Source organism: Pecten maximus, chromosome 6, assembly GCF_902652985.1.
Source record: "Pecten maximus chromosome 6, xPecMax1.1, whole genome shotgun sequence".
Classification (NCBI taxonomy): domain Eukaryota; kingdom Metazoa; phylum Mollusca; class Bivalvia; order Pectinida; family Pectinidae; genus Pecten; species Pecten maximus.
Genome location: NC_047020.1, coordinates 15643256 through 15931613, shown reverse-complemented (window position 1 = coordinate 15931613; position 288358 = coordinate 15643256). Strand labels below are relative to the sequence as shown.

The following is a 288358-nucleotide window of genomic DNA, read 5'->3' as shown; positions in this document are numbered from 1 at the left end:
TAAAGGATCCTCCTACTGGATAGGCTTCTTAAGGAAACACTTCCTTTAGATAAACCAAAACCAATTGAGGGATGGGGTAAACTGGGGGACTATCTCGAAACGACAACAAGATAATAATACATGACTTGGGTCAATCGTACGACAGTAAATGTTGGGGTTGGTGTTAGAGGCTTCCTGTACTGTGTGGGTCTGTGTCAGAGAGAACAAGACTTCCTGTACTGTGTGGGTCTGTGTCAGAGAGAACAAGACTTCCTGTACTGTGTGGGTCTGTGTTAGAAAGAACAAGACTTCCTGTACTGTGTGGGTCTGTGTAAGTGAGAACAAGACTTCCTGTACTGTGTGGGTCTGTGTCAGAGAGAACAAGACTTCCTGTACTGTGTGGGTCTGTGTTAGTGAGAACAAGACTTCCTGTACTGTGTGGGTCTGTGTCAGAGAGAACAAGACTTCCTGTACTGTGTGGGTCTGTGTTAGAAAGAACAAGACTTCCTGTACTGTGTGTGTCTGTGTCAGAGAGAGCAAGACTTCCTGTACTGTGTGGGTCTGTGTCAGAGAGAACAAGACTTCCTGTACTGTATGGGTCTGTGTCAGAGAGAACAAGACTTCCTGTACTGTGTGGGTCTGTGTCAGAGAGAACAAGACTTCCTGTACTGTGTGGGTCTGTGTCAGAGAGAACAAGACTTCCTGTACTGTGTGGGTCTGTGTCAGAGAGAACTTGACTTCCTGTACTGTGTGGGTCTGTGTTAGAGAGAACAAGACTTCCTGTACTGTGTGGGTCTGTGTCAGAGAGAACAAGACTTCCTGTACTGTGTGGGTCTGTGTTAGAGATATCAAGACTTCCTGTACTGTGTGGGTCTGTGTCACAGAGAACAAGACTTCTTGTACTGTGTGGGTCTGTGTTAGAGAGAACAAGACTTCCTGTACTGTGTGGGTCTGTGTCAGAGAGAACAAGACTTCCTGTACTGTGTGGGTCTGTGTCAGAGAGAACAAGACTTCCTGTACTGTGTGGGTCTGTGTCAGAGAGAACAAGACTTCCTGTACTGTGTGGGTCTGTGTCAGAGAGAACAAGACTTCCTGTACTGTGTGGGTCTGTGTTAGAGAGAACAAGACTTCCTGTACTGTGTGGGTCTGTGTCAGAGAGAACAATACTTCCTGTACTGTGTGGGTCTGTGTCAGAGAGAACAAGACTTCCTGTACTGTGTGGGTCTGTGTTAGAGATATCAAGACTTCCTGTACTGTGTGGGTCTGTATCAGAGAGAACAAGACTTCCTGTACTGTGTGGGTCTGTGTTAGAGATATCAAGACTTCCTGTACTGTGTGGGTCTGTGTCAGAGAGAACAAGACTTCCTGTACTGTGTGGGTCTGTGTCAGAGAGAACAAGACTTCCTGTACTGTGTGGGTCTGTGTCAGAGAGAACAAGACTTCCTGTACTGTGTGGGTCTGTGTCAGAGAGAACAAGACTTCCTGTACTGTGTGGGTCTGTGTCAGAGAGAACAAGACTTCCTGTACTGTGTGGGTCTGTGTCATAGAGAACAAGTCTTCCTGTACTGTGTGGGTCTGTGTCAGAGATATCAAGACTTCCTGTACTGTGTGGGTCTGTGTCAGAGAGAACTTGACTTCCTGTACTGTGTGGGTCTGTGTCAGAGAGAACAAGACTTCCTGTAGTGTGTGGGTCTGTGTCAGAGAGAACAAGACTTCCTGTACTGTGTGGGTCTGTGTCAGAGAGAACAAGACTTCCTGTACTGTGTGGGTCTGTGTCAGAGAGAACAAGACTTCCTGTACTGTGTGGGTCTGTGTTAGAGAGAACAAGACTTCTTGTATTGCGTGTTCTGTGTACAATGCGTCAGTGGGGGATTCATGATTTCATCGTACAGACGTTGATACTAAATATTTTTAAGTGATATCAAACTCCCTGAAAAATTGAAATTTATTGTAAGCAACGGGGCGAAAAAGCGAAATGGTTCTTTTCTTTTCCAGTCGAAAAACAAGCGTAAATACAAAATGGCCCTAATCAGCCTCCATACTAACTTTGTACTTTTACCTTCTAAAAGTACATCTGACGGCTTCGTTATAATAAATTGACAGTCAAAATAGTCTTTTAAATGGCCTCCACAACGATAGTAGAAACGATAGTAGAAGAACTAGAAGATTTGAAGCAAAATGTTTTAAAATAATTTCTTTTCTGAAAATATTCCAGTTTCAAAGGAAATCACAAATTCAGTTGATGGATTGATGTAGGAATGGAGAGGGAATGTTAAACGTACAATCTGCTGTCATGAAATTGTCATCTTTGTGTGTCAGCTGGCAATAACTAGAAAAAGACATAGACATGATACGTTTGAATCATGTGTGTTCCATAATTGGTCTCATTCCCGTGGGAAATTATTGTTCAAACGTACGTCTTTATGTGTCGTCAGAGTTCTGCTAGGCCAGTCTCGGAAGTCCGCGGATTTCGGGTCAAATCTGTAAATTTGTGAATTATAAGTGCGATTCTTAGATAAACGCCGGTGATAAAAGGAAAGACGTGGATTTCTCTCAGTGCATATTCATTCAGAACATCACGAAACTTTCGTCAATTTCTAACTACATGTACATTTCAGAAAAGTAAAGCGTCGTTAAGACTGGAAGATTGTCAAATTCACCAAGACGTTTGGCCCCAGATGACAGTAAGACTCTGTACCAGCATTCACGCATGCGCATTTCGAATGCGATCATTATTCTGAAATATGAACGTCATGTTTAAGTGATAAAGTGATTCAAATAATTCGCTCAGTCGAAAATTGTTCAGTATTAACGCGTAACATAGCCATATTTCGGTATCAAACTGGTTGATGCGTAATATTTAAACCAGTTTAAATTAAAGTTTAATAAAAAAATATATAAGTTTTAAACTATAATTATAATTTCTCATTTATTCTTAAATGATACAGAGTGATTAAAGCCGAACAATGTTGTGTTTAATCAAGTTTATGTTATATAACGTCAGCCTATATATATAGGTGTTAGATTTATATAAGTAGCTTGACACTTGTGTCTGATTCCTTTTTGTATCATTTATATGTTGTTGATATATTGTTAATTGGAAATTGACAAATAAAACACAGTTTAAACTAAAGCGAAACATAAAATGAGTTTAAATAATTGTCTTTATTAAATAAATGCTATTTTAGATAACAAATATTTACGGGTATTTTTCTATTTATTTATTCAACTTATCTATTAATTTATTTATGTAACTTATCTATATATTTATTTATTGAACTTATCTATTTATTTATTATTTTGCCAAAAAAAATACCTCGCATATTAATTGATTAGACGGTAACATACAGTACGAAAATAAATGGACTCCTGAGAGGCACGGCTAATGCATGTCGTAATACTGGTATAGATTCCGCTTGTCCGTCACCTCATAACAACAATTATCTACTCACAAATTACTTTTGGGGACACTTATTTAAGAAAAAAACTCGTATGTCATATACGGCATGTACTTAGCATGCCTCAAGAAAAAAAATCAAAGGCGCGAAAATATAATTTTTGTACTGTTATGTCCTGATATGAGAACGTGGGTCTGCCTAGGAGATGATTTCCCTGGTGTCGCGATACTAAAGTTGGATAAAATTATGATTGAAATTTTACACGCTATTTATACATCTCCGTGGTCTACACTAGGATCTATGTAGCATTCTGCAGGTGTGTAGTGACCTCGGCTTACAACACCTGGGCTGGTGTACCACGGCTTAACCAACATTTGTAACTGGCTGAAATCATACTTAGGCTTGACATTAAATACGGTTCTTCTGTTCAGGTCTCTCCGAAATTCTTTTTTTTTCACTACAACACAAATTGGCTTAAGCAAAGACTCCGAATTTGAGTTTGAAAATAGTTTCATGAATGTTGGCCCGAGTGTTTCTAAAGGAAAATTTAGATTTTTCTCAACTATTGAAATAGTTTTAAATGTGTACAATTATTATTATTATATTTTTTGTTGTTGTTGTTTTATTTTTTATTTAACAAATGATGTATAATTGAAATCTACATAAAATCATAGTAATTTTATAAATGTATATAAAGTTATAGTGTTATAACGACAAACCTTGTAACTTATATATAAATTCCAACAGCCGGTATACGTAATGTCCAGTTCGAGGGCAATCAAACCTTTACATTTGATATATTGTAAATCCTTTATTTAATTGTAGCTTTCAAAATCAGCCCTATTACTATGGCCAACTCTTGTCAATTTATCGAACGCAGTCAAATTATTAAATGTATTCCATAAACTATTTGTAATTACTGGAGGAAAATCAATATAAATCTAGCTTTGTTGCCTTGTTTGTTTATTTAATTACTCTGATTAATTAACAGATTATTCTCTTAGCATTCTCTTAACATTATACTTGGATTAATTAACGGAACGTCTGAATGGGGATATTGAGTGAAAGTACCTCCTCGTTACCAGGTAGATAACCCCCCGCTAATAGATTAGTCTAGTCGAACATCTATAAATTCAAACACAACATCATACGCTGAAATGAATTTTAAAAAGGCTAACAAAAATACAGACAGTGTTCAGCGGTTTTTTTTTCATCTAACGAATTAGTCTCGTCCAAGTGACAAAATGGCCCAGTCTCTTGAGAAATACTTCCAGAAAACGACAGATTTCTGATGACTCGCGATCAGTGTGTAGGGCCAGAGCGATCGGCAAACCGCGCCCGCAACTAGTTAATCAACACTTATGATACAAGTCGAGCTATTGTCCACTACACTTGTAAATTGCTGATCATACAGGCACGACATTTCATCTGATTAAACTTTGATATTTGATATTCTCATTGTTAAAAGTCGTTCTAGCTATTCATTCTGTATTATCATTTCGACGTTGTGGCAATTACAGTTCTCATCCGTTCTCACATTTTCCTTTTCTATCATTCTTGGAACTTTAAAAACTATTTTTGATAATTCTATTTTTAAAAAGATAATTTTTTCATCATAATTATGTTCATTTTTCCTCGTATGTCATGTCATTTGTTTGATGTCCGTCGGTTTTCTGAACAGGCCGTTAACTAATTGTAATCGATTTTTCTAATTTTATCCGTCTCTTTATAGAACCGGTTTAGATGGTATTTTATCCCTTAACCATCTCATTTTATTCAAAAACATGTAAAATGTCAAAAAAAAAAAAAAAAAAAAATACAAAATATCGATTTTATATCCGCGCTGTCTCGGTTAAATTTACATGTAGCGATGTATAACATCTCGTTCTTGCCGATATTTATTGTTATTATTTCATAATATTAAATAATTATTTTGTATTTATTCATCGATTGTTCTTCACACATATCCTGTGTGATTAACAGTGTGTGTTACACCTCCCTTCCCTCCTCTGTCTCTCCACATAGATCCTATTCGTTCTTCACCATCTGTTCCGTTCTATTGTGCCTCTCTCCCCGCCGACACCCACCCATCTGCCCATTCTATTTATAAATTTATGGCCCATTAATTAAGCCTGTATACATGTAATGTATTACAATACCTGTTTAACATGTGTTAATGGTTTGTTATTTTTCTAACGCTTAAATAATCGACTATTTGAAATAATCAATAATTTAGTTGAACAAGATGGATGTTGAAATAACCCATTGAAACTTTGATTGTGTTCAGTTTTAAAACCAATCGATTTCATTTTCACGTTGAACGTTGAATAAAATGTTCACTTATCTTACTCTTGTTTTCTTTCCCTGGTCACCATGCCAATGTGGATCAGGATATAAACATGGACTGTGGGATTGGTATTACACATGTATGTATTATGTGCGGACCGTGGGATTGGTATTACATATGTATGTATTATATGCGGACCGTGGGATTGGTATTACATATGTATGTATTATATGCGGACCGTGGGATTGGTATTACACATGTATATATTATGTGCCGACCGAGGGATTGGTATTACACATGTATGCATTATGTGCGGACCTTGGGATTAGTATTACACATGTATATATTATGTGCCGACCGAGGGATTGGTATTACACATGTATGTATTATGTGCGGACTGTTGGTTGGTATTACACATGTATGTATTATATGTGGACCGTGGGATTGGTATTACACATGTATGTATTATGTGCGGACCGTGGGATTGGTATTACACATGTATGTATTATGTGCGGACCGAGGGATTAGTATTACACATGTATATATTATACATGGACGGTGGGCTTGGTATTACACATGTATGTATTATGTGCGGACCGTGGGATTAGTATTACACATGTATATATTATACATGGACCGTGGGATTGGTATTACACATGTATGTATTATGTGCGGACCGTGGGATTGGTATTACACATGTATGTATTATATGTGGACCGTGGGATTGGTATTACACATGTATGTATTATGTGCGGACCGTGGGATTGGTATTACACATGTATGTATTATATGTGGACCGTGGGATTGGTATTACACATGTATGTATAATGTGCGGACCGTGGGATTGGTATTACACATGTATGTATAATGTGCGGACCGTGGGATTAGTATTACACATGTATGTATAATGTGCGGACCGTTGGATTAGTATTACACATGTATATATTATACATGGACCGTGGGCTTGGTATTACACATGTATGTATTATGGGCGGACCGTGGGATTGGTATAACACATGTATGTATTATGTGCGGACGGTGGGATTGGTATTACACATGTATGTATTATGGGCGGACCGTGGGATTGGTATTACACATGTATGTATTATATGTGGACCGTGGGATTGGTATTACACATGTATGTATTATATGTGGACCGTGGGATTGGTATTACACATGTATGTATTATGTGCGGACCGTGGGATTGGTATTACACATGTATGTATTATGTGCGGACCGTGGGATTGGTATTACACATGTATGTATTATGTGCGGACCGAGGGATTAGTATTACACATGTATATATTATACATGGACCGTGGGCTTGGTATTACACATGTATGTATTATGTGCGGACCGTGGGATTAGTATTACACATGTATATATTATACATGGACCGTGGGCTTGGTATTACACATGTATGTATTATGTGCGGACCGTGGGATTAGTATTAAACATGTATATATTATACATGGACCGTGGGATTGGTATTACACATGTATGTATTATATGTGGACCGTGGGATTAGTATTACACATGTATGTATAATGTGCGGACCGTGGGATTGGTATTTCACATGTATGTATTATGTGCGGACCGTGGGATCGGTATTACACATGTATGTATTATATGTGGACCGTGGGATTGGTATTACACATGTATGTATTATGTGCGGACCGTGGGATTGGTATTACACATGTATGTATAATGTGCGGACCGTGGGATTGGTATTACACATGTATGTATAATGTGCGGACCGTGGGATTAGTATTACACATGTATGTATTATGTGCGGACCGAGGGATTAGTATTACACATGTATATATTATATGTGGACCGTGGGATTGGTATTACACATGTATGTATTATGTGCGGACCGTGGGATTGGTATTACACATGTATGTATTATGTGCGGACCGTGGGATTGGTATTACACATGTATGTATAATGTGCGGACCGTGGGATCGGTATTACACATGTATGTATAATGTGCGGACCGTGGGATTGGTATTACACATGTATGTATTATATGTGGACCGTGGGATTGGTATTACACATGTATGTATAATGTGCGGACCGTGGGATTGGTATTACACATGTAAGTATTATATGTGGACCGTTGGATTGGTATTACACATGTATGTATTATGTGCGGACCGTGGGATTGTTATTACACATGTATGTATAATGTGCGGACCGTGGGATTGGTATTACACATGTATGTATTATATGTGGACCGTGGGATTGGTATTACACATGTATGTATTATGTGCGGACCGTGGGATTGGTATTACACATGTATGTATTATGTGCGGACCGTGGGATTGGTATTACACATGTATGTATTATATGTGGACAGTGGGATTGGTATTACACATGTATGTATAATGTGCGGACCGTGGGATTGGTATTACACATGTATGTATAATGTGCGGACCGTGGGATTAGTATTACACATGTATATATTATACATGGACCGTGGGCTTGGTATTACACATGTATGTATAATGTGCGGACCGTGGGATTAGTATTACACATGTATGTATTATATGTGGACCGTGGGATTGGTATTACACATGTATGTATTATGTGCGGACCGTGGGATTGGTATTACACATGTATGTATTATATGTGGACTGTGGGATTGGTATTTCACATGTATGTATAATGTGCGGACCGTGGGATTGGTATTACACATGTATGTATAATGTGCGGACCGTGGGATTGGTATTACACATGTATGTATAATGTGCGGACCGTGGGATTAGTATTACACATGTATGTATAATGTGCGGACCGTGGGATTAGTATTACACATGTATATATTATACATGGACCGTGGGCTTGGTATTACACATGTATGTATTATGTGCGGACCGTGGGATTGGTATTACACATGTATGTATTATGTGCGGACCGTGGAATTGGTATTACACATGTATGTATTATGGGCGGACCGTGGGATTGGTATTACACATGTATGTATTATATGTGGACCGTGGGATTGGTATTACACATGTATGTATTATATGTGGACCGTGGGATTGGTATTACACATGTATGTATTATGGGCGGACCGTGGGATTGGTATTACACATGTATATATTAAACATGGACCGTGGGCTTGGTATTACACATGTATGTATTATGTGCGGACCGTGGGATTGGTATTACATATGTATGTATTATATGTGGACCGTGGGATTGGTATTACACATGTATGTATTATGGGCGGACCGTGGGATTGGTATTACACATGTATGTATTATATGTGGACCGTGGGATTGGTATTACACATGTATGTATTATGTGCGGACCGTGGGATTGGTATTACACATGTATGTATTATGTGCGGACCGATGGGTTGGTATTACACATGTATGTATTATGTGCGGACCGTGGGATTTGTATTACACATGTATGTATTATGTGCGGACCCTGGGATTGGTATTACACATGTATGTATTATATGTGGACCGTGGGATTGGTATTACACATGTATGTATTATGTGCGGACCGTGGGATTGGTATTACACATGTATGTATTATGTGCGGACCGTGGGATTGGTATTACACATGTATGTATTATATGTGGACCGTGGGATTGGTATTACACATGTATGTATTATGTGCGGACCGTGGGATTGGTATTACACATGTATGTATTATGTGCGGACCGTGGGATTGGTATTACACATGTATGTATTATGGGCGGACCGTGGGATTGGTATTACACATGTATGTATTATATGTGGACCGTGGGATTGGTATTACACATGTATGTATTATATGTGGACCGTGGGATTGGTATTACACATGTATGTATTATGGGCGGACCGTGGGATTGGTATTACACATGTATATATTATACATGGACCGTGGGCTTGGTATTACACATGTATATATTATACATGGACCGTGGGCTTGGTATTACACATGTATGTATTATGTGCGGACCGTGGGATTGGTATTACACATGTATGTATTATATGTGGACCGTGGGATTGGTATTACACATGTATGTATTATGGGCGGACCGTGGGATTGGTATTACACATGTATGTATTATATGTGGACCGTGGGATTGGTATTACACATGTATGTATTATGTGCGGACCGTGGGATTGGTATTACACATGTATGTATTATGTGCGGACCGATGGGTTGGTATTACACATGTATGTATTATGTGCGGACCGTGGGATTTGTATTACACATGTATGTATTATGTGCGGACCCTGGGATTGGTATTACACATGTATGTATTATATGTGGACCGTGGGATTGGTATTACACATGTATGTATTATGTGCGGACCGTGGGATTGGTATTACACATGTATGTATTATGTGCGGACCGTGGGATTGGTATTACACATGTATGTATTATATGTGGACCGTGGTATTGGTATTACACATGCATGTATTATGTGCGGACCGTGGGATTGGTATTACACATGTATGTATTATGTGCGGACCGTGGGATTGGTATTACACATGTATGTATTATGTGCGGACCGTGGGCTGGGATTCGTGTCCCTGTGCCTTTGTGAGAAATAAAAGTCCCATATTTACGACAACTGACAGATTACAGTAAAATTATTTTTGCTGATTTAAACTAACAATGCTTTTTCTTCGCCATTGACTACCGGGACTGAGGACGCATGTAATCTGTAATATATAGCATTAGTTCTACTGTTTCCCGCTAGGTAAAAGAATATTACACCCTTCATCGCCCAGACAGAGTCGTTATCGGCAGTGGACAGCTGCCCTACTGCGTAAGCATTGTCAGCATACATCGACTTGCTCAAGTCCGGGTTTTTTTTTCAGGGGGATTATCAAAATATCTCAAGAATCATTCGATCTAAATAACACCAATCGTCACTGTGTTCCAGACAATCAGATGTTGTGTTTAATTTCGCCATTAATTATGAAGAACTTCTGTCATTTCGTGGACGAGACGTCCAATTCAGCTCAAACGTGTAAATGGACTTCCGCGCAATAGTTTAAATCATACTGGACGTATGCAAATCAGTTTCGACAAAAGTTTACAAAATAACAAATTATAAAATAGCTGGATGATTCACACCGCTCCAATAGATTACGCTGTTTAATTTAATTAAGATTTTTATTACAGACACCTAGTAATGTTTTGGTCATAATGTATTCAACCTTAATGTCTTCTAAAACAATCACTTGACAACAAATATTGATATTGATACATCCATACTTATATCACAAATAATGTTTATCAGCTCAGATCGTACACATCCAACATGCAATTCGAGCTGTATTTGTTGTAGGAAACAGAAATATGGTTAATTTCTAAAATGTTGCATATATTTCTGTTTTTTAAACAAGTTTTTTTTTAATTTTTCCTATCAAGTTTTTATTGTATTTTGAACAAAATACAATGTTCAAGTTCTTTATTTACCAAAAGCCCTAAGGCCTATAGGTATACAACATATATAACATTAAACATCATATGCAATAGAGATGTGTACAGGAGAGTGTTACATATATGTACTTGTAATTGTTCATATAAAATTATCTGCACTAATCAATTTTGTCTTTTGCTAGCCAAGTATAGATATTTACCTTTTGACAACTCTCTAACATTATTAACAGATAAGAGTTGGATTAATTTAAAAACAGATGGTCTTTTGTAGTAATATTGTTTTATATACTTTATCCTCAGATCTGTATATAATGGACATATTAAAATAAACTAAGAGAATCAATGTAGATGATGTACGGGACCTTGTGGTACACATCTCTGTAGGTAGGTTTACCCTTCCGTCTTCCAGGAAAACCTCCTTGTATAGCCAACATTCATCTATCAAAATACTAGTATTATATCCAGGGAATTATTCAGAATAATAAATACAAATAATAAAAGAAGGGCTTTATGAAGATTATCAGAAGACAGAACTGACGATTAGAAATTAAAATTTGCTGCTCGGTATGTTTAGTAAAATAGTCATCCATGGTTTGTAAATACAGAGGATAGTTAAAGAAAAAGTATTCTTTTCATCAAAACCTCCGTATTTCTTGCAATGTCTTCTTAATACACCCATAGATGAATCATTTAATGCTGTCGTCATTCATGATTTTGATTTATTTAATTTTTATTTTATTCTTTATTATTTATATCTTGTTGTTATTATTTTTATTTATTTTTGTTTGGTGTTTACTATCGGAGGTATTGCCTTCCTGTTAAGTTTCATGAAAGCCATTGTCCTGAACAATGCCATCTACATAGCTAATAGGAGAATATACATATTTATTAGAACAGTGTGCTTCTTTCACTAGATGATTCAGAACGGCCGAATTGTGAAGTATGAAGATGGATTTTAGTACGCGTAAGATCAGTTAAATATTTACTGAGAGTTTTAACAAAAGTTATGCTTTTTCTGAGTTTTATTTCATTTCGGTAAAATACGTCGGTCGTACTTTTAACTTATACTGCCGAGAATGATTAAGTTACGGCTAAATCGTTGTAACCTTTTTCTAAGCATAACTTTTATGATATTTTTCATATTTCAAAGTTTTATATCTCCCTCGGCGTGTTATAAAATAAGACTTCCCTTTGAAACCAGCGGCTCAGCGGCTCGCGATTTCTGCACTGTATTTGCGCCTAAATGATCACTTTAAGTTAGATGTACTTTTCCCAAATCTATATCAGCGATATCTGAGGTGATATATTATTGTTTATATTGCACCAAAGAATATCACTTGATGGTCATCAATTATCAGAGTTACTAGTTCTATACCGGGACGTTTTCATTTTGTGAAAAATAAATGGTTAAAATAACTATTTAAGTTCAGAAGAGCGTGACGGGTCTTTGTAGGAGTTTTACCTTTATCAAGAATAAAAAGTTTTCGCGTTAGTGCTTGAAAACAACAACTTGTTAAACAAAGGAAAACAGACAAATAAAACAAAAACAACAACAGAAAATGAACAAACTGTAGACATCTCTCAATATCTGTTTGATAACTCGTCATCACAAAACAGAAGTCATTTTTTTTAATGAGTTCGATGGTTTTCGGGGATTTACATCAAACCAGGCTAATTTGATTTTCTGGAAAAAAAACTTAAGGGAGCTTATTTTAGGAATGGTTATTGACAATTTTTCAAATGTGACGTAACAGAAAAATATGATAATTTAATAATCAACTTACACGAGAAGATTTAATTCGAAGTAGTGCAATGCTTACACCAAACGAACTTTCAATCCTAATAGATGAAAAATGTTTGGAATTGACAGGAGGTTTTGGACTTCAAAAATACCTCATTGTTTTACCTTTTAAAGAGCAGACTTATCTCATTTCGTCAACTTTTGTTACCTATACTCTACTGGTACAATACTGGCAATGTCGAAATGAAATTTGTTATGTCGATGTTGACAAGGGAAACTTTCTCTATATGGAAATTAAGGGCATTGAATCCTAACTATGCCGATATTTTGTTAAGTGAAACATTTTGCCGACGTTTAACATAAAATTCACTATGTCAACGTTTATGCGATTGTCTTCAAGTGCAAAAAATCAATAAAGTTGATTAATGTGCTCTAATGTAACACCCCGAGATAAAATATGTACTTTGTAAAATAATGATAACCCGGATAATTTTATTTTGAATCTTTTATTCCTGAAGAAAACTGAAAGGGTCGTATACGACCTGTGTGTATTGGTTATGGGCAAGTAAATAGATTAGCTGTGTCTCGGAGATTTGATTATTATCGTAAAGTAAAGAAGCATGCTAATAATATAGAATTGTCAGCTTTGTGATTAACTGCCCAGGAGAGGTATTCCAGGTATCGTGTAGTTTAGTGCCGACATTGGAGAGGTACCGACTTTACTTACAGCGAGTAAAACTAGTCTTTTATCTTGGAATTGGAGCCAATACGCAGTTTGTGTTTGGGACAATGGGTCACATAGGCCTCTAAGGCTAATGTGTTTTACGATGTTCAAAACCCTCGCAACAGCCAGGGTAAAAAAATATGGGCCAAGGAGACAATAACAGTCAGAGTCAAATCATAATAGGTGTCAAGAAAATACCAACTGCCAAGGTCAAATCATAATAGGTGTAAAGGAAACACCAACAGCCAAGGTCCAATCGAAATATGTGTCAAGGAGACACCAACAGCCAAGGTCAAATCATGATAGGTGTCAAGGAGACACCAACTGCCAAGGTCAAATCATAACAAATGTCGAGGAGACACCAACAGCCAAGGTCAAATCATGATAGGCGTCAAGAAAATACCAACAGTCAGGGTCAAATCATGATATGTGTCAAGGAGACACCAACTGCCAAGGTCAAATCATGATAGGTGTCAAGAGACACCAACAGCCAAGGTCAAATCGTATCAGGTGTCGAGGCGACACTAGACTTTTGTGTCATTCGGGAAATAGTTTTAGGGCGTTCCGTCATTCGAACAGAAAACATTGTATTTACACCCAAACGTCAATCACCAGTCCCTCTGTTTTTCAGATCTGAAGTAAGACCCCATTTCGAAAGATCACGCTAGCCTTTGAAATCTTGGTCTTGTTTTTAATTTTGAATTAAGAGCAGTCTTTTGTGAATTTGTCAATGATCATCAATTCTGATAGGGCTATGTCTCAACATTAGATTAATGATAGGTTGTCGCCGAACGTACACTGTAAAGAGCTGATACGTCTGATAATTAAAGCTGTAGTCAACAAAAACATAGATAGGGAGGCTTTGGGTTATGTCCCCTGGCCAGGACACGCCAGTAATCCTTAATCGCGCTCAGCATTTTCGGAGTAGGACAAATTGTTCGCCCGTTGTCAGTACAAGTGAGGTATCTTGATGGCTGTCTTCGGCAGTATGCCTACGTGAGGTACCACAAACACGAACAGGCCGCTGCCTCCAAACCACACACTGCCTCACTTGATACATGCATCACGCACACACGAGAGTCCGTCCTTAAATGACCACAGCTTGATAATACAAAACAGAACCATACCCGAATCCAACATGGAAGTGAGTGTTCTATTATACGGGAACCTTCATTCACCTTCGGTTATTGGAGAGTTGTCACATTAGCGTGGTTTAATGTTAACGTAACACTAAAGATCATATGTCATTGAGTAAAAACAACACACACGAGGAAAAGGCAGATAAGAAGGTCAGGAAAAGTCAAGTTTGGTCTCCTTAACGTCGCCTTAATAGAAAACACGACAGCAAATCACCGATTCTGCAGGTAACTCTGTTTAATTTGTCTCCTATGAACAGTATGCAGTTTGGTACAATAGGCCCAAGTCGATCTCGGGTTTTCAAATGTCCTCTTAACTGAAGACACCGGGAAGTCAACCCCGGATCCTTTTAGGATCAGGACATAAATTCGCCTCGTACAACAAACGGTGATACACAGCACCTCGTACGACAGGTGGTCAGACACAGCACCTCGAAAAACAGGCGGTCAGACACAGCACCTCGTACGACAGACGGTCAGACACAGCACCTCGAAAAACAGGCGGTCAGACATAGCATCTCGTACGACAGGCGGTCAGACACAGCACCTCGAAAAACAGGTGGTCAGACACAGCACCTCGTACGACAGGCGGCGATACACAGCACCTCGTACGACAGACGGTCAGACACAGCACATCGTACGACAGACGGTCAGACATAGCACCTCGTACGACAGGCGGTCAGACACAGCACCTCGTACGGCAGGCGGTCAGACACAGCACCTCGTACGACAGATGGTCAGACACAGCACCTCGTACGGCAGGCGGTCAGACACAGCACCTCGTACGACAGACGGTCAGACACAGCACCTCGTACGGCAGGCGGTCAGACACAGCACCTCGTACGACAGATGGTCAGACACAGCACCTCGTACGACAGGCGGTCAGACACAGTACCTCGTACGACAGACGGTCAGACACAGCACCTCGTACGGCAGGCGGTCAGACATAGCACCTCGTACGACAGGCGGTCAGACACAGTACCTCGTACAACAGGCGGTCATACACAGCACCTCGTACGGCAGGCGGTCAGACACAGCACCTCGTACGGCAGGCGGTCAGACACAGCACCTCTTACGACAGACCGTCAGACACAGTACCTCGTACGGCAGGCGGTCAGACTGCACCTCGTACAACAGGTGGTCAGACACAGCACATCGTACGACAGACGGTGATACACAGCACCTCGTACGACAGGTGGTCAGACACAGTACCTCGTACGACAGGCGGTGATACACAGTACCTCGTACGACAGGTGGTCAGACACAGTACCTCGTACGACAGGCGGTGATACACAGCACATCGTACGACAGACGGTCAGACACAGCACATCGTACGACCGACGGTCAGACATCGCACCTCGTACAGCAGACGGTCAGACAAAGTACCTCATACGACAGACGGTCAGACACAGCACATCGTACGACAGGCGGTCAGACACAGCACCTCGTGCGACAGGCGGTCAGACACAGCACCTCGTACGTCAGGCGGTCAGACACAGCACCTCGTACGACAGACGGTCAGACACAGTAGCCATTCGATTACCTTGTACCTATAATAACTGTAAGATTCCTCCATTTAGACGCTTTCCTTCTAGTACTTCTTTCCTCTATATACTTCATGGTTGATCCAATATTGTTCGATCGTTAAAGAAATAAAATCTTTATTTTAATAACTACATAAATCACCTAGTGCGACCACTACTTTCATCAAATCACCGTGTGACAGTTGAACTGTTTCCAATCAAGCATTCTAGTGCTTTAAATTATAAGTTTGCCTTTGTTATAGTTTTTTGGACATTCGAAACTTTCATTGGAGTTTAATAGAAAAGTTTCTTGAAATCAAGGAATAACTTTCGTGACTTCGGAAAATTCAGATGTCAAAACAATATATCCCGCAGTACTTCAAATTGACACATTTTGAAAGTTATGTTTGACAACAGGAGAAAAGATGTCATAAACACTAGTAAATCCTCTTCATAATAAATCTGCACTAGATAACATCGTTATAATGTGACTAGGTGGAGTGCCCTGCTGGGTATCTTCGGCAGTAGACTTCCAGGTAGCCCTGTAAAGCATGCATCATTTCCGTGTTATCACGAGGAGACAAACTTGGACATGCGCAGTCTCTAAAAAACATAAACTCTCCACATGCATCTCGCACACAGGGGAGTCGGTCCTTAAACGGCTTGAACTGTCAATAGGGTGTTAAACAGTACGACGTTGTAACAGCTGAAACAAACAACCCCTGAAATGGGTGATCTTCAATCACGTCCTGAAATGGGTCACCTTCGAACAACTCCTGATACGTGTGACATTCTAACAACTCCTGAAATGGGTCACCCTCGAAAAACTCCTGAAATGGGTCACCTTCGAATAACTCTTGAAATGGGTCACCTTCGAACAACTCCTGAAATGGGTCACTTTCGAATAACTCCTGAAATGGGTCACCTTCGAACAACTCCTGAAATGGGTCACCCTCGAATAACTCTTGAAATGGGTCACCTTCGAACAACTCCTGAAATGGGTCACCTTCGAACAACTCCTGAAATGGGTCACCCTCGAACAACTCCTGAAATGGGTCACCTTCGAACAACTCCTGAAATGGGTCACCTTCGAACAACTCCTGAAATGGGTCACCTTCGAACAACTCCTGAAATGGGTCACCTTCGAATAACTCTTGAAATGGGTCACCTTCGAACAACTCCTGAAATGGGTCACTTTCGAACAACTCCTGAAATGGGTCACCTTCGAATAACTCTTGAAATGGGTCACCTTCGAACAACTCCTGAAATGGGTCACTTTCGAACAACTCCTGAAATGGGTCACCTTCGAATAACTCTTGAAATGGGTCACCTTCGAACAACTCCTGAAATGGGTCACCCTCGAACAACTCCTGAAATTGTTCACCTTCGAACAACTCCTGAAATGGGTCACCTTCGAACAACTCCTGGTCCATGTTCCTGCTCTATTTCTCGGTACACCTACTGTTCAGTTGATCACGTCGTTACTGATGGTCTTTCCATAATTCAGAACGAGATACGAATTATCTAGAGACTCCTTCTATGGAATAGAACGTGAATGAATTTCAAGATATCTATGGATCCCGTTGGAGAATATACCAGAGAACGGATGAAACGAGAAGTGTGTTATTATAAATACATAGTTGTGAACTATTCGGGAGCATTTTTCTTTATACGACTAAGGCCCATAACAAAATACACCTAAGACAAAATCCGGAGAATTAACATCCAGACCTTATCTTCCTACAGAACGATTTTGTAATTTTCCTTGCAGCATTTTGCATTTACGATGTGCCTCAGCCTTGAACTGCTTTCAACTGGAGTACACAAAGAGTATGGTGCCTCAGAGAGATAGCAAAATTGATTGAAGGGAGGGCACGCTGAATTTTTAAAGCTTAGAATATTTTTCTGTTATCCCGGTAGATACCGGAAATGAAGCAGTTCTATACTTACACTGATGCTAACTTTTTTAATTGACTTTAATTCAACTTCCCTGCTGTTGTGACATATTTACATGCGTATTAATATCTGACAAAGTAGTCCTTCAGAAATAACGGTAGAAATATTTCGGCCAATTTTATATTATTATCAAATTACTCATTCATAATACATTCGGTTTTTAGTGACTTATTCATAGTACTTCCGGTTTATAGTGACTTATTCATAGTACTTCGGCTATTTGTATCACTAATGATTTTCACCCCTTTGCAAAGGTTAATTGTTTAATGCCAAGAGAATCCTCTTATGTTAAATGCTTAGGTGCAACTCCTCGTAGAAAGATATAACTTCAATCACAGGTATTCACAACACCTAATATATAATCTTGGGTGTATTGACAGACGAGGCGTGTATATATGTGCTTCGATCGCCTGTTCTTCCATGTCTTACGTCCATATCATCAAATTAATATCCCTAAGCACACTTGTCCGTACACTTCTGTGACGTCATACATATGATATGAATTACCTCAAATTCTGAGAAATGAAATATTTACTGATATAAAATATCTTATAGATTGTTAAAGAATCGTACACTTGTGTTAATACAGTGTGGAAGCACATAAATAACCGAATATGTAATTTTCTTTCAAACTCTGGTAATTAAATTCGGAAGTACAGTGCGTTGTCTCTGGATTAAACCCCCTGTATGTCAACTGATGTTGATGGCTATATACTAGCGCTTCGAATATACAATAGTCCCCATATAGGAGAATGTAATGTTGAACTCTTTCAGCTCCGACAGAAATGCATTTGTGTTTATAAATAATAGCTTCCTGAATTCAGATTTACAAAGAGCTGTCGATTTGTGAAACCTAAATGTCTGCTTACAATCGTTTTACTCAATAAACCAAGCTAAAAATCTTTCATCAAAGATTTCAAAAATGAGTTGTCAGTATACGATCGATTGCTTAGAAGAAAGGTATTAGAAACAGCTTGGTATAGTATATCACACCAGTGCTATCACATTGGCTGTATACAACTTGGGAGAGAATTACAACCGTTTTTACAAATGATTTTTCTAAATGTGTTTTAAACGGCAAGGGTCGCCTTTAGGAATAAAGTTGTTTATATTTGTATCGGCGCCATCCTGTTTCACCGCACGAGACTAACACTACGGTGTAATATCGCCCCGCCATCAAATGACTGCCGCTTGGGTTCACGACAGCTCGCTGTAGCGACGCGACAAATCGGGCCAGCAAACACATACAGCAGATGCATAAGCGACAATTTTCACAATACCTTCCCAAAATCATCTCCAGACACTAATAAAATTCACATTTTTAAACAAGTGTATTTTATCCTTCCATGACATATATTTCAGATTGTGTGAACGTACTGAACATGAAAAACAGATACGGCTGCTGGAGTCTCCACTGCAGGCCGTCCGTTCCCAGTGCTGCCAAATGCCTACTTTGGCACCAGACCCGTTGTCAATCATCATTAGCCGGAGTTAAGCGTGGCGACGCGTTAGGCGTTAGTTTGGGGTAGATCCGTACTCTCAATAGTTTATGAAAGTCTTAATGTTTTAAATAAATGGGCTTAATTCCAATTAATCGATTAATTAATTGTAAATTAAACAAAAATGGACAATGGATGGATTTCGATCCAGAATAAGTGTTTACCATGTGGCGAGGCGATGAGAGTTGACAGGAAGCCGAAAGATAAATTAGGGCCACGTAACCATGTAAAGAACACGACAAATTCAGTTACGTTATCAATGATGTTTCCAATACGCATTTAGCCACCCGGATCGTGTCATATTTATTTAAATTTGAAATCAATTTAACCATTTGTTTAAGTTAATTTAAATATACGCCGTCTGTAAGAACAAAAGTACATCTACTCCTCCTGAATCGGTCTAGTCAAAGTTAGTTTTTGTGTATACGCGTTTTTTTAATAATTAAAGAAGAGTCTTTTTTATAATTAGGCGAACTAATTTCCATTGAAGGCATTAAAAGCACGTCTTTGAATTATCTACATGTAGATGGCGCTGACGTACCTTTATAGTTAATGTCTACGCTGTTGATCATGGTTACTTGTAGAGGGCGTTTCTACGTGTATAGTGGGGAATCGGAAGTTTATGTAACGTCGTTTCTCAAGTGTCGGAGTTAACTCGTTCTCGAGTGAGGGGGGACTTTGCTATCGTGTGTAGTCGAGGACGTCAAGACGTTCTCTCATTGACTACCAATGTCTTACGACGTTACTATCGTATGTGGAGGTTGACGTCGGGACGTTTTCACCCTAACCATCAATGACTCTCAGCCCTTACTATTGACGTATAGACGTTCTCTCATTAACCATCAATGTCTCTAAACCCTTACTATTGACGTATTGACGTTCTCTCATTCAACATGAATGTCTCTCAGCCCTTACTATTGACGTACATCTCTAAACCCTTACTATTGACGTATAGACGTTTTCTCATTAATCATCAAGGACTCTCAGCCCTTACTATTGACGTACATCTCTAAACCCTTACTATTGACGTATAGACGTTTCTCTCATTAACCATCAATGACTCTCAGCCCTTACTATTGACGTATAGACGTTCTCTCATTAACCATCAATGACTCTCAGCCCTTACTATTGACGTATAGACGTTCTCTCATTAACCATCAATGACTCTAATCCCTTACTATTGACGTATAGACGTTCTCTCATTCAACCTTCAATGACTCTCAGCCCTTACTATCGACATATAGACGTTCTCTCATTAACCATCAATGACTCTCGGCCCTTACTATTGACGTATTGACGTTCTCTCGTTAACCATCAATGACTCTAAACCCTTACTATTGACGTATAGACGTTCTCTCATTCAACATGAATGTCTCTAAACCCTTACTATTGACGTGGAGACGTTCTCTCATTCAACATCAATGTCTCTAAACCCTTACTATTGACGTATAGACGTTCTCTCATCAACCATCAATGTCTCTAAACCCTTACTATTGACGTATTGACGTTCTCTCGTTAACCATCAATGACTCTCAGCCCTTACTATTGACATATAGACGTTCTCTCATTAACCATCAATGACTCTAAACCCTTACTATTGACGTATAGACGTTCTCTCATTAACCATCAATGACTCTCAGCCCTTACTATTGACATATAGACGTTCTCTCATTAACCATCAATGACTCTAAACCCTTACTATTGACGTATAGACGTTCTCTCATTAACCATCAATGACTCTAAACCCTTACTATTGACGTGCAGACATTCTCTCATTAACCATCAATGACTCTCAGCCATTACTATTGACGTATAGACGTTCTCTCATTAACCATCAATGACTCTAAACCCTTACTATTGACGTATAGACGTTCTCTCATCAATCATCAATGACTCTAAATCCTTACTATTGACGTATAGACGTTCTCTCATTAACCATCAATGACTCTAAACCCTTACTATTGACGTGTAGACGTTCTCTCATTAACCATCAATGACTCTCGGCCCTTACTATTGACGTATGGACGTTCTCTCATTAACCATCAATGACTCTAAACCCTTACTATTGACGTATAGACGTTCTCTCATCAACCATCAATGACTCTCGGCCCTTACTATTGACGTATGGACGTTCTCTCATTAACCATCAATGACTCTAAACCCTTACTATTGACGTATGGACGTTCTCTCATTAACCATCAATGACTCTAAACCCTTACTATTGACGTATAGACGTTCTCTCATCAACCATCAATGACTCTAAACCCTTACTATTGACGTATAGACGTTCTCTCATCAACCATCAATGACTCTAAACCCTTACTATTGACGTATAGACGTTCTCTCATTCAACATCAATGACTCTCGGCCCTTACTATTGACGTATAGACGTTCTCTCATTCAACATCAATGACTCTCAGCCCTTACTATTGACGTACATCTCTAAACCCTTACTATTGACGTATAGACGTTCTCTTATTAACCATCAATGACTCTCAGCCCTTACTATTGACGTATAGACGTTCTCTCATTCAACATGAATGTCTCTAAACCCTTACTATGACGTGTAGACGTTCTCTCATTCAACATCAATGTCTCTCAGCCCTTACTATTGACGTATAGACGTTCTCTCATTAACCATCAATGTCTCTCAGCCCTTACTATTGACGTATAGACGTTCTCTCATTCAACATGAATGTCTCTAAACCCTTACTATTGACGTGTAGACGTTCTCTCATTCAACATCAATGTCTCTCAGCCCTTACTATTGACGTATAGACGTTCTCTCATTAACCATCAATGTCTCTAAACCCTTACTATTGACGTATAGACGTTCTCTCATCAACCATCAATGACTCTAAACCCTTACTATTGACGTATAGACGTTCTCTCATCAACCATCAATGACTCTAAACCCTTACTATTGACGTATAGACGTTCTCTCATTAACCATCAATGTCTCTCAGCCCTTACTATTGACGTATTGACGTTCTCTCATTCAACATTAATGTCTCTAAACCCTTACTATTGACGTATAGACGTTCTCTAATCAACCATCAATGTCTCTAAACCCTTACTATTGACGTATAGACGTTCTCTCATTCAACATGAATGTCTCTCAGCCCTTACTATTGACATATAGACGTTCTCTCATCAACCATCAATGTCTCTAAACCCTTACTATTGACGTATTGACGTTCTCTCATCAACCATCAATGTCTCTAAACCCTTACTATTGACGTATTGCCGTTGACGTTCTCTCATTCAACATTAATGTCTCTAAACCCTTACTATTGACGTATAGACGTTCTCTCATCAACCATCAATGTCTCTAAACCCTTACTATTGACGTATAGACGTTTTCTCATCAACCATCAATGTCTCTTAACCCTTACTTTTGACGTATAGACGTTCTCTCATTAACCATCAATGACTCTCAGCCCTTACTATTGACGTATATACGTTCTCTCATCAACCATCAATGTCTCTAAACCCTTACTATTGACGTATAGACGTTCTCTCATCAACCATCAATGACTCTAAACCCTTATTATTGACGTATAGACGTTCTCTCATTAACCATCAATGTCTCTCAGCCCTTACTATTGACGTATTGACGTTCTCTCATTCAACATTAATGTCTCTAAACCCTTACTATTGACGTATAGACATTCTCTCATTCAACATTAATGTCTCTAAACCCTTACTATTGACGTATAGACGTTCTCTCGTTAACCATCAATGACTCTCAGCCCTTACTATTGACATATAGACGTTCTCTCATTAACCATCAATGACTCTAAACCCTTACTATTGACGTATAGACGTTCTCTCATTAACCATCAATGACTCTCAGCCCTTACTATTGACATATAGACGTTCTCTCATTAACCATCAATGACTCTAAACCCTTACTATTGACGTATAGACGTTCTCTCATTAACCATCAATGACTCTAAACCCTTACTATTGACGTGTAGACATTCTCTCATTAACCATCAATGACTCTCAGCCATTACTATTGACGTATAGACGTTCTCTCATTAACCATCAATGACTCTAAACCCTTACTATTGACGTGTAGACATTCTCTCATTAACCATCAATGACTCTCAGCCCTTACTATTGACGTATAGACGTTCTCTCATTAACCATCAATGTCTCTAAACCCTTACTATTGACGTATAGACGTTCTCTCATCAACCATCAATGACTCTAAACCCTTACTATTGACGTATAGACGTTCTCTCATCAATCATCAATGACTCTAAACCCTTACTATTGACGTATAGACGTTCTCTCATTAACCATCAATGACTCTAAACCCTTACTATTGACGTGTAGACGTTCTCTCATTAACCATCAATGACTCTCGGCCCTTACTATTGACGTATGGACGTTCTCTCATTAACCATCAATGACTCTAAACCCTTACTATTGACGTATAGACGTTCTCTCATCAACCATCAATGACTCTCGGCCCTTACTATTGACGTATGGACGTTCTCTCATTAACCATCAATGACTCTAAACCCTTACTATTGACGTATGGACGTTCTCTCATTAACCATCAATGACTCTAAACCCTTACTATTGACGTATAGACGTTCTCTCATTCAACATCAATGACTCTAAACCCTTACTATTGACGTATAGACGTTCTCTCATCAACCATCAATGACTCTAAACCCTTACTATTGACGTATAGACGTTCTCTCATCAACCATCAATGACTCTAAACCCTTACTATTGACGTATAGACGTTCTCTCATTCAACATCAATGACTCTCGGCCCTTACTATTGACGTATAGACGTTCTCTCATTCAACATCAATGACTCTCAGCCCTTACTATTGACGTACATCTCTAAACCCTTACTATTGACGTATAGACGTTCTCTTATTAACCATCAATGACTCTCAGCCCTTACTATTGACGTATAGACGTTCTCTCATTCAACATGAATGTTTCTAAACCCTTACTATTGACGTGTAGACGTTCTCTCATTCAACATCAATGTCTCTCAGCCCTTACTATTGACGTATAGACGTTCTCTCATTAACCATCAATGTCTCTCAGCCCTTACTATTGACGTATAGACGTTCTCTCATTCAACATGAATGTCTCTAAACCCTTACTATTGACGTGTAGACGTTCTCTCATTCAACATCAATGTCTCTCAGCCCTTACTATTGACGTATAGACGTTCTCTCATTAACCATCAATGTCTCTAAACCCTTACTATTGACGTATAGACGTTCTCTCATCAACCATCAATGACTCTAAACCCTTACTATTGACGTATAGACGTTCTCTCATCAACCATCAATGACTCTAAACCCTTACTATTGACGTATAGACGTTCTCTCATTAACCATCAATGTCTCTCAGCCCTTACTATTGACGTATTGACGTTCTCTCATTCAACATTAATGTCTCTAAACCCTTACTATTGACGTATAGACGTTCTCTAATCAACCATCAATGTCTCTAAACCCTTACTATTGACGTATAGACGTTCTCTCATTCAACATGAATGTCTCTCAGCCCTTACTATTGACATATAGACGTTCTCTCATCAACCATCAATGTCTCTAAACCCTTACTATTGACGTATTGACGTTCTCTCATCAACCATCAATGTCTCTAAACCCTTACTATTGACGTATTGCCGTTGACGTTCTCTCATTCAACATTAATGTCTCTAAACCCTTACTATTGACGTATAGACGTTCTCTCATCAACCATCAATGTCTCTAACCCTTACTATTGACGTATAGACGTTTTCTCATCAACCATCAATGTCTCTTAACCCTTACTTTTGACGTATAGACGTTCTCTCATTAACCATCAATGACTCTCAGCCCTTACTATTGACGTATATACGTTCTCTCATCAACCATCAATGTCTCTAAACCCTTACTATTGACGTATAGACGTTCTCTCATCAACCATCAATGACTCTAAACCCTTATTATTGACGTATAGACGTTCTCTCATTAACCATCAATGTCTCTCAGCCCTTACTATTGACGTATTGACGTTCTCTCATTCAACATTAATGTCTCTAAACCCTTACTATTGACGTATAGACATTCTCTCATTCAACATTAATGTCTCTAAACCCTTACTATTGACGTATAGACGTTCTCTCGTTAACCATCAATGACTCTAAACCCTTACTATTAACGTATTGACGTTCTCTCATTCAACATTAATGTCTCTAAACCCTTACTATTGACGTATAGACGTTCTCTCGTTAACCATCAATGTCTCTAAACCCTTACTATTGACGTATAGACGTTATCTCATTCAACATCAATGACTCTAAACCCTTACTATTGACGTGTAGACGTTCTCTCATTAACCATCAATGACTCTAAACCCTTACTATTGACGTATAGACGTTCTCTCATCAACCATCAATGTCTCTCAGCCCTTACTATTGACGTATAGACGTTCTCTCATTCAACATCAATGACTCTCAGCCCTTACTATTGACGTACATCTCTAAACCCTTACTATTGACGTATAAACATTCTCTCGTTAACCATCAATGACTCTCAGCCCTTACTATTGACATATAGACGTTCTCTCATCAACCATCAATGTCTCTAAACCCTTACTATTGACGTATTGACGTTCTCTCATTCAACATGAATGTCTCTAAACCCTTACTTTTGACGTATAAACATTCTCTCATCAACCATCAATGTCTCTAAACCCTTACTATTGACGTATTGACGTTCTCTCATTCAACATTAATGTTTCTAAACCCTTACTATTGACGTATAGACGTTCTCTCGTTAACCATCAATGTCTCTAAACCCTTACTATTGACGTATAGACGTTCTATCATTCAACATGAATGTCTCTCAGCCCTTACTATGACGTGTAGACGCTATTAACCATCAAGGACTCTCTTGTTATGCTATCCGTCGACAACACCAGCAGCAGACCACGTGGTGTCCTTTATAAAAGGCAATAACATATAGAAAGAATTGACATAATGGCAAAACCAAACTCTTTCGAGGAATTTCCTGAAATATCTGTTATCATTAGATATTCAGGCTAGGGGTTTAGGGTGTTAAACATTTGGTTGGTGTTCCTTTCCAGCAATTGGTATCCCTTAACATCTACAGCTACCTCCCTGATACAGCATGTATGACTGATAGTAACGTGAGATACGTCCCTCGCTCCTCGTCATCTTCCACTTACGACAAGTGAACCACATTAGCAATGAAAACCCCCGTCTGAACAATATGTTGTGCATTTTGATTCGGTGACAAAGAATATGAGAATTATCAATAATGTATAGCTCTGAAAGTTGATTCTGATATGAGTTATGGCGGTAGCCGGAATCTTGAACTTTGAAATATTAGAGTGTACATGTTAAAAGCAATGGGTGTCCATTTTAGAGAAGCTTTTTCCACCTCCCCAACGCCTCGGAGGGTTTCCTTGTTTATGCATACATTTTTTTAATTTAAAATAGAAGTGTGTTTTTGACAACAAGGAGTCTGCTATTTACATCTAGAAAAAACGTATGGCCTTATCAATCTTACTTACCATGCTTTCTTACTGTATTTCCTTTTAAATCAGTGTTAAACACAGGTGGGTATATGTATGTCAGATTTTTATCAATAATGGTTTGATGGAATGTAGACCCTCCGTTACTACTTATACCTACTGTATAACCGAGTTACGTAAATGTACTACTCACTGTACATATACTTAACCTGTCGCGAGATATTTGATAATTTTGCGCTTCTTGGTCCAAGTCCAATCGTTATGGAACCCGGATGGCCGACGGCCATGTACATGTATCATCGTTCTCGACTTTATATGGCAATGTACATGTATCATCGTTCCCGACTTTGTATGGCAATGTACATGTATCATCGTTCTCGACTTTATACGGCCATGTACATGTATCATCGTTCTCGACTTTATATGGCAATGTACATGTATCATCGTTCTCGACTTTATATGGCAATGTACATGTATCATCGTTCTCGACTTTATATGGCAATGTACATGTATCATCGTTCTCGACTTTATATGGCAATGTACACGTATCATCGTTCTCGACTTTATATGGCAATGTACATGTATCATCGTTCCCGACTTTATATGGCAATGTACATGTATCATCGTTCCCGACTTTATATGGCAATGTACACGTATCATCGTTCTCGACTTTATATGGCAATGTACATGTATCATTGTTCTCAACTTTATACGGTCATGTACATGTATCATCGTTCTCGACTTTATATGGCAATGTACATGTATCATCGTTCTCGACTTTATATGGCAATGTACATATATCATCGTTACCGACTTTATATGGCAATGTACACGTATCATCGTTCTCGACTTTATATGGCAATGTACATGTATCATTGTTCTCGACTTTATACGGCCATGTACATGTATCATCGTTCTCAACTTTATACGGCCATGTACATGTATCATCGTTCTCGACTTTATATGGCAATGTACATGTATCATCGTTCTCGACTTTATATGGCAATGTGCATGTATCATCGTTCTCGACTTTATATGGCAATGTACATGTATCATCGTTCTCGACTTTATATGGCAATGTACACGTATCATCGTTCTCGACTTTATACGGCCATGTACATGTATCATCGTTCTCGACTTTATACGGCAATGTACATGTATCATCGTTCTCGACTTTATATGGCAATGTACATGTATCATCGTTCTCGACTTTATATGGCAATGTACATGTATCATCGTTCTCGACTTTATATGATAATGTACATGTATCATCGTTCTCGACTTTATATGGTAATGTACATGTATCATCGTTCTCGACTTTATACGGCCATGTACATGTATCATCGTTCCCGACTTTATATGGCAATGTACATGTATCATCGCTCTCGACTTTATATGGGCAATGTACATGTATCATCGTTCTCGACTTTATATGGCAATGTACATGTATCATCGTTCTCGACTTTATATGGCAATGTACATGTATCATCGTTCCCGACTTTATATGGCAATGTACACGTATCATCGTTCTCGACTTTATATGGCAATGTACATGTATCATCGCTCTCGACTTTATATGGCAATGTACATGTATAATCGTTCTCGACTTTATATGGCAATGTACATGTATCATCGCTCTCGACTTTATATGGCAATGTACATGTATCATCGTTCTCGACTTTATATGGCAATGTACATGTATCATCGTTCTCGACTTTATATGGCAATGTACATGCATCATCGTTCTCGACTTTATATAGTTCGATGGGTGCGATAATCATGTTGTAAGGATATGTTTGTGGTTCGATTACACCGAAAATTGTTAATACGATGCTTTTTTGTTTTGTTTTCTTTTGCTTATTTGTTTGTTTGTTTGTAGTTTTTGTTGTTTTGTTGTTGTTGTTGTTGTTTATATATATTAATGCCCTTAATCAGATTTCATACCTATTTATTTTAAAACATCTCTATGTGTAAATAATGAAAAAATTACAAAAACATGTTAAATGACAGAATATATATCTTAATGATGATACAATATAAGAATCAATACTGTAGTTTTTCGTAATTGCAATTAAAACCGGGAAACAATCCACTGAGTATGGGGAATCTCTAATTCAGTGCGCCACTCTCTATATCTAAATGAGTCGAGGAAACTATGGTATACACGCATGCGCAATCTGGTTTGTTTTGAAGAATGACGGGCTAGCGATCAACGTCAGCACCAGAAGTCCGAAGTCATCATACGTACTGGCAAATAACAGCCATATACCGCTTACTGAGTCAACGTGAGTCTGTATGACAAAATAAAAGATAGGTTGTACGTGAAAAGCTACCATGAATTGGCAGGGACACTTCTTGGCTTATGACAAACAAACTATAATATTTCTTGCTGTACAGAATTATATACTTAAAACTGGCAGGTTTTCTTCACTAGATTGATATGGCATAGAAGCATGTATAATATGATTATATTTCATCCGCAAACTTTACTTTAAGTTTAAACTAGTGTTGTTGCCAGTAACCATTGGTAAACACGTTTGCAAGTGAGTGTTTGCGGATGAATGGTGTTATCATGTACTGAAGTTATAAGTTGCTGTTTAGAAATGGTGATAGGTTTACATAAGTGTCTGTGACACTTGTTCCGATTTCTCAGTGTATCTTGGTCCACGTACCATTATGCTTGAAATGAAATAAAAGAAAGTTTAAACTAAACAAACTCATGCTTTCTGTTAATTGTCCGCGGATAGAAGTTGTCTCGCGCAGGGCTAACTTGTTGACGTAACTGAGCAGATTTGACGGAAATCAAATGGATACATACACATAGGGGATTATGAAGTGTATCTTGCTGAAGTTTGATATTTATAAACAAAAACATGGAAAGGCATTAAATGCTAATATTTATTTTTCATATGGTGAATTGAGAATGGGTTTGGAGGTGGCTGTTATTTCAAAATGGACCAACTGCTTCTGGAATTCAAGCTTGGGGAGAACGTGAAATGTCCATTCCGCACGAGCTCGCGTGCTTTCGTTCACTTCATGGCTGGAAGATGTGAAATTTAAGCGGAAAATCTAAGTGATAACAATGGTCGAGCCACAGGATGTAGTTTGAAGACAGCAAACAAGCAGACGACAGTAATGGTGGAATGATAAGGCGCATGGGAGTATCTATGGCGCCACAGAAGGCACACCGGCGAGGAGGGTGAGTGCGCCTGGCGCCTAGAATGCAACAGGAACATGCAGGTTTGCGAGGCTGAATGTCCACCTTGTACATACAACGCGTATGACGTCATTTTTATGACTGCCGATTTTTATGTTCGTGAATTCAAAAGGTCAAGGTCATTGAGGTTATCACTGAACTTTTAAGAAAGTTCATACTGTATTCAACACCGTTTAAAGTGTTTCTACTCGTCATAGCACTCGAACCCAGTTTTATGTTTAAAACTGGTTAACTGGGCATCATTCGGTATTGTCTTCTGAAAATATTGATGAAAATACAAAAAAAAAAAAAAAAAAAAGTTTAAAAGCCCCAATTACTGATATATGAAAATACCAAATTTCTTTTCAAAGTGTCAGATTCTACAATAAAACTAGCTGTTCTCGATATTCCACAACCCATGTATGATAATTTTATATGATAAACCCGTGTTCGTTGGACCGTATTAATTACTGCACATAGTCCTGTTTTTAAAGGGCGTCAAATAAACAATCCCAGTTTAATCAAACACATTTTAAATGAGAACGCTAGTCAAATATCGTGTAGAAATGTGTCTCGTCAAACTGCTAAACCTCGAACCATAAGGTTAATGAATGCAAAATTAAATGGTAATAAAACTTTTTTTTAACTAACTTCACTTCTATCAGAGATTTTGTGACACGGTAATCAAAATTCAACTTTAAACACAGTAAGTACATGTACAGTAATGCTTTCTCCTTAAATTAAAACAAAGTGCAAGCAAGCACATTGTGCACTTTAGTTAGATAAACATTTATTGAGCATTTGTTTTCATATTTTTCAGGAAGGAAAGACAAAAACTAATATTCACATGTAAATCGCCTTAAGAGAACCGGAAGGAGTTTTTTTAACCTGACACCGTACATGACATACCAGTACATCCGGGGTCAACCGACATCACGGTAAGTACAACTATTATTATCCAATCAAAATACATGTGATCAGAAAACTTACCCGTTGGTTGTAACAGTCACATAATACATGGCAATAAAATTGACAAACGCACAAGCACCGAAATTTATGAGGTTTTCCGAAAGTCATTATATGTCGGCATCTGTACCATAGACAAAGCATGTGCAGTTCATGCGTACCTTTATCAATTCCTGAAATTATAAAATCAAACTTGCAAATTATATAGAAGAAGTACTTTTTGCTTTTATTTATTTACTTATTTTTTTACAACGAGAATGGTCTTTTTATTCCATATATTATGTCCGTCTGTAACTGTGTATAACGGACGAGACATTGTACTTAGTCTTAGACAGAACGTGTCCGTCTGTAACTGTGTAACGGACGATACATTGTACTTAGTCTTAGACAGATTATGTCCGTCTGTAACTGTGTATAACGGACGGGGCATTGTACTTAGTCTTAGACAGAATATGTCCGTCTGTAACTGTGTAACGGACGAGATATTGTACTTAGTCTTAGACAGAATGTGTCCGTCTGTAAATGTGTAACGGACGAGACATTGTACTTAGTCTTAGACAGATTATGTCCGTCTGTAACTGTGTAACGGACGAAACATTGTACTTAGTCTTAGACAGAACGTGTCCGTCTGTAACTTTGTATAACGGACGAGACATTGTACTTAGTCTTAGACAGAATGTGTCCGTCTGTAACTGTGTAACAGACGAGATATTGTACTTAGTCTTAGACAGAATGTGTCCGTCTGTAACTGTGTAACGGACGATACATTGTACTTAGTCTTAGACAGAATGTGTCCGTATGTAACTGTGTATCGGCAGGACATTGTACTTAGTCTTAGACAGATTATGTCCGTCTGTAACTGTGTATCGGCAGGACATTGTACTTAGTCTTAGACAGATTATGTCCGTCTGTAACTGTGTAACGGACGAGACATTGTACTTAGTCTTAGACAGATTATGTCCGTCTGTAACTGTGTATAACGGACGGGGCATTGTATTTAGTCTTAGACAGATTACGCCCGTCTGTAACTGTGTATAACGGACGAGACATTGTAATTAGTCTTAGACAGAATGTGTCCGTCTGTAACTGTGTAACGGACGAGGCATTATCCTTAGTCTTACACAGATCATGTCCGTCTGTAACTGTGTAATGGACGAGACATTGTGCTTAGTCTTAGACAGAATGTGTCCGTCTGTAACTGTGTAACGGACGAGACATTGTACTTAGTCTTAGACAGAATGTGTCCGTCTGTAACTGTCTCTGTAACTGTGTAACGGACGAGGCATTATCCTTAGTCTTAGACAGATCATGTCCGTCTGTAAGTGTGTAACGGACGAGACATTGTACTTAGTCTTAGACAGATTATGTAAGTCTGTAACTGTATATCGGCAGGACATTGTTTACTGTCTGACACAGAAGTCGTCCTCATTACATTTGTCCGAAGGGGTCATTTTATTCCATCTGTTAAATCGTCAGTCTCGCCCCTAGTCGGACAACATAAAATTTGAGCTTTTGAATTGAACATATTTTCCCTCTGTATTTATATTCAATATAACATACCTGAATGGTTCCGGAGCCTTGGTATGTGTTGAGCAATCTTTGTTCGCAATCATAGTTATTGAAAATAGTAAATTATATTAATTTTGTAAACATATATAACGACAACTTTGGTGAATCCGATTGATTTTTAGAGTGACATCATATGTAATGCCAGATATTTCCCCGTCTATTTGGTGTGGTATGTTTTTTTTTTATATAAATGTCAACATAGCTGATAAATTTTGATAACTAAAGCTCGTTAATTTTTTTTCAAAAACAATGAAACCTCTGAAGTCATACCATCGACTGGGAACTCAGTCGTATAATATTTATGAAGATTTCTTTCTTTCTTTTTCTAATGCGTCTGTTTTATCTTCAATTGTAAAAATGAATAAATCGTGATCATTTAATCAGCAAACCGAATTCTATTGAGAGTAATTAAAATGATGATGGTTAATTTTTAATTTAATTGACAATTATTTTCTTACCGACTGGAGACACTATCGATGCGTTATCTCCATAGGGAAGACCAATTCTTATTTGTTTTAGTGCTTCTCCTACCCGATCGACGAAAACAGCTCTCCTAACCTGGAGGCGCTATTGTTAAATCAGCTTTCAAACGTTCGTATCTTCTGCGGTCTTTGGACAGACGTCGTCATCTACCGCTCTCATCAACACAATGGCATTGCGTGAAATATTTTCATGATACTAAGCGATGAAAATGTTTTAACAAATTGCTATCATCTGGTATTTGATATTAGCCGCTTGCTATTGCCTTCCTCTAGGGCAGCATCTCCTCGTGATTTAATTACAGTAAAATGGCCAAGCATTGCGATCGATTGATCGTATAATTACAAAATTGCCCGATAAGATAACTGGTTACAAATCATTAACCCTGAATGACAAGAAATTAATTAGTTCCTAAGCGGCAAGTAGTGATTATTGTTAGCCGGATGTTACTGGTTAACATCACAAGCGGCCCCCGCCCAGTGTATCCTGGGATCAATGTCGGATGGTAATGTGTTCCGAAATACGCCATGTCGCGAGATGGGTGTTTCCCCGACTGTGACCACGGAGGTTCACAAGGGGGGTCCACACGATACGTCTTACGACATACCGAGTAAATGATTTGTTTTCTAATTACATTTTTTCTCCTCATCTTTTTTATATTTTCAAAAAAAAAAGTTTCTTTTGCTTATGAATTGTGCAGAGTGAATGAAGTTGTGGGATATGATATGCTGTTTTGACCAGACGTCTAACTAAATTTCCCATGTTAAGACTCCCCATTTAGACGGTAACTATTCCCATGACAACATGACAGTTATGATGTTGTCACGACTGTAACACTGCGTCAAGTGACGGATCTTGTGTGATATAACATATAACGACCATCGCATTGAAATCGTCAATTATAGATCAAATATCGCGTTCAAATTACTACTTATTTATTTATAAATGACCGTGTGATTTGTTAGGAAATCTGAGTACGATTGTTTTAATGTTTTGCGCAAGTCGACAAACAGAAAGTTGAGAATTATGTTTTATCAGTAATTTAGTTTTTGTAACCCTAACTAACTAAGCTTTAGGATTAATTGGCTGTAAAACAATTTGATGATTAATTACTAAGAATATCAATTATAGATATCGATTACGTATATCAATTTTCGGGATGCATATACAGTTATCTCAAACAAAAACAAAAAAACGGATTGTCGTGTGTCAGTGGTGCAGTCCGGATCACCATGCTATCTTAAGTCAGGATGAGTTATGTCTAAAACACGAAGTCCGGATTGTTATGCTATTAATCCGACATTGCATGGTGTTCTGAATTATCGTTTAATCCGGATTGTTGTCTGATATGTATAGTACGGATTGTGATCTTGTCTAAATTCTACAGTCCGAATTGTTACCTTGTCTGAATTATACAATCCGGATTACAATCTTATCTTAAAGCAGTCCAGATTGTGTATGAGATTTGTTGATGCTTCAGCCCATGTCTGAATCCTATAGTCCGGATTGTTATCTTGTCTGAATTTTCAGTCTGGATTGTTATTTTTTTCCGAAATATACAGCACGAATTGTCATCTAGTCTGAAATGTACAGTCCTTGTTGTCATCTTGTCTGAATTCTACAGTCCTTGATGTCATCTTGTCTGAATTCTACAGTCCTTGATGTCATCTTGTCTGAATTCTACAGTCCTTGTTGTCATTTTGTCTGAATTCTACAATCCTTGTTGTCATCTTGTCTGAATTCTATAGTCCTTGTTGTCATCTTGTCTGAATTCTACAATCCTTGTTGTCATCTTGTCTGAATTATACAGTCCTTGTTGTCATCTTGTCTGAATTCTACAATCCTTGTTATCTTGTCTGAATTCTACGGTCCTTGATGTCATCTTGTCTGAATTCTACAATCCTTGTTGTCATCTTGTCTGAATTCTACAGTCCTTGTTGTCATCTTGTCTGAATTCTACAGTCCTTGATGTCATCTTGTCTGAATTCTACAGTCCTTATTGTCATCTTGTCTGAATTCTACAATCATTGTTGTCGTATTGTCACAATTCTACAGTCCTTGTTGTCATCTTGTCGCAATTCTACAATCCTTGTTGTCATCTTGTCTGAATTCTACAATCCTTGTTGTCATCTTGTCTGAATTCTACAGTCATTGTTGTCATCTTGTCGCAATTCTAAAATCCTTGTTGTCATCTTGTCTGAATTCTACAGTCATTGTTGTCATCTTGTCGCAATTCTAAAATCCTTGTTGTCATCTTGTCTGAATTCTACAATCCTTGTTATCTTGTCTGAATTCTACAGTCCTTGTTGTCATCTTGTCTGAATTCTACAGTCCTTGTTGTCATCTTGTCTGAATTCTACAATCCTTATTGTCATCTTGTCTGAATTCTACAATCATTGTTGTCGTATTGTCACAATTCTACAGTCCTTGTTGTCATCTTGTCGCAATTCTACAGTCCTTGTTGTCATCTTGTCTGAATTCTACAATCCTTGTTGTCATCTTGTCTGAATTCTACTGTCCTTGTCATCTTGTCTGAATTCTACTGTCCTTGTTGTCATCTTGTCTGAATTCTACTGTCCTTGTCATCTTGTCTGAATTCTACTGTCCTTGTTGTCATTTTGTCTGAATTCTACAGCCTTGTCGTCATCTTGTCTAGAATTCTACAATCCTTGTTGTCATCTTGTCTGAATTCTACAGTCCTTGTTGTCATCTTGTCGAATTCTACAGCCCTTGTTGTCATCTTGTCGCAATTCTACAATCCTTGTCATCTTGTCTGAATTCTACAGTCTTTGTTGTCATCTTGTCGCAATTCTACAGTCCTTGTTGTTCTATTTTCATTTGAATTCTACAATCCTGTTTGTTTAAATTCTAGATTCCGTTATTTTGTCTTAATCATGCACCTTACATTGTTTTGCTGTGTGAATAGTATTATTTAATGATTGTCCCGATTGGGTCTGGCTTATGTGATATCTGCATTATATGATTTCTCAGTAACACAGCCGCCGAAATGCTAAAAGTTATACATAGAAACACGTATTACGTCTGCCTGGCAAAGTAGCAATCCTTTCATCTCGGCAATGTTCAACGGTAACACTGGATTGTCTACCATTACTATAATTAGCGCTGCCTACCGGAAAGAGATGGTACTAAGGCAAGTAATCAAGCCTACATCTTACCATGGATGACGTTACGTAACTGTTCCTGATGGCACACATCATTGAGGAAGTACTATGGAGTGATAGTTCCTCAGTTGGCCCCAATAACAAAGGGGGGTGTTCAACAAACCAAACATTTTCTGCAAAGACGCACAACCCTGACACAAATAAACGTTAACATAGATGTCGTGGCGGACATTATCTACATTATCATGAGACAGGTCGTTAGCTAGGTGCTTTAAAGTAGATCGAGCAGCTTTGCTTACTACAAATTCCTCCACCACAATAAACGTTTTTACAATGCCCGCACTTCTTTCTTATAATCATGTTGTTTTACTCGAGGACGAATCCGGTTTCAAAACTCAACACGTTTAAATGACTTACATATATCACATGTTTTGTAAAAAGGAAAAAACCAATGCATGCGTGTAGCTTTAATTCAATATAATGTATCACTTGTCTAGTTTTAAAGGACAAATAATCCATTTCCCTGAAATGCAATTAAAACATACGAGTTAAAAACTGTGATATGTTAGAAATCCTCTTACGTTGTTTTTTTATGTTTGTTACCCATTCCTACAAATAATCAATTTCTTCCCAAAGACAAAAAGTAGTTAAAAATTGTGATATCTTTCCCTGTCTCTAAAGTGAAGTTTTTTATGTTTATTTCCCCTATCCGATATGTTACGCCAAACGTCACCGGTAATTAAATGGGAATGCTAACATTAGTCTAAGTACATCGAACCCGCCATGTTGATATGCCGGGTGATACGCCAGATAATTAACAGGCAGTGAGATGCAAAACACAAGCCTCTTTGGGATACAGATCGTGTTTTATTTTTAGGCATACCAACAACCGGAAGTCGAACTCCAGTTATAACCGAGACTTTCAGGGATTCATTCTGGGTTTTTTTTTTTTTTTTTTGTAAGTTTTATTTATGTCTTTTTCGAATTGTTTTATTTGCCTCAAAATTAGCCATGATGTGTTTTAAAGAAATTGACAAATTACGTCTGTAAACCAGCCAGTCACCACTACCTTCCTTACACATGACGTCACGTACGTGTTCTGCTATAGTAAACTACTTGCGCTTGGCGTGTCGAAGTCCACCTTTAACCTAGGGACCCGTTACATTGTTCCTTAACTAAACGAAATTCCTTAACTAGAAATGTTCTATAGGATTCAAGCATTACAGAATTTAACTTAAAGTTCCTTGAGAATTTTTCCTTAAATTCTGTAATGCTTTCCTAGTTGACGAATTTCACTGTAAAGGAATATTGGTGAAACCGGGTCGAGGAACACGTAATATATCTGCTACTAGAATTGAATTTTAACTGATATATGTTCATTTATCGTAGGTTTAGTACAGGTTAATCGTCACCGTTTCTTTGGTTCATTTAAGCAATGAACAGATATTTTAACTGGTTCACATGCTGCATTTTACCCACAATACATCTTGCTGCCGCATCGACTATTATAATAACTTTAAAGCCGTGGTTTGAAAGTTTGAAAACTGAACCATCAAACAGATACCGCCTTTTTAAAGAAAAGTTTACATTCAGCTGAAAAAACAGTGCGTGAAAGAACATAATAACCCACACTGTTCATCTCTTTTAACGTTTATTCTCGTATATTTGGTGTTAACCATACAAAATACATTTTTCAATTGATAAAATTTAGCAAAACTATTTCCATGTGAACTGCGAAATGGCGTGATGTCATATTCGCGAAAAGACTAAGTGATGCGGTGGGCCGCCATGTTTAGCTGTGGAAATTGAACACGCACGAATTGAATGTGAAATTCGCGAAGAAACCTGGGGTATTCTAACTGTCAATTGATTAAAAAGTTGAGACTCTGCTCGAGATTTCAACTTAGAAGCAATTAACACAGATGTATTGCAATTTTAATCAGATAAGTTTGTTTAAATCTCCATCTTTAACGAAGGAAACGTAAATATACCGAAATGAATGTGTTACAATCATAAAAACGCACATGTACATTTGAAAGTGATATCCGCGATCTAAATATAAATATTTCTGTAAATTTCTTAAAATGTTCCTGTATCACCAGTGACCACGCTTGTGAAGTCCAATGTCGTTTAAACGACGCCAATTAAATTGCGTTTCAAGTTTGTCAATGTCGAGATTTCTGCTGCCTCAGGAAACCGTAAAACGATTATTTTCTTTACATAATAACCATTGAAAATATAACAATCAATGTGTTGTATGCATTTCCCACGAAAAATATGAATGTTAAAAAAAAACAAAAACAAAACAAAACCAAAGGTGGCAGTAGAAGGAAATATGAAAACAAGACTTAATCCGCAAAGGGTGATTAGGAAGTCATGAGGCCTTGGCTAGGGAAGCTGTGGTCCCCCAGCAATGCTGTTAGTCAAAGAGGAATAGGAGCCGACGTTGACTTTTTTTTGAAGATACAGACAGTTTAGTTGGGGAAGGAGATTAATGGACTAGATAAGGCAATATATTTCAGATTTTTTTCCAACATGGGAGTGTGGAGGTAGCCATGTTAAACCTGGACTAAATCCGCGTCGGTGTATATAACGGCTTTACTTCCCACTTTAGTATACACATAATAGTCCGTTTGACTAACAGCATGAACTCGTCCAGGTCTGGGTTGGGCAGGTCACAGTAAAATTTCTAACCCTTGTGACATTAAACGATGATCTTTAAAACACTTCATTTTTATTGCCTCTTACCGAGGGACAGACAAATGTTCCCCGGACGCGGTTTCCATTGCTTTATGACCCTACAGTCAGCCTAAAGCGCATGGTACAGCAACACGTTGGAATGTCGGTGTTTTACGGGATTAACTAAAACTTTAACTAATTTCGCTATCAATTGTATGCTCAAAAGCAAAATCGTAATTTATTAGGAAGCAGATGTGATACATACCATGCAATGCGACAACTCGTTCAGCTGATTGGAGCGAGCAGCGGAGTTATACTCAGTTCAAGTAATTTCTGCAATTAATTCAATTTAAGCGAGGAATTAAACTTTTAAGGACTGCATGCAACAAATTGTACGCTTGGGACACACATCTTGGAAACACTGTCGTCACTTATAAGCCCCACTCTTTATACGTGATCCAAGCCCTTTTGTCTTTTAACATTTTTAACACGAAAATGAGTTTTCTAAAGTGATTGAAAGTAAATTATCTTGAAAAAAATATGAATTATAACAACGTGTGTTTCAATTGTCAAGGTTGTATTTATAAAGGCGTGTCGTTGACAATCAATCACTTTTGTAGATTTTACTTAAGAATGACGGCGTAATGTAAAACGGTATCTTACGAATTTGGCGATTTGTTACAGTTTCGGGGGAGTTGGGCCAACCTGGAGGAATGTTACAGTCTCGGGGGGGGGGGGGGGGGGGGGGGGGGGGGGTGGACCTGGAGGTATGTCCTTGTGGGGGGGGGGGGGGGCAATCTGGAGATATGTTACAGTCTCTGAGGAGTTGGACCAACCTGGAGATATGTTACAGTCTCGGGGGGGGGGGGGGGGAACCTGGAGGTATGTCACAGTCTCGGGGGGGGGGGGGGACCTGGAGGTATGTCACAGTCTCGGGGGGGGGGGAGGGCGGGGAATTTGCCTAATACATGTATTGATACACCATTATGATGTATTGATACACCTTTGTGATGTATTTATACACCTTTGTGATGTGATGTATTGATACACCTTTGTGATGTATTGATACACCTTTGTGATGTATTGATACATCTTAGTGATGTATTGTTACACCATTATGATGTATTGATACATCTTAGTGATGTATTGATACACCTTTGTGGTGTATTGATACACGTTTGTGATGTATTGATACACCTTAGTGATGTATTGATACACCATTATGATGTATTGATACACGTTTGTGATGTGATGTATTGATACATCTTAGTGATGTATTGATACATCTTAGTGAGGTATTGATACACCTTTGTGATGTATTGATACACCTTTGTGATGTGATGTATTGATACACCTTTGTGATGTATTGATACACCTTTGTGATGTATTGATACATCTTAGTGATGTATTGTTACACCATTATGATGTATTGATACATCTTAGTGATGTATTGATACACCTTTGTGGTGTATTGATACACGTTTGTGATGTATTGATACACCTTAGTGATGTATTGATACACCATTATGATGTATTGATACACGTTTGTGATGGGATGTATTGATACATCTTAGTGATGTATTGATACATCTTAGTGAGGTATTGATACACCTTTGTGATGTATTGATACACCTTTGTGATGTTTTTATACACCTTTGTTATGTATTTATACACCTTTGTGATGTATTGTTACACCATTGTGATATATTCATACACCTTTGTGATGTATTGTTACACCATTGTGATGTATTGATACACCATAAAGATGTATTGATACACCTTTGTGATGTGATGTATTGATACATCTTAGTGATGTATTGATACACCTTTGTGATGTATTGATACACCTTTGTAATGTATTGATACATCTTAGTGATGTATTGATACATCTTAGTGATGTATTGATACACCTTTGTGATGTATTGATACACCTTTGTGATGTATTGATACACCTTTGTGATGTATTTATACACCTTTGTGATGTATTGTTACACCATTGTGATGTATTGATACACCTTTGTGATGTATTGTTACACCATTGTGATGTATTGATACACCTTTGTGATGTATTGATACACCATTATGATGTATTGATACACCTTTGTGATGTATTGATACATCTCTGTGATGTATTGATACACCATTATGATGTATTGATACACCTTTGTGATGTGATGTATTGATACACCTTTGTGATGTATTTATACAACTTTGTGATGTATTGATACACCTTTGTGATGTATTGATACACCATTATGATGTATTGATACACCTTTGTGATGTGATGTATTGATACACCTTTGTGATGTATTGATATACCATTATGATGTATTGATACACCTTTGTGATGTATTGTTACATCTTTGTGATGTATTGATACACCATTATGATGTATTGATACACCTCTGTGATGTATTGATACACCATTATGATGTATTGATACACCATTGTGATGTATTGATACACCATTGTGATGTATTGATACACCTTTATGATGTATTGATACACCTTTGTGATGTATTGATACACCTTTGTGATGTATTGATACACCATTGTGATGTATTGATACACATCTGTGATGTATTGATACACCTTTGTGATGTGATGTATTGTTACACCATTATGATGTATTGTTTCACTATTATGATGTATTGATATACCTTTGTGTTGTATACTTAGTATTTCTTTTTTATGTTCATCTAAGCCCAAACATATCTAATTAAATTCGATATACATCCGATTTTTAGTTTTACCTAAACTGTAACTAACTCTCAGGCCTTTATAACAGAGATAAGTTTTAGAATAGTTTTGTCAAATTAACATTAACTCAAATGTTTAACTAAATAATTCCTCAAAATGATGAGAAACCAATTACTTTGAGGAACAAAATGGAACACTGATACATTTATGTTGTGATTACATTCTCGTAATAACAAGTCAAAGGATGTTAAATGCAGCTTTATCAGACAATGGACTGATTGGCATTGTCAACGAAATTAATTTCTAATTATGAACGTCGCTAAAATTCATTTCCGATATCGACAACATCACATATCCTTGTTTACACGTGTTCACTAAAACATTCGTACGCGTGTACTAAATAACTCTTCTACACGAGGGTCAAAACGGCCAAGATTGCATTAATTCAAAAGTTAATTAATTAGGAACAGTTCGATGATTATCTTTTGACAACATTTAAATATTGTTTAGCGGAGTGATTCTGGGTACTCAATAAGTTATCGTAATTACAAGATCGATCTTAAAAGTCCTAATTGACTATGGTTACTTCTTATCAATGTTTTGTTCGAATTGAAGACGATTTTTATGTTTCAATTTCCATGATAACAGCCCGACAGTTAGTTGACACAACAACCAAATTCCAACCCTCCCTGACATCTAATCATTATTTAGGGCGAGCCTTGATATCTTTCATTAAATCCATTTCAATTTTTGTAGATATACATCCGTTAGAATGTCACTTTCTGCCATGAAATTCATTCTACGATTTATTTGTCCGAAGAGAAACAAAAATAACGGCCTCTATGATTAGATTCCGAGACTATTACAGGTCAAGGCCGATAACTCTTGTTGTTAAATTAAATCTGCGTTTGTATCATCAATGATCACATTTGTAATGGTACAGACAGTTGTCGTCCTCTATCGCTAACTTAGATTAGTTAAAATATTTTCATCTTTCATTTAGATGTTTCCAAAAAAAAAACATTTACGTTAATGTTACTTCATAAAAAAATTCAATCAATGTAAATTTTCATTAATTTATCACATACTTTTCAAAGATATGCATCCTCTTATAGGCCTGGCATGATATGTTTAACAAAGTTATAATTCAACACACATTTTCTTAAGACATGCCTAACCTATGTTAACACAATATAAATAGCTACTATTGTCCTGTTATCTCAGAAAGGCATCAATCAACACTCCTCTCGTAATAGATAAAATATTTAAAACTGTAAGAAATCCGTATTGCTATGTCCTGTGCATAATCACGAGAAAATAGCCACAAGAGGCCACATAGGGCCTGCTACATTCACGCACGACAGATGTCCAAGAGCCCGAACGGTTCTCTCGAATGGAATCAAAGGTTAAACACGGCAATTGAGTTTACTTATCTTCTGTTCTTTTTTCTTCTAGACTCGAATCGTAAATGAAGTTTTACGCGATGTATGGAGTATAAATACGATGAAAGGTGAATTTCTTATCATAGCCATGTTCTTCTGAGTTCGAAATAAAATATATTGCAGACTTACAATTCATGATTAAAATAATAAACTTATTTACTGAAAAACAGGGAAATGGAAGAAGTAGAAAAACTCTAGATCTAGATTGAACAACGAACTTTGACCTTTTATATTATGTCCGAGAGGGGTTGTATAAAGTTATTGGCGTTTTCCTTGTTACTTTAAAGCAGACAGATATTTATTATTCAGTTAGTGCATATTCGTCATAATAGTAAGGTGAAAAGGTCCCATGGTACCAGAGCCGTATCTTCACCAATATAATTCATTGATCACAAAGTGTATTATCCAGTTACATTTTTCAAACTTCTTTAAAACGCTTATAGTTCCCTGTACAACTGTGAAATTGTAGGCTAAGTTCGATTATCTGAAGTTGATAATTAAAGTCCTATCTTTAACGTATATGTCTCTACATGGTACAGTCAAACAAAGTCGTCAAACCGTAGAAAAGACATCAGTAATGCCGATTAAAAAGATAACTTCGTATTAAGTATGAATTTGACCATATATTCCATGTTTTTTTTAATTCCATGTCTGTAACGATATCCCACATATATGGAATTCAAAAGTTTGGCAATGATGATTTTTTTTTCACTTCAGCATAGTTCTTAGAGGATCACGAGGTGGATAGGCTTTAGGAGGTTAGAGATATTGCCTGATATTAAAGTATACCTAACATTTTTAATGGCATTACGACTTTTGCCGTTTCTTTAAACCCATATGTATCAGCTATATCCTATCCGTTTAATTACCTACTTCATTTATTTATTACAGAATAAACCAAAACTTCATGTGCAAGACGAGGGGTCAATAAGAACAATGCCTAGATATCAAATAACAATAAATGACGAAGGCTGGTCATTAAATTTACGTCATTATTGACTGAATCTCTAATTACCAATCGTGCAATTAAAACTGGAAACAAATACTTTGCATTATAGAGGAAATAACAGAGGGGACATGAAACTTTATCGGAAACTTCATGGCGTGATACAATAGCTTTAAATACTGTCAATCTAACACAGTAACTCCAGGATACATCTAGACAACCTTTAACACAGTATAACCACGATACATCTAGACAACCTTTAACCCAGTATAACCACGATACATCTAGACGACCTTTAACACAGTATAACCACGATACATCTAGACAACCTTTAACACAGTAACCCATGATATATCTAGACAACCTTTAACACAGTATAACCACGATACATCTAGACAACCTTTAACACAGTATAACCACGATACATCTAGACAACCTTTAACACAGTAACCCACGATACATCTAGACAACCTTTAACACAGTATAACCACGATACATCTAGACAACCTTTACCACAGTAACTCCACGATACATCTAGACAACCTTTAACACTGTAACCCACGATATATCTAGACAACCTTTAACACAGTAACCCACGATACATCTAAACAACCTTTAACACAGTATAACCACGATACATCTAGACAACCTTTAACACTGTAACCCACGATATATCTAGACAACCTTTAACACAGTAACCCACGATACATCTAAACAACCTTTAACACAGTATAACCACGATACATCTAGACAACCTTTAACACAGTAACTCACGATACATCTAGACAACCTTTAACACAGTAACTCACGATACATCTAGACAACCTTTACCACAGTAACCCACGATACATCTAGACAACCTTTAACACAGTAACCCACGATACATCTAGACAACCTTTAACACTGTAACCCACGATATATCTAGACAACCTTTAACACAGTATAACCACGATATATCTAGACAACCTTTAACACTGTAACCCACGATATATCTAGACAACCTTTACCACAGTATAACCACGATACATCTAGACAACCTTTAACACTGTATAACCACGATACATCTAGACAACCTTTAACACAGTATAACCACGATACATCTAAACAACCTTTAACACAGTATAACCACGATATATTTACACAACCTTTAACACAGTATAACCACGATACATCTAAACAACCTTTAACACAGTATAACCACGATACATCTAGACAACCTTTAACACAGTAACCCACGATACATCTAGACAACCTTTACCACAGTAACTCCACGATACATCTAGACAACCTTTAACACAGTAACTCCACGATACATCTAGACAACCTTTAACACAGTATAACCACGATACATCTAGACAACCTTTAACACTGTAACCCACGATACATCTAGACAACCTTTAACACTGTAACCCACGATATATCTAGACAACCTTTACCACAGTATAACCACGATACATCTAGACAACCTTTAACACTGTAACTCACGATACATCTAGACAACCTTTAACACAGTAACCCACGATACATCTAGACAACCTTTAACACAGTAACTCACGATACATCTAGACAACCTTTAACACAGTAACCCACGATATATCTAGACAACCTTTAACACAGTATAACCACGATACATCTAGATAACCTTTAACACAGTATAACCACGATATATCTAGACAACCTTTAACACAGTAACCCACGATACATCTAGACAACCTTTAACACAGTATAACCACGATACATCTAGACAACCTTTAACCCAGTATAACCACGATACATCTAGACAACCTTTAATATAAGCACGATACATCTAGACAACCTTTAACACAGTAACCCACGATACATCTAGACAACCTTTAACACAGTAACCCACGATACATCTAGACAACCTTTAACACAGTAACCCACGATACATCTAGACAACCTTTAACACAGTAACCCACGATACATCTAGACAACCTTTACCACAGTATAACCACGAAATATCTTGACAACCTTTAACACTGTAACCCACGATACATCTAGACAACCTTTAACCCAGTATAACCACGATACATCTAGACAACCTTTAATATAACCACGATACATCTAGACAACATTTACCACAGTAACTCCACGATATATCTAGACAACCTTTAACACAGTAACCCACGATACATCTAGACAACCTTTAACACAGTAACCCACGATACATCTAGACAACCTTTAACACAGTATAACCACGATACATCTAGACAACCTTTAACACAGTATAACCACGATACATCTAGACAACCTTTAACACAGTATAACCACGATACATCTAGACAACCTTTAACACTGTAACCCACGATACATCTAGACAACCTTTAACACAGTATAACCACGATATATCTAGACAACCTTTAACACAGTAACCCACGATACATCTAGACAACCTTTAACACAGTAACCCACGATACATCTAGACAACCTTTAACACAGTATAACCACGATATATCTAGAAACCTTTAACACAGTATAACCACGATACATCTAGACAACCTTTAACACAGTAACCCACGATACATCTAGACAACCTTTAACACAGTATAACCACAATACATCTAGACAACCTTTAACACAGTATAACCACGATACATCTAGACAACCTTTAACACAGTATAACCACGATACATCTAGACAACCTTTAACACAGTAACCCACGATACATCTAGACAACCTTTAACACAGTATAACCACGATACATCTAGACAACCTTTAACACAGTAACCCACGATATATCTAGACAACCTTTAACACAGTAACCCACGATACATCTAGACAACCTTTAACACAGTACAACCACATTACATCTAGACAACCTTTAACACAGTAACTCCACGATATATCTAGACAACCTTTAACACAGTATAACCACGATACATCTAGACAACCTTTAACACAGTATAACCACGATATATCTAGACAACCTTTAACACAGTATAACCACGATACATCTAGACAACCTTTAACACAGTATAACCACGATACATCTAGACAACCTTTAACACAGTATAACCACGATACATCTAGACAACCTTTAATATAACCACGATACATCTAGACAACCTTTAACACAGTAACCCTCGATACATCTAAACAACCTTTAACACAGTATAACCACGATACATCTAGACAACCTTTAATACAGTAACCCACGATACATCTAGACAACCTTTAACACAATATAACCACGATATATCTAGACAACCTTTAACACAGTATAACCACGATACATCTAGACAACCTTTAACACAGTAACTCCACGATACATCTAGACAACCTTTAACACAGTAACCCACGATACATCTAGACAACCTTTAACACAGTATAACCACGATACATCTAGACAACCTTTAACACAGTAACCCACGATACATCTAGACAACCTTTAACACAGTAACTCCACGATACATCTAGACAACCTTTAACACAGTATAACCACGATATATCTAGACAACCTTTAACACAGTATAACCACGATACATCTAGACAACCTTTAACACAGTATAACCACGATACATCTAGACAACCTTTAACACAGTATAACCACGATACATCTAGACAACCTTTAACACAGTATAACCACGATATATCTAGACAACCTTTAACACAGTAACTCCACGATACATCTAGACAACCTTTAACACAGTATAACCACGATATATCTAGACAACCTTTACCACAGTAACTCCACGATACATCTAGACAACCTTTAACACAGTAACCCACGATACATCTAGACAACCTTTACAACAGTAACTCCACGATACATCTAGACAACCTTTACCACAGTATAACCACGATACATCTAGACAACCTTTAACACTGTATAACCACGATATATCTAGACAACCTTTAACACTGTAACTCACGATACATCTAGACAACCTTTAACACAGTATAACCACGATACATCTAGACAACCTTTAACACAGTAACCCACGATACATCTAGACAACCTTTAACACAGTATAACCACGATACATCTAGACAACCTTTAACACAGTAACCCACGATACATCTAGACAACCTTTAACACAGTATAACCACGATATATCTAGACGACAACCTTTAACACAGTATAACCACGATATATCTAGACAACCTTTAACACAGTAACCAACGATATATTTAGACAACCTTTAACACTGTAACTCACGATACATCTAGACAACCTTTAACACAGTAACCCACGATACATCTAGACAACCTTTAACACAGTAACTCCACGATACATCTAAACAACCTTTAACACAGTAACTCCACGATACATCTAGACAACCTTTAACACAGTTAACCACGATACATCTAGACAACCTTTAACACAGTTAACCACGATACATCTAGATAACCTTTAACACAGTTAACCACGATACATCTAGACAACCTTTAACACAGTATAACCACGATACATCTAGACAACCTTTAACACAGTATAACCACGATACATCTAGACAACCTTTAACACAGTATAACCACGATATATCTAGACAACCTTTAACACTGTAACCCACGATACATCTAGAGAACCTTTAACACAGTAACTCACGATACATCTAGACAACCTTTAACACAGTTAACCACGATACATCTAGACAACCTTTAATATAACCACGATACATCTAGACAACATTTACCACAGTAACTCCACGATATATCTAGACAACCTTTAACACAGTAACCCACGATACATCTAGACAACCTTTAACACAGTAACCCACGATACATCTAGACAACCTTTAACACAGTATAACCACGATACATCTAGACAACCTTTAACACAGTATAACCACGATACATCTAGACAACCTTTAACACAGTATAACCACGATACATCTAGACAACCTTTAACACTGTAACCCACGATACATCTAGACAACCTTTAACACAGTATAACCACGATATATCTAGACAACCTTTAACACAGTAACCCACGATACATCTAGACAACCTTTAACACAGTAACCCACGATACATCTAGACAACCTTTAACACAGTATAACCACGATATATCTAGAAACCTTTAACACAGTATAACCACGATACATCTAGACAACCTTTAACACAGTAACCCACGATACATCTAGACAACCTTTAACACAGTATAACCACAATACATCTAGACAACCTTTAACACAGTATAACCACGATACATCTAGACAACCTTTAACACAGTATAACCACGATACATCTAGACAACCTTTAACACAGTAACCCACGATACATCTAGACAACCTTTAACACAGTATAACCACGATACATCTAGACAACCTTTAACACAGTAACCCACGATATATCTAGACAACCTTTAACACAGTAACCCACGATACATCTAGACAACCTTTAACACAGTACAACCACATTAAATCTAGACAACCTTTAACACAGTAACTCCACGATATATCTAGACAACCTTTAACACAGTATAACCACGATACATCTAGACAACCTTTAACACAGTATAACCACGATATATCTAGACAACCTTTAACACAGTATAACCACGATACATCTAGACAACCTTTAACACAGTATAACCACGATACATCTAGACAACCTTTAACACAGTATAACCACGATACATCTAGACAACCTTTAATATAACCACGATACATCTAGACAACCTTTAACACAGTAACCCTCGATACATCTAAACAACCTTTAACACAGTATAACCACGATACATCTAGACAACCTTTAATACAGTAACCCACGATACATCTAGACAACCTTTAACACAGTATAACCACGATATATCTAGACAACCTTTAACACAGTATAACCACGATACATCTAGACAACCTTTAACACAGTAACTCCACGATACATCTAGACAACCTTTAACACAGTAACCCACGATACATCTAGACAACCTTTAACACAGTATAACCACGATACATCTAGACAACCTTTAACACAGTAACCCACGATACATCTAGACAACCTTTAACACAGTAACTCCACGATACATCTAGACAACCTTTAACACAGTATAACCACGATATATCTAGACAACCTTTAACACAGTATAACCACGATACATCTAGACAACCTTTAACACAGTATAACCACGATACATCTAGACAACCTTTAACACAGTATAACCACGATACATCTAGACAACCTTTAACACAGTATAACCACGATATATCTAGACAACCTTTAACCCAGTAACTCCACGATACATCTAGACAACCTTTAACACAGTATAACCACGATATATCTAGACAACCTTTACCACAGTAACTCCACGATACATCTAGACAACCTTTAACACAGTAACCCACGATACATCTAGACAACCTTTACAACAGTAACTCCACGATACATCTAGACAACCTTTACCACAGTATAACCACGATACATCTAGACAACCTTTAACACTGTATAACCACGATATATCTAGACAACCTTTAACACTGTAACTCACGATACATCTAGACAACCTTTAACACAGTATAACCACGATACATCTAGACAACCTTTAACACAGTAACCCACGATACATCTAGACAACCTTTAACACAGTATAACCACGATACATCTAGACAACCTTTAGCACAGTAACCCACGATACATCTAGACAACCTTTAACACAGTATAACCACGATATATCTAGACGACAACCTTTAACACAGTATAACCACGATATATCTAGACAACCTTTAACACAGTAACCAACGATATATTTAGACAACCTTTAACACTGTAACTCACGATACATCTAGACAACCTTTAACACAGTAACCCACGATACATCTAGACAACCTTTAACACAGTAACTCCACGATACATCTAAACAACCTTTAACACAGTAACTCCACGATACATCTAGACAACCTTTAACACAGTTAACCACGATACATCTAGACAACCTTTAACACAGTTAACCACGATACATCTAGATAACCTTTAACACAGTTAACCACGATACATCTAGACAACCTTTAACACAGTATAACCACGATACATCTAGACAACCTTTAACACAGTATAACCACGATACATCTAGACAACCTTTAACACAGTATAACCACGATATATCTAGACAACCTTTAACACTGTAACCCACGATACATCTAGAGAACCTTTAACACAGTAACTCACGATACATCTAGACAACCTTTAACACAGTTAACCACGATACATCTAGACAACCTTTAACACAGTTAACCACGATACATCTAGACAACCTTTAACACAGTAACCCACGATACATCTAGACAACCTTTAACACAGTATAACCACGATATATCTAGACGACAACCTTTAACACAGTATAACCACGATATATCTAGACAACCTTTAACACAGTAACCAACGATATATTTAGACAACCTTTAACACTGTAACTCACGATACATCTAGACAACCTTTAACACAGTAACCCACGATACATCTAGACAACCTTTAACACAGTAACTCCACGATACATCTAAACAACCTTTAACACAGTATAACCACGATACATCTAGACAACCTTTAACACAGTTAACCACGATACATCTAGACAACCTTTAACACAGTTAACCACGATACATCTAGACAACCTTTAACACAGTTAACCACGATACATCTAGACAACCTTTAACACAGTATAACCACGATACATCTAGACAACCTTTAACACAGTATAACCACGATACATCTAGACAACCTTTAACACAGTATAACCACGATATATCTAGACAACCTTTAACACTGTAACCCACGATACATCTAGAGAACCTTTAACACAGTAACTTACGATACATCTAGACAACCTTTAACACAGTTAACCACGATACATCTAGACAACCTTTAACACAGTTAACCACGATACATCTAGACAACCTTTAACACAGTATAACCACGATACATCTAGACAACCTTTAACACAGTAACCCACGATACATCTAGACAACCTTTAACACTGTAACTCCACGATACATCTAGACAACCTTTAACACAGTATAACCACGATACATCTAGACAACCTTTAACACTGTAACCCACGATACATCTAGACAACCTTTAACACTGTAACCCACGATATATCTAGACAACCTTTACCACAGTATAACCACGATACATCTAGACAACCTTTAACACTGTAACTCACGATACATCTAGACAACCTTTAACACAGTAACCCACGATACATCTAGACAACCTTTAACACAGTAACTCAGGATACATCTAGACAACCTTTAACACAGTAACCCACGATATATCTAGACAACCTTTAACACAGTATAACCACGATACATCTAGACAACCTTTAACACAGTATAACCACGATATATCTAGACAACCTTTAACAAAGTAACCCACGATACATCTAGACAACCTTTAACACAGTAACTCACGATATATCTAGACAACCTTTAACACAGTAACCCACGATACATCTAGACAACCTTTAACACAGTAACCCACGATACATCTAGACAACCTTTAACACAGTATAACCACGATATATCTAGACAACCTTTAACACAGTAACTCCGCGATACATCTAGACAACCTTTAACACAGTAACCCACGATACATCTAGACAACCTTTAACACAGTAACCCACGATACATCTAGACAACCTTTAACCCAGTATAACCACGATACATCTAGACAACCTTTAATATAACCACGATACATCTAGACAACCTTTAACACAGTAACCCACGATACATCTAGACAACCTTTAACACAGTAACCCACGATACATCTAGACAACCTTTAACACAGTATAACCACGAAATATCTTGACAACCTTTAACACTGTAACCCACGATACATCTAGACAACCTTTAACCCAGTATAACCACGATACATCTAGACAACCTTTAATATAACCACGATACATCTAGACAACCTTTACCACAGTAACTCCACGATATATCTAGACAACCTTTAACACAGTAACCCACGATACATCTAGACAACCTTTAACACAGTAACCCACGATACATCTAGACAACCTTTAACACAGTAACCCACGATACATCTAGACAACCTTTAACACAGTATAACCACGATACATCTAGACAACCTTTAACACAGTATAACCACGATACATCTAGACAACCTTTAACACAGTATAACCACGATACATCTAGACAACCTTTAACACAGTAACCCACGATACATCTAGACAACCTTTAACACAGTATAACCACGATATATCTAGACAACCTTTAACACAGTAACCCACGATACATCTAGACAACCTTTAACACAGTAACCCACGATACATCTAGACAACCTTTAACACAGTAACCACGATACATCTAGACAACCTTTAACACAGTATAACCACGATATATCTAGAAACCTTTAACACAGTATAACCACGATACATCTAGACAACCTTTAACACAGTAACCCACGATACATCTAGACAACCTTTAACACAGTATAACCACAATACATCTAGACAACCTTTAACACAGTATAACCACGATACATCTAGACAACCTTTAACACAGTATAACCACGATACATCTAGACAACCTTTAACACAGTAACCCACGATACATCTAGACAACCTTTAACACAGTATAACCACGATACATCTAGACAACCTTTAACACAGTAACCCACGATATATCTAGACAACCTTTAACACAGTAACCCATGATACATCTAGACAACCTTTAACACAGTATAACCACAATACATCTAGACAACCTTTAACACAGTATAACCACGATACATCTAGACAACCTTTAACACAGTATAACCACGATATATCTAGACAACCTTTAACACAGTAACCCACGATACATCTAGACAACCTTTAACACAGTAACCCACGATACATCTAGACAACCTTAACACAGTAACCCACGATACATCTAGACAACCTTTAACACTGTAACCCATAATACATCTAGACAACCTTTAACACAGTAACCCACGATATATCTAGACAACCTTTAACACAGTAACCCACGATATATCTAGACAACCTTTAACACAGTAACCCACGATACATCTAGACAACCTTTAACACTGTAACCCACGATACATCTAGACAACCTTTAACACAGTAACCCACGATATATCTAGACAACCTTTAACACAGTAACACACGATACATCTAGACAACCTTTAACACAGTAACCCACGATACATCTAGACAACCTTTAACACTGTATAACCACGATACATCTAGACAACCTTTAACACAGTAACCCACGATACATCTAGACAACCTTTAACACAGTATAACCACGATACATCTAGACAACCTTTAACACAGTATAACCACGATATATCTAGACAACCTTTAACACAGTAACCCACGATACATCTAGACAACCTTTACCACAGTAACTCCACGATACATCTAGACAACCTTTACCACAGTATAACCACGATACATCTAGACAACCTTTACCACAGTAACTCCACGATACATCTAGACAACCTTTAACACAGTATAACCACGATACATCTAGACAACCTTTAACACAGTATAACCACGATACATCTAGACAACCTTTACCACAGTAACTCCACGATATATCTAGACAACCTTTAACACAGTATAACCACGATACATCTAGACAACCTTTACCACAGTAACTCCACGATACATCTAGACAACCTTTAACACAGTATAACCACGATATATCTAGACAACCTTTAACACAGTAACCCACGATATATCTAGACAACCTTTAACACAGTAACCCACGATATATCTAGACAACCTTTAACACTGTATAACCACGATACATCTAGACAACCTTTAACACAGTATAACCACGATATATCTAAACAACCTTTACCACAGTAACCCACGATACATCTAGACAACCTTTAACACAGTAACCCATGATATATCTAGACAACCTTTAACACAGTATAACCACGATATATCTAAACAACCTTTACCACAGTATAACCACGATACATCTAGACAACCTTTAACACAGTATAACCACGATATATCTAAACAACCTTTACCACAGTATAACCACGATACATCTAGACAACCTTTAACACAGTATAACCACGATATATCTAAACAACCTTTACCACAGTATAACCACGATACATCTAGACAACCTTTAACACAGTAACCCACGATACATCTAGACAACCTTTAACACAGTAACCCACGATATATCTAGACAACCTTTAACACAGTATAACCACGATACATCTAGACAACGTTTAACACAGTAACCCACGATACATCTAGACAACCTTTAACACAGTATAACCACGATATATCTAGACAACCTTTACCACAGTAACTCCACGATACATCTAGACAACCTTTAACACTGTAACCCACGATATATCTAGACAACCTTTAACACAGTAACCCACGATACATCTAAACAACCTTTAACACAGTATAACCACGATACATCTAGACAACCTTTAACACAGTAACCCACGATACATCTAGACAACCTTTAACACAGTAACCCACGATATATCTAGACAACCTTTAACCCAGTATAACCACGATACATCTAGACAACCTTTAACACAGTATAACCACGATACATCTAGACAACGTTTAACACAGTAACCTACGATATATCTAGACAACCTTTAACACAGTATAACCACGATACATCTAGACAACCTTTAACACAGTATAACCACGATATATCTAAACAACCTTTACCACAGTATAACCACGATACATCTAGACAACCTTTAACACAGTAACCCACGATACATCTAGACAACCTTTAACACTGTAACTCACGATACATCTAGACAACCTTTAACACAGTATAACCACGATACATCTAGACAACCTTTAACACAGTATAACCACGATACATCTAGACAACCTTTAACACAGTAACCCACGATATATCTAGACAACCTTTAACACAGTATAACCACGATACATCTAGACAACCTTTAACACAGTAACTCCACGATACATCTAGACAACCTTTAACACAGTAACCCACGATACATCTAGACAACCTTTAACACAGTATAACCCACGATACATCTAGACAACCTTTAACACAGTAACCCACGATACATCTAGACAACCTTTAACACAGTATAACCACGATACATCTAGACAACCTTTAACACAGTATAACCACGATACATCTAGACAACCTTTAACACAGTAACCCACGATACATCTAGACAACCTTTAACACAGTAACCCACGATATATCTAGACAAACTTTAACACAGTATAACCACGATACATCTAGACAACCTTTAACACAGTAACTCCACGATATATCTAGACAACCTTTAACACAGTAACCCACGATACATCTAGACAACCTTTAACACAGTATAACCACGATACATCTAGACAACCTTTAACACAGTATAACCACGATACATCTAGACAACCTTTAACACAGTAACCCACGATACATCTAGACAACCTTTAACACAGTAACTCCACGATACATCTAGACAACCTTTAACACAGTATAACCACGATACATCTAGACAACCTTTAACACAGTATAACCACGATATATCTAGACAACCTTTAACAAAGTAACCCACGATACATCTAGACAACCTTTAACACAGTAACTCACGATATATCTAGACAACCTTTAACACTGTATAACCACGATACATCTAGACAACCTTTAACACAGTATAACCACGATACATCTAGACAACCTTTAACACAGTATAACCACGATATATCTAGACAACCTTTAACACAGTATAACCACGATATATCTAGACAACCTTTAACATAGTAACTCCACGATACATCTAGACAACCTTTAACAAAGTAACGAAACATTTATCTGTCTGAGGAAACTCGGTCACTTCCAGACATCTCTCTCAAAATGTTGATCAAGATTGGCTTCAGGACAAGAGAAAACTCTGTCACTCAAGACAGTTCATAAAGTCTTAATTTGGTATCGGTTTCAAAGGAAACTCGGGCACACGTACCAGATATTATGGCAAGCCAAGTTGTCATTTATTCGTGGAGTAATGTTGATCCAGTATTTTACCAAATTGTATAAAATATCATATATATTTATAAGATATCTTATATGTTTATAAGACATTTTATTTAAAGTTTATGAGATATCTTATGTAATATATAAGATATCTTATAAAAGATATAAGATATCTCAAACTTTTCTTTGTAAGATATCTCCTATAATATGTAATATATATCATATATATCAAGTAAGATATCTCATAAAACATATAAGATATCTTATATATTTTATGAAATATCTTATAAACTTTTCTTTATGATCTCGTTAAAGATGTAATATATCTAATATAATATTTAAGATATCTTATAAAGAAAGGTTTATGAGATATCTTATAAGGAACGAGACTCTCGCGAGACAAGCAAAAAATAAATGTAAGGTCACTCCCGTTTTTTGTTGGAAGGCCAGAGGTATGGCTAAAAGAGTGGCCGAGAACGGCGGCTGCCGCAATCAACTGCATAAATAATAACATATTTTGAAAATGACAATTTTAAATCGGTATCAGACATTTTATGAAGCTTCAGCTTCTGTCATGTGTTCCGATGAGATTTTCTCGGTTCCGTCATCGAGTGGAGGAGGGTTCCTTATCTCGTTCTTTATAAGATATCTTATCAACGAATTATATAAGATATCTTATAAACGAATTATATCAGATATCTTATATAATTTTCTTTATCAGATAAATATATAAGATATCTGATATAATAAATAAGATATCCTATAAGATCTCATTTAATTTTCTTTATAAGATATCTTCTATCTTTTATGAAATATATTATATAAAATATCGTATATCGTTTATGAGATATCTTACATAATATATAAAATATCGTATATCGTTTATGAGATATCTTATATGATATATAAAATATCGTATATCGTTTATGAGATATCTTATATGATATATAAAATATCGTATATCGTTTATGAGATATCTTATATAATATAAGATATTTTATAAAATTATGTAAGATATCTCGTTTATTATATAAGATATCTTATAAAGTATATGAAATATATAATATATTATATAAGATAAATTATATAATTATAATATAATATCTTATATGATTTAGAAAATTCCTAGATCAACGTTGCTCCGTGAATAAATGACAACTTGGCTTGCCATAAGATATCTATCAAAGTGCCTAACGTTAGTCCGGTATCGGGGTCAGGGGAAACTCGGCCAAGGTATCGGGGCCAGGGGAAACTCGGCCAAGGTATCGGGGCCAGGGGAAACTCGGCCAAGGTATCGGGGCCAGGGGAAACTCGGCCAAGGTATCGGGGCCAGGGGAAACTCGGTCAAGGTATCGGGGCCAGGGGAAACTCGGCCAAGGTATCGGGGCCAGGGGAAACTCGGCCAAGGTATCGGGGTCAGGGGAAACTCGACCAAGGTATCGGGGCCAGGGGAAACTCGGTCAAGGTATCGGGGACAGGGGAAACTCGGCCAAGGTATCGGGGCCAGGGGAAACTCGGCCAAGGTATCGGGGCCAGGGGAAACTCGGCCAAGGTATCGGGGTCAGGGGAAACTCGGCCAAGGTATCGGGGCCAGGGGAAACTCGGCCAAGGTATCGGGGCCAGGGGAAACTCGGCCAAGGTATCGGGGTCAGGGGAAACTCGGCCAAGGTATCGGGGCCAGGGGAAACTCGGCCAAGGTATCGGGGCCAGGGGAAACTCGGCCAAGGTATCGGGGCCTGGGGAAACTCGGCCAAGGTATCGGGGCCAGGGGAAACTCGGCCAAGGTATAAAATCGATATTCCCGTCTAAATTGCACAAAGGATGTTGTGATATTTTTGAAGATAGATCACATGACCGCTTTATGGTAAACCGTTTTTAATTATTTTAATCTAATTACATTTCCTTTTGTTTTTGAATTAAAATGCCTTTCGGAAGAAGGGGGGAAAGGTGAAGTCAATTTCATATCGTTTTATTGTTCTAAATCTTTATCGTAAACAACGTAGTTGTTTATATAAAACTCGAGAGAATTATAAATTCGCGACTTATGTGACTCTTAAAATAAAAAAAAACCCAATCCTTTTCCAGTTTCAGTGCGGTTTCAGTCATAACAACAATTCAACCGATCATCTAATTTGACTTGAAAATCATTTTGCGATTCTTTAGAGATCACATAGCTGCCCTTTCCATGACATAAACGGATGACATAAAAGACTTAGACAACGCTGATATGCTTCCATAATTCCTAACATTTTTTAATCAAATTGACACTCTAAAAGCCCAATAATACGTAACTTTCACCGAGAGATATATCTTATCTCAAGGATATCACCGACATTTGAGCGTTTGTAAAAAAAGAGAAAAGTGTCCCCAAATGTAAACAGTCTATGTTATAAAATGTCACCCACTGAATTACGATCATCATCACACACAGATTAGAAATATATCAGATGCCGACGTTAGACATTGAGAAAAGTTACAAATATTTCGTCTATTTCGTCATAATTTATCTTCTAACGTGGATGTATGTTATCGACTATTTACCTTATAAGTTCTACACTCGATTTTACAGTTAGGATTATGTTCAAATAGCCTAGTCCAGTTCCATCCTAATTGTCAATAATTCTCGATACTGATTGCTCCTAGAAGATATAGAGACTTTAATGAAGAGTTTTGCCATATTTTTTATGATTAAACGAGAAAAAACAACGTAACGGTTTCCTTTAATAGTTGCTGAGCCAGGAAACAATATAGAAATAATATATAAATTACACGGGAGTTTTTGTTGTTGTTGTTTTTTTGTTTTTTTTTTGCTTTTTAGTCAATGTTCTGCCTAAAAAAGACTTCCACATACCTTGGACCTTCCGTCTGAGCTATCGCGGAATCTAAAATTATATATAGGGAATTAGTTAAAATGGCAGTAGCGCCCTCAGAAATACCTTTAAATTCATGTTGGCTATTTTGGTTGAATGGCTTTTATCCATATTTGTTAACTTACTTCCTCTTGGCTTGAATTAATTACCCTGGTCATTGTCCCCGTGACCTCCGTGGCCCACAGCGCCACATCTCTGGCCACTTATGCACCGGTTCCACTATATATTACCAAAAACATTGGCGGTCACCGGCTCTCTAATATTCCAGTAATTAGTTTTTAATTATATTTTCCAGAAATTTATTCTCCCTAGATATTATCCTATTATTGCGAATGAATGAAGAAAACGTTAAGCGTCCACGTGACTGGCAGAATGCCGTGCATATCACACAAGACGCGTCTTTTGAACGTTTGACAGCGTCGTATCCTCTGATGCATAAAAAACGACCACTGCGCAATATAGAAGGGATTTGAACTGTGATATCATTTTGACTACGACAGTTGACTTTTTATCAATTAGAAATTGTGGTTATACAATGCTATTCAAAGAGTCGACGAAGTTATGCCAATGATAAAATTGGTGATTAAAATTACGTCGACTGGACAATAGCTAGATTGTTTATGGTTTGGTCGTCTGTCTGGCGGTCGGTCGGCTCACGGCGTTTGTAGTGTAATGTACCGTCGTGGCATCTGGTGTAGAGAAACCCAACATAAACCTATGGCAGGTTTCTCTAAATAACTTGGAGATGAGAAATTAACGATTATTCTATTGGCCAAAATCAAGTTATAATCAACAATATGTTGCTGAAGTTCAAGGAAAATGTATACAATATCAATGTACAACGGCCACCAATATGCTATGAGTTATCATTACTTATTGTGTGACTCGTTACCATTACTTATTGTATGGCTCGTTACCATTACTTATTGTGTGACTCGTTATCATTACTTATGGTACGGCTCGTTACCATTACTTATTGTATGGCTCGTTACCATTACTTATTGTGTGACTCGTTACCATTACTTATTGTGTAACTCGTTACCATGACTTATTGTACGACACGTTACCATTACTTATTGTATGACACGCTACCAATAAATATTGTGTAACTCGTTACGATGACTTACCATATAACTCATTACCATTACTTATTGTATGACTCGTTACAATTACTTATTGTATGACTCGTTACCATTACTTATTGTATGACTCGTTACCATTACTTATTGTATGACTCGTTACCATTACTTATTGTGTAACTCGTTACTATAAATTATTGTATGACTCGTTACCATTACTTATTGTATGACTCGTTATCATTACTTATTGTATGACTCGTTACCATTACTTATTGTATGACTCGTTACAATTACCTATTGTATGACTCGTTACCATTACTTATTGTGTAACTCGTTACTATAAATTATTGTATGACTCGTTACCATTACTTATTGTGTGACTCGTTACCATTACTTATTGTATGATTCGTTACCATTACTTATTGTATGACTCGTTACCATTACTTATTGTATGACTCGTTACCATTACTTATTGTGTAACTCGTTACTATAAATTATTGTATGACTCGTTACCATTACTTATTGTATGACTCGTTATCATTACTTATTGTATGACTCGTTACCATTACTTATTGTATGACTCGTTACAATTACCTATTGTATGACTCGTTACCATTACTTATTGTGTAACTCGTTACTATAAATTATTGTATGACTCGTTACCATTACTTATTGTATGACTCGTTATCATTACTTATTGTATGACTCGTTACCATTACTTATTGTATGACTCGTTACAATTACCTATTGTATGACTCGTTACCATTACTTACTGTTTGATTCGTTATCATTTCTTTATTGGTTACTATTAATTCATGGTATAACTCGTTACCATTACTTGTTGTATGATTCGTTATCATTACTTATTGTATGACTCGTTACCATTACTTATTGTATGACTCGTTACAATTACCTATTGTATGACTCGTTACCATTACTTATTGTATGGCTCGTTACCATTACTTTATTGATTACTATTAATCTATGGTATAACTCGTTACTATTACTTATTGTATGACTCTTTATCATTACTTATTGTATGACTCGTTACCATTACTTCTTATATGGCTCGTTAGTATGACATATCAGATAACTCGTTACCATTACCTATTATGACTTGTGGTCATTACGTTTGCATTTCTCGTTACCACTGCTAATTTTATATTGTATAATCTTATGCGTGTGGAATTATAAATCCGTGACCATGTATTAGATTGATATGTTAGCTTGTTCATTCTCTCTTTATATCGCCTATCATTGTTATCATCCAAAACCTACATCGCTTCTGACTTTTAACTGAATCTATTTGAAATTTTGAGGTAACGCGATTATCAACATGCACCGTGTGCTGAAGTGTGATTTTTATATATCAAAGACATTTATATTTCCTATACCTACTAAAATACTTATCTTTTTTTTTGTTCCGACGACACAGATTTACAGCTTTGTGGTATGTTACGGAAGATGTAATATTTATACAGCAAGTTAGTTAATTTGGTTTAGTATTGTTTAACGGCCTATCAACAGCTAAGGTACTACTTAATTGTAAACTCATGGGGAAACTGTATTGGACTTGTCGAAATATAGAAAACTTACGAACAAAGGGAGGCTATCCGTACTAAGCGGAAAATGGGTATGAACCTGGTCACAAGTTTAGGCGCATGTCTTTACCGAAAATTTAACAACACATTGATCAGTATTTTGTCTTAATGCTTATAATTTTCTTTTTATAAAAGTGTTTAATTTTTTAATATTCATTCAGTGCCGCCTATACGAATGCATTTTGTGAATAAATAAGTACATAAATATATATATATATATAGTATATAAGAAATTGAAATCTGTCCTTGCGAAGGTGAATGTATAAAAAATAACAAAAAAAAACAGACTTTGCCGCAAGGCCTTTCTGCCCTCTCAGGCTTATTTGAAAGTTGTTTAGATATGTATGACGTCATCAATTGTGATGACGTTAACAATATCGTGACGTAATAAATAAGGTCGGAACAGATGGAATACTGTACATTCAATAAACTTATTCTGCATTTAAGTTTGGTTTTAGCATTTTGATAAACATTTTTTTCTTTTAACTCTCTTGTAACTACATCGTCACTATTTAACTTGTAGATAGGTAAAACATAAAAATCATTCCCAGAACACTGGTGAATATGTTTGCTTACCTTTAAAAATCTCAAGTCATCATCTTTAATTTGCTGCCTATGTACATTAATACGCAATCTTAATTCGCACCCAGTTTGGCCAACATAAAATTCACCACATGATTTGCATATTATAGTGTAAATAACATTTTTAGAATTACATGTAATATTAGATCTTATTTCTATTTTTGAGTCATTTATAAAAGTATAGTTTTTACACACAATAAGAATCTTACATGTACCACATCTGGGTTTCATACACTTTTGTACACCACTGTCAGCATGCGAGGTGTTCATATCAAATTTTGATCTACATAACAAACGTTTCAAATTCTTAGCTTGTCTTTTGCAATTGATAACTTTGTTATTTTCAAAAAAATGTTTCTTTTTCACACTATTTTTCATGTAGGTTTCATAATGTTTTATAATAGGTAGCATATTACAATTATTAGGATTATACGTAGTTACAAATGGTATGATATTGGTATCCTTATTTTGAATCCTATCGGTGTGAACAGAAATTGGACCCTTTTCCTTAGCTTTCTGAATAGCATTCAGTATTACCTCAGTAGGATAATGTTTGTTCTTGAGGTACACTTTCAAGTCATTCAGCCGCTTATTTAACTTCTCCTTATCTCTAACAACTGTAATTAATTTGGATGCTAGACCATATGGAATATTCAGTTTGGTATGTTAAGCATGGTTGGAAAAAAATCCAAATAATTATGTGAATCTGTAGCTTTACTAACAAATCGGTAACTATAGTATTGTCAATAAGTTCAACAAAAATGTCCAAAAATGGCATCCCAGTGTCACTGACTTCCATAGTATAATTTAAATCAGGATGTAAAGAATTTAGAATATCGAAAAATTCTGTAGGATCCTTATCAGACTCCCAAATTATAAAGCAATCATCAAGAAATCTCAGGAAGTTTTCTTTTATATAATTAGCAAATGTGACTCCAAATTTGTTTTCAACTGTTTTATAAAGTTTCTCTTCCAAATATCCAAGAACAAGTGTGGCATATGTAGGGGCCATTTTTGTACCCATTGCCGTACCTTTACATTGTTGATAGATGTGACCATTGAAATGAAATTTATTCTTTTCTAAAACAATTTTCAATGCATTAATAACAAACTCTTTATCAAATCTTGAATATGTGAATATGTTTCCAGGACATTTATCCAACCAATAACTTACAGCTTCTACGCCTAAATCATGCGGTATATTAGTGTAAAGACTTACAAAAACAAATGAAACTAGTTTACAATGATCACTCTTAACATGTTTTGGCAAATGAGATAAAAAAATCTATATCATCACGTATAAAACTCTTAACTTCTGTGCATAGAGGCTTTAAAATGATGTCCAAAAAATGACTCAAACGCTGAGTGACATGCTAAGGACCTCTAGGTATTTAAGAATAAATATGAAATAATACTACAGATGTAACATCTACTTTAGTCGACGGTGTTATAGCCATGTAACACGATCAATTTTAAACAGACATCCTGTCAATGTGAACTATACAGACGAGTTTACAACTACCATGTGACCTTTAATGTCCTCTAAACAATACCTCTTATGCGATAACTACAGAACTTTACTCTAAAACCTCAAGGATATAGATATTCACTTTACCCCCTCGGAGATACTTAATATTCACAATTCCCCTTATACTCCCCCCCCCCCCCCCCCCCCCCCCCCCCCCCCCCCCATCGATACTCAATATTCACACAACCTTCTGAGATACTCAATATTCACTCACTTTACCCCAAGATACTCAATATTAACTCATTTACCCCCTCAGAGATACTCAATATCAACTATACCCCTTCAGAGATACTACATACTGTATTTACTTTACCCCCTCAGAGATAGTCATAGTCAATATTCATTATTCACCTTCAGATATACTCCAACTTCATGCTACCTTCTGAGATACCAAATATTAACTCTACCATTAGAGATACTCCGTATTTACTTTACCCTCACAAAGATACTCAATATTCACTTTACCCCTCCGAGATACTCAATATTCACAATAACCCCTCAAAGATACTCAATGTATTATATTCCTTTAGACGTATTCAATACTCACTCTACCCTCAGATATATTCAATATTCACTATACTCACCTGAGATACGCAATAGCCATTAGGGGCCGCGGTGAATGAATGGTTTAGGTGCCCCGACACTTTATTACTAGCCCTCCACCTCTAGGCCGGTTGTTTTTCTTCGGGTACTCCGGCTTTCCTCCGCCTCCAAAACCTGGCACGTCCTTCAATGTCCCTGGCTGTTAATAGGACGTTAAACAAAATAAACCAACAATAGCCAATATATCCGCGCTGAACCTTCACTACACCCCCTCGGAGACACTTCATATTCCCTATACCCCCTCGGAGACACTCCATATTCCCTATACCCCCTCGGAGACACTCCATATTCCCTATACCCCCTCGGAGACACTCCATATTCCCTATACCCCCTCGGAAACACTCCATATTCCCTATACCCCCTCAGAGATACCCAATAGCCATTGTATCCACTCAGAGACACTCAATATTCACTTTACCCCTACAGACATACTCCATATTTACTATATATAACTCATTATTTACTTTACCCCTAGAGATGCTCAATATTCACTACAACCCCTCAGAGGTACTTTAGATTCAGTATATATCCTCAGAGATATGTTCAATATTCACTATAATTTACTAAAGCCACTCACCGGAATTAAAAGTTTACTTCAGGCTTTTACAGCAACTCATAATTTACTAAAGCCCTTTACAGGGACCCATAGTATATTACTCTGCCTATTCTTTATAAAATTATCTGGTGAAATCTATTACATCCCCTCTTTTCCCCCACCTTTGCTGGGTGTTAGTCTGGAAACTAAAACACCCCTGTACTAGTGTTATTTCCGCCGAGCAGCCTTTCAGACCAGAGGTGGGTGGAGCCGCAGTCAATTGTCAAGCAACGCGAGAGCTTGTTACCGAACGCGACTTCTATGTGCTGATGACATTTTTTAGGTTTATTTTGGCACTGTCACTGTTTTCTAAATTACATTAAGGTGATCAAAAATATTGGGGAACACAAAAACGTTGAGCGCGTCCGTTGCCGCTCTTTTACATCAGGTGGTTTCATGGGGAATGATATAGACGAGATTGACAGATGCAATGTTCTGAATGAAGATATTATATTCATATTATATACAAAATGATTATTGGAAGAAGGCGTTTTTAAGTTGCGATAACTTGTGTCCTATTCCTGTTGTTATAGTTAACAATAAAAATATGTTTAAATTTATGAAGATGGTCATTGCTTACAAAAACACTTTCTTTGGCAAGTCAAATCCCGGCCCCTTAAGTTATTATTGAGAATTATTAACAATGAAATGTATATCACCATAGCCTGTATATTTCAATTCACTCTGGTTGCGTTAGACCATTGCCATCAAAGCAACATACATGTACATATATTTTAGAGTTTAAATATATCTGGTCTCTATCGGTATAATGAAACTGTTGAAGTATGAGGGCCTTATAGCAAGCTGTATTTTCCGTCGACCAAGCCTATTTACTTACTATACCTCGACCCCATACTTTAACTGTATACAACCCCTCCCAGGAGTTCGTAGTTTTGTATAGCCGCTCACATCAACTTGGTATATATTATACCACTTTTGTTATCGATCATGGCCAATTGAATTGATATACAACGTTACCAGTAGTGAAGAAGTGTTTCAGACAGGAACATGAATCAACATATATTCCTAAATTAACAGAAAGCTACGAATGCTTGATAGAACTGAGAAGTGGCTTCGTTCGGAAACTATACAAAATAGGTTACTCTGCCCTAAAAGATTTAAAACTGTCGATGAGCCGTAAAACAAGACAATGATGATGGGGAAAAGACCACGTAAATCAAATACATAGCAAGAGTCAGCAGACAAATTGCGATCGATTTTGAGAATGGAAGTGTGTTTATTTGCTCTTTTTTTCTTTGTTTCTGACCAGCAAATATACATACAATTACAGATTAATCGATACGCTGTTTACCTTGCTGCAATGTGAACACCGGATATTTTGAGATACTATCGAAGCAAGGCATACATTCATGATCGGACCCTGCAAGTCTGTGTAACGCGACAAAATCATGGAGCATGGAGATCTGTATCGCGTTTCTGTACAATGGTGTGGGGGTGGGGGTTGAAATCCGAAGGCATGTGTGACCTGGCATTTTCACACGCTGAAAAAAATGGGAACTATTTAACTGCTTTAAATATTTACTGATCTTACTTGAAAGTGCACTCTTTATATGAAAAATTCAAACAAGACTCGTTGAGTTTTTCATATAACTAAGCAGAAATATAATGCGGAAACATTATTGCGACGTTAAATCAAAGGATAACGGGAAGTGAGAATGGGGTCCAAGGTACCTCGGATGATCGACGGTGTTATTGTAATTATAATACCGTTTTCTCCGACTGTGGAATTCGTTTGTCTTGAATGTCTAATATCCTGTTAAGTAAACGATTGGTGTTTTCTTTCAGTTTCATATCCCGATGCCTATATACCTTTCGGCTCTGTTCAGCTAGATCTATGTCTACGTCTCTTGCGATTCTAATTAAGAGGCGGAAACTGTGGGAAAATTCTCTGCCATAAATATGCATGCACGGTAGCAAAGGATTATTGACTCCAAGCAACTTGAATTAATTTGACAAAAACCGGAGAAGGCCAGGGGGGAATTCTTTGACAGACTCCGATTAGGCCGACCGCCCGGTCTCATGCTGAAGCGTCTGTGGGACATCAGAGCGCGTGAATCTGTGTCAGATAGACGTTTAGTCGGCTTGGGAGACGTACCATACGGGCCGATAACACAATACGTTAGACTGTGTGATGGATGTGTGTGCGATGGGGGCTTGGATTTCGGACGTAGATTCATATCCTAAATAGCCATCTAATGAAATATAACGGGGAAAGTTCAACCAATCAACCGAGAGTGAAACCGCTGTCGTAATTCCCGGGATTATGTGTGATCTAGGATAAGGCATGATAATCACACAGCAATCCTGTTGGAAATCAATTGTATAATTCATTGTTTTGTGTACCCATTACAAACACATACAAGAAGGAATTTTGGTAATACGAAAAGAAAACCCGCACATTTTCTCACCTGATAAATCGGCTGTTGAAGTAATACCATCATTGGTCCGGTATAATAGTGTTATTAGGATCCAATTACTAGTAAAACTGAAGTGAGTGTATCAATGCAGGTTTTCCATCAGCTAAACTATATAAAAAAAAAACCCAACAACAACACTATTTGTTAAACCAGCATCCCGTCACAAACCTAAAGCCGCACAATACCTAAACCAGGCAATTATACTTTGGAGGTTACCAGAGTATTGCTCTTCCATCGGAATCAAATATGGAACCTTTTCCGACGTGTCTATGAAGTAACCGTCAACAGAATGGCCGAAGGCCCGATTGTCCGAAAGCAGGATTGTCCGAAGTTCCGATAGTCCGAAGCCCCGATAATCCGAATGGCTATAATTTTAGTAGTCTGTGAGTAACGTTTGACATGATATTTTTCGGGTATTTTGGATTATTATGTAAATTCGAACAAAATCATCCAAGCCGAGTTGAAATTTCCATGTCTTTATTATTCATATAAAATAACCGTATCCGAACAATGGGTTTGGGGTGTCAGATATTTCATGAGAAAACTCTCGGCCAGTGCCGGTCGGTATTCTTTAACGGACCAACTCAAACACACATCCTTCCACCTCGGCGGCTCTATCTCTGATCAAACTATACAAGACACAGACACCAAATTGACCGCCAAAACCCAAAACGAGACGACACTGGACATGACCATATAAGGAAACAGTCCAACACCACATTTACATAACAATTCACAACATACATGTAAGACAGGTAACGTACACAGGTAGACAGCACAGTCGTACACAAGTCCGCGCGCACCGCGAACACGTTGACGAAAACAGCGAGCGGCGCGTACCTGGGGTAAAATTTATCAAACATAATAAAACCAATAAATTGCCAAATTTACACATTGTTACAATTATAATAATTTCATTTTTGCATACATATTTTCATTGGTGTAAATGGGCCATTGTAAAGTTAAAGAAAATCCAGTCAACATGTGAAGTAATGTTAAAAGAAAAATTACAATAGATAAGGATTCAAGGTGTCTCGTTATCCGAAGGGTTCTAACTATCTGACCCGCTTCGGATAATCGGGCCTTCGGACTATTTTGCCTTCTGAATACTGGGTAGGTACCTATGCTTCGCAGCACTTTCATACTGAAGGCGGTCCGAGGGAGAATGATGTTTTAGCTATGCGAGCTCAATCGCGATTACATTACGTCAAACGACGACACTATGACACCATGACGTCATGACGACATCAGAACGTGATGTTAAAACGGAACCATTAACCCCACCCCCATACAAACACTTTTCCCTAAATCAATGTACCTTCCTTCTCATTATTCAGTTGGATTCTTTGATTTTTTCAGGTTTTATTTGACCACAGATGACTAAAAGTTTGTTGTATTCTGGTCTGTCTGGTGTTCCTTGTGAAAACTTGCAACATTGTTGCTACGTATACACAAGCGACACCATGACGACACTAGAACGACATTAAGACGAAATCAGGCGGACATCAGGCCGAGCCAGGACGGCACCAGGCCGACACTAGGCCGTCACAGGACGACTCCTGGACGGCACTAGGCCGACATAGGGCGACTCATGGACGGCACTAGGCCGACACAGGACGACACCAGGACGACTCATGGACGGCACTAGGATGAGGTCATGACGACATCAGGATGACAACATGACGATATTATGACGACATCCGCACGACAGTAAGTAGACGTCATGACGACATTGGGATGACACCAGACTAAGGCCGACACTAGAACAAAATCAGGACGACACTAGGAGAACATCAGAAAACATACACTAGCTATAAGTATGTGTACAACAACTTCAATCACGTAGTTGTAATTTGTTGGCTGATACGGGCCATCGTAATTACCAGATCAGGTCAACATCAACGACCACAGAACTCGAAAACTGGTGTTGGGATTGATGGCTTAATTAAAACTCATCACAATGTATGAACGGGAGACTGGTTTTAACATGGAAGATATGAAAGGGAATTCCTTTGTTAAAAACAGTATTGTCATATTTACAGCATTCTTATTTCAACATTCAAATTGACACACAAATTCCCAAAGTTGAATATAACTGCAATACTTCCTCAAATAAAGTCCATTCTATTAGCAAACACGAATCTGAAGAAAAAAAAGTACAACAAAAATCTAGTTGTCTGTTGTTTATGGAACTTTTTCACAAGAAGTTTAATAAATTACCAATTAGGCCATTTTGAAAGGTGCATTTCCTGCTCTTCATGAAAAGCCTGTCAATTTTTTTTTAATCTAAACCAAAGAGGGTAAATTCCATCCTGTGGGACTCCTATTTCCTGTTCGACCGTTTCAGAAAAAGTTGAGCCGACACGAAATTTGGAAGAAGATAAGTACATTTGTAATCAGATATAACATTGGGGAGGTTTCCACGTACGCCAAGGTCATGAAGATCTTTCATGATGCCATACTGTCAAGTAGTAAAATATGCCGTCTCAAGATCGAAAAACACGACAACAAGGTGTTAATTCTTAAAGAATGCTTCTCGAATGAATGTCTCTAGTCTGATGTGATGGTCATTTCCCCCTCTCCTGTTTCTTTAACCACTTTAAAGAGGGGATAGTATATCGTTAACCACAAGAAACCAAACTAGTCTTTTATTCATCGTTCGTTCTAAAGTTTTACATTCACAACTATTCAGAGAAATAGGACGATATTTGTTTCGGTCAGTAGCATCGTTTCCCGGTTTTAGGGTAGGTATATCTGTAGAGTTCTTCTGGAATCTTTTCGGAGAAAAAAAATGAAAATGTCAAAAAGGCATGATTGTGACGAGACCGGCTAGTGCTTAATAAATTGATATGGAAGATCATCTCGACCAGAAGCAGAATTCTGTGATTTTTTTGGTAGGGTGAATAGTTCATTGTAACTTTCCGAGTTTGTTGACTTGAAAGGTGGCGTTTCAAAATGGCCTAAGAAGCAAAAACGATAGTTTGTTTGTGCTATTGGTAGCATCCTGCGTTTACAAATAGGCATTTAAGTCCAAACATTTACATACGCAAGAATAAAGCGCCCTTTTGGTGCCAGAAAAAAAAAAGAAAAAAAATTTATGTTTTTTTTGGGGAAAATGCTAAAATATAAATTATTCATTTTTCTTTTAGAAAACTAAACATGCTGATAATAACATGTTAGACATCATATGTGCAAATAAAGAAATTACAATTTTGAATACATTAGGAACGGCAGATAAAAATGTGATGGATTTTGAGTAAGAACATGCTCTTTTTACATTAAGCGAATTTTCTGAAGGTCAAAAATACAACTTCCTATTGCAGTCCATTCGTAATTATTTGCCAAAACATCTCCAAACAGTATACATTTTGTATAATCTATTTTTCATTGAAATAGTGTTAAGTGAACTGAAATAAAATGTTTATATTTGGTTTCATTTATACATTGGGACTGACACCTACACTAACAACCACCTCTTGAAAGTGAGATTTCCACTTTCAAAATGGCCGTCATGGTCCTTGATAACAACAAATGTTGAATGTTCTTACAACTGCTGAATTTTCTGACAAGAACGCTACATGATAGATTTATGTTGGTTAACACATTAAAACCACCTAATTTGGAATCCAATATGGCTATTTTTGTACTAGAATCTGATTGACCATGTCAGTGTTGGTCTACATCGTAGTTCTAATTGTCCAAGTCGACCATACCTAATACCTGGAAGAGGAAGGTTGGTAGCGAAATCCACATTACTTGAGGTTTGTCTTAAACCTTCTGACTTTTGTATGTAAAGGCTTACTGGTTTCCAACTGTATGCAGTATCTTAAATAGTATAGGATACTGGCTACGTGGACACGTACCCTATGATTATCTGTCCAGTAGGATACTGGCAATGATAATTCTTTATGTGGTTAATGGTGTCGGAGTCGTCATACTAGATCCAAACATTGTACTTTACATTGCTCATATGCCTCGAGTTGATATAACATCGTACAATGTCCTGTGAGTGCCGATAGATACAGATCTCGTAGTCAGCATCATCACTGAGTTACTCACTGATGTAGCCAGCTGCCAGTGATATTAAGTATGTGTCACAGGATATTATCCGAAGGTAATCAATGTCTAACTTTGACAAATAGTGACTTAGCCCTTCTGGTAAGATGTGACTTTGGTGTTCTAACATATATGGATCCTCGGATTCAATTCAGACAGGCTGTTACTATTCTAACGAGTGCCTCGATGACATCAATGAGATAGTTGAGGCAAGTTATGTTTTGAAGAACAGCCATTGCTTGAATCCGCCAATCGTATGTGATATGAATCCACTACCAACCTGGATTTAGATACGGATCTATCAATTAGCATGTAGGTTGTTATGTTGAGTCTGTCCAGGTTTTAGATAAAAACGGCATCTTTGTTGTCAAACAACGTGGTTCCAAATCTGACAAAACATCTCTAAACCCTAAACTGTTCATATTGGCATCATTATCGCTTCCAGGAAAAGGTCCTACTGTGTCCAGAATGTAACCATTAGGCAGGGCTGTACTCATGAACGTCAAGTAGCTCCTCTTCTTCTGGCCACAGTAGATTCTCTGGAGCTTGTGATCAGAACTCAATAAGAAATCAAGATATATGTTCCGTCAAGTATGACAGTCGACCGCTTGCCAAAAAATGTGTTCAAGAATATTTTCTCTTGTGGATGTTCACGCCCAAGGAACAATAGTTATGTCTAATGCTTTCACTATGGAATGGAATCTTACATGTTAAAAAGAGTTGAACAGTGTTTCCAGGATATGTCCGTCTTCACTTTTACCCAGAACCACAGTAGTGCATCCTCGTGTCAATAGATGCTGACAATGTAAACGAATTTCTAGAAATTGTGTTCTTGTCCAGGCTTTACAGTCGGCATCCTCCAGAGAGGAGAAAGGCAGAGTGAATGAGGACTCCTGCATTAATAGCATATGTGATATATCCAAAAGACATTGATGATTTCCTTTGATATTGAATTTCTTTTTCATCAGTGCGAGTTTCAACGTTAGTGTTACGATCTTTCCCTATGAGATGGTGTGAACAGTTAGACCGGTACTGTTTTAGGTGTTCTAAGTCTATTTTGTAAATAGAATATAAGCTTTTCAACACAATATTTCAAAATAAGGACTTAGAAGCTATTTACTTGGAGAAAATGTAAAAAAGTAATGTTAACAGAACAATCAGATTGGAGTATTTGGGGTACATTGTTGCAGGATTTGTTTAGTCACTTTCGTGTAACATCATGTAATATATAGTATTTAACGTTCTGAGGATAATAAACAGCGATGGTCATTTAAGGACGTGGCCAGCGCAAGTCGGCATTACTTTGGTGTGTCACAGGGTGGTCTGTTATGTCCACTATCGTTCAACAAGTCATTGGTGTGACACACATCAAAGCCAAAAATCAACACTTTGCACAAATGGTAAAGTTTTGATTTTGATCTTTTGGCAGGATAATAAGGCTCTCTATACGCTAAATAATTTTGAATGAGCTGAATATGGAAGACATTCAAAATGGATTTGCTCACAAAAAAAAAAAAAAAAAAAAAAAACTTTTTTTTTTTTTTTTAAATGCTTAAAAATGAATATTATCAACGGTATATTTACTGTTTGCGCAATTAGTTAATTAGGCAAGTGCATCATCGATTTATTTGGGTTAAATGTATAGCCAAGGGAACAAACTTTGATGACACATGTCGCAATATGTAAAAAAAATGTTAATAAGGTATGAGGATGTTGATTTGTTCTTTTTCTCACTTGTTTTCCTAATCATATCCCATACTTGGAGGATGTGTTTGATGTTATCCTCGATACACATTTTCTCCAGCTATTTCTTTTTTTTCAATTTTAAATGTTCGCCGAGCATTGACCGACAATTTTTTTCAAATTACTGTAATTTAAAGCAGTTGGGCAATTCAAGTAGTGTCTTAGAGCAACTATATGTATATACCCGATTACTGTACATATAATAAAGTCAACTCTGGTCAAACCAATGCTCCTATTTTGTGCTATAGAAACCTGTGAGCAAAATGGCATGGCCGTTTTGTCTAATGTATGAGATACAAATGAGCTAGTTGTGTCCCCCTGAGACATGCATTTTTCGTATGTTTTGTTGAAATTTACAAACAGCTTAACAAATTACATGTCAAAAGCAAGTCCCACGGTTTGCCATGATACATACTAAAAGTTCAACATGTTACCTCTCTTAAATTGCACTTTAGTAGGAATGTATAGGCTTGTAAAATATCACTGTTTTGACTGGATTTGCTGTCTAGATGCCCTTTAATAAGACACAAGTTGTTTTTATCTATAAATTCCTCAATACGTCTTCCTCTCTGGACTGTTTTTGAAGAGCCCCACAGATTGTTATACCAATTAAAATCTCCGAGAATTATGAATGATGTTCGGAGTTTGGAGCGATGTTAAGGAGGTACAAGTAAAAGCAATACTAGCAGGAAGGTATATTGAACAGTTACTTTTTGCATAGACAGCAACAACCTGTAAATTTGTGTTTAACTTAATAATTCTGTGAGGAATAGTTTGTATGGACAGCTACAGTTGCAACATCTACAGCTCTGCCTCCTACAGTTGGAATGGCATTGTAGACGGGAGATATTTCTTAGAGTAATTGGGGTTTTTGAGTATGATCGCATGCAGAAAAAATATGGCAGGTCTAAATACTTTTGATAGATTTTGAAACTATTCTATATTTGCCTTTAGCGCGCGTAAGTTCCATTGGATAATTGTATCGTTCGTTTTGTTGGCCATCATCCCGGTTCATGACAAGCGTTCTTTCGACTGACTGCCTGGTATAAGCAGTTTGGTAACAGCAGCATTGGCGTTGGACTGTTCACTGCTATATCTGTTGTAACCTGTGATAGGGTCATCTGAACCCTTGGTCGATCTGTTGTTCAAGGCAGGATGCCTATTGATCCGTACCCTAGATTTTGGTGTTCTTTGGCCCCGAGGTGGTGTGGTAGCAGGTCGCTTGATTGCATTTACGGTAATCATGGAGATGTAGACCGACGGCTGTGATAAAGTCCGCTTGTGGTAGTCGGCACCTGCCTTGGATTGTCGCTGGTTTGCCATGTTTGTTGCTTTCGATTGTGGTGGTACTAAAAAGGTTGTTTGGAAGGTTCTGGGGGTTTTGGAGTAACACCCCAGCGCGAGGTTCTTCCAATGAGTTGTTTGAGTTTGGGTTGGTTTGTCATCTTAGGAGCATCTGGGCCCCAGACAGACAAGTCCTCAAATGCTTGGATCGAGGCGTCCTTCACCGAGATGGTACCTGCTGTCGACTGTTTCACAATTGTGGTATACGTGGGGTTTGCGGTGTCCTTACTCTCCACTGTCCTCCCGGCTTCAGAAAAGGTAATGTTCTGGATATATTTCACCCATCTTCCAGGCAGGACAGTCTCAAGAGACCGCATGATTACCTCGGCAGTTGATGCAACGTTTGTCAACAATGTTGCATTCGTCATGGTCGGTATGCCTCCACTTCCGCAATATGCAAACATTATAAACTACCTGTATCTAATTGTTCCTGGAGTCATATGCGGCACGCAAATTTGACCCCCCAAAGTAATTTTTCAAAACCTACATCAATTGATTATTACGTTAGGGCGATGTTGGTTTTAGACTTTGCAAGTTTGTGGATGGCGAGCTAGCCTAAAATTGGTGAAATGGATATCCGCGAATCGAACGTGAATGGAGGTAAAAAAAACCTCCGGTACTGAGGGCACTGAACTGACATGAATGACGGATTCAGCTCGAAGGAACATAATAGAATATTTAAACACTTATCAAAATTTCATTGTGGATAGTCTGAAGAACTGTACAACAACGTAATGACACCAGTCAAAACATTATTTAAGAAAGCCCAAATGGTGGATTAAGGTTTAGAGTGCCTGGAACAGACGCAACAACAGGAATGATGGGCTGAGTGTAGGAAATTATCGAAGGAAAATGTCTTTTAGAAATGTCAAAAATATTGCACTCTATGATTTAATTATAAGTACAATTATTTTTGAGGTTATTGATCCATATCACGAAAAAAACGTAGTGTACTTTTGGCTTGGCACAAATAGCTTCGCGGTTTTATATAAAACAAATTCTTGTGGATCAATAACATAAAAACTAATTTAAGTCAATCTTGATAAATGAAATATTTTGGGGAAACGAAAACAGAAAAAACAAGGATAGATAGTATTGCAACAGCAATACAAAGTCCCCTGCCTGAGCTAGGACTGCACCTATTTATTTCCCATTTTTATAACTACATGTTATACTGATCGTGTATACCAAGTTTCGTTAAAATCGGAGTAGTACTTTAGGAGTTGTCCGGACAAGCCTCAAACAATGAGAAGCCGGCGGCCATTTTGAAAAATGTTTTTTTGAAAAAAAATGTGGGATGCACAGCATGTTATACTGATCATGTATACCAAGATAAGTTAAAATCGGAGTAGTACTTTAGAAGGAGAGATAGACAGACAGATGGATAGACGGAGGGTAAACCTATAGTTCCCCCGTTTTTCAAACGGCAGGGGACTAAAAGCAAACAAAAACTATTAATTTTACTTCAATTGCCAGCCTCTTTGTGAGATATATTTCAACTGTATTGATGTGCATAGTTCCAACTTCTATTGTTTTTTATTAACTATCTAACTGAATGTCTTGTATCAACATAGTTTCTGAAATATATATTAAGCTTAGTTGTTCAAAAGATGTTCATGCTTTTGTATGTATTGGGGATTTGATAATGAAATTAAATTTGCATTAGAATTATCAGTAAGTGACATTTACCCATGAGATAGCAGCCAATTTGAAAAATTATAACTGTAGTATCCATGAAAAATGTCTACAATAATTCCTTGTGGTGGTCAAGTTTATGTACAGTTTATATATGATCCAACAACCTTCCTGGTCGATTGGTTGGCGATTAAACACATTGCTGAAAGCCATAATAGCTCATCGTTTTTTTTTTAAAGATTTCTCTGTTAAGTATCTGCCATACAATCTATGTTGAAATTCATTGAGCGGAAACTGTTTCGGGAAACCTACCATGGGCCATAACTTTGTAAATAACATGCAAATATATTGGTTTGTTTCACTTTACGAGCCCTCATGGCAATAAACCTTCTTAAGAGGTTTTGAATTAATAAAGTTATCGTGTGGAAACTAATTCGGCAAATCTACAAAGGGCCATAACTATGTAAATTTGTGTTGGTTATAAAAAAAATCTTGTACATCAACTTCAGAAAAAGTTTGAAATGTGAAAAATGTATGCAGGGCGGACGGACACGGACATGAATCAACACAATGAAAAGTATATGTAACACAGAGTTTATTGTTGTACAGTTGATCAGATATAGCAAAAATTGTGACTTGCAAACAGCACTAAACAAAATTGTAACATATCAACTATATTTAAATAAAATTCTTTTGAATTCATTGGCTACATTTTCCATTATCATGGATCACAAGTACATAATATTAAAGGAAACATGTCTTATCTAACTCCTCAATGTTCTGGCATCCTGTTTAACTCTGAATGTTCTGGCATCCTGTTTAAATCAACATTGTGCTTTTATTACATTTCTTTCAAATGATTTCAGAAAAGATCTGTTTATTGTATCATTCTGTATAATTTCAATAGCTAATAATTATTGATTAAAGAATTTAATTAATAACTCTCAGGGTGTCAGATTAGACAGGTTTCAATTCTAGTAAGTAACTGCTGTTTTAAATACAGTACTTACTATTGGTTAAAGTGATTTACAGACAATAATGTAAACTCAAATACATCATTTTGAATTCATGAAATTCTGCATAACCAATGAATGAGGACAAAATATTAGGAGAATAGATGGCAAAACTGCTATACTAATGTTGAAATATGTTGAATGAGATTATATACATCTACAAACTTAAGATATAATTTATCATATAATTAAGCAAATGAAATATATACCTAATCTGTTTTCATAAAAAAATTCCTTAAAATATTTTAATTTCAAATCAATTTCTATGGTGAAATGAAAACCGAGATGATTTCTGAAAGATTGTATTTAAATAGATTGCAGGTTTAAGAATTTCAAACAAAAATTCAATTGTCATTATAGAATATGCACAAGGCAGAGTGATCTGTCACAATACTGTATTACCACAACCATATGTTTATGATAAGCAGTCAACAATTATAACAAATTCATATTATCTATACACATAAACACACTTTGTTTGTACTTTAAGCAGTTTGCACATTTCATCCCCCGTCACTGATGTCATATTTGATTATTACAACATATCACATAGATCACACAAATCAGGGTATCTAACAATCCAGTTCAGGTGAATCATTAAAGCAGTTGCCAAGTCTTTTTTCATTTTGTTCAGAAATAGCATAGTATTAGCATAATGATGAAATATAGAAGCTATGAGAAACACTAATGTAGCATTAAAACAAAATTGACCTGTATGAGAATGGTGAAACAAAGACAACATTCTTCATTCTATAATTAATTTGACCCAATTTTTCCTTTATCAACATTAAGGCGATCATGGAAAACAAATTAGCCACCCCCATCCCTTACAACCCCCATGTAAAACAGAAAACCTAACTGGTGTGCACAACTTTGTTTCAACTTGTAATATATCTGAATTTGATCAATAGACAACCCCTCGTGGCAGATTTTGGCTGTCTGTGGACGGACATCATGAAGAAGTACTTTCACACATATAAACATCAGTTTGACAACACAACAACAGCCACAACATTTCATTTATTTACACCGGTGGAATGTCTACTGTTGAAGACCTTGATCTGTGAATAAGGTCAATGTTATGCAAGTATTAAATGAATATTATATACTTGTCTTATATGCAATTTTCCAATCGTCTTCACCTACTATGATACATTCTACACATTCTTTAAGCAGATGTGCATAGCGTACCACTCTTAACAATTCTTATCTTGTAAAAGTATAATAAGCCTGTAGATCACAAATCTGGTGTTAACTATCACAGGTACATTCTTGTTGCAGAACATTAACATCCGTAAAATCACAAATTTCTGTCACAATATTACAGATTTCATATCACAAAAATGTCATAAAAAAATTTCCTTCACAATACCATGTTCATATTTGATAATTTCTCCAGCATGAACTACCTTAAAAGTTTGATTTTAAATACCTACCAGTACCATGTCTCGCTCTTACAACAAAAATAAATTGCATAGATTTCTATGTTACATCTCTGTACCATGGTTTATATACATGTTAGCATGTTTACACCCTTTGAAATACACACGAAATTGAACCTTTAATCTCGCCTTCAGCAATATGACCATGTAACTATTTTTTGATAATTTAGGAACTACATCAATAATGGGAAACTGGGAAAGAATCTTAATGTCTCATAACCTAAAATGTGAAGTAAAATGTTCGGATTTAAAAATTGTGTAAAATGACCACAAATATTTCACTACTAAATATCTTTAACAAATAGGAATAAGGAGCTAAATTGGGCTAAAGCATATTTTTTATTGTAGCATAATGGGCAATAGAATAAATTCAAGGATGTACATTGTAAGTATCCATCCTCGTTTGTAAATAATCACTATATATTAACAATTCCACAGTAAAATGAAACAGGAACACAACTGTAGCTAGACATGTTTTACATAAATCACTGTATAATAAACTGCTACACAGCCTATTCAACTGGTATTGACAATTACAAGTACAGAATCTACAATTTCAACATTGTATCAGTAGTTGTTAACACTCTCATAATATTGGAATATGCAAAGTCAGTCATGAAACCTTGAACATTAAACTAATATGGATAAATAAGAATCACTGTGTCTGCAAGGGACACTCAATTTCACAGCCGTCCAGGGAAGTCCCACATCTCAGACATTCCATTTGATGGCACAATAGATTACGCGACTCGAAACTACCAACCTGTCTACTTTGTTAACCGAGTCATTATCACATAAAGAGACTTGACAGTCGCTGCCTATAACACGAGACACAAGCTGTTACAAAATAGTCTATATATCCTGTACCATTGCATCATGCATCTGAAATGATAAGAATAAAGTCCATATATATACAGGACCACTTCAGTCCACATAAATATTGTAACACAGGATTCAACACATATCTACCTATGTATTTCAATGTTCTTATTCACAGGCACTGCTTAAAGTTGTCAACAGAACAGGAAGTTGAGACTGACACTGTGTAATGTATAAATATACTGTGGTCATATTCTCATTTCATATGAAGCAGCTTACAAATATCACAAGTCCCAAGTAAGCAGCTCATAGAATATCACATGTCCAAATAATGATAAAAACAAAATACATGTAACTGTGATCTGGCCACAAATCAGTCACACCAGGCAACAGACCAGTTGGTAGGTGAGTCAGCTACACTTGGCGACTGACTGGTGGGTAGGTGGGTATACCTGGTTCTTTGAGAGATTGACCATCTCCGGCCAACTCTTCTTGGACATCTATAGTAGACAAGACAGCCTCCACACTAGAGTTGTTTTTCTGTTCATCTGTCATCTTGTTTTGAACTTCAACCTGAGGTGGGACAAAACAAAAACTTCAAAGTATACACTTTATTCAAAAATGCTTCCTGCCCTAAGGGGGCCAAGAACCACCATTTATACTAAATTGATCCCCCTTCACCCAAAGATGCTTCAGACCAAATGTTAAACATTTTTTGTTTTAATGTTTAACTGTACAGACTGAATACTCTAGCATAAGAGGATAGAAGACTGATCAAAGCTACATTACAACATTCAACTGGAATCATCGGTCAGATTTGACATCTTGGATTGACAGGTTGTTTACATTTCACCGCGTTAGGCCTAGTCAGCTTGCAAATTGGAGTGGTCCCATCTACGATGTTTGTACAAACAAAATAATTAATCTTTCCCCCAACTTGCTTGTGATTTTCACACTAGTATAATCTTTTGTGGTATCTGTACATGATATATACAAAGCTAATTAGGCCCAATTATAACAGAATTGACTGGAATGGTAAGTATAAGTGTACCAGGCTATGTAATGTAACGCTAGTACTGGCTGCCATTTTGTATACGGAATGTATGCTGTCTGTGTGCTAGTGACTTCTTTTAATCAATGAAATATGTCAATAGGAAAAATTTGACAATGTTGACTATGAATAAAAGCAGTTTTCAAAGTCAGATCGTAATTTATAGGGCCAAATGGTCAGTGGCTGCAACACAAGATCAAGGCATTAGTATTATTCTTGCCAAATTGCGCATGCGTGCTGTTACAGCTTTCGTAAATAAACTAAGGATTTATAAGGTGATCTATTCAGAATTAAGAATTAACTTAGTACTGATATATCATTTCAAGTTTTCGTTGATGTTAATTGAGTCATGATACATGGTATTGCACCGAAATACAGCAACTCAAGATCGTATGTGTGCAGAACATGTGACTTGACACGGATAAATCCAAAGTAATTGTTGATTTCAAGGAATTAATAAATATCAAAATAGCTATTTATTTCCTTGATTATTTGTTCAATATTAAGTTAATAAATGCTTTACATATTTAAGTATTAAATCATTATCCTGCTGTCGAAGGAAACAATGATTACAAATTTCGAATCACATTCATGTCACCCATGCATCTGATTGGCAGAAGCTTGTTCCTGCGTATAGTGCGCAGTGGATAAAGTGTGAACTATACGTGCATGTTTACGGTATGCAATTTTACAACATTTTCACCTATCACTGATATATACTGTAAATGCCCGGGTAATTTACACACTTTTTTGGCTGAAAATTGCTGTTGTGGTGGGGGATGCATACATTGGTTACATTTGAAGAGATTGTTTTTCAATATTGGCTATGACCACCATGCAGACACTTTACAAGAGTCCAACATGAATCCCAGTTATTGTAATATCTTTTTCTGTCCAGAATTATTTCTATAAACTGTAGCCCAAGGTGAGTTGCCGTAGTTGACACCTGGACAATTCATTAGCATCCCTAATTAACGCCAGAGGCAGGGGCCCCTACCCAAAATTACCAACACACCTGCACAGCACCTCTCATTCAGAAAACAATAGAGGTCGAATTACCTCACCTGTGTTTGTCATGGCATGGGTCTTAGCTGGCTGCTGGCAAGTGGATAACATTATATGAATGTGTTTTTTTTTTTTTTTAATGAATTCCTTTTGGTGTTTTAGAGCATAGAGCCGGGCCGCAAATAGTTCATTTTAAACGCTAATGTCATAAATATAATTATATGATGTCAAACTGATTAAATCTAAGATAGATGATACCTTATTTACATCCATATCAAAAACACATTTGATTTTATTTTCTTGCATCATATTTGGCAAAAATACTCGCTAAAATGTGAGTTTTTGTTGTTATATAACTTCTCTGGACTGTATAAAAAATGCTGACTCCTCATCATTGCACTACGGACTATATGACTGTCACATGACAACAACAAGCGAGAATACAGTTACTGGCATTTACTAGAGCAGGGTAACACACATTTTTATTGGAGATTTGATTGACACAACAGTGTAATATTTATATCTAATACATCAACTGAATTTACATTACAATAGTTTCAGTTTGATGTAATTTCTTAAAAGATTGCAAAGACTCATCGTAATTATTGGCTACTGTACTTGATACATCCATGCATTGAAGGCTAGCTAGATTATAATTGTTTATACAAGACTATATACTCACAGGGAATCAGTCATTGTCTTTTAATTGGACTTTCCATTTATAATATCGCACTAGCTGGTTTTTAATCGGTCCAAGCTTGCAAATTTCGGACACAAAATTCATGAAATTTTGCTAATTTCTTTAAATTACAGTAATATAGACCTTTTTTTAAACCAATTTTGAGGTGATTTTTAGGGTGCATAAATTAGTGGTGATTACACAGATTTGTATGGTATTTCCTTCAATTTTAGTGGTTCACCACTGTGATATATCAAACAATGTTTTATTTCTATGCAACACTTACCATTGGCACCAAGTTCAAGGAATTGGGAAGGTCATCTACTGCTAGTTCTCCATTTTCTAATATCTGCAATTTAAAGATGGAAAATGTAGATTTGATGATGAGACATGCTTAGACATGAAAAAATCTGATATATAGGAAGTAATAACAATAATAATAAATCCCATCAAAAATTTTGCTTTCAAAATTTGATTTCATTTCCTTATGTAAGTATTATTACTTCACCATTCATCTTAATCCCCTCACTGTCCCTTAACTTTGGATACTTCACTACTCTTGTTCCTACTCACCTCTCCATTCATCTTGATTGGTTCCTCACTGTCTTTGTCATTGTCTCCGAAGGTGTTGGCACCCTGATCAGCATCTCCTTCATTGGCATCGCTTACTGGTGTTTCCTCTTCCGGCATCTCCTCCCCATCCTCTATGGAGTGTGATTTTTCCATCATGGCATCTCGTGACACTGCCGTCTCTGAGGGGTCATCAGCACTTTGTGACTCGTCAGCATCTTCATCATCCTCATCACTTCCAATTCTGTACAGCAGTAGCATAAAATCATATAAAAGTCTTAGCATTGTAAAGCCACAAAGTTCATTATTCAACTAGCATTTTGTCACATTATCAGTGGGTAGATTTCCACACTACATAAAAAATTCACTGTATTATTGGTAACTATCAAGTCATTTTGACGGAAATGTGAAAGGCTTGGTTTCATAAAGATGTCAGAGGGTACCTACCGTGTAAAGGGCTTGGTTTCACTGACTGCTAGCTCTATCTGAACAGGTTTGTATGGAGATTCTATGTCATCATCCTTGTCATCAGCATCCTGAATTTGCACCTCATTAGCAAACTCATCGTCCCTCAACTATAAACCGGTACAAGGAAACTTGTCAAAAAATCCATATCTAAAAGTTGAATTCCCATTGCAGAAATCCTATCCAAATTATCTTAACTATTTTGTGCAATTGCTTAGAATTCTTGTTAATATGGACATCAATTTGGTGGGATCTTTACTGCAATTGGTCATCTGTCTCTAAATTCTAAATCAGAGATTGATCTGAGTGTTACATTTATATTCGTTTTAATACTATTTACTCCAAATATACAAATAACAACATATTCAGTTATAAAATTAAATGTTTTTGATATCATAATGCTATGGGTCACTAAATCAGTTGAGGAGTTTAAGATATCCAGTACACATTGATTTCCTCGACTTGGCAGACAAATCTGGCCAAGCTGCTTTAGTTAAATGGAGCATCATATCTAATAACAGTTACTGTTTTGAATCAACACTGTGACATCGTAATACCTATATATTTCTTTGCAAAACAGTAAAGCTAAACATATTTAACAATAGTAACTTAAAATTTGAACATGAAGAGTACACCACATAAACTATCATTATTGGAGTGCCTAGGCCACTAGATATACGAGGAATTGAAGTGAAGCAAGTAGTATTATTAAATATAAGTGCACTCAATGATTATAAAGCTCATTGGCGGTAGCCCTTGCAAAATACTTTGGATTAAAATTTCAGTGACTTAATAGGATATGAATTCTCAATGCCAAATTATCATGATACACATATTAAGATATTTTTGTGAACTTGATTCAAATTCTGAAAGTAATCTCAACAAACTTAGATTTCATGAACAATTAAATCCAAAATATAGGAAAATTCAGAAAAAATTTCATTGAATACTTTTAACACTCAATTGTCATTTCATCATAACTAGACCAGTAATGATTATAAATACCAGATGAGAAGGGTATGTACATACATATGGACTTGAATTGGTAGCCTTTGAAAAACTTAAAAGTGAGTTTTGAATTTTGATGCAAAAAAGTCCAAAACATGGTAAAATCTTTAAAACATTCAACAAACAAATATAAAATATTATAAGAAAAATTATTAGGAGAAACTTGTCTCAGATATTCATTGTTTGGTACCGATGAATGGACCTACCTTGTCCATTTCAGTGATTTGTTATATAGCACATTCATGTTACATAATTATACAAGGATGATAGTATTGCAACAGCAATATACAAAGTCCCCTGCCTGACCTAGGAGTGCACCTATTTATTTCCCATTTTATTAACTACATGTTATACTGATCATGTATACAAAGTTTCGTTAAAATTGGAGTAGTACTTTAGGAGGAGGTGTCCGGACAAGCCTCAACCAATGAGAAGCCGGCGGCCATTTTGAAAAATGGTTTTTCAAAAAAAAAAGTGGGATGCACAACTACATGTTATACTGATCATGTATACCAAGTTTAGTTAAAATCGGAGTAGTACTTTAGAAGGAGTTGTCCGGACAACTGTAGCGTGACAGGCAGACAGACGGACGGACAGACGGAGGGTAAACCTAAAGTCCCCCTGTTTTTCAAACGGCAGGGGACTAACAAGCATTTCATTATCAACTGCTTTAGACAATGCTAACTCTTGAAACAGCTAGGTTCTACCTCATAATCACTTTGACCAGCTCTTCTAGCACACCAATTTTGTATTCCTTTTTTCAAGTCTCAAATAAAGAAACAAAGATTGGAAATTGAAAAATACTGTCTGATAGTGTGTTGATTAATTTTTTTTTTTTTTTGAGGAAGAAATTATTTGGTCCTATCCTCAACTCATTGGGTATCATCAAAGAAATGTGTAACAGTAGATTCCCCCAGGAGTTCTTATTGATTTGGTCCTTGCCAAGGACTACTACCAAGGACTGAAGCCACAACACCTAATAAATTCCAAAGAAAGTTCCAGTTGGAGATTTCTCACATTGACTTCTCTGATTGTTGGCATCATGATCATTCATAATTCTTTTGTAACTTCACTGTATTGCCAAATCAATTTCATCCTTTTTTTTTCTCCAATTCATCACTATTTCATAAAATGTTTTAAAGGAGAAAGCTCAAACATAAATCTGACTTAAAAGTTTCCTAACAAGATTATTCTCATCATGCAAGTGAAGCAGACCAGATTTTTCTTGCTAAAACTGTTTTTAGTTTTATCATACAAAATTGAGAGAGTACATGACCCCTGACCTTGCCAAGCTCTTCTTCCTCTGTAGCATTTAGGCGAAGTGAGTGTTCACGTTCACTATCCTCGTCCTCAGTCACTGTACTCTCAGTGGTATCTGATTCCTGGGTCTGTGCATCATCTTCATCTACAGATAGGTCCTCCTGCTCTCTGGTCTGTAACAGAAATATGAGGATTTTTTAGATTCCATATGATAAATTTCTTGAAATGAATAGTTATGTAGAGAACTTAATGAGAACTGAACATTGCCTGAGTGACAAAAGTCCTGCCTCCCACTGACAACAAAATCAATCTAACAGTAAGGGTTTAACAAAAACTTTCTTTTGTGCCTTTGTAATACAGTGGAACTTCGTTAACTCGAAGTCGACGGGACCGCGAAAAAACTTCGAATTATCCGAGTGTTCGAATTAAGCGAGTTATCATTTTTGGTGAAAAGTTTGGTCAAGATTTGTCAACATTATATAATCATTATAACTCCGCTCTGTCGCTCACCAGTTTAGTGTAAAGACTGGTCAATACATGTAAATATATATGTAATGTTTCGTTCTGTAGCATGTAGTTTGGTGTAGTTTTGCCGATATACAGTCACGATAAAGTTTTTTCACTTAGTCATTTCAATAACGATCTGATGTGCAAGTCGTGTTTGCAAAAGGAATAACGATGAAACGGAATTCGGCAGAATAACAATTTATTCGTTTAACACAGATTGTATGTAAAACGTAACAGAACCATTACCTTATATTGGACATATAAAATACTGTTTGATAGGCCTACTTACGTTTTACTGATAACCACGCCATTTCCATGTGTATTAGCACCGGAAGTTGGGCTGCGAATGTGCGTATAAAATGTTACTGTTACTGAGTTGGCATGTTTCCGATTTAATAGACAGTGCTGACCGTTACAGTCGTACCCTGAACACCTCGGCAGTAATTACGCTATTGTTTCAGCGGTTCGAAAAATGTAATAGGCACCGGTGACCGTTTCATTTCTACACCTGTACAAACATCAGCCGAGTAGATCTACCGGTGTGTCAGAGATTAGTTCCGCTTGAGTGAGCGGGTAGATGAGTTGTTGACTATCGTGTGTACTAATATCGGCAACCGCCTTAGGAAATTACCTGATGTAAGTAAAGCAGTACTTTTTATCATCAAGAGTTGTTGTTAAAAGATTCCACCGACAATGAATTTATGAAGGTTTGTAGTGCCGATATATTCAGTATAACAAATGGAATTTAGCTGTTAAAAATGTCGGCGTTTACCACCGATCGTTGTTGGACACGAAAATTATACTTCGAGTTATTCGATCATTTCAAATAGGATTTTTATTGTTGGGGCCAAATTTTCACTTCGTATTATCCGAGTTTTTCGAGTTTTCCGAGTTCGAGTTTTCCGAGTTTTCTTTACTAAGTTAAAGAGAGAATTCGGCCGGGACTGACGAAGTACTTCGGGTTAAGCGGGGTATTCGAGTTTTCCGAGTTCGAGTTAACGAGGTTCCACTGTATATGTCTTCATTCTAGGAGCGTAATTGTTCCAAATATGCATAATTATGTACTTGATTGTACCAGTTAACTACTGACCTGGGTGCCTGAAGACTGTACTTGTTGACTCACTGTTGCAGGGTTCTCCCCCAAACCTTGCATCAGACGGAAAAACGCAAGCTCATTGAACAGGACCTCAGACATATCAACAAGTAAGTCCTCCCCACACATCCTTAATCTGTGTAACACAAAATACACAAGTTATGTACCAGTAGGTCCTCCCCACACATCCTTAATCTGTGTAACACAAAATACACAAGTTATCTACCAGTAGGTCCTCCCCACACATCCTTAATCTGTGTAACACAAAATACACAAGTTATCTACCAGTAGGTCCTCCCCACAAATCCTTAATCTGTGTAACACAAAATACACAAGTTATGTACCAGTAGGTCCTCCCCACAAATCCTTAATCTGTGTAACACAAAATACACAAGTTATGTACCAGTAGGTCCTCCCCAAATGTTACCATAATGAAGACTTAAGGTTAATTACATGTATGTAAATTACTTACTTTCGCCCTTCAAACCTGCTAAGAGTTTCTTGCAGTGCAGAGCTCAGTTGGGCATGGAAGAAAGTGGCATACTGACTGCTATCATATTGTCGTGTGAGACTGAGCACGAGACGTTTGATGTAGGCCAACAGTTCGAATGAACACACATGATCTATATGTTCCTTGATCACTGGAATTACTTCCTTCATGATCATCTTGATTTGCTTGTTCAGTTCTTGAGTATCGATTCTGGAATACTGTGGAAAATAAAAATAGGCCTGGTTTATGACAAAAGCTATACAACAGATAATGATCTAGATGAGCAATAAGTTGCAATCTTTCATGAATTTGATATTTGTTCTATTATATGACATTGTGTGAGTCAACACGTAACTCGTTTATGAGACTATAAGTGAAAATGTTATTAGTCAATTCCAGGGAGTTTTATAAGGGGACCTAAATTTCCTAAATATACACAGAGAGGTAACTCTGGTAGGCAGTGGCAATGTGACTGGAATGCACATGCGCAACTCTCAGTCTCTGGAATAAAGATATAACACAGGGTTAATGTCGTCTCGTGTTTTATCTTTACAGGTAAGCAAGTTAAATTGATATCGTCATCGGGAATGTATCTGAATAATGATATATGGTATGAATGTAGAGGCAATGATAGAATAACAATTATTATTCTGTGATATAGATCAGTTAGATAATATTTTAGTAATAACTAGTTTACATTTTATAATTAATGTGCGGTTTCATTCGTGATAACTTAATATTTACTTTGATATGTTTTGGTTAAGGATGTAATCATCACATGTTACAATTCATTGTTACATGTGTGTCAGGAATGTGATATTTCTATGTGAATAGTTCAGTTAGTCACTTCAGTCATAAGTCTAGTCACTTTGAGTCACATATTATAATCAAATGTTTAAGTCAGTATTAATGGGTTATGAGTTACTTATCACATCTTGTCATATTTAGTTACACTTGTCCAAATTTCAGCTTTTGTTGTTATCACTGGTATATAAGCCTTGTCAGATGATAGTTTGGAGGGATATGCTTATGTGACATTTTGTCACGTGTAATAATCAGAGTGACATATAATGGACTTCTGACCTCAAGTGATTACTGATTGGAATACTGTAAACGTACATATTTTAGCGGTAATTTTATTTTAGTGCTTTTTGCGCTGGAAGCCTTGCGCTAAATTATGATTGCGCTAATTACTTTTTGTACGTTTTATTTCTACAGAAAGTTCTGTGGATGCGCTAATTCATCATTGCGCTAACTGGCTAAAATCTGCAAATGAGCTAAAATTTGATTGCGCTAAAATAAGTACGTTTACAGTATATAGGATTCAGAATGTAATACAAGCCAGGAATGTATTATAATGCTATATACATGTTATTGAACTGTTAGTCTCAGGAATAAAGATGTAACGCAGGGTTATTGTTGCCTCATGCTTATCTTTACAGTTCCAACGCAACAAAAACTGAAATTTATCTCTACAGAACAGGTGAATTTAAAATTGAGCTTTATCAATGTTGATGATGTCACAATAGTGTTATTACAAATGTGTCTTACGACGTTGATGAGATGGCCATATTATATAGTAGAAAAGTAGATTCAGCTGCCACCATCTCCCCCAATTAAATTTGTAAATCAACTGGAGAAGCAATAAATTAAAAGATTTTATATTAATTTCTCCAAATCTGACAATAAAATACATCAAACAAATAAAATTTCATGTAATCTGTAGGGTGTCATGAGATGTCTAAAATACAATCCAGGTTTGGTTGAAGTAACATTGATAAATTTTGAGAAACTGGGCTAAGCACAGAACTTAAAAGTACAGATTCTCAGCATCCTTAATATTCAGTCACTGGGCTCTCAATTCTAGATAATATTCTGTAAAAGAAGGCTATGTTCAAATGTCCACTTTGTTATCTAAGTATATACTAATCTTGGTTAAAATGACTAAACTTTTTGAGCGACGGATCTTAACGTAAAACTTTGAAGTGAAATGTTGATGATGACGCTGTCGCTACCACAAACTTAACGCCATAGATTTACTTCAGAAAAAAAATACTTGGGACCACTACAAAATAGTTGTTAAGGCAGGGGGCTCTTGTATACAACTGGATGCAAGAGCATCTTTGACTGTATCATTAAAAAGAAGTGTAAGTGGTTTGTGATTCTGCAGTGTTACCATACTTACAGATGTGGAAGAGACTGAACTCTCACTTCCCTGGTCCACAGCAGAACTACTGGTTGGTTCAGAAACAGGACGAGATGGTCTGGCTTGATTGGGTTTTGACTTTTTACTCTCCAGCTTAGCTTTTTCTGCAGCGGCTATTTTGGATTCATTTTCTCTCATTTTCTTCAGTGCCTTGCAAAATGAAATAATGAAAACTGAAAATCCTAAACCAAATGATGTATTCCATGAATTGTTACCATACAGACCTGCTGTTAGACTATCTCATGGAATTCATATTCTTAATGTTATCTCTCAATATTCTCAACTGATCAGCTCTTTGATATATCACAGGTAAATTGATCTTTTGAGGCTCCAGACTTTTGATCTGAAGTTCAATGTTGGGGAAAATAAATAAAATTTAAACTACAAGAATACATATTAACCAATATTTTTTCTAATAAATTGTAACATATATTTGCTTTTAACATTTTACCCAGTTAGTTTTGTCTTTTAACAAAGCTTGTCATAATCCAAGACTGTTAAATTGTTGATCCCAAGGACTAATGCAAGTTGATCTTAGGGTTGCAAGCAAATGTTTTGAATTTCTTTACTAACAAGAACCATTGATTTTATCAGTATTAACGGTATCACCTACCTTGTCTAAATGGATGACGGTGTCACCCAGGTCCTGTGAGAAAGGGTTGTCCCAGTAACTGGTGGAGGGAGTGGACAGACTACTATCATAATCAGCAGCCTCAACGTAGTCAAACTGGTCATTCTGTAGGGACTCCCCTCTAGCAAGGGCACGTCTCTTCTCAATTGTCAGGTCTCGTAACTTCATCTAAAAGCGAAAATTCTGTACAAGGTTATCCACTTTGCTTTCTCTTCCTTTCATTTCATAATCTTCAGTATTAGCAATTATTGAGTATATAAAAATTTTGATTATGTACAAGATTTTAAAATTCATTTACACTAGAAAATGTTCGTTTTTAAAGACATGAATGCATCACTTTTATGCAACAATGTGCCATGTGAAGAAGGAGTCAAAGGTGACCTCTGACCCTTTGTTCTTGACCCATATCAAACCAGAATGTGATCAGGTGTAGAAGTTGCTGTCATAAAACTATGGTATAAAATATGTTAAGCTTTTGGACAGATAAAAATAGGAATGTCAATATACCGCTATTTCCTCATCATCTGTGGTCAAGTTACTCTCACTAGGAGTAAGTTCAGAGGCTGTACCTACAGCAGCATTGTTCATCCAAGCAGGAAGTGGCTGCAAAACAATATGAAATATCTGAACCAGGAAGTGGCTGCAAAACAGTATGAAATATATGAACTAGGAAGAGACTACAAAACAGTATGAAATATCTTAATTATTATATCTTGTTTTGTATTATTAAATTATGAAGGGAAAGACTGTAAAACAGAAAATGTATTTTATAATAAAATTTCTCAAATCAGCCTCTATACACTTGCACTTGATCAATATCGCTATCTTATTTTAGTCAAGGTGACTATAGGTTAATCCTGCAAATGTTGCCTCACCTCATCAATGTTTGTTGTCAAAGGTCCAGCACTTTGTTCTGTTAGGAACATGGTAACAAGTTGTTTGATAGAGTACAAAACACGTTGTCGCAGATAGTCTGATGTTAGCTTCTGAAGTTCTCGAAAAAGTTCAATAAGAAAGTGGGGTCTGTTCTCATTTTGTGAAATGAAAGTGGCTACCTCGGCATAAATAGGTTCTCTCAGTGTATCAAACAGAGACAGGTCACTAGGATCATCCACTTCACTAAAATCATAAACGGCAATCAGTAAATGATAGAAGTTTTTATGATCTGGTATTCATAAACCAAGAGCACATCTACTATCTATGGTATTAACTGAAACTAGAAAACCCCTAGAGACAGAAGAATAATAACTGTACCATACAAAAGTTTTCTACGCAGCTGGGAAACTGGAGTAGTTATGAAAAAGCATTATTATGTACAGTTTGTCTATGATACAATCTCTTTTCAGGAGACATAATCAAGCATAAAATCAAAATGTACACAAAGTTATTTGTACCATGCTTTCCTATAGAATTTACAACATTTGTAATATATCAACTCATTCATTCTAAATGTTATAATTGAACAAACTACTCCCAGTAACAAGTCGAGCATAAATTTTCTTCATCTTTATAACAGGGAATCACAGGAAGGGACAATTTAATAAATGTATTACTTAAAAATAAAAAGCAGTTTTATAATCTGCTAGCAGTCTGCTACAGTTTAGATGACAAGTGTAAATTTTTACCTTGGTTCTTTCTTGCGACCAGCAACTGCCTCTCGTTGTGGTCTATTTGAAAAGGTACTGGCAACACTGCCTTCTTCCCCAAAGCCTGCTCCACTGATCCCAGCACTGAGGCCCGGTCTTTCTCCCATCTGACTCGCTCTAAGACCAGTTGGCCTCACATGTTGTGCTAGAGAGTTGAGGATATCAGAGGTGTTGCCTGTAAAATCAGAATGTGCAGCTCCTAAAAACTCAAATAAAAAAATTCATTTCCTTCATGTATGCAGCTCCAAAAAATTCATATTAAAGAAACATACAGGATCACACCATGTGTATAATTACTAAAATAGTTAACCATTGCAGTTAACATATGTTCAGTCAGAATATTTAACATTACTCTACTGAACTCCTATGGGCTGTCATTTGCTTCTCAGTTATTCAAAGAATTATTTGGGACATATATAGTGAAACAAAAAATGTGGGTTACACTTTTGTAGTAGTGTAGAATAAGTAACATGTGAAGTTTGTGTGTGAATATACCTCCATCTTTACTGCCAGAGGCTTGTGACCACTGTCTTTGGTGACTGGTGGGTCTGAAAACACAAAACAGTCGATAAGCAAAGTTTCTGAAACATCATAATAGTAACTGGTTATTTCAATTTACAGAGATTTTGTTCAGGCAGTTTTTAAGGCAGCTATCATTTTAAAGCATAAGTCTATATACAGTTTAATAGAATTAATAATTCTTATTCAATTTTAACAAGAGGCCCAGAGGGCCTGTATCGCTCACCTGGATTTCATGAGATATGAAACAAGAATGATGATTAAGTATATTTGTCACTGGTATTGCTATGTCAATATATCATAGGCATCTTATATGGGTATGTGAGGTTTTTATGCCAAAAAATGCATTAATCCATGAAATAAAATTGACTTTTGGCACAACCCCATAGGGATGCTACCACACAAATGTGAGTGATATCCATTGCTTAGTTTCAGAAAAGAAGTTGTTTAAACCAATTGACCCCTTTTGACCCTGCCCTCTGCACCCCAGTGGGGAGTGGGGGTCAGTTCCTTCCTTTATAAAATTTTGAATCCCTACCCAAAATGATGCTACCAGGCAAATATGAGTGATATCCCTTGCTTAGTTTCAGAAAAGAAGTTGTTCATATCTATTCAGCCAAATTGACCCCTCTTGGCCCTGCCCCTCAGGCCCCCGGGGGGTAAGCCTCACCATTTGTACAATTTTGAATTCCCACCCAATAGTGATGCTACCAGGCAAATATGAGCAATATCCATTGCTTGGTTTCAGAGAAGTCACTAATATCAATATAGCCCAATTGACCACATTTGGCCCCGCCCCTATGGCCCCTGGGGGGTCAGCTCCATCATTTGTACAATTTTTAATCCCCACCCCATAGTGATGCTACCAGGCAAATATGAGTGATATCCATTGCTTGCTTTCAGAGAAGAAGTCGTTTATATTAAGAGAGCCAAATTGACCCCTTTTGGCCCCGCCCCTCAGACCCCTTGGGGGTCAGCCCCACCATTTGTACAATTTTGAGTCCCTACCCCATAGGGATGCTACTGACCAAATTTGGTCAAATTCTGATGTGTGGTTATGAAGAAGAAGTCAATTGTTGATGGACGGACGGACGACGGACGCAACGGTATGGCATAAGCTCACCTTGGTCCTTCGGACCAGGTGAGCTAACAAGATAATTGATGAATTTGTACACACATGCGTCATGAACAAAGAATACATAGAAACCACAATCAAAACACAATCATAATTTAAGCAAGACAAGGTTTTGCAAGGTGAAATTTAAACCACATTTCTGGAACCCAAACTAGTGATTACAGGTGATAGTCTTAAATATATATAGAGCTATACATTTTGAAGTTTGTTGTACATAAATTAGTTTGATATCTTAAGATGTTCTACTTACTTTTTCTTCTTTCTACCTTGTGAGAAAGGAAGTGAGGGTATGGACTCATCAATCCTGCTGGACTGATGAAGAGATTCATTCCTCCGTGATACGAGACGCTCTGTATGTGCCCTCTGCTTACTTCCAGTGCTCTGCATACTGGCAGATCTTCCTAATGACCTGCTCCTACCATCCTGTCCTCCCTGAGCCAGGCCTTCCCCTAAACGTCGCTCAGATTCAAACACATTATCCTCACCCAAGGTTTGTCCTGAGAGAAGATTATCCATGCTGTGTCTCTGGAGAAAGCTTGGCGTAGGTTGACTAAAGCTATCTGGTCGGGGAAGTGTCCCAATGTTAGGGGACAGACCACGACTATCTACCGCAGCAGAAAGTGAAGTGAGAGAGCGCAGACGAAGTTCGTCTGGTGTGAAGCCTTGGATGTGACGCTGGAGGTTCTGGATCTCCATCTGTTGCATGGCTATCTGCTGGAGACACTGACTCATGTTCATCATCAACTGCTGCTGCTGCATTTGCTGCTGGAACATGTCAGGCATTGCACCTCCCCGATAACCAAAGCCTACAAAGAAAGAATAGGTAGGAATCATCTCTATTATCTTTATAATTTTAGCATCACAATCCTTCAAATATCTTTTAATTCCTAATAACACAGTTTGATGTATTAATCCATTCAAATTGTAATACAGTAAAACCTTGTTATATTGCTACCATCTGATAGTAAAAGGTTACCTAAGTTTATAAAAGTATCTTATATCTGAAAATAATTAAGCATATAAAGGATTGTCAAAACAAAATGAGTAGGTAACCCCGAAATGTGTTTTGCACTAAGTAACCTGTGAATCAATATTTCTTTTCATTATTTTGTGTTGTTTTGCAACTCATTCACAATCAGTTTTTAGGGACATTAGTGATAGAAACATCAAGGAATGATACCTACAAAGTTAAGTATTGTATATCATTTTTTTTTTTTTTTTTTTACAAAATGTATAACAAGAGCATGAAATGTGAAAGTTACCTGGAGAAGACATAGCACTGGTCTGCAGCAGTCCCATACCAGGAAGAGTCTGGTTTTGGTCCCCACCCATCAGTGTCTGACACATAGATGCCGTCCTCTGTAACTGCATCTGTAGGGCTTCATACTGACTAGCTGACGAATCCAGCAGCTTACTACCATCTGGCGAGTCATCCTGCATTAATTCCCGAGGGGAACGGAAATTCTACAAGTATAGCACGGTTCTTATTTTTATTTTATCTTTTTTTTTTTAATTATCACAAACAACTATGACAATACTTTGTGATATAATCAGGTCCAGGATAGGTAACAATGTGACAAATGCTGTTAACTTTTTTGTTAGTATTGAAAATTATGAGAACTGAATTGTTCCTGTTTCCTGTTAAACTGACCTCCTGTTTGACTCTTCCCTGCTTGGCCTTCTTCGACCAGCTTCCTTGCTTGGGTCTTGTTCCATCTGGAAACCAAACAAAGAGAAATTAATTGGTATATAATATTTCTTGGATTAAAACTTTGTGGTAAGTCTGTAATAAGTTATAAGCTGGAGGATGTAAACTACATATATATAGTATTGTTTGACACTATAACAGCATTGAAGGCAGACATTTGCACAAAAACGGGTATACAATACACAAGAATTGCATGTAATTATATGTCTCACCTGTCCTGCTTTGTCAGTATATGAAGGTTTTAAGCAAACTAAAACATTATTTCGAAAATGCCTACCCCCTCCCCCTGCAAAAATAAAATCAAATAAAAACACAAATCCATTGTATAAATTATAGACATGTAAATATTGATGCATTCCAAAACAAATACCAAATTTCACAAATCACTAATTCTCAATATTCACCTATTTTTATCCCAAAAATCACTCATTCTGAAAAGTGAGAAAAAAACACACCTAACATATTATAGAATTAATTTCAATTTGAATATACACTAATTAGTAAATCAATTAGATAAAGATTTATATCATTTTCTCAATCCAAAAATACAACAAAACATGAATTCAGTTAATCTGAAGGGTGAGTAGAGATATCCATACTACGATATACCAAATACTAATATTGATATATTTTAAGAAACTGAGCTAACTAAAAACTTGAAAATCCAGATTCCGAGCAGCCCTAATTTCTAGCGTCACATGCCCATAAATGCTGGATGATATTCCATAAATGAAGCCTGTGTCCAGATGTCCACTATATGTGTTCTAACTACATACCAAGTTTGGTTAAATTTGGGTTTATACTTTCGAGCAATGGAACTAACCATATTGTCTCGCTTCATGACTTTGTTGCAGACTGAAGCCCTAGGTGAGACAAAAACAATTAGTGAAAATTTCAATAGCTATGACCCTGGCTGTTAATAGGACGTTAAACAAAAACAAACCAAACCAATAGCTGTGTACCATGTGCAATTACCTATCAATGTCAATATACACTTTAAATTTTTCAATCAATTTTTGAAATTGTGTCAAAACATACCTTTTTGATCTTTCCGAGCCCTTGGAAATGTGCGGCGTTTTTTATCCTGTGATCTTGAAGACCCTGTGGCCACATGTCTCTGTGAGCGTGCCTCTCTCCTCTGTCTGACATCTTCCTCTATTGTGTAAGTGTTGTTATCAGAATCATTTTCCTCTTCTTCCTCCTCCACTTGGATGATTCCATCACTGGGGTAGGCTAGAATAAACATTTTCTAATCTAAATGTTTATTTCAATACTATACACTGGTTAAGCTAAATACATGTACTGTACTTAAGAATTGGAATGGACCCTAAATTCCGATTCAATATTGGGCAACAAAACATTAAATCAGTTACATTATTTTGCGTTTATTTTGTATAAAATCATGGGGAGATCCTTCACAAATTAAAAAGGCCAAGGATTATTTGAAGATAACATGAGAGAATAATATCTTAGTTATAAGATTTGTTCCACAGAAAATTGCACTGGTAACACGTCAATAATGATGCAATTAATACAAGTCAGGTAAATTTGATTTTGTTTTTTCATCTGTACATACCATCCTCATCCTCATCATCTTCCCTGTCCAGCCTGTCATTGTCCTCTGTGATACTTTCCAGGTTGTCTACTGTAGACCCTCCCCATGTGGCCATCGTGGCATCAGCACTCATACTGGCACTTCAAAACATAGGTCACAAACACATTGTATAAAATAAATATCAACAAATAGGAAGCCATGAAACACTATCAATGTCCATGGGCCTTAACGGTCACCAGAGTTCTGAAATATTTCAGTCAAGTTGAGCCTTTTTCCTCCCTCCCCCCAATCAGGAATCAATCAGGCCAACAGGTGCATACCAGCAAAATGTCATCCAAACCTGCTGATTATAACTAAGTTAAAATGAATTAAAGTTATCATGTGCACAAGGTCCAATGGCAATAAAGCGACTGAGGGCCATAACCCTGTAAGTTTTAGTTGAATCAGTCAGATTGTCAATTCCATCTGAGATCTTATCTAAATAAGGCTGCATACCATGTTTCAAGAAATGCATATTTACTCAAGCTATCAAGTACACAGGGAAAAGTTAATGCCGGACGAATGGCCATTGCAATGGGTCAGCACGAGCCTTAGGCTCAGGTGACCTTAAAATGTACAAAACTACAATGGCTATAAATATAAGAAATGGAAACTCCCATCAAATTCTGCACAAAACTTTAAGCTACAGAGACAGGAAGCTGACTTCATCCATGATAACATACAAGACTTGTAGTGGTAGGACTGGTCGTATCAAGCAATCGATTCAAATACATAAACATAAAGCATGGTCCGGTGTTTAATACAGTGGACCCGCGATAATCCGGACGCCGATAGTCCGGAAAACTCGCAGTCCGGACGGAATAGCACGGGAACGGATTTCCGTAACGTTATTTGTACTCACCAGTCCGGAAATTCGGTTTCCGATTCCGGAAGCCCATTTTGGGAACGGAAAGTACTTTTCATTAGTAAATTTCCCCCGATAATCCGGACGATTTTTTCACCACGAGGAGAGAAAAATGTCGGGCAAGTCACCCGTGTCGACAGCTGTACAGACTATCGCTTGACACTGTGTGTAGTCATAGCGACCGCTGCCAGGTCATAGCCCCGGGTGTTTACCTGTGTTACAATGTAGCTCTGTTTTTATAACGGTACATTGCTTTTCTTTACGATCGACCTAAATGCTTCAGTATTAAAGGGTTTTATAGTGTAGACTGGTCTTGCTTTTATCAACTTGACGTACAATATCTATTATAGTTATTTTACATAGTGCTATTTCGTAGTTAGCAATAATTAATTCACTAACATAAAGTATGTGATACGATACTTAATCAATCACAAATGCATGTAATAAATTTATTATCAGTAATTAACATCACTAACAATTGTATTGGGTAAACAAGGATATCGGCTTGTAACACCGTTACGTGTAATGACGACTCATTGAAAGATGCATGTTATTAATTACACACATGGTACATTTACCGGGTCTTTCATTTCAGGTTCATAATTTACGTAAAAAAACGTACATTGTACATAGTGGGTCTTTCATTTCAGGTATTAAACGTATGTAATTTCTACTCGTTTGTGAACCTCTGGGACGTAACCCATGTGTGTTGTTTGTAGGTCACATATGTCCGCTATAAATAAAACAACTTTCACTTCACATGTTCTTTTAAAAACATTGTTTATTTTTTAGTTTCTACAAAATAAAAGAAAACAAGAATCATATCAAGAACATAAGTATATTTATTTTTTAAAAAGACTGACAATTAGACGTGTTTATGAAACGTCATTAAAACGTCCCGTATTGTATAGAGTCAAGGGAGATAACTCTTACACAACAATTTTTTTTGACCTGGTAGACGAAATTCGGTAGTCCGGAAAACTCGTAATCCGGACGGTTTGGGCTGGGAACGAAGGTGTTCGGATTATCGAGGGTCCACTGTACATGAAATTGTAGACACCAGAAAACAGTGTAAATATAGCTAGAGCACTGGGAATATATTTCCTCCATTTTTTTTTAATGGGGAAGCAATAGTTACTTTCTTCAAATAAAAACAAAATGACAATGTAAAGTATCTTAAATCAAGTGTTTTTACTTTGTTAGTTGTTTACCCATACATACATGTATCTGTAGAGTAGTAAACTGTGACATGTCTGACTTACCCATACATATCTGTAGAGTAGTAAACTGTGTCATGTCTGACTTACCCATACATATCTGTAGAGTAGGAAACTGTGACATGTCTGACTTACCCATACATATCTGTAGAGTAGTAAACTGTGACATGTCTGACTTACCCATACATATATGTAGAGTAGTAAACTGTGACATGTCTGACTTACCCATACATATCTGTAGAGTAGTAAACTGTGACATGTCTGACTTACCCATACATATCTGTAGAGTAGTAAACTGTGACATGTCTGACTTACCCATACATATCTGTAGAGTAGTAAACTGTGACATGTCTGACTTACCCATACATATCTGTAGAGTAGGAAACTGTGACATGTCTGACTTACCCATACATATCTGTAGAGTAGGAAACGGTGACGTGTCTGACTTACCCATACATATCTGTAGAGTAGTAAACTGTGACGTGTCTGACTTACCCATACATATCTGTAGAGTAGTAAACTGTGACGTGTCTGACTTACCCATACATATCTGTAGAGTAGTAAACTGTGACATGTCTGACTTACCCATACATATCTGAAGAGTAGGAAACTGTGACATGTCTGACTTACCCATACATATCTGTAGAGTAGTAAACTGTGACGTGTCTGACTTACCCATACATATCTGTAGAGTAGGAAACTGTGACGTGTCTGACTTACCCATACATATCTGTAGAGTAGTAAACTGTGACGTGTCTGACTTACCCATACATATCTGTAGAGTAGTAAACTGTGACATGTCTTACTTACCCATACATATCTGTAGAGTAGTAAACTGTGACATGTCTGACTTACCCATACATATCTGTAGAGGAGGAAACTGTGACATGTCTGACTTACCCATACATATCTGTAGAGTAGTAAACTGTGACATGTCTGACTTACCCATACATATCTGTAGAGTAGTAAACTGTGACATGTCTGACTTACCCATACATATCTGTAGAGTAGTAAACTGTGTCATGTCTGACTTACCCATACATATCTGTAGAGTAGTAAACTGTGACATGTCTGACTTACCCATACATATCTGTAGAGTAGTAAACTGTGTCATGTCTGACTTACCCATACATATCTGTAGAGGAGGAAACTGTGACATGTCTGACTTACCCATACATACATGTATCTGTAGAGTAGTAAACTGTGACATGTCTGACTTACCCATACATATCTGTAGAGTAGTAAACTGTGACATGTCTGACTTACCCATACATATCTGTAGAGTAGTAAACTGTGACATGTCTGACTTACCCATACATATCTGTAGAGTAGTAAACTGTGACGTGTCTGACTTACCCATACATATCTGTAGAGTAGTAAACTGTGACATGTCTGACTTACCCATACATATCTGTAGAGTAGGAAACTGTGATGTGTCTGACTTACCCATACATATCTGTAGAGTAGTAAACTGTGACATGTCTGACTTACCCATACATATCTGTAGAGTAGTAAACTGTGACGTGTCTGACTTACCCATACATATCTGTAGAGTAGTAAACTGTGACATGTCTGACTTACCCATACATATCTGTAGAGTAGTAAACTGTGACATGTCTGACTTACCCATACATACATGTATCTGTAGAGTAGTAAACTGTGACATGTCTGACTTACCCATACATATCTGTAGAGTAGTAAACTGACATGTCTGACTTACCCATACATATCTGTAGAGTAGTAAACTGTGACGTGTCTGACTTACCCATACATATCTGTAGAGTAGTAAACTGTGACATGTCTGACTTACCCATACATATCTGTAGAGTAGTAACTGTGACATGTCTGACTTACCCATACATATCTGTATAGTAAACTGTGACATGTCTGACTTACCCATACATATCTGTAGAGTAGTAAACTGTGACATGTCTGACTTACCCATACATATCTGTATAGTAAACTGTGACATGTCTGACTTACCCATACATATCTGTAGAGTAGTAAACTGTGACATGTCTGACTTACCCATACATATCTGTATAGTAAACTGTGACATGTCTGACTTACCCATACATATCTGTAGAGTAGTAAACTGTGACATGTCTGACTTACCCATACATATCTGTATAGTAAACTGTGACATGTCTGACTTACCCATACATATCTGTAGAGTAGTAAACTGTGACGTGTCTGACTTACCCATACATATCTGTAGAGTAGTAAACTGTGACATGTCTGACTTACCCATACATATCTGTAGAGTAGGAAACTGTGATGTGTCTGACTTACCCATACATATCTGTAGAGTAGTAAACTGTGACATGTCTGACTTACCCATACATATCTGTAGAGTAGTAAACTGTGACGTGTCTGACTTACCCATACATATCTGTAGAGTAGTAAACTGTGACATGTCTGACTTACCCATACATATCTGTAGAGTAGTAAACTGTGACATGTCTGACTTACCCATACATATCTGTAGAGTAGTAAACTGTGACATGTCTGACTTACCCATACATATCTGTAGAGTAGTAAACTGTGACATGTCTGACTTACCCATACATATCTGTAGAGTAGTAAACTGTGACATGTCTGACTTACCCATACATATCTGTAGAGTAGTAAACTGTGACATGTCTGACTTACCCATACATATCTGTAGAGTAGTAAACTGTGACATGTCTGACTTACCCATACATATCTGTAGAGTAGTAAACTGTGACATGTCTGACTTACCCATACATATCTGTAGAGTAGTAAACTGTGACATGTCTGACTTACCCATACATATCTGTAGAGTAGTAAACTGTGACATGTCTGACTTACCCATACATATCTGTAGAGTAGTAAACTGTGACATGTCTGACTTACCCATACATATCTGTAGAGTAGTAAACTGTGACATGTCTGACTTACCCATACATATCTGTAGAGTAGGAAACTGTGACATGTCTGACTTACCCATACATATCTGTAGAGTAGTAAACTGTGACATGTCTGACTTACCCATACATATCTGTAGAGTAGTAAACTGTGACATGTCTGACTTACCCATACATATCTGTAGAGTAGTAAACTGTGACATGTCTGACTTACCCATACATATCTGTAGAGTAGTAAACTGTGACATGTCTGACTTACCCATACATATCTGTAGAGTAGTAAACTGTGACATGTCTGACTTACCCATACATATCTGTAGAGTAGTAAACTGTGACGTGTCTGACTTACCCATACATATCTGTAGAGTAGTAAACTGTGACATGTGTCTGACTTACCCATACATATCTGTAGAGTAGTAAACTGTGACATGTCTGACTTACCCATACATATCTGTAGAGTAGTAAACTGTGACGTGTCTGACTTACCCATACATATCTGTAGAGTAGTAAACTGTGACATGTCTGACTTACCCATACATATCTGTAGAGTAGTAAACTGTGACATGTCTGACTTACCCATACATACATGTATCTGTAGAGTAGTAAACTGTGACATGTCTGACTTACCCATACATATCTGTAGAGTAGTAAACTGTGACATGTCTGACTTACCCATACATATCTGTAGAGTAGGAAACTGTGACATGTCTGACTTACCCATACATATCTGTAGAGTAGTAAACTGTGACATGTCTGACTTACCCATACATATCTGTAGAGTAGGAAACTGTGACATGTCTGACTTACCCATACATATCTGTAGAGTAGTAAACTGTGACATGTCTGACTTACCCATACATATCTGTAGAGTAGTAAACTGTGACATGTCTGACTTACCCATACATATCTGTAGAGTAGGAAACTGTGACATGTCTGACTTACCCATACATATCTGTAGAGTAGTAAACTGTGACATGTCTGACTTACCCATACATATCTGTATAGTAAACTGTGACATGTCTGACTTACCCATACATATCTGTATAGTAAACTGTGACATGTCTGACTTACCCATACATATCTGTATAGTAAACTGTGACATGTCTGACTTACCCATACATATCTGTATAGTAAACTGTGACGTGTCTGACTTACCCATACATATCTGTAGAGTAGTAAACTGTGACATGTCTGACTTACCCATACATATCTGTAGAGTAGTAAACTGTGACATGTCTGACTTACCCATACATACATGTATCTGTAGAGTAGTAAACTGTGATATGTCTGACTTACCCATACATATCTGTAGAGTAGTAAACTGTGACGTGTCTGACTTACCCATACATATCTGTAGAGTAGTAAACTGTGACATGTCTGACTTACCCATACATATCTGTAGAGTAGGAAACTGTGACGTGTCTGACTTACCCATACATATCTGTAGAGTAGTAAACTGACATGTCTGACTTACCCATACATATCTGTATAGTAAACTGTGACATGTCTGACTTACCCATACATATCTGTATAGTAAACTGTGACATGTCTGACTTACCCATACATATCTGTAGAGTAAACTGTGACATGTCTGACTTACCCATACATATCTGTATAGTAAACTGTGACATGTCTGACTTACCCATACATATCTGTAGAGTAGTAAACTGTGTCATGTCTGACTTACCCATACATATCTGTAGAGTAGTAAACTGTGACATGTCTGACTTACCCATACATATCTGTAGAGTAGTAAACTGTGACGTGTCTGACTTACCCATACATATCTGTAGAGTAGTAAACTGTGACGTGTCTGACTTACCCATACATATCTGTAGAGTAGTAAACTGTGACGTGTCTGACTTACCCATACATATCTGTAGAGTAGTAAACTGTGACATGTCTGACTTACCCATACATATCTGTATAGTAAACTGTGACATGTCTGACTTACCCATACATATCTGTATAGTAAACTGTGACATGTCTGACTTACCCATACATATCTGTATAGTAAACTGTGACATGTCTGACTTACCCATACATATCTGTAGAGTAGTAAACTGTGACATGTCTGACTTACCCATACATATCTGTATAGTAAACTGTGACATGTCTGACTTACCCATACATATCTGTAGAGTAGTAAACTGTGACATGTCTGACTTACCCATACATATCTGTAGAGTAGTAAACTGTGACATGTCTGACTTACCCATACATATCTGTAGAGTAGTAAACTGTGACATGTCTGACTTACCCATACATATCTGTAGAGTAGTAAACTGTGACATGTCTGACTTACCCATACATATCTGTAGAGTAGTTAACTATGACATGTCTGACTTACCCATACATATCTGTAGAGTAGGAAACTGTGATGTGTCTGACTTACCCATACATATCTGTAGAGTAGGAAACTGTGTCACTTTGATTGTCCTGGTTTTTCGAATAGTTTTTCTTGTTGCTATTGTCTTTCTTCATTATAGCCTCCAGTTCTCGTTTCTTCTGGCGTAATTCTTCTCGCATCATCCTCTGTTTCCTCATCTTCCCATAGACTTCATCATTTGAGGAAACTTCAAAATGAGTAAAACATTTTAATCTCACAAAAAAAGTAATCGCAAAAATAGCATGTGACTGAAATTTTTTTTTGATATTAGAAGTAGCCAAGCATTTGTGTATCATATTGCATACACATACATATTGACATGTATTTGGTGGGAACTGTGTCATCAACATATGGCTGCTCCTTTGAAATATTTATCCCATCCCAGAATCTAGGTTTTTTATAGCAGATATAGAACTCATTAGTCTCATGCAGGTAGACAGAAAAAGCAATAGATTCGGATTTGTGATACAAATCTACAGCTACTGTAGCTTTCTACTGAATAATGTATACAAAGAAATGTTAATAGCAATTTCATCCGGACTGTAAATATCAATACATAAATTACTTCACATAGGTGTACACTCTGACAGGAAAAATCAACTAGGAAAAACAAAGAGTTTATCTTGCAGTAAAGGATGACAATTAGTGAATTACTATTTCAACATTATCTCCTGTTTAAATATTGTTTTCCACAGTTTTTAGATTATCAAATATATCTTCTCAGAAGTTTGATTTATAATCTGGCATGCATTAAACTAAAACAAGACTTACATTTGACGACAGGAGCACTAAGTCTAATTGGTCGCTGGTTTTCTTTATCCTCTTCATCTTCATCTACCTCTTCCTCATCCCGTTCTGCAGCTGGGTCTGATATTTCCTTCATCTCAGTTTTCCCATCTCTATTGTCTTCTTCATCCTTCTCTGGTATCTAAATATACATATACAAGTCACCAGTTGTAGTAATTTTATGTACAAAACTAAAACTAAAGAATATGAAACATGTATCCCCTACTTTCAAGTTAGGTTAAAATATTCCCTACTTTCAAGTTAGGTTAAAAAAACATTTTTTTTCAAATGATCATTTTCACATTTAAACTACCGACACAACATAAAAAATAAATTACAAATCATAAATTCATACAAATAATCAGCACCCTCAAAAATTGTGAAAAAAGTGAAACTATAAAGGGGAATCGATCGACACATAACTAAATACGATCGAACGTGTATACAGGTAAGTTTGAATAGTCCGGGGACATGAAAGTAACACAGGTACATGTAGTCTCGGGTAAACAGTATTCACTATTGTTTCATCTGTCCAGTATGTGGCGTATAAGTACGTTTGGCTATTCAAACCAATCAGCCACGCGTAAATAATGTGTTGAAACGTTACGCAGATATATTTGTCAGACAGAAAACGCTCCGCAAGAACTATTCAGCAACTTATCAGCATTCGAAGCATACTTTGAAAAAGTCTCAGTCAAAAAGCAAGTCAAAATTACAGATTGATTTAAAAAGATGTAAGCTTAAGAAATAAAATGAGTTAGAAAAAAAAATGATGTCTATTTATGAAATAAAATATTTGTAACGTGCAGTCGTCTTTGGTTGTGTTTCTGGACTAACATACGTTGAATCAGATGGAACTAAGCTTACATATGTATAATGTAGGCCTATATGACTTTAACGTTTAGTTTCTGAAACTCTATAACGAATTATTTCTCCTGGTCCCATGGAATTCGTTATAGCAAGGTTTTACTGTATTAAGCTTTTACAAAAGTATGAAGGAACAGCAGAATTCAAAATCAACTAAAACTAAATTTAACAATCTCATGATAGTCTATAACTAACCGCTATGAACAAGTTATATCAATTTATACTGATCACTCTTGTTGGCCCGGATAGGAGTTTGTGAGGGGTCTTACTGTGGGAGAAACCTGGAGTACCCAGGGAAAACCCACGTGGTCGGGCAGGTAACCCACATACCTTTTCACAACCTTGGTTGCCCAGTTGAAAGGTAAGTGTGTTAAACTGTGCTACCCATCCATTAAATAGTAGTGAAATTTCAAAGAATTTGTTTTCCAAAGTTTCAATTTGTCTTCCATTCCATTGGAAACAAATCAAGATATAAATTTAAATGGAACTAATGTGAAATTAATGTTTACTTCAAGATTTTTTTACATGTACATTCATAACAAAGAGAACTGTATTTTACCCCAGCAAAGTGTCCCTGTAACGCCTGTAGTTCCTGTTGAATGGTGAGAAGTCGCCTTCGCTCCTCCTTCAATGATTCCAGTTCCCTCAACTGGTTCTTGGCTGCTTCCAATGAATCTCTGAAATGTCAAAGTCGATTGAAACTTGATGTGTCTGTCAAAATCTATAAAACAAATATGATTTTAGATGAGAGATTCTTGGCCAAGTGGATACAATGTTGAGAGAAGTTTTTCTTATTCATAGGAAGCTTTGAAGGCTTGGTTCCTGTTGTTTTGAACAGTATCAAAGTCTCACTCAATAACAACATTCCCTTAACCTAAATTCCAGCATTTCAAAAATCTTACGGTTATTTTATATATACTTTTTTTTAATTTCCTTGATAAGTACATATTGCTTTGTTCTTTTCAATCAAAATTCTTTCCATGTGATTCATGTTTCCTTTAATAATTTTGGCATTATTCATTAATTAAAGGTTACTCTTTTTCCAACTTGATCAGGATAAAATAACAACCGACGATAATTATTTATGAGAATTGCATGCTCATGACCTCGTGTTAAAAGATCACATATTTTCAAAAGAATGGTATGTGTATTGAAAATATGTAAGCTGAAAGCAGCAGAATTTATCAACATTTCAAATGCTCAATATAATATGGCATTTTGTATACAGTGCATTCCACTTGATTGGGTTGCCTATTTGTGGGGGCTTTTTGCCCAATTAACCGACTTATGCACTAAGCCGAAATGCATGTCGCCATCTTGGATTTTGTCTGTAATTGTTCATATGTCTAATGACTTGGGTTGATTTTGGATGAAAATATTTGTGTTCATTATAATTGTTAATAAATGGTGTTTTTGTTTGTGCTTTTACTAATGTCAAATTGTCACATTACTACTGTATTCTATATTGTATCAAATAATAAAACCTTAGCCTACAAATTGTTTGTTGTTATTTGTGTACAATTGTAGCAAAAATATGACTTTTCCAACCTGATTAAACGCTTTTTTTAAACCATGATTTAAGAGAAAATGGTTTTGATTATGGAGTTTTTACCCCAATATACGAAATAAAGTATTACCTGAAGTGGAAGGTACTCTATATCCTGGTTTCAGGTCAACAATGAAATAGTGTGAGTAAATGAAAGGAAATCACTCTGAAGTATGTTTATTAACACAATATGCTCACCTTTCTGTCTGAGACATTGGGACTTCACCATCAGAGAGGAGATGGTCTTGAGGCTCAGCAGGGGGTTGGTCATCACAATCCAGACTAGCAGCAAGCTCAGCCAAGCTGTCAGGGAGACCTCTTGCTCCATCTGGAGACTGCTGAACTATAGACACTAGATCTTGCAGCTGACGTAACTTTTCTTTTGCTTCTTTTAATTTCCTGTTATTGATAATGCAATGTAATGAAATATCACATGATTATTGCTGTGAAAGCATGTTACAAACAAGTAAAAGATTTTTTTAAACTAGACAGAATTTTATTGTACATCATGTTCATCAAAATAGACTTATAATAAGCAAGTTTCCTTCAAAGGAAAGGATTGTCTTGGATACTTTATTGTTTCAAATCATTTTTTTATATAATTTACCTAGTATCTGCTGTTTATATTACTATTATATAGGTACAGTACTTCCACATAAATTCAGTCCAAGAAACACATCCTGATATCATTTTGATGAAATCTAAGAACTTAATTTTCCAAGGGAATCTGATACTTCTTAATAATCTTTTTGAGGTCAAATAATAACTGGCCCATTATTTTTCATATTCCAACCATTCTTACTGGACTTTTTCTTGAATTTCTGGATCATCTCCCCATGGTCCGAGACTGGACAAGTGGGATTCTGATTCCGACGACATACTGTCCTCCGAGCGATTGTCCTCATCTGACTTTAACTGTGTGGCAGCTGCTGCAGCAGCAGCTCCTGCTGTTGGTGCCATACTATAGGGTTTCCTTGGGGGAGGTTGTGATGGTGGACCCTCCATCTCGCCTTCAGCTAGGCTACAAACAGTATAAAATTGCAAGGCAAACATTTCACACAAACTTCGGTCTTCAGACAATAAAAAATGAAATTCATAAAACATTTCATACATTACATCGATGTACATGTTTCAGAAAAGTTAATTTGATGAGGTATAAGATATTTGACAAATTTAATGTGAGGCAATATAGTTTTGTTAAGGAAAAACTGTTCAGACCAAATAATGCTTCCTTTCAAAATAAAAGTATTTACCCAGCGATTCCGCCCAAGTTGTGCATCTCCTCCATGAGGTCTAGCTGTGCTCTAAAGGCTGCAGCTGTGTTCTCCTCAGACTGATTGCCTTCTGTTGTCTCACTCTGGTAATATTGTACCAGGGATCTTAGCTGATTCAACCTCTGTTTCACCTCCTGTAGTTTTCTGACATGTAGATAAAGATATATTTGTTATGCTCCTTTAATTTTTATCATAGGATATTACGTAATTCAGAAAACAAAATTACCAGTAAAACACATGTCAAGAGGTAGACAAAGGTTATTGCATAATATACAATCAACAATTATCATTAACAAGACAATTTGGTGAATTAGTTCCTGACTAGATATAGGTCAAAGGTCAAAATGCAGGTCAAAGTGATTTACTTTTGACACATGACACACTGTAGATGAGTGTAGTATGAAGTTTCAGTCACAAGTAGTGTGGAAGATAGAGCCAACAACGTTTTTTTTTTATGTTGGTCAAAGGTCAAAATGCAGATTAGAGTGACCTACTTTTGGTACATGACACAATGCCACACCCAGGTGAACTCCTGACCTACGTATGAAGTTCCAGTAACAAGTAGTTTATGAGATAAATTCCAGACAAGATAAAGTGCGAAAAGATGGAAAGACGGATGAACAAAATGAAACATCACACCTGAATGTTAAGTAGTCCTAACCACACTCAAGAAACACAAACCTTAGTTTTTCCTGTGCATCCAGAATATCGAGGATTTCCTGTGCATTTGATTCTGTATTTCCTGCCTCATTCAGAGCAGCCTTAGTGTCCTCTAACATGGCTAATGAGGTGTTTGGGGCTGAGGCTGTTGGGGCTGCTGGTATCTCTACAACACATGTAATAAAGTGTTCATAGACAGGGCTAATGATAAAATTATAGCATTATTTATCAGGACCATTATAATGTAATTTTTCCACATTTAAACCAATTAAAAAGAAAGCTTACCTGGCTCCAGTTGGGGCATGTTATTAAGGGTAGCATCAAAACGCTGGGATCGTAAATTCTGTAGCTCCTGTAACAAGGTGTCCATGCGCTGTTTTTTGGACTGAAGATCCAGCAGTTTGTCTTGTAGTTGGCGTCTATTATCCTCTAAGGCAGCAGCATTAGTGGCTGCCTCAAGCTCAGGATTACTTTGTCTCTCAGCAGTTTCTGGTGTCTACAATGTACAAGTTAAAACTATTTGTTTCATTTTCCATCCAAAATTTAATTGTATGTTGTAAAATATTTCATGAATTAAAGTTATAACCAACTCAATTTTGGTTAGGTTGACTTCAAGTAAGTAACTTTTAAAGTTTTAAAGTGATTTAAGTCCGATTTAATTTTTCGCTTTCCTTCTGTGGATAATGTTTTAGGCTTCAAGAGCCATATTTTCTCAAGGTCAATGATCACAATTTAACCTGTGCTAAAACCTACACATGTCAAGAAAATTTATATACATAAAGACTCTCTGTATGATTTTCCGTGCGCACTGATTGGTTAGAACTGTGTCAAATGGAGGTCTGTATAAAGTATATTGACTTGTTAGAAGCAAAATAAAGTTGGTAAAAGGTATGTTGCATAGTTACAAATAGACTCAAGTGGAATCATCTTCATTTATCACTTTAAAACTTGAATGGTTCATCAAAATCCATCAGAATCGAGCATTCTGATCACCTAATTACGAAACGATACTCTTTAGGAAAAATGGACAATTTTTTTTCTTAGGTCCATATAACCATATATCAATCTATCAAAATGCTTTAATTGTATAGTATTAGAATATATATGGAGGTAAGTTACACTTGCTTGTTATGCTAATTTATCAATTACTGTGCTGTGTCATACAGAGTTGCCTTTTAACAAGTAAGTTTCAATTTTTACAACTTTTGATGTTGCACCTGTTCTTTGAGTTCATTTCGAAGATAGTTGAGATGCTGTCTGATCTCCTGCAGGTCACCAGGAAGACCATCTGTAGTGTTCCTTGAAGTCTGAGGATTGATGTCCACTGCCTGACTCAGAGGCTTCTGACTTGCGGACATAAACATATGATTTTGGCTGGTGTTTGTTGCAGGTGCTGATGAAGCTGAAAGCACAATATACCAGGACTGTTTCATTTAATAAAGTCACTAATCGACTAAGGTGTTAATGCCAATGGACACTGACCTCAAATCAGTAACAAGTGCAATTGCAATATGCTTTCCCTAGTATGTGGAGTTGACACAAATTCCAAAAGTGAAAGGTATGCTTAATACTGATGAATTCAGAAGACTTTCAAAAACACTAGGGGTGAATGTTACACTACCTTAGACAGAGGAACAATTTTCTTGAGTATCTAAATTTCTACATAAATTCCTTTGATTAAGTACCTAGAAAATGTCATAAAAGTTATTACAGTAGAAACAAAAACATCAATCTAAAGTAAGTACTTAAGATGTATTTTTCATTTTGGTTTTGGTTGGGGGTTTAATATCCTCATAACACCCATGATTATCTGAGGACATGTGTCTAAGGAAACAGCAACAGAGGAATCACAGAGAACAGGAAAGAAAGAGAAAACAAGAAAGAAAGGGAACTATTTACCAAAATTTTTAGGAAAACTAAATCTTAGAATACAAAAGACAAACCTCTTGAACGTTCACCGGCTTTGGCATCTGCTAATTTTCTTTCTGCATCCTGCTGCAGGGCTAATAATGCAGTCTGTCTTCCCTTCAAAGCCTTCATCTGTAAATACACATTTTTGTCAACATCACAATAGCATTATTAGAATACACTGTTCTTTCCTACAAACAAATATGTCAAATATAGACATATTTGTCACAATCATTTTTTCTCACTACAAAGTGTGAAGAACAAACTCTCTATGCATTGAGCATTCTAAATGAAGTACTGACCTGTTCCTGCTGGTGAACAATCTTCTTAAGAAGTTCTTGTTGTTGTCGTAGAGACTTGACTTCATTCTTCCTTAACTCTTCTACTTCCATTCTTGCCTAAACAGAAAGATTATTAATAAGTAATATCTTGTGTGTCTTATATTCTGGTAAATTATCAGTCCAGCAGCAAAGAATTCAGAGATTGATTCTGTATGGTGCAAGATGGGACATACATGTATAGCTGCCAATGGGATGACCCCAGTATTATAGAACATTTTGGAACCAGTACCAGTTTCAAAGTACATAGATGATAGGGCATTAAAATATTAACAGATGGAGCATAAAACGAAGTCTATAAACCCAGTGGATGAGACATAAAACAAACCACTGACCTCTTGTTCAAAGTCCTCATGCATGTAGTCCCAATCTCCACCATGGCTGTCAGTATTGGCAGTCAGTGTATTATCCATCATATCTGGTCCCGGGGAGCCATCGCCAATTGTACGTTCTGTATGGTCATTATCCTCATCATCACCATCAGTGAGCCCTAGCTTGTCCTCAATACGTGGACGCCATGCTAATGGACTGGTCTCATTATCTTGCTATAGATATAAGAAAGGGCAGGCATAACGTAACTTAAGTGAAATAATTATCAGTTTATCTGCAACATTAAAACAACTCATTATTACGACAAGCACATAATGATATCTGCATCAACATTGTTTACCCAAACTCTCATAGCACTAAAAAGCATAATTGTAGAAAAGAAACTATGAATATATTATAGTTAATTTATATCAAAGTTTTCATTTGAATATTCTCCTCTACAATATAATAAACTTTACAAATCTGGAATAGTGCTGTCTATAAAATGTTCATCGTGAAACTAAAATTAAAACAGAAAGATTCTCTTGCATTGAAGTACATACTGTAGTAGCCTCAGATGTCTCGGACTGAACTTCCAGGTCAACAGAACAAGCTTCCTCGTCAGCAGACTCCATTACTAAAGGTGTCTCCTGACCCTGGTTACTCCAGTCAACCGCTGTGCTGTCCTCCTTCACTGACTGATGATTAAGAAAATTAGTTTTATAACTTCTTAATAACAAAGAAGAACCGTAGGAAAATATATTCATTCTAGTATAATCACTAGAAAATGTATGTAACATATGAATGCCCCATCATGCTAATTGAAATAGCAACAGTGACTTGAAACCCTTAAACATAAACCATACTAAGGTATGGTCATAGCTGATCTTTGTAAAAAAAAAAAAGTAGTTTGATCAAAACCCATGAACATGTTTGGATGATGACAGAGCTCTTTTTGAAATTTTCTACGAGCAATAATGGTGACCTTGAGGTAACCTTGACATTGGAAATCTTTATATAAAGGGTTAGCATGACCTGAACTTTGACTTAAAACTCTGAAACACAGACTCACACTAAAGTGTAAAGTTTGATATTATTTGTAAAGAAATGAAGTTGCTAATATTTGTTGAAATCACTTTTGACCTAGGACGAGATAGGATTGACATGATTGGTTACACTATATACTGGTCACCATTACATGATTATCAAGTTATGTTTATAGCAGTATTAATATACCAAATCAGCAATTTGCATTTAGACAGACAGAAACAGCTTATTTATAAGATTTCCCCCAAAAAAGTATTTATTCCGACTCCGGATAGTAATAGCTAACCCCCACAGCAACCCTCAAAGGAGTTTACTGATTCTTTCCAACACTTGTACCAAAACTTAATATATACAAAAACTACTGGAAAAGTATCAATATTTTTATTATTTAGAAATCAACACGGACGCCAATATTAGAGCAACAGTATTAGCCCCCCCCCCCCCCCTTTCTTCGAGAGAAAAGCTGATCAAATGTAACATTGCATATATCAGCACACAGTTACAACAAAAAGTAGTAGAATTGATCACAAAGACTACTGGAAAAGTATCAATATTTTATCATGTATGCTGTATTAAAACAATACATTTGAAACTTGAATGATGTTTGCATTCAAAAATAACATTAAGAAAAGGGATTGATGCACACACTGTATCAGGAACTATAACATGCAGCAATACAACAAACCAATGTTTTATCCTAACAGACAGTCGAAAGATGAAAGAGCACAACACAGAAATTCATGCCATGCGGAAAAACTTCGCAAGATGTGACCTGGCACTTAAATCAAGTTATTTACACAGATATCCATTTACACGTCTGCAGTATTCAGATGAGTCTATCTCATCAACATATTTCTTCATTCTATGCCATGCATCAAGAGATATTGGAATTTAGAGACATATAAACATGCTGATTTTTTTTATTCAGAAAAAGTAATGAAAAAAAAAGAAAAAAAAAGAAGGTAATAATGATCCAGTTAATATATTTTCTTATAACAGACTGTTGAAGGCAATACCTCATTTTTCTAATCAAATTTCTCAACATGCTTCAGGTCCTGGTAAAAACAGAATTTGTTGACCAAACAATAGGATTATCCATTTGATGAGTAGATTTGGAGCATAGATACTATCATGGTCTTAATGATAGTTAAAAGCTGTCAACAGGGGATCTTTATTGATCTGATGATAATCAAAATCATTATCTTTTAACAATCTTCTGCTGTGTCAGCATATTACATGCTTTCATATTAAAATGTTGTACATATCAAATACTATTGACCATGTTAGATAACATGTAAGGTGATGCTAATAAAGACATATACTGCAGCAATGACGTAAGAATATGCTTTTTAGATTTTAGGAAAATATGTAAATACATTTTTTTATTTGTACATGCAATATAATCAAAAAGACAGTTCATTGTATGGATGATATGGCAAATTTACACAAGAAAATGACTTGAAAAATATCAAATATTGTATGTATGTAATGTATTCAAATGAATTTTGGTATGTTATGCCCAATAGCCCATGTTAAAATAAAGCAAATGACAGAAGATATGAAATACACATGCCTGATAATGATAGGTAGTCCATTTCATTCCTGACTGCACATATCACTACTCACCAAACATTGGGCCAAAAAAGCTACATAGCCTTTTTCCTGTTCTTCAAGACTTGCGACAAGTTTTGATACTCTCTCATAGTCTTCTTTATTTTGCTGTGAGAGAAGCACCAGATCACATTGAAGAAAAAATATTGAACAAATGAAGTAAAACTGTTACACAAAACACAAATTTGGATAGACAATTGCTTTTGGAGATTTGGGTACACCACATACTAAATGTGATCCAAGCTTCATAATGATTAAATCAAGAAATATAAAAAAAACTTTAACTTTAGAATAATGGTTAAATTGATTACATCTCCAATTTCATTGTCTTACCAATTGTGTCTTCTGTAGAGCGTGAACAGTAAAACATACTAAAAAGGGTTTACTCAATTTTCTCTGGTAACTAACCCAGAAGTCTTGTAGAATGTCCATGAAGCAAGCCTCTTGTTCTCGCAGAGATGCAATCACCTGTCCTAATTTACTTGCTTTTCGGTGACCCGTCTAAAAACGTTAAAATTGTGATTGTTTTGCTTTTAAGATTTACATTAGTCTGTCAGTCTTTAAAACAGATATCATTAATATAGCAAAATTGACATCTCTGTGTGAATATGCAGAATATGTGACAACAAATAGTTTTTCTACCAAAATAATGACTCAAGATACTCCTTCTGTTACTAAATACGATAACATTAATCGGTGATCAGGACAATTACTCATATCAATATCCTTACTTCCAAGACCATTGAAGTCAATGACAGATATTAAAACAAAAAGAAAAAACAATTTTAACAATAAAGAGTAAAATACAGATAAACAAAGAGAAATATACAAACAATTATTCTCATTTGCAACATTATTATTTCTTGATTTTGTAATTTCTCTGACAAATTAACGCGAGACATAGTTATCAGTAGATTATTACAGTAGATTTATTTGAGATTTATGTATCAAATCAACGAGATTGTTAACAGTACCAGAAGTTCACTTTTACTAACAGCAGATTTGTGTAACAGTACACTATTATATTAAGACTCACAGGAGATTTGTGTAACACATTAAAGAGAGATTGTTAACAGTACACTATTAGTCCACTCATAGGAGATTTTTTGTGCAACACATTTATGAGAAATTGTTAATGGTGTTCACTATTACAGCAAACTCACAGGAGAATTATATCTTTTTAAACACATTAATGAAAGATTGTTAACAGTACATACACTATTACAGTCAACTCAAAGGAGATTTGTACAGTACACTTTTACAGAGGACTCATTGGGGATTTGTGTAACACATTAATGAGACATTGTTAACAGCACAATCACAGGAGATAACTCACAGGAGATTTATGTAACATATTAATGAGACATTGTTGACAGTACACTACTACAGTCGATTCACAGGAGATTTATGTAATACATTAATGACTGTTAATGGTGTACACTATTACAATTGACTCACAGGAGATTTGTGTAATACATTGATGAGAGATTGTTGACAGTACACTTTTACAGATAACTCAAAGGAGATTTGTACAGTACACTTTTACAGATGACTCACAGGAGATTTATGTAATACACTGATGAGAGATTGTTGACAGTACACTTTTACAGATAACTCAAAGGAGATTTGTACAGTACACTTTTACAGATGACACACAAGGGATTTGTGTAACATATTAATGAGAGATTGTCGACAGTACACTTTTACAGATGACTCACAGGGGATTTGTGTAACACATTAATGAGAGATTGTTGACAGACTTTGTTGAAAGTGGACTATTACTAACATAAGACTTGGAGGAAACTGGTGTAACATGTTAATGAAAAACGAAGTGGTAGTAGGTTTAGAGGAGATTCATCATAACACATTAAGAATCGACATTAAACAATAGACTTACAGGAGAACCAGTCTTGGACAGAGCTTCTTTCATTGTGTTGGCCTGTTTAATGTACTCCCGGATCTGCATCAGTCGGCTGACAATATGACCATGTTCTCCCTGCTGAAGGACAATGATATCAGTAAATTATCAAGAAAAACTTAGCACAATGTTTTAATGGCACATGACAGGATGGTGTCTCTTTAGTAATTCATGTATCTCAACTAACACATTCTACCAAAGCTGAATATGTTCTCAAATGTTTTGTCAAATTATTTAAAGGTTAATAAAACACAGTGGACCTGTCAACTGACCATTTAACCTTCCTTGACCATTGACCACCAAAACTGATTAGGTGTTAGAGCTTGATATGTTAATGATACTATGGTGAAAATATAAAGTAAAATAGTTTCTGTTTATTAATACTTTTAAGAGAAATCTTGTACACAAATGATTTACATTATGCTTTACCATGAAACCTTGACTGATGATCACCAAAACTAATTAAGTGTAAAAGATACTACGGAACAAATATAAACAAGGCATCGCAAACGATACAAATCCCCTCGCGTGCTAACACATGAAGTCCGACTCAAAATGGGGGGTGGGGTTATTGCAGGACATTGAAAAAACATCAGTTGTCATTTGCACTGAACTGCAATAGACATGGATGGGCTTATTATCAGGCATGGCCCATGATGGGCTCATTGCCATATAAATATGGTATATATTGTTATGCATTCAACAGTATCTGGTTACGCATCACACTAGCAACTTCATTTCCTGATAGTTATTATAATTATGTGTGTATCTAAATGCATATATAAGCATTTTCCTTTGTTCAGAAGGTTTAATTGAACCATATATGAAGTTTGGTCAGGATCCATTCAAAAATGAAGTCGCATTACAGCGCTGACAAAGATTTTCTATAAATAGTAACGGTGACATTGGCCTTGACCTTGGCGCCCTAAAACACGAACTCGTTCGAGGTATTCCCATGCTGGACCCATATATGAAGTTTGGTCAGGATCCGTTCAGAAATGAAGTCGCAAGAGTGCGGACAAAGATTTTCTATAAATAGTAACGGTGACCTTGACCTTGACCTTGGCACCCTGAAACACGAACTCGTTCGAGGTATTTCCATGCTGGACCCATATATGAAGTTTGTTCAGAATCCGTTCAAAAATGAAGTCGCAAGAGTGCTGACAAAAAGTGAACATACGTACGAACGTAACGCTATATATCCCCTCCCCGACTTTCGTCGTGAGGGGATAAATAAATTGTTTAGGGGTTTATTAAGTCTTGTACATGTTCAGCTTTTTATTTCAAATAACCAAGTGTGACATTAGACTGTGTAACCTCCAATGATGGCCACCCAAAATTATATATATGATCCATATTATTTATATAAAATAATTTCTAATCTGAGGTAATTCTTTTATATTGTATGCCAGGCAAATAAAACAGCTTGAATGAGAATTGATAAACCTATGTGCTGATGTTTATAATGGTTACATCAAACTAACCAGCTCCTGATGCTCTTCCTCCTGTGGCCCCTTCTGATGTACTTGAGGTGTCTTGTCGGGTGAAGTTCTCCAGCTTGCCTCGACGTGTAGGAACATTTCTTTCGTTATTTTTTTCACCATCATTACTGCCCTACAAGCAATTTATGTTATTTTTGGTATCAAAATATTGAATACAAGAAATGGATGAATAATGAAATTGAGCATACCATCATGTTATATTCTTTAATCATGAAAATAGCAAGGAGTGATTAAATGAATTTTAGAAGACATTTAGGGTTGTGACTGAATGACAGAAATCATTCAAAAGCTATGAAAATATGACAGATAGCATGTAAATGAATATGATCAAAGTTAATGATCATGTAAATGAGACAAATTTCACCTCCTGCTTATCTATCTCATTACAATCAGACTGGATCCTTGAGTAGGTGAAATTTTCTCAAGAGTTAATAATGAAATCAAAATGAGAAATGATATTTTGTCTATAAACAAAGAAAACAACCCAGTATTATACTAAATGATATTCTACAACGGAAATTTTAAATAAGAGGGAGTTTGATCTACCACTTACACACAACCATGTATAAATGTGAAGTTTGAAGCAGTAATATATATGCTTACATCCTCTAAATCACTAAATGTCATGTGCTGGCGAAGTTTTTCTAGCGCAACTCTTTGAGAGGTGGGTGTACTTGGGGTTATGCGAGTGCGAGGAAAGGTTGAAGGGGTGCGCTGCTGACGTTCAGATGGGGGCGGAGAGTCCAATGATAGGGACTGTTCTCTCTCTCTTTCCGGATTGCCTTTCTTCCGACGCTTAGTATTATCTATACCAGGGTTAGGTTTCCAGCCAGAAAAATCCTACAGGTTAGACAGAACCAGGTAAAAGTAATGAAAAACTTCACACCAATAAATCAAACCAGATTAGTGTTAATTAGAAAATAGTGATCTATATCAAAAGAAAAAACATTAAAGATGAATATTAACAGAGAAATCAGGACTAATAGATGACCATATGGAAACCTTTAGGCAATTTAATGACTGTAGTTACAAGATCTTAACTTGTTATATATCATACTTGGCTTTATCTTCTGTTCATTAAGATCTGACAGCAACTTTCTGCCACATTGTAAAAAAGTTAACTACAAACTGTAAAATAAATATGATAAGTACTGTGTTCAATGCCTTTGTCTGCTGTTCTCAATTAAATGATAGACATTAGATAAATGTGGATGGGCAACTCATGATGAAAGTTGACATGAATCAGGTGACAGTATTTTTTACCCTTTAAGCATTACTTTATAATACATATTAATGGGTCCTCAATGATGTCTGCTTTGTTTTTTTATGATCCTTCTTTTTCTTTCTGCATGCAACATTATCCCAACAAGCCCTGGCCTGTTTGAACATAAGTAGTCAGGAGCAACATCAAGGGCGTAAAAATCCACTAGCCTGATGTCCGGAACTATCAAATATTTAGCTACTGCTTGGGCTGGTGAAATGCATGAATGCTAAAAAGAGTCTTTCCGAATATGTTGTTTATATTAAATCTTTAATTTTCAGATTTTCAATGTTATATTGTGTGTTTACGGGCAGGATAAAACCAAAGTCACAGAAAAGTTGTTAATGATTACTAAACAAAAATAACCAAATGAAACCACATCAAACAATCTAGTTCACTACTATAGGTACTTATTACTATAGATTTACATGCATGTACCAGAATTAAAATCCAACTGGATACTGGTGTTAGTTAAATAATAACAAGGAAAGGCTTTATAAAGTAAGTATGAATTACTGTATTGGTTTTTAGATTATCTTGAAATATTTCACAGTTCACAAGATGTCTTGTAATTTTTTTTCACTTGATGACAAATTAAACAGGCTATCAATTCCATAATCATTTCCCCTTGCCTTTTTGAGAACAATAGAGCAGTATTACCGTATTAAGTGTTCTTATAGCAGAAACTTTTTGGAAATTTTCTCATAACGGGCGTAAATAGACGGGTGGAAATGTACCATATTCCTATACTCTGTATGCCCATCTAAGTAAACACTATTTAAACAAACAAAACATATAGCTAAAAGTACTAAACTGCAACTAAAAATTGTTAGTAAAAATGAAAGGAACACTACTGATAGAAATAGTGATGACTGATTGTTACATTTTGAAGTCTGTACATGTATCAGTAAATGTACATTTGCGTATGAAAATGATATGAATGATGACAAAAAGCTAACATACAGATTTTGGAAAATATGGGTAGCACTGCCTTTATTTTGATAGTAAATTACGGTTTTTATTTTTACCAGCCTTGATACAACATCTACCAGTGGATCTTAAAATATATAGTAAGCTTTGGTATCGTTTGGTCCCAATTTCAGGTTTCAGCACACAGGGTAAGTCAGCAAGTTTGTTTTCATTTTTTTTTTTTTTTTGCTTGGTTGTTAAATTCAATTAATATGTTTGGTCCATTTACTGTTAGTTGTACAGGAAAAATTCTCTGCATTTCATTATTATTATTATTATTTTTTTATGCAAATAAAGACTAAAAAACAATGTAGTCAACTACTGGTAGGAAAAGGGTATTATAATCAATCAGGAAACAGAAAGTTAAACACACAAATTTCAAAGCCTATCAGTCTCAACATAGGTTACAATCTTTAATCATATGATAATACCCATGTGATTAAAGACAATTCAGCTACCGTACATCTAATTAACCTACCCAATTGTTAGGTCTCAGATCATTTGGAATACTGTGTATGCTGATGTTGTCATCCTTATCTGATGCACTAGTTGACCTCTGCCATGCCTTTCTTGGTTTTGGGTCAGTGGATGCAGATTTCATAAATTGGCGACTGCCTCCAGTTGCCATGTTTGAAAATTCTACAAGCAAAGAGCAAAATTTGATTACTATATAAAAAGAGAATTGATTTGATATTAATGGAATTAGGAAAACAAATTTAATATTGTAGCTAAATATACATGTCAGACAATAGATTCCAAGCGCCTATCATCGATTGTGAACAGCCCTAATATAAAACAAGAATACTGCCGCGCAGAACAATATACACCCATATAATGACTATAGCTATAATAATGCTTTCCCAGTTTCAAAGAAATGTGATTTTCTCTGAACAAAAATCAAATACCGAAATGAACAAATGGCAATAACTTTGGAAAAATAATTGATTCAAAATTCTTTTCAACCAAACACAACTTCATATGATTATAACATCCAAGTTTCAAAGAGATCAATAAAAAAAAATGCAGGATATCTCCAAACAATAATCAAATACTGAAATAAACAAAGGTCAGTAACTTTTGCAAAATGGTTGAATCAAAATTCTTTTTGGGGAAACAACAACATATCAAGATTATAAAAGATTATAAAGCCTACCTAGTTTCAAAGAGATTCGTCAAAAAATGTAGGAAGCGATCGCTGGACAAAGTTTTTTCCAGATAGACGGAGGGACAGACAGACAGACGACATCATACCACAATACTTGTCAAATTTGATGGTGTACAAAAACTTACTAAATCTAATTATAGTCAAACCTGTCTATAAAGACTGCCCAAGGGGAGTCAGAAAAACGGTAACTAAAGACAGGTTGTCTTTATAGACAGGTCAAAATTATCCCACTAACTAGTTTACGTGAAATTGTCATAGATAACTTGTAATTGAAAATTATTATATATTTTTTTTATAAATCTGAAGGGTTAATCTTTATTAAAAAGACTTTTCCATTAAAAATCCATGAATAAAATGTGATTTTGTTGAGTCCAAGACAAAACAACTCAAAATGGTCTAATAGATACCAAAGTATTTAAAAAAAAAAAATTCTGAAATATTACTAAATGTATTTATTAAATTATCTCCCTTTCTTTCTTTAATAACAGCAAAGAAATACACAAAAACTGATGAATTATGTTTGTGTTACTACTAATTATTTTTGTGACATAAACTAATTTCTTAAAACCAAAAGATTTTTTTTTCCGACTCAAATTGAAATTCGGATACGGTATTTGTGGCAGTTTACGACTCATTATTAGTGTTGACAGGCGACACGCATGGTGACCCCACTCCTCCAAGCTCCAGGCCAGGGCAGTGACAGTAATTATAGGCTAACAGGTGGTAGAGGTCTTTGTTTATATAATCAGGCCAGGGTTGTTGGGGTCTTTTGTTTATACAATCATGCCAGGGTCGATGTGTCTGAATTTTCCGGAGATTTTATGAAGGATTACTGCTGAGAGCAGAAGATGGCCGACAGAGATCGGTCGCTATGGAAAACAAATGAGCGACCACCGTTCCAAAATCACCGGTCGTTAGTCACATTAGACAGGTGGTCGCTATACAAAGGGTCGTTATATAGTAAAATATCACGGGGAATCTTAAAATCGGTCGTTATAGACAGGCGGTCTTGACTATGTGTACATTAACATAGTATGATAGTAATATAGTTTATTTTACACATGGGTAGACATCTTTTTCCGACCTTCAAAATATTTATTTACCAATGTACATTTATAAGGAATGCAAATCTATCAAATGATATTTGACAATTTTCTGCTGGTCTAGTTGGGTAAATTTATGAAATTTAGAAGTTGGAAATAAATATCAGTGAGTTTTAATGTTCAAGCCACAACTACTGAAATCATAGAGACATGTCAATCCTTGCCAATTTTTTACATTCTCCTTTTACTTTTTCAAGGATCTTTGTGCAAACTGCAAATTCATAATCTTTGTTCATAATCTAAACTCATTTGATGGATTTTGAGTTAGAATTACATTTACATTCTCTGTTGTTTTCATTAAGGTTAATGTTTCTCCTCATGAAAAGGTGATTTTGAGACTGGGTCTCCTTGTACTGTAATAGCTGGTGGCCATGGCTTCCTCAATGAACACGCAGGAGACCTATTGCATGCCAAAGCAATATGATTGTCTTGCCCAAAGACACAACTACAACAGCACAGACCAGTTAGATTTTACCCGAGGTTATATAGCCAACTTGAATCCAAAGAGACCAACACTTTAACCGACTAATAATATAAGCTATCTGTTCATCTTAAAAGCAACTGATATCAGTATAAAGGTTGTGAGTTTCCCTGAGTCTGCGAGACAGTTTTACAAATGCAAGACACTCCTGCATTACTGAGATGAAATCAAGCCTTTGAAATTAGTGATTTTCAGGCATATATAATAAATCATCTGCATGTATTTCAGTGATTTACTTATCATAGGATAGAAATTTATGCCCAACATATAATATGGCAGGATCTTGGTAATTTTAAGTTGATAGTGGGAAACATTATTCTAAAGTTTATGGAATTTATTTTTTTAAGTCCTGTTGATGTCGATGAGTTACATTTTGAGTGTTTACAGAAGGCCTAGCGTAGGCACTTACAGGGATAACTCTGGATGGGGCCATTTCCCCCTTATTTTCCAAAATGGCCCACCAAAGCTCACAAATTTCTTCAATTATCTATGTTTTGGCCCATACGATTTCTGAAATCTTGTCAAAATGGGCGGCCCATGCATTTTGGGTCCAGTGTGAACCCTGCACTTAGGAGAACACATCGGATCAGATACAAGTGACCGGCAAATTTGGAAGGGACTGGATATAAAAGTAATTAACAGCAATGACAATCAGACGTTGGAGTGCTGTCATTTCAATAACTTACACATATATATTAAAATGTGATAAAAAGACTTGCGATGCCAAAAAATACAGAAATTAAAGCAATCACTGACAGCTTGATTGTCCCTTAGTTTCACATTTTCAGACCAGAATGTGTTTTGTCAGAGCACAAACTCGAAACTTTTTCTAATTTGCAACATGACACAATCATGCAACACACACACGGGAATGTTATTTCTCTGCAAAAAAATGTGACAAGACAATTTAGAAATCTACCGGTTATCGATATAGCTGAAAACCTTTGATTTCTGGCTCGTCTGCAAAGTGTCAGCGTTCTCTAAACACATTCCACAGCGGCCATTTTGACGCCGCGTATTAATCTATGGAATTTCCATTTTCAGTACTTTTTCGCAAAACAATGTTTGAGTAGAGTGAAATGGACATATAAACAACAAACAAAATAATTGCGTAAGGAAATGCACCAACAATCCATATAAAACAAAACCCCGGTTTATTAAACTTAAAATCAAGGGTTTATTTTCATTGAGTATGTTGCCTGCAAACCTCCGCGCGCGTTAAATGTTAAACCGTCATTCATTGGCTAACAACATGTAAGGTGCGTTCGGTGCTAACCAAAAAGTCCATTATTCAAAACCATTGCAGGTTAACATCCATTTTTACCAATAATTCACCATGAAATTTAAGTTTTTATCACTATCAAAATCAATATTTTAAACGTGAAACCTATACATAATTCTGTTGAATATAACATTTACTAATACCTGCATTCTACTCGAACTAGCCTATTTCTAGGAGCTTTTCATTTATGTGGAGAAACCGACTTAAACTTTAAAATAGTTATATTTTACGGTCAAAAGATACATGAAAACTCTCATTATATGTACTGAGTACAAAATCATATGAATTGTACCTTTTTGTAAATATTATCAGGATACCCGATCCTGATGTGCTCTATTTAAAATAGCCAGTTTTAAATGGAAGAATTGGTTGGAACGGGTAAATGAAAGCGGTTCAGACAACACCTGTCAAAAGTTCCAGCAATCTGACAATCGACAATATACAGGGAAAACAGAAGTGCAATGTGAACTGAATACGCCAGAAAAGATATTGTATGTGTTATGGTTACGTGTGGGTTATTCACAAGTATATAACTGTTTAAGTACGAGGCTCTTTTTGCGTTATTAATGCATCTGCACATGAACCACAGGCACAGTGACAGTGACATGTCTAGTATTATATTTTTTAAAAATCCAGAAATACCTACTTATTAAATATAATATTAGGTATTTCTCGCTAGTTTTCATATAAGACTAGACATGCCCCTGTGGCTGAACCATAGGCACTTGTATCTGGCCATTACCCTAACACCAGAGTTAAAAATTACCCTCGATATTTGCTATAGACTACATATCGAGGATAATTTTAATTCTAGTGTTAATAACCAGATACAAGTGCTCATGGCTGAACACTAAAGTGGCTGCCTGTATGAATTGTCACCTATAGACTATATCCAGTTCAATTACGCACAAATATTATAATTTTATAGACTTTCTCTCTATCATATGATTAAATTTAATATAATATATTTGAGATTATATGCATATATTATACACTGTAATCACTGATTTCAGCCACATGCCACGACATATATGTTCTGGTCACAATTTATTTTAAATGCTCTCATATTTGAGGGTATAGCTCTCTTTTATAACAATGTTTGCAGTGAAATATAGGCCTAAAGGGTTTTATGGTGAAAATATAGGTGATATTTTCACTCGCTTGAGAATAACACTTTTGATATTTTCACTTGTTTTTGTTGTATTTTTCATTACACCGTCCTATTAAAATTTGAAATGCAACACTATAGACAGAATACGTTAATCAAGTGTCAGCAGTAATTGTTGTATAGTCCAGGTCTTCTGGCTACATTGCTCCTTCCTTTTATCAGGGCTTATTTAACTTACCTGGTTTTATTTACTTTAACTGAAGGCAGGCCTAACTGCATATATTACATATTTATCCTGTATACATATTATACATATATTTGTAATTGGTCATGTAATGATACAATTTAATTATTGAATTTTAGAGGCATTCTAACCCTTTATCAAAACACAAGAGAGCCTAAATTACAAACAATCACATGTACAGACATAGAACATGAAACAGTTCTGTGTAATTGTTACCATGTCATGACAATTATCTGTTTTTAGAAAAAATCTCAAGCGTCCAATTTTATTCGCCTTTTTCCCGTTGTATTGTATTACAAAGTTTTGTTGTATTTTTGATGTTATTGTTTGTGTAATTTAAATATGTATGAGTATAGACTTTCGATGAAAAATTAGTCATTTATTATTTATTGTCTTATCTGTTTACAGTTGACAAACACAGACTCCTAGACTCTGGATTTTTTCGTGATATATAGATATATCCTGAGTGCATTAAGCCAGACATGGCAGGCAACTACTATTTTGTGATTGTTGGTCACCATGATAACCCTGTGTTTGAAATGGATTTTGTTCCTCAAAGCAGAGCCAATGAACCAAAGGTTTGTTTTTTTGATAAATAAGTCTAGCATAACAGGTGTGATAGGTTCTAATGATACACCGATACCATGGACATTCAGACAGTTTACAATAACACTCTCTTTATATTGGTTTGTACAGGTACATCTAGGTCCATTGAATATTAATTGATAGCTAGGATCATTTATAAAATTATGTATGACCTAATTAAGCAGAAATATTCTAATATGAACATTTTGAGCTCACCTGCTGTTAGGAGCTTTGTAAGGTTGATATGTAATAGTGCCCTGTCCATCATCAGCAGTCCTATTTCTACCCATCAAATTATTCATTTAATTTGAAAGTCTACTCTGTTTGAAAGATGGATGAAATTTCAACTCAAAAAGATGTAACTCATTGTTGAGTAATTGAAAGGTGTGAACCCCCTCCCCCAGGTGGGAGGTTAATTGTGAATTGATTTGAACATCACTAGGAAAAGTCAGTGTTGTATTGATGGGCATGTGAGTGCAGCTTTTTATATCCAATAGAATTAATGAAGTATTAATAGATAGATTGAAGATTTTTGGCTGCCACCAAGATTTAAGGAAATCTAGTCCCTAAGTGATACATATACAGACTATAGCCCTGTTAATGGTCATCTTGCTATAGAAAATAATGGATATGCTAGTTGACATTGTCAACATGTTTTCTTTTCTGTCTCTTATCAATCAAAATATTAGCTCACTAATGTTAAGGATAAAAAGATTATCTCAAAAATGTCAATTAAGTAATTATGTTGTATTACCTATATCCTGAGCATTGCTTGTTGTAGAAAGATGATCACCGTCACTTAAATCAGTTTGTGGCTCATGAAGCTCTAGACCTTGTGGATGAACAGATGTGGACCACAAACAACATGTACCTTAAGATTGTAGACAAATTTAACGAATGGTTTGTCTCAGCTTTCGTCACAGCAAGTCGTATCCTTTTGTTGATTGATAATTAAGGGCGTGTTGCTCAATAGATGTTATTATAGCTTTCAAGCTTTATCTATTTAAACTTAAACAATTACACAGCAAAGTTTCTTTTCTGCAGTTTTGTTCTTGTTACATCAAGATACAAATTTTGGTTGTCATGGTAACTGGTCACTGTATACAAGTTTTTTTAAATAGCTCCATGATTAGCTCATCAGTCATTTGACAGATTTGATTAGCTTTGGTCAAATGTTATAACTATAAACAAAGCCTATACCGGTAATTTGATATATAGGCATTTCCAAAACTATTGCTACGGTAACGCAATTTTGACTTGTGCTTGATTGGAATCTGAATATTGTCAGGTTTTGATCAGATTTAGTCACTTTGTAGCTTTTATTGCCATGACAACTCTATATGGTGGCCTCTAATTGGTTGAAATGAAGACATTGCCTGATTTCGCCTGAATTTAGTATTTAGGTATATCTTTTATTGGACGCCAGACATCATAGCACATGTCTTGTTAGTCCAGCAGTCATATTACTGGTAAAGTAAATATTAGCCTCTGGTTTGTCGCAAATTACTGCCATCTGAATCTTGTTATGGCAGTATGCCCATTCTACATGTTTGTTGACAAAGTCTTGTTCAGGCAAGTCTCCCAGCAGTTTTCATCCAAACTTCTCTAAACGTTGCATAATGGGAAACAGGGTGGATTGGGGTGTGAGTCATGTTGTGACATTTCAGAAAGTATACATGTATAATTGTATATTACAAAATATTATTATAAAATAGAAACGTCTTATTTTCTACAGAATTATTGTATCTTTGTAGATATATCTATTGTCAGTTTAACACTTTAAAAATACATTTCATTTTGTTCCTTGATTAAAATCAGGCATGAGGTTTATGATGTTGCATGATATGAAAAATGAAGATGGAATTCGAAATTTCTTTACAGAAATGTATGAAATTTACATCAAGGTAGGTAAAAATAAAGAAAAATGCTGTTGGTATGGATGTTATTGTTGTCAACCAAATATTGACTACAAAATTCTCCATTTCAAATTTGAAAAGTTAACAGGTATGTTGATTGTCTGCATTTTGATATATTGTTGAAAAGTTTTGAATGTGGCTTTCATTACTAAGGTCAGTTTTGTACAAAGGATATTGGCCATTTTGAAATAAATATATAAATAATATTGATACTATTTCAAAACTTTTCTTTGTATTCAACATGTATTACTGATCTTAAGTTAAAGCTCACCAGAAAGGGTTATACATAATGTAAGTAGATCAAAATCAAGGTGTGAAGTTGACTTTTCAGTTATGATTCCTGTAATGGACAACTGATATGAGGCTTGTTATCTCAAAAATATTCAGCACAAAGAAAATAATATCAGAAAAAATAATATTGTCACTGTTTAAAATTCTGTTTTTAATGATGTTTTGTGTTCCGTTTTGTAGCATTCCATGAATCCATTCTACGAAACAAACAAGCCTATTGAGTCACAGAGTTTTGAAAAGAAATGCCAGTTATTTGGAAGACGATATTTAATTGGATAAGAGACATTATATAGTCACATTAAGGAGTAAAATGGTCCATTTAGGGTGAAATGAATGTCAGATGTTTCTGAGTGTGAGCACGAGAGGTTTATTATTTTAAACATGTCTTGAATCATGTACATTTTATAATGACAGGGGTCATTTGACGTTGTATATTAAAGGAAATCTGATAAAATGCAAAACAAGACTCTAGGATACCAAACTTTGGACATAGAACTGCTTTATAGATCATCATTGCCAGGCATGATTGGGAGCTAGGCCCTTTAGAGATCCTTATAACCCTATCTTTGGAAAATGAGTTTATCAATACAAATCATTGCCATACAGATACATTCCTATTGATGGAGGATTAGGAGTTTATAATATAATTTTTATTACTAAGATGGTTTTACAAACAGCCAATCAATGTAGAACTTTAGTCTACATCTGTAGTATATTTACAGGAGTATTAAAGTTCATTGCTAATACTCAGAGTGATTATAAATGTTTTGGATATTGATCTATAGACAGTATTATTAACAGTGAGTAATCAATGTGTTGTAATTCCTGATCATTGCTGTCCTAGTTTAGTAGTATGTCTCTTTCATACCGACTAACAAAAATGTATTAAAAATTATCTCCTAATACTTTTATATCCCTAATATTTCTATATCAGTCCAGTCAAAGATCCCTTTTCTTTTCTATGCTGTGTTACAGAAGTGAAATGTGCAATAAAATGTTAATTAGATAGTTTCTAAATTTAATTAAAAAGCTTGTATTCTGTAACTCAACACAATAAATAATTTCAATTCAAAATGTGATTTATAAATATTTGAATAATTCTAATGTGTAAGATTTATTTTGTTGGTATTTAATACACATGCAGCAATGTATTCCTGTTAAAATACTGGTGACTTCTCGCTGAAAAAGTTCATTTGATAGACCATTAGAACAGCAAAGTTACAATGATTAATAACTTGGTTACAAAGTTTAAATATTAATCCTGTATCAAAGCAAAATATAAGTGTATTAAATTTAACAAATCTTCAATATCAGTGTAAGTACATGTATTACAGGGAATACATAGGCTCATGAACAGACAAGAGGCCTAATGGGCATGCATCCTGCACCACCTAGTATTCTTTTCTTTGGTGATTCTCTGTCTTTCTGTCAATCAAAAGAATTTAAATTGATTCTAGGCCTTTTGGGTTTTAAGAAGAGGTCATTAAAGGTTTTAAAAACTTTGACCCCAGTAACCCCAGTAAAGGTCAAGATCAATTTTTCTCAAAATTTGTGGGGCTTCCAGGGAACATACAAGCCATATATGATTCTAGACCTTCTGGTTTTTGAGAAGAAGTAGTTTAAAGGAAGAAGTTGATGCCGGACGAACAGCTGATGGATGGACGACAGACAGCACATCATGGCTTAAGATCACTTCCAAGTTATGGAGTATTATTAAGGAAAGTGAGATAGCTTATTTTATGGTGACTCATCCATTTTCTGATCATTACAAGAATCAGATTTGGTGGAAGTATGAATTAAGAGGCCCATGGTTCTATTTCAGTCAGTTTGACCCATTTTGGCCTCACCTATCAGCCCTTGGGTGACAATCAGTGCCAATATGTGCATACTGGTACCATCATACTGCATCTACTGATAATTCTCTGTGTTTTCTGATCGGTCTCAAAATCCAATATGCAAACCTAAGAACCAAATGAAATTTGAGAAAAATTCCTTCAGTACTTTCTGAAAAAAAACGATAACAAACTTCAATTGTACCATCATACTGCATTTACTGATAATTCTCTGTGTTTTCTGATCGGTCCCAAAATCCAATATGCAAACCTAAGAACCAAAGGAAATCTACATATGAAATTTGAGTAAAAATTCCTATAGTACTTTCTGAAAAAAAGCGATAAACTTCAATTGTCAATTTCCAAGATGGCTGCCTGTCGGCTAGACTGTTTAGTGATCGGTTCCAAAATGCAATATGCACAACTAAGAACCAAGGGAAATTTACATATGTGATTGGAGAAAGAGGAATACTGTAGCGATATCAAACTTTAATAGTCTAAATCCAAGATGGCCGACTGTCGACCATGTTCTTTTCTGATCGCCCCCAAAAACAAATATGCACACAAGTGACCAAGGGGAACCTCCATATGAAATTTATAAAAATCCTTTCATTACATTTTGAGAACTGGCAGTAACAAACTTCAATGGTCAAAATCCAAGATGGCCATCTGTCGCAATTTTAATAGGTCAATCACAAGGCTTCAGCTCAAGTGACCTAAAATATAGGTAGAATGTTTGGGAAATTGGAAATATCTTTGTAAAACGTATGATTACTCTGAAAAGGATTAGTCTTGGGTGGCCAATAGAAGAGATGACGCAGAGATCCATTATAAATTATATATATATACATGTATTGCATAGATTTGTTCGGAATAAATGTCAACATTGCCAACAACTTAAATTTCTCACGATCATGAAAACAAGAGGCCCATATGGCCTGAGTCGCTCACATGGTTTATGTGAGCAAACATGAAAATAATTTTCAGGTTATATTTGTTAATGTCTTACAATGCTATGATTATCGGGTGCTTCAAAGGGGAGGAATCAGCCCATCATTTGTATAAATTTGAATCCAAGCCACCTAGGGATCTTATCGATGAAATATCAATGTCATACATTGCTATAAGGGCCAGAGAAGAATTCATTAGTCGTTAATATCAATATTGCCAAATGGACCCCTTTAGGCCCAGTCCCTCAGGCCCCTGGGGAGTCAGCCTTATCATTTGTATAAATTTGAATCCCAGCCACCTAGGAATGTTACCACTGAAATACTAATGTCATACATTGCTTAGGTCCAGAGAAGAAGTTGTTAATATAAATATCGCCAAATGGACCACTTTTGGCCCCGCCAATCGGACCCCTGGAGGGTCAGCCCCATCATATGTATAAATTTGAATCCCAGCCACCTAGGGATGTTACCATTGAAATGTCAATGTCATACATTGCTAAGGTCCAGAGAAGAAGTCCTTTGTCGTTAATATCAATATTGCTAATGGACCCCTTTTGGCCCCTCCCAAAGACTGCTGGGGGGTCAGCCCCAACATTTGTAAAAATTTGAATCCCAGCCACCTACGGATGCTTCCTTCCAAATTTGGTTAAATTCTGATCAGCGGTTCAGAAGCCAATTGTTGACAGACGGACGTCGGATGCCGCGGTATGGCATAAGCTCACTGTGGTCCTTCGGACCAGGTGAGCTATTTATGTTTATGATCCATTTGCTAATACATTTTGGCTTTATTTGTTGATGTATAATTATGTTGTGGGGGTCTCGACTGCTCCAAAGATTAAACCCAGAAATGATGTCAAGATTCAACATGATTGTATTTAAAGAAACTATAAGTCCCTTGGGGTGGGAAAAGACCCCGGGCCTATTTTTACATGAGGATTATGGGGTTATGGTTATGGGGTGTGGAAAATGAAAGAAATAAGTCTTCTGGGTACGGAAAGACGCCAGACCTCAGGGGGTGGGGGTAGGGGCGGGGAAGTGTCAGCCCCATTATTTGTATTAATTTAAATCCGAGCCTCCTGGGGATGTTACCACTGAAATATCAATGTCATACATTGCTTAGTTCCAGAGAATAAGTCATTAATATCAATATTGCCATATGGGGGATTATGGACCCATTTTGGGCCCGCCCATCAGCCCCACCATTTGTACAATTTTGTATCTCTAACCCATAAGAATATGTAGAATCAGTCAAATATGAGCAATATCAATTGCTTAGTTTCAAATAAGTTGTTAATATCAATTAAGCCGAATTGACCACTTTTGGCCCCACCCTCAGGCCCCCTGGGGGTCAACCCCATTTGTACAATTTGAATCCCAACCCCATAATGATACTTCCAGACAAATATTAGTGATATTAATTGCTTAGTTCCAGAGAAGTCTTTTGCATCAATTAAGCAAAATAGACCCCTTTTGGCCCTGCCCCTCAGCCCCCACCATTTGTACAATTTTTAATCCCCCTCCCTATAATGATGCTACCAGTGAAATTTTGTTCAATTCTGATCAGCGGTTATGAAGAAGCCAATTGTTGTTTGACAGACGGATGCCGGACGCCATGGTATGGCCTAAGCTAACCTTGGTCATTCGGACCAGGTGAGCGAACAATGGCTGTCTGGATTCCCCTTCCTAATAAATAAGATAAATACTGAAGAAAATGATTCTTTTAAGCAAATGGGAAACATTTGACGTTACACCTGTTGAGATGTCAGCAGGAATTTGAGTTAACCAAAGAATCTTGAGTGGAAAAAACTTTCTATTTATACTGTATTGTTGACCTTGAACTTTAGACATTAATTGCTATATCTCAATGTAAAACATACAGGTTTGTTGGTTCCTAAGAACTCAAATTATCACACAGTAACAGCCCTTCAGACAACAATGATTGATATGCCACGGCAAATTAAGTAATCTCGATGTAAAGAAAAAATTGTGGTCATCTTAAGGCTGCAGTGCAACATCAGTCAGTTCCTTCCATATCAATGAAAGGACAAGTTCTTGTTGAAGCATCGTCAGGAGCCAAAGGGAGCTCAAAGCTACATTAACCGAGCGCGTTGTGCCCTCCCTACCTGCATGTTGATGGTGGCAAATAGACATGCAAAGGAATTCCATGGGCAACATAGTTTGGCTAGAAGGGAAATGTTTAACCCTTAAACCCTCCTGTAAGCATTTGAGATTCCAGGATTGGCCACCACTGCACTGGGGACTAGTATTGTCATGGCATGATTTTCACACTTTAAAGAATATAAACACTTGCTAAGCATTAAAGAGGAGTTCACTCACTTGTGCAAGAAGGCAAGGGTTCAGATCCCAGACTCTTACACCCTTTCACATATCAATCAATTTAGAAATTTAAAAGCAGAGTCCTTAGGATCTTTTAATCAATTATGGTTCAATGAAAGATCTGCAGATCTAAAGTACCTAGTTTATGACCATGGCATATGATATGAAAAGGATAACCAAATTCCTTTTTTTTTTGCCTAATAAGAATCAAAAGCTTGAGGATATGTGATTCTCTGGATTAGCCTGATATTTGCTTGTGTATACATCACATTTGGGTGGTAGCAATTTGGTAATATTAGAATCGCACTCCTTTCCTCTTGAGTATCAATAAGTTCAAATTAGCGAGGTATTTCTAAGGAAATGTTTCAAATGTTCTTCAGAAGTCCAGAAGTTACGACATGGACATGCATTTTAGATGAAAGGAGGATTTTAAACTTGGGACTACATCTACACCCAGCTTTGAAAGGCCAATCATCTGATCTGATGAAAGGCTAAAATATCAACAATTAAAACAAAGAAGTGTGTTGTAAGTTTATTATTACATGGAAATAATATCATACAATAGTGTAGAAAAAAATCTAAGCTAAATGTTGTCTTAGCCAACCTGTACAAAATACACAATAACACAGTTGTTGTTTTGTCCTTTGAACAATGTTATGTAAAAAAGTTCAGGGGAAAACAGGACTGAATTAGTTTTCATATTTCTTAGACACCTACTCTCATTTGAACAAAAGCAAGCAATGTTCAAAACAAAGCTTATCAAATAAAACAATGCCCAGCACTGTTTACAAAACTGGTCACAGTTCATGGTCTTAGCACTCTTGTCAGATCACGTGAAATGAATAGTCATTTCTACAGTTTTTAATAACAATAATGGACCATGTTCAAAATATATCATTAATACACACAAGGTAATCAATGCCGTCATCCTAAACATTGACAAGTTCAGTTGTACGGTAAATTCCTTGGCCAATCAATGGCTTACACTGAAGCAGTTGTCTCTAATCATTACAATAGGTTAACGTTCAATTTAAAGGTTAAAACACAGAAGTCAAATAAATACTCAATTTTAGCGCAGCATCTGCATTAGACACAGAAAAATGATAATTTATATAGCACCGCAAGTTGGAGAGATTCTAATTTCTTGAAAAAAAAATTGTTAAAGTTATTTTCAACAGTCAAAACAATCAGTGGTTGTGCATACTCACAACTTGTATACATATTTTCAAGACCTTCACTTAGCTTTTAATTAGACACTCTCTATGATCATATGATTATTTGCTTTTTTCTTTTTGTAAATTATCATAAGCACAAGAATAATTAATTATCTTTTTCAATAAAAAATTATCAAATACCTTTATCTTCCATTTCTTGGATTTCTATCTTGTGCATACCAAGTATATTATAGATTAGTTTGTATTGAACATGGTCCATATTAAAGCATCTCAGATTCATAACAAAAATAGAGACAATATATTCATAACAAAGAAATATCTATTTAAAACGATTTATCAACATTAAGATACTTTTTATCTAAAATTATACTTTCCAATACTTCATTTCTTTGTAGGACAAAACAAGGAAAAATAAAATAACAAATCAGCGATATAGGAGGGTTTATCTCATCCTTCTCATTCAAACAGGGAACAGAAATGCTGAATAAAAATGAACGAAAAAGCATGCAAACAAAAGCATGGTTATCATACCCACTTTCAGTGTTATTGTATGTAGAATGAACACAGTTACATGTTTATGTAGAATACTGACTCAATATGTTCTCTACCAGAAGATTATCTGTTCTACCAGGAAAGGTTAGCCTAGCAATTCAAATGAAATCAAGAAGCTGCCTGATGAACACTTCTGTAGTATTTCTTGACAAGTTACAAAGAAGAAAACTGCTGAATTGCTTTTATGTTCCTTATGCCAATGATTTATAACTTAAAGCATCATAATTAAAATCAGTATTTTTTTTAATTGAACTGATTTTTGTGAAGATTTGTTATATCTTTATCAGAAGCTCACAATGATTTTAAACTAAAAGGTCTTTAAAAATAGCATAGTGTTAAACAAATCAAACAAATTAAAGAATGCAAAGACAAGTGTAACTTGATGATGTACAAAACAACGACAAACTAATCATGAGGACATAGTCACTTGGATATACAGCTATGATTAATGACAACAGCAGTTTGTAGTTACAGCATGTGATTGTCTCAGCCATGTAATTATGTTAACATTCCTGTACACAACAATTAACATCCAATAGATCGTAAAAGAGACTTAATAAAAATTTTGGTCTAAAGTCAACAAAATGTGGAAGATTTGTGTCAGACACTACACTGGTGTCAGTTAAACAGTATATATAATTTGATGTTGATTTTCTTAATTCAAATGTAAGTAATTTAACCTAACTAGTATCAATCTCTTACAGTGAAGCAATCCAGGATATAAGTTTTAGACAAGGAATATCTCCCTAAAATAATTTGAATTTATGTCACATTTTAAAACCAGAATGTGACATGACAACACCATGTTTATCTGATCAACAGCAATAACGTTACAATATTGATAATAATACCACGGAAGGAAATACAGGCATTTAACATGACACATCCCAAGCTTTCCATTTTTATAATAGCATAACACTAACAAACAGATTATCATATTGACATTAAAATGGCACTCATGAAGCTGGCTTTTCTTGTCTTAGGTTTTGTACGGATAAAGTACTTAAGTTATAAAAACTAGGAATGCAAGAGAAAGACATTATTGAAGTGTTGCTATACTCCATGACAGTTTACAACAAATCCAGATAGTGTATATCTTATACAGAACTACTTGTTTATCTGTACATTGCTGTTACCCTGGCAGTTTAAGATGACACGGTACACAAACATATTTGAGATTCTCAATCAGAATTAACTCCATGATATCAGGTACGTATCAGGTCTTCAGTTTGAGTGTTTAACAATTAATATGTTTACCTACTGAAGCCTGACAAGATTCCTAATACATGTACTATAAATTAGAGAAGACGACTCAAGTGATTTCTGGTATTATAATGACTGCGAGTGTACACATACAGTCTGAAGTATAACCACAAAAATTGCAAAACCTGTTTCATAACACACATGACAAAATTACTACACAAATAATGCTTAAGTATGGTGCATGTGAAAAGTTTAACTACACATATATAGCCTAAGTAGACCTTCATAACAACATGCAAGACATGGAAACACATTACTGGAAGCCCGAAATATAGTGATATTTTGATACTCCATAACTGGCAACAAATCTGCCTGCATACAAATTGAAAGATAATGGGATACTATTATGGATATTATCACGGTTACTACAGCAGACACATCACACATTTGATTTTCACAGTAGAAGGTTCCAATACAATGAAATTTCAATTTCAAACATATCTTATTATAGTATAAAACTTAGTTAAATTCCTTTCAAACAAAACAAATAACTTTTAATACTTCAGTATTTTTAACATACTATTCACGTGAATACAAGACTGCCTTCAAAATCATCATTTAATGACATTTCCATAACATTTTAAATCATATCAGAACAGTCATACAATGAGATTTTAGTGGCTAATTTGACTATAAATCTACCTTGTGTTTCAGCAGACTAGATGTTTTTCATCCAAATGAATGAAAAAGCAATATCGGTGTCTTGTGACTGGATCAGATGTTAACAAAAATAGCAGATATGCATAGAAAAACTTATTAAATTATTCCACAATGTTTTGAGAGCACAGCTCTCTCTTTCAAGTGGAGAATGCATAAAATAAAATGGTCTCCATAACAGTGTAATTTCATGTCTATACTCTATAGATTTCAAATTGTTTTGCTGAACTTTCACTAAGCATTGCAACAATATCAGCTTTTAGAACCTCCTAGTTCATCACAGAAAACGAGATCCCCTTCATGTGTAGCACTCTCCAGACATGGATATAATTTTTCATCAAGAAGAGTGTATGTTAAACATACCCCATGTTATTTTAGATGAAAACTTCATTAGACTACTGAACACTCTAGTTTTTTTTTCTGTGTGTAAATCTTTCACAGGTACAACATTGACAGTATAAAATATAAATGAATAAAAAATATCTTGTTAATATGTAAATTCAAAATGGGGATTTTATCAACTTCATTTTATGACATCTTCTGAATTGTCCCAGCATGCATGATAACATGCATGACATTCGGTGTTCCAGAATTGTCAAGTAATTACAATCCAGAGGTAGCATGAATTATTGTTTCTGAATTGCTTAAAAAAAATAACAACCTACAAAAACCTCCCTGAATACAGAAGAGATGAATATTATTGGTTGAAGAAAAGAGAAAGGGGTCGGGAAACAAACATCAATTATTGCTTCTCATTAAATTCATCATTCAAATAGGCATTGATAGTAAATATACAGATATATCAAAGATTTACCTACATAGAGTCAATTTTCTCATAGTTATTGCTTTGTTAAAACATTACATATTCTTCAGACAATGATACCTTTTATTCAGAAATCTAACAAATGAAATAATTAATGTTGACAAAATTTGTCTTCATTCTAAAGGTTGCAAGCTCCAAATCTAAAGTACTTCATTAAATGAAGCACACAGTGTTACTTATTTGTTGGTATTCAATTTTCTAACACATTAATATACTGAATGATAAATCTGTTTTACAGAATGTGACAACAGAAAAGCTGATGTCTATCAATTAAACAATTATGCCTGTACAGCATTGGTTATATACTCTAATGAAATCCCCATTTATACCAGATTTGACTAATAATCAGGATTCTTATGATCGTCGTAAAAGAACTTGCTTATTACTCTAGAAACAATATCTACTTGTGTTAGTAAATAATTGCTATTTTCACAAACTTTCTGGATGTGAAGTTTTTTGAAGTCTTTGTTTATAGTAATAATCTTAGGGCATAATTTTTTCCAATGAATGGGGAAACAATTGCTGGAACATACCATTCACAATCATTTACACACATCAATATCTACAACGAAATACGAATATGCAACAAAATGCAGATCACAATCCAACAGGAGTTGACGAGATTAGTCCTTTTTGTTGATTTTATTTGGAGATTTTTCTCTCTTTTCTGTATGACCTAGGTTCAGTATGTGCGTAAAATGCACTTAGGACACAGAAGAAATTGGATTATGGGGAGAGCCCATTTGGGTTAACACTTTGTCCAACCACTGTAGTGGTCCATTGAGATGAATTTCGATCCAACATGGAGTGCTAGTTACATCTTGGCGATGGTACTCGGCGCCCCAGCCCTTGACGAAGCTCATGCGAATAGTACACATTTTTGTGAGTTCATACACTGCCTCAAAACCATGGTTGACTGACTGACTCAAAAGAGATGCAAATTCCTGGTTGTTGAATATCTTTAAGCTGCAACCTGGAGGTATCTTGCACACTGTTGTGGGGTGAAAGCCATGATGATAATTACAGTTCCGGCTCTGAACAAATATACTACTGTCACTCAAGCATTCAGCAAACACTTCACCACCTACATAGTACAGATGGACTCCTGGAGTGAGAAAAAAAAAGAAATGAATTAAGAAGGTATTCTCTATCATATCTATTTAAGACAGAAATTTAACAAAACGCATGTGAGGTCAAGTGGCCACATGGATATCTAAGCAAGTACTATTTCATTTTTTTTTAATTTGACCCTGTGCCTATAGTCTTAAGGATACTAATTGACAAACCTGGTTGTGATCATTATATATTTATACAGGGTTGGAAACTCTACCATTCACATTTAACCCAAGGGACTTCATTTCCCAGCAACGCCTAGCTATTTTTGCTAATATTCCTGTCATCTCTTTTATTATGAACAGCAATGGCTATACATGGTTATAAAATAACTTCAACCAAGATGTTACTCTGAATTCAGCAAGAGTCCAGCATGCACCAGACAAAGGAATTTTCAAAGCAAAAGTGGATTTGTTTTCTCATATCCATAATATTATTATGATAATAATCTTAGTTTATATATGAATGCATTTTTTTAAGCTTGCAGGTGTTCATTTCACAGAATGTTTTGCAAAGTTGATGGTATCCTTTCTGATGGGAATCTTTCATTCTTTATATTTGTTCTGAAGTCAGGAAAATTCTCTTTCAGGGAGTTATCATAATAAGATTTAATTATTATCAAAGGTAGAACTGTATTCCATACTTAATTGCCTGCAGATATTCTCTACAATGGAGTTGTTCAAGATTATAAAAGTATTATTTAAGGTAGAACTGTATGATTTGCCTACCTTTACTTATATGCCTGCGAGTATTCTCGATGGTGGAGTTGCGGTTGACATTAGAGAGGAGGCCCAAACAGAACCTGTCAGCATTGTTTGAGGGGTCTGTAAAGCCATCCACGACAATGCTGGTCTGTGAGGCATGGAAAGCCTCCCCTACTCTGTTGTTCAGCTCATAATACACAATGGAACACCAGTACTGTGGCTCCTGGTATGTCACTGGCTGTAGGTCTGCAAATATAAAGTTGCTGAAGTCATCAGAAAAGGCCTGTTTGTCTTCTTATATTTAAATAGGATTATTATTCAATAATTCCTTACTTTTCAAAAGCATGTGTTTTTTAATGATGTAATTATCATCATGTTTACACAAAACTGTAGAAGATAGACAATTCAAATGTGTTCCTGTTAAACAATGTTCGAAAAGTGATAAAAATGAGGGTCTTTGGACATTCGCTGGAAACTGTGGGATAATGACATATTATTCTGTGGGATAATTAGCATTATGGCAGGGTTTGGTGAAATGTGAATGATAATTTTGCACAGAAGTTAAAACTGGATGAAGACCACAAGATTCCAAATTCTTATATTTTAAGCTTTAATACTTCCCAAATCTGCTTGCAAGCAAGTACCCTAATATGAAATTAAATTTTGATGACAGCTTAACACAGCAAGACTTAACAGCATGGAAATTAAATTAAGATAATGTGGATACATCACAAAAAGACCATACAGAAATACATGCAACATATCACGGAAAATTAAAACAAAAGCAGCATATATATAAATATACATACAATTCTCATAAATAACAATATTTTATACATCTATCTACTTACACAAATAGATGTTTTGGGCCAAAATCTTGAATAAATTTCAATCTTAAAATCAAGCCTCAACAAGTTCATTAAAAAATATGATATTCACTGTATAATAAAGCAAACTTAAAAAAAATATGCAATATTTAACCCATAACAACAAATAAATAAATTCAAGGAGAAGCAAAAACCAATAAAAAATGGATCCCCAACAATAACAGCCATTGGCCATGGTCAACTAATAATAAAGAAAGAAATTAAAATACTTTGTAAATGACACATTTCATTTATTCAACTATTGTTTGATTGTTTAGAATACATCGTTCAATTTCAATGTATAAATTCAGCAAAAATAATTGCTTCTGGTTCTATTTACTCCTTCAGGTATCCTCATCACTCTTCATCTTTCCCTTCCAATCATTTTGTTTTCTTCTCCGTCTACTATTCAAATCTCCAATTTATTACATTGGTCATAATTTTAAATTTTGAAATAGATTTGTTTAAAACCAATACAGCTTGTTTCACCTGACCAGACTGAAATTTTCTCAAGAGTGTGGCGCACATATTGATTGTGCCTTACATTTGGTACCGATACCTGTGGGAGTAGGCATGGTGTCCATAGGGGTCGGTTGTTGGGGGCCTCTCACAGGGTTTCTATTCTGGTTAGCATGCTGCATGTTCATGTTCTGGGAGTTATCATCATGAGGCTGGTAGGCTGGTGGTGGAGTGCCAGCTGAAACAAATGAATGGTCATTCGATTCTGTGTTACTAATCAGCAATAACAACTACAATATGACCAATTCTTATATTTCAAAAATACACCTTCATTACGTATACCTGGTAGAGCTGAAACGAATGTACCTAATGTATTCAATATAATAGTTTGATATTTTAGTTCTATATAAAGTACTGGTAATAATTTAAACAACCAATAAATAAACATAAATTAAAGTAACATATCCAATTGATCTGGTCTTGTCAAGGTTTATTCATTATGCTTCAAATGATGCAATAACTAAATGAAGCTCGTCAAAATTAAAATAATTCTATATAAGTCAACCATTATTTGGCCGCAGAAATAGTTTTGGTGAAGTTGGAGTTGTGTTATTCAATTCACCTAATAGGTTTAAAATATCTACTTCCTCACAATAAAGTTGAACCTAATCAACAGTTTTCCCATTTGATTTTAGTACAATATTTACACAGTATCTCTTAATCATTTGAAGTGCAGACTCACGTCATGATTTTTCTAGCTTACACAAAACAAGTAATTTTATACTTTAGACAAATAATATGCATTTTTTTTGTAAATGGAATGAAACCATTCGTTTCAGCTCTAATACCTGGTAATCCGTAAGGACTGCCGGGCCCACCTGAACTGGCAGGGCGAGTGTGGCCCTTGTGATGGTTGATGGAAGCCATTTGGGTCAAAGCTGACATTCTGTGGCATGGCTGGTTCTGGGGCCTGCTGAAATGGCGGCATTGATTGAGAACCAGCTGGGAACTCACTATATCTGGGGACTAGAACTGGGGGAAGCACTGCAAAAGAAACATTAAATAGCCATTAGTATTACAGTTATGATTCATTATTAGGAGACAAGAAACAAGCTAAGGCATACCTTTCACATATTCTTCTGCTATAATCAAAAGCCATAAGTGACCATGTAATATAAAAAATAAATATAGTCAAAACAATTCAGATTGGCATTGCATGTCTATGTGGTTTTCCTTGATGATTATTAATCTCTACTTTTTTCTTTGTACAATATGTTAAGCATTAAAACTAATTATTATCCTTGAGCTATTAGAAATCGGAAATGAATAATCATGGTGAAATGACTAAGAAGTGTCTGTTTTAACCATTTTACCTGGGCTTTCTACACGTTTGTAGTGGTAAGGATTTATGCACACTTCTTTCTGTTTAGCACTGAATGGGTATTCACAGCATTCAAGGGGTTTCAGTTCATGGTGACTTTGTAAATCAGGCCAGCGCCACACACGGCAGTAAATGACATGGGGCAATCCCTTTCTGTGGGACACTTGAAGTCGACCATCCAGAGACCTGGGGATGGTCACACATTTACTTGATTGTCCAGGACTGCTCAGAGCTTTTTCTAAATCCTCAAGTGCACCCTTTTTCTTCTTCAACTTTTTCACAAGAGAGTCTACAGCCTTTTCTGCCCATTTTTCTTCCTCATCTCCCTGCTTCCATCCAAGCAGACGTTTAACAGCTGGACTTGTGAAGGAAAAGAGGCTGTTCAGACTGGAAATTGGGGAACTCATCCCTCAATAATATCTGAAAGATAGAAATCAAAAATATAAGTTGATGATTTTATAATTGGAAGATAAAGAACAAAAACATGAATCACAACATTATGTCATATGTTAGTAATTTTGAACTCAACAGTCACAGCTTCACTTTCTAGAGATTAAAACTACATCAAACCAATTTAAGTAATGCTTAGCACTGAATATCACTCCTACATACCACAATACCAGTTGTTCAGTATTGTTAAATAGTAGTATATTGTGTTCTATGACTAGTCATGATCAGTCAGTTATAAGGTATCAGATCAGGGGGTATTTTATGCCTGACTAGCAATCATTGACCCAGAGAAAATAGCCCGTCTATTACATACTAACTATAGCAATAGAGGAAACGGATAAGCTTTGGGTGTGAAAATAAGGAAACGGATAAGTTTTGGGTGTGAAAATAACAAGCTTGAAGTCAATGAGGCAAAAACCTAGATCCTGATAAACATGTATTTACATAATACATTCTTAGCTTATAAAGATTAAATGGAAGGTGATAATAATAAATGCTTATTAAATAAGCAACTTAAGCAAGGCCAAGCATATGTACCACATTACCCAATTTCTATAAGGATGAACAACTGTGTTGGGCTCAATCCTAAGTCATAACCTATATAACCGATTTCAATTTGTGCAAGAAAATGATAATAATATTTATCACATTATACATTACCAACAGTTTAATTGTTGGCATATAAATTGGTTGCTGATTCTGCTAGTATTGCTTTTTTGTTTATCCTGAAAACTCTTGCCGAAAAACCTTCTGACACATTGCTGTCTGCATACTTAGGTATATACATTATAGGATATTATCACATCCCCCTGCACATTTCACATTAGTCAACCACCATTTTTAAGTGCGCTGCCAGAATATTGTAACACAATATGAAAACCATAGCAGTTTATAAGTACCCAATACCAAAGGGATGAAAGGTGAAGTACAATGTACTTTATAAGTATAGGATGCATGACTGGCCTGTACACACTTAAGTGCAACAGGGTTGCATACAAAAGATCGCTGAATATCGTGGTGACATAACTCTGCCACACATTATACAGATCAGATATCTGCCAGTGTTTATTTGGCGACGTGTACACACTAATAATATTTTAGCAGAAATCTTAACACAAGTATGGGTTTATGTTGAACTTGAAGTAAAAACTGTGACATTTTGAAAACCATTAACTAATACAATAATGTGACCAGAAAACAGCAGAGGAAACATGATGACAATCTGTTCATATAAAATCTTGAAGAGACATTATCATATTTTACAGCCTTTGGTAATATACATTTCAATCATACATTCTCAATTATATGCTTAAGGAAGTTTAATCATGATCATGATGAAATGTGGAAAAAGCAATTGTATTACATATTTATAAGAGATTAAATCAATCTTCCATGAAAATGACATCCCTTTTTGCTATACATTATGTCAAATACACGATTTACTTGACTGAAATATTAATAATCAAATTCAAAAATTTAAAACACTGCATATAAAGGACACTTTGATACTGGTTTTTACTGCACAGGTGTATGAAAAATAACACCTGCAGCATTGCTTTGTTAACTGTAGTGTGCCACATGGAACTAAAAACTCCAACAACGAAATACTGTAGGATGAAATAGAATAAACCTTACTTTGTGAAAGAGCAATTTTCAATCTTAACTTTTGATACCATGGTTATAACATGAACAGGTCACACCTTTAAAATGAATTTATGTAATATGGATTGCATTTTTATTTGGTTCACATTGGAATTTACTTGGTATTGTAATTAAATAAAAACAAAATCACTTTCACAATGTAATTAATTTGGTAATCATTACATTTTGTTGTTAAAAAAAGTACTGGTAATAAACACATGGCACTTCAATGCAAGGCATACAATTTGTCTAAGATTAGCATGACCATCTCTTGGTATTTCCTTGAAATACCAAAAGAGGCCATACTAAATTTGGCATGTATCCCTTTTGATATTTAACCATCTGTGATTTCAAGTTTTTTATTTGGCAAGTGCTGTTCAATTCCATCAACAACAGTTGATTGATAGATTATTTGTCGACCTGGCCAAGTTTTAAATATCTAATATGATTACATGAGAAATACATGTTTTATGTAAAACACCATTCTACATATCTAAATTAAAATCTTAAATATTTAAACATGACAGAATGCATAGTTACAGGGTTTCAATCATTTTACACATATATATCATAACCATTGAAATCTGTCTTCAGAACAATCCAAGATATTGATCAATGAAAGACGCGCCATTGTGTCAATGACCTTTTATGATTAAAATGGCACAATTTGTACACCCCGACGGGCTGATCTGCCGCATTTGGATTTCTATCATTTAAGTGATTATGATTAACCCTTAGGTTTATGTCACGGTGATGAAAGCTACAAGCATCAAAAGTTGTTTCTCGACTCAGGATATTTCAATCTATTATGAGTCTCAGGGCTTCCAGTTGACCCTTGACTTTTAGCAATTTCAGAAGTCAAATCATCTTTTCTCAGAAATATGAGTGGTCAAAACATTATCTCAAATAGACATGCTCCTTCAAACTCAAGAGTCAGATCTGATTTTGGAGAGTCAAAAACATACTCTCAAGGGTCTACTGGATGCCCTGAGTCTAAATATGAAAGAATAATACTTCTGATTGTTCCAACATTATAAATTTTGATATTTTCAGGAGTTTGTCCTAATAAAGACGAAAGGTTTAAGAGAAAGTTGGAAAGTCTTCTGATAAAAAATGACAAGTCAGAAGTCAGGGGAAGAAATACTTCTCCAACAGTGATTGATCATTCTGAGAAAAATGGGGGTTTTCAAGATAAAAAGAATTTGAAATGAGTTCCTTTTATATCTACAAAGACAAGATGTGTCACCAATTTCTCAGGCTGGATATTTCTTATATCTATCTATAATTGTATTTCTGATAATATCATTATCCAGGTTAATTATCATGTGGCAGAGTTGTGCTAAATAAATGTATGACTGCAAAAAAAGTCATTATTCATACTTTTAATACAGTGCAGACATTAGCAAATTTGTGTCAAAATGGTTACATTTCTATTCCTTGAACAAGTATCTTTGGTAGTTCTTTCGTGTTTGAAATGTTTTTTTTTTAACATTGTGGGCCCAACTGGCCCTCTTAGTGCAAGAATCTTGGATTGAACACTTCCGTAATTGGTTGAATGTGTGATCTTTGCAGCAAAACAGTTTGTTGACATCATTAGAAAATGTAACCTTCAGTTATATGTGTGATCATTGCAGCAAGCAGCTTGTTGACATTGTTTGAAAATACATTGTACACATTTGATAAGTATGCAATGCTAATTCCCTGTTTGCTTATTATCATTTTATCATATGCACAAAGGTAAAACAAAAATTACTAGACTTGACTTCATGACATAAGTGGTCAATACAACTTTGAATTGTTTATGTCTGTGGTCCAGAGTGTTTATTTTGGTTTATTGTTTTTAATGAATAATGTCAACATACTGAGCATCATACTGATAACATGTTTAATTATCCATGTATGAAACATAGCATATGCCTGAATGGCAGATATAGAGCAAGGGTACGTTATTTCCCACACCTGACAAATTTTTGCGTTTTTCCTCCAAGTGGTCGAGGACTGTACCTTTTTGTTTATATGTTGACTAATGCCAATCTTTAGTGGAACATATGCCATTTTAAGTACATCTTTTCAGATTAAGTTCGTTTTGAAAACAAATTTTAACTGATACGACTCTCTTCCGATAAAATTGATACAGGATGATTAAATATTTTATTTAAAATAATCCCAATTGTTGATTGCCATGTGAATTTGCAAATACTTAGGGAAAATATCATTTGATCCGATTATAAATAAAACTGAATATAAATCCACCAAAGTACAACTAATAACAGCATTGACTGCAGACACCCTGTCATTTTCGCTGCCTTGTTTACATTACCTCCGTAGGGAGCGGTCATTATTTAAAGCAAAACTGGCGGTAAATTGACACTTTCCAATTTTATATTATTCAGGGCATCCAGTTGACCCTCGACTTTTAGCAATTTCAGAAGTGAAATCACCTTTTCTCAGAAATCTGAAGGGTCAAAACATGTCCCTTCAAACGCAGGAGTCAGATCTCAATTTGGAGAGTCAAAAACATACTCTCAAGGGTCTACTGGATGCCCTGATTATTTTGTTTTTAAAGATTATTTTAATCATGGCATTGGGATTAATCTTAGTTCAGGATGTTGTTTGTCTACAAAATGGTTGAAAACTATTTTTACAAACAAAATTAAAAAAGTTAGATGGGTATGCGAAATTACGTTCCCGATTGTCTTCAAATCCAGCAATAAACACAAGTTAACAACAGCTCCCATGCGCAGTGATACGTGTGCGCATATCAGGTTGCACACTTGTATGTTACGAAGCATCTAACAATGTGAGGTATTCTTTCTTGATTTGAAATTGATTTGCTGGAAATGTATTTAATTACATACCGAAAGTGTGCGAAATTACGTACCCCCACTCTACAGTTAACAAAAATTCAATATTGCTGTCCATCCATGTTGTGTATTATCCTTGAAAGGTATAAAGCTGAATATTGACCTTTCACTATTGATGGCATGGCATGAAGGAGAGAATAACAGGTCCTAGCATATAGCTAGCACCAAGATATTGTTTGAATGTAGTTTCTTACTTGGGATTAACATGTCCACATTTCCTTCAATAGACAGAAATCAAAGTTCTTTTGCATAATATGAACATCCTAGACATATCTCAATTTTGAGAATGTCGAATTTTGTTTTCTGCCATCAGTTTTGATATAAAGCATTTTAAACAGTAAAACCTTCACATATATAACTTGAAAGCTGACAGCAGCATTTCAATATCCCAGTTTAACGATGGGCGGTAATTTATATACAATCAAACTGATAAAACTGAGCTACCTTATTATGTAAACACAACGTCTCAGACATTCGTCTCGCCTGCGAGATACATTCAACAGTTGAGAGGTTTCAACACTAAATGTTTCAGATCAAAATTAAGGACAGTCTACGAGAAAGATGTAATGACAAACGGAAATTCTTAAAATATAAACCAATGTAAAAGAAACAGAAATGCTAAACGGAAGTAATGTTTTACAATAAACACTCCTAGATGAAACCAAAATGGCCGAGAATGAATCTGATCGCAAAACGAATGCATCATGTTTACAGAAATTCTATATACCTCTAGATCGCTGGAATAGGTCCAGGACAGAATATGTCGACACAGTAATTCGTCTAATTATTCCTATTGGAGTAATTATGAAATTAAAATGATTGCCATCAAAATTTGTACCAGTCTTGTTCCAGTTTTCTTCTTTATTGAGGATGGCGACAGTATGACGGAAGGAACCGAACTACGGAAATAGATCGCACAAATTAATTCGCCCTAAATTTTCTAGACCAACTTCCTGTTATTTTGTTTGTGTTATTATTATCGTTACTGTTACATTTTCACATTAAAAACGCTTTAATGAAGGAGTCGAATTGAAAACAAAGACAAATTTTATAATATAAAGGATTAAATGTATCTTTCAACCTGGTACTATATCTACGAGCGGAAGAACAAATTTAGCATTTTCAATACATTGGCATACGCATGCGCCTCGTCCATGTGACGTCAGGAAACTGGCGACAGAATGACGGAGAGAGTTGACTCAGTAATTTGAGTTTTTATGTATATTTATGTTTAAGTATGCACAGCCGAGCTACACGTGTCCAACAGTTTATCGTGGATTGCTGGTTAGCATTTGCATTAACTAGGTAACACCGACAAGATGGTGATCGCGCGAGAGCATCATTTGGAGAACATGTAACTATCAACAGGTGCCCGAAAATGAAACTTGATTTCGACCATGTGCTTTTGTTGACCTCGTATAATGACAATAGTCGTGTTGCCACCCACGGGATTCGACACACCCATCCGTTTGTTAGTTTGGTTTGATTTTATAATGTCTGCTACTGAAACGATTGAGAATGTGTATATATAATCAAGAATATTCCATTGATCCGTTTAAAATAACTTCTTTAAAACGTGTTAAAATGTTTGTTTTGAATTTGCTGTGTAGCCTAATTGGGGAAAAAATTAAGATAAAAAAAAAAAAAAAAAAATTTAACAGAAAAAAAGTTTGAACATCTGATGGATTTTTAAGGGGTCTAACAAAAAATGAGCAACCTTGCATAAAAAAAGTGTTTTTATTTTTCTCTCTAAAGTTAGTCTTCGGGGAAATTATGAATTGTATCCATTGCCATGAATGCATGCTTAAGATGTCATCAAATCTGGCTTGCAGAAGACTGGACATCTATATAGGCCTAATTTGTACGACAAAACCTTTCTGCAATGTTGTAGCTATAAGACAGCGGTACACCTTTTCTGCAATGTTGTAGCTATAATTAAGACAGCGGTAATTTTTGATGACAGGCGCTGTCAGAGCTACAGTTGGGTCACATGCATGCCAACTTGTAGCAATTAAATTCTTGTATGTTGAAAAATTGACATAAATATTTCAGCTTAAGTTGGCAAAAATAGTTCCCCCAGCCAATCTAGGATACAATATATTACTTAGACCTACACAGGATGTTTAAATTGATACATTTTTTTATGGTTCTGGACATGACAAGTATCTGGCATTGGCGTTACAGTAATCCCTTAAAATTGACATGATCTGACAAGTTAGTGAAGTTTGGGACATGTGGAACTGTCAAACATGTACAATGCTGATGAATGTTTGTATTTGAAGTACAGAAATTAAAATATTAATGCATTTTAGAGCATTAAAGGCTGATAAATAGTTGTTTTATTCTAAAAACATTCTAATGAAAAAATTATCTTTTGTTCAGTCTCAAAACTAAATGCTAAGTATATTTCTGTTTTCCAGGTAAATTTCTACAGATGAGGATACTGTTTGGTTAGGATCTGCATTTTTCATTTGTGCTGACTGAAAATGGCGGGCACTAAAGTATTTATAGCGGGTGTAAAGAAAGAGGATTCTAGTCTAGTCCTACCACTACAGTCAGCAGCCATTTTGTTCATGACTGAATATTGCATCAGTGACACAGTGGACTTCCATTTGACCTTGGTCGACGAAGGAATCAATCGTTCCGTTTGTGTGACAGTAAATCAAAATATTCTACAAAAGTATAATCACACATTTACAAACTCAGAGGGAGGTTATCAGAATTGCGCTCTTCCTGTAATCATAGAGGATGGAGGAAGGCTGATAAGATCAGGTCTCTGCAGCATAATACGTCAGATTGTCACCATTGCCCATACACATTCTCCTGCAGAAGATTTTGACTTTTTGTTGGTGAGTTTCATATGTAAATGTGGAGAGTATTAATATTGGTCACCTTAGGCTAGCGGGAGGTTTGCCTTCAGAGAGCAAGAAGTTGCTAGTTGGAAGCCCAGCACAGGCAGGGTATCGGGGCTCAAAGTGGCGCTTATTTTAGTGGCCATGGCGCTTTAAATTCAACATTGGTGACCAATTATTGACCTATAGGGTGCCTACATGGCCACTAAAAATATTGTGTAAACCTGCGATTTGGTTAATCTTTCAAAGGTTAACGTTGCAGTCAATGCTAAAATTCTGTTCATAATCGAAAAGTTACTGATCTATTCATATACAGTGACCAGTGTACCCTTGACCTATCTCCACCAAGATCTACCTCCACCTTCTCATGCTGCTACCTAAACCTCTGGAACAGATTTCCTATATATAATCCTTCAATAAGTTTGCCATCCTCACATACCGCCACTGCCACATTCGTTACAATACAAATGTCACGAATCACTATTTATTTCCCTCGACAATATCGCTATTTTGTTCTGTTTTTGGTGATCAAGGAACTCTTTATTGCTCTTTGCAAATTGTACGGGTAACTTAATGAGCTTTAGGTTTGGATGATTTTCTATTGCTGAGCTAGGTAGATCGTTGTTCAATATTTTTTTGATGTCACATCCACCAACACTTATGGTTTGGTTTGTATAAAAGCATGACTGATTTCTTTTCACTTTGTTATTATTGTGTATGAGGCCAAAGCCACTATCTAATGGAAATATAGTTACTTCAGATAAAACTACTGAGTGTCAGTTGAGCTATGCTACTGCCGATTCAAATATTTCTCTTAAATTTTGACAGATGGTCTTTCGGCAAAACCAGAAAAAAATATTTATTTCCAGAAATTAAGTTTGTGACAACCTGAACCTTCTACAAATTAAAATGTATAGCCAAAATAGACTAACAAATATATATTATGTAAATCGTGTAACATGTTATTACGGCGAGATCATCTTGTGCAGATAAAAAACATGCACAAAATCAAGGAAATCATTAACATTTTTGTATATATTAATCTATAAAATTCATGTAAATATATTATTCAGCTTGTATTTCATAAGATGTTGGTATTGCAATCTCTTATAAAATTTCAAGGTTGTAATTTTCATAATTCAATACTATAGCCACCCTCGTAATACTCCCATAACTGCTGTGGATGAAAGATGGCATTATAACGAGGGTAAATTGTAGAACCTTATTACAAAGTCAGTTCTTAATTTAATGTGACATCTATAGTTGAAAGTAATTGGTGAATGTTAAGTGTGACAACTTGATACCCTTTAGGTTTTGAGGATATGTACTTGACAGACCAGGATAGATTGTACAGAGTGTAACACCTCTAGTATGTATACATACTTCCACTGTAGATACTGTAGATTCTGTTTAGTTAGGTTTTAATGACTGGCGGAAACCTACTTTACACCAGCCAAGCCAAGTCTCTGTTCTAATGTCAAATGACTTGTAATTTAAACATATTATCAAACACTAGCAGTGGAGCTATTCATATGATGTCCAAACTTTCATTGATCCCACAGGGGCTTGACAAGTTCATATGACAATAGACACTGAATGAAATATTTAGCCACAGGAAGGAGGTCAGACCTTGGAGTTAGATATTTCATTCCGAGTCGTAGAAATGTGTCAAGCCCTTGTGATTGTCTCTCTCCCCCACCAACCCTCAAACAATTTTTTTTAAATGGCTAAAAAGTATTTTTGGCATGTAATATGATGAGATGAAGGTATCTGTACATTTTTGAAAGAAATAGTATAAGTTTCTTAATTTGATGAGAGTGAAAAAAAAACTTCTTGTGTACATTTTTTATCCAAGTTTCGAAATATGAATTATTTGATGAAGAAGAAAAAGGTCCAAACTCTGCTAAATTATTCTGTGATATAGTGTATTAAACATATCTTTTATACTGATATTATTTCAAAAGAAAATATTACAGACTATAATAATCACTTTCAAATTTTGATATTCAAATCACCTGTCTTTTCATAAACAGTCCTTGTTATTGGTCTCAGGGATTTCATATGTAGGTTCAAGTTGTGCCAATTCAAATTTTGAGTTGGGAAAACACAATGGTCGACAGATGGTTTCTGAAATGAATTATAGAATATATCAGGAAAAGTCTAAAATAATGTGTACGATAGAAAGCAAAGTGAGGTAAAAAAGTTGAAAGTAACCAAATCATACAACGGTTCTTACAAAATCTTTAATAAAATTTGAGTTTTTGTAAAAGAAAAACAGGTATATAGTAGTAGAGTCTTATTAGCTCATCTGGTCCAAAGGACCAAATCTGTCTGTCTGTTTGTCCATCAACAGTTACCTTTTGACCACTATAATTGAGTAAATATCACTTTGATGAAACTTTGTATGCAGCCATATATTGACAAGATCTCGCACAAGTTTAAAAATTGAAATTATTCAACAGTAACTTACATATTTATTGCCCTTTGTTTTAATAATTACCATTTTTGTAACTCACCTGGTCCAAAGGGTAAATCTTTTAATAATGCTACCAGTCATAAAAAACTAAATGGATTTTGATGAAATTTGGTCTGGAGAATTATTTGGCAATGTTGTATTTACATGTTGCATAATGAAAAATGTGACACCATTGGGGTGGGAAAAAGGGGGCTCAATCAGGGAAATATAGCAAAACAAGAACAAACAAAAAACTTTGAAATACTTTTTCTTTTTCAAGAATGGCAGGATTTAGTCAACCCTGTAGTGTGAACCATTGTTGGAAGAGTCGGTTCAAAAGTGGAAAAATATTTTAAATTTTACTTAAATCTGAATATATTTTGCCATTCATGAAATATCCAAGGTGGAGTTGGGTGGGCGTTGTAGGCCCCTCTAGGCCTCTTGTCTGAAACCATATTATCTTGGGGAATGCCATTCTTATACACACAATACAGATAATTAATTTTGATTATTTTTAGTTCCATACCAGTAAAACTGAAGGGACTTTTAGATTTCCTTTAGCGGCATCATTCTGTGAGGGATTTTGATCAAACTTCACCCAAATACATAGTCATAGACCCACAATAAATCGGACAGGATCACTGTCAAGGTTTCCTGGTCACGTTCAAGGTCACATTTACTTTAAATATTTAGAAAATCCTTGTCAGCGCTAGCCCTCAAGAGGCTTCATTCCATGAGGGATTTTTATCCAACTTCACACAAATACAAAGGACCATAATACCTCTGATAATTTTGAGTTTCCGGTGTGTCTGTTCAAGGTCACCAGAACTATTTTTTTTAAAAATCCTAGTTTTAGAATATCCTTTTTAGCTCTATAGCTTGTTTCTCATTTTCATTAAACTTTAGACTCTTATTTAGGATAGTTTTATCTCGGACAGATAAATGCTAGAGTGCCAAGGTTGTTGGGTTAAGGTCACTATTACAAATTTCGAAAATATTTGTCAGTGTTTTAGAGGCTTTGTAACTTAAGGAATTGGGATCAAACTTCAGACACTTGTAAAGGACTGTAATAGGGGTGGAGCTGTGAGATGACATGTAATGCTTCAGCATGACTGTATTTTATTGAGTTAATATATATACTCATACTCAGTATATATATGTAGTACCTGTTCAGAATCCCCTGCAGGTAGGGCGTAAGAATTGTACCTGCTACCCCCATTGCATGATCGTAAGAGGTGACTCAATTTTTTCTCTTCTTTCTGAACAACTTTCTTCTTCCTAATGTCTCCCTTGACAATGCCTCACTTTTGGTCTTCGGTTGAGCGTTCGCCCCTGTGAGGAAGGCTTTGGGTTCTGTCCCCTGGCCGAGACATACCAGAGTCATTAAAAATGGTAGTTGCTACTCCTGCTTAGCACTCAGCATATTAGGAGTGGGACGACTGGTTCGCCCGTTGTCAGTATAATGTGACCGGGTGGGGTGTCCTGCTGGGTGTCTTTGGCAGTATGCTTCAGTGAGGTAGCACTATAAATCGGCAAAAGTTCCTGCCTATCACAAGGAGACTTAACACGAACATACCTCAGCCTCCCAAAACACACATATCATTTATGCACTCACCACACGCATGCATGTCGCACGCATGGGAGGCCGTTCTTAAATGACCTTAGCTGTTAATAGGACATTCAACAAAATAAACCAAACCCACCTGTTCAGATGTAATGATTTTGTTTTCTCTGGAAATGATATTTAGTGTTTGTAATTTTTCACAGGGATTCCGTGGTGGGAGCTTAAAGGCTTGTGCTGAGGTAAGTTATGAAGTTTTTATTTTAGATTGTCTTAACTTATGTTGAAATCATTGCCTTAATAATATGCAGTTTAATAATGTGTCGTCAGAGAAATGATAGGACTTTTCAATGGGCCTATTCAGTAATAATTTTTTTAAGAATATACAGACCTTTCTCATTCTTTGTATTTCATTCCTATCATATACCGGGTAGTGTATCCTTAATGACCTCATATTATTGGATAATGATAACTACCTCTTTGTTATGTTGAATGATTTTAGGATATGTTAATAGTTGTTTTTTAAGTTAAATAACACAAACAAATATTGCAAATCAATGAATTACACTTCAATGTTAGTATTACCTTATTTACAAAGAGAGTTTGATATGTTGTGTATATGTCGTTGATAAGAAATAAAGATATACTGTAAACTTGGAAATTTATACTAGGGGGCTTAAAAACATGTATAGTTTACATATCGAAATATCACCTCCCCCTACTACCCACCCAGGAAATAACATATTTACAATACATACATTAATACTATTTCCCAGGTATGATTCACAGGATTCAGATATTTTATCTCGGCGACTATTGTTAGAGCTTCACATAATGTAAATGTGGTAAACCCTCTGTAAACAATAATTATGGCTTGTATTTGGTAGAACTTGGGTCCTGATATTAGTTATCCTTATCCTGCCATAGAGTTTAAATATCTTTGTCCAACACACAGGGCTGATTGATGAGTGTGTAGGTTTCAGGATGGACGAAGCTATGTGAAGTGGACATTCCAAACAGCATTGGTGAATTGATCCAACAAATCAGGTATTCCATTTACCTACATTTGATGTGAAAGATTAATTTATGCTCAAATGATTAGTGACTACTTGGTAGGTGTTAATTATTAGTGACTTAATATGTCATAGTGGCATTGACAATGTGTCTGGAGCACAGCCTGTTGTTAAGCATTAGTCAAGAAATGGAATTAAACAGGGAGTTAAGTGACAACAAAAGGTCAAGGGTACTGGGTCAAAGATCTATCTTTTCACTGATGAACATTTTTTGTGACACTGAAGAAATATTGGTAAGAATTAAACAAAAAGTTGACAGACCAAATGATAAGGTCACTAGGTCAAAGGTCAAATATTTTAGTATTTATTGGTTAATATTTTATTATGGCATAGTTGCCCAGAATTAAACAAGTAGTCAACTGACCAAAGATCAAGGTCACTGAGTCAGAGGTCATTTTTACTCAGAGTCAAACATCAAGGTCAAATTATGAAATAATAGAATATTTAGCTCAGATCTGTGACCTGGTCTAAAGGACCAGAGAGCTTATACTTTGGTGTTGTGTCCTTCTTCCATCATCTTTTCCTAAATGGTGACCCAGAGATGTAAGATTGGTGTTACTTTTTCACACACTGGCTAGCACAATTTCATGTTTTGTCCCCTCATAGTTGTATTCTGGCTTTTTCACGCAAGGTCATTGGAACCAGAGTAGAATATTTGATTACTAAAATTAATATTATATTTGTTACAATATGGAAAGTGTAGTCCTCAATTTTATCCAAATTTCTTGAGCCATGTATGAGTTTAAAGGTCAGCACTGATATTATCTTTTTTCTCAATGTCCAGGTCAACAACATATGCTTTGTATTATATTTGTACAATGACTGCAGGAATCTTGTGTGATTATAATGTTTCCTACTTTTCAGAGAGATTAAAGATACTGACAGTGAACCAAAGATTGATGTCCCAGAGGATGTTATGAAATTGGAATGGCATTTCCAGACACCAGCCAAACTTCACAACGATGACAAACAAAAAAGATGTTTATTGTCACAAGTTATAAAGGAAGCAGAGGAAACTGACAGCAATTCTGGCCTTTCCCGGTTTAGATTGCAACGTGACTATCCATTGACCCATTGTGTTAGCAGAATTAACTTGATGTGTAATGGTGGTGTATCCAAAGAAACTGGAAAGAAATCCAGTTCTTGTGAAAATGGAATATCGGTTAAAAATCTGGAAATTAAAAACGGGATTAGCAGCTCGCAACAAAACCAGCTTAATCAGTCAGACAGATGCACTTTAGAGAAATCTTTCCAAAGTCTTGAGGAACTTACAAGCTTTTTGAACACATTGACATTTCGTGACGTTGATCTGATTCATTTGTATGCTGAAGGAAATACAATCACAGTGGCAGACCTTATCCTCTTCCCGTTTGTGTACCATTTGTTGGTAGGTTTCCATTCAATTACACTGTATACCTGGAATTTTAAATCTTCATGAACTTTTACATATTAGTCCCTTTTTAACCCTATCCCACAAATATTGCATGTCCTTTTTTATAGAAATCAGATATCTTAAAATGACATTAACACAGGTCCATTGCTGACATTTCCCTGACAGTTGAGTTACCCAAACAGTCTAGTAACTCAGTTGAGTTACCCAGACTTTGGAGTTACCTTGACAGTTGAGTTACCCAAACAGTCTAGTAACACGGTTGAGTTACCCAAGACTTTGGAGTTACCCTGACAGTCGAGTTACCCAGACAGTCAAGTTAATCTGACTGTGAAGTTACCATGACAGTCGAGTTACCCTGACAGTTGAGTTACCCTGACAGTCGAGTTACCCAGACAGTCAAGTTAATCTGACTGTGAAGTTACCATGACAGTCGAGTTAATCTGACAGTCGAGTTACCCTGACAGTCGAGTTACCCAGACAGTCAAGTTAACCTGACTGTGAAGTTACCATGACAGTCGAGTTAATCTGACAGTGGAGTTACCCTGACAGTCGAGTTACCCAGACAGTCAAGTTAACCTGACTGTGAAGTTACCATGACAGTCGAGTTAATCTGACAGTGGAGTTACCCTGACAGTGGAGTTACCCAGACAGTCAAGTTAACCTGACAGTCGAGTTAACCTGACAGTCGAGTTAACCTGACAGTCGAGTTAATCTGACAGTCGAGTTACCCAGACAGTCAAGTTAATCTGACAGTCGAGTTAACCTGACAGTCGAGTTAATCTGACAGTCGAGTTAACCTGACAGTCAAGTTAATCTGACAGTAAGTTACCCAGACAGTCAAGTTAATCTGACAGTCGAGTTAACCTGACAGTCGAGTTAATCTGACAGTCGAGTTAATCTGACAGTCGAGTTAACCTGACAGTCGAGTTAATCTGACAGTCGAGTTAACCTGACAGTCGAGTTAATCTGACAGTCGAGTTACCCAGACAGTCAAGTTAATCTGACAGTGAGCTCGAGGTACCCAGACAGTCAAGTTAATCTGACAGTCGAGTTAACCTGACAGTCGAGTTAATCTGACAGTCGAGTTAATCTGACAGTAAGTTACCCAGACAGTCAAGTTAATCTGACAGTCGAGTTAATCTGACAGTCGAGTTAATCTGACAGTCGAGTTAACCTGACAGTCGAGTTAATCTGACAGTCGAGTTAATCTGACAGTCGAGTTACCCAGACAGTCAAGTTAATCTGACAGTGAGCTCGAGGTACCCAGACAGCTAAGTTTCGGTTATTTGTGCTTACAATAGTATTGATGTATATAATTGACAATAGGGACAGACTTTTTCATCAATCTCAGAATTGTGAGTGTTTGATATTAGGCTAAAAGAGCTACAATCATGGAAGCATTTCAAACAGATTAGGGAAGGCATCGATAGCTCAGACATTTAAAGTGTCGGCTGCATATAACCTCTGGTGAAGATCCGAGGTGCATGGTTCAATTCTCCCTACCTAGGCCTTTTCAGTGTGTGTTTCTTGGAAAGCTGTGAAAAGGGCCAGTCTGTACTGTCGTGATTGTGTCCTTGGGCAAGACACTTTACCCTAATTGCTCTGGATGGCATGCAAAGGGCCTCTTGTAAGTTCAGTGAGGTAGTCATGACCTACTACAAGGAGACCCTACCTCAAAATGACCATGGCTATTCACAGGGCGATAAACCCAGCAAAAAAACATACACTAGTACTTTTAAAATCCAACAGTATTTTCTAAGTGACAATCTCATCATGTTTTAGAATTAAGATTTAATAGAATAATCTAATATTATTTAATATTAATACTCTATATGCTTAGGGTACAATAACTACAATTCTTTCTTTTGAATTATATATTGATAAAACCAATATCAAAATATGATATCTTTAATTTACAGGAAAGTTTGTCATTTGACCTTCAATGCCTCATTGGTCACGTGCCTAGAATTATTTCCTGGATCCAACACATGACTAGTTTACCACGGATACAGGAATGTGCAAGGAATTGTGGGTATAACACTGACCTTCTAGACACCTCAGATGTTTCTGATATTTCCAGTCAACGGGAATCAAAATATTGTTTTGTTTCTCCTTCCCAGGAGCAGGAATGCAAGGAGGATGAATTGGAACTTAGGTACTGAAACAATTATACAAAAGATGTAGTATATGTTCACTTTGACATTTTTCAGTATGACATATTTCAAGCATTATTAGTGTAAATTACCATACTTTAAGTTTCTTTATTTTATGCAAGAAATCAAATGAAATTGTGTTAGTATCAAAACAGATTCCTGTTGATTTCTGTTGACTTTACTTCCAATATATTGGTAAAGCACTAAAAAAAACATTTACACAATAGATTATAATTCGAAAAATGTTACCTGTAATTAATGTAATATTGGTAGTTTACTATGTATATATGATGGGGAATTTGTTTTACTTTGATAGCCGGAGATGTAGAGCCAAGTCCCGGGCCATCAAACCAGAAGTTGCAAGTGCACTGGAAAAGGTGAAGGTAAGACAAAAAACTCCCATCATTGCACCTTTTGAGTTGGAAATGAGGAGTCCTGATTTGCTTGGCCACTACCCATGTACAGACAACAACTTTATAACAAGGAAAATGTTCACACCTGTTTTTGTCCATTTTGTCATTTGAACAAGATAGAATTGATTTTCTTGGATAAAATTTCTGAGACAAACATTTTAGCTAGGAAAATGTAGATAACAGAATATGTTGGATATATGAAAACATAACTTGACTCTTACATTTGTATATATCTGAGCACTGATCATGTGTTGAAGGCAGATTTGAAATTTGAAATGTGAACTTAGTATTAATGATGAGTTAATTGGGGGGGGGGGGGGGGGGGGGTTGATCTCATCGAACGTTTGTAGTTGGAATATATCATGAAAGAAAATGAAATTCAAGACTGGAATTAATGATTGATACTACTTTTTTACAGGAGAGCAATATCAGTGTGGAATTAGGCTACCACCCGTGTGGAGAAGCAGTTCAGTTGGTGTGGGAGGGAATTCCTGATGGGGTACACCCTGGTGCTGGTAAGTGATTTACTGTAGACCAAAGGTTAGATGATAGTGTAGTTGTCTACATGAGTTACTGCCATTGAACCCTATCTGTGGATGTAAGTTGCTGTAGACTAAGCCTACAGGATAGATATAACTGTCTACATCAGGTAAATGAAACACACTCCCATGTTAGTTATACCCCCCGCAACGAAGTTAGGGGTGGTATACTGGAATCACCTTGTCCGTCCGTCACAAAATTTGTCCGGCTATGCATTCGCTCATTTCTTTATGGATTTCACTCAAATTTTGTTAGTAGTTAGAAGACCATATGAACTTGTGTCGCCTGCAGTGATTTTGGGATTTAGCCCTTTTTAACAGCGTTATGTCCCTTTTCATACAAAATGTATCATAATTTTGTCCGGCTATGCATTCACTTAGTTTTTGATGGATTTTCTTGAAACTTTATACAGAGTTGAAGGATGGCATGAAGTTGTGTCTCCAGTAACAGCTTCTTCTGAAAAACCCCTTTTTACAGAGTTATGCCCCTTTATGTAAAAAAAGGTTACTAGCTTGTCCGCCTATGCATTTGCTTTGTTTTCAACGGATTTTACTAAAATTTGGTATGTAGTTAGAGGACCCTATGAGGCTTAGCTCTATGCAAAGATTTTGCCGAATTACCAGTTCTGATAGAGTTATGCCCCTTTTTCTTTAAAAACGAGCAAAATTTTGTCAGTCTATGCATACACTTAGTTTTGGGTTGATTTTCTTGAAACTTTATACAGAGTTGAAGGACCACATGGAATTTTGCCGCCAGGAACAGCTTTTTCCTATAAAACCCAGAGTTATGACCCTTTATGTAAGAAATGGTTACAAGTTTGTCCTGCTATGGATTTATTTTGTTTTCAATGGATTGACTGCGAATAAATTAGTGTATACTCATGGAAAAGCGGGGGTATACTTGTCACCCCCTCGGTGACAGCTCTTGTTGCTGTAGACTAAGCCTACAGAATAGATATAGCTGTCTACATCAGTTTTAAAACATATTCCAATGTTAGTTACTGTAGACTTAAGCCTTCAGTATAGGGTAGGTGTCTGCATATGATAAATGAAGTACATTCACTTGAATTTAAAAAGGATAAGTGTGCAATAAACTTGTTCTAAGACATTTGTGTATTAAGCAGCCTGGAGAACTAATATTTGGACTAGGGGGGGGGGGGGGGGGGGGTATATTGAAAGACAAGTGAACTAATTCCATGATCCTTTGTCTTTAATAACTAATTGGTGCATTTAATTGGCTACAAGAAGTCCTTGATAACATAATTTACAACAACAAAAACTACCAGTATGGTTTTATGGGAGCACCCATGTTGATGAGTTTTGTATCCTTGCTATTTTTGGTTGTATGTTGTAATATGTTGATATCGTGATGCCACCTCTGTCTGAGTATAATTTTGATATGAACTCTGTTTAGACACTAGATTTGTTTAGTGTAATGTTGTCTCATTGCTAGACTTATGAGAGTATAATTTGGTATGGTTTGATTCTGTCTGTTCCAGACTTGCCTAAGAAGCGCCTGATGAGGAAATGTCAGCAGCTGGAGAATTTAGTGACGGCGGTCCAAGCTCTGGCAAAACCAGGGGACATCATCGTCGACTTCTGTAGTGGAGGGGTCAGTTGGACTTGTCACATGGCTATAATCTGTTTTCTGATTGGGATAATCTGTTATTAAAGTGTTACTGTACGTAGCCACTGATTTCTAAGATATGATTTCAAATTAATTTAAAGTTACATTAATGTACAAGCCATTTGTTATATTTGTGGCAGTCAGCTGGTAATCTCCAAATTAAAGATTTTTGAGTTATTTCTTTTCTTTTTTACAACAGGGTCATCTTGGATTGGTCATAGCCTATTTGATGCCAGATTGTAAGGTGAGGATGTAGTGAAATATGTCACAAATCTGTTACCTAATAACTGATCTATATATTATAGCGTCTTCACTCTTTCTGTACTTGAAGTCAGTTTCAGGTGACTTGAAAAAGTCAAATTATTACTTGGACTGGAATATGGGGAAAGAGGTTTTAAAAAATATTGTAGTAGCAAATTAAATTTAATCTTGACTTAAGAAAGATAGTTGCTATTCATAAATACTAAACAGGGAATGTAAAGTCTTGTCTATGTTTAGATTGTCGCTGATTAACTTAACATGGAATGGAGTTTGTATAAAATATTGTTCAATATAGGCTATAAGCCAATTGGGGATGGGGGCTTCCCTAAAACGTTATCAAATACATAAACTCCAGAGACTGGAGTCCAGAGAAACTTCTCCACAGTTGTTTATGCATGTGGTATAACACAGACATGCTAAAATATTATCCAAAGTGCTATTAATTATGACAAAATGATACATTTTATGAACTTCACCTTAATTCAGATCTGGTGCAGGTGAAGTTATCATAGGATAAATAACAGTTTTTGTGTTGATACCTATTTGCAACAAACCTCGGTACTAAATATTTACTAAATATCAAACTATCTGTATAGCACTGTGATGATATCTTTCTAGATAATTAATTACATCTTCTCTCTGTGAATACCACAAATAGATATATTTCACTCATTTTCACTCACACATCTGACACACTGGGGCCGCAATGGCGCATTGGTTAAGGTGCCCCAACACTTTATCACTAGCCCTCCACCTCTGGGTCGCGAGAATTTTGAAACCCACGTGGGGCAGTTGCATGGTACTGACTCTAAGCAGACAATTTTCTCCGGGTTCTCTGGCTTTCCTCCACCTCCAAAACCTGGCACGTCCTTAAATGACCCTGGCTGTTAATAGGATGTTACCTTAAATTAACCAAACCAAAAATATCTGACACATTAACTCGGTCCCACAGTGTTTAGACTAAAGTCAGTTTCACTATATATATTACTATATTTGTGAACTATACTTAACATTCAATTGGAAACCATTACATACATATTCTATGTATCTTTGACTTCATGTGTACAATGTGATTTTATTATTTGTAGGTTTATTTGGTTGAGAATAATGAGTCATCTTTGATGCGTGCCAAGACTCGTGTGGAGAAAGCCAGTCTCAACAACGTTACACTTTTCCAGGTAAAACTAAAATTGATCTGTGAGAGTGCTGATTATTGTTTGATTTGTTTTGCTGAAGACATTTTTCCTACTTGCAGACAACTTGTTGAGAAATTATACAACAGATTTAAGCAGTTTAAATACCTAACTGATAGCTATATAGTATTCCTTTGATACAATGAGACAGAAAAATGCAAATTGAAAAAGAAATATTAGAAATATTTTCTCGAAAATATCAAAAAAGCTAGCAATATCATTTGAAATGCAAATTGTTAATCAAATAGAAACACAGAAATATTACTCTTCCTATTAATCCCTAATTCCATTGAACAGGCTTGAGTAATACATGTATTGAAGAGTTTTAAAAGATTTAGTAAGTTTACTTTCAATTTATGAAACCTTTTGTTTTCATAGTGTAATCAGGATTATTTCCGAGGGAGCTTTGATGTCGGGACATGTCTGCATGCTTGTGGCTCAGCCACAGACATGGTTCTACATCAATGTCTACAGAACAATGCAAAGTTTGTTATCTGCCCTTGTTGCTATGGTGGCATCCAAAACACACACCTGATGACGTATCCAAGGAGTCAGCATTTCAAGACGGCCAACATTCCATCCAAGGTAGTATATGCTCCCCGTATGCGAGATAATGAGTTATGCTATGATTTTTGACAAATTTTTATCCAAAATTGGGAGAATGGAGTCATTATTATAGAATAATCGTATTGTATCCCTAATGTGAATCTTTGAAAAACTTTGTAGGATATCATTTAACCCGGCTCAGATCTCTTGTTAGTTTGGCAATGTCCTTGTCACTGTTACCACAATTATGGTTCCACCACGATAATGAAGGGACGCTGAGTATATTAGTGTATAAACCCTTTCACCAAATACACTCTAGTATGGTAACATCAATTTCAACACTTGACCAGGATTTGACACTCTATTATGATAACACCAAGTTCTACACTTGATCAGTATTTGACACTCTAGTATGGTAACATCAAGTTCAACACTTGACCAGGATTCGACCCTCTAGTACGATAACACCAAGTTCTACACTTGATCAGTATTCGACACTCTAGTATGGTAACATCAAGTTCTACACTTGATCAGGCTTTGGTGAAGTCAAGATTAAACAAGATTTCACTTAACCAATAGGAGGACAGTTTTATGTCACAGGTCCCACTCATAAGGGTGTTTGTAGAGAACCTGATGATCTGTTGAGAATGACAATTTATGGGGAACAAGTCCATTATCTGTTATTTTATTGGTTTACCACCTACATGACGGCATTGCTAGGTTTCTCACCGACTATGACCGTTCTGAACAGGGCTATGTACTGTTTACAGGACTTGGTACTTACAAGATGTTCTATTTTAACAGGATTTTATTGTGTTGGGTCATGCAGCAGATCAGACAGAATTCAATAGAGATCTCGAGGAGCAAGGTATGTTATAGTCATTTGTAATGATAATTGATTTCCAGGAGCAGTATGTTAACAGTCAAGATCTAGAAAATCAAATTGTGTAAACAATCTTGGATATTGAGAAGCAATATGTGGCATAATATTATTAGTCTTTTATTACGAGGACCAAAACTAATCAAAATGCCTAGATTTGTTTGGAGCAAGGTACAGAATTTTGGAATCATTTTACTTACCATTGTGTTATATAGTGCCACTTCCGGTGTGTAATTTGCTAACCAGCAAAATTTTTATCAAATTAAATGCTCCAATTATTAATAGAATATTATAATATTGAGGGTGTCTTAAATTATCCAAACATATCTCACTACATGTATTTGTCAGAACTTCAATTCAGCTCTTTATGAGTCAAGTGTTTATCTTGCGTCTGTCTGGACTTAGACTAGTTTAAATTAAAGCAATTGGATATTTGCCGACTTCAGAACAGATTTCTCTTTGTAATGTGCTGAATAATGGTCTCGACTAAAATCAAACAAAAAGAAATGTCACTTTTACCTATTTTAAATATACTAAGATCTCAATCTGAAATTAGATGAATCAAAAGGGCTAATATGCTACATTCCTTTTGTAGGTAAATACTGTATGAACCTTGTGGACACAGATCGTGCATTGCTAGCCAAAGAGAGTGGGTATACTGTAGATTTGTGCTCTCTAATTCCTCCATCATGTACACCTAAAAATAACATTCTCGTAGGATGTCCTAATGAGGTAACTTCATAAGGCATCTTATTGTGGCATCTTCCAGTGCATCCTCGTAGGTCATACCAGCGTGGTAACTTTAAAGTTCATCCAAATACAACATCCTATTGTGGCATCCCCTTATGACATTCCACTGTGGAATCTTTATATGTATCCTATTGTGACACTCTGGCATCTTCATAGGATGTCCTAGTGTGACAATTTCATTTGGTGATTTAAAACTGATTAAATTGTTCAAAACTGGTCATCCTAACACATCCTAGATATACACCCACTACTCAACAGACATTAGATAGGAACAAATGTGTTTGTATTTCATTGGACAATTCAGTTTATATGTTCATTCTATACTGTGATATGCGACATTGTTTTTAATCATTCAAAGTGCCAATTAAATGCTTACAATTTTTCTACTTCTGTTGTTATCTTTACACAAATCACACAACAATTAATATACATCAATAATTTATTTCACTATGTATTATACACTATTAATACCCCTGTACAATCAAATAAACTAACGCTAATATTTTATTTCATCAGAAAATATAAAATAAATCATTTCCCACACAGCACATAATAATAGATACCTAGATAATGGTATTTAATGTATATATCTTACTTCTGTATGGAATAGCGGGTGACCACATGGTCTGATGAACATCTCTGAATATTTCCCTCAAAAAAACTATACGGATAGAAACTAAGACTGCTTTATTGCATGCAGCCAAAACTGTTCTCCTGCTATTCCATTAAAAAGTAAACCAGTTGTCTTGCTTTCCAGCCAAATATAATTTGTTGGTTGGGTGGCACAGTGGTAACACACCTTTCACCTAGGAGACTGGGATTGGATTCTCTGGTCGGACAATTTTGGTTTGTTTTTGTTTAACGTCCTATTAACAGCCAGGGTCATTTAAGGACGTGCCAGGTTTTGGAGGTGGAGGAAAGCTGGAATACCCGGAGAAAAACCACTGGCTTATGGTCAGTACCAGGCAACTGCCCCACTTAGGTTTCAAACTCGCAACCCAGAGGTGGAGGGCTAGAGATAAAGTGTCAGGGACACCTTAACCACTTGGCCACCGCGACCCCCTGGTCGGACAAAAGGTATAGGGTCACTTGACTGACCACGTAGAACTTGTTTTGCAATTGTTATAAAATAAAGTTTGAAAAAAAAAAGATTTATTATCCCAATATGAAGCATCATTAATTTAGATCTGGCCTCCACTTATCCAACATTCCTCTATCCAACCTCATCAATAAAGTCATCACCGAGTTGGTAGTTCCCACTATCCAGTCACGATTACACTCTGTTGTTTAAATCCACAGGTAACAAGCTTACATCGAAACTTATATCCATGAGGCTACTGAATTATGTGTGCTGTACTGGTAACAAATAAATTTTCCATTCCAAATGTCCTATCATTACTGGTGTTTTATAATTCATATCCAAGGGACGAAGTGGCTCTCAATTGTTCCCATTAATCTGTTCTTGTCAGAAAGTAATTACTGTAAAACCTAAGTCCTTCCACTGTCTCATCTCTACAAATTCCACCAACTTTCTCTGTCAGAAATAGCCTGTAATAAAGGATTGTGAGTTAAAGATTGATAAACAAATCAACTATGGAAACTAGAACACTGACACGTCAGAAAGGGCCCCGCTATGTGTCTGACCCTTCAGGGTAAATGTAATAATTATTGTCAGTGTTTTTCCTGCCTATATAACTGGGTGCGCCAAACGACCCCATTCTCAATGCGTTTTAGCCTGATTTTTCCCCAAAATCAACTCGAAAATTCCAAATAACATTTGTATGACGACTTTTCACAATCAATGAAAAAATTCCCAGTTTCGTTTTTAGGAATACACTGTGCACTGTAAAAATACCCAGGAAAAACACTGATTGTAATATACTGACATGAAACTATTAGATATATGTTTTTGATTAACCTTTGCTATTGTTTCATTAATGTTAGCATTAATAGGGCCACTGACAATACTGCTTATTATTATTGTATGGAAAAGCTAGCTAAAAGAATTCTACAAGCATTACACTTTTCAAATTTGTTTCAAATCTAATATCAAGGAGCACACAAACTGATATAAACTCAATGCAGTTATTCTAATAAGGTAAACTTGAGAGGGTTTTCTGAAAAACAAAACATACCAAATGTGAAGAAAAGGGGAGAAAAAAAAGGATTTTTAAAAATATTTTAATAATGTCCTTTTTTTGTCATTTGAGGTATAAGAAATCCAAACCAGTACTTTTTTCACCTTTTTTTGTTTTAAAACTTTTTATATTTAGACCCAATCAACTTCAAAATTTGGTCGCTTGACACCAACTTACCTTCATAATGTCATAACAAAATCTTTAATACCATTTAAAAAATGTCAAACCGACCTTAACATATGACCCATTGACTTTGAACTTTGGTCAGTTGATATCTTGTTTGATTGTGACCAACTTTGCATAAGTCATAAATTATGCTAATGGAAGACTGTAATAGTATTGTATATGTATGTGTGTATTGTGGTTTTATGTCAATATGTAAAATGTTACATCATCGAAAATCGGCTTCCCTCAATACCTGTATGTACCAATTTTCGCCGCAATCAGAAGCCTCTGTTTCATTCCCATGACAACACAGGTTTTGGAAAGGTGAACCATTGTTCCCTCAAAACCCCTATATACCAATTCTCTCACCAAAATCGAACAATAACTAAATTTTGACCAATCAGAAACCTCCATTTGTTACCATGGCAACAGACGGTTTCGTAAGTGGTACCATTGTGTTTGGCTTCCCTAAATACCACTATGTACCAATTTTCACCGAAATCGAACAATATCGAATTTTCAACCAATCAGAAACTTCCATTTGTTACCATGGTAACAGACGGTTTCATAAGTGGTACCATTGTGTTTGGCTTCCCTAAATACCACTATGTACCAATTTTCACCGAAATCGAACAATATCGATATTTCAACCAATCAGAAACCTCCATTTGTTACCATGGCAACAGTTGATTTTGTAAGTGGTACCATTGTTTTTGGCTTCCCTAAATACCACTATGTACCAATTTTCACCGAAATCCTCCAACTCTTGTCAATAATTTGGCGCAAAAGAAAAAAATGGACAGACGGACAGACAGACGGACAGACAGACAACCTGATTACTATAGGGCACCGCATCTTTGATGCGGGGCCCTAATAAACAATTCTGCAATCTGCTATAACTAATGTTTCAAATTAATATAAAAGCATATCAAAAACAAGATCATTCATTGATAAGAAAATGTCAAAATTGTTTTGACTGCTAAAATCCAAAAGGGTCGATTACCTGGCATTTTGAAGCCGACCCAGGATGACCTTGACCGTTGACCTTTGAACTTGTGACCTTGAACTATGAGTTTGATCATTCTGTCAGTTAGCTCTTGGTTTATTTCTTGACAACTTTGCATAATCGAATAGCGAACAGTTAAAAACAACAAAGATCCAGTATTTTCATGTTAATGTTAAAATCCAATATGGCCGCCTAACAGCCATTTTGAATTCGATTTGCATGAAATACTACACATCTGATCTAGGATGCATGAGGAATCATCAGTTCCAATTTGATACAAATCCTTCATCTCCTTCAATCATTTTTGTGCAGAAGAAACAAGAGATCCCAGAGGGATCTTGGCGCCCACCATGAATGATCTTTATAGGTTCCATGTCAGATTGATCTTTTCTCTACTTTTCCCTTCCTCTAAGTCTTACTAATCTGTGTAAATTCAGAAACAGCCCTCTAGTACTTTTCAAACAAGGGGAACCTATATATAAAATTTAAGATTTAGCGATAATGGCTGTCTGTCGGCCATGTTGTTTTCCAATTGGTCCCAAAATGCAATACCAGGGACCAAGGGGAACCTACATATGAAATTTGAGAAAAATCCCTTCAGTACCTTCTGTACAATAGCAATAACAAACTTCAATTTTCAAAATACAAGATGGCTGCCTGTCAGCCAGGTTGTTTTCTGACTGGTCTCAAAATCCAATATGCATAACTAGGCACCAAGGGGAACTTACATATGAAATTTCAGAAAGATCCCCTCATAAGTTTCTGAGAAATAGCGATAACAAACTTCAATTGTCAAAATCCAAGATGGCTGCCTGTCGGCCATGTTGTTTTCAGATTGGTCTCAAAATGCCATATGCATAACTAGGCACCAAGGGGAACTTACATATGAAATTTCAGAAAGATCCCCTCATTAGTTTCGGAGAAATAGCGATAACAAACTTCAATTGTCAAAATCCAAGATGACTGCCTGTCGGCCATGTTGTTTTCCGAATAGTCTCAAAATGCAATATGCATAACTAGGCACAGAGGGTCACCTACATATGAAATTTCAGAAAGATCCCTTCAGTACTTTCTGAGAAATAGCGATAACAAACTTCAATTGTCAAAATCCAAGATGGCTGCCTGTCGGCCATGTTGTTTTCCAATTGGTCTCAAAATGCAATATGCATAACAAGGCACCAAGAGGAACCTTTATATGAAATTTGAGAAAGATCCCTTCAGTGCTTTCTCAGAAATAGCGATAACAAACTTCAATTGTCAAAATCCAAGATGGCTGCCTGTCGGCCATGTTTTTTTCCGATTAGTCTCAAAATTCAATATGCATAACTAGGCACTGAGGGGGACCTACATATGAAATTTCAGAAAGATCCCCTTATTAGTTTCTGAGAAATAGCGATAACAAACTTCAATTGTCAAAATCCAAGATGGCTGCCTGTCGGCCATGTTGTTTTCAGATTGGTCTCAAAATGCAATATGCATAACTAGGCACCAAGGGGAACTTACATATGAAATTTCAGAAAGATCCCCTCATTAGTTTCTGAGAAATAGCGATAACAAACTTCAATTGTCAAAATCCAAGATGGCTGCCTGTCGGCCATGTTGTTTTCCAATTAGTCTTAAAATTCAATATGCATAACTAGGCACTGAGGGGGACCTACATATGAAATTTCAGAAAGATCCCCTCATTAGTTTCTGAGAAATAGCGATAACAAACTTCAATTGTCAAAATCCAAGATGACTGCCTGTCGGCCATGTTGTTTTCCGAATAGTCTCAAAATGCAATATGCATAACTAGGCACAGAGGGTCACCTACATATGAAATTTCAGAAAGATCCCTTCAGTACTTTCTGAGAAATAGCGATAACAAACTTCAATTGTCAAAATCCAAGATGGCTGCCTGTCGGCCATGTTGTTTTCAGATTGGTCTCAAAATGCAATATGCATAACTAGGCACCAAGGGGAGCCTAAATATGAAATTTGAGAAAGATCCCTTCAGTACTTTCTGAGAAATAGCGATAACAAGAATTGTTTACGGACGGAGGGACGGACGACGGACCACGGACGCAGGGCGATTTGAATAGCCCACCATCTGATGATGGTGGGCTAAAAAAACGGACAGACGGACGGACGGACGGACAACCTGATTACTATAGGGCACCCGCATCTCTCGATGCGGGGCCCTAATTATTTGTATACTGTAAGGTTTGCTCTCGGTAATTTATGAATGGGGTCCTTTTCACATTAATTGGGGTACCTCAAGATTTGAATGGGCCTCCTGAAAATTAAGTGTCCTATTTTCATTTCAAAAGGATATATATGGATAGCTTTCAGACAAACTCTGGATTATGAAATTTCATTTAATCATACTCTCATCCTCAAATGGGTTAGATATAAACATACATTGTATATTGAAGTAGAAGCGAGTGTCTTTCCTAAATTTGAAAATTAACTAACAAAAGTTAAACATGATAACAAAACATCACTGCTTGGGGAACCTCGATGTATTCATGTACATATAGTATCATTTCGATCATTAAAATCAAAGATGCAAATAGAAACACCAGTTCTTCATTATGAAAAATGTATCATTATTTTGGAAAACTACAGATAAATAAAAACATGCCGTACCTTTCTTTGGCCAATATCACAGAAACTCCTTGTAGCTGGGCCAACTCGTCAGCAGTCAGTTTTGTTTTCTCCTTCACCTGCAAATTGGTATAAAATATTTGAATATTGAATCTTTATTTGAATTCTTAAGTAGTACTTTACTTTGACCTTGAAACTTCGTCTTGTGTAGTGTGTGTTACATTAAAACTTGTACAGTGTACTTTTATATCAAAGCTTGTCCTGTGTGCTGCTGTGTTACCTTAAAACTTATCTTGTGGAATACCATAAACAAATCTTAAAATTCTGATATGAAGAATATGAGAGAAATATGATAACATCAGAATGTCCGATAGTCCAGGGCGTATGATAAAAAGTTACACCATGGTATCAATCAGGATCAGGTAAATCTAGAACTTCCAGAAAAAGTGAATCATGATAATAAAGCTGTCCTACAGAGTGTAATAGGGTTCAATCTACATAAATATCTGAAAGCTTAGTGATAACCTACCAAATCTGTTATATCACTTATCACTCGTTCCTCATCGTGTGACTGTAGCTGTAGAACTATCACTCCACTATCAAACACCTTCATTCTGAAACAATGACATTCAATCCTCTGTAATTATATGGACATTTATATTGAAATCTGAAAACTCGCGCTTTACCTACAGAAATTTTATCATGCAGATAGTCCTCTAAAATCAACCATAACCACAGGCTCCAAAATTCTGACTGGTTGGCTGTCCTAAAACAGGTGCCTAATTAGAATTTTGAAGTATAGGATTATTACATACAAGTTTTATGAGACAGGTGACCGGTCAGAATTTCGGAGCCAGAGATTATGGTCAGTTTTAACAGACAGGTGACCAGTCAGAATTTTGGAGCTGGATGTTATGATCAGTTTTAACAGGCAGGTGACCAGTCAGAACTTAGAAGCCTGTGCTTATGGTCAGTTTTAAGAGGCAGCTAACTGGTCAGAAATTTGGAACCAGAGATTATGGTCAGTTTTCACTGAAAGGTGACCAGTCAGACTTTTGAAGCCTGGGATTATGGTCAGTTTTAACAGACAGGTGACTGGTCAGACTTTTGAAGCCTGGGACTATGGTCAGTTTTAACAGACAGGTGACTGGTCAGACTTTCAAAGCCAGAGATTATGGTCAGTTTAACAGGTGAACGGTCAGTATTTTGAAGCCAGAAATTATGGTCAGTTTAAACTGACAGGCAACTGGTTAGAATTTAATAGCCAGAGATTATGGTCAGTTTTAGCAGACAAATGAGGATTATGGTCAGTTTTAGCAGACAGGTAACTGGTCAGAATTGTGGTGCCTAAGATTATGGTCAGTTTAGCAGACAGGTGACTGGTCAGAATTGTGGTGCCTAAGATTATGGTAAGTTTTAGCAGACAGGTAACTGGTCAGAATTGTGGTGCCTAAGATTATGGTCAGTTTAGCAGACAGGTGACTGGTCAGAATTGTGGTGCCTAAGATTATGGTAAGTTTTAGCGGACAGGTGACCTTTTAGAATTGTGCTGACTAAGATTATAGTCAGTTTTAGCAGACAGGTGACAGGTCAGAATTGTGGTGCCTAAGATTATGGTCAGTTTTAGCAGATGAAGAATGACTGGTGTTTCACCTTATTCCTCCTAGAAACTGTACTTTACAGCAAATCTACCTCATAGGCAGTATTTATGAGTGTGACATTTCACCTTCAGTTATGATAAGCTTACCTAACAGGGAGTCGCAGTGATTCCAACATTTCACATGCATGTAACATATCCTCTGGTGAAAGCAACTGAATGGACAAAAACAAAACACGGATCAAAAGGACAATCAACAAGAGATCCCAGAGGGATCTTGGCGCCCACCATTGAATGATCTTTATAGGTTCCATGTCAGATTGATCTTTTCTCTACTTTTCCCTTCTTCTAAGTCTTACTAATCTGTGTAAATTCAGAAACAGCCCTCTAGATCTAGTACTTTTCAAACAAGGGGAACCTATATATAAAATTTAAGATTTAGCGATAATGGCTGTCTGTCGGCCATGTTGTTTTCCGATTGGTCCCAAAATGCAATACCAGGGACCAAGGGGAACCTACATATGAAATTTGAGAAAGATCCCTTCAGTACCTTCTGTACAATAGCGATAACAAACTTCAATTTTCAAAATACAAGATGGCTGCCTGTCAGCAAGGTTGTTTTCTGACTGGTCTCAAAATCCAATATGTATAACTAGACACAGAGGGCAACCTACAAATGAAATTCAGAAAGATCCTTTCAGCAATTTCTGATAAATAGCGATAACAATCTTCAATTGTCAAAATCCAAGATGGCTGCCTGTCGGCCATGTTGTTTTTCGATTGGTCTCAAAATGCAATATGCATAACTACGCACTGAGGGAAACCTACATATGAAATTTGAGAAAGATCCCTTCAGTACTTTCTGAGAAATAGCGATAACAAACTTCAATTGTCAAAATCCAAGATGACTGCCTGTCGGCCATGTTGTTTTCCGAATAGTCTCAAAATGCAATATGCATAACTAGGCACAGAGGGGAACCTACATATGAAATTTCAGAAAGATCCCTTCAGTACTTTCTGTGAAATAGCGATAACAAACTTCAATTGTCAAAACCCAAGATGGCTGCCTGTCGGCCATGTTGTTTTCTGATTGGTCTCAAAATGCAATATGCATAACTAGGCACCGAGGGAAACCTACATATGAAATTTGAGAAAGATCCCTTCATAAGTATCTGAGAAATAGCGATAACAAACTTCAATTGTCAAAATCCAAGATGGCTGCCTGTCGGCCATGTTGTTTTCCAATTGGTCTCAAAACGCAATATGCATAACTAGGCACCAAGAGGAACCTTTATATGAAATTTCAGAAAGATCCCTTCATAAGTTTCTGAGAAATAGCGATAACAAACTTCAATTGTCAAAATCCAAGATGGCTGCCTGTCGGCCATGTTGTTTTCCGATTGGTCTTAAAATGCAATATGCATAACTAGGCACCAAGGGGAGTCTACATATGAAATTTGAGAAAGATCCCTTCAGTACTTTCTCAGAAATAGCGATAACAAACTTCAATTATCAAAATCCAAGATGGCTGCCTGTCGGCCATGTTGTTTTCTGATTGGTCTCAAAATGCAATATGCATAACTAGGCACCAAGGGAAGCCTACATATGAAATTTGAGAAAGATCCCTTCAGTACTTTCTCAGAAATAGCGATAACAAACTTCAATTGTCAAAATCCAAGATGGCTGCCTGTCGGCCATGTTGTTTTCCGATTGGTCTCAAAATGCAATATGCATAACTAGGCACCAAGGGGAACCCACATATGAAATTTGGGAAAGATCCCTTCAGTACTCTCTGAGGATTAGCGATAACAAGAATTGTTTACGGACGGACGGACGGAGGGACGGACGGACGGACGACGGACCACGGACGCAGGGCGATTTGAATAGCCCACCATCTGATGATGGTGGGCTAATAAATCAGAATAATTGTGAAGAAGTGCTCATTGATGAATAGTAAAAAGTATTTTTGGTATTACATGTTTTTGTGTATCACTAGAGCTTACAGGCTTCATGGCATAGGATATTAGTAATACCTAAATAACAAATTACATTTACTTTTTCTCTCGTCTAATTCGTAATGTGCAGACAGTAATTAGTTAAGTATATCAAATATTACTAGACATTAGTATGTATATATTTACTGTTTTATAACTTTATATATTGATGCATACACAACAATGACAGCCTAATTACAGGTGTTCTATGAAATTATAAGTCATATCCTCTATTGTTATTTTGCTGGGTTAATCGCCCCGTGAACAGCCATGGCTATTTTAAGTTGGGATCCCCTTGTAGCTACCTCACTTAACAACATAAGTGAGGCCCTTTCCATGCCATCCAGAGTAATCAAGGTAAAGTGTCTTGCCCAAGGATACTACCATGGCAGCACAGACCAGTTTGTTTCTCAGCTTCCCCAGAAACACAAATGATCATGGGTAGGCAGCATCAAACCAAACACCTCTGATCTTCACCTGAGGTTACATAGTCTGACACAACTGAGCTATCGCAACCCCCTCCTACCGGGTAAGTGCTTCGTGATAGCATTCTATGGACCTGCTGACCCAAGCTTCCTTTTAGACTCCCACCACCTACAATGGAAAATCTGTAGGAGGACACAAGCTACAAGCTGTATCACAGTATCACTTTGTTGTAAACTAGGTGATCAACAGGTTTATCCTGACATGGCTCACCTCCATTCCTCTAGCTCTGTTCACACGGCAGTAAACATCTGTTAATGTCATGATTCCACCACATTCCTGTTGGAGTAGATAACATCTGTGTCAGTGTGAGACTAACGCGTAAACTACTTTATAACATATAGAGGATCTTACATAGCTATGTATTATGGAATTTATCAAAAAATAATTAATACGCAATCTCCTAAAGACTCTGGACCTAATAAATTACTGAACTCAACGGTAAGATTCTGTTGATCACATAACTCAAATTTATGAAAATGTAAGAGAGAATGCTCAAATGAATTTCTATATAAGAGAGTGGATTTTTGACGGAATATAGAGATAATCATATAACTTCATTTATTTATTATGATGTCATAATTATCTATGATTTTATGTAGATATGTTTATGACTTTACTTAATATTTCATTTTTTTTTTAAATGGTGACATGGCATAACTTGTATGAATAGATCAAAATATTGATTTTCTAGGACATTGAACAACTGTTTGTATGAGATGTATGATTACCTGAAGTTGATTTTCTAGGACCTTGGACAACTGTTTAGCTAACTCCGAGTAGTATTTGTCACCAGTTCCGTGTGTTTCTCTGGTCACAGGATCGGGTATACCCATACTGAGTAAATAGGACTTAAACTTCACTGTCTGTTAATTAGAAACATAAAAATTTATAGCTCAGTAAATATGACATTTTATCACTCTGCATGAATTCAAAACATAACGGTTTTATTATAAATATTGGGATAGAAACAACAAAAAATATATAAATGTATAGATCTACATAATTTATGGTAGATGAAGAGCAAGCTGAAAAAGAGTCCATGTTACTACGTATAAGTGAAACTATAAAACAGAGTAAACCAGTTCAAACCAGGTAATTGTGTCAAGTATAATAAAACAATGTGAATATCAGACACATGTCTAGTTATAGAGAACGGAATACATCTCACCTACCTCATCTTCTGATATTTCACCTTGGCGTTCTTTTATCTTTGTTGCTATTGTTTTTGATAAGTTAACCATTTCCTTTGCCTATGTGAAAATGAGATACATCACTATTGTATATTTTTACAATTATTATAAATTCAAAGATAATGTGCCATATTTTTCAACATTAAATTATCAAAAACAGAAACCAGTAACATTGTAGTACATAGTACAGGTGAGAGAAATAGACAGTTTTAAAGAAACGGATATCAAACAAGTCCGGCCAACTAGATAAATACATGAATTTGTAGATAATGTGGTAAACAATAATAAATTTAGTAGTAAAACAATGACAAACTTAGATAAGAACTGATCTTTATGTAGGCAGAATTTGTCCCTGGAGAAACCTCACTGGTAGTTTCCTATTTTTGACTATAGGGAATGAAATAATTTATCATCAATCCCTTTAAAATCTTTTCAAAGCACAGACATAAAGTTATAGCACCATGGTCATCACCTTACCTTATCCATAAGTTTACTGAGATCTTCAAAAGCTTTAGAGATATCTTTGTCAGTGTCCTTTTGCTTTTGCTTCAATGATCGTTCAATACCCATAATTCCTGCCCGATGTCGCCCGCTCTGCAACAAATTTAACTGTTAATATATCGTTTTGTTTCATTTGAAAAAAATTAATTATATGACATCGACAAAGAGATATTTCAATCACAGAGGCCATGGCTATAAATCATTACAAAAGACTACCAGCAGTAACAGCAAAGCATTTAAAACTTAAGATTTCTGAAATTACTTCATATTTGTCCGGTTTTAAGCTCAGGGAGGCTAACACATTATTTTTACTTAAAGTACAGGATGGACAATATTTACAGCACAATGAGATAGTAAGAATTTTTCCTTATCTACAATGAATAGATGTCTTACCAGGCATGAGTTCATAGCTAAATGAACAAGAGGCCCATGGGCCTTAACGGTCACCTGAGATTTGAAATATTTCAGTTAATTTAATTGACCATTTTTGGCCCCGCCCATAAGCCCCAAGGGGTCAGTCAGGGCCAACATGTGCATATTATCAAACTTTCATCCCATGCTGAAAATGTTAACCAAGTTAGAATGAATTCAATAGAAATCAAACAAATCAGTCAAAAATGTGATTTCCCTATATAAACTATAGTAAAATTTACCCCTCCCCAGGGGTAAATGTGTGACCCCAGGGTCATAAAATTCACAATTTTAGTAAAGCACCTTAAAATCCCTCCATCTATAAACAGTATTTGATTCTATTTTATTTCAGTCTGAAAAGAAGATTTTTGAAATTTCAGTCAATTTGACCCTTTTTAGCCCCGCCCATTAGCAACTAGGGGTCAGTCAGGGCCAACATGTGCATACCCTCAAACTGTCATCCCAAGCTGATAATGTTAACCAAAATAGAATGAATTCCAATAGAAATCAAACATATTATAGTGAAAAATGTGATTTCCCTATATAAACTATAGTAAAGTATACCCCCTCCCCAGGGGCAAACTTGAGACCCCAGGGTCATGAAATTCAAAACTTTAGTAAAGCACTTTAAGATGCTTCCAACTATAAAGAGTATTTGATTCCACCTTATTTTGGTCTTGAGAAGAAGATTTTTGAAATTTCAGTCAATTTAGCCCTTTTTAGCCCCGCCCATCAGCCCCTGGGGGTCAGTCAGGGCAAACATGTGTATACAATCAAACTGCCTTCACAAGGTGATAATGTTAACTAAGTTAGAATGAATTCCAATAAAATTCAAACAAATTATAGTAAAAAATGTGATTTCCCTATATAAACTATAGTAAAGTTTACCCCCTCCCAAGGGGCAAACTTGAGACCCCAGGGTCATGAAATTCACAATTTAAGTAAAGCACCTGAAGACCCTTCTAACTATAAAGAGTATTTGATTACACCTTATTTCCATCTTGAGAAGAAGATTTTTTAAATTTCAGTCAATTTGGCCCTTTTAAGCCCCGCCCATCAGCCCCTGGGGGTCAGTCAGGGCCAACATGTGCATGCCATCAAACTGTCATCTCATGCTGACAATGTTTACCAAATTAGAATGAATTCCAATAGAAATAAAACAAATAAAAGTCAAAAATGTGATTTCCCTATATAAACTATTGTAAAGTTTACCCCCTCCCCAGGGGCAAACGTGAGACCCCAGGGTCATGAAATTTACAATTTTGGTAAAGCACCTTAAGACCCTTCCATCTACGAAGAGTGTTTGATTCCACCATATCTGAGAGTAGAGAAGAAGATTTTTGAAGTTTAAGTCAATTTGACCCTTTTTTAGCCCCGCCCCTCAGGCCCCTGGTGGGTGGGGACCATATAATTTACAATTTTGGTTGACCTTTAGCCATAGAAGCTTCCTGCCAATATTCATGGAATTTGGTTTAGGGGTTTTGGAGAAGAAGTCGAAAATGTAAATTGTTTACGGACGGACGACGGACGACGACGGACAAAAGGGGATTAGAATAGGTCACTTGAGACTTTGTCTCAGGTGACCTAAAAACAGTAAAGTATTCAATGACTGCATGGTACTTACAAGTGAAGGTGGAAGGGAATATAAGTACTAGAAAATGGTTTATAATACCTGCGCTGCAGGGACTGCTGTTGGTATACTTTGTTCCCATAGTCTCTTTTCAAGTTGCTCAGAAAAAGCTTGATTAAACTGCAAAATTGTTTTAAAGGTCAATGAAATAAGAGCTGAAGTGACCTAAAGTATGATATAGTCTTAACATGGCCATGATCAATATAACTTGCATTTAAGGAAAATTACTCTGGTTTGTCTGGGTTTTTCTTTCTGCTGGATTCAGGATCAAAGATTGGCTCCATTCCCAATGGCAAAACCTTTATTTTTTTCCCTAGTGCAATCATTAAAATCTCAAAAAAAAAATGAGTTTCAATAAATTGTCAAAATATCTGGATGTATCTGTCCAATCTTTATCTAACAATGATAGTCATGGGTTCAGATGGTTGAATTGGGTATTGATTCATTTCAATAAGTACATGAGTTACCCTAGAGACTGAGAGACAAATCAACCTATTAATTATGATGAAAATCTTACATCTTTTTGCTTTCACATATTTGCCAATTGGATATTTGTCCAACTTTATTGCCAATTCAAAGTTATGACCAAATTCCAAAAGCAGTGAAAATATCTGTGTGTGCAAGGCAGACATGTCATATATACATCAAACAATCTGATATCAATGAAAACATTTTGTGTGTGTAATGGAGATAATCTCATAGATATCGGGGAGACAATCAGATGTAAAGCCTAAACTGTGTGTGTGTGCGTGATGGTGTTTGTGTGTAAGGGAGACAATCCAGAATTGAGATGGAATAAGGGAGTGAGGGTGTGTGTAAGGGAGACAATCTCATGGATATAAGGGAGACAATCAGATGTAAAGCCTAAAACATGTGATGGTGTGTAAGGTAGACAATCCTGATGGTATAAGGGAGACTAAAACTAATGTGAGTGAGGGTGTGTGTGTAAGGGAGACAATCCTGATGGTATAAAGGGAGACTAAAACTAATGTGAGTGAGGGTGTGTGTGTAAGGGAGACAATCTCATAGAAACAAGGGAGACAATCAGATGTACAGCTTAAATCTGGTGTGACAATCGGTTATATCAAAGGGAAGCAATGTAACTAAGAGAGATAATCTGCTCTCTGTAAGAGAGATACTCTAGAATGTATACAGGTGACACTCTTATGTCAAATACAACCTAGTGCTTATCATGGAAACAATCTTATTTAAATAAGGGAGGCATTCTGATTTGTGGAAGTGAGATAATCTGGGGTTTTCTTTGTGTGTAAGGAAAACAATTTGATGTGGGGGAGGCAATAAGTCTTACTAGATTTGAATTTATTAAGATAAAGACTCAATAACAGTCAAATACCACAACGATCATTTATAACTGTATTATATGGAAACAATCTTATTTTTAGAAGGGAGATAATCATTTATAACTGTACTATTTAAGCATTGAACTGCTTTCAGTTGGAAGTTATGGGCTGATGAATGCCAACTGGACAAAGGCAAATTTAATGAAGCGCGCTAGCGCTTCATGTTGAATTTGCCTTTGTCCAGTTGGCATTCATCAGCCCATAACTTCCAACTAAAAGCAGTTCAATGCTTATATTTACATTTGACAACGATTTTTAAAGACTATATCCAGGAATTTTGCTCCGACAATGAATGAACAAATTATTATCGTCAAAGACAGAACAGCCTTTTCAACAGCCATCTTTCGTTATCGCCGACGTGACAATTATGACGTCACTATATCAATGACGTCATAATAACGATTTGGAAGTTATGGACTCATAACTTCCAAGTGAGCTTGGTAAAGTTATATAGTGGGGCTGCAGTGTTAATGTAAATATAATTATATGAATGCCACATATATACCACGGTATACATTAATGTTACACAGCAATAGTTCTGTTATCTGATCATGACATTGATACTACAATGGTCCTACTTGGCATACATCAATGACTTTGTACAATGACATTGACATTACCTCTCTTTCGCCAGCATCCCTGAAGGAGAGTCTGATGAAGTGGTTGACACTGTGAGAAACAGGCCCAGGAGATTTTTGACTTGGCACAGGATTCAGGTGGACAATAATCTTGGCACTAACAGAAATCAATGATTATAAACATCAGAATTAATGTACAATTATATGTACTTGTTATCAAATACTCATTATGGATTGTGGTGTCAGTTCACGATATTGACATATTTTATTTTCTTGAAATTCAAAAATTAGACACTATCCCAAAATATGAAATTTATTAAAATTGATCTCTAAAAACACTAAAAATAGTCAAAACAATCCATCATGAAAATTTTAGGTCTTTTATTATATGTTGTTCTTTAATATCATATTTGGTACGTATACAGAACCTTAAAATACTAATGTTACTATAATATAATATTATCAGGATATTATATAACAGATAATTCGCTATCAGTGAAACACTAAATATTACAGATTCACAACAGTGACATACTGTGATACAAGTCTTAGCAAGACCATTCAGTAAATGAATTATGATAAAAACCTTTTAGCGAATCCTGATGGTTGTTCCTCCAGAAATACAACAAGTGAAAGGTGTAATACCAAAATACGGGACTACAATGAAAAAGACAATAAATAAACAAAGTGAAAACTTTCTTAAATGCTTTTATTTGAAAAACAGCACGATCATATCACATACAGAATTCATTTCATTTCCAAATGCCCACTTTTGACTTGAAAAACAGCACGATCATATCACATACAGAATTCATTTCATTTCCAAATGCCCACTTTTGACTTTGAGATATCAATTTCAGCATTGTGGAGTCTGCCAAGTGAACATCTTCGATTAAACTTTAAAGTGAACAGATCTAGAATAATCATAAATTTAAAAACGTGGACATGGAGTGATTGAAATTAGCATACCGTGTTCTTCTATTATAGGTATATGCTTAAATATAACAAGTGTTACACACAACACATACGCATTTATAATTTATACAGAAACAGCTAAACTCTTATCAACTTACCCTGTCCCTTATATCTTTCCATATTAGCTTATGTGTTGATAAAACCAGAATTCCATCTTGAAAAGAAGTCTGAAAATATAATGACATGTTACACAAAACACCCATCGTGCTAAATCATGTATCATTACAATCTAACTTTAGTTTTTTTCTCAACAAAATGACGGCAAACTGTCAAAAGGGCAGTCGTAATTTTGCCAGTAATTGCATCGGGGATGCGCCACATATATATATATATACAGTTACACGTGAAACTCATATATGGAAGAAAGACAATACCTTATCATATCCATCATACAAAGCCACCCCTCGTTGCTGTAATACTTGTCTTTCACCAGGAATAAAGCTGTCGTCACCCCACTCAAATCTGTCCATTTTATTGCAGTTTCCGCATACTTCGATATCATCGAAAAGCTTAATACAGATCACCTCTGAAATAAAGCGTTTTAATGACCACTGCAAAAGCCGATTGCAAAATTTGAACCAAATAGCGGAAATATGTACCCGGAGAAAAACCACCGGTCTACGGTCAGTACCTGGCAACTGCCCCACGTAGGGTTTACAACTCGCAACCCAGAGGTGGAGGGCTAGTGATAAAGTGTCGGGACACCTAACCACTCGGCTACCAGTACAGTATACAGTAGTGATTAGAGCAGCGACGTTATATGTCAGATGTGTGACATACCAGTACGTCTCTGATTAGAGTACTGCAGTATAATTTGTAAATGTTATAATTTAGGCCTTTTATATACATTTGTACATAAGGATTTTATAGCATCATAGAGTGATGTAAATTAGACTCAATGTTGGAGATCGGGATGGATACAAATTTACAGATATCTGTACTGTACAGAGTATCTATGCACTTTGATATTCCACAAGCATACGTTATCCTGAAAGTCAGATGTAAACATTACTTTCTTTTAGATAAACAACCGAGAAATAGTCTAAGAGATGTTCTGGTCCCCTTACACTACTGACATAGTCTAGATATGTTCTGGTCCCGTACACTACAGACATAGACATAGTCTAGAGATGTCGTAGTCTTGGTGTAAGGGTCCCGTACACAACAGACATAGTCTAGAGATGATCCCCGTACACTACATATATAGCCAAGAGATGTTCTGGTCCCCGTACACTATAGACATAGTCTAGAGATGATCTGGTCCCCGTACACTACAGACATAGACATAGTCTAGAGATGCTCTGGTCCCCGTACACTACAGACATAGTCTAAAGATGGTCCCCGTACACTATAGACATAGTCTAGAGATGTTCTCGTCCCCGTACACTATAGACATTGTCTAGAGATGTTCTGGTCCCCGTACACTACAGACATAGTCTAGAGATGTTCTGGTCCCCGTACACTACAGACATAGTCTAGAGATGTTCTGGTCCCCGTACACTACAGACATAGTCTAGAGATGTTCTAGTCTTGGTGTAAGGATCCCGTACACTACTGACATAGTCTAGAGATGTTCTAGTCTTGGTGTAAGGATCCCGTACACTATAGACATAGTCTAGAGATGATCCCCGTACACTACAGATATAGTCTAGAGATGTTCTGGTCCCCGTACACTATAGACATAGTCCAGAGATGTTCTAGTCTTTGTGTAGTGGTCCCGTACACTACAGATATAGTCTAGAGATGATCCCCGTACACTATAGACATAGTCTAGAGATGCTCTGGTCCCCGTACACTACAGACATAGTCTAGAGATGCTCTGGTCCCCGTACACTACAGACATAGACATAGTCTAGAGATGTTCTGGTCCCCGTACACTACAGATATAGTCAAGAGATGTTCTGATCCCCGTACACTACAGACATAGTCTAGAGATGTTCTGGTCCCCGTACACTACAGACATAGACATAGTCTAGAGATGTTCTGGTCCCCGTACACTACAGATATAGTCAAGAGATGTTCTGGTCCCCGTACACTATAGACATAGTCTAGAGATGTTCTCGTCCCCGTACACTATAGACATAGACATAGTCTAGAGATGCTCTGGTCCCCGTACACTACAGACATAGTCTAGAGATGTTCCCCGTACACTACATACATAGTCTAAAGTAGTTCTGATCCCCGTACACTATAGACATAGTCTAGAGATGTTCTGGTCCCCGTACACTACAGACATAGACTAGAGATGTTCTAGTCTTGGTGTAAGGGTCCCGTACACTACAGACATAGTCTAGAGATGTTCTGGTCCCGTACACTACAGACATAGTCTAAAGATGGTCCCCGTACACTATAGACATAGTCTAGAGATGTTCTCGTCCCCGTACACTATAGACATAGTCTAGAGATGTTCTGGTCCCCGTACACTACAGACATAGTCTAGAGATGTTCTGGTCCCCGTACACTACAGACATAGTCTAGAGATGTTCTGGTCCCCGTACACTACAGACATAGTCTAGAGATGTTCTGGTCCCCGTACACTACAGACATAGTCTAGAGATGTTCTAGTCTTGGTGTAAGGATCCCGTACACTACTGACATAGTCTAGAGATGTTCTAGTCTTGGTGTAAGGATCCCGTACACTATAGACATAGTCTAGAGATGATCCCCGTACACTACAGATATAGTCAAGAGATGTTCTGGTCCCCGTACACTATAGACATAGTCTAGAGATGTTCTGGTCCCCGTACACTATAGACATAGTCCAGAGATGTTCTAGTCTTTGTGTAGTGGTCCCGTACACTACAGATATAGTCTAGAGATGATCCCCGTACACTATAGACATAGTCTAGAGATGCTCTGGTCCCCGTACACTACAGACATAGTCTAGAGATGCTCTGGTCCCCGTACACTACAGACATAGACATAGTCTAGAGATGTTCTGGTCCCCGTACACTACAGATATAGTCAAGAGATGTTCTGATCCCCGTACACTACAGACATAGTCTAGAGATGCTCTGGTCCCCGTACACTACAGACATAGACATAGTCTAGAGATGTTCTGGTCCCCGTACACTACAGATATAGTCAAGAGATGTTCTGGTCCCCGTACACTATAGACATAGTCTAGAGATGTTCTCGTCCCCGTACACTATAGACATAGACATAGTCTAGAGATGCTCTGGTCCCCGTACACTACAGACATAGTCTAGAGATGTTCCCCGTACACTATAGACATAGTCTAGAGATGTTCTGGTCCCCGTACAGTACAGACATAGTCTAGAGATGTTCTAGTCTTGGTGTAAGGGTCCCGTACACTACAGACATAGTCTAAAGTAGTTCTGATCCCCGTACACTATAGACATAGTCTAGAGATGTTCTGGTCCCCGTACAGTACAGACATAGACTAGAGATGTTCTAGTCTTGGTGTAAGGGTCCCGTACACTACAGACATAGTCTAGAGATGTTCTGGTCCCGTACACTACAGACATAGTCTAGAGATGTTCCCCGTACACTATAGACATAGACTAGAGATGTCCTGGTCCCCGTACACTACAGACATAGACATAGTCTAGAGATGCTCTGGTCCCCGTACACTACATACATAGTCTAGAGATGTTCCCCGTACACTACAGACATAGACTAGAGATGTTCTAGTCTTGGTGTAAGGGTCCCGTACACTACAGACATAGTCTAGAGATGTTCTGGTCCCGTACACTACAGACATAGTCTAGAGATGTTCCCCGTACACTATAGACATAGTCTAGAGATGCTCTGGTCCCCGTACACTACAGACATAGTCTAGAGATGTTCCCCGTACACTATAGACATAGTCTAGAGATGTTCTGGTCCCCGTACACTACAGACATAGTCTAGAGATGGTCCTTAAGAAGTTAAACACACTTTTAGCATTTTTTAAGGAAGGCTGTGTTAGGCAAATGGGCGGCTGTGAATAGCTCTGATCAACATGCAAAACTATTAATCAAATTGTTACTGTTAGTGTTGATAAAGAGAACATTAATTGATATGTTTCATTGAATAGGATTAGCTGAAATACGGGTATTTCTTCTGTTGTAATGTAAGCTTTATTAAGTACTTTGCTGACATGCTTAGCACTAGATTCTTTGAAATAACATACCCGCTCAGAGGCGAACATGAACATCATCTTTATCATACTGGTATCGGTAAAAGCGGCGCCAAACACTTCTACATCAGAAAAAAACACACATTCGTTGTCCCTAATGTCCATTGAAACTTATATTTTAGAAACATTTAGGTTTGCTTGTAGAGTGAAATCGAAGAAATCATAAAAAAGATAAACCATGTATAAAAATAAATTGCGGCGTTACGTCCTGAAACCTGTAAATCGTCTAGTTTCTCAAATATTCATATGAATTCAATTTATCAAGAAAGAAATATATATTAATTGAGCTGTTGTTGAGGGAAAAAAGTAATGGCTATATATAATCCTGGTGCGGATTGGGTACGGGTCCGGGCGCGGCGTAAACTCATATATGTATTATTTACTACAGTATTAAAGTCCTGCATGGTACGGTAATCGGGTACGGGGCCGGGCACGACGTACGTATTATTCACGGGAGCCGAAACACACTTCCTAGTTCAGATAAGTAACCGTGGTTTTTGATGTCAGAAATGAGGTATGGGAATTATTTTCTAAATCATTTCAGAATCAGGTAATTACACATTCTGAATACCATTTTACATACTTGTCATACATACTGCATTGTCTTCAATGCAACGTTATATGTAATTGGAATGTTATATAGCGTTAGGCATATAGAAATCGAAAGTATAAATGAAGAATACCAGTTTACATTTACCAATATAAAATGATAGCAATTAGAACTACTATCAAAATCATTATTTGTAATAAGCTAGTTACTGATTCCTTTTTAGTGGTGTCACTTGTCTACTATTTATATTGTCATGCTGCGTTTTCAGATTGGAATTATAATTACGAGGTTGAAGTTGAGAACTCGGTTGTCTTGAACAACATGGGGAACCAGACAGGAAAGGTAGGTAAGAAGTGATATGTCATGTGTCAATTGTTAACTTTCGTATTGCAGTGTCTTAATGATAGCTGTACTGTGAGCTAACCAGATAAAAAAAAAAAAAAAAAAAAATCGATATGGGAATAATTTTCCTAGGACCACAGGAATTGTATGGATCATTTTCAAATAATTTTATATGTATGTTCCCCTTGGTCCCTAGTTGGGCATATTGGATTTTCAGTCTAATTAAAACAAGACTTGTAGTTTAGGGGAATGGAAAAAACAAGTCTAATTTTAATCAGATTGATTGGATTTTGAGACTGATTAGAAACAAGATGGCCCACAGCCGGCCATTTTTATTTTTTACAAGTTGAAGTTTTTACCGCTATTTCTCAGAAAGTACTGAATGGTCCCTAGTTGTGCATATTTAATTGTGAGACTGATCGGAGAAAAAAAGGTCAATAGGCTCATGCACTTGATCACTTTCAAAAAAGCTGGTTTATCTTTCTCATGAACCGACGATGAATATTTACACTACTTGAACCGCCGGTTGCCTCGTTGGGTCTGCTACTTCCCACGCTGATGGCGTCAGTCCAGTATTACTAAGGCCTGATACGACCCATGACCCATCCGCGGGTCTCCATATGATGTTTCCACCGCTACTCTGGCTACCCTCGAGTACACCTGTATCCGTGTTCTCTACCTCCCATAATCATCATGTACTAATTGTGGTACACAATTTGGTTGTCAACAAACAGTACAGTCTATGTATCCCATTACAATGGTGCCACGCGGCTTCCATACATTTCACCGCTGGACAGCGTTCACTCACGTGAAGCTACAAAATACCAAATTAAACCCTAAACTTGGTATTCATACGTTTACAGTAAATAATATTATATATAAACATGTTTGTAAGCGTTAAATAATTATACAATAACCCTAGTGCGTCCATACAGGTAAGTTAAACAGTACTCACGCACGTGCACTAGCGTTCTCGCTAAACACAATAACAACTATATTTAAACACGCTTAAAACCACCTTTCGACAAACATACTAATATCAACGACTACATACACATTCAGAAAGAGAATAATAATAGATATTAACTTACCGTGACTGTAATTTCAAGCTTCTTCCAAGAATATAGGCACAAGTTCCATTATCGACCCGGGTGGATTACTGACTACCGCAGCCCAAAACACCCAGCCGTACAATAGCGCGTCTTACGTGGTGTATACCTCACGTGCTCAGCTAATATACTTACATATCATATAAAGGTGGAACAATGTCGGATTGTGACAGATATATTTAAAGCTCTCTCCATGGTGACCACATTCCCTGGTATTTTAGTGAAAGAATAGGATATGATATTTTAAGTTTTGGTAAAAACAATATACTTGTCGGTGTTTAATGTCTGCTCAGAGGAAGATACTACCCCAGAAAATTGTACTATCTTCCTAAGGGGGAAAGACCCATTTAGGTCCTGTCCATCAGTTCCTGGTCATTACGCAGTCAAATATTGTTCCCAGCTTAGAATTTCATCCGCGTTTGCCTGTTTCAAACTACATAAATATTTTATGACTTACCTATATAAACCATAGTAAACACATCTGGGCCTTATAATTCCATCCAAGCTTGATTTTTTTTGAACTTGATATTAACAAAATATATCCAAATAAATAGATTTTCCTATATTAATGATATTTTTTATTTCTGATACTAGGTATTTCACAGTTAAAAATGTTAATATAATAACAAATGTTATTTTGTATATCAGACAAGCAGCAGTCCTGTGAAATCAACTGCTTCCAAAACCTCCTCCAAAAAGGTAAGTTTAAAGTGAAGAAAGAGAACGGTTTATTTGAAATAAAATTGGATTAAAATCACTTTGAGTTTGAACCTCATTATCCCTTTCAGCATCTGCATAACGTGAAATGATCATTGTGTATAATTATTTGTGGTTTCCATGGTTGACAAAGAACCACAAAATAGAAATAAGATAAAATATCAGACAACTATGTTCAACTTTCGTTCAATGCCATTTACTCATTTGGAATAAATTCACGTTCATAATAGAATCCTTAAAGAATCATCAAAAAATGTCATACGTTAATAAATACTGGCTAAAGTTTAGATTACAACATAAACATATGTCATACCTTAACAAATGCTGGTTAAAGCTTTGATTCCAACATAAAAAAATGCCATACCTTAACAAATGCTGGCTAAAGCTTTGATTCCAACATAAACATATGTCATACCTTAACAAATGCTGGCTAAAGTTTAGATTACAACATAAACATATGTCATACCTTAACAAATGCTGGTTAAAGCTTAGATTACAACACAAACATATGTCATACCTTAACAAATACTGGCTAAAGCTTTGATTCCAACATAAACATATGTCATACCTTAACAAATACTGGCTAAAGCTTTGATTCCAACATAAACATATGTCATACCTTAACAAATGCTGGTTAAAGCTTAGATTACAACATAAAAAAAATGTCATACCTTAACAAATTATGGCTAAAGCTTTGATTCCAACATAAACAGATTTTTATACTATAACAAATACTGCCTAAAGCTTTGATTACAGCATAAAACAGGCTTAAGCTAAGATCACAAGAAGAAAAACATCATACCTTAAATGGTACTTGCTAAAGCTTAGATTACAATATAAAAAAGATGTGGCACCTTAATTAATACTGGCTAAAGCTTTGATTACAACATAAAAAGATTTCATACTCCCATCAAATACTGGCTAAAGCTTTGATTACAACATAATACAGGCTTAAGCTAAGATCACAACAACAACAAAATATCATACCTTAATTGATACTTGCTAAAGCTTAAATTACAACAAAAAGATGTCATCCCCTAAAAAATACTGGCTAAGGTTTGATTACAACATAAAATATAGAGGATTGGCACCATGAGCCATTTTTATCTTGATTTTTTGAAAAAAAAAGGTTTCTTCTTTTTCTAATTTTTAGTTCAGTCAAAAATGGAAATGGAATTCCTCTCCTTTTACTTGTTTGATTAAAGTAAGATATTCTGGGATCTCTCGTACTAAGATAGTGCATATGGTGCCATATATAATATGATGTTACTGACACTGTAATGACAAATATAGGTGTCCAAATATTTGCCTTCTATAATGGTATATAATTACCGATGTATAGAAATCCATGTTTATGGCTATTTTCTCAGCAATTTGAGTTATTTGATAATGCATCCAAGATTGCAACAAAGAAAATCATTAAAGGTCACTTTAAATACATACTTGAAATGTAAATACCTAAGTGGTTAAGTGCTAAAGTCACTGAATGCAATTTTTGAATATTATTTTTTTTTCAACAGCAAGTATTATGATAATCCGAAGGTTTCTGAAGTTTTATCAGTCTTTTAAAAATGTGATATGGGCCGTTTTATTAGCCTTTTAAAAATCACCTGATATGGACCGTTAGTCAGCCAATATCAGATTTCTAAAGGACAAATAAAACATAAGAAACCTTCGGATTAAGTGATATTATGAGTGTAATTAAATTTTTAATTATTGTACTTTTCTGATTTAGTTGTTAGCTGGTCAAAATAAATATCTACAGTTATAGCTTTTGTATCACAATGGTATTCATATCCTCTATATGTACCATGCCGTAAGAGTGACCAAGAGAGACAATTGATGACTATATATATACATGTGTACTACAGAGAGGTAAGGGTAAATCCAGGCACGAGTCAACTGCAGTATCGACATCGCAATCATCACCAGTACCAGCCAAAGCAGCGACTGCAACTGCATCTTCCACATCATCTTCCCAAAAGGTGTGTTTTGTGGATAAACATATAGAGTATTTTAACCAATATAAGTCTTCATTGTAAGTTTTCAATTACATTTGGAAGTAATACAATTCCTCAACACAGCAAAGCTCTGATATTTCTAATTCATACTACTAGATTATTTTATGTTGAAATTCATATAACTGTGCTTTCTAAAGTCTTTTTATGAAACAAGGTGATTATTTTGGGAATAGACTGGCGAGGAACTTATGATAATTTACTTCCTTTGGAATGACTAAATTAAAGATGAAAAAGTACAAGACAGTGTTAATGCAGAATTTTCGGCTTAAAATTGTCAATTGTTGCACAGATTAATTTATTCTGTCAAAAACTTGTAACACGGGTTTTTCGATCTAAAGATTTTTTCTTTTTCCTATCTTAACGATTTACAGTTAATATCTTTGAAAATTTAATGTTTTTTCAATTTCATTTTTGAAAGCTCAAGGTAAATTAATAAATGATATTGAAATCATTAGAATGGTACTGAATTAAGATTTTATTTAATGTTAGTGAATATTCTTTTTTCAGTTGAGTACTGTACCAAACACATTGTCGACAGATTCTTCTCCATCGTTCTCAAAGGTAAATTATATACATGTACTCAATTTTATGCTGTTGCGTGTCGTCTGTCATTCGACTTGCGGGCGTCATTTTTTCCATTTAAACAACTTCTTCTCACTAACCAAGAAGCCCTGAAGCAAGCTGGAATGAAGGGTTACCAACTTTGTTCAAATGAACGACTTCGACTTACATTCAAGGTCATAGAGGTGAAATAGGCCCAGATATTTAAACAACCTCTTTATAACCAACAGGGACTTGATATTGGGCCCGTAGCATGCTTGAATGAAGCACTACCGAGTTTGTGACGATGAATGACCTTGACATGTATTCAAGGTCCCAGTGGTCAAATAGGACCTGCTATTAGGCCATATAGTATGCTGGAAAAAAGGACTAGAAAATTTATTGACATGAATATACCTTGCCTACTCTGGTACTTAACTAAAGTGGTAATCAGCTTAGCATCAGCAGAAATGACCTAGATCAATTTCAAAGTTGCTGTAGAATCAGGTGAGCGATACAGACCAATTGGGCCTCTTATTATTTGAAATGTAATGTTCAAGTCTATTTAGAATTATCTGTACTCATTGAAATTGCTAATTCCAAGAAATGATTTAATAATATACCCTGATGATCTTAATTTTAGCGTAGATAAAATTGTAGATAAAATTCAGCTTTTAAATGGAGATATTTCAAGTAAAAGACATATCTTTAAAACTGTTAGGCAGGCCTGATGTTTTGACGATCTTACATCAAATTCAATGAGATTGGTACAAATCTTTCCTTTCAGAGGCCAGTACTCCAAGGAGATTGTACTTCAGCATTGTCCAATGAAGGCACACACAGACAGAAAACACATTTATTGTTTGGTAAAAAGGTACGTCATTTCCAAATGAAATTAGAATTTTAGATTAAAGTATTTAGCAGACCATCTCCATTTGCGACAGTATTTTACATTAAAAAATTGTCAATATTTTACAACTTTTGTAGTCATTGAAACATATCAGCTAGCTGATGATTTCTTTTTTCAGAGTGTCAAAAAATCAAGTTTCATTGTAGCAGCGATTGATTTTGGAACTACTTTTTCTGGATTTGCTTATTGTACAAAAGATGGTTACAAGCATTCAGCAGGTCCTCAGATACAGATGCACACATGGGCTGCAAAAACCACAATGACGGCAAAAGCACCAACATGTGTACTACTGGATTTCGACAAAAACTTTAAAAGTTTTGGATATGAAGCCAACTCAGAATTCCAAGACGATGAAAATGCCGAAGAAAACTGTTATTTCTTTAAGCATTTCAAAATGAAGTTGTATGAACAGAAGGTGTGTTTTGATATAGATCTAGTTATATAATTCAAACATTCTTAACTGTTTGTGCTGAAGATATTTTAATCTTTATAAAGCACCATACTTTCTTGAATATAACCTCATGTAGTACTCAAAGATCATTTTATAGTCCATTTCTGATTGTAACACTGACTGGTTGAGATTGTGTCCCTATGGTGTCTGGGATTGGACAAGGAGTCTGGTTTCAATCCTGGAGAGTTTCTGGTTTATAGCACAAGAATCATTTGGATTCTAATCTGTAGTCATATAAACATACGTTTTCTGTCTATTGATCTCAAACAAAATTTACTGTGTACTTTTGATCACCTTTGTCATTTGGATTCAAACGACAGAAGTGGCTGAGGCATTGGAAAGACCTCATTGGCTCTTAAAACAAGTATAGACCATTCTGTAGATACTCAGGGGGGAAATATTTGAATACATTTTTATGCATTGAGTTCCTTTCCAGACTGACTTATTGCAAATCTAGCTGATTGCTTTTGATCTAAGTTGTTAATGTAAAATATATATACCTGTATATAAAAAATAATATCTGTGAATCGCTCAATATTCACTTTTCATTTGATCATATTTACAGGATGAACTTACGAGGGACACAATGTTTGAGTCAGAGAACGGGATGACAATGCCAGCTATCAGAGTTTTTTCTGCTATCATAAAGTTCTTTAAGGACAAGTTAGTAGAAGATATGAATTCCAAAGATACCAAAGCCTATTTTCTCGAGTCCGATATCCACTGGGTGCTTACTGTACCGGCAATCTGGAACCTGAAAGCCAAACAGTTCATGAGAGAGGCAGCACATCTGGTAGGTTTAGCCCAAAATCATCAGTTGGTGGGTTATTCAAATCACCCTGCATCCATAGTCCATCCTCCTTCCGTCGTCATTCAGTCATGCGTCTGTCCGTCGCTCGTCCATAAACCAGAGGGTTACTCCTCAGACGTCATGTGTAGGTTCCCCTTGGCGCTACAGACAGAACACACGTGGGGCAGTTGCCTGATGCTGACCGTAGGTCGGTGGTTTTTCACCGGGTATTCCGGCTTTCCTCTCTAGTGAGCATGAAGTAAATCACCATTCTTATGCGATTCAGTACAGTACACATGTAAAGATTGCATACCAGAACGTGTTGAAGTGAACATGAACAAAATCACTCATGGTTATCAATCCAAGTCTCCAACAGTCTTTTTCAAATGTCTCTATTTTAACTTTATTATAAGAACATGAATAAAGACTATGACTAACAATATTTGTCTTGAAGAGATAGCTGGTTCTGTAATATCTGTAACCGTTATACAGGCTGGGATAGAAGACAATCAGCTGACCTTGGCCCTGGAGCCTGAGGCGGCATCCCTGTACTGTAGGAGAGTACCTAACAGTGTTGTACGACATCCGGGTGATGGACCCTCTATAGCAAACTTCCAGGCAGGTGCCAAGTATCTGATAATGGACCTTGGAGGTAAATTTATATTCTTTATCTAATAATCCTACCCAAGAGAAATGCTTACCTGTAGTTACTATATTGGCAATATATCTTACTTAAACAGCCATTTTGGAGAGCACTACAAATTGAAATAAAGCAGTACATCTTGAGGTAAAGCTTACTGACTCCAAAATACTGGAACTGTATTAGCTGACGAGCGTGACTTATTTATCATTATGGTTTTTGTTAGCTATTTTCATTCATACTTCTAGTTGTATATGATGAAGAAAAACCCATGTCAGAAAGTATATGACTTGGCGTATCCACTTAGGGGTCAAGCGTCAAGGTCACTTTGGGTCACAGAACTCAAAACTGCCAATGATGATCCAATGCATAATATACTAATTTGAGGGACAATCAAAACAATCACTTTAAACAAATATGTGTTGTAACTTCGTAAGAGGATTGTCCTCTCTGTAGTGCCATTGTAAAGAATTAAGTTAATATATTGATTATTGAAACATTTTAGGCGGGACAATTGACATAACAGCCCACGAGGTTCTGGAGGATGGCCATCTGAAAGAGATCAATGAACCCACAGGGGGCTACTGGGGCGGTCTCAGGGTCAACGAAGAGTTCACACGATTTCTTCAACGGTTGTTTGGTCAAGATGTCTTAACCGAGCTGAAGGAAAACTATCCAGCTGACTGGCAAGCTATTGCTGATGATTTCGAATTAAAGAAATGTGCTTATGACCCAAACGGTGTAATGGGAAAGATCACTATCCGTATCCCTTTAACACTGGTAGAGGAATATGAAAATACGACAGGGTGTAGTTTGAGGGAAGCTATCAGTCAGACACCTTTCAAGGATCATTTGGAATTTAAACAGGACAAATTGAGAATGGACAAAGCAATTTTTGAAAAGTTTTTTGAAGAATCAATAACAAATGTTGTCAGTAAAGTGGAGAAATTGTTGAGAGAAAACCCCCAGTTACATAATCTAGACACCATTCTTGTTGTCGGGGGCTATGCTGAGTCTCCATTGATGCAACAGGCTATCAAAGATAAATTTGCAGGCAAATACAAAATTGTGATTCCTTCTGACCCAAATTTAGCAATTTTGAAAGGTGCTGTAATGTATGGGTTTGAATTGGATGCAGTCAAGTCTCGTGTGTGTAAGTATACCTATGGAATAGGCCACCAAAGAACATTCTTAGAGGGATTTGACGACCCTAAGAAAAAGTGGAAGCATGGCAGACACAGCTATGTGGATGATGCATTTGACATACATGTCAGCAAAGGCGACTTGGTGCAGTATGGGACATTCCAGGATGGTAAAGACTACCACCCAGTGAATGATGATCAGACACAGGCATGGTTCGATTTCTATGCTTCAGATGACAAGGATCCAAAATTTGTGTACGAGAACTCGTGTGCCTGCTTAGGGTTTGTAGGGGTGGAATTGTCACCTAGACAGCGAGGTCTGGACGCCACAGTAACACTGGAAATAAACATCAGTGGCACAGACATAGAGGTAAAGGCTACAGAGAAAAGGACGGGAAACGTCACAAATGCTTACTGTAACTTCCTTGGGTAGAAGATTTTCTCAAAACTTTAACTTTATAACTTTGGTTGTTTGTATGGAAAAATAAAAACTACCTTTTTATTACAGCTGACCAGCTAATGATAATTAATTTTTATAGTTGCAACTTACACTTGTAAACAACAAGGTCGATGATAGAATTATCTTTCATGGATTTTCATCGTTTTTCAGCATGCTTTGTTTTGACATATGTTTCTGTACAAGGTTTGTTGGAACTTTGCTTGCTTTGGGTTTGATTTGGTATTTAATGACATATCAACAGTCATTTAAGGATGTTGGTGTTTGGTGTTAACGGTTTGTTGATAACGGTCTGAGGTGTAGCACGGATTTAGCAAATATACCCTGATTCAAGTGGAGAGATGCTGTATTTGTATTCACCTACACAATGTGAACAATGTACTGTTATTTTGCGATAATGACCTTCACGTCATCTGCACTTATGCATGCCAATTATATTTTGCTCTAGCTTTACTATTTATTTAGAGTGAAATTGAGAAAAACTGGCATCAACAACCAACATAGTTATAACGCTCTATCTGTGATGATTAGGATTTTTCCATAATGTAAATCAGTTTTCGAAATTTGCGGTGTTCCGTAGGCACTAGCACACCAAATATCTACTCGGGGATACTAACATTCATATGCGCAGTATTCCCTCCAGGACGTCAGTAATTGTGTTTACCTGATCGTTTTTAATATTAGCAGTATTTTATATACAAGGCATCAATTTACCTGAAACCTCGGGTCAAATATGCAACAAAATCAAATTTGACGCACGACTGGCTGTGTGTCAAGCTGATTCATCACATGTTGGCCGTCGGGTCTCATTAACTTTGATATATACAAATGTACATTTATTCAAATTCGAAAAAATGTACAATCAATTAATGTAATTCAAATGAAATCAAATTTTAAAAAGGCATCAGTCTATGTACAAGGGAATAGTAAATTCCTTTGAACTGATCATTGAACAAAGAATACCAAATATCAAGACGGAATAGCTGGTCAGTGTGTAATGGTATCCCGTCTAGAACACCATACTTGTCTTCTTAACTTCTACCCTTCATATTGTTAATTACTGTTTTATACCGGAATTAAATTAAAATTATTATATAACCAGTACATGTATATATTAACCTGTTAAAGTGTAATACCACACTTTTTATACCTTGTGTTAGAGGTATTGATATACCTCTCTTGTATGTTGTGTAGTTGTGATTATTGTCCATAGCAGTGCTGCAAAAAGTAGCTCTTCATAGAGAATTTACATGTTCTCTGGGTGTGACTATTGTCCATAGCATTACTGCAAAAATTAACTCTCCATAGCTAATTTGCATGTTCTCTGGTTGTGATTATTGTCCATAGCATTACTGCAAAAATTAACTCTCCATAGCGAATTTGTATGTTCTCTGGGTGTGACTATTGTCCATAGCATTACTGCAAAAAGTAGCTCTCCATAGAGAATTAGTATGTTCTCTGCGTGTGACTATTGTCCATAGCAGTGCTGCAAAATCGTAGCTCTCCTTAGGTAATTTTTATGTTCTCTAGCTGTGATATTGTAGCTCTGTAGCTGTGACAACAGAATTTTTATTCATTGCTTAGCTGCAATAACAGAAAGATATTTTTGTGGATTGTCTTCAACTTAGCTACCTTAAGAGATCGTTTTATTATTGATAAGCATTGAGAGACAGAAACATTTTCACAAACATAATCTCTTGCATCAAAATGCCCTTGAGCATTATGAGAAAAACTTTATACTAAGGCTAGAATGTGTTTACAATATCTTATTTGTTTTTTTTTAAATTATTTTTGTTATATTTATGTGTCTGTAATATGTATGTTGATTTGTTCGGTTAATTTTTGTTTTCCTTGTCATTAAGGTATATATACGTAGCTGTCAAATGATTAGAATTTGAAATATTATCAACATTCGCTATTTTTGTATTTATCATGTAAGTATAAGAATTACACGTAAATGTATGTCTCTTCATCTCATTTAAATTAAGTCAGCATGTGGTATTTATTGTAACTACCTTTTCAAGATTTGATTGCTAAGTAAGCTCCACCATAGCTAATCGAGAAACTTTATCATTTTAATTAAGGTTCCTTTAAATAAACAATCCAGTGATAATATACAAGATATATAAATCACTTTTCTGGTGAAATGGAACAGAAGTAACTTGACCAATTGTTAATATGCATCACGGGTCTTGCTTTTGACATTTAATTTGTTCAGCTTCCTGTACAAAATAACCAAGCCTTTATGCTCACGAGTGTTTATAGCAGGTAGTGCAAGCATTGTTTGACCAGATTTGACTCCACAAAAACATAAACATTGACCTCTTTTGACCTTGAAAAGCAAGTTAACAGTCAATTATAGGTAAATTTAAAAATTTGAAATGTATAAAGGAATACCCATGCATAGATAGAAGTATAATCCAGATTTAGATAAGACTTCATTAGAAATTAAACTCACCCCTAGCTAAACAGAAACTACAACTTTGCCTTATTAAAGAATAATATAATCAATATACCATGATTTGTTACATTATATTTTAATAGATCATAAGCCTTTATGTTCTATATTTAAATGATGGATTTACATTGACTTTGCTGGATCCAGTCTATCAAACTTTGTAGATTTCTGTTAATAAAAAAAATCTTCCTTTGAATTAATTGATTTTCTCTAAAATCATAATTTGCTAATCATTTTGTTTGTGTTTTTTATATTGTAAAAGTTTTAATTTGAAAACTTCAGAATTACGTTCTTTTGTTGATCTGTTTTTGCATATTGATTGTTTAAAATAATTCCGTTTTTTTATCTACTTTGGCATGAATTGATGAACTTTGAAACAGCAAAACCGAAAATCGCACGAAAATACAACATCAGACTTTTTTGTGTTGTTTGCTAGTTATATCTTTAAAACAATGAAAGCCCAAAGTATCGCTCGCCTGTTTGGATTTGACCAATATTCAAAATGATGTTCATGTTCAATTCGCTAATACATCTATTTGTTGATGTTGAACAATTCTACATATGGTTATGGGGTGGAGATCTCGCCTGCTTCAAAGGTATAACCCAGAAGCGAAGTCCAGGCTCCCTATTTGTGTGAAAAGACCCAAGTGAACGTTTTTACAACATGATTGTCGTTTATCTCTTGATGCCAAGCAATGCTTCATATGGTTAGAGGGTGGAAATATCCACGGGTTCAAAAATATGACCAAGAACCCAAGTCCCAAGGGTCTATTTTTACAACAGAACTGCCCCTTGGTGACCTGCAATGCTGTAATATGGCTATGGGGTGAGGATCTCAACGGTTTCAAAATATAGTAAGGTAGCCAGATAGCTCCTTTTTGGTCCTGGCCCTCAGCTCCACAATTTGTAGCTTTTTGAATCTCCATCGCTTAAAGATGCTACCAGTCATATAGGAGCAATACCCATCGCTTAGGTCCAGAGAAGAAGTAATCAAAGCTATAATTATGGGTAAAAATACTTTAAAATCCGTCTTCTATAGGCAACGAAGATATTTTGACGCAACGAATCGGTGAATGCACCCCCACAAAGATGTTGAGTGAGACAGACGGACGGACGGACGGACGACATAGGAAGTTCGCTTAAAACTTACCATAGTAACAAAACGCGTAAGGAAAGACATCATTACGTGTAATTCTATATGTCAATATTTTTTAACACCAATGGCCTCGTGGGGCCAATATATCCCATACTGTGTTAAAAAACAATAACAAATAAAGAAATGCTGTATTTTAATTTGTTGCAATATCGCACATCAAACATTCTCACTGATTATATTCCTAACCAAAATGACATTGTTTTATATCGGAGTTTAAAATATGTTACACAGCGGTATGGATCATTTCAAACTGACACTTCTAAACATACAATTTAGTCGATTTGTTTTCGTTTATTTTTTTTTTATTTTTTTTATTTTTTTTTTAAATGGTTGAAGGAAGAAAAGAAATGTCTCTAATGCATAAAAAGTACCCGTGTTTCCACTGACATACCAGAAAATAAGGTAGGAAGGTTGGCAAGTATTTTTATTTTCAAAATAGTTTTTAGTAGGCATCTCCAGTAATAGACGTACGCGTGCTATGTGCACGGACATCGAAACGTATTAGGCGATTTCTAGGGGTTGTATTTAAAGAAAAGTTTGTTTTTTTCTAGAATCCCAATTACACAGTAAACATCGCCTATTATGCTAACATTGGTTTGTTCTTCATTCTCCCACTTTTAGTGACTAAAGTACGTGTAATTATAAACACATAACCAAGAAAAACAAAGCTACAGTTACATTGTATATCATCTGTATTATGTATGATGGTGCCACAATTTCTTTATCTATATAGGTTGTCACAGTGGCTTTAATATAGTGGTCAAAGATATCAGTATTAATTGCATGCATATAATGATTATTATAGACAATACTGATACATTTCGATATGTTCATAGTGGTTTTCTTGGACACCAAAACAATTTCCATATTAAAAATTATATGCCAAACATAGGTCCAAATGAGCAGCTTCCCTTTCCGGATTAATGCATCATACTTGGAGACAAGATTTTCCCTAATCGATACACTTGATGACGCCCTACACCATACCGGAAATAGTCCGAGAAGCTGCTCATCATCAACAATTGCCACGGAAGTTCAATCGTTTTCATATCACCTAATCTAAACAGAGTGACAGTTGAACATATCCGGCTGACCATGCTTACAGGCTTATCACTGCGTTATCGTATGCCGAGTCAACATCCTCCAAACAACTTTTAAAATTACTACTGGTTATAAATTAGTTATAAATGTAAATGTATGTAAAGCCCTGTGTTTATCTTATCTTATACATCACATTTATCACATGTATCATTTATTATCTTTACTTTTCTCGAACAAAATCCTTTTGCTTTTTTGTAACCCCCATAAATTGCCAAGTACTCGTCCGTCTCCGTGCACGTTGTACGCTACGTCAATAACTGGAAATGTCTGGTAGGGCCATATAGATAAGTTATCTTGTGACAGGCATTTTAAAGGCCTAAGTTCTGCCCTGTTGCGCGTTAAATCCCTTACGTATGTTGTGAAATATAACATACCTAAATTATTTGACAGACATCATTTTGTTATTAATCGTGAGCACAGGCGCTTGCATAGAAAATGTGATTTTCAATTTTTTTTTATTTGACAGTGGTATGTGTAATCTGTGAGCTTAACAGATTACACATACCACTGTCAAATAAAAAAAAAATGAAAATCACATTTTCTATGCAAGCGCCTGTGATCGTGAGAGGATCCACTAAGAGGCGAACATGTACGTCATCTTTATCACACTGAGAAATTAAAAGCATCGGCAATTATTCCAACGCTGGACTGTTGTTGTTCGCCAACTCCCAGGCAATAGTCAACATTGGTGGCAAAGAGAGAGGGATGTCAAATCTATGTCGGGTTTTTTTCATGACATCGTGAAAAGCCACACGGAATGTCGGATATACCGATCTTTAACACTGCAACACCATTGGTTTGTACATTTGTATATAGACGCCTGCAAGTGAATTCAAAACCAGAATAACTTTCTGCGAACACTGCCCTCAAATTATTTTCTCCATTTTTCCATCAGAAAAACACATTTGTGGTCCTTAATATCCATTGAACCCTATTTAAAAAAAAACCATTCAGGTTTCCTCGAAGAGTACGTAGAATCGAAGAAATCATAAATATAAACCATGCATTAAGAAGTTGCCCATCAGGTAATTACAAATTCTGAATACCATTTTTACCGACTTACCATACATACTGCATTGTCTTCAATACAACATTTTATGTAATTGGAATATTTATATAGTGTTAGGCATATAGAAACCGAAAGTATAATTAAAGAATACAAGTTTACATTTACCAACAAAATATGCAGCAATAAGAATTACTACCAAAGTCATTTATCATAATTAATTATTTACTAACACTATTGCAGTGATATCACTTGACTACTATTGATAAAGCTTTATTTTCCATGCTCTGTTTTCAGATTTGAATCACGAGAACTTGAGATTCTGTATAAACATGGGGACCCAGGCAGGAAAGGTAGGCCGCTTTCGGTACTAGTCATATAGGTGATGAAGTGGTATGTCATGTATAAATTGTTAACTTTCGTATTGCAGTGTCTTAATGATAGCTGTACTGTGGTAGCCTACTAGTATATATATTTTTAAAGTTAGTCATGATTTATCTTTGACACCTCAGGAATTTGAGACTGGCGGCCATTTGGAGTTTTTACGGTGTGAACTAAGCGATGATTATCGATCATATTTGACTGGCCGCATCCCTTGGTGGTGGGCCCTCACAAAACTTCAGATTTTGGGACTGAGGGGCGGGGCCAAAAGGGAGCAATCTGGCTCTATTGCTTATTATAAACGACATTTTGTGTTTCTAAAACCAAAAATATTCATATTATAAAACTTTTTTTGTCATGAAAACAACTACTTGATGTTTCTCTTTTTTCAGAGTGTCAAGATATCACGTTGGCCTGTGGCAGCTCTTGATATTGGAAATACCTTTTCTTGGTTAGCTTATTGTACAAAAGATGGGTACATGCATCCAGCAGGTCCTCAGTTACAGATACACACATGGGCTGCAAAAACCAGAATGACGGCAAAAGCACCAACATGTGTACTACTGGATTTCGACAAAAACTTCAAAAGTTTTCGATATGAAGCCATCTCAGAATTCCAAGACGATGAAAATGCCATAGAAAACTGTTATTTCTTTAGGAATTTCAAAATGAAGTTGTATGAACAGAAGGTGAGTGGCGATATAGATCTAGTTATAATACAAACAGTCCTATCTATTGGTGCTGCAGATATTTCACTCTTTTTAAAAGTGCCATGTTTTCTTGAGGATAATCTCTTGTATATTTCCATTTCGTTTAGTTTAGATGGAAAGTTTAAATTGAGTAAAATCATGAATAAGCTTACCCCAGTTTTCAGTCATGTTGTGGAGCAGCATTTGCGATAAATATATAGACAGAAAAAAACTGGTCAGTTGTTTATTATCATCCATCAAATTCTGTTTAAACCACTTCTAGTCTAGTACAATTAAGGAGATTTTGATTATCTTTTACAAAAAAGAAGGAGTACTCCTCACCTGTGGCAGTTAAAGGTCGCAATATGAAAGCTGATGTTCAAAATCCTTTTGGATATACATCAGTATGATAATGAATAATACAGGTAAGAATCCTAATACTAAACAAGAGGCCCATGGGCCTTAACGGTCATCTGACAAACACTTACAGCAGGGACACACCCCTCAATCCAGCAACATTACCATACATTATCTTTACGCAGTCAGTTATATTTCAGATCAAATCTGGTTTTTATCCATAGTTTCAGCTAAGTTCCCATTTTTTGGGCATGCCCCTCTGTCCCAGTGGGCTGGACAAGCCTCCTTTATATCAATTTGGGATTTCCCTTCCCCAATGATGTTTCATACTAAATATTGTTGTAATCAATTAAGGCATTAATGAGGAGTAGCATTTTAAAGCAATATTTAATATAAGTGCTCCTTTTGGGCGCCCCACCTTTCTTTCCCAAGGGTTCAGGCCTGTCTCATTTATATAAATTATGACTGCTGTTCCCTTAAGATGTTTCAAACCAACTTAGGTTGTAATCAATAAAGGCATTAAGAAGGAAAACGATTTTAAAGCAAAAGTTTTGTTAAGTTCTCCTTTTGGGGTTTGTCCCTCTGTCCCCAGTGGCCCCATAAGCCCCATTTATATAAATTGTTATTGCCATCCCAATACATTGTTTAAAACAAACTTTTGATGTAATCCACCCAAAGGTTAAAGAGGAGTAGGGTTTTAAAGCAATAATTCACCAAAGTTCCAACTTCAGGGCCCCGCTACTGTGGCCCCAGGGGTCAGACCTGCTTCATTTATATAATATATGATTGCCCCCCCCCCCCCCCCCCCCCCTCCAAATGATATTTCACACCATTTGGTTGTAATCCACCCAAGGGTTAAGGAGGAGTAGGATTTTATCGCAAAAATTCGCCAAAGTTGTTCCCCTTTTTGATCTCCGCCCCTCGGGACCTAGGCTAGGGGTTATACCAGCCTCATTTATGTAAAATATGATCGCCCTCCCCAAATGATGTTTCAAACCTGGTTGTACGTGGGTACCCAAGGTTTAAGATGAAGTAGGGTTTTTAAGCAAAAATTCACCAAAGTTTCCCTTTTGGGGCCTGCCCCCCAGTGGTCAAACCAACCTCATTTATATAAAATTGATTGTCCTCCCCAATGATGCTTCAAACCAAATTTGAAAGTAATCCACCCAAGGGTTAAGGAGGAGTAGCGTTTTGAAATAAAAAAAGTCTTACGAACGACGCACGGCGGACGACGACGGACGGAACACGATATCTATAGGTCATCCTGACCCTTTGGATCAGATGACCTAAAAAGAATTATTTGGATTTTAATCTTAAGTCATACAAACATATATTTTCTAAATTATCTGAACCAAATTTACTAGGTACTTTTGATCACCATTGTCATTTGGATTCAAACGACAGAAGTGGCTGAGGCATTGGAAAGACCTCCAGGTTAAGTACTCAGAACCATCATCATCATCATCATCATCTTGTTGTTAATCAAGCTCATTGCTTAGTAATACATGTATTTGATCACATTTACAGGATGAACTTACAACGGATACAATTCTTGAGTCAGAGAATGGGAAGACAATGCCAGCTATCAGAGTGTTTTCTGCTATCATGAAGTTCTTTAAGTACAAGTTAGTAGAAGATCTGAATGCTAAAGATACTAAAGCCTATTTTCTCGAGTCTGATATCCACTGGGTGCTTACAGTACCTGCCATCTCGAACCTGAAAGCCAAACAGTTCATGAGAGATGCAGCACATCTGGTAGGAATCAGTATTACTTGATTTTTTTATATATATATCACTGACCATTTAACAGTGTGAAATACTGACTTGAAGTATTGTGTATTTCAATGGAGCAGTAGTAGCATTTATAAGAACTTGTTTCATATTCCTTTATGCAATAGCAGATTGAGTGATACAATCGAAATAGTGATAAGGATAAAGCAACATTTCTTAACAAAGTTGTATTATTAATTTTTCTTTGTTTTCATGGTAAATACTAAAATGTGATTGGTCGAAAAATTCTTTTCATTCTTCTATGAAAGAAATTCAGAGAATGGCGCGAAAAATGTGACGTAACAATACAATTGACGTTGCGTATTGATTAGAGATAAAGAATCCCATTTAAAACCAGTAAAATTGTACATAAAACATGTTTTAAATTAGAAAATCATTTTCAAAAATTAATTATAACATATTTTGTTTGCAAACAAAATTTGTTTCATACCCCGATGAAACTAAAAAAAAAATGACATCAATGCTTAAATGAAGTTTCAAATGTAAGCAAACTGGCTGATAATTTCAATTTGATGAAAAATCTTATTTTCAAGTGCTATTTATAGTTAGCATTGCTGATGACGTTTATCACTTGGGTAGTGTGGTTATACACATCACATGAAAACAAGGCCTCTGGTAAAATTCAGTCTTGAATAAACTTCAGTCCAACCTCATACACAGACTACATGAATAAATTAGCCAATACAGAAAATAGATCATAAACAATTGATTCTAATAACATCAACTCCATTCATATTGAAAAACACGAAATCACAACAAATATTGACAGATTTCTCTCATCCTTATGTTACTGATAATTCAGTACAGTACACATATAAAGATTGTAGACCAGAAAACGCTCTAGTAAGCATGATGTAAATCTTCCATTCTTATTTCACTGATAATTCAGTACAGTACACATGTAAAGATTGCAGACCAGAAAATGCTGTAGTAAGTGTAAAGTATATCAACCCAAATCTCCAACAGTCTATTTCAAATGTCTCTATTTTAACTTTATTGTAAGAACGTGAATAAAGACTAAGACTAACAATATTTGTCTTGAAGAGATGACTGGTTCTGTAATATCTGTAACCGTTATACAGGCCGGGATAGAAGACAATCAGCTGACCTTGGCCCTGGAGCCTGAGGCGGCACTCCTGTACTGTAGGAGGGTACCTAACAGTGTTGTACGACATCCGGGTGATGGACCCTCTATAGCCAACTTCCAGGCAGGTGCCAAGTATTTGATAATGGACTTTAGAGGTAATTTATATTCTTTATTACTGTCACAGATTCTGAGTGTGCAAATTTTCAGAAACTTACCTATCGAAAATGAAAATTTACACAACAAAATGAATGTCAATAATCTTACCCAAGATAAATTCTTATCCTTGTAAGTATCGTTATATATAATTGACTGGACAATGATGTTAACGCGTGGTTTTACTCGTCGATGTAAAGGCTATTTTTTATCCCAATCTTCATACCCCAATATCTTACTTAAAAAGTCTTCTGTGTGGAGCACTACAAATCGAAATATAGCAGTACATCTTGAGGTTAAACTTGCTAACTCCAAAAAATTATAATCATCGTTTTTGATGGCTGTTTTCATTCATACTGTCTGATGCAGAGAAACCCATGTCAGAAGGTATAATATGACTTGGTAAATCCAGTCAGGGGTAAAAGGTCAAGATCACTATGGGTCACAGAACTCAAAACTGTACTAATGATGATCAAATGCAGGATATACTAATTTGAGGGATAACCAAAACATTCACTTAAAACAAAGGTGTTTACCTTTGTTAAGAAGTTTATATGTTGTTTATTAAAACATTTTAGGCGGGACAATTGACAGCCCACGAGGTTCTGGAGGATGGCCATCTGAAAGTTATCATTGAACACACAGGGGGCTATTGGGGCGGTCTCAGGGTCAACGAAGAGTTCACACGATTTCTTCAACGGTTGTTTGGTCAAGATGTCTTAACCGAGCTGAAGGAAAACTATCCAGCTGACTGGCAAGCTATTGCTGATGATTTCGAATTAAAGAAATGTGCTTATGACCCGAACGGTGTAATGGGAAAGATCACTATCCGTATCCCTTTAACACTGGTAGAGGAATATGAAAATACGACAGGGTGTAGTTTGAGGGAAGCTATCAGTCAGACACCTTTCAAGGATCATTTGGAATTTAAACAGTACAAATTGAGAATGGACAAAGCCATTTTCGAGAATTTTTTTGAAGAATCAATAACAAAAGTTGTCAGTAAAGTGGAGAAATTGTTGAGAGAAAATCCCCAGTTACATTAATCTAGACACCAGTCTTGTTGTCGGGGGCTATGCTGAGTCTCCATTGAAGCAACAGGCTATCAAAGATAAATTTGCAGGCAAATATAAAATTGTGATTCCTTCTGACCCAAGTTTAGCAATTATAAAAGGTGCTATAATGTATGGGTTTGAACTGGATGCAGTCAAGTCATGCGTGTGAAAGTTTACTTATGGTGATCAGACACCGGCATGCTTCAGATGATAAGGACCCAAAATTTGTGTACGACAACTCGTGTGCCTGTCCGTGGTTTGTTCAGCTAGTGAAATCAACATATTGGCACATACATAGAGGTACGGGCTACAGAAAAAGGAAACGTCACAGAGGCTTAGTGTAACTTCCTTGAGTAGAATGTTTCCTCAAAACTGTTTAACTTTTTTTGTTTCCTGTGAGAATGTGGTTGCTGTGTGTTATAGTTGACGTCGACCAGCTACTGTAACTTAATTTTAGGTCATCTGATGACATATAGTCATCGACCGTCGTCGTCCGCCATGCACCGTCTGCAATATTTTTACATATCATTCTTCTTCAAACTCTTTGAAGTTCCACCAGTGGGACTGAGCTCTAACTTGCCTGAAATGATCCTGACATGGTCCTGACCAAGGGTTGCTATTTTTTGGGTCGATCCGAAATCCAAGATGGCTGTAAGACACATTGGAATTTTTCTCCTGTTCAACTAGTACCATTTATCTGAAAATTGATGGGAATAATAGGGGGTAACAAAGTGTTGTTTTTTTACCTCGTAAAATCTTTTACAGGGCAGTCATAGCGATCATTTTGTAACATGATTATGAAATTATGGTTTTCCTGAACACCACCTATTTCAAACTTCTCAAGTTCTATCAGGGGATTCAGCTCTTACTTGCCTGAAATAATCCTGGGATGGTCCCCGACCAAGGGTTAATACTTTTTGGGTCGGCCCGAAATTCAAGATGGTCACCATGGCTAACAGTTCCACTATACTCGTAACTGCGTATGTATACTACAATAGTATAAGGGTCTTTAGAGTCAGATGACCGTTAATATCATTGTGCCACGTGTTACAGCTATAATTTAAAATTATTTTTCTCTTTTTCTTGTATTTTGTCCTCGTTTTAGGAGGTTTTGTCAGAGGTTTCTGTCCATGTGTTGTTGAAGTTTTGTTTAGTATTTAATGATCTATCATAAGGCTATGGTCATTTAATTTTGGTTGTTAATGGTCTAAAGTTAATACAGAAGAGATTGTGGTCAATGACATGAAGATGTTTTGTAGGTTGTCTCAAACTTGAAAAATCGTTTTATTATAGAAAAGCATTGACTTTTTGTATATAAAGTCTCAATAGAATAGGAGACGTTAAGATTATTTGTAATATGCCCTAATGAATGTCATGGCTGAACAGGCAACCTTTTCCTGATAGAAAATGGCACGTATATGCCCACAAACATCATTTCTTCCCTAGAAATGACTTTGAGCATTATGAGAAAGTTTATACTTTGGATTGTATGTGTTTGCAATATCTTATTTGGATTTTTGTCAGACGTCTTTATGTGATTGATTGATTGATTGATGGGGCTTAACGTCCTTGTTCCGGTTATAACCGAGCCTAGGACACTAAGGGGGAAAGGGGTGGGTCGGGGCACTACTGGGGATCAATGTTCCGCATTTCGTCATCGCCAAATGATCTAATATGGGAGGGACAGACGATTATCTCTATGTCTTTTGTCTATATAACAAAAACAAAACAAAAACAAAACAAAAAACAAAACAAAAAACCCAAAATTTTGGACTGTCACTGAATTGCCTTAATGCCTACATTATCCTAATCTAGACCTATACAATTACCAGCAGAGGATCTTTAACGTGCACGGCGTGACTCACCGTACACCGGACCCCGGATTAACGTCCCTTCCGAAGGACAAGAAGTGTAGAGGATAGCGCGAGATATTGAGTATAGATTGGTTTGAAAAATTAGGTGTAGTTTGTTAGTGGGATATACATATGTAGTTTTGTTATTGATAGTAGGAATTCTAGACACCATTTTGTATTGCTAACCATGGTGTTTTCGATTGGGTAAGGGGTAGGGTATAGATCAGACTAGTTTGTTATGCAGTGTAGTTATAGGGTGATTATAAAGAGGTGGTGCTGGGCTTGGGTTAGCATAGGAAATTTGGATTACGTGATAATGCGAGTTACTATACAAAGACTGTTTTTCGGGAAACTGTTGATTACTGTGTATAATCATCTACAAGCCGACCCTACTGGAGCAGGGCTATGTACATAAAGCACAGTTGATAGCGATTAGTAATAGTAAGAGGAAAAGATAGGGGGAGGGAGGGGGGTTTAGAAAGAGGAGGTTTTTTGCCAGACTCTATATTCGGGGTTTGTGTGGGTGTATTTAAATACATGTTTTAGAGAGTAGATACCACGGTCGCAGGGGGTATACAACCCGGACCACCCCGGGGCAGACACAACTGCAGAGTAGGTGGAAATCTGATGTGAAATTGTGTTACCTATTTTGTGTATAAATAGTTAAGATGTTCATGTGTTGCGATGTGTTTTTGTGCGGTGTGAGAGTTTATAATGCTTTTGTATGGATCATTCACTACTAAGTGCACCTACTACAGCATGATAAAGAGAGAGAGAGAGAGATAAAAAAAAACGAACAAAACACACACATGTCTATCTATGAATCATAATAAATGAGAGGTAATGAGATATCAGTAAAGAATTAAAATAAGGAAATTAATTAAGTAGCAGAAAGTTTTTTAGAAGATAAATGAAGAGTAATAAAAACAATAAGTACATTGCATTGCATTTGTTTGGTGTATGCGTGTTTATAATGCTTTTGTACGGATCATTCACTACTAAGTGCACCTGACGAGGTGAGAAGCTGTACAATACACATTATGTCCTACCGTGGTGTCTGCATGTTGCATTTTTGTTTGGTGTGTATGTAGACGTACGTATCCCTACAATGGATGTGGTGTTTGGTGTTATGAAAAATACGTTCCTCGTAGCAGGGAGGATAAACGTAGGACCACCCCGGGGCAGACACAGATGCAGAGTAGGAGGAGATCTATTATCAGGGTGGATAGCCAAGTGAAGAATATATACATGTGTGGTGACACATGTTCGTGTGTGTTTGTTGTTTGACCCTTTAGGAATATATGTGTTGTGGTATCAACCGCCACGTAGCTCGAACAGGGAGGATATACCTCGGACCACCCCGGGGCGGACACAACTGTTGAGTATATGACGTCTGACATAAAGGGGTTGGGTCACAGAGGAGGAGACCCCAGACCTCTTGGAGTCTCAGTATGACCCAATTAATGGAGGGATCAGTAGTAATCTCCCCAGGTACAGTCTCCCTGGGTATCCTGAGGATCGTGATGTTTGCATAAAAAAAAAAAAAAAAATAGATACGTGTCATTGTGTCGTTAAAAACAAGAGGCCCATGGGGCCTGTATCGCTCACCTGGTTGGATTAGACCAAATGTCGAAATAATGTTCATATTCAATTTGTTTTATTTGTAAAACTCTAACAATGCTATATATGGTTATAGTGTGGGAATCCGAACTGCTTTAAAGATTAATGAAGGCCAGACTCTCTAAGGTCTGAAAGACCTCAAGAATTGTTTATAGAACATGCATTCATCACTTTATGACTAGTAGCGATTTAAAGGAACTACCTCTATTTCACCTATTGGGCCCAGCCCCTTTGGCCCTTCGGGGGTCAGAGTCACCATTTATGCAAAATCTGTTCCCCTGTTTCTGACCAAATTTGGTTCAAATCCATTCATAACTTGATGACTAGTAGCGATTCAAAGGAATTACCTCTATTTCCCCTATTTGGCCCCGCGGGGGTCATAATCCCCATTTATGCAAAATCTCTTCCCCTTCCCCCAAGGATGTTTCTGACCAAATTGGGTTCAAATCCATTCATAACTTTATGACTAGTAGCAATTTAGAGGAATTACCTCTATTTCCCATATTTGGCCCTGCCCCTTTGGCCCCTTTAGGATCAGAGTCACCATTTATGCAAAATCTGTTCCCCTTTTACCAAGGATGTTTCTGACCAAATTGGGTTCAAATCATTCATAACTTTATGACTAGTAGCGATTTAAAGGAATTACCTCTATTTCCCCTATTGGGCCCCGCCCCTTTGGCCCCTCGGGGGTCAGAGTCACCATTTATGCAAAATCTGCTCCCATTCTGCCAAGGATGTTTCTGGCCAAATTTGGTCAAAATCCAATAAGAACTTTTTAACTAGTAACGATTTGAAGCAAATGTTGACGGACGGACGGACAGACGGACGGACGGACGGACGACGGCGGACGACGGACGCCGCGCCATGGCATAAGCTCACCGGACCTTCGGTCCAGGTGAGCTAAAAAAATGAACCATGTAACTGCATGGAGATTAAAAAAAAAATTAAAAAGCTGTGTGCGTAGGGATAACGTACGTTAGGTGTGTAAAAAATCTATGTTAAGTATCGCTATCCTAGATCTTGTCTAGATAATGAATAGCAGGGAGATAGGCAGTGAGAAGATCGAAAATGTGTCTCGTGTGGTTTAGGAGGATTTAGTATAGACTTAGTATCAAATTTGATTTTATCTAAATTTTCTATTTCGTCTTTAAAGTCTGACCTATGGTGATCATGGGCGCTACATTCCAATAGGATGTGTTCTATTGTTTCTGGTTTGCCACAGTTTATACAATAGGGACTGCCTTCTTCGTCTTTATGTGTCTTTTACTTTATATTTTAACAAGAGGCCCAGAGGGCCTGAATCGCTCACCTGGTTTCATGAGATATGAAACAAGAACTATGCTTAAGTATATTTGTCACTGGTATTGCAATATGGGTACATGAACATTGGTTTTATTAGCTCACCTGGAGCTTATGTCATGGCGCGGCGTCCTTCGTCCGTCAACATTTGCTTCAAATCCCTACTAGTGGAAAAGTTCTTGTTGAATTTTTACCAAGTTTGGTCAGAAAAATCCTTGGGGAAAGATTTTGCATAAATGGTGACTCTGACCCCCCAAGGGGCCGGAGGGGCGGGGCCCAATAGGGGAAATTGAGGCAATACATTCAAATCGCTACTAGTCATAAAGTTATGAATGGGTTTGAACCCAATTTAGTCAGAAACATCTTTATGGGAAGGGGAAAAGATTTTGCATAAATTGTGACTCTGACCCCTGAGGGACCCAAGGGGCGGGTCCTTATTGGGGAAATAGAGGTAATTCCTTTAAACCGCTACTAGTCATTAAGTTATGAATGGATTTTAACCCAATTTGGTCAGAAGCATCTTTTGGGAAGGGAAACAGATTTTGCATTAATGATGAATTTGAGCCCCAAGGGGCCAAATGGGCAGGGCCCCATAGGGTAATAAACGTAATTCATTTAAATCGCTACTAGTCATAAAGTGATGAATGCATGTTCTAAAAACAATTCTTGAGGTCTTTCAGACCCGATAGAGAGTCTGGACTTCGTTATTTCTTTAAAGCAGTTGGGATCCCCACACTGTAACTATATATAGCATTGTTTGAGATTGACAAATACAACAAACTGAACATGAACATTATTTTGACATTTGGTCTAATCCAACCAGGTGAGCGATACAGGCCCCATGGGCCTCTTGTTGTAATTCTAAAAATGTCAATTTAGCCAAATTGATCCTTTTGACCCGGCCCCTCTGCCCCCAGGGGGGGTCAGCCCCATCGTTTGTACAATTTTGAATCCTTACCCCAAGGGGGTGCTACCAGGCAAATATAAGCAATATCCATTTTTTATTTTCAAGGGAGAAGTCGTTTATATCAATTTAGCCAAACTGGCCCTTTTTGGCCCCGCCCCTAAGACCCCCAGGGGGTCCGCCCCACCGTTTGTACAGTTTTGAATCCCTACCCCAAGTGGTTGCTACCAGGCAAATATGAGAGATATCCATTGCTTAGTTTCAGAGGAGAAATTGTTGAAATCAATTGAGCCAAATTGACCCTGTTTGGCCCCGCCCCTCAGCCCCTAAGGGGGTCAGCCCCACCATTTGTACAATTTTGAATCCCTACCCCAAGTGGGTGCTACGAGGCAAATATGAGAGATAGCCATTGCTTAGTTTCAGAGGAGAAGTCGTTTATATCAATTTAGCCAAATTGACTCCTTTTGTCCCGCCCCTAAGACCCCCGGTGGGTCAGCCCCACCATTTGTACAATTTTGAGTCCCCACCCCATAGGGATGCTTTTGACCAAATTTGGTCAAATTCCGATCTGTGGTTATGAAGAAGGAGTCAATTGTTGATGGACGGACGGACGGACGACGGATGCCACGGTATGGCATAAGCTCACCTGGTGCGAAGCTTGGTCCTTCGGACCAGGTGAGCTAATAAATCAATAACATTTATGTCTTATGTTTAAATAATGGATTTACATTGACTTTGCTGGATCCAGTTCATCAAACTTTTTCTGTTAATATATATATATATAAAAAAAATAATATTAAATACTATACATACAAACTCAGGTTCAGCCACAATCTACTACAAGTCTTAAAATGATTCTGGCTGATCATTAATTAGTAACCCTTGTAGGAATTTAAACATCTCGGTCCCAGGATGAATTGTGACTTGAGTTGAATACGTTGAAGACACTGACAACGTTCTCTAGTTTAGATGTGTCCTCAACAAGTGATATATGCGGGACTGCCACATAACTGTACAAGAATTTAAACTTGTACCGTGAGACTTGGGTGTATAGAGAATTTAAAGTTTGTACCAGTGAGAGCTCTGTGTATAGAAAATATAAAGTGTGTACCAAAGATAGCTCTGTATATAGAGGATTTAAAGTTTGTACCAGTGAGAGCTCTGTGTATAGAAAATATAAAGTGTGTACCAAAGAGAGCTCTGTGTATAGAAAATATAAAGTGTGTACCAAAGAGAGCTCTGTGTATAGAAAATATAAAGTGTGTACCAAAGAGAGCTCTGTGTATAGAAAATATAAAGTGTGTACCAAAGAGAGCTCTGTGTATAGAGAATTTAAAGTTTGTACCAGTGAGAGCTCTGTGTATAGAAAATATAAAGTGTGTACCAAAGATAGCTCTGTATATAGAGGATTTAAAGTTTGTACCAGTGAGATCTTTGTGTATAGAAGATTTAAAGTTAAGCGAGAGCTCTGTGTATAGATAATTCAAAGTGTGTACCAGTGTAGGACTAACACACATTCCCAAACAAAAATAACAAAAGCAGGTTGATTTCCTTTGTATGTATGATGGCTATACACCCACCATTACCAATATAATTCAGAATTAGAAAGAGTCTTTTTGATCCGATATACAATATCAAATATACATAATGTAACAGTTCACGTATAGGTATTTGTCTATCGCATCACTTAAATTATGACAGGCAGTTCATACCTTACACCTGGTCAACAAGATTACACAGTGTGTTGATTACTTTGATATGTACCAAAGGCACAGTCCATAAAGGAAGACTTTACTCCTGGACCAGGTGCGGAACTCATGGGAAACATACTATATAATTAAAACTTCATCTTCAATTTACCTCAGCATAATCCGGAAACATGATACAGAAGGGCATTGAAAGATATTATTTTAATTAGATTGTAATAATACCAAATTGTCCAGCTAGTACAAGATATCATTACAATACACCTTCAACAGTCAGTTACATTATATCTTTGGGTAAAAAAAGTACAAATTCATGAAATTAGTTACAATGATAAGATGTATTTGTAAATTTTCCTTTGAAACCATCACTTCCAACAGATACACATGCTATACCTGTCCAGACACACAAACCACTTTTGATTGCAATGACTTTGGTTTCAACAAAACAAGAATATGCCTTGGTTTGTAACACAGTAAAATGAAAACAAAAACAGAGTATTTAGTTTCATATGCAACACTAATAATGTCCATTAACAGGACTATGTTTGTACGTAATAATAATATACATGGTATCTAAATGCAATTTTTCAAAAGTGGTGTATATTATCTCTAATTCTTCCATATATATATATATGTCTTTGTTAATTGGTGATTTTAATTGAGTAACATGAATATGAACCAGTTACATGTATAACGACCCCTTTACATACAGTTGGTGGGTTTCCATTGGCTTCCTCAGAACACTATACTAGTTATTATCTAATCGATATTTTGTTAGGAGCAATACATTATTTAAAACCTGGTCAATTCTAAAAGACGTTAGTTGGTCAAGTTATTCCTTAAGTCAAAGTTAATACATGTATCTGGGTTTTTACTATTCCATTATGGTAACTTTTTTTTACTATTTTCTATTATATCAATGAATTTTTTTTTAAAGTTTACAAACAATATCTTGTTCACACAATTAATAAAGGAAAAGGAAAACAAACAACAAAGCACTTTTAAGTAAAAATCATGATTAAAATAAATTACAATAAAGACGGAAATGCAAACAGGGACCTGATGTAACATTCAGGCTTATTATCTATATAAATTTTGTCCACTTTATGAACCTCATACAACTGATCCCCCTGAAATTGCACTTTGTAATCCATTATATATCCAAGGTGTTGTTTTGCACATTTAACTGCCAAAATAGTATAAAAATCCTATCACAATAATGTTAATAATTTGTGTGAAAAGCAACACTAACAATTGTATATCTGTCGCTTTTTTGAGAGTCACGGCCATCTGCACATACTAACCTGTAATATCAGTGATTTATAATCATGACCGTTCAGACAATAGTATAATATATACACAAAAGTTTATCACATCATTCATAAATGACAAACAGAAACATAAGAAAATATAAATAATGCATGTATATTATATATTGTAACAAAAACGTTTTAAACAAATGGTATATAAGTAACAACGTTTCCAGGGAAACCTGCGTATAAAGACCACCTGTCTATAAGGACCATCTCAGGAATACCCCGGATATTATAAAGAATAAATAATAGAATTCCAGCCCTGGTTTATGTATGTATAGGTCAAACCCATGACATAAAATATTGACTGCCGTATTTATTTTCCTCTCCATGTCTCTATATGGAGAGGTTTGATAGTATCTATTAAGCTCCTGTACCAGTGTTATTGAAAACAATTGCCATTTGGAGTGTTTGCTTGTCTTAACTGGCATATCTACACCTGTGATATACTCTGACATATATCTACTCCTTATTAAGCAGGTTTTACATATCATGGTCAGTAACATTTAATGTTCAATGGAGTCAAAAATTAACCTCACATAACCTATAATTTGTGCGCGATATTGGATTCATATGTATGCTTAAGAATACATTTTGTTTTTCTACATTGGATTTCTTAATTGACACCTAGTTGATCCCACAATGAAAACAAAATTTGCCTTTGGTGAAATCTTTATCCCTCTAAGCACAATACCTTTATTCCTCTGTCCCGGTTAGCACTAAATGTTCATTCAGTCACTCCTGTCATCAATAAATACTCCTACCAAGGTTTAGAATCATTAAACTAGATGACTTGGATATCAGTTCAAATTTACTGGTCCCTGCAGCTTGGAGAAAACTCATTTACCCGGTATATATTAAGCACAACAAGAAATAAAACTTCTTGAGCAATTTTCTTTGGTCTCCGTCAGCTCACTTCAAACATTTGTGTAAAGCAAAAAGACATGGGAAATGACCATGAAAACACAACTGCAGTTTACGCCGTATTTAAGGAGAAACACTTTGGCAGAATATCTGATTTGATGCCAGTTGTAGCCCCTTCCTTGGGATTTATCTTCCTTCATGAAAGAATCTCTTTTTCCTCGAATCCGGAAGTGACTACGTACACAGGTAAATGGATTTCCTCCCTAAGAAACTATTGACTTAATTTGTACTGTTGTTGTATGGTAATACTGTAATGTCTTTTCAAAATGACTGTCAAATTTCTTGATGATGGGACACAAGTTTTCAATCATCCTCCTGTTAAAAAATAAAACCATAAAATGAATATTCACTTTAAAGATATTAACATGAGGTCTATTTTGATTTTATTTGACATAATATTCCATTTCACACCAAAATGGGAAATCACACCAGGTTCAAGGCAAGTGTGTCGCTACTTCACCACTTGACTTCTTTTGCCTATTAGCAGATTTTGAATACGGTCAAGGCCTGTTAGGCCTAGTGTAAATTGTGATTTACTCATAAATAAATATTAAATTTATAATTTTACTCACATTTAACTGATCAGAAATAAATTCCAAGTTGTAATAAACGATATCATGACATCACTCAAAAATTAAATTAAATACATAGCAAAATGATCAATGTAAGATCAAATAAATTTTAATAGCAGTAATGAATGCTAATTCAAAACTTACAAAATTCAACTAGAGCTGTCACCGAGGGGGTGACAAGTATACCCCCCGCTTTTCCATGATTGGTTTGGATACTTTGTGAATCTTCCTATTTATGGTACTATAACCAAATCAAACATATTCTATGTTTAGGTAAGAACTAAGTGAATGCATAGCCGAACAAAATTTTGCTCGTTTTTAAAGAAAAAGGGGCATAACTCTATTAGAACTGGTAATTTGGCAAAATTCTTTGCATAGAGCACAGCCTCATAGGGTCCTCTAACTATATACCAAATTTTAGTAAAATCCATTGAAAACAAAGCAAATGCATAGCCAGACAAGCTAGTAACCATTTTTTACATAAAGGGGCATAACTCTGTAAAAAGGTTTTTTTCGGAAGAAGCCGTTACTGGAGACACAACTTTATGCCATCCTTCAACTCTGTATAAAGTTTCAAGAAAATCCATCAAAACATCCTTCAACTCTGTATAAAGTTTCAAGAAAATCCATCAAAAACTAAGTGAATGCATAGCCGGACAAAACTATGACACATTTTGTATGAAAAAGGGGCATAACTCTGTTAAAAAGGGCTAAAGTGGCATAATTTGTTTAAAAGGACTACTTGGGGAAAATCACAACAACATATGGTCTTTTAACTATACACCAATTTTGTGAAAACTGAGGAAATGCATAACTGGACAAAATAATAACCATTTTTCAAATAAAGGGGCATAACTATGTAAAAAGCATTTTTCGGAAAAAGCATTTACTGGAGGCACAAGTGCATGCAGTCCTTCAACTGTGTAAAAAGTTTCAAGAAAATCCATTGAAAACAAAGCAAATGCATAGCCGGACAAGCTAGTAACCATTTTTTACATAAAGGGGCATAACTCTGTTAAAAGTTTTTTTTTCGGAAGAAGCCGTTACTGGAGACACAACTTTATGCCATCCTTCAACTCTGTATAAAGTTTATAGAAAATCCATCAAAAACTAAGTGAATGCATAGCCGGACAAAATTATGACACATTTTGTATGAAAAAGGGGCATAACTCTGGTAAAAAAGACTAAATAGCAAAATCACTGCAGGGGAAACAAGTTCATATGGTCCTCTAACTATATATTAAATTTGAGTGAAATCCATAAAGAAATGAGCGAATGCATAGCCGGACAAATTTTGTGACAGACGGACGGACGGACAAGGTGATTCCAGTATACCCCACCCCTAACTTCTTTGCGGGGGGTATAAAAAAAAGTTGAGTGGATTTTGTAGTTACTTTCACTTAATATTCTGAGATCTAGCTACTAAAATCACTGATTCTTTTTCTATCATGCTAATCTAATGGCTTGTTGGCTCAACACCAAACTTTCATACTAACATCATCTGACCTCATCCAGAGGTCGTATAAGTATTAAAGGATATATAACAACATACCCATTCATCAGAATCGACCCCCTCTGCCAGGTCTTGGGGTAGGGGATCTCCTTGCACTGATAGCTTGTTTGTCATTGCACTCAGTAACTGTACAAAGTGAAATCATTATTTTATACAGTACAAGTTAATCTAAGCCAATGAGACCACATGACTTTCTTTCCTCTTTTGATTCAATTGAGATCTCAAAAATCATATTTAACTAATTCTTTTGTTTGTGATTTCATATTAAAATTCATTCTGTAAACATGTATTAATTTTCCATTCGAAAACTTCAAAAATTTTTCCCTGATGTATTTTTACATATTAATTCTAAAACTCTATTTTTGCAGAAATTGATATTAAACCTGATAAAATAGCAAAATGTACAAAAATATGACATCAGCATTTTTTGTGTGCGATATACAATAACAGGTTTACTGCGATTTATTTTTGTAATTTCAATAACAAGGGCTATGCCCAATTGATTACCACTATACTAGTCTTTGGAACAAAACCTGCTTTACACTACACAAGTTTTATGAATTTTACCAAGCACTGTTTTGCCGTTACTATAATAACATGTGACTCACCTCCTCTTTTTTCTGTTCGTCTGTTTTGTAAGTGTCAGGACTATAGCTGTCATATTTGCTAGTTTTAGGGGTCTCCACTGGGGCTTCACTCACTGTTATAAAGGGAGATAATCATTAACCTGCTGTGTGTCATATCACAACAAAACCAGTATGTAAATATGCAAGATTATATACAGACACATTCTGGAACAAGTTTTTTTCGATTTTCACATTATTGTTTAATAAAAACCTTTGGAAACAATATTGTACATAGCAAGTACTGTATGTTGGATGATCACAACAAAAAAGGACAAGAAAACAAAATCATACACTTTTTCATTCCCTTTGGCTGTATACTGATGGTTCTAGCCTGGTTGTTGAGTCCTGACAGCCATTCCTCACTAGTCATGGTCGGCTCCCATGTCACACGAGTGTCTGGAAATAGGTCATCCTGGAAATACTCCATCTGGAAATCAAATCCTCCTTATGAATAAACATTACCTGTTTTTGGTAATCATTGTGTATTATACAGAAAACTTCAAAATTTGTTTCAGGACATCGTTATAGTACTCAAATGACTTAACTTTGTAGTGGTAGCCAACTGCTGAATTACATGTTTTGCTTCATGAACCTTAACCTCTGACCTCTACTATGACCTTAGGTGTATCTTGACCTGTGATCTATGACCGTAGGTGAGCCTGAACTTATAATTTACTATGACCTTAGGTGAACCTTGACTTAAAATCTACTATGACCTTAGCTGAACCTTGACTTACTTTCTACTATGGCCACAGACCTACCTTGACTCTAGGAACAGTGAAGGACACAGGCTCCACTGAAGTCGAGGTTAGTCGCCACGCCCTTGCAAACTCCACCTCCTTGGGGTTACATGTAATTTTGGGAAGGAATGCGTAAGCTTGATGAAGGCCTTCCCCAGCAAATGTAGACAATTGTGTGATGTAAGGCTCTTCCTCTGACACTTCAAATGCATACACATTACTCTCACCCTGTTTCAACAAAAATGTATGCATTGTGTTTGAAAATGTTCCCAAACTTTCTTGGAAGCCATTTATTAAGATTTTCATTACAACAGCTTATTCCTGAATATTTGAATTCTTGACACTAAAAAGATAACATTTATGTTCTGCTGATACAAGTGTATATCTTAACTATTTGTTCCTATGATACAAGACTTCCGTCAAATAAATCAACATAAACACTGCCCTCCAAAAGTCCTGTTACAATTATTATGTAAAATACAGCGAAGTTAATCTCAAAGTCTTTATTACAATTTGTTAGAATCATAACTTCTTAGGATGTTTTTGTTCATGATTTCAAATGTTCATGTTCATTTTTCAACAGTGCAATATGACATTGGAAATCCTCAAAATACAACATTCTGGAAATTCCCTCTTTGTTTAATATAAATTTCAAAAATGCATTTCTTACATTTTCTTTAATGTTAATCAGAACATATACAGAGTGTTATATATGATTACCCGACTGGACAGGAACACTGTATGGCTATCCTCATCATAGTAAGGCACCAGAATGGGCGGGGCCACACTCAGCTCGACAGTCTGTAGGGGCGTGGCTAAATCAGCAGTGTCGTACAGTGATATGCACCTCTCATTTTTACTGGTGGTAAAACATATATAAGCTTCATTAGAATGATTATTGTAATATTGTATTAGTACATGACATTTCAAGCCACTTGATAGTTCATGATATTATAATTCATTTAATTATAGAGACATGTTTGGATTTCATATTAATAGGAATCAGTGAATTCGAATTCAACAAACTTTCCTAATTACATAAAACAATGCATTATGAATTCAAAATTTGAAACCTCAAATCCAAAACTGCGTGTAGCTTTCTCCCTACATTAATGAAAATATGATTCTAACTCTCCTGATTTAGATAGGAAATCATAAATTTTCCTGCCTCTGTGTATCTGGTTTACTTTGTTTTTTGGACATTAAAAGAACTCTGACAAAGAAACACAACCCTGAGACAAAGAAACACAACCCTGAGACAAAGTAACATAATCCTGAGACAAAATACCACAATCCCGAGACAAAATAACACAATCCTAAGACAAAGAGACAAGGCAACACAATCCTAAGACTTACCTTGTGATGACAAACTAATACAATCCTAAGACAAAGTAACACAATCCTAAGACAAAGTAACACAATCCTAAGACAAAATAACACAATCCTAAGACAAAATAACACAATCCTAAGACAAAATAACACAATCCTAAGACAAAGTAACACAATCCTAAGACTTACCTTGTGATGACAAGGAAACACAATCCTAAGACAAAGTAACACAATCCTAAGACAAAATAACACAATCCTAAGACAAAGTAACACAATCCTAAGACAAAATAACACAATCCTAAGACAAAATAACACAATCCTAAGACAAAGTAACACAATCCTAAGACAAAATAACACAATCCTAAGACAAAGTAACACAATCCTAAGACAAAATAACACAATCCTAAGACAAAATAACACAATCCTAAGACAAAGTAACACAATCCTAAGACTTACCTTGTGATGACAAGGAAACACAATCCTAAGACAAAGAAACAAAGTAACACAATCCTAAGACTTACCTTGTGATGACAAACTAATACAATCCTAAGACAAAGTAACACAATCCTAAGACAAAGTAACACAATCCTAAGACAAAGTAACACAATCCTTAGACAAAATAACACAATCCTAAGACAAAGTAACACAATCCTAAGACTTACCTTGTGATGACAAGGAAACACAATTCTAAGACAAAGAAACAAAGTAACACAATCCTAAGACTTACCTTGTGAAGTAACACAATCCTAAGACAAAGTAACATAATCCTAAGACAAAGTAACACAATCCTAAGACAAAGTAACACAATTCTAAGACTTACCTTGTGATGACAAGGAAACACAATCCTAAGACAAAGTAACACAATCCTAAGACAAAGTAGCACAATCCTAAGACAAAGAAACACAACCCTAAGGCTTACTTTGTGAATCCTGTGATGAAGAGATATTGTCCATCCAGTACCCATGTCACTCTAGCCCCTCTGGAACCTAAAGGACCAGGACCCTCCTGTGGTATAAACATACTGATTTATAAAAGAAATACCTACTAGCATCACATCTTACATATACATACAGTGCTCCCTTGACCTATCACCACCCAATAATACCACAATTCGCCATATGATACAATATGCTAAAGTTCTCAATCACTACCTTTCCCTCAATGTTGTCTCCAATTTGTTCATCATGGAACTCTCTCATATTCTATTTTAAGAGACTGGAAATATCCGTTTCTACTGGCATAGGTAAACAGTTATGCTTCAGCGATTTCGTTTGTGTATATATTATTCAGTATAGACATTTTTACAGTTTGTCTTGCAGTACAATATGAATGTAATAAGAGAAAATATCACATCAACACATATATTCTGCATGCTGCATTGTAATAAATACTTGTAACTGGAAGTGGAAGAGAGATTTTATTTAAGATCATCCATAATTTAAATAACTTGGACATCTTTGGTATCAAGATTACCCATTTTTACATCACCTATAGGTGAAAGATTATAAGTTTTTAAGCATATGCTCAATATTTATATAACTCTTACCATGAGAGGAGTTTGGTATTTCCTTGGGTTGAATATTCTCAGTTTTCCATCTTTACACACAGTGGATAAATATTTACCGTCAGGGCTCCAGGCACCGTTGAACACCTAGTGGTAAACAAATATGAAATTTGGTAAAATCACTAATTCTCAAAACTCACCTAAATATGTCATTTTTACCCCAAAAATCACTTTCTGAAATGTGAGAAGAAAAGACATCTGCTTTATTATAGATTTCATTCCAATTTGACTATAAATTAGTTTGTGAATCAATTAGAGAAGCAAAAAAGATTTTAAATCAATTCCTCAAAACTTTTATAAATTAGGTTTTTTTCTCCACAAAAAAAAAAAAAAAAAAATTCATTTAATCTAAAGGGTGTGTTGAGATGTCCATACTATAATGTAACTATTTCATGTTTGGTTGAAATAACATCCTAGCATTCCTTTTTCCAGAGTCACTGGACCAATGAAATTTCTGGATGATATTTTGTAAATGAAGGTTGTGTTGAGATGTCCACTATGTGATCTAACTACATCCCAAGTTTGGTTACAGTTGTACTTATACTTTTAGAGCTGCCGCCGAAAAAAGTAACACAGTCTCACTTTGTGACTTGGTCACAGGCAAGACAAAAACCATTTTAGAAGAAATTATGGTGTCAAAAATCTACACACCAAAAACTAGCAGAGTAGTAACACGGTATGCATGAGTACTTCTGTTACAAATCTTCATTCAAAATGAACAGAATCAAAGGAAATAAGATAAAGGATTTGAACAGTTTAAAAAAAATGAACTTTAATAGTGAAAGTACTTAGAATTAATTAATTTTAAATTTTCACCTGCATTAATTCAAATACTGGTATAGCCATCTCCGAACATGAAATTTTAACATAGGGCAATAAATTGAGGTTGTGTGTCCTGACTTTGGCACACTGCAGATTGTTTTGATATGACCAATGCATCCAACAATTATCCTGTATAACATTTGCTATGGACAAGATATTTTAACAAAACACAAGGTGTTGTGGGCCTTGAATCTAGTACACTGCTCATAACCTTCATGTAACTAATAAACACACCAAGTTTCATGATATTTACTTAGCTGTAGACCAAGTTATGGCTCCAGACATGAAAAGGATGTACAGAAAGACAGATGGATGATAAATGGTCGAATCGACAACTATCAGTTTCTTCATCCCCTTTCTCAACAAACCACCCCAACAAGCCAATTCATATCCCCCGCCTTCTTAATACATATTGTAGATAATCATTATTGAGGTTCGGAGTAAACATCCTATTATAGTTCAACAGAATGTTTAATTCTATTGAGCAACAATGTATTGCTTAAAACTTGAAGAAAAAAGTTAAGTCTAAAACTTGAAGAAAAAAGCAAAGTCTTAGAAGATAAATGTTTCACTGACATGTTTTTCAGGATAAAGAAAACAAAGATTTTACAAGACTTTTCTTCTCAACCTTATTACCAAACCCTATCACGAATTTGGCTGACCCTTAATACATTGAATCTTGGTATTAAGTTTGGAAAAATTGATTAACTGTTTCAGTTATTTCAAAGAAACGACAGAAAACAACGGTTTTAGTTAATCAAGGGGCCATAACTCTGTCAAATAATGTCTGGCAAAAGTGGCAATTGAACTTGTTACCAAATTTGAAGAAAATCTTTTAACATTTGTTGCAGTTATTGCATGGAAATCAAGCATGACAAATGGACCCAAATTAATATCCCCCATTTCAGTGAAAGCAGAGGATAACAAAACCACCTGTTTGAGTTTTCAGTATTGTGACAGGTGCCTGAACTGACCTGGTCTGGATGTTCCTCAACCTGCAGAACCTCAGACCCAGACGATAGGTCCCATATCCTGATAGTCATATCATAAGCTGAGGACACCAGGATGTCTTTTGCTAGCGGATGGAACCGCAAAAAGTAGATCTTCTCCATGTGACCTACACAGAGAATCATGTCTCATCATTCAGAACATGTATCTATATATGTAGTATTAAGTGAGCAAATTCATTCCAATTATCGTATGTAGTACAGATTCAATGCATTTTACATGAATATTAGATATTGGTAAAAGCTTAAAATGAATTCTCAATGCCTCCCAATATAGCAATGATTGATGGAAGGACATATTCTTATTAGGGAGACTATAGCATGATGTCATAAACTGTTTAAGTATCTGTAAAAGGATTTACCTTGTAGATACTGAGAGGGATGTATGTAATAAACATTATTGCACTGGGAAGCTGAAAGGAGTGGTACAAGGGGTAGAAGTAAACATCAAAAAGCTGAATTCCGCTTTGAAGAGGAAAATATTCATGTCTGATGTAAAACCTGGTCAGATTTACCTTGAAGATACTGAGAGGCCTCAGTTAGTGTCTCTGTAAGACCTCCCTCTGGGATATTCCACACCCAAATCTTGGCATCATCACATGCTACAAAAGAATGGACAACAGATCTTTACTATGGATTACAATCTGAGCTTCATGTCCAACACAAAATCTGGGATGTTTTTCAAGACCAAAAGAACATTATGATTGTCAATATTTCTTGGCAGCTATATCAATATCCCTCAAGGAATGAAGTTGCTAGAGCGCTGACAAACTTTGGCGTTACATAAATACACACAAGATGAGCAGAGACAGAGGAAACCTATCAACTGACTCTGTATGACCTCTAATGGTAAGTATAAGGTGGCCAGAGGGACCATGCACGAAGGATGATTTGAATAGCTGACAAGCATCAGATGGTAGGCTAAGAATAGAAAATCTTCAAATGGATCACACACAGTCAAACAATGCTTACCTACTACAAGTCGGCTGTCATCAAAGGGATCCCAAACGTAGTCAAGGACCTTACTCTTGTGTTGTAATACTGGTAAGCCTGTGTCTTGAAGGCGACCAAGATTGGAAAACTGTTGATTTGGAGGTACAGATACTTGATTAATAAAAACACTGACAAACATTTCTTTGCTACACATTTGTTTTCAGAATTCAACAAACTCTTTATTGTGGAGGTGACAGCCACAGATTAATGTAGAAAGTAGAAACTATTAGTATCAAGATCTTGACGTTAGGGTTTTATCTAGAATTATGAAATTCTAAAATTAAGGAATTGTTATCTTTATTTCAACAAAACTCTTACTTGTCTATTTTTTCATAACCACAAACTATATATTGTAAAAAATGTGTCAGTATTGCAAAATACTACTTAAAAAAGAAGTAAAATTTGTATTTCTTAGCAAAGCATTTTAAAATAAGCGTTTCACTCCCTAACAAAATGTGCCTATGATAAATGCCATGGATAGACATTATGTATAATTTCAATGTTAAACAAAACATTTCCTATTTTTCCAGCAATAAATACCTCAAGAACTTGTAGCAGACCACCAGCGCCCTCTATTGGTATGACACACCTCGTCCTGTTAGCAGCAAACATGTCACTCTCTCCTGGAATTGTTGTGGACAATTTCCTGACATTCACTATGTGATTATCTTTGTGTTCTATTCGGCCCTTCAGGTATTTGAACTTTGACAAACGACCCACTGTAACATGGAAACAACCGACATGGTAAAAATAACACCATTACTATTTACATCCTCTGTGTGAGACTTCAAATGCATGTCAACAAATGTGTAACATAGCAACAGTAAAATAATAAAGGAATTTTGAAAAAATTCAGTATAAACATGTGGCATTGACACTGTATTGCGTATGAATGCAGTATATAATGAACAAGGATGGATAGTATTGCAACAGCAATACAAAGTCCCCTGCCTGAGCTAGAAGTGCACCTATTCATTTCCCATTTTTTTTGGAAAAATGGTTTTTCGAAATAAACAAATGTGGGATGCACAACTACATGTTATACTGATCATGTATACCAAGTTTCGTTAAGATTGGAGTAGTACTTTAGGAGAAGTTGTCTGGACAACTATTGCGTGACAGACAGACAGACTGATGGACAAACGGACGGACCGACAGACAGACGGAGGGTAAACCTATAGTCCCCCCGTTTTTCAAACGGCAGGGGACTAATAACTGACATAACGGGTAATGAAGCTAAGATCAAGCTACATTTTGTGGAAATGACTTCATATGGCTGTACTGTAAACAAACTTATTTTGGAGCTCTCAAATCTTACCATATTTCCAGATTTTAACAGATTAGAGAAATGTCTGAAATAGCACACCCAAATTATTGCCCATAGGAATATGATGGAAAGAGCAATTAGCACAATCATAATACAGTGCTTGTTATAATTTTCAGAACTTATTATGGTTATCATATACTTGTGCGTTTTACTGGAATTCCTAATTGGTAGGATTCTGTTTCAGATTATTAAAAATTGATATTTCTAGAAGATACAAACAGGTTTTTGGCTTGGTTTATTTTATTTAACGTCCTATTAACAGCCAGGGTCATTTAAGGACGTGCCAGGTTTTGGAGATTGAGGTAAGCCAGAGTACCCAGAGAAAAAACACCGGCCTACGGTCAGTACCTGGCAACTGCCCCACGTTGATTGCAAACTCGCAACCCAGAGGTGGAGGGCTAGTGATAAGAGTCTGGACACCTCAACCAATCAGCCACTGCGGCCCCATTCAAATTTGCAAATGAATCCCCTCATTAAAAATGTAATGTTAATCATTTGAGACAATTCATGAAGAAATCATTTAGTTAATCACATTGTGATGATTAAACCAAAAATATTTGACCCAAAGCCCAAGTTAAAATGTGAAAACTGGAACAGATCAGGTAGTTATGAACACAGAGGTGATACAAAATTAGTTAACTTACTTGAGAACACTTTAGCTGGTGTATTGATTTTAGCAACGGACATGGGTCTGTTGACAGATGAAGTTGAAGGAGTAGATGCTGGAGGGGCAACCTCAACAGAGGAATGTTGTACGACTTCTTTTTCTTCATCAGTTTGATTTCTTGTCAGTGAAGTGCTCTCCTCTAACTGGCTGTCTGGTAAATCTTCTGGTTCATCAGGAATGTTTGTGGTAGGAGCAGACGACACTTGGGTGACAGATGGAGGTGGTGTGGACACAGGCTTTGGTTTACTTATCACAGGCTGGAAGGAAGAAACAGACAGGACTGTTTTATTTCCAGAAACAAAGGGTAGTCTAGAAACGTCAGTATATATAATTATACTGGTCAGGGAAAAAAATATAAAATCATACACATTCAGAAACAAAGGGTAGTCTAGAAACGTCTTCAGTAGCGATGTAACGATTCATTGATGCATCGATGTATTGAATCACAGAAAGGTGCATCTATGCATCGTCTATCTTTGTTTTGTATCGCGATACCTGAAAATTTGTAGTTATCTCCCTTGACCAACATTAGCTTACGTTTTGTAGTAAACAACATGACTGACAAGGCCGTTCCAGCGGCTTATAAAGCTGCCTGGCAGAGTTCTTTCAAATCCAAATTATCTAAATTCAAGAATGCTTTGTGGGACAGACAGACAAAATGTATGTGTTTTGTAAACGAATGTCGACAATGACTCAAATATTCCGAAAATACAATAAACACACACATGAATGGAATACCAGATATAAAATAGGTCATCAGTTCCTCATATATCGTAATCCATATTGTATCGTGACACCTGTATCATGATACGAATTGTATCGCTGCCCACCCTGCAATACACAGCTCATCTTCAGTATACCTATATAATCATGCTAGTCATGGAAAAAATATAAAATTATACATATTCAGAAATTCTGGACCGCCTCCATCTTGTTTGACACTTTTCATGTACTTGTATATTGTTTACTTCAGTTTGGAGAAAAGACAGCAAAGCAAGAAGTAATTTATTTTCTTTGCAACAATAACCAACCCTCTTTAGTGCTATAATCTTCATTGCTAACACTGCAAACACAATTGTTTTCAAATCTGTTTCCAAAAAAGAATCCAAAAGAGTACTGACCATGATATCTGAATGATATATCCTGAAAATCCTTGGCATGTGGATTTGTCCACTATCCGAGGTAATAACATGTGAAAATTTCCGCTGATAGAGTTTGAGCAAAAGAGGTGATAGTAAAATTTTATGGTAAAATACCAATATGGCCACTGCTATATCACCATGTAAAAATAACATCATAATCTTGCTTTTGTGATTTTCCATCACAAGTGAGACTAAAACAACTTCAGACAGTTCTCTCTTTACCTTTTGGACAGGAGTTGCCTCCCTGCTGGAGTTGGTTTTGGCAACAGTATCAGCTCTATTTCCTAGGAATATGTGACCTGGATTAAAAACGGGATCAGACCTTCGGGACGGATTCAAAGACATCAGTTTCACCTGCACAAATAATTTAATGATGAGCTATTTTAAAATTAAATTGTATCTATACAGATTTGTGAATTCTATTTGAAGGTTAAGAGTTTGAATCAGAGCAAGGCTTTACAGAGAAGCTAATAAAAAAAAACATAAATCCACATTCATGTGTAAAATTTCTATGTCACTTGATGAATAATGTTCTATGATGATCTTTACTAAAAATGCTAGTAAAACAAGACAATATTTGTGCAAAACTACATGTACATCACGATCATCATAAACACAAGACCTAAGGGTATACATGTATATATAGAAAGTGCAGAAGAAGTATGATACATCATAGATATACTGCTACTTCAAGTTTAAAGTAAAATCTTAATGGTAAACTATTTTTAATGCAGTGGTGACAGTTGCACAGCACATGAGCTAATAAATTTCACACACATCATAGGCACAAACCATGAAATAAGAACTGTTACTGTATACCTACCTGACCGTTCTCTCCACTGAACCAGGATGAGGAAGACACAGTAGGCTCCCCTGAGAAAGTGTCTGGAAAGAGGTCTTCATGGTAATCTCTGTAAGACTGAAGCAAACAGCTTATACTTAATAATTATAACAGAATATAATTACAAGAAAATTTCATAGTTAACATTTTGATATTAACTGTTAACTAATTTTAGAATCTTTCAATTAGATAAAAGCAGAGTGAGAGGGCTCATATAGCTATACCCTACACCCTCATCAATAACAGAGATTGTTGCAAGGGTTCAAGAGATATCTTTTTCATCTTAAAATTGTCAAATGCAACTGGCCTTTAACATTTTACAGATGACCACCAAAACCTTATCTGGTGTTGGATTTCATGCAGTGATGTTATGTGATGTGAATATGAACTAGATCTGTCCAAGGGTTCAAGAGAAATCTTGTACACAATTTAAAAAAAAAATAATATATTATTTCAAAAGATGCCAAGCATGACTTTTGGCCTTTTATCTTGACCTATGAACACCAAAATCTAATCAGGTGTAGACCTTGATGGTGTGATGTTATGTGTTTAGACCTTGATGGTGTGATGTTATGTGTGAATATGTCTTTTAGACAAGCTTATCATGGAAGGGCAGATATGCAGACACATACACATCAAAGTGATTACTATAATATATACTTCACTTTACTAAGTGGGTGAGGGTGTCACAATTTAGGTATTAAAGCATGTTTGAATTTGTTTCGTACTTTGTCTACAATCTTCTTCACAGATACAACAGATGTAACTGTAACAACTGATAGATTTGACCTAGGAGACCTTTTCCTTCAATAAGAGTCATGCTTTGTCTATAAAAGTGTTTCAGTGACAACTGATAGGTATACCGGCCAAGAAAACAATTATTCGGACTAAAATACGCATTCCGTGTATTAGATGCGGAAATAGTTATGCATCGCTAAAATCTCTACGGAGGCACGCCAGTATCAAACACGGACCTGTAAAAACGTGGTATAAATGCAAGTTATGCAAAAAATCATACGGCAGAATGGAAAGCTACACAAGGCATCAGAGACAACAACACCCAGGATACGGGATCGAGCCAGAGGTAACAAAGGACACCACTAAATTGGATGCGAAAATACCAGGGGACAAACGTCCATTTGAAGCATTATCAAAATCACAATTAGTTCAGGTAAAATTTAGAGTAAGACCGGCCGACGGAAAAGGTACCGTGGGACCGGCTCACATGAAATGCAGACCTATTGTAGAGACTGCTATGGAAATGCTCAAAGCAGACCTTCAACTGTCGGATAGTGACACCTGCAGCACGGCTTCATCCCCTAACCAATCGGAGGGAGAATTTGTAGACTACAAAACTCTGAACTACAAATCTACATCAGACACCCTGGTGTGCCTTGATGAAACAAACATTTGAACTATAGAACTATTGATCTGTCATAATTTTATAATTCTATTTTTATTTTTAACTTTATTGTATTATTGTTACATGCTTTATATTTTGAATAATTTAAAAGTGGGCCCGAATTTGCATATATGTTTAGCAAATACTAAGCAGCGAAAGAACATTGATACTATCATTTGCATTGTGTACATAGTAACCTTCTAGACAACCGTTACCGGTCACATGATAACATTGTACATTACGTCACTATTGTATAGACGTCATCAATAATAGAACATGGGCCCACATTTTTAGTACTTTAGGGGTAAAAATCTTGTGAAAAAATTGTCCTGAAGAAGCCCTAGTTCAGGGCGAAACCGGTCGACCTTCCAAATAAACCCAAGAACCACCTATCCTATGGCTTGTTGCGATTGATTTCTTACGATTTATATTTACCCACATTCTCAATCGCCCTGCATACTAATTGGTATCCAAGCCGGGATTTCGGAACCTACCAAACATTAACCAGAAGTACGGCGTTGGCTCTATACTTCGAGATTGAGTTTACAGGAGAGACATTTTCCTAAGAGATCTGTTATGCTTGCTTAAGGAAAATCAGACTTAAAGAAATTCCTTTATATTAGTAATGCTTGTCAACATAAATCAAGATATTATTCATATACTGATTTACTATTTATAGTAAGTGACCTTGACCTTTGGCACCCAAACCTGAAAAGCTATCTGAAGCAAGCACTTTCTTCTACAAACATATGGTAAAATTGAGTGTGTTAGACCAGACTACTCAGATATTGTGCAGATACAAAAAAAAACATAAACAAAAACAAATGGACAAACTTGATAGAGCACCGAATCTCATGTAGAGAGTCCTATTAATTATCAATTAGGAAACCTTAAGTGAGGTAATGCCTAGAGCCAGATAAATAAGTAATAATAATATACTTACCTTTCTAGGAACTATATATGGTGTAGGTATAATGGCAGTGTTGGTAAGGATTAGAAGGCGGTTTACTTCCCCGTCCATCACATTCATCAGGCGTTTAGGAACCATGGCTACACCTTTTATTTGTTCCGTCCTATCCACATAATCTTAAAAAATATTTTGATGGTAATGTTAACACAAAAAATATACCTGGATGTTGTAAATATATTTCATGGTAACGTGTATGACAGGTACAATTTATACCTTAAAACTATATGCATGAATTTGTCTATTGTACAGGTTTTTTATGAAGTCGCAATTATTATGAATATATAACTACTTTATACATGCATTTAAGCAAATATACATTATTATTTTATAACAACTTGGTACTGGGAACTCAAAAAATTTTGGCCATGAGAACGGTTGTGCCTACAGTATTTCAGCTTGTACATTATACATGAAACCAGTTTTGAACCTATGGTAAGTAAACTTACTCTCGTTGATGAATGGACTTTTATCTGTAAGTTCACAATACTTTATATTGTTGTCACCCTGAAAAACAAAATTGTGAAATACTTTCATGGTCAATTTCTAGTTGGCTAGTTTCATTCATAATCATTTTTATAATGTTTTACAAACTTAATATTTTAGTAGTGTTCTGAAGGGTAACTTCCTATGTTAGAAGCATAGGGAAGGGAAGTTCCTGTCAGTCCAGTCCTGGCCCATCAATTAGAATCAGCTGATTTACATTTAATTCTTAGGGGAAAAAAAGGTTCCATCTAGTACTAACTGTAGTTCAAACATTCACATCAACATGCATTTTGAGTTGCTGAGTGAATCAAGCTTGTAAAAATAACTTCAACTTGTTAATATCAACAGTAAATCTGGGGATAATTGGTTGAACCGGTAGTCAAGTTTGTATGATTGTCCTCGGTAAGAGTTTACAAAGTATGTGTTAATGATGTACAAATTATCTGAAATCACAAGGCCCTGTTTCCAAGGTCTGAAGTTGCTCAGACCAGACATATGGAGGCGGTCCATTAAAACATCGCCAGGCGGGTTATGTTCTGAGTTGAGATTTTCACATATTACAATCCAGAATACTGAATGAACATTTTTAGCTCAAACCTTTTCACAGTAAATCTTCAGAAAAACACCTTTATTACATTTTTACCAGTGAAATATCAAAAATTATTCATTCTATAAAAGTGATATTTTTCACTAGTGAAAAATATCATATTTATCACTAGTGAAAAATATCACTTTTGCTGATTTGACCAATCAAATTAATGATTAGAAAATACCAAAATAATTGACCAATCAGAAAGCCTGACATATATCTCAGAACCTGGACAGGGGGAACTACATGTTTTGTTTACAAATTATCGCTGTAGGCCTAGTTAGCATACGGGGTAGGTTTTTCGTTGATAAAAAATGCAATAAACAGAATATCTAACAGTGTCTTCAGTAATACCAAATATATTTCACTCGTGTGGCTAATATTTAGATATTTTTCACTCGTGCTGCGCACTCGTGAAAAATATCAAAATATTAGCCCCACTCGTGAAATATATTTGGTATTACTGTAAACACTGTTAGATATCCTCTATTTATCAACTATTTAATTACAAAGAAAACAAATGAATCTTACCTTTCCAACAAAAAACAGCATATTGGTATCACTATCATAGAAAGGCATTATAGTCCTGTAAAATTCCAAAATATTACAATTTAAACATGGAAATAACTTCCATTTCATATGATGTCAAACTCCATAGAGACTAGTCTCAAAATATTTAGCAAAATTACAGGCCAATATTATAAGGGTATTTTGAAATACTGCTTTTGAGAAATATCTGCAATTTTTTTGATTGATTATGGATTTCACAATATAATATTTAATACCTTAACTTGTAAACTTGGTTTTCATTTGTAATAATTTTAGTGTATGTCATGAATACCATAATAAACGACATGTCTCCAGGCATGGAGACTTTAAAAAACCTAGCCCTTGTTCATACAGTAGTCCCCCTGTATAATGGCCCGTCGTTTGGCAAACCCTGCATACCGCCATAACTTTGTTGAGAATAGATTTCCCTACTATAAAACACCCTGTGAATACTGCCATACCCTGCATATCACCATCTGTCAATCATTTTCGAATACAAAAGATCTGTGTCCCCCCATCCATATCACTATTGTTTATGTTTTTTTGCCTGAAATGTCAAACAGATCACCCAGAATTAAGGCATCAGTCATGCTTGTATAATCTACTTGTAGGTAAATTACCAAAGTACACAAGTAACAACTACTCACCTTAATTATGTCTGCCTGTTTTTTTGTTGGTTTTTACATTTTATATGTCTGAGATACAGTATGTTGAAGAAAATTATGGATTTTGTTTGTCAGTTTTCCGTACTGAGATACAGTACATTGAAGAAAATTATGGATTCACTGAATGGAAACGGTAAATCTGAGAATATGCAGTGGACAATGCAAAATATTCTAAATGGTGGTAAACATTAATTATTAGTCTCCATTTATTTAAACAAGGCTGGAGTATTCCTGTAAAACAACAAATTTACAAAGATGTTAAGTACCTCTCAATCTGCATGATCTGTCCCGCGCATGATTTTTGTCAATTTGGAACTCTCTAGTGTTCTATTTATAAACACAGCGGAATCCCCATCTTTCTTATGTGTTATAATTATTTGCTGTACCTGTGCTCTGCTTCCGACCCATGTTTTAAAACAGTATTTTACAAATATAATTTATAACTGTAACCCCATGTTTTAAAACAGTATTTTACAAATATAACTTATGACTGTGACTCATAAATTTATTGTCGTTAAAAGATACAAATAACATTAATCAACTGTTTATGTGTATAATTGTTTCCTGCTCATTGGAGGCCTAAGTGGTCATGTGTACGACTATCATACTGAACCCACGTTATATCGCCATCCCTGTTATACCGCCAAAATTGGCACAGGAAAAAAGGTGGCGGTATAAAGGGGGATAACTGAAGTCTATATTGTTGATAATACATGTATTTATAATTCAATATTGATTATAAATCTAACTACAAATAATGCTCACCCAGTAGAGTTTCCTGAATCTAAAGAATGTAAAGATGATCCAAAGTTTCTACTGTCCCAGAGGCGTATTTCTCTACTTCTCTCCTGGGGACAGAAGTTTAAGGTTCATGTAAATAGCAAATCCAGTGGTATTTTATAAACCTATAAATCACTATTCTGTTGCAATTAAACAGAAGTAACTTGACCAATTGTTAATATGTATCATGGCTATCCATGGGTCTTGATTTTGACATTTAATTTGTTAAGCTACCTGTACATTTCAGCAAAATACAAGTTTCAGGAGAACAAAGAAAGCTCATGTGGATCGACATTGACAGTCAATTATAGGTGAAATCAAAATTCTGAGATGTGTAAAGGGATGCCCATTCATAGATAAAAGTCAACAAATATTGAGAAACACATCTGGATCCGGATGAACTAAATCTTTTCTATAAAAAATGAATGTTTGCATCATTAAGTACTTTATAGATGATTATACCAAAAATGCCTTTGTAGAAAATGCTCTTCATGGTGTCATAATTCTGGGGTAGCCGTCCAATGTTGTCAGTATAATATATAACTCAATGATTAGTACTTACGCTATTGAACCCTGTGGACACAATGAAGTCTTTGTCACCAAGCCACAACACCCGAGAGTCCTTCATGCCTCCGTGTCCCTTGCCTTCCTGTTGATAAACCATGTGCTCAGAAACATACTCGGTAATAATAGGAGCCTTCCCATTTTTTGTGAACTATGAACGTTTCATCATTTAACTAAAACTGCCACACTAATACACCCAAGGTGGACTGATGGTTGACCATTAAAGTTTATCCAGTAGATCAGTAGCAAGGTATATGCTGGAAAAGTTTATAGAAGCACATATATTAAAGTACACCATAAATCTATGAGGAAAATAAGTCATGAATTATCATCATTATAGAAAATATAGGAATGTGGTACACACTCAATTTTCCTAATTCTGATTCACAATTGACTAACAAGTGCAATCAATGATTGCGAAAGCTCACCGGCAGCAGCAATCACACTATGCATTCATTTTTGATGTATGTATAAGCATGTCATTTTGAAATTATATGCTCCTAGACCTCTAATGGATTTAAAAACCAAATAAGAAGGGTGTGGACTTACAAGCTTTCCAAAACTTACCCCAAAAATCTTTAAAGAGGGTTTTTGTGCCAAAAAATTAAGTCCACTAAATGGTAAAATGCCAAAAAAAATCACAATTTTTTTCTGCATGATTTTGCCATAACATCACTCCTGGACCTCTAATGAATGCATAAACCAAATTAGAAGGGTGTGAGAGCATACTTTTGGACTTACCCCCAAAACTTTAAAGTGAGTTTTGGTGCCAAAAAAGTTAAGTCCACAATATGGCAAAATGCGAAAAAAATCATAATCTTTTTCTGCATGATTTTGCTATAACATCATTTCAGGACTTCTACTCAATGTATAAACCAAATTAGAAGGGTGTGAGGTGTAGACTTTTGGACTAAGAAGCTTTCCAAAAACTGATCCCAAAAACTTTAAAGTGGATTTTGGGGCTAAAAAAGTTAAGTCCACAAAATGGTAAAATGCGAAAAACCTAGACATCTAATGAATGTATACTCCAAATTAGAAGGGTGTGAGGTATATACTTTTGGACTTAGAAGCTTTCTAAAAACTTATCCCAAAAACTTTAAAGTGGGGTGGGACACTGACGCAGATGCAAGAGGTACAGCATTTGCTCACGGTGAGCTAACAAGTTGAGGATTTACAAGTTTATATTAATTGTATTTAATCATCACTACATCACACAAAACATACCAGCTACAGACACCTACATCACGTAGGACTCATGCTATAAGCCTTGATAAATACAGATACACTGAAGACATGGAGATACTGAACATACCAGAACCATTCCTCCCGAGCGTGGGTCTAGTACACGGATTTTCTTGTCCTTACATGAGGTTACAAGAGATGTACCACTTCCCCGCCAACTCACACTCTGTATCTGGTCACCATGGCAGCCAAGAGCTAAAAAACAGTGCTCATCAATGTTTTGTTCATGCAACATTTATTTACAACACCATTGTTTACAACAATTTCTATATTAAGTATAATATTTCAAAAAGTCCAGGTTTGGTGATCCAGTCCCAACTCTTTACAAATACTGGCATGAAATATTGAAGTATCCATTCAGACCCTTATATAAAAAAAAACATGATTTTAACATTATCTCCTTTATCAAATTAGATTCATTTTAGGGCTATAATAACTTTGAATTTGAATTTGTAAGAAAAACCTCTGAACTTTAATTTTGCCCTTCAATTACTTAAGCATGTAAGTTTGTAAAATCTATGTAATTTAATTATTTTATAAGTCTACAATCTACATCAGTTACTGTCTGTCAAGATTATACTAACAAAGCTTAATTGTGCAGACTGTTGACATTTACCATATTTATTATCTCCCCTTTCAACATCGTACACTTTGACAGTGTCAAAAACAGACGCAGCAAGCACTCCATCAGCCACTGGGTTCCATACTACAGTTTCTACTCGTCTTTCATTGGGAAATGATACAGATGGGTTGATGTTGGATAAGGCACCTGAGTTAATGTCTTCTTGCATAGGTAACACCCATACCTTTATCTGTTGATAAAAAATTAAAGGTGAGAGGTTTAAAGGTCAAACTTTAATTATAAAGGGGTCAAATGTCAAAGGATTCGAGTGAAGATAAGTAAGACAAAATATTTCTCATATAACCTATTAATGCTCTATGATCAAACCTTTATTCTGTTGTTAAATAGGTAAAATCACAAAGCTCAAGTCCGTAAGATCATAGTCATCAGTTGATGAGTACAAGAGGCCCATGGGCCTTAACAGTCATCTGAATTTTGATATATTTTGGTAGATTTGATTCATGTGACCTTGAATATGAGGTCAATGTGTTCACTCCAGCATGCTACAGGCAAAATATATTGTTTCTGTGTGTTGGTCCTCCAGAAGATATTTGAAAGATTTTAGCATAAAAGCCTGGTGGCCGTAAATGATGGTCAAGATCAAGCTCATTCCCAATATCAGGTTTCTAAGCTTCTTGATTAATGAGAAGAAGTACCATAACCTTGAATGAAACTCAAGGTCATTCATTTGAACAAACCTGAAAGCCCTTCACCCCAGCATGCTACAGGCCTAATAGCAGGTCTCTGGGCCTCTTGATTATTGAGAAAAAGTCATTTTAAGATTTTAGCATATTTGATCCCTGTGACCTTGAATGAAGGTTAAGGTAACTCATTTGAACAATCTTGATAGCCCTTCACCCCAGCATGCTATATGCCAAATATCAGGTCTCTAGACCTTTTGGTTATTGAGAATAAGTCGAAAATGTAAATTGTTTACGAACGGACAACACATGATGACGGACAAAATGCGATTAGAAAAGGTCATTTGAGACTTTGTCTCAGGTGACCAAAAATGTTAGGGTATAAGCCGGATTATCTTCAGAATACTAATGCATGTAACATATAACTATGGTTAAAGGAAGAGGCTCATTAAACATTTGGTGAATTCATTTTGAAAGACCAAAGGACAGGCCAAAAATAGGCAATATGGGTCTTCACAATACCCATGACATCTTTGCTAGCCAAGGCTTCTGATTAGGTTACATTCCACGAACCCTTGGCAGATATAGTTGTGTTTAAACCGTCGCGCCCTGGAATCGCAGGGCATTCAATCAAATTGCATTTAACATTCAGACTTGGTTTCGCATTAAAGAAAAACTAATTGCGGCGCCCAGTACAGAGCTACATGTACCTTGTCGACTATGTTATGGCAGTATACCTAAATACAGAGACTTATAATATTTGGGGAAACATTCACAGTGTTTGATCAATTGATAGAAGTTATTGATCAGATATCTCATCAAAATGACACAAGCCTCCATTGTGTGTTTGTAAACATCACCGATGACTATATCTGCCAAGGGTTCGTGGAGTGTGGAGTGTAACGTAATCATTAACCTTGGCTTGCGAAGATGTACCAATGACTGCAGATATCATTATTTCTTAAAACAGTACAGTTCCTAGCACTTCTACTGCTTCCTGTTTTGAATAATTTATCAGAAGTAACAATGTTGACTGATGATGTAAAACTGGTAACAATTACGGTACGGTAACAACAATTGATTTATCTGTAAAACCAGAAAGGCTAAAGGTGAAATTATCTATCTCCCATTCCTGGTAAGTCTTGTTTAACTTGAAGTCTTTGATATAATTTACAATATATAGTATAATGTTATCAGAATTGAAAAAAGTGACTTTAATTAGAACAGAAATAAAACAACACTTACAGTTGTGTCCCCAGATCCTGTGGCTAATACGTAGTCATCAAAGGGAGAGAAGTCAAAATCTGTTACATAATCTGGAAAAAATAGAAAAATGTTTATATCATTAATATAGGAATACCTACAGCTACATATATCATGAGAGGCCTCTCTGTATGGATATCACTAATACCTACAGCTACATATATCATGAGACTGAGAGGCCTCTCTGTATGGATATCACTAACTAGTATTAGCAGAAGAAACACATTAGGCTTATTCATGAAATATTATCAGTAAAAATGCAGAAAAGCACTTTCATTCTGGACATAATCAGAGATTTTTTATACAAACTAGTGTTTTCATCACATCTCTAAAGTATCTGGATCTGTGTTACATCAAATGCTGTTTCAATAGCTACATGTAACAACATGAATCTGAATGTTTTAACATCTGACAATGATATTATAAAAACAAAAAAAAACAAAAATCACTGTTAATGTTAACCAAGGTCCTAACAAATAGAAAATGAAGCTGTATAATGCAAATGTACAGAGGGGGAAAAGGCATCTAACATGAGATCCCTTAAGGATCTTGGTTACCATCATTGAATGATGCAAGATGGCATTCTATCAACCATTTTTTTCCCCAATTAGAAATATTTAATGAAATTGACAACAACATATAAGAAGCTGTTTACTGTGATAGACAATAATGTTCTAGAATGTGCTTTGTGATGCAACAAATTCAGCTTGTAAATTAAAACAAAAAGCGAAATCTTATAAAAAGACTGAAAATTAAATAATAACATATAAACACACTATAAAACTTGCTGTTCCCACAAATTCAGATAAAAAACGGTTACTAAAATTTCAAAATAATTATGCAAAACCACAAATACACCATCACCCACCACAGTGTCACACACAGGTGTTATACATTCCGTGATACAGGAGTTAGGTCTGCTGTTATAACCATAATACACTGACACACTGCACCCAACAAGGGTTATTGTATTAGTTAATACTGACAATCCACAAAACAACAGAATGCAGATCAATTAGATGTACATGTACATGTGTAATTGCTTTTAATTTGAGCCTATTTTAAGAAAATTGTTTTTGGACCCAAGTTTGATTATATTTTCTTCCAGAATAATATTATTTGATGGATACCCATACTACTTAGTAAGGTCATGTAACTCAAGGTCAAACACAAGTGATATCAGAATATTGCTCAGCTATTTCAGAAGTATAAATAATTTAAACAGAGCAATTCTGTTGACTCTGCCATGTTCATTGGCATTGTCCAATGGGACACAGGACTTATCTGGATTTCAATTATTACACTGACATTCAATGAACACTTAATTGAAAAGAAAAATTGTTTAAGTATAAATAAGGAATTTTTATGAATTTTTTTATATTTGTTACATGTACATATTTCACATGCTTTAAGTAGCAAAGCATTAACACAACACCTAATGACATGAAGTTGATATTGGCATCAGCGTTCTACAATACAAGTACTATAAAGTGTTTTTATTATAATCTCTTACAGATTGTTGGCGGAAACTGTTCATTGTGTAGATATTGGATTTTAGGGAAGGTGGTGGGGAGTAAAGTAAGGTCTTCATTGCTTCTGTGTAGGACAGGCAAAGTAAACAACATACAATAACATATAGCCATCTGTCAACAGGTGCTAGCCTTGTTTGTCAATACACTCATTAATTTACAAATACAAGACTAGTACCCGAGGTTTGTAATGTCCATACAATATGTTTTAATAATTGTTTGATGATGGAAAAATGGAAAAGTGGGGTATGTGGGAGTGGATGGGTAAGTGAGATGGAATCAGACATACAAGATATAAAATAGACTGTGGGTGAATCGGCTAAAAAACTGGATCTCAAGAAATAAGAGGAAATATTGGAAGCGATACAGGACAGGAATGACAGGTAGGCGACTGATGGAGGAAATAGGGATAATGATAACAGCAGGGGGGAGGGAGGAGGGAGGAGGGAGAAGGGGTGGATGATTACAAGGAGGGAATGTCCATGGCAGGTACTCGGAAAGTTGAAAATTAAGTAAATATAGAGAGACTGGGGTTGTTGGGTAGTAGAGAGGGTGGAAGAATATTATAGGGAAGAAGTGAAAGAATGAGGTTAAAAGTGATTAAGTAAGATGAAAGACAAGATTTGGAGAGAGAGAAGGTTATAAGAGGTATGGAGAGAAGAAACAATCGATGAGGAAAGGAGAGAGATTGGGCGTATGAAGGTAGTGTTTGTGTTATTGATTTGATAGTAAAAATGATACATAAATTCTATATAATTGTATTAATGTATTCATCACAAAACTACACTACTCACTTAACTCTCCATGTAAATAATACCTTTTACATAAATTGTGTTATGAACAAATGTTTGATAACATCTAGCAGAGCTGACTATTAGCTGTCATGGTGTCAATTGGAATGCCATTATCTTCTTGGTTTTAAAGACTTTCAATTTCATTGTGATGTCACCATGAAACTAATTTGAAATCAAAATATCAAGTTATTATGAGAACATATCTTCAGGAATATTTGTAGCAAATTTTGGTTATGTAATAAAAAGAACATATTCTTTTCTATTTCATGTGAGAGTTTTTGCTAGTTGGAGGCTAAATCAAAATGAAGAATTTTTCTTTTACTTTTTTTGTAATTCCCATATAAAATGGTATGTCCGGTAAGATCAGTAATATAGTAATAATATTACACAATATCCCAATATGTTATTTATAAGTGTAACTGGTAAAATATTAGCTGAAATATACCTCTCACCTACAGAGAATATCTCATTAGCTCAATCGATTGAGAGTAAGACTAGTAATCCAGAGGTCAGGGGTTTTATCCCTGATGGAGGCATTAAAACAAATTCATCATGCACTCTGTTACATAAATAATTGATTCTAGTAGCCACACAAAAAATAATACAGAACCACACAGCTATCACTGACCACCATGCGCTGGAAGTTGCGGCAAACCATTCGACAGTCTTCCTGATGTACTTACAGGCAGTATCCCTAGGCTACCACCACCTGGAAAAGATAATATTGATGAATGTGTGATGTTTATATTGCAGTTATTAACAAGTTTGGCTATGATCAAGACCAGGAGGTTAATAATTTTCAAGTAAAAGGTATTTCACTAAGTTATATATACAACATACTTTTGAGGAGAGCTTTTTTTTTATCATTTTTTTTATAAATAGATACATATGTACATGCATTTGATAAGCATGACCAATGTTTGATTAAGAAATGGCAATGGTGTCTAGGTAAGATTTTGGAAGAAATTTTGATGAAGGCATTGTTAACCTTTTGGCGTTTTCATTTTTAGTCCATCACCACAGACTTCTAAAATAGCTACAAAACTGAAAACAAGTACATGATTAATACATGAAAAGACATACAATGATTAATGAAATATCTAAAAGTTGACTGTACCTGTATGAACAGTGTTGAAAGCCATGAAAGCACCGCTGGCTTTGATATGATTACCACAGGATTGCATTAAGTTCCCTACTGATAATTCTGGTATCCATTCCTGTACAAAAGAAAATGATTATCTCCATTAGTAGAGCTAACATCAATCAGCAACACACACTACAACAATATATCGGGATCTTCTTCCCACTCCACAACTACCCTTTTTCTTTCCCAATGCCTTGCTTGGCAAATCCTCACATTTTGTCTTGATGGCAGATGCTGATAACCGCTTACCAATGCAAGGAAGGTTATTGGTTCTATCTGGATTCTCCTGACCAAGACAAACGAAAATCTATAAAATTGGTACTTACTGCACTCTGTTTTATAACTTTCAGTATAAATTGAGGTGGCATTTAGACTGGTTAGTCTGTTTTCAGTATAATATTACTGGGTTGAATATCATGCTACAAATACCAGATTTTGATATTTTGGTAACAAACACATTAAACATAAATCATCTTGGTTGATGCCATCTTATTGTACATATCAAATTATTTTCCCATTTATGAAAATTCATGTGATCATTGACAACTTTTAGTACATGTATTTATATACATTTAAATAATTCTGTAACATCACTCATTTCTTCTATACCAGCATCAATTTAATACCATCAAAATATTAAAAGGCTGTCTTATCCTTTGATCTTAATTACTTTCAAACCTCTTTATAGTAGCAGCATGACTAGATTTTAATGTTGATTTCAGATATAAAATACCTCTCGTTTTGGGAATTTTGCTGCAGCATTTTTATACTTTGAAATCTTGAAACGCCACGCCATGTTTCCTGTGTAACCTGTAAAATTCAATAATGTCACAAAAAATCAAATACATTCTTAAAAAGTTATTTAGTTAGCAATGCATCTCATTGGGCATTTATTTGGCACCTTAGCAATCACCTAAATTCAGATATACATGCATGTAAACACCAACACCAACACGTTCATTATTTTAGAGCTGCAACACGTTCATTATTTTAGAGCTGCAATCTGTCCAATAACAATACACTACAGTCAAACTTGGTTATCTTGAACTCTGATAACTAAAAGACTGTGTATAATTCAAAGGAAAAATGTATTTCCAAAGCTAATAATTCAATTTATTATATGATTACAGTATTTACTCAATGCTGATTCGTCTATTAAAACAGTCTGCACAGGTCAAAATTAGATGCAATATTAACATGCCTCGCGAAACATCACTTTCTCAGGTTGATAAATCTTTGTATTCACCTGAAAAAGGTTGATAATTGTAAAATAAAAAATACTTGCTTTCTTTTTATACGTTGAATACTCAATATCTCATGAAGTTTTTCCATGACCCTATCCAATTAGTATAACATTAAAAGAACTAATGAAGAGAAATTGGCTTGGCTCTGAACAAAACATTTGATGAAATTTTAGCCAATTTGACCTCATCTCTTTAAGATCCTGTATGAAGGCAGTGACGCCTGTGGTAAGAGCCAAAAGTTTTATACCATCAACTATTACCGGTATATCCCATGCTTCCAATTCCATCTACGTTAAAAGTTTGAAGAACAATGTTCAAGTTGATTAGCTATATAATATAAATACCACTGTGTAAACATCCTGTCAATCCAATGTGTCATATCTGATCTGTGGATTTCAATTAAAGGTTGTAACGTAGCTTTGACATATTATATAGCAACACAGCCATCTCAAAAGCGGTTCACAAATTATTACTGGGCCTTTAATAGTTTTAATTGTATTTAGCAACCATAGAATTTTTTCCAAACTTCCTGGGTATCATACAGACAGAACTGCTAACAGCTTACACACAACATTTCTTGTACTGCCCAACCACCATCTTTTATAGAAGTCGACTTGAACACAACAGAATGAAGTATTTTGTTCAAGGATACAACACTGTGCCTGTGTTGGGACTCAAACTAACAATGCTTTGGTCACATATAGGCCTGTATCCTACCATATTGTGTGTCGTAAAGGAATTCAGAATTTTTTATAATACATTTTAAACACCTTTTACCAAGCAAAGTTCCTGCCAAATATTGATAACACTGGTTCAGGGGTTTGTAATAAGTTCAAAGTGCCAATTGATTATATAGAACCCCTCTCGCACATGACACTAATATAATATATAGTCACAATCATTGATATTCCGAGATGGAGACGATGCATGTATATGATGACAACAACTTTGTCTGAGGTGACTATAAAATGTGACATATGCCAGTGTGACATATCACTATGCATTGTTACTGTTAATCAATTTGCACAAGGTGGTTGACATACATGTATATATGAGCTAATGCCATTGTAAAAAGTGCAGGCCGGTGTGTCTTGTACATAGCAATAGAGTTAAATATGGTTTAGGCACTCAGCTGACTGAGCATACTTCTTTGGCTCAGGAGGTAAAGCCACATCAGATTATCAGATGACAGACCTGTATTCAATTCCTATTTTGACATTCCACTGGAATGTATTTTTCCTTGTTTCCCCAGTAAAACAGGAGGAGTAGTGTAAAAGGAGTGGGTCAGTGTGGCTTGTAAATTCATTATTGTATTGTTACTTATATAGGTCTCTGTCGCTGAGATGATGGAGCATGCAAGCTTCTTTTTCATGATGTAGGACCGGGCATTAATAATTTGCAGTTGAATTGGGTGGCTTGGCTTTTGGAGGCCTACTGTAGGGGGCGGATCCAAATCTAATTGTATTATGATGGAGGAGTCAGTGAAAATAAAAACATAGACAGCTAATGATCGATCACCAAATGTTGTATGTTCAATATTATGTATACACACACTTAATCAGTTATACCTGCTGCAAGAATGTGCTTCAGAGATCTTGATTGGAACGGAAACTAGGAAGTGGCAGATGACTTCCAGCAGATGATTTTGAAGTTTCCGGTTAACGAAATAACGCGAGATTTGCCTGTAATATAAATGTGGCATAATGTCATTTTCGAAAATTGTATTATCTGGTCAAAGATTATTTCTTGCAAGAAAATGATAAAACCTTTCCTGATGAACACAAAGAAATGTATTTCTCCCATATAAGAGTCATGTAATTGAAGAGTTTTGACGTGTGATTATTGTTTTCGGAAATTGGATTATATCCCCTAAGTGCCTTCTAGAAAAGAAAATGGCCGCGATTAGGCGAGCATGCAGCGGAGTGACGCAGAGGAGCTGTAAACAGAGCGTTTTAACATCTTATAATCCACAGAAAAACTACAGTAGTGATGTTTCCTCTGCTAAAAGACACCAGATTTTGATGCTGACGACATGTCCAGCTCATCGTAACTGCGTTGATGGTAAAATACTTGATTGCGTCACGAACAACCGGCGATGTCCTTGAAACACGTGTTCCTTTGACAGCCAGCCATTCATGCATTTGTTATATAAAATGTACTGTAATGATAACGAGAAAATATCGGAATTTGAACCCGATACCTTCTCCACACATATGATCTAAAGCCAAGTGAATGTCTACCAGTACCTTGTCAATTGCAGTCATCCAGTCTCAAGGTTCAGTTTCCCATGTTCCCTCCCTCTGGTCAAATAGAATGTAAGGCTGACATTGTAGGCCTAGATAAATCACTCAGGGCTAGTTTGATATACACAGATAGCCTGCTGAACGGCGAAATTGCCCATCAGTAGGTAAATTTTCATATCTACTTGTTGGATGAACTTCTCTGGTGTAGCGTGAAAGTATTTGACACTTTTCAAAAGTGTTAACTATTTCCCGCAACATGTAGCTACAGAGACCGGACAGAAGTATTCAGACAAAATGACGTTGCGTTATAACGTGCGGTATAGTGTTGCCTAAATTAAAACCGCCATATCTGAAAAACCTGTTTGTTTTACTTACTTAATATTTGGTAATATTGCCCTTTGCTTTCCTGACTTCCTTCAGACGGTCTGGGATTGTGTTATATAAACTCTGGATGTATTCCGTTTCCAACGATCGCCACACATCCGTGATAGCCTCGTACAGTTGGTTTTTATTGTTGATGTTGTGTACCATCGATTTAAGTTTTATTTTAATCTTCAGCCACACATTTTCAATTATATTTAAATCTGGGCTCTGTGGAGGCCATTCTAATGTTGAAATATTGTTGTTTTCAAAATATTCCGACACCACACGGGCCTTGTGAACGGGGGCATTGTCTTGTTGAAACACATACCTGTCATTTGCAAAGTGTCTGGCAATTACCGGCCAGAGATTATCTTCTAAAATTTGGATATATTTTACAGCATTAATAGTACCGTCAACACAACATATGGTTCCAACTCCATTGTAAGTAATGCACCCCCAAATCATCACCGAAAGTTTCCTTTGTGACCTGGGACAGACACAATCCGGGCGGTACCCCTCGTCCTTTTTTCGCCATACAAAAATCCTGTTGTCATTACCAACAACAATCTGGCTCTCATCGGAAAATATAACACCTTTCCAATAATTATCCACTGTCAAATTTCTTTTTTCGTAACAAAAAGATACTCTTTTCCTCAGGTTAACCTCTCGAACGACCATAGTTTTCTTTGTAATTCGTCTAGCGTAGCCCTCAGACTTTAAAAACCTGTCAATAGTTTTGGAACTAACCGGAGCATCATTTACAATGGTCCTAGAATTATTTACTTTGCTGGTTATTTCGGCTAAAGAATTTCTTCTGTTTTTCCGGACACAAAGAATAACGCGACGCTTCTCACGTTCGTCCAGAAATGGCGTCCTTCCGCATCGAGGGTTATTAACAACTGTTCCACGGGTTACATAACGTTTCCAAACATCTGAAATGGTAGATTTCGTTGTCAGTTGACCATTCCGTTAAAATGTGCATGTTAGTCTGGTCAAACCGCAAGTCATCTGGGCTATCACATATGATGAATCATGATATTGAATATTGATAATAAATTGGTCAAAACAATATCAACAAGTCCTGCATTTGAATAACTTTGGTTTATTTTGTTTAACGTCCTATTAACAGCTAAGGTCATTTAAGGACGGCCTCCCGTGCGTGCGTCATGCATGCGTGTGGTGAGTGCGTATGTGTGTTTTGGAAGGCTGCGGTATGTTTTTGTTAAGTCTCCTTGTGATAGGCCGGAACTTTTGCCGATTTATAGCGCTACCTAACTGAAGCATACTGCCAAAGACACCCAGCAGCACACCCCACCCGGTCACATTATACTGACAACGGGCGAACCAGTCGTCCCACTCCAAATATGCTGAGCACTAAGCAGGAGTAGCAACTACCATTTTTAAAGACTCTGGTATGTCTCGGCTAGGGGACAGAACTCAAAGCCTTCCTCACAGGGGCGAACGCTCAACTAAAGGCCAAAAGTGAGGCATTGTCAAGGGAGACATTAGGAAGAAGAAAGTTGTTAAAAGATAAGATCCCAAATTTAGTCGCCTCTTACGATCATGCAATGGGGGGCAGCAGGTACAATTCTTATGCCCTACCTGCAGGGCAAATTTGAATAAAAGTTACTTGCACATAGTATAGTAACTATTTGAATAACAGTTACTATACTATGTACGAGTAATAATTTACTCAAATGCAGGATGATTTGAAAAAAAAACACATACTGGAAAGCTCCTATAAGTTTGTAAGCAAAAACGGTTGTCTTCTTTTTAACATGGGCCAATAACTAGTGTGACACTGTATTTACACAAGAACTGTCAATTTCTGTCAATATCTATCTTTTTGTGTCAGAAATTTTTATAACTGATTTGTTCTCTATTGACTACAATTTATGTTTTTTAAACAAATGTCAACAAAGACTCTTTAATATTCCGAAATACCACAAACAAAACATGACTACTGTACACTGGAATACCAGATATCTGATAGGTCATCAGCTACTCATATATCGTGATACGTATTGTATCCTGACCCCTGTATCGTGCTACGAATCGTATCGCTACCCACCTATTGATACACAGCTCTAATGAAAACATTTCAGGCCTTTTTTATATTTATATGTAACACTATACCAAAAGGGACTAGTTTGGCCAAGACAATTTAGTTAATGGTATGCAGCCTTCTATCATTTAGATCTCTGATGAGTTTGACAATGCCATGGGACCGAGTTGATGTAACTTGCAGAGTTATAGCCCTTTGCAGTTTCAATGTAAAGTTCTAACATTAGAAAACAATAGGTCAACAGATACCCTACAGCTTTATATGTTCAAGGATGAGAAAAAAAGTTGAATTGGAAAAACTTAACAAATAGAGGGATTTGCATGGGAATAATCACAGACAGCAAACTTTTACGGACCATATATATGAATCGGTCAATAAAGCAAAAAATTAGAAGAGCATATATTTACACGTATTTAGATGAAAATACTTTGAGCTACTTGTATACATGTATACTTTTATTTGTATAAAGCACTTAGTCCATACCTGAAATATGGAGCAAGCATATGGAATCTGTTTACTCAAATGGATATTAACATAATTGAAAATGTAAAAAGCAGAGCAACAAAACAGATACCTGCATGCGCATGCAGGATTAAAAGAATTAAGGTATGAGAACAGTTTATAACTAATTAATTATGTTATTAATGCTGAAGCACAGAAGGTTACAGGGGGGGGGGGGGACATGATACATGTACACATTTAAAGAAAGGGTGGTCAACCATTGGAACCCTCTGCCAAGTGATGTCACATCACTGACACTGAAAACATTTGACGTCTGGCTTGATAAGTACTGGGGACAACTAGAAGGTTTTTTCAACCATGAAAAAGACAATGAGGAACTTATCCACTGTCGGAAAACATTTGATCTAAATATATAGGCATTTGCCTGTGTCCAGTATTATCATTGTTATTACCATTTGACACTCCTGGCAGTCTGTCTGGCACTCCCAACTACCGGTAACTGTTCATTGCCTAACCATGTCATTCATCTCTAACACCAAAAAGCTTGTAATGCTGGTATTTAAACAACACATAACAGATGACTACCAATATCCCTCAATCGAACAGCCATAATGATACAATATCTTTCAATGAAAGCAATAGCTTGTGTTGAAAATCAGTTCTTGATTGCATAACCGTTAAATTATATATAATTATTCTCACCTGAAGTCATACATATATGCAGTTTTATCATTTGATTTAAGTTTTCAGTTGTTTTTTTTTGCATTTAATATGCATATCATTTATCACAGACCAACCGGCACATATAAAACATCATGATTTTAATGATGATAATCTTGCCTTCAAACACTAAAATGGTGATTTAGATATTGGCACCCTATATACACTGTACAATATAATGGCAACACATGGTTTAATAAAATATGATATCGGTGACTTCTGGGGCATACAAAACCAAAAGTTAAGTGTGATTGAAATGTTCATTTCCTCATTTTCATTTTCTTGCATTTTTTATTCCAGCCATTGGATATGCATCTGTTCGACCCTTCCACACCAGTACACGGTTATCAAAGAGGAATTTCTATGATGTACTAGGTGTGCCAAAAAATGCTGACACAAAACAAATTAAGAAGGCTTATTATGAGGTAAGTGACTGTTATTGTTTTTCTTCAATTTAAATTGGGTACAACTTTTCACTTAAAACTCTGTACTATATATTTAATCGCAAATAAACATGGGGATTAGGGCTGCCAGATATAAGACTGTTTTTTTTTAGTGAAAGAGCATATATCGGTTAAAATTTGATTTCTTTTTTGAAATAGAAATAGGTCATTTCTTTGGCAAATTATACCAAATTCAATGTTTTATAATTCCTACAATGAAGAGAATACAAACAAAATGAATGTGGGGACTCAGGTTTTGATGATTATTGTTACACATGGAAACAAAATGTAAGTGAAACTTTGTTTGCAAATTAAAGTAAACAAATGGGATTTGACATTGATGTTTATATGTTCAGCACAACTACAAATAGAAATTTTCAAAGATGATTTTACCTGTTTTAGCTTGCCAAAAAATATCATCCTGATGTGAACAAAAATGATAACAATGCTGCAGCCAAATTCCAGGAAGTTTCTGAAGCATACGAGGTAAATGGATATTATTCCCCACTCAGTCCTGCAGAATGAAAATAAATGACCATTATTGGACCCACTTTTTTCCATCTATCAAAATATATTGGCCATACAAAAAAAACCCCAATAATTCAGTTTAAAAGGAAATGAATTAGTGAATGAACATCAAACATTTATTTCCACATAGTTTTTCATTCATCGGTACTTAAAATATTTAACTGATGCTGTTGTCAGCACAGTTTCACACTATCTGATATCATTGTCAACATTTCACACTGCCATTATAATATTTATTGTAATGTAATATTTAAGATACTGTTGTTAACACTAACTTTCACATTGTCATTAATGTAATGTAATATTTCACAGATGCTGTTATCAACACAGAGTTTCACACTGTCATCAATGTAATATTGTCTGTAGTTATGAATGAATGTCAGACTGTTTCTGTATGGAGTCTTCAAAAAATGCTAGTAACTGTGAGATAGAGGTTTCATATAAGTTAACAAGTATCTGTTTGATATGTAAAAACAGGTTTTAAGTGACGATAGCAAGAAGAGGCAGTATGATACATTTGGAACGACGAGTGGGGCAGGTGGAGGACATCCGGGAGCAGGGTTTGGACAAGGACAACATGGTGGTTTCCAAGGTAAGGCTTGAAGGATTATTGTCTTTTTTTTCCTTTTTTTTTATATATATTTCTTTTTATTTTAGTCCATACCAGGGCCAGGAAACACTAAATTATTCATAACCTCTATTATTGTATAAATCAGTAAATTATGTGGACAAAAGGTTCTACATATTTATTTTATGGGTTGGTTCAATATTCAAGATGGAAGTTGTTTTGAAAAGCACATTTTCAATTTCTCCAATTCCATTGGTAATTTTGGGATGTTAAGGAAATGCACGTAACAAAGAGTTATGTGAAATATATTTTGAATTTCTGTAGTTACAGTAGTGAGAATATATTAATTGCCAAGAATTTGAATGATCCTTGGATAGTCCTTAGGAACTATAAATATTTGTTTGGTTGTTTTAAAAACCACGATGGCCATTTAATATGGTCGCCATTTTGTAAAACTCATTTTCAACTTCCCAAGTTCTACTGGTAGATTTTAGCTAAAACTTGCTAGGAATGATCATGAGATGATTGTGACCATGTGTTCCTTATTTCTGGGTCAATTTGAAATCCAAGATGGCCACTATGGCTACCATTTTGAAAATCACATTTTGAAAACTCCTCCGGTTCCACCTATATAGATGGGTCTAAATCATTCAGGTAGAACTAGATGAAAATCAAATTAGTTGAAACTTGCCTGGAATGAACCCGAGATCATCAAGTGTGTTCAAACTGATCCAGATTCCAACGCAGATGCTGTAGCTGACATTTCATAACATTGACAGGATTACACAATCAGTGTTCATAATGGACACACACTTTAGACTTCTTTTTCTATCAATTATTTTAGGTCAAACCTACTACAAATGATCCCAAGATAGCACGGACATGATACAGTATTACTGCACTAGTACTGGGTGCTTTATAATCAAATTACACTTTAGGCTCATTTGCCTTTGCACTCGTCAATATTAACACGTTTTAGTGATTAAAATTTCCTCTTAATCTCTATTGTATTTTCCACAGGCATTTTCACCTAACTTGGAACATTTCAGCTAAAAGAAAATAAATATATGGAATATGAATTTTTCCCCCAAGATAGAGGTATATGCAATTTAATACCTGGAATTCATTACAGTATTCTAAGAATATATCAAGATATTGAGTATTACAGGTTTATGAAATAACTTGGTAAATTAACTATTTTTCAGGTTTTTCAGCTTCTGATCCAGAAGAACTTTTTCGTAATATATTTGGAGACATTTTTGGAAAAGGTTTTGGTGGAAGTACTGATTATGAAGAATCAAAATATGGATTCGCACCTGCATCAGAGGTTTGTGAATTTGTATACTTTGTGTTTAAAATTTGTTTACTCAAGCAAGGTGATGCAATGACTTAGTAACTAATATGCTGTTTAAAACTTGAAATGGTTTATGTTTCAGTCATATGATAAAAATCACTTGCATTTCACCTAGGTAGCCAGGGTAAATTCCCTGATCTTACATTGAAAGATATTGGGCCACCTGCCTGATAATGGAAGTTACTTTGGATGATCTGGTTTCCTTCAACATTATGACATATCGCATGCTTCTATCCAAACCAGTGAGGGCAATTAATATCATTTTATATAAATTAATTTCACATTTATGTTAAACAGATGAAAAAGTTTTAAGTATTCATTTATGTAATGATATTTGTAAACTGTGTAATTTGATTTTTGCAGGTCATGATGGACCTAACATTCCTAGAGGCTGTACGGGGCTGTAATAAACAGATCCACTTGAACGTCACAGACACTTGCCCGAGGTGTAATGGCCGCAAGGCAGAACCTGGTTCCAGTGTCGACACCTGTCCCCAGTGTAATGGCACTGGAATGGTAATGCATCGTTTGATACTAATTGTCCCTTATCTATCAAAACCAGCATTTTTATCCCCAAATTACCTCCATTGATCCAGGATTAAAAAGAATTATTGTTTGCCTTGAGGCATAAAATGAAAATCCAGAGAGTCTTATAAAGCAAGTACACTATGGTTTTCCATATTATGGACTCATTATTTAGAAAAATTCTTTTAAAATTTAATCTGGTCTGAAAAATTCTTCCAAAATATGATGTTTCAAAAAATTAATTTAGCTTGAACACAAGAATTCAAAAATTAATCTAGTCTAAACACAAGAATTCAAAAATTAATCTAGTCTGAACACAAGAATTCAAAAATTAATCTAGTCTGAACACAAGAATTCAAAAATTAATCTAGTCTAAACACAAGAATTAAAAAATTAACCTAGTCTAAACACAAGAATTCAAAAATTAATCTAGTCTGAACTCAAGAATTCAAAAATTAATCTAGTCTGAACACAAGAATTAAAAAATTAACCTAGTCTAAACACAAGAATTCAAAAATTAATCTAGTCTGAACTCAAGAATTCAAAAATTAATCTAGTCTGAACTCAAGAATTCAGACTTTATGGGTGGATTATTTCCTTTGAAAGCTCTTCATCAAAACCAACATAAAAATGACCCCATTTTCCTCTTGCTGCGGCCAAAGAAACAGAAGTGAGCCAATAGGACTGATAGGTTAAACTTCCATATTAAAGTTTGACAGCTGAGTTGTTATCACTGTCTCTATGCAAATACTGGTGATCTTTTTCTTGACTTTTATATGTTGGTTCCTTTGGTGCCAAGTTGTGCATGTTAAATTTGAAGACATCATAAAAATGGAATGGCCGAGATGTGGCCATCTGGAATTTTAGCACTTCAACTTTGTTATTGCTATTTTTTGACACCAAGGTCTCAGTAGGCTGTTTTGTTATGTGTTATTATCTATACATTTTAAGTAGTCAAAGTGAGACAGATAATTCTGAAGAACTCCTGTTTATGTTTGAGCTAATCATGTATACTGACGACATTGTATTTGTGTTACAGGAGACTATCAACACAGGTCCCTTTATAATGAGATCAACATGTCGGCGCTGTATGGGCAAACGCACAATTATCAGCAAACCATGTTTTGATTGTCAAGGCAAAGGAAAAATTATCCTTCGTAAGAAAGTAATTGTGCCAGTTCCTGCAGGTAATTAAAGACTCCATGGTTGCTTTTTACTGATTTAATAATAATTCTTATCTCTCTTTCTGATGGATTTTATTTGCCAAATGAATATAATATATATATATATATATATATATTAATCCAGCTGACTTAAAAACTCCCATTATAAATCACTTCTACTCATAGTTAAGTTTCCTCTCTATTACAAATTATGAGTTGACATACAATTGATTGTTACCCAGAACAAAATGCAGAGTTGTTAAAAAAGAAGTGAGTTGATCTTTTTGAGGATATTTGGTATAGGTATGGAGACCCATGGTTACTTCATCACGACCCTATTGACAAAAATAAATTGTTCTTAATGTGTTATGGACAGTTCATGTCACATTGCAAAATAATTAATTTAAATCATTATTGGTCATTTAAATCAGTTTTGCATGATGACAGAGACTTAATCATCAGTTTTTGGAAATGATAATTTGAATTTTTACAGGTGTAGAAAATGGTCAGACTGTGAGAATGCCTGTTGGGCAACAAGAGGTGTTTATAACTTTTAAAGTAGGTGGATATATGTTTTTACTTTTGATTAAGAATCACTGTTAAGAACAATTGGTAATGTATAGGCCTAAATCACATGAAGGATGTCGGTGTGAGTCATGTCAACAGTAGTTGGTTTATGTTGACCTTGTATAAGACACATTATTATAAATACCTGGCTATGCAAACGGGTACCATCTTGCTGGATAACAATTCTGCATTAAACTCTTAGGAGTTATCAGTATGCTAATGAACCTGTGTTAATCTCGGGCTGTATGATCTTCCAGACTTGAACATACTGTTTTCAGTTTAATATATTTGTGAAAAATAAACAGATTTTCCAAAAAGCATTGGCCTGTAGAATCATTCATCACTCGATGAAAAGAATCGCACTTAAATCAAACCGAGAAAAAAACAATATGTTGGGGCTCAAAGTGGCGCCTATTTTTGTGTATTGGATTTTGTTAATCTCTAAAAGGTTGCAGTCAATGCTAAAGTGACGTTCACAATGGAAAAAAATTACAGAGAGATTTTATACTGTACTAAAGAAGTAAGATAACTTGGCTGGCAACTAACTTTTCCAATTGGTACCTAGATTTTTAGGTCACCTGAGACGAAGTCTCAAGTGACCTATATTCTAATCGCCTTTTGTCCATCGTCGTTCGTCGTGCATCCGTAAACAATTTACATTTTCAACTTCTTCTCCAAAACCGCTGACCCAAATTCAATGAAATTTGGCAGGGAGCTTCTATGGCGAAAGGTCAACTAAAATCGGGAATTATATGGTCCCCACCCCCCAGGGGCCTGAGGGGCGGGGCCAAAAAGGGTCAAATTGACTAAAACTTCAAAAATCTTCTTCTCTACTCTGAGATAGGGTGGAATCAAACACTCTTCATAGATGGAAGGGTCTTAAGGTGCTTTACCAAAATTGTGAATTTCATGACCCTTGGGTCACACGTTTGCCCCTGGGGAGGGGGTAAACTTTACTATAGTTTATGTAGGGAAATCACATTTTAGACTATGATTTGTTGAATTTGTGTTGCAATTAATTCTAATTTGGTTAACGTTATCAGCATGGGATGACAGTTTGATGGTTTGTGCATGTTGGCCCTGACTGACCCCTTTATACTGATGGGTAGGGCCAAAAAGGGTCAATTATATTTACTGAAATATTTCATATCTCGGGTGACCGTTAAGGCCCATGGGCCTCTTGTATGACTTTGTAGCCAAATAGGCCACCTGGTAAAAGTATCCACTTTGAGCCCTGTATGTTTTTGATTTGCAAAAGATTGCAAACTTGGGCTGCTAAAGAATTTTGTAATTGCCCTTGTTGCTCTTATACGAAGACTACAGTAGAACTTTTTACCAGGTAGTGTTTTACAAAATATTTTGTATTGCAGGTTTCAAGAAGTCGAGATTTCCGGCGTGAGGGAGCAGATATTCATAGTGATGTCAATATATGTATTTCCCAAGCTGTGTTGGGAGGTACATTGAAGATCCCTGGTGTATACGAAGATATACTTTTAAAGGTAGGTTAGCACTTCGGATGTCACTTAGGATTTGTCTGCAGCTTCATGTCTTTATTACAGATAATGGCCTTTAAAAGGTCATATGACACATCACAGGAGTCACATGTGCTCAAACTTTAAATGACTTCTTGGCAATAACCAAGAGGCCAGGGTCATGCTATTGGGCAAGTAGTATGCTAGGATAAAGGACTACCAAATTTGTTCAAATGAATTACTTTTAACCTACTTCCGAAATCTAAGGGTTCAAATAAATGTAGATCTTTTTTTAAAAAAAAACCTCTTTCTAAATGAATGAAGTTTTTTGAAATGGCATGGACTCATTTTAAGGTCACAAGGTCAAATAGTTTGAAATCATTGAATTTCTTCTTTTGAACATATTTTTTTTTATTATTACATTCAAGATTCCTGATCATGTTTGTTCAAATGAAACCTAAATCCATTTTGAAGTCAGTTGTCAAATGTACTCAAGTCTTCAAATTATTTCAATATGAACACCAAAGAGATTTTTTCCGAATCCACATCAGTGACTTTAAATGAAAATAAACTTTTAAACTACATTAATGAGATTGTTATACAATTTACAAAGTCTTTTCTTCATAAACTTATGGAACAGGATAAGCATATTTTGTTGAATTAATGGACATTTTGTCACGCTTTGCGGTTTGTAAGCTGAATGTGATCGACATATTTTGCTATTGTTCCATTCAGATTCCCGCGGGGAGCCATTCCCACAGTAGGATCAGGATGACTGGGAAAGGTGCGGCCCGTGTCAATAGCCATGGACGGGGTGACCACTACATCCATTTAAAAATACAAGTACCCAAGTAAGTCATCTAAAGTCTGGGGTGTGTTCAGGATCATGGACTCCATGCTGATAGTCTTAATTATTTTTAACAATTTATAGATTTGCTTGAAGTGTCTTGATACCAAATATTGTTTAAAATACTTTGCATTGTTCTCTTCATTAACACTATTCAACTAGAAACAAGATGGCTGATTACTGACACTTTCTAGATGTACAGTTTTGGTAATTTCAAACAAATGTAAATTACTGACATTTCTTAAAGAAGAAAAACTTCTAATTAATTTAACAGTTTAACTGAAAAAGTGTTGTCTAATATGATGGTTATCCTTGTTTCTTTGCAGATCATTAACAGATACACAGAAAGCTATAATTTTGGCTTTTGCTGAAACAGAAAAAGGAGTGAGTGGCACTATTAACGGGCTGGTCGATACTGATATAGGTAAGTTGATTACAGGTGCCTACATCTTCAAACATGATTTGATATTTTGCAGGTGTAGAATTCCATTGGATTACAGCTCATGCAAAAAATCTTTCTAACACGATAGAAATTAACTTAACAGCTTTAGCAGTTGAAAATGAAGTGCCGCAGTCATGGATATTGTAAATTCCCTTGCTTGATTAATGTTGATTATGGTCTATGAGAAACAGTATGACGTTGAATCTTTAAATCAGATTTCCTGAATCGATAATTTTTCGTTTTAGGGGCTGATAAAAAGACTGATGCTGAGGAAGAAGCATCAGGGGAATATGTGTCTGACAGTGAAGAGAATGAATCATTCTTATCAAAAATGAAACGTAAAATATTTGGATGAAGTCAAAAAAATTTCCCATGACCATAATCAACATGTAAGTGTTAGTACATTAGTGATATTTGTGTCTGTTCAAGTTATCATGATGAAGGTTCCAAACTAAATATATATTTTAAGTGTATAAATTCATAGTTTCTTTATATCTTAATCTTGTTACAGTTTCTTTATATCTTAAACTTTGTACAAATGCATCAATCCAGAACTAGAAAATGTCTCTGAAGACAAGAATGGCTCTTCCCCCATACTTTTGTTTGCAAATCAGAGGAACATTATACCTGCCAGGTGGCCACCTTTGATTTGAGTGTTAAATTTGATAACATTGCTATCGGAAAGTGCTGGGCATAAGTATTTCTTAAATGTGCATACAAGTTTCCATGGGACTTTATGTGAAGAATATGACTGCGTGATGGCCGTCTTGTATTCCATAGTCAAATCTTTAATAAGTTAATATTTTGGTATGGTATAATGAAGAAGCGGATTGAAATCACAGGTTACGTTTTTTTCAAATTCAGTTTTTGTTTTGTGTTTTTGCTTGTTGATAATTTGTGGTGGTGTTATGAAGCAAACCTGATTAAAATCAGGAAATGATTGGCCATAGATCTACATTAGATGTTTTATCACTTGTTGATTGGCCATAGATCTACATTAGATGTTTTATCACTTGTTGATTGGCCATAGATCTACATTAGATGTTTTATCACTTGTTGATTGGCCATAAATCTACATTAGATGTTTTATCACTTACTGATTGGCCATAGACCTAGATAAGATGTTTTATCACTTGTTGATTGGCCATAGACCTAGATAAGATGTTTTATCACTTGTTGATTGGCCATAGATTTACATTAGATGTTTTATCACTTGTTGATTGGCCGTAGATCTACATTAGATGTTTTATCACTTGTTGATTGGCCGTAGATCTACATTAGATGGTTTATCACTTACTGATTGGCCATAGATCTACATTAGATGTTTTATCACTTGTTGATTGGCCGTAGATCTAGATAAGATGTTTTATCACTTGTTGATTGGCCATAGATTTACATTAGATGTTTTATCACTTGTTGATTGGCCATAAATCTACATTAGATGTTTTATCACTTGTTGATTGGCCGTAGATCTACATTAGATGTTTTATCACTTGTTGATTGGCCATAGACCTAGATAAGATGTTTTTTCACTTGTTGATTGGCCATAGATTTACATTAGATGTTTTATCACTTGTTGACTGGCCGTAGACCTAGATGAGATGTTTTATCACTTGTTGATTGGCCGTAGATCTACATTAGATGTTTTATCACTTGTTGACTGGCCGTAGACCTAGATGAGATGTTTTATCACTTCACTGGTAAATATTTTCTTGTTTGATTTATACAACTTAAACTTAGATCACCAATATGAAATCTAAATTTCTGAATTGGTTAATATTTTTCTACACATATTTCTTTAGAAGCAAAGTTGGCGAGTCAAATGACTTGCATGACTTAGTTATTTAGATATCATTGCCAAAGTTTCTGCAATACAAATTAAACATTGTTTTATTAGGATCTATGTATCTATTTACAGGTTTGTGGGCTGTTGAGGACAAAGATGGTGGTTTGTTGTCCAGGATCAAAGCTGTTTTGAATGAGGAAAACAACAGAAAATATAATACCAATACATGCGATACAAAAATGGAAGACACCACAGAATGTTTTACAAAAACAGAAAAACAGAAAGAAGACAGTGGTGAAAACAAAAACAAAGAAAAAATTCAAGATGTAAATGAGGAAAAACAGGAGGCAGATTCTGGACACAAAATGAATAAAAGTGAAAATATGGAAAAAGCAAAGAAAAGCAATGAAAACAAAAGTGAGAAAACGTCTGTAGATGATGATGATGATGATGAAAATGATGGTAAAAGTGGTGTGAGAAGTTCTTGTTGACATTAAACCTTGAAGACAGCTTGACAAAGCTATGCCAAGGCAGATTAACTGTCAACATTGAGTGGTTTTGTGTGATGTGCAACTAACAGTCTTACTTGGACACATCTTGTGGCGTGTCTACTCTGAAACACCAGGCTGTGAAGTTACTGTAACAGAAAACTTACTATGATTCGTTTGTAGAATAAAACATTGCACAATGAAGGATTAATTTTCAAGAATGGAGGAAACATAATTTGATTCTTATAAAACATTTTCATCAGCATTTACTTGAAGGAATCCATGAACTGCATGAAAAAAGATTTTAAAAAGATTGATTAGAATGGATATGTTAAAGAGAAATAAGTTTAATATTTTGGGTATTTGCTTGTCATGTTTGATGTTACATCTATCATCCTATAGATTGATTGTTAACCGTCTAAAATATTTTTGTGTATGTGTGTGGATGTAATACGAGAGAAAACCTGAAAGTTTAAAAGAGTTCTGTAAAATGGAACCACATTAATTGAACTTCAGTAAAATGGAACCAAATGTAAGTAATTTATTCCAGGAGATTACGTAGATTAAAAAGCCTGTTTCTACCACAATACCCGGTGTTATTCCACTCTCAAGCCATTGTATAAATGGCCCGACTGTTGGATAAATATATGTTATATACCACTAGTGGAATATGACCTTCTGGTCTTTTGATTGGTCAAGAATTCGAACTTTGACCCGAGCTACAATTGTAATTGACGTCATCAATAATCGAATGACGTCACATCACCGGGTCACGGCCGTCGCCTGTACACCTTATTTGTATGCACGAAATAAGACGTTTCCCTTTGATTCAAGCCGATATTATTGTTGTAGAAACAGGTCACACGACTCATGATTTTTGGATATGTAATTTATTTCACACTCATAAGTTATTTTTCAAAAGTTACAAAAGACGCTCGCTAAGGCTCATGTCTTTTGTAACTTTAAAAAAATAACTTACGAGTGTGAAATAAATTCCATATCCAACAATAACTTGTTGTGTAACCTCTATTTACCATACAGTTCAACCCTGCCCACAAAGCTTTGGAGTAATATTATGGAAACAATGCTTTAATATTGTTTGTGATTGAGAGGCATGTGTTTAAACAGATCCTAACTTATTACATTCACTTAATATATAGAATGTACAAGTTGAAATGTGTGCCCGACAGAGAATGTAATCGTTATATTTACATCATAGTAAAAAACATACCAATTTCCTCTTTAATGGTGAGGAATTCCTCTTTAATGGTGAGGAATTAAGTACTAACCTCGGTTTGCTATGTATTTGTTAAGAGATGTGCGAGTTTGTTATGAAGATGTTAGTCGAGAAAAACTGTGATATCATAGTCTGTATCCAAATTGTGTATACATCATCAGTTTTATTTATCATTTTGCTGCATGGAAGTCGGCAACTAGTGTTACTGCCTGGAGAGTCTATAATTCTTTTACAAAGTTTCTATGTCCAAGATATTGTACAAGCTACTCGAGATGTGAATCTTTGGTGGGAGATGGAAAATACATTTTTTTAACTATTTATTTGTAGATAAGCAACACAAACCGTCCCCCATCAAAACACAAGTGCAACACAATGTGTACATTTAATAGTATTTTAAGGACAATCAAAAAAGCTTGAAATAGATGGATTGCTGCTCAAATATGCTTTTACAAAGTTGTGTAATTTATTCTCCCCTGTAGGAAAAAGAAAAAAAATAACACTTAAAATACAGTGTTTTTTTAAAAACTTAATTGAGTGTGTTTTGTATGTATACTACCTAGATAAATATCTCCACATGGGAAGTATACATGGAGACTTGCAATCAGCCTTTGTTCCTAACTTTGTTATGGAACCCAGATGATTACCAGAAATAAACTTATAATCAGTTTTAAGTCATTGGCATGATAGATTCGTAATCACCCAACAAGTGTATCCACTTTCGTATGTCCAGTTGATAAGGTGGAACCCAAGAGAAACCAGACGAGGAACTGATAAAAAATTAGGCTGACCGGCTGATTCGGCATGTGCCAATCAAGGTATCCTTTCATGATTGTTAGTTTGCAAAAAATGTACATAATACAAGGTAAATACATTTATTATGGTACACAAGTGACAGAAAAGTGGATGATTTTATTTTTGTTTTATAAAAAAATCAACAAAATTGCATTTCCATATTCTTCTTATTGTGTTATATGTCAATTTGAAAAGATGTACATGGATTCATTTATTGTGGAATGTTTCTGTACTTTCAATCATTTCAACTTGATATATGAAAGTTACTGCTGACATTGGTATAAATGCAGTAATTTTGATACATTTAAAAAGTACTATCTACAGGTACAGTAGTAAAATATGTTTTCTACCACAATACTGTTATTCCACTCTCAAGCCAGTGTATAAATGTGCCGACTGTTGGATAAATATATGTTATATACCCCTAGTGGTATATGACCTTCCGGTCTTTTGATTGGTCAAGAATTCGAACTTTGACCCAAGCTGCAATTGTTATTGACGTCATCAATAATCAATGATGTCACATCACCGGGTCACGGACGTCACCGGTACACTTTATTTGCATACGCACAATTATACTTGGCCACATTTCCCTTTGATTCAAGCCGATATTATTGTGGTAGAAATAGGTCACTTGACTCATGATTGATGGTATGGAATTTATTTCACACTCGTAAGTTATTTTTTAAAAGTTGCAAAAGACACTTGCTGTCGAATGTCTTTTGCAACTTTTAAAAAACAACTTACGAGTGTGAAATAAATTCCATATCCAACAATCATCGTTATGTGCCTGCAGCGGCTCCACAATTTTATGATATAAACAGATATACCTGTCCTGCAGAACTGTCATTGTCGGATACCCATGGTTGAGTGCACTGCACTTATCACTCCAATATACTATACTGGAGCTAACTGAAAATTTGTATATGTAGCATATTTTACACATAAATAATTATGATTATCTGCATTTCCTCTTCATTTTACAATAGTGTCTATAAAACTGCATGGAAACATGACAAATGGCTGCAGTTCTGACTTTGCATTATGTATACAGTTTCACTAGTACCAGCATACCTCCTTTTCATAGACTAGTTGTTAGCTTTTATGTTCATTTGATATCAAATAAATAATATTTAAACTTCCTCCTGTTGTATGTTCATATTTTGTGACTACTGAATGACACTTCTTAAAGCCATTAACAATTTCAGTATTAAGTTGACAAAGTTGACAGGCCATCCGGCGTCAACTTTTCCATTCAAGCAACTTCTTTTCAATAACCGAAAGGCCCAGAGACCTAATATTGGGCCTATAGCATGCTGGGGTGAAGGGCTACCAAGTTTGTTCAAATGAATAAAGTTGACAAGGCTAAAATCTTTAAACGACTTCTTCTCAATAACCAAGTGTCCCAGGGAGTTGATATTGGGTCTGTAGCATGCTGGGGTGAAGAGCTATCAAGTTTGTTCAAATGAATGACCTTGACTTTCATTCAATGTCACAGGGGTCAAATATGCTAAAAATAATAATAAACGACTTCTTCTAAATAGCCAAAAGACCAAGGGACTTGATATTGGGTCTGTAACATGCTGGGGTGAAGGACTACCTAGTTCGTTCAAATGAATGACCTTGACCTTCATTCAAGGTCACAGGAGTCAAAAAGGCTAAAATCTTTAAACAACTTCTTCTCAATAACCAACAGTCCCAGAAACCTAATATTTGGCCTGCAGCATGCTGTGGTGAAGGGCTCCCAAGTTTGTTCAAATGAATGACCTTGAACTTCATTCAAGGTCACAGGAGTCAAAAAGGCTAAAATCTTTAAACGACTTCCTCTCAATAACCAAGCGTCCCAGGGAGTTGATATTAGGTCTGTAGCATGCTGGGGTGAAGTGCTACCAACTTTGTTCAAATGAATGACCTTGACCTTCAAGGTCACGTCGATCAAGTATGCTTAAATCTTTTAATGACTTTTAGTGAATAGCCAAAGTGCAGAGAGACATTATATTGGTCCTGTAGCATGCTTTCAAATAACTGCAGGATCCATATATGAAAAGATTACTGCATTGCAGGTGAGCGATTTGGGCCCATTGGGCCCTTGTTTTTTTACACAACAGGTCAGCCAATGGATACCTCAAAGTTCAGTTACTGATCAATGGAGTCTTCCTTAGGAATTTGAACATGTACCTATTGCAAATAATCTGCCTTTAAATTGTCTTTTGTGTTTGTTCCACCATTTTTGAAATTAACAAATATAGTTTGCAACTTTTGAGGAAAGTTCCCATTTTGACAGAATTCACACAATTTCATACAATCTCTTGCATTTCTTACTATTGATACTATCTTTCAGTCCCCGTTCATGCTTCCTTCAGGAAAGGCTTTGCACTGTGATAAAAGCTTGCTTCAGTCAGGAGAAGGATTCTTAATAATTAAGACCTTTATATTAGATGATTCTGGCGGGATTATATCATTCCAAACCTTTAGCCTTGCAATATTAGGGTTCAAGATTAAAGCTGACATGCAAGTTAAAAAAGTTCTGATTTGACCTGAAGATTTTTCGGCATGGCCGTATAATATTCTTTTGGCCCGGATATGACGCGACAGGTGGCGTTACTGGTCAAGATGAAGTATGTGATTGGTCAATGTAGCAGTAAATGCAAAATACAGATATGCAATTAAAAAGACGAAACAAAGTTAAGATTGAATGCAAGCTGAATAAGTGGATGTATCCTTTTCAAATGATACATTAATAAAATTATATTCCTGATTCAAATGCAGTCTTATTATCACCAAAAATGATTCAAACTGATATAATTTTGTTATCTGTGCTGAAACGCATTAATTTGTTGATTTATTTAACCAGCAGTTTTACATTATAACCACCAGCATTAAAACTATGCCGTTTATCTTTTTTAAAGATATTTCTTGTTAAATTGATTGCATTTCAAGAATTGTTTCCCTGTAATGTCAATTCTTCGTCACCGACATAGTGACATGCTTTTCTTGGCCTCTATACATTGCAGAACTTCCTGGCTACAGCATCAGTCAATAACTTGAATTTCAGAAGTCTTAAAATATTTCATCTGTCATTGTTAAAATGGTTTGATTGTATTTCCTGGACTATTAATGACAACTGTATATACAATACATATAGTACATGGATTCACTGTACAGATTACAATTTTGGATATTGTATAAAATGTATTCACTGTATTTGGTGATGTACAATTCATTGGCTATTTTACAATGGTGTCTGATATCGGTTCTTTTATTCATGGAGTATCATTCAACTGTTTACCAATTTTGATACTGATACAACTGTTTTTCAATGAAATGTTTAAGTCCACTGTTTGTCCCATTGTAAATTCAATAGGAGATTTTAACATTACAGCAGCTTGTTTCCAATGGGAGGTTCCATCGAGTGTTGTGAACCTCAAACCATCAGCCAGTTCAAATTCAAACCAGTATACAACAGCAGTGAGATGTCCTACATCTGTCATGGTGACCTTCACCTCCTGTGTCTGCTCCAGAAAGGATGGAGGCTCATCATTATGGAGATGCTCGTTGAGATCAAATTTCATCAAGACAAATGGGTCCGAGAGCCTGACATGTGATAACGTTGCCAGATCTATATCAACATGGTTAGTCATCTGGAAGAAGGACATATTTGTATTGTTAAACAGAAATTATTTGAAACATAAAACATGCAATAAAATTCAAATTAATTCAATATTTTCTGAGAATAGCAAAAACTTCATCTGTCAAAAAGCAAAATAGCCACCTGTTGGCAATTTTGTAATCCAATTAGCCTCAACAAAGTACCAAGGGAAACCTGTTTTTGTAATGGTTTTGGAGAATCCATCTAACACTTACTGAGAATAGCAATAACAATCCTAAAACTAACAAAATGCCAGATTAAACCTAGTGGTAGACTGACACCTGTCCAGAATATTATTAGGTTATAAATAAAATTGTTCTTTATAACTTTGGTCCCTAGGATATGTCTAGTCAAACTAGGGGGGATAATTCCATTCTTTGGGGCTGGGGGCCAGTCTGTCCAATCAACAATTAGGTTTATCTGATCAGTCACAAACTTAACATGCACCACTAGGCACCAAGATGATTATACTGGTGCATATGACATTAATCCAGCACTTTCTGAGAAATAGCAATAAGACCTGAAACAAAATCCAAGATGGCCTTCAGTCAGACATTTTGTTTATCTCATCAATCTTGGTAAATTGCATAACAAGGCACCAAGGAGAAGATCCATTCTGTATTTCTTGATAAATTCACAATGGACAATTTATTCTGCCTCTGCTCCCATTTGATGATGGATTGGTTGGTTAAATATCTAAGATTGCCACCTGTCAGGCATTCTTTTTTTCAAGAGTAAAATCACTGTCAAATACACACAACATTATACAGAATATCACAGCTAGAAACCTGTCCACATTACTAATCACTCACTATGGATTGTAGATTACCAAATCACTGAAACTTGATCAACACTCAAACCCTTCACTATTGGAATCCACCACAAATGATTGGAATACCCAATATATGAACACACCAACTACATGTATACCTTGACACCATTATGGAATCACATCCAAGAGTAAATGTTGCACCCTCAGTCACTCCAATATTTATATCTGGATTTCAGATATCTGGATAATACTAGGGACAATCTCTCAAGAAAACATCATGGCCAACATGTACTGAATACTTGCAATGCTAGGTATGCCCAAACATAGAAATTGAACAGCTTCTAAGAGGTAATGCCCCCAGATACTTTACCCATCTTTGCCTCAAGATCGTATATAACCAGGTGGACTTGTGAAAAATTTTAATCTTAAGACAGTTTTATCTTTTAAATTTTTAAAACTTTTTAAAAATTTATAAATACTGGCAAAGTTGAAAGTCAGAAATCCCTACCAGAAGGACAATCACAAGATTTCCGATGAACTTTTTGTAAAACTGTTATTAAAGCAAATATACATGTATATCTAAAATGGAATAAGACAAGATACAATTAGTGTAATATCCTCCTATTACCCAGAACGAGAACCACTATGCCAATATAACTAAAATGAAAGGCTTGCAGAAGGAATAAAATAAATAATGACAGTGCTTTATAATACTTTGTTGTACGGTAGGTAGTGGGGTACAATTACATTAAAGTGGGTAGATGTTCAGATTTGGTGAAGACCTACCTGATAATTGTTCATGTACTTGGCAATGTTGTAACCCAGTGTGCGTTCATTGATGACGGCACTATCTCCATGTAGCATTTCCGACTCCACACAGAGACCATGGATGGTAACCTTGCCAGGAATGATGACTCCCCCAGAACATAGACATGTGGCCCTGTGTTTGAAGAAGAACATGAAGTACAGGTATGTATTACTAGTCTATTCTATTTCAATTTAATTTATCACAGGAGATATGTTTCAGGGAACTCTCATATATACAGTGGAAAGGTTGACCCTGGGTATACATAATGTATATCAGTAGTCAATTCATGTGTAACTTGACCTATCTGAAATGTGTACAAACGTGACCAACCTTGGAAGTGCTCAAACTGGGTCTACCATGGAAGTGCTCAAACTGAACCTACCTGGAAAGCTTAGTTGTTGTACTTAGTCTAACCTGACCTATCTGGGAGGCATACTAGTTTGACCTACCTAGAAATTGTACTTAAATTAACCTACCTTGGACGTGCACAAACTGGACCTACCTTGGACGTGTACAAACTGGACCTACCTGGAAAGCATAGTTGTTGTACTTATTCTAACTTGACGTACCTTGGAAGCACACTAGCTTGACATACCTGGAAGATGTACTTAGTCTAACTTGATGTACCTGGGACAAACACGGCCTGCTTGTGGCAAGTGTTCAAACTGGACCTACCTGGAAAGTGTTCAAACTGGACCTACTTGGGAGGTGTTCAAACTGGACCTACCTGGGAAGTGTTCAAACTGGACTTACCTGGGAGGTGTTCAAACTGTACCTACCTGGGAAGTGTTCAAACTGGACCTACCTGGGAAGTGTTCAAACTGTACCTACCTGGGAAGTGTTCAAACTGTACCTACCTGGGAAGTCTTCAAACTGTACCTACCTGGGAAGTCTTCAAACTTGACTTACCTGGGAAGTGTTCAAACTGGACTTACATGGGAATTGTTCAAACTGTACCTACCTGGGAAGTTTTCAAACTGTACCTACTTGGGAGGTGTTCAAACTGGACCTACCTGGAAAGTGTTCAAACTGTACCTACTTAGGAGGTGTTCAAACTGTACCTACCTGGGAAGTGTTCAAACTGGACTTACCTGGAAAGTGTTAGAGCTTGACGTACCTGGAAAGTGTACTTAGTCTAATTTGAAAAATACTAATGAACTTGTTTTGTTTACTCACCTGAGAAGAGCGATGTCCTCTAGGACTTGCTGCTTAAGAATGCCACATTGTTCAATGATGTCGCACAAGAGGAGTTGACACTCTCCCTCAACCTCTGACAGATTTGAAGGTTCCACAAGCAGAAGTCTGTCATTTTCTATGCCATTTACAGACATCAGCTTCCATATAAGGTCTTGCAGCCCTTCTCTAGCTATTACAATACCTAGATGATGACTATCCTTCAGTGCTTGTAAACAAAGGGGAGATAATCCACCACAGAAATCCAGGATTCTGAGGCTGTCGGCACCATTGAGAAGTGAAACGTGTTTGTCTATAGCTTGACAGAACATTTTATTGTAATACAAATTGTTAAGTTTGTCTATTTCTGTCCTGTCCAGCATGTATTGTTCTGTGACCTGAGGTGGACAGATGAAGTCTGCCAAGGGCATGTAGGGCACCGATTCATCACTGTCATGGCAACAGTGACAAGACACCAACCACAGACAATTTTCCCCCAGACTGAACTTCACATGAAGAGAGTCTCCCTCTCGAATTATAAAACCATGTTGTGTGTCTGAAAAATTAAAGATTATGAAGTTGAGGAATGCATTCTAATGAAAGGAAATTATATATAAAAAAAATTCATTAGAGCTGCAATCATATTAAGCAATTACTGTTCTCTCATCCCTACCGGTATCATACTGGTCTGTCCAGGTAAATACACCCATGCTTGCTGTGTGTGTATTACCTCGCTTCCGGTGTAGGATAGCCACGCGCACGCAATGATACAAAAGTAGGTCGCCGAACCGAAAGTAGATCTATCTATAGATTTGTAAACACATCGTCATTGAATTAAGATATGTAATCAGATAATAATTTTTTTTATTTATGATATAAATTATGTAAAAAAACACGTTCTTTTATTGTTTTTTATTAATAAAACATGGAACTATATTTTCACGCGAAAGGACACACTAGCTTGGCCAACATCAAGTGATTTGGCTTCGCTTGCAATGACAGGGCTGCTGAAACAACGTTAAGACTGTGGAAATGAATGGTTTCCTTCGTTTTTAGAACAGCAAACGTTGTTTGCATATATGGGGTATGGTAAATCGATTGGCGCTGTTCTTTTTTTATTATATGCAGTAGAAAAAAAGTTTGGATTGAGAAAAAATGGCGTCTATCTGAGAAAGCTATCGACAGATAGTGCCTATTTTTGCATATTTTAGGTTGGGGAATGAGAGAAAAATACTCAATCATATGTGGTTCATGTAGGATAGGGATATTTCAACCTCTGGGTCACAAAATGTGGTAAAACCCTCGGCAGAGCCTCGGGTTTTACCACATTTTGTGACCCCTCGGGTGGAATATCCCTATCCTACATGACCACATATGATAGAGTCTTATAATATTTACCATGAAGCATTCCACAGCAGTTTTGATGGAAATGGGATGGAAGTACAGGGAATATTGCTTGCTCCCAGCAGTTCTCCATGGAAGGGTTTGTTGTTATAGAGATTTCATCATCAAGGTGAAGGTCAAACCAGAACACAATGGCATCTAACTTTCCTATGGTTGTGATTGGTAGAGTGGCCTGCCATTCAATTCCATTGGCTATTATGTCCAGCTCCTTCACAGGAAGAAAATAAGATTTAATCACTTCTATGGATTCATCTTCATATGTGCATTATATACTATCAGAATCTTATATGTAGTTGAATATTAGAAAGCAAGGTGCTAGGTTGGTAAACACTATTCATGTCCATAGGTCATTTGATCTGGTGTTAATAAATTTGCATTTTCAATATGGGCCAAGGTCATCTCTTTTCACAAACATCATAGGCCTCAGGATAAGCAACAGCAACGGCAACGTCCTAATATCCTGTATGTAGGCTTTTCATTTTTAGAGGTTTAACAAAATTTCACCTCTGTGACATTGAGTTTGGATGGGACAAAACATTTTTTTTTGTAAACCTTGTTGCGCTCAGAACTAGAAAGCTACAGGCTAAATATCTTGTTTCTACACTTTTCTGTTAATTTAAAGAAGTCATGTCATATTAGCATTATCAGATCATTTTTTTATAATAAAACTATCTACAACTAGACTGACTACCCAATAGGTAACCCAAGTTACCCAATGAACTAGAATTACTATTGTGATGCTCACACAGGAAGTCAGAACTACTAGTCTTGCTGAGTTACACTAGCCACTTCAGCTAGAAACTGTTAGTGACCTTATCATAGGGTCACTCGTGACTGTTTCAGTGTTAATACTCACAAGGGGATCATTGAAGTTGATGCAAGTCAGAAGTGAAGGTTCTGACAACATCTTGTGTCCCCTTCGGAGTCGAGCGAGGTTCTCTGTGGTGTAAGGTTCGTCAGCAGAAGTACCAGTGGTACATACTATCCCAATACCTCCCATATCTAATTTGTGTAAGCCAGGGTACAGGAACCTGCCAGGTATAAAAATTAGAACTAGTCAAGAAGTCCAGAAAATTGCTCCAATTTATCCCCTCACAACGAATACTGTATCAGGATACATTTGTACATTAATATTCAATTATGAAATTTAATTTGAGATTAAACATTGGTTTCAAGATTTTTAGATTGTTTCATACTATGTTGTTTTTTTTTATAAAACATTTTACAGTAACATTTCCCAATGATAAAACCACTCAAGAGCTGCTTTATACTGTCATCTTACTTAGTTACAAACAACCTGGATACACTAGTACAACATCCTACATTCTCAAGTTTGTTATGACAGTGATTAACCAGAGAAGGTTTGGAAAATCAGTATCTTCAGGTCAGATGATCTAAAATTCTATGTATATTTAAAAGGACATATGGGTAAAAAGATAATTGGTGAATTGGACATGCTTGTCTTTATATCCCACAACAAACAAGTACCTTGTAATTGGAGTCAGTACATACCTGTTCTGTGTGCGGATGGCTTCGGATTCTACTGCACATATGTATAGGGTTGCTCCACTTGGTATCACTTTAGAGCGCTGAACAAATCAACATTCAATTTCTATATGTTCTTCAAAGAGCACTATATTTTATTTGGATATCTAATAATGCAATATATAATACAGGAACAAATTATTATTAAAGAAGGCAAAGCACCTGCTTATGAATCTATAATGGTTTAAAGACAGAACAAGAGGCCCATGGGCCTTAACGGTCACCTGAGATTTGAAATATTTCAGTTAATTTAACTGACCCTTTTTGGCCCTGCCCATCAGCCCCTAAGGGTCAGTTAGGGCCAACATATGCATATTATCAAACTTTCATCCCATGCTGAAAATGTTAACCAAGTTAGAATGAATTCCAATAGAAATCAAACAAATCAGTCAAAAATGTGAGTTCCCTATATAAACTATTAATAGTAAAAGTTACCCCCTCCCCAGGGGCAAACTTGTGACCCCAGGGTCATGAAATTCATAATTTTAGTAAAGCACCTTAAGACCCTTCCATCTATAAACAGTATTTGATTCTACCTAATTTCGGTCTGAAAAGAAGATTTTTGAAATTTCAGTCAATTTGACCCTTTTTAGCCCCGCCTATCAGCCCCTCGGGGTCAGTCAGGGCCAACATGTGCATGCCATCAAACTGTTATCCCATGCTGACAATGTTTACCAAATTAGAATGAATTCCAATAGAAATAAAACAAATAAAAGTCAAAAGTGTTATTTCCCTATATATAAACTATAGTAAAGTTTACTCCCGCCCCAGGGGAAAACTTGAGACCCCAGGGTCATGAAATTCACAATTTTGGTAAAGCACCTTCAGACCCTGCCATCTTTGAAGTGTATTTGATTCCATCATATCTGAGAGTAGAGAAGAAGATTTTTGAAATTTCAGTCAATTTGGCCTTTTTTAGCCCCGCCCCTCAGGCCCCTGGGGGTCAGTCAGGGCCAACATGTGCATGCAATCAAACTGTCATCCCATGCTGCCAAGACAATGTTTACCAAATTAGAATGAACTCCAATAGAAATAAAACAAATAAAAGTCAAAAATGTGATTTCCCTATATATAAACTATAGTAAAGTTTACCCCCTTCCCAGGGGCAAATGCAAGCCCCTGGGTCATGAAATTTACAATTTTGGTAAAGCACCTTAAGACTCTTCCATCTATGAAGAGTGTTTGATTCCAACATATCTGAGAGTAGAGAAGAAGATTTTTGAAGTTTTAGTCAATTTGACCCTTTTTAGCCCCGCCCCTCAGGCCCCTGGGGGGTGGGGACCACATAATTTACAATTTTGGTTGACCTTTAGCCATAGAAGCTTCCTGCCGAATTTCATTGAATTTGGTTTAGGGGTTTTGGAGAAGAAGTCGAAAATGTAAATTGTTTACGGACGCACGACGACGGACAAAAGGGGATTAGAATAGGTCACTTGAGACTTTGTCTCAGGTGACCTATAAACTACAACATAATGTCCAAATTTCCATTCATTTTGATATTTTGCAGACTATCTATACATAAGCTTAGGTAGGTATATATTACATATATTACAATATTAAAGGTAGCATTAGCTGTTAAATGTGTGGGTTATCTCCCTTGAATCATTTTTTGCCTACCAGTCTAGATGTTGGGGGCATAAGAAGATCCTTCCAGGCATGTTGCAATGTAGATATAATACGTTCTCCAAATAAAGCAGCATCAAATGTCTCTGTCACCACCAGTGATACCCTGGAACCAATCAAATTTCTCAATAATCGCACACTGTGACTATGTTAAATCCATTTTATCCAATAAGTGATAAATTAAAGTTCAGTTTTCATCATGATTATCTGATATCTTATTATAGATCTGGTGCCATTTGTTTTCTAACAATAAGTAATTACCTCCCTGGCAGATCCTTTGGAATGGTCAAGTCTGTAGATAATTCACGCACAAGACGTACTTTATGGAGAGCGGAATTCTCCCGGAACACATCCTGTGCAATTTCAAACATTGTCTTTGATTTCTCACATGCTGTCACATCACCTGCTCCAGATTCTATTGCAAACAGACTGGAATAAACAAGATGTAACTGATTTTACAGTGTTTTGATAAAAAAATTTAATTAATTTAAAATTTCTTTGACATTTCATTTTACAAGTGTAATGTAGGGTAGATTTTAATTCTTTGATGAAACAAATTTTCCCAGAAAGGAAGGAAAAGGTATTACTGAAAATATAAATATTTACACCGGTTTCTGAACAAACAGATAATTTGAGATTAAAGATTGATAAGGCACCAGATTTCTCTGTAATAAATGGATGTCCCTAGTCAAAAATGTGGATTAGAATGCAGTCAAATTGAAAACTGATTTTATTAAAATATTATATTTTAAGGTATGACATACACAGATTCATTTATTGCATTTTTCTCCTGGTTTACTAAAACTGTTGACTATGGATGAAAATACTTAATATCACTATAAGCTATACAAGTGGTTTTAAACATCAACCAGAAAATGTCAGCATTGAATCTGGCATGAACTGTACATGTGATCGTTTTATGGATATGGGCACATGTACAGAACTGTGTAATTATACAAACATGTATTCCTGACCTTGTGCCAATGTCCAGAACAGTGCAGTAACATACCTCAGTATTCCCGACCTTGAACCAGTTAAGTTACCTCAGTATTCCCGACCTTGAACCAGTTAAGTTACCTCAGTATTCCTGACCTTGAACCAGTTAAGTTACATACCTCAGCATTCCCGACCTTGAACCAGTTAAGTTACATACCTCAGCATTCCCGACCTTGAACCAGTTAAGTTACATACCTCAGTATTCCTGATCCCGTGCCTATGTCCAGAACAGTGTGATAACCAGATTGGACAGCAGTTTGGATGGCAGACCTATATGCACAATTCCTACGTACATCATTGAGCATGCGAAAATGCCATCTTTCAACCAGGTGGCTGCAAATGTTTTCAAGATTTTCTCTTGCAGCTAAATAGTCTGGGTTCAGATGGAGTGACTTTCTTATGTATAAGACTGCTTCTTCTGCATAGCCAAGTCTGAAAATAATAAAAACAAACAAGACCTATATGTATATTGCATTTTTTCTCTTGTAAAAATGCTGTGATCTGAGAGACTAATCCATAGTAATCAAAATTATGGGGGATCAAACCCAGGAATTTTGGCCTACTATAGCTAGTCTTATGCTGAACCAATCAAGCTTAAAGGGAAATTCTCTCTGGCTGAGCTGTTTATTGCAGGAAGTATTTATCAGAATTAAACAAATAAGTGAACTTTCAATCTGTAGACTTAAATCAGACAGCTCTGTATTTACATTATCATAATACAAATTTTATTTATACTTTGCAATTGACAGTAATTAAAGCAAACTTTTGACAACACATTTAAGTAAGAAATGAGAGTCTTGTTAGTCTAATTAGTGAGTTCTGATATACAATTCTTATAAATAATTTGAAAAACAAATTGAGACTGATGTTGTTTAGCTGGCTTATTACCTTCTAAATTAAAGTTTAAAGTTCATTGGCAAAGTTTGAACCTGCAACCATACCAAATTTTTTAAACTTATGGGTCAGGAAGGGAAGCAACTTTTATAGCAAACTAGAACACAAGCGAGGGACTCATCGTGTGGAAATGTATCCCCCTTAATCATTGAGAAGTCCATATTGCTGAGATTGACGTTTGACAACTTCAAAAATAATGACAAGGGAGCAAAATCTACATTGTACACATCTACCTCATATTTGCTGGGCTAACAGAAATGAAAATACCGGTATAAAAATCTTTATTAGATTTGATTTTAATCCTAAATGCTTCCCTCACTAAGAATCAGAGCTATAGTCAGAGACTCATTTTGTCCTTGATCTTTGGAACCAAATGGCCTTGAACATGGACTCGATGACCTTGATCTTTACACATTGATTCTTTTTTTTTTCAAATTCCGACCAACTTTGCTTCATAATGTTACAACAAAATGTTCATAAGTAAAAAAAAACACAAAATTGGATCTTGACATTTGACCCAGTTATCTTGATAATTTCCAATTGGACTCCTTCTTAAATCCAAACAACTGATTTTATAATATCTTATAATTAACAAACTGTTCATCAATGAAAACATGAAATTAGACCTCGACTTTTGACCCAGTGACCTGATCTCTGATTTTTACATAGTGTGCATAGTGTCCTAACAGATTGTTCATCAGTAAACTGAGATATAAAATTTGATGTTGACATTCTACCCAGTCAGTGACGTCCTTGACATTTTGTCAGTTGACTCCTTATTTAGTTCTGACCCATTTTGCTTCATCATGTCATAACAAAATGTTCATCAGTGAAAAGATACAAAACTTAACCTTGACAATTGGACATAATGACCTTGACTTTTTTTTTACCTCAGTGTACATGTGTATTTTTGTGAACTGAACATCTGAATTCACCAAATTTCATATAAATTGCTCAATATATACTAAAATCATCAGCCAGGAACTAAATATATGGACAGACAGAGTGATAGGGCACCTGTATCTCTGATACTAGGCACTAATTATCTCCACTTAGATTTCTTTTATGGACTTGTGTCCCATGCAAAGCATGTTGTTGCATCAAAATGTTTTCACAAACTTTTCTCACCCATGAGAAGTTTAAGAAGTACTCTTGAGAGGCATATGACATTGTGTATTGTTCTTTTAGTGTTTGTCAGTCTAAAACTCTTACAAGAAACATGTATTAGGGAGATTAGTAACATCGCTATTTTCCCGTACTGGTGCCTCCCTTTATTCGTGACCAGTCAAGCATATCCATTATCGAGAGAGCCTTGTGCCCTAACAAACACACGTGAGCACAGGTAAATCGGGCTTATTTGCGCATGTGTGTATTGATGTAGCGGAACTTGCCAATACAAAACATCGTCAATTTTAAACGCACACAAAAAGCACATCGTTTTATGTAGGCCACTACAGAAGTTACTTCATCATCCAAAAAACTATCATACTTATAGAATATAGTCTTATTGATCCTGCACATTGTTATCATATATCTGTATTTTTGAAAATCCATTGGGTCATATTCGACATGTCCTAGTTTTGTAATTACGAATATATTCTTGAATGGATCAAATAAAAATGTTCATCATTTCGTATCGCAATGAGATTTTCTAAAAACACTATAACCTAAAATAATGTTACCCTATTATCCAGAAACTAACTTACTAGCGATATGCAAAACTAAACAAAACATTTTTATTCATAACATTTGGTATTTAAAAAAAAAAACCAGTGTCTGGTTTTCTTCAATATGGCGTCAAGTGAAGTGGGAAGGCCAGTAGACTATAGTGGCAAATAGAGAGTTACTTATCTCTGTTATACATGTGTATGTTTCTGCTCTTACATACCAATTTAAATGTAAACAATAATATTTTTTCATTATTATTAGAATAAACTTATATAACTAGACTTGTATAAAAGATATTGTAATGGCTGTCACTGCTTTATAAGAAAATGTTTTTAATGTATATGTAATTATGTTTTATTTAACAGATATTTATGCAGTGTATTAAAGTAATCGTTATTCTTTATTTCCTCTGTGTGTTTGTTTAATTATATGGCACATTTAGCTTAGACTGGTCGCCTAGACTTCTGGTCAATTGTGAGCGGTCTTAGAGTAAGGTTAAAATGGGAAATAATGGAAGTGTTAAGGCAGTATATAACCGTTTGTATTATCAAATTCAGTCTTAAAATTTCCCTTGCTCATTTTCTGCAGAGACATATATACAGAGAGATTGGCAGCTCTCTATTTGCCCTTGTGTTTACATAGTGGCCCCTGACCTTCCCACAATCCTTTGCGGTCACTCGGTTCAGTCTTCACTAGACCCATATTGGAGAAAACTTGAAAACCAGACACATAATTATCGATAATTTCTATTTGAAATCATCACCAAGATCCAATTATGTGCTTTAATTTTATTAATATCAAAGTGCAGAAGTGTCATCAATATGAAATATATCACAATTTGCTGTCCAAGTGTTTGTATTTTGAGTATGAAAGTCAAGCACAACGCAGGAAAGATCGGCGGGAATCTCCAATTTTCGAAAAGTCCCTATGGGCTTTTCGAGAATACGGATAAATGACAACAATGTGTGAATGATAATCAAGACCACATTCCATAAGTATGATAGTTTTTGGTTAATGTGGTAACTTTTGTAGTGGCCTAGATAAAACAATGTGCTTTTTGTGTGCGTTTAAAATTGACGATGTTTTGGTCGGACGTAATGGATGCTTAATTACAAAACTTGGACATGTCGAATAGGACCCAATGGATTTTCGAAAATACGGATAAATGACAACAATATGCATGATCAATAAGACTATATCCCATAAGTTTGATAGTTTTTGGTTAATGTGGTAACTTTTGTAGTGGCCAAAATAAAACGATCAGCTTTTTGTGTACGTTTAAAATTGACGATGTTTTGGTCTGACGTAATGGCGGCTATTTACAAACTTGGACATGTCGAATAGGACCCAATGGATTTTAGAAAATACGGATAAATGGCAACAATGTGCATGATCAATAAGACTATATCCCATAATTATGATAGTTTTTGGTTAATGTGGTAACTTTTGTAGTGGCCAAAATAAAACAATGTGCTTTTTGTGTGCGTTTAAAATTGAGGATGTTTTGGTCTGACGTAATGGCGGCTTAATTACAAACTTGGACATGTCGAATAGGACCCAATGGATTTTCGAAAATACGGATAAATGACAACAATATGCATGATCAATAAGACTATATCCCATAAGTTTGATAGTTTTTGGTTAATGTGGTAACTTTTGTAGTGGCCAAAATAAAACGATGTGCTTTCTGTGTGTATTTAAAATGACGATGTTTTGGTCTGCCGTAATGGCGGATTAACCAGAACATGTCGAATAAGTTCCAATACTACGATACACACATGCGCATAGCCCGATTTACCTGCGCTCGCGTGTGTTTGATAGGAGACAGGACGCTCTTGATAAGGGATATGCTTGAGTGGTCACGAATAAAGGGAGCCACTATCTGTACGGGGAAATAGCGATGTTACTAATCTCTCTGTATATATGTCTCTGTTTTCTGGAAGGACAAAATTCTTTTTTTCATGCGTTGCCTTACATATTAGCAGATTATACAAATATACAAACTATGGGGTTTGGAATATATACCAAGGCTTGTACACACATGTGAATATAATAATATCATCTTTACACTCATCCAGTATTCATAATCCTCCGAAATAATTTATACAACCATACACAGGATATATGAATACCTGAATAATTGTGCGCCAATATTGTTTAATATTGATTCATTGTCAGGTAGAATTTCGCACGCCTGGTCGAAACACTTAAATAAATCTTCAATTCTGCCATCCTTTTCGAGACTTTCAGTCCAAAGTCGCATGGTCATAACGAAATCCTCAAGTACATCGTCGTGATTTTCAGGAACAAGTTTCAGAAACAACAAAAAGTTGGCGAAAGCTCGACCATATCTTTTTTTCGAAAGACAAGACCTAGCTGACGCTAAAGAAATCTTTGCGACTTGTCGAACACCTCCATCTCCCATCCTCTTGCTTTTCAATGTTTACATTTGCCCTGATCAATAGTTTTTGAGCAATTATTGAAGCTGTCTTTTTCCACTTACACTTTCACGTGCTTAGTAAAAAAAACACCGGATGTTTTGCTCAGAGCGACGCATGCGTAAAACATATTTCCGTTTCGTATGCCCTTCACGTTTTGGTTCTTGGTAGAGAATCAAACAGAACTGGCAAGATGTTAATGGATTTGCTGTTTTTCGCTTCAGGCTTTGGTGGTTCAGCGTTATGGAACTTTAGGTCAGGAGTGCCATTGCATCGAGGTAAATATTTGTAATTGATATATTTGGGGCAAAGCAGTAACACGGTGCTCTGAGGAACTATCGTTTCTCAAAGCAAGACGACTCGTCTACAAATTAGGGACATAAGTTTGAGCGGTTGTTGGATTGGATTCAAACGAAAGATCGTAAAACATGGGAATTTAGATTACATATATGAATACTATTTAAGTAAATAACCAAACACTTAATAAAAAAAAGCTGCATACAATGATCACATCTTACCCCGTTCCGGCTGAATGGGGATGCTTTATTTTCTACCAAGACGTTTCGGCACTTAATGACTTTAGGTAAATTTTTATTATGATAGTATAGAGACTACTGCCATTTGAATATATTTATGGTTCATTTAAACTATTGCTTTTTAAAGTATGAAGTTGAAAATTAACAAGCAATGCTAAATCTAGATTCATGGTTGAAATGCACCCTACTCCTATAATAACATAAGAGGCCGCTGGTCGGCTCTTTTTCTATCGGATATTATTTTGCCGACTGCGACGGCGCCTGTCAAAAGTATCTCGCCGTGTAAAACCTCTAACATTGTTGGAGTAAAATGCACCCATGGCCTGTGGCAATGGGCAACAAATTAAATGTCAAATAGACTATGCCTTAAAATTTCTTCTATAAGAGTACGTAGCTAGCTATATAGAGGTACTACCTAAGGTAGGTGGTAGCCCGAGTTTCCTCTGGCCCTGACACCATGTCTGGTCACAGGCGTCTGAAGTTCTGACAGTAAACTGAGATATAGATCTAATACCATAGAAAAAATAAGAGTATCTACTATAAAAAATATAGTAGATCTAGATACTCGTATTTTGTCTATGGTATTATATCTCAGTTTACTGTCAGAACTTCAGACGCCTGTGGTCTGGTCATGGTGTCAGGACCAGAGGACACTCGGGCTAGGTAGGTGGGTAACCAAGCATAGACGGATTGTATGGTGTTGCAAGAGCATAAATTGGTCTCAATGAAATACCTTATTGGCTGTTGATTAATCAAATTGGTTGGTTTTGTTGCAACTTATGGTGTGTGATGAACAATCATTGATAATTTAAAATTACATTTATATTTGTATGGATCATCTTTCTAGTTTTGTTAAACTATGGATCATGCTATGGCCATAATGGGTCCCAACAAAATTTTAGGAGTCCTTTACCCGCATCTTCGCTAGCCAAGGCGTCTGATTGCGTTGCACTCTATGAAACCTTGGCAGATATATAGTCATCAGTTCTGGCCCTCTAGCAGAGATTCAAAATTACCAACCTTTATGTTTGAAATTTTTGACCAATCAAAACGAGCCTTACCTATGTATTTCATAGGTGATATTTACAGTCACACATGAAGGCTGGTGTCATTTTGAGGAGATATATATATATATGTGATCAATGATTTCTATCAATTGATCAAACACTGAATGTTTCCCCAAAGATTGTGTGTCTCTTATTTATGTAAATGCCATGCATGACATAGTCAATAAGGTAGCTCTGCACTGGGCGCCGCAATTTTTGTTTACTGCGAAACCAAGCCTGAATGTAAAATGTGATTTGATTGGATGCCCTGGGATTCCAGGGTGCGACGGTTTAAACACGACTATATCTGCCAAGGGTTCATGGAGTGTAACGCAATCAGAAGCCTTGGCTAGCAAAGATGATGACCCAGGACCCACATGTAGATTTAATTTATCACTGCTTGAATGACTCCCATAAAAATACCCCAAAAACACCCAAAATACCTAATAGAGATAAGAAATTGATACATAAATTGTTCATAAGATAAATTTTGCGTATTTCTTTTGGATTTATATACCACTGCACTAACTATCAGTGATAAATAAAAATATGAAATGGAAGGGAGATAATTATCCCTTAGATATAACTGTAACATCTTTGGCATAGAACTCTTAGTAAATCTACTATACCATCAAAAGTAACAATAATAACTCTTAACTAATTCTATATTCTGATAATTGGGGCAATTTTGAAACCAGTAAAATAAAACTGTCAAATCACTGATCATTATTTTCAGCAAAAATGCCAACATTTTCTCAATTTCATTTCGAAATTACCTGGCAGAATCAATCCATGACATTTGCAAGTGTACATACATGATAGTAATCATTGAAAGACATATTTGCTTATGAATGTGAAAATGATTTTTTCAATAGGACACCCAAGAAATTTTGCATGTGGAGTGGCATTTGGTGTTTTTGGATATTACTTTCGTACAAAGCTGGATGAAATGGATAGAGTGCGACTGTTTCAGTTAGAGGAGTATGTACGAACACATCCAGAAGATTTTCCAACAATAGGTAAGAATTGCTGTTCTGTTTTATTTTCATTTTTAATTTTCAAAAAATGTGATAGCTAATGTGACGTGCAAAACGGCAGGGGATTCATGGATGGGCATATGGCCATGGTCTTTTTAAATTGTAATCTGGCTACCAAGATCCAAAAAGTTGTAAAAATTAACCCTTAAAACATACTCTGTGACCTTTCTTGGACCTTAAACATCCCCAAATTGCAAGCATTTGATGCAAGCTAGGTGAGCAGTTGGATGTGTGTGGATTCTGATCCTACCTACAGGGGATTATTTCTACCAAGTTTGGTCAAAATTGGACTATCAAGTAATATTGATGTTGTGCCCCATGTACATGTTCACCCCCTCACTCATACTAAAACTGCATGCATATGGTAGACTAAATGTCAGCACTTCCTTAGATATGATGACTGGAACTTAGGACTGTCCTCATTGGGGAATATCTCAGAAACAATTAGACCTACTGTCATCATTGGGGAATGTCTCAGAAATGATCTCTGAATACTGAAACTTTGTATATATTTTTAAATATCTCAATTGGAATCTTTTGCAATTCACTTTCAACTCAACATTTTACACTGTTATGATTTTTATTTTCCAGAACGAAAAAAATGGGGAGAGGTTTTCAAAGAGTGGAAGGCCCCTTTCAGACCCGATTGTGATTAGTGAAAGAAGTGTGATATAGGAAATATGAACTGTAAATTAGACAGTTTAATTGATTTACTTCGTTTACTGATCAGTTTTAATTGGATGTAAGTGAAATGACTGAATGTACTGTGTATTTATGTAAATAAAAGACGTTTGTTTCTATCAAGTTATTGTTTTTATTATGAATAGGGTTTAGCTTTCAGATATAAGATGACTTATCCACTGGTATCTGACTGTAGTGTGTTTACTGATATAGTGATGGGACAGACATGATCAATTTACAGATCTTATCCTCATAACTGGTACTGAATTTTGGATACAGTATTTATTTCATACCAGTAGTTTTCATTCATTTCTTGAAACACTAGCCTATAATCTGTTGATTATATTTGAGATGTCAGATGCCAATTTACTGTTCTAGATCTATTACTAGAACTTTTCAATATCGAAAATCAGAACTGTATATCCTATTTATGGCATTGGAAGTGTCAAGTCATTAAAAAAAAAAAATAGAACACTGACAGGTCAGTATTGTGGCAATATATCCCCCATAATCATAAAAAGACATCCGCCCATATAAATTTAATTTCACAAGAGCCATGCATGGTCATAGTCAGAGATCCACTTTGTCTTTGAACTTTGGACCCAAATTACCTTGACCTTGAGGGCTGCGATAGCTCAGTTGGTTAGCTGTGTTGGTCAAATAACCTCAAGTTAAGATCCCAGTTGAGTGTTTCAATACTCCCTACCCTTGGCGGTATGTGTTTCTTAATAAGCTAAGAAACAGACACTTCAGAAAGACAATCTTAACTCCTCTGGATGGTATGCAGCAGACCTCCCATATGTTGTACAATGAGGAAGCCATTATCTACTACAAGGAGTTCCTGCCTGAACATATCACTATATACCCAACAAACAAACTATAATCCAGTAACCTTGATCTTTCGTCAGTTGACTTATCCTTTAATTTAGACCAATTTTGCTTGATAATATCTGAACAAAATGTTCATCTGTGAAAAATACTAAATTTGACATTGACCTTAAACCTTTGGTCTTTGGTCAGTCGGCTCCTTGTTTAGCTATGATCAACTTTGCTTCATAATTGCATAACAAAATGTTCATCACTAAATTGAACCAGTGACCTTGACTTTAAATCAGTTGGTTTCTTGTCAAATTCCCACTAACTTAACTTCATAATATCACAAAAAGTATTTACCCTGGTAAGTGAAAAGATAGAAAGAAATTTGGACCTTGACCTTTGACCCAATGACCTTGAATTTAAGTCAGGTTGACTCCTTGTTGAAATCCAACCAACATTGCTTCATAGTGTCACAAAAAATCACTGAAATTGTAGAAAATTTGACCTTGACTTTTGGTCAGTTAACTCTTTGTTTAATCCTGACCAAAATTGCTTCAAAGTGTTATAACATAATGTTCATCAGTGAAAAGCTACAAAAAGTGACTTTACCCTTTGACCCAGTGACCTAGACCTCTGACCCAATGATCTTTACCTCTTGTCTGTTGATTCCTTGTTTAATTATGAACATCTTTGCTTCATCATGCCATGGAAAAAAAATTACCTGGACCTTTGACCCTGTAACCTTGACCGTAAGACAGTTGACTCCTTTAATTCTTGGTCACACACAAGTAAATCAGCCGCTATATTTTATTACTAATGATTTAAACCTATAATGTATTCATTTGAAGTTAATTTCAAGCCACAAATGCCTGAAGTTATAGATACAAACCTGTTACACAATTTAAAACCCAACATTTGACAAGTTTAAAAGCCCTTTAAGGATTTGACAGGTCTCCATGCTGCGATACCAGATGTTTGCATGCACAACGGGTGCTATTTTGGGAAAATACCTGGTAATTTTACACCTGTGTGATTCCATCAGGATGTACATCTCAGTACAGCAAAAAAAATCAGTATATTCTGACAGTTTGGAATATATATATACGTCTACATCAAATAAATATCTGATATGTCAACATTACGTCTTAAGATTTGAATCAAAATACCACTTGATTTTCTTACCAGACTACTTTCCCATACAACACTTACTGATTTGCTTGCAAGAGACCTTCTAACCAACATTGCTTCAAAGCATTTTAACAAAATATTAAACAGTGGAAAAATACTAATTTAATCTCGACCTTTGACCCAGAGACATTGATCTTTGGTCAGTTGAATCGTTGTTTAATGTAACAACCATAATGCTTCAAAGTTTCAAAACAAAATGAATATTGTACATGTCTGCAACATATACGCAAACATATTTATATGACTGGGTACGCAAATGACATTTTTAGCCACATAGTTGGTTTATCAAATTGTCTCTCATCTACAGGCAGTCTTTAGTAATTTTCAGTTGTGGGCCCTTAATTTGAGTATGGCTGCAAAACGGATACCGCTCACTCAAACATGTTGCAGCCTCCCAAAACACTGACACACTTGCATATCATGCACTCAGGGGAGGCTGTCCTCGAACTGAGAAATAGTTATATCCACTTACAACTCAAAATCCAGAGTGGCTGCCAGTCAGCAATTTGTTTTCAGCTCAAAGAACCTGTCTTATGTATCTTTCACATTAGAAGTAAATATAAATAGTTGTAGTTGCATCCCAAAGACACTTTTATTTCTTCGTTTATTTTTGTGTTAATTGTAGATATATTTCTGTTCCATGGGAGCCATTTTTTATGCATTTCTGAGACAAACTAACAGTAAAGGTAGAAAGATAAACACAATGACCATTGCTGCTCTGGATTTAAGGAGCAGCCAGGTATTTTTATCTGGACAATGGTAATGATTTCTATTATTCGTAAACTGTTGTAGGAAGAAAGGGAATATGTTTTTTTGATTGAGTCATCTCATCACATTCTCTGGTTATATTTTTGCAGCTCAATTATCCTCCAAAATTATCTGTGTGTGATTTATCGGGATATTCCTGACATTATCTATGTCCTCATTTTCATACGAAGATGGTAATAAAAAATGACCTTGTAATATTTTAACCAGGTTGTTTAATAAGTCCTCTTTATTGTATCGGCTGTCAATATATCAAAAGGGCTGTAAAATTGGTTTGAATTGGTATGATATCTCAAGGTTTATAATTTGGAGTTAACAAAGCTTGGTGAATGCACCATCGTCAGAAACCCCAGCTAGTCCTGAGACAGAGTATGTCTTGTTGGTGTTGTGACGATGCAAAGACAGTCAAAGTTAGAATTTTTCTTCATGCACATACATTTGTATGTTTCACTTCCTGACTTCAGAGTAAAATATCAATAACAAGAGGCCCAGAGGGCCTGTATCACTCACCTGGATGTCAGCAAATATGACAAAAAACTAACTTAAATTATACAAACTTTTCCAGTGTTGGTACAGTGCCATTCAGTAATGTAATTAATGAACAAATAGCTTTCTGATTCAAATGAAGACTTAAAGGAAATTAATTGAACTTGGTTTACATAATTAGAGCAGAACTGCCAGTTTTTGGCCTGCCCCTGAGGCTCCTGGAGGGTCAGCCCCATCATTTTTATAAATTTGAAGCCCAGCCATCTAGGGATGCTGCCAATGAAATATAAATATCATACATTGCTTAGTTCCAGAGAAGAAGTAGTTAATATCAATATTGGTCCCATCCCTCAGGCTTCTGGGGGTCAGTCCCATCATTTGTAAAAATTTGAATCCCGACCACCTGGGGATGCTTCCACTGTAATATAAATATGTATAGCTAAGTTTAAAGAAGTCATTATATAACAATTCGTTGTATTACTAAATGGTAGGGCCACTGTGGCCGAATGGTTATGGTGTTCAGACACTTTATCACGAGCCCTCCACCTCTGGGTTGTGAGTTCGAAACCCACGCGGGGCAGTTGCCAGATACTGACAATAGGTTGGTGATTTTTATCTGATTACTCCAGCTTTCCTCCACCTCCAAAACCAGCCACGTCCTTAAATGACCATGCATGGCTGTTGATAGGACGTTAAACAAAATAAACCAAATTATTACCTCATGGACCCCCTTTGGCCCTGCCCCTCGAGCTTCTTTGTATGAATTTGAATCCTGACCCCCCCTGGATCCGCATGATATATGTTCAGAAATAAATATTGAAATAATAATTTGGTTTTCAATTCCGTAATAAAATGAAATCCAATTTAATTACATTTTAATAAAATATGAAATAATAAGCAATAAAATTTCAAAGAAACCTGATTATAGCATAAATTGTATAGCTGTCTTTTATGGATCATAATCAATATTAATTTAACATGTAGGCATCATAATACAATGTATTAACAATAAAACAAATATTCCTAATTTCCTAGTAGACTAAACAAATGTTTATAGTAATATTAACAGAACAAAAGTAATTTGTAAAAATCTATTTATTTATGTATAAATTATATTAAAAACATCAAAGTATTAATATATATATGATATAGCCTGATTATAGACCCGGGCAGACATGGTGTCTTAAAGGACTCCAGGTAGACTCGGAGTCCGCTCGGAGTGCACTCCAAGTTTACCTAGGAGTCCAAACGGAATGCACTCGGAGTGCACTTGGGTGTATTAACCTTTAGTCTACACTCAACTGTACCAACACAATTGGGAATGAATAGAAAACACCAATATAAGCTTATTACAATTACTGATGTGTAAATGAAGAGAAAACAACTTGGACATTATGCTTTTTTTTTACTTATTCATTTATAATTTTCAACAATAATATCAGAAACACAAACCTGA

General features: G+C 36.0%; 11 protein-coding genes across 25 annotated transcripts; 6 read left to right on the top strand and 5 right to left on the bottom strand.

Annotated features, from left to right (window-relative positions):
• Window positions 1-77851: 77851 nt before the first annotated feature.
• Window positions 77852-122108, bottom strand: LOC117329096 (pericentriolar material 1 protein-like). 6 transcript variants are annotated; one of them, XM_033886822.1, is made up of 36 exons: window positions 119843-120050; window positions 119222-119351; window positions 117717-117818; window positions 115835-115927; window positions 113725-113859; window positions 113188-113397; window positions 112817-112912; window positions 112550-112646; window positions 111824-112008; window positions 110892-111102; window positions 110628-110772; window positions 109926-110090; window positions 109475-109693; window positions 108871-109071; window positions 107686-107803; window positions 106245-106401; window positions 105480-105660; window positions 98097-98215; window positions 97559-97753; window positions 96464-96528; window positions 96075-96276; window positions 95063-95618; window positions 93654-93706; window positions 93138-93357; window positions 92388-92631; window positions 92020-92115; window positions 91495-91680; window positions 90861-91031; window positions 88658-88893; window positions 88183-88321; window positions 86609-86758; window positions 84300-84427; window positions 83856-84096; window positions 83569-83631; window positions 81000-81120; window positions 77852-80610 (listed from the first exon to the last, which is right to left on the bottom strand). In XM_033886822.1, coding segments are annotated over exons 1-36 (5640 nt in total). In that variant the 5' UTR covers window positions 119845-120050; the 3' UTR covers window positions 77852-80602. The 6 variants fall into 6 exon arrangements, with proteins under 6 accessions (XP_033742713.1, XP_033742710.1, XP_033742709.1 ...); XM_033886819.1 differs by lacking the exon at window positions 119843-120050 and adding an exon at window positions 121948-122108 and having other exon boundaries at window positions 77852-81120; XM_033886818.1 differs by lacking the exon at window positions 115835-115927 and adding an exon at window positions 116228-116320 and having other exon boundaries at window positions 77852-81120.
• A 3577-nt stretch (window positions 122109-125685) lies between these two features.
• LOC117329094 (trafficking protein particle complex subunit 2-like) lies at window positions 125686-130718 on the top strand. The gene is made up of 5 exons (XM_033886816.1): window positions 125686-125991; window positions 127261-127430; window positions 128219-128366; window positions 129256-129341; window positions 129825-130718. The coding sequence occupies exons 2-5, from the start codon at window positions 127335-127337 to the stop codon at window positions 129921-129923; spliced, it is 429 nt and encodes a 142-aa protein (XP_033742707.1). The 5' UTR covers window positions 125686-125991; window positions 127261-127334; the 3' UTR covers window positions 129924-130718.
• A 4562-nt stretch (window positions 130719-135280) lies between these two features.
• On the bottom strand, window positions 135281-149608 carry LOC117329093 (mothers against decapentaplegic homolog 5-like). Its single transcript, XM_033886815.1, is given in 7 exon segments — window positions 135281-140338; window positions 141075-141296; window positions 142461-142613; window positions 143224-143264; window positions 143266-143419; window positions 143749-144176; window positions 149439-149608. Coding segments are annotated over 6 exon segments (1386 nt in total). The 5' UTR covers window positions 144164-144176; window positions 149439-149608; the 3' UTR covers window positions 135281-139937.
• Window positions 149609-149860: 252 nt separating this feature from the next.
• LOC117329090 (glutathione S-transferase C-terminal domain-containing protein-like) lies at window positions 149861-166789 on the top strand. Of its 5 annotated transcripts, none has more exons than XM_033886813.1 (14): window positions 149861-149995; window positions 151132-151560; window positions 155786-155821; window positions 156556-156626; window positions 157517-158039; window positions 159965-160200; window positions 160515-160581; window positions 161030-161126; window positions 162650-162762; window positions 162977-163021; window positions 164127-164216; window positions 164610-164816; window positions 165582-165645; window positions 166253-166789. In XM_033886813.1, exons 2-14 carry the CDS (start codon window positions 151198-151200, stop codon window positions 166399-166401), a joined length of 2061 nt encoding a protein of 686 aa, XP_033742704.1. In that variant the 5' UTR covers window positions 149861-149995; window positions 151132-151197; the 3' UTR covers window positions 166402-166789. The 5 variants fall into 5 exon arrangements, with proteins under 5 accessions (XP_033742704.1, XP_033742702.1, XP_033742701.1 ...); XM_033886811.1 differs by having other exon boundaries at window positions 149861-150016; XM_033886810.1 differs by having other exon boundaries at window positions 149861-150065.
• Window positions 166790-166832: 43 nt separating this feature from the next.
• On the bottom strand, window positions 166833-183535 carry LOC117329092 (vacuolar protein-sorting-associated protein 36-like). Its single transcript, XM_033886814.1, has 13 exons — window positions 183400-183535; window positions 183124-183192; window positions 182637-182707; window positions 182093-182207; window positions 180154-180231; window positions 178047-178163; window positions 177552-177629; window positions 177108-177242; window positions 176590-176655; window positions 174050-174114; window positions 172832-172916; window positions 172345-172421; window positions 166833-167955 (listed from the first exon to the last, which is right to left on the bottom strand). The coding sequence occupies exons 1-13, from the start codon at window positions 183493-183495 to the stop codon at window positions 167859-167861; spliced, it is 1149 nt and encodes a 382-aa protein (XP_033742705.1). The 5' UTR covers window positions 183496-183535; the 3' UTR covers window positions 166833-167858.
• A 39-nt stretch (window positions 183536-183574) lies between these two features.
• LOC117329089 (heat shock 70 kDa protein 12A-like) lies at window positions 183575-199712 on the top strand. Of its 4 annotated transcripts, none has more exons than XM_033886806.1 (10): window positions 183575-183648; window positions 187985-188058; window positions 189816-189866; window positions 191756-191869; window positions 192413-192466; window positions 193233-193319; window positions 193474-193770; window positions 194372-194599; window positions 195089-195248; window positions 195742-199712. In XM_033886806.1, the coding sequence occupies exons 2-10, from the start codon at window positions 188038-188040 to the stop codon at window positions 196809-196811; spliced, it is 2082 nt and encodes a 693-aa protein (XP_033742697.1). In that variant the 5' UTR covers window positions 183575-183648; window positions 187985-188037; the 3' UTR covers window positions 196812-199712. The 4 variants fall into 4 exon arrangements, with proteins under 4 accessions (XP_033742697.1, XP_033742695.1, XP_033742696.1 ...); XM_033886804.1 differs by lacking the exon at window positions 183575-183648 and adding an exon at window positions 186856-187680; XM_033886805.1 differs by lacking the exon at window positions 183575-183648 and adding an exon at window positions 186856-187716.
• Window positions 199713-202186: 2474 nt separating this feature from the next.
• Window positions 202187-208060, top strand: LOC117330057 (heat shock 70 kDa protein 12A-like). The gene is made up of 5 exons (XM_033888276.1): window positions 202187-202909; window positions 203330-203626; window positions 205511-205738; window positions 206857-207111; window positions 207593-208060. Exons 1-5 carry the CDS (start codon window positions 202889-202891, stop codon window positions 208058-208060), a joined length of 1269 nt encoding a protein of 422 aa, XP_033744167.1. The 5' UTR covers window positions 202187-202888.
• A 7232-nt stretch (window positions 208061-215292) lies between these two features.
• On the bottom strand, window positions 215293-246975 carry LOC117329086 (coronin-7-like). 2 transcript variants are annotated; one of them, XM_033886799.1, is made up of 27 exons: window positions 246881-246975; window positions 244802-244878; window positions 244042-244141; window positions 243553-243633; window positions 240584-240654; window positions 238692-238887; window positions 238146-238270; window positions 236832-236918; window positions 236255-236337; window positions 234807-234861; window positions 233650-233707; window positions 233177-233319; window positions 230814-230909; window positions 230213-230344; window positions 228826-229105; window positions 227395-227573; window positions 226834-226942; window positions 226377-226463; window positions 225829-225971; window positions 224015-224119; window positions 223388-223473; window positions 221860-221998; window positions 221161-221367; window positions 220691-220826; window positions 220382-220473; window positions 219813-219899; window positions 215293-218003 (listed from the first exon to the last, which is right to left on the bottom strand). In XM_033886799.1, the coding sequence occupies exons 2-27, from the start codon at window positions 244862-244864 to the stop codon at window positions 217992-217994; spliced, it is 2952 nt and encodes a 983-aa protein (XP_033742690.1). In that variant the 5' UTR covers window positions 244865-244878; window positions 246881-246975; the 3' UTR covers window positions 215293-217991. The 2 variants fall into 2 exon arrangements, with proteins under 2 accessions (XP_033742690.1, XP_033742691.1); XM_033886800.1 differs by lacking the exons at window positions 244802-244878; window positions 246881-246975 and having other exon boundaries at window positions 243608-243633; window positions 244042-244094.
• A 126-nt stretch (window positions 246976-247101) lies between these two features.
• Window positions 247102-261935, top strand: LOC117329087 (protein tumorous imaginal discs, mitochondrial-like). 2 transcript variants are annotated; one of them, XM_033886802.1, is made up of 13 exons: window positions 247102-247373; window positions 251466-251590; window positions 252011-252094; window positions 252614-252728; window positions 253910-254031; window positions 254422-254574; window positions 255623-255770; window positions 256240-256304; window positions 257684-257812; window positions 258521-258636; window positions 258959-259056; window positions 259320-259463; window positions 260993-261242. In XM_033886802.1, the coding sequence occupies exons 1-12, from the start codon at window positions 247205-247207 to the stop codon at window positions 259427-259429; spliced, it is 1434 nt and encodes a 477-aa protein (XP_033742693.1). In that variant the 5' UTR covers window positions 247102-247204; the 3' UTR covers window positions 259430-259463; window positions 260993-261242. The 2 variants fall into 2 exon arrangements, with proteins under 2 accessions (XP_033742693.1, XP_033742692.1); XM_033886801.1 differs by lacking the exon at window positions 259320-259463 and having other exon boundaries at window positions 260993-261935.
• Window positions 261936-266563: 4628 nt separating this feature from the next.
• On the bottom strand, window positions 266564-280432 carry LOC117329084 (protein arginine N-methyltransferase 9-like). Its single transcript, XM_033886797.1, has 10 exons — window positions 280042-280432; window positions 275543-275779; window positions 274613-274780; window positions 274346-274457; window positions 272696-272772; window positions 272040-272214; window positions 271178-271391; window positions 269783-270335; window positions 268585-268738; window positions 266564-267018 (listed from the first exon to the last, which is right to left on the bottom strand). Exons 1-10 carry the CDS (start codon window positions 280332-280334, stop codon window positions 266641-266643), a joined length of 2361 nt encoding a protein of 786 aa, XP_033742688.1. The 5' UTR covers window positions 280335-280432; the 3' UTR covers window positions 266564-266640.
• A 27-nt stretch (window positions 280433-280459) lies between these two features.
• On the top strand, window positions 280460-283770 carry LOC117329085 (NADH dehydrogenase [ubiquinone] 1 subunit C2-like). Its single transcript, XM_033886798.1, has 3 exons — window positions 280460-280625; window positions 282805-282948; window positions 283558-283770. Exons 1-3 carry the CDS (start codon window positions 280541-280543, stop codon window positions 283620-283622), a joined length of 294 nt encoding a protein of 97 aa, XP_033742689.1. The 5' UTR covers window positions 280460-280540; the 3' UTR covers window positions 283623-283770.
• Window positions 283771-288358: the final 4588 nt, after the last annotated feature.

What these genes read in the sequence shown, in the direction of transcription:
- LOC117329086 (XM_033886799.1), bottom strand. Translation starts at nt 244,864, where the DNA reads ATGGCGTGGCGTTTCAAGATTTCAAAGTATAAAAATGCTGCAGCAAAA. An exon ending in GCAACTTCCAGCGCATGGTG is followed by an intron (nt 240,655 to 243,552) that starts GTCAGTGATAGC and finishes TATTTTTTCCAG; the next exon opens with ATTATGTAACAGATTTTGAC. An exon ending in AATACCAAACTCCTCTCATG is followed by an intron (nt 223,474 to 224,014) that starts GTAAGAGTTATA and finishes TTTATACCACAG; the next exon opens with GAGGGTCCTGGTCCTTTAGG.
- LOC117329092 (XM_033886814.1), bottom strand. Translation starts at nt 183,495, where the DNA reads ATGGACAGATTTGAGTGGGGTGACGACAGCTTTATTCCTGGTGAAAGA. An exon ending in GGAAAGATATAAGGGACAGG is followed by an intron (nt 182,708 to 183,123) that starts GTAAGTTGATAA and finishes TTTTCATTGTAG; the next exon opens with TCCCGTATTTTGGTATTACA. An exon ending in ACAGAGCTAGAGGAATGGAG is followed by an intron (nt 174,115 to 176,589) that starts GTGAGCCATGTC and finishes TTGTCCATTCAG; the next exon opens with TTGCTTTCACCAGAGGATAT.
- LOC117329084 (XM_033886797.1), bottom strand. Translation starts at nt 280,334, where the DNA reads ATGGGAGATGGAGGTGTTCGACAAGTCGCAAAGATTTCTTTAGCGTCA. An exon ending in TGCCCCCAACATCTAGACTG is followed by an intron (nt 272,773 to 274,345) that starts GTAGGCAAAAAA and finishes TGATTTGTTCAG; the next exon opens with CGCTCTAAAGTGATACCAAG. An exon ending in CTGCTGTGGAATGCTTCATG is followed by an intron (nt 270,336 to 271,177) that starts GTAAATATTATA and finishes TTAATTTTTCAG; the next exon opens with ACACACAACATGGTTTTATA.
- LOC117329087 (XM_033886801.1), top strand. Translation starts at nt 247,205, where the DNA reads ATGGCCGCGATTAGGCGAGCATGCAGCGGAGTGACGCAGAGGAGCTGT. An exon ending in TCATCGTAACTGCGTTGATG is followed by an intron (nt 247,374 to 251,465) that starts GTAAAATACTTG and finishes TTTTTATTCCAG; the next exon opens with CCATTGGATATGCATCTGTT. An exon ending in TTAAGAAGGCTTATTATGAG is followed by an intron (nt 251,591 to 252,010) that starts GTAAGTGACTGT and finishes TACCTGTTTTAG; the next exon opens with CTTGCCAAAAAATATCATCC.
- LOC117329090 (XM_033886813.1), top strand. Translation starts at nt 151,198, where the DNA reads ATGGCGGGCACTAAAGTATTTATAGCGGGTGTAAAGAAAGAGGATTCT. An exon ending in TGGGGTACACCCTGGTGCTG is followed by an intron (nt 161,127 to 162,649) that starts GTAAGTGATTTA and finishes TGTCTGTTCCAG; the next exon opens with ACTTGCCTAAGAAGCGCCTG. An exon ending in ACAACGTTACACTTTTCCAG is followed by an intron (nt 164,217 to 164,609) that starts GTAAAACTAAAA and finishes TTGTTTTCATAG; the next exon opens with TGTAATCAGGATTATTTCCG.
- LOC117329094 (XM_033886816.1), top strand. Translation starts at nt 127,335, where the DNA reads ATGGCAGGCAACTACTATTTTGTGATTGTTGGTCACCATGATAACCCT. An exon ending in GCAGAGCCAATGAACCAAAG is followed by an intron (nt 127,431 to 128,218) that starts GTTTGTTTTTTT and finishes TGCTTGTTGTAG; the next exon opens with AAAGATGATCACCGTCACTT. An exon ending in AGCTTTCGTCACAGCAAGTC is followed by an intron (nt 128,367 to 129,255) that starts GTATCCTTTTGT and finishes GATTAAAATCAG; the next exon opens with GCATGAGGTTTATGATGTTG.
- LOC117329089 (XM_033886803.1), top strand. Translation starts at nt 187,873, where the DNA reads ATGATAGCAATTAGAACTACTATCAAAATCATTATTTGTAATAAGCTA. An exon ending in CCAAAACCTCCTCCAAAAAG is followed by an intron (nt 189,867 to 191,755) that starts GTAAGTTTAAAG and finishes TGTGTACTACAG; the next exon opens with AGAGGTAAGGGTAAATCCAG. An exon ending in TCTGATAATGGACCTTGGAG is followed by an intron (nt 195,249 to 195,741) that starts GTAAATTTATAT and finishes GAAACATTTTAG; the next exon opens with GCGGGACAATTGACATAACA.
- LOC117329096 (XM_033886818.1), bottom strand. An exon ending in GAAATGAACTCAAAGAACAG is followed by an intron (nt 111,103 to 111,823) that starts GTGCAACATCAA and finishes TGTACATTGTAG; the next exon opens with ACACCAGAAACTGCTGAGAG. An exon ending in AGGGAAGAGTCAAACAGGAG is followed by an intron (nt 96,277 to 96,463) that starts GTCAGTTTAACA and finishes CTATACTTGTAG; the next exon opens with AATTTCCGTTCCCCTCGGGA.
- LOC117329085 (XM_033886798.1), top strand. Translation starts at nt 280,541, where the DNA reads ATGTTAATGGATTTGCTGTTTTTCGCTTCAGGCTTTGGTGGTTCAGCG. An exon ending in AGGAGTGCCATTGCATCGAG is followed by an intron (nt 280,626 to 282,804) that starts GTAAATATTTGT and finishes TTTTTTCAATAG; the next exon opens with GACACCCAAGAAATTTTGCA. An exon ending in AGAAGATTTTCCAACAATAG is followed by an intron (nt 282,949 to 283,557) that starts GTAAGAATTGCT and finishes TTTATTTTCCAG; the next exon opens with AACGAAAAAAATGGGGAGAG.
- LOC117330057 (XM_033888276.1), top strand. Translation starts at nt 202,889, where the DNA reads ATGGGGACCCAGGCAGGAAAG. An exon ending in TGAGAGATGCAGCACATCTG is followed by an intron (nt 205,739 to 206,856) that starts GTAGGAATCAGT and finishes ACCGTTATACAG; the next exon opens with GCCGGGATAGAAGACAATCA. An exon ending in ATTTACACAACAAAATGAAT is followed by an intron (nt 207,112 to 207,592) that starts GTCAATAATCTT and finishes AAAACATTTTAG; the next exon opens with GCGGGACAATTGACAGCCCA.